Source organism: Sturnira hondurensis, unplaced genomic scaffold, assembly GCF_014824575.4.
Source record: "Sturnira hondurensis isolate 20B ecotype Veracruz unplaced genomic scaffold, ASM1482457v3 Scaffold0016663, whole genome shotgun sequence".
Classification (NCBI taxonomy): domain Eukaryota; kingdom Metazoa; phylum Chordata; class Mammalia; order Chiroptera; family Phyllostomidae; genus Sturnira; species Sturnira hondurensis.
In genome coordinates, this window is record NW_028089294.1 from 15,716,094 (window position 1) to 15,971,953 (window position 255,860).

Genomic DNA, 255,860 nt, shown 5'->3' on the forward strand with positions numbered 1-255,860 from the left:
TCATAAATTCTAGCTGGATGCTGTCAGCTTCTGGGCCTGAACGACTCTCCCAGCTTAGCCTGGCTCACTGCCCCTCATCCCTCAGGTCTCCACCCAAGCGGCACCTCCTTGGGGAGCCTCTCCAGCCCCACCCCCTCCGAATCTTTGCTTTACTGTGTTTCTGGCACTTGCCACTATCCAAGGGAGGCTGTCTTTCCTGCGTGGGTTTCCTTCACGCTCTCTCCTCTGCCTACCTCAGTCCAGAGTTGTCTAATGAAGAGCTAAAAGCCCTGGGCTGCAGGGATGTTCTCTACCTTGTTTCCTTTCAGCCGGTGTCCACTGGATATCATAAGCACCTGCTGCCTGTGCTGCACGGCCCCTTGAACCTCCTGTAACAGGAGGACTGAGTGAGACTTGAGGAGGGAGCCACCTCTGGGGGTGTCACCCACAGCTCCCCTGGCTCCCACCCCACGCTGTGGGAATCCCTGGGCCTGCACCTGCGTTCCAGGCTTGGATCCCCCCTTGCCCACCCGCGTGGGGCATCCCGCAGCATCATGGCGCCCCAACAGCTTCTGCCCTCCCCACAGTAAAGGAGTGGTACCCTGCCGGCCTCCCGGGGCTTGGTGTGCAGGGCTAGGGACAGCAGATACGGGTGCACCCGGCGGAGAGAAGCCACTTGATAAAGGATGGCAGGATCTTAGAATGGGCTCAGCAGAAGAGGGGCTTTAATTACTGACTTTTTCTTCCAGCCTTAATGGTAGAAAGTAACAATATCACTTACTTGTACTGAGAACTCATTATGTGCCAGGTACCTTGCTACATAAATCCTTGCATTTTATCTTATAAATCCTTATTTTATCCTTGCATTAATCTTGTAAAGTAGGGATTTACTATTCCCGTTTTATAGATGAGGGGATTGAGGCTTAGAATCGTTTTGCGACTTGCCGGAGGTGAGGAGGCCAGCCCCTATTCTTGACCACATCGTTATAGTAACCACTTCAGTGTCACCACCTGCAGTCAGACTGCCCTTCCAGGGGTCTCACCGCCTCTAAAGAGTCCTAACCGTCCTGCTACGCCATTGATGACATCTGCTCAGTCTCCCTCAGTGTCTGTCTGTGTGGCTCTCGTTTCTAGAGAGCTGGGACCACTTCCACTCATCTCTCCCCAGGGTCAGGCCGGGTTCCTTGGCACTGTAGGTGCCCCACCTGTGTCTGCCAGGTAAGTGAGGGACTGGGGCTCCCGGGTTTCTTCTGCCAGGCTCCAGCTCCGAGAGGACAGATGAAGACAAAGGAACAGCTGATTTCCAGAGATAGGAATCAGCTCAACAGAAAGCCCTCGGGATGCTCACCTAGGAGAGCCTGTGGCAGGGAGAGCCAGGAGGGTCGAAGTGGCACAGTGAGGGTGTCTGCCGCCCTCCCCCGGGGTGGCAGTGGGAGATGGCATCGGGCAGCTCCTCCTGGCCTATGACACTGACGCCGTAGTGACTTCTCTGGCTCTTCGTCTCCACAGGAGAGGAGAGGGAGTGATTCTAGGGTATTGATTCCACGTGTGTTGCGTATTTGGTAGCAACTCTGAGGTGACTAGCCCTAGGGTCCTGCACTGTCCTGGGTGGCTTCTCTACACCCCGACCTTGACCTTGTTACTGTGCTTTATCCATAAAATTCCTTTTTTTAGACCCTCTTCAAATTATCCTAATTCAAATATGCCCTCTGCTCCCGCAGGGACCCTGATGCGTGGGTGGGGGATGCTTTGAGGTCAGGCCTATGCACACTCATTTCTGTGTCTTCAAACTGGGCACAGTGCTTGGGACATGGTTCTAAGAGCAAACATTTAGTGAGCACCTAGTATATGCCAGGCATTGTTAACTGTATTAACCCAAATAATCCGCACAACCATCCCATAATTATCATCCCCATTTTATAATTGAGGAAATTAAGGCACAGAGAGGCTAAGTAACTTGCCCAAGGTCACATGGCTTGGCGTGGGCAGATCTGGGATTCGAACCCAAGCAGTGTGACTCCTGAGCCCACTGGGTGGTGCTCAGCCCTGCTGGTGGGCTGCCTTTCTGTTTGCTGGTTAGGAGGTGGTGTCTACTAGCCCAGGGAACCAAAAGAACCCATGTCTTTGCCCACTCAGGGGCTCAGGTAGAATGGGCAGAAGGTGGAATGTAGGTCACCATGGCAACCACATCACTTGGGCACGCAAACTGGTGAGCCCTTGGGGCAAAGGTTCTGCTGCCAGAAGAGAGAAAGGTGTGGCTGGCATGGGGCAGTGTCTGAGGTACCAGATACACTGGGAGGACCTGGAGGAATACCAGGTGGGTAGTAGGGCTGGAGATTTGGGCACAGGTGGGAGCTTCCTGAGGCAGGTGGGGTGAGCGGGAAAGCGCTTACCTGAAGCTCTAGAGTCAGGGTAGTGGTGGCCCTTGCCTTTGCCATGGCCCAACCCAGTCCTCCCCGCCTGTCTCCTGTCCAGAGCCCAGTTTTCAGTCTCGTCTCTGGTCCCCTCTCCAGGCCTGGGCCCATGCCCCCTTTCCCAAGGCCATCAGAGACAGGGAGGGGGGAAGGGCACTGTTTCCTCAGCGGCCACCCCCTCAGGGAGCTACCAAGGGCTGCGGTGCCTCCATTTCCTGGGCTATGGGATGAGAGCAGGCAGGCATCTTTCCACCCCGGCCCTGAGGTTCCCCACTCCAAGGGAGACCAGGGCGGGGCTGGACGGAGTGGGCAGGTCCCCTCTCTGTGGTTTGTTGCAGGCCCTGACCTTCCTGACCAGGAATGAAATCCTGTGGTGAGTAGAGAGCCCCCCTTCCCCCTCCCCATGAGGTGGGATTTTGCCCCAGCCCTGGTGGGGTCCCTGCTCACAGCCACAGAGCTCCCTAGAGGAGGCTGCACAGGGCAGGCGGAGGCGGACCCCAGCCCCAAGGGTTTGAGGTCATGAGCCCCAGGCCTGGCTGAGTTGAGTGAAACGTCAGCCTGCTGCAGGATCCAAGGCAGGGTTGCTTTATAGACTCATAGAGGTGGACAGGGCCTTCTCGGGATAATGAAGAAAAGGAAGAAGGACTCAGGAGACAGGTCTGAAGCCCGTTTGGACTGTCCACCCGCTGGGTGTCTCTGATGCACTGACTGGATCTCTATCACCCCCTCCCAAGCCCCTCCTCAGTGCGGGCAGGGGCAGACACTGTGAGGGGCGCAGTGGGGGAGCAGCACAGTCCTTGTTGTTGTGCAGGCTTGTGTGTGTGGGGAGGCTCCAGGCCAAGCACACCCATCACAACAGCCCCTCGTGGGATCGCACAGGGAACTGGAGGCACGAGAGATGGGTGAGCACTCAGCCCATGCCAGGTGCTCTAAAAACTGGTTAGGAGGGACTAGGAGCCCACCAAGATGTGAGGCGGGGGGTGCGGGGGGGTGGGATGGGGGAGGCTGGAGAAAGGAGACCGCTCTTGGACGCTCAGGAGTGGAACCCCCTCCCCAGCTGTGATGTCCAGTCTGGAAGCCACACTTCCCGCTCAGAGGACCCGGTAGGCAATGACTTTGCCACAAAAAAGAGACTCCCCAGGCATCAGTGTGGACTAGGGACAGCCAGGACACAGGGAGCTGCGGAGACCGGGGGCAGTCATGGGGCTGCATGGTTTTCCTTTAAAAATGAAAATTCATTTTTTTAAACAGAAAAAATAGGACAAAATTCCAAATGACTCATATCCTATCACCCTACTGAGATTTTCTAAAAAGTAACTCGAGTAAAAATGAAGTAGAATTTTGAAGTGCAATGTGTGCGCATGGCTAGAAAATTCGAATAGCATAGAAATTTCTACACAAAAAAGTGAATGCTTCCCTCCCAGTTTTCCAGGCCTTCTTCCCAGAGTAGCTACCACTTAGCCGGCTTCTCTGTTCACCTTCCAGAAGAATCTTTCACAGAGAGATAGATTCACCTACATATATAACCTTCATATATAAATCTTTCCCCTACATATATAACCTTCAAACATCGCATCTCATTCTTACTGCAGTATCTATTATTATTATTTTTTAAGTTTTCGTCTTGGCTAGTTTTACTTAAAGCACATGAGATCTGCCTCTTTTTTTCTTTTTCTTTTTTTGTGTGTCTCATTCTTCTTTAGTGGCTGTGGAGCATTCCTTCCTATGGAAGAACCATAATGCATTGTACCAGCCCCTATAGTGCACACGTCGGGTGTTTATCGTGTTCGGTTTTACAAATACTGTGCCAGGAAACATTTAGTACAAAGAGCTGATCCAACAGGTCCTCTGTGAGGATACACCATAGAGGTTTCTAGCCATTGAAATGGGGGCTTTTGCAGTCTCCACGCTCTGTCCTGGCATCAGCTCCTGGTCTTCCTGGAACGTCAGATGGTCAGCGGGTGCAGAGGGGACAGGCTTGCTTCCTGGAAACTGAAGGCCAGGGTTCGAGCCTCAGCTCTGCCAGTTCCTGGCTGTGTGACTGGGAGTGAGTTTCTCACCTTTGCTGGGCCTCCGTTTCCACACTTACAAAAACAGCGTGATGTGAGCGTAATGGAACTTGCCCTGGCGTGGTCGACATCAGGACAACTAGAGGATGACATTTGTGTCGGGAGCTAGGGCCGGCCCGGCGCAAGGGTCAGTGCGGAGAGCGCGTCAGTGTTATTTTCCTGGTGCTATCGTCTCCTTTGCGCAAATGCGGAAACTGGCTCCCAGCAACGATTTGCCCAAGTCGCCCAGCTGGGAAGTAGCTGATCAGGGGACTAGAAGCCACGCTTTCAGGCTAAAGACGGCGCTATTTATAGAACACTACAGGCTGACCATGGGGCAAAGGACTACTGATCCCATGCCCAGGTCACTGAGCCCAGGATGGGCCTGGGGGAATGGAAATCGAGGCCTGCGCTGGAGCTGAGCTCTCAGTCCTGCCTGTAGGGTAGAGACACCGATGCTTACAGAATCTGCAGGTGTCTGCGCCCCTCCCCGGCCTTGAGTGGAAATGTCTGGGGGTGGACACGGATCCTTTCACGAGCTCCCTGCATGATTCTAATGAGGGACCCAGTTGAAAGCCACTAAATGACACGGCCTCGGAGGCAAGGGGTGACAGGATGCCAGAGAAAGGGGCAGACACAGCCACAGAATGCCTGAACTGGAGGCGGCCCGCGGGGCGGGGGTCACGGAGACCCATCTCACACAGGGGAAACTGAGGCCTGAGAGGGGATGTGGCAGGTTCAAGGTCGCACCAAGGGTGAGCAGTGGAGCTGGGCCCCTCCTCTCTTGGCCGCAGACAGCCCCTCCCTGTGTCTGGACTAGGTGTGGAAGGAGCCGAAGCCTGGGCTGCATGATTTCTGGCAGGCCGGCCGTGTGAGTTTTTTAAATGACTTTGACTTTGAGTCCATTAGTGATTAATTCGGAGCTCCACTTGGAGCCAGCTGATCCATATTTGGAGGAGGGGAATATTCTGTGGCGGCTGAGTCGCAGCCACGATTCATGTGCGGGCAGCCTACCCATTCCGCGGCCTGGGAAGTCATGAAGTCCCGGCAGGGCCCTCCCGCACAGCACCCCGTCCCCAAAAGGCTCTCCAAGGGGGTGGGGCTACCAGCCTCTCTCCTGGGTGGGCACTAACACTCGAAGAAGAACCTGGTTTAGGGATCAGACCTCACTCCCTCTCTCCCAAGCCGCCTGACCTTGGGCGTGCCCCTTCCTCTGCCCCTCGGTTCCCCATGTATAGAAACGATCACCCCTACGCCTCTCCCGGGGGTTGTTGGGTAGGTTCAGTGAGATAAGATGCTGCAGTGCCCCCAGCAAACAGAGCTGGATAAACAGGAAGAGGGCTTCGGGGGCAGGAGGGGGTCCTCCCATTTCCGCCAGCCATCCTGACGTCTCCCTGCTGCGGGCTTGGGTGCGGGGGGAAGCCAGGGCGTCTGTAGCTCTGCCTTTCTCTCTCACCACCATGTGGCCTCGGGGAAGTTATTTACATGCTTGAGCCTCCATTTCTTCATCTGTAAACTGGAGATAATGGTCCTGTCCTTGCTAGACCAGCATGCAGTTTCCATGAAAAATGTCCCTGAGAGTTGGCAGCGTGTGGCAGGGACTCCCAGCGGGACACTGGGGCAGCGGGAGCAGTCCGCCCTGGGCACCGGCCAAATGGGTACATGGCCTCAGAGAACCCTTAACAAATAATAGAATCTACTGAAAGTCGGCTTGCTCTTGATTATGTCCTCCCACCCGCAATTCTAACAGTAACAGAGATGAAATACTCCTCTGGGCTGGGGCTGGTGATGCCCTCTGCCCCTCCCCTGCAGGATGGCTTGCCTCTGGTCCTTGCTGTCCTTGAGTCCCCCCCACCCCCACCCAGGACTTTGCTGGAGGATGTCTCCCCCCACCCATCTCACACCCTGCTTTTCAGCTCCCTCCCAAACTTGTCACAGTCTTTGGTGGCCCTTACAAGACTGACGTGGAAGGTTCTCCCTGAACTTGGGTGGGAGACCAGAAGAGGTGGCTGCATCCTCTCCTGGCCTGGGACAGAGTTACCACTGGCCCTTTCTTCTCAGTGGTCACACAGTGTTTTACCCTGTGCCTGTCACTCATGAGCAAAACCCCCTGGACCAGGGTGGGGCCTCCAGATAGAGACACTGAATTTAGGATCGGTTAGGACAGCTTCTCCATCCCTGGTCTGCGGAGCCAGCAGGCTGGACCCAGGGCAGCCGCATCATTTGCTGACTGTAGGCAGCTGGGTTCTCACCCTGACTCAGCCACACCCACAGAGGGGCCTCTTTTCTCTGGGCTGAAGGTGAGCCTGGCTTCCCTAAGCAAGGCCCTGCCGGTTTCGCCAGCTAGGGACTAGACTGAGTGACTACAGAAGTCCCTTCCAGCTCTGGCTTCCAATGACTGACACTTGCAGCGTGTGTTCCAGGCTCTAGAGCATGTTTGCTCACTTTCCGTCCTGCCTGGCTCATCTCTGCATCCTCCATGGTGTGCTTGGTACACTGGAGTCCCAAGGATGCTTCTGGAAGAGTGGAAGGACATCTAACTGCCTTTTCATTGTCATTCTGTCCTGAGTCCCTTTCCTTTAAGAGAGTCTGGCCATGGGGGAGGGGGCTTTCTGGTTTCTGCTCCCCATCCCATCCCATCTTTCTTCTCAGCATCCATGATACCTTCCTGAAGCTCTGCCCGCCTGGGAAGCACTACAAGGAGGCGACCCTGACCATGGACCAGGTCAGCTCCCTGCCGGCGCTGAGGGTGAGTCTAGGATGGTGGGGTGGCTGGGGGTGGTGGTGTGGACACCTGCAGATGGGCTGCAAATGCTGGTCTCCGAGTCCTCACATGTGGGGTGGGTGGGGTGGTGGATGTGGCTGGAGTATCCGCGAGCTCGCTAGGGTTCCTCGGGCCCCAGCAGGCTGAGCTCGCCTGAGCTGTCAGTGCCCCCACTGCTAACCTTTTAGGGACCATCCCCGAGCCTTTGTCCCTGTTGTGAAAAGGCCTTGCTCTCACCTCCGGGAGAGCCCAGAGGTGCCCAGTGAAAGGGCTCTCTAATCACTCCTGAGATTTTAATTAAAATTTGTTCAATGCATAGAGAGGCAGTGTCAGGTTAACAAATCATGGTGGCGTCAGGCTTCCCGGTTTTTCATTTGGATCTCGGCAGAAAAATGCTTTGAATTTGTCAGTGTGCAGCAGAACCCGTCTTCGTTTCTGTCTGGGACAAGACACACTGAGAGCTGTGGGCACTCCTGGAATTGGGCCAGGGGCCTGGAGCGGAAGGCGCTCTGAGGGGGAGGCCGCATGGGTGGAGGGCCGCCCGATCAACGAGGGCTGCAGAGTGACAGGTCTTGCTCTAGGTCAGAGACAGAGAAAGAAACAGGGCTGAGGCTTGACACGGAGGGAGGAAGAGAGAAGACAAAGGAATGGGAAGGAAGGTGGAGGGTGGCGAGGTGGCTGGGGTTTTGGAGTGAAGCCCTCAAAAGGTGGAATAGTTGATAATGTACCTGTGCCAGGTACAGAAGGGGGGCTCTGTCCCTCTGATCCCTCCTACTCACATGCACACCCCTTCCGTCCCCCCACGCCCCCACATGCCCTCACACACACACACACATACATGGGCGCAAACACGCATACACACAGTGGCTAGGACTTCTCTCACACCTGGACGCTCCACTTAGGGACCCGAGAGGCAGCCCAGAGAGGCAAGGGCAAATGGGTGGGGACGATGTCACTGGCCAGTCCCCGGATGTCTGAATGTGAAGCCTAGAAAGAAACTGGAGACCAGCCACTCTGATGTCTGTCAAAGGCTCTCCACCTCGGGCTTGCCTGTTGAATCTCTGGGGCCTGGAGAGGGGACCCACCTGCCCACCTGATGGCAGAGCTTGGGCCCGGCGCTCAAGACCGACCGCCAGGCTGGGCTCTCCACTTCTGATCGGAGCAGGTGGGCAGGATGACCTCGGGTGGTCTGGGTCTGCTTGGCTGCGGACAGACTCGCCCTTTGGCAGCCGGGCAGGGGGGTGGTGCAGCAGCAAGGTCAGGCTGCTGTGAAGCCCACGCCCACAGGGTGGGCTCAGGTCTGGGCCACCTCTGGAGCGCCAGGCTCCTGGGAGCTTACTCATTGGGAAGTGGCTGGAAACTGAGAGGGGGGGTCTTGGGATAAGGTTATGTATTTCATCTTTCTGAATGGTGATTATTTTATTTTGTCATACAAATAAAAACCAGGTAATTATTTTAAAAACCCCAAAACCCGGAAAACAGAAACAAGCCAAAATTCAATAAAAATCCTCAGGGGATCCACCGCAAAGGATCACTGTCATGGCCATCTTGCCTTATTTCCTTCTGTATTTTTTTCTGTGCAGATGTGTTCATTGGGACCACATTGACTATTTTTGTGGGGTTGTGGGTTTTTTTTTTTAATGTTGGTTACTTTGTTGCTTTTTCAACTGGTTCTGAACAACCAGAACCATCTCATGAATTGAGGACACTGAGCCATTGTCACATCTAGAGAGAACGAGGGGACAGGGCATGGGGTCGGGTGCAGGAGAGCTAGGTTTGAACTCACTTGCTAGCTGTGTGGTCTTAGGCAAGTTGCTTCACAAGAGGAACGACTGGGGGTCGGGGAAAGAGAATAGACCCCAACCAAAGAAAACTAGGGGGCGGGGTGTGACACGCTTGTTTTCCTGCAGGCGAAAGGCTGTCCTTGAAAAGGGACAGGCCTTGCTCCAGGTCCTTCCAGGCAAACAGCTGGGTTCAAGGACAGTTTCTTGACAACACAGGGAGATACTTTCTAATCACCCAAACTACGTGCTAAACGAATGAACTTCCTGTCACTGAAGGGCACCAAGTGAGGCCAACCAAGCAGTTAGGTGGCATGTTCTGGCACACACTTAGGTATCAAAAGGAGAACAGGCCATGTGTGAGGGTGCCCTCCTCACCCCCCCTTGTCCGTGGTCTGGACCTGGGGCTTGGTCCTCCTTTCTTTTGTGTCGTCTGTCACACTGTGTCCCAGACTTCCGACTTTCTTAGTCAGTGAAGTTCACCCCCACCCCAGACCGATCCTTTTTTTGAGGAAGAACTAGCTAGAGATGTCAACTTTCCATTTTTCCAAGTAAGGACATTAACGAATACTTCAACCACGATCACCACTATTTTATTGTTAAAAAATGTTTATTTTAGGACAAAAAAGGTAAGAAGGATCTAATCCCAGAAGCAAGAACAGTTCTTTCCATACATATCCCTTCTTGTCCTTATTTCTCTCCCTTTGTTTTTGGTGTCAGGCATTTTTCCACTAACCATCACTAGTCCTCACGTGAACTTTTGCGGGTTTAGATCTAGGACTAAAATGCGCGTGTCTTTCCAATCCTGGATGAAGCAGAAAACTCGCTTCCCAAAATGAGCAAGGAGAGGCTTGCTGGGCAGTGGGGGCTTGAGCATCCCGCGTCCCCTGAGGCCCCAAGGACGAGAGCTGTGTGACTCACAGGGCCCAGAACACGTCTCAGGAAAGGTCTTTGAGATGGCTGCCCCGGCGGGTTCAGGGGCTGCTGTCGCCAGGCTCAGGGTCTTGAGTGGCCTGGGAAGAAAGTTCTGTTTTCTTAACTTGGTTTCGCTCATGGAAAAAGCAGGTTGGTTAATATTGGGAAGGGTCTGCCCTCCAGCAGAGAGCTGGGGAGACGGGGAGACGGTGGCCTGGGTAGCGGAGGGTAGTGGGAAGAGCCTGCTGACCGTGCCCTCCCTTTCCCACTCAGGAGGGCTCTGTTTTCTTTTTGTCTGCTGCTCTGTTTGGTGTATTTAAAAGGGAATTAGCTCAGTGTTTCTGTTCTCGTAAATAACAATCTTGCTTTCTGTAAACACGGATGAGTAGTGGTGTGGTGTGACCTGGGTTTCTAATTTCCGGGCTTGGGACTGTGGGTGGCAGGACCTGTGGGAAGATTTCAGGGTCTCAGATGGGCTCTGCTGGAAGTGTGTGCACTGAATGGGCCATGGAGCTCCTCTGGCCTCTTCCCTGCCTTCCCCTCTGGGGTACCTGCAGGTGGGTGGTCTATGCCCAGCTCCTCCTCCCCTCCCCCTCACCTACTATATTCTATCCAGGCATCAACTCTAAAAACATGGAGTGATTTGGAAACCTGCCTGAGGTGTCAGGAGGCCTTCCAGGTATGGCTCCTGAGGTTTCAGCTCCATGTTGGGTTCCGTGTACCCCCAGTTTTCTGAGCCTTTCTAGAGCCTGCTTACAGGCCGGGCCTCTCTGCTTAGAACAGCTTGCAAAGAACTCACTGCTGAGGATTTCAGCCACGAGAAGTCCTTATATTTATTTAGTCTCTTGAGAAATCACCAAAGTAGGAGGGGCAGGGATGGGAGTACATTTTAAAATTATTATTATCATTATTATTTTCGATTGTAAATAAAAATTATTTATGCACACCAAGAGTCAAGTGGCCACGTATGGGTTAGCCTCACCTTTCTTCTCTGCAGGCAACCATTTTCAGCTCTTAGCTCATTCTTGCTATTTGCCTATGTATCGCTAAAGAGCACACTTGTATTGCCCCTTCTCGATGTCTCAGCCTTGGACTTCCCCTTAGAGAAGAAGTCTAGCTCACCCCCGACCCCATGCTCATTCTACACACCATTCCCTCCCGCTGCCCTCCCAACATAGTTATGTAATAATTTTGGTCAGATTAATATGCGTTGCTACATTATTATGACTGTATGCCCTACTCAGAGCTGAGCCGGGAGATAGACTATGGTTAGTTTTCCCTTTCTGCACAATTTCTGTTGTTGTTGCCTTTCCTGGTGTAACCATCATTTTTGCTCAATTCCCTACGTTATCATTAAGCCGACACCAACCCCCTGCCAACTGTCTGAATCTCCTTTATGGGCACCCAGGAGTAACACATTGTTCATACATTCCATGTTCTTGGCAAGTTTTCTCTCGGGGCCTTCAGGCCCACTTGAATTGGGGCCCGGCAGCCCGCCGAGCCTGGTACAGGTTGTCATTCTGGAATCTCCTTCCACCGCCGTCCAGATTATTCTCACTGCTGCTTCCATCTGCCATCTCTCGTCTTCCCCTCCTCCCGTTTACTCTCCTGCTGTGGTGGAGCACAGCCTTTAGCAGCTTCCCCATAAAGGGTGCATGCGTGGAGGTAGATGCTTCGACGCCTTATAGATCCGAAAATGCCTTATTCTCCCCTTGTTCTTAATGGAGAGTTTACAGGGAGTTGAATTATAACTGGGACGTCAATTTTCTTCAGAATTTGGAAAGCATTACTCTTTTGCTTGTTAGCTTTCACTGTTGTTATTGAGAAGTTCCCTGATCTTTTTCATGACCCCCTTTTTTTCCTGGAAACTTGTAGGGTCTTTGCTTTGGCTCCCACTATTCTGAAATCACCAACAACACGAGTTAGTGTGGCTCCTACTCTCCGTGCACTGGCACGCAGAGGGCCCGTTTGGTGGAGCTATCCTTCAGTTCAAGGACGTCCAGTTTCCATGCATTCTTTCTTTCATAACTTCTCCCCTCTGTTTCCTTGTTCTCCCTGTCTGGAACTCTGATACCCCGGTGTTGCACAACCTGTGATGGTCTTCTACTTTGCATCTTCTTCTCTGTTAATTTTTATCTTCGTCTCTTGGCTCTTCTTCTCGGGAACTTTCTTCAACTTCATCTCCAACTCTAATTTAGTTAGTCACTTCTGCCATCATGCTTTTGATTTCTAAAATATCAATTTTATCCTCTGTTTATTCCTGTTTTTAAATAGTGTCCCTTCCTTTGCCTGGGAGGTGGTATTTTCTCTGATCTTGTCTCCCAGGTGCTTTTCCCCACTAGCTGGTTGGGTCTCCTTCGTCCTTCGATCAGAAGCCTTCCTTGGCTCTCTGGTTATTGTCTGCTCATCCTGAGAGTGGGGTGTGGTCACTAAAAAGTTGTTTTCCCAGCTCAAGTCCCTGGGTGGAGTTTATTGGAAGGAGCTGTCCTCAAGGGTGAACCAAGGGGCCATTTCATGAGGATGCTGCAGAGAAGACGGAGCAAAGTCCTGGCTGCCAGTATTCTGGAGCCGAGTCGGGAAAGAGGGCCCAGGTGTCTCCGACATCAGCGTGCAGGTGAATGCCCCCAGAGCAGACCGCCTCTGTTACCTTCATTCCAGAGAGCAACTTTCCAATCTGCTGCAGGGGCAGAGGAGGGACAATCGCCCCACAGATGCGGAGTGTCGGCGAGGTCCAGGACTCCAGCTGCTTTTCCAGACTTTCAGCCTCTGACCTCCTTTCCCATGACCTCTGACCTCTATTCCAGGTGCAACCTGGTGCTTCCAGTTCCAGAGCCTGTGGAGGGTTCGAGGTGTAGAATGGGTTAGTTCTCCCCACTGTGGGTGCAGGGACCTGCTCTCTCGTGTCTGCTGGGTCAGTCCCTGCTCAGCCATCTGCTTCCCTTGTGTGTTACTGTGTGACTGTCGCTGTCCTCTCATGTTCTCTCTCTCTTTGTAGGTCAAGTCCCTAAAGACTCCCTTTACCTGAGTTTTACTGAGTGTCAGAAAAAAACAGAAATAGAGGCGAGGGTTTAACCTGTCATCTTTACGGAGGAACCACACCCGCATTTCCGATGCTCAGGAAAACCTCCCCAAACGCCTGCTCCTGCTCGCCGCCGTCTCAGAGCCCCCCACACAGAGAGGGGCTGCCCCGGACTTCCCTGTGGTGCCTTCCACGCTCAGCTTCCCGAACGCTTTGCTTGGCTGCGTCCTCAGAGCCTTGCTCCCTGCTGACCAGTCCCCACACTGCGCTCCAGCCTAGCCAGGCTCGAAGCTCCTGAGAGCTCCTCCTTCCCTGGGGGCCCTTGGGAAATGTTGCCTCTTGTCCTGTTCATTATCAGAAGGAAATTTCCAGGGATAAGAGACATTTTTGGGGGGTCTCATGAATAGGGGTTCTCACACCTGGTTCTCATTCATTCACCCCGTAAGTAGTTACTATTCACTTCCAATGCATTGTGCCCTGGTGGAGGTTTTGGGGGCTTAAAAGGCCTTTTCTTAGGAGATTCAGGGTTGAAAACAAACAGGGTAATCACAAGCCTTGGGGCTTTACAGAGTTTATTCTTGGCCCCAGTGCTTGGCACTGGGGCCCCGAGAGGCTTACCCAGGCCACCTGGTGGGCACGGCTCCTCCTAGAAAGACACCTTTGTCATGCTCTGCCAGCGTCTTCTCCCCACTTTTTAAGATGCTGGGTGGCAAGTCTGGGAACAGCACCCCTCCTCGAAGGGCCCAGAAGGACCTCGCTAGTGCTGTACTGCAGCTGAGCCAGGCCAGCACTTGGCGGTCGGACACCTACGTGGACTCTCCCAGCAGCCCTTGGCCGAGTTATTATCTGAGTTGACAGCTGGGAAAGCAGAGGGTCAAAGCAGGTAAAGCAGTCCGGGCAGTGAAAACTCTGCTGTTGTAAGTGACGGTCCTGCTTCATCTTGGAGAGCCCTGGGCTGGAAGGGGTCCCAGAGGCCTTTGGGCCCCTTCTCTGTGGGTGAGGCCACACCCGGAGAGGCTCTGGGTCCTCCTGTCCATCTGAGAGGAGGTTGTGGTGGGAAGGGGGCGGCACCTGGACTCCGGGCGTCTTCCTGTGCATCTTCTGATTGGTTTTGTCAGAACCTGTTCATGCCACCTCCTCACTGCACCTCCCAAGAGTGGGCAGGTTCTTACAGATGAAGAAACTGAGGCCCAATGACAGGATGTGACCACACAAAGTCACAGGGCCCATCAGAGGCTGACCGAGGATGGAGCCCAAGCTTCCCTCTGCAGCCTGGGGTCTTTCCACTTCCAGCACGTCCCGAGGGAGCTCTGAAGTTTGATCCCTGGTGAAGAGCCAGCCTGCCCACTCCTAACAGCCACCTCTGGGCTCCCATGAGCTCAAGGCGGTCCTCTGAGTGCGTCGTATTCAGCCAGCGGGCATAGACCCAAGCACGCGGGGAAGGCAGCATGCGGGGAGGGCATCTTTGATCACCTAGAACCAAGCCAGGATAGCTGGGCCCAGAGATAATCCTCATGCTGTATGTAGGCCACAGCTGGGGCCCCTCCCTCACCCTCAGACACGCTCCCTGGCTTGCTAAAAATAGAAGCAGATTGCATGGTTGTAGCAATTCTACTTTCCAGTCCCAAATGTCCACTGCCATTAGTCATGTGCTTCTTGGTTACCAGCCCTGTTTGTGCTCCGCCTCATTTGGGTCTCACCACAGGCCTTGACAACACAGTGGTGTTTCCCCACCGACAGATGAGGAAACTGAGTCTGTGAGAAGTCAGCAGCTCTACACAAAGCCACAGAATTGCAAAAAATATGTTTGCACCCAAGACCTGCTTGTTCTTCTCCATACTTCCCCATCTTCTGGGGAGAATGACAGGTCACCAATCAGATGACATTTGTGTGTATACATGTCTACATGTGTGTACCTGTATGTAGCCAGGGGAGAAAGGAAGAGAGGAGGAGGGTGTGGCCTGGACTGTTGGTGATTGATGGGCAACAGGTTTTTCCATCTTTAGCTGGGACACCCACCTGAGACCACCCTTGGGTGGGCAGATCTCATATGTGTGTGTCTGGTGTTTGGGGGAGGCCCGTGGTCAGGCACCCAGTTCATTTTGGGAGGGTCCCTCTTAGAGCCCAGCCTCTCAGGCTTCTGTGGCAGGCCTGGGAGTTGTCTGATTCCCAAGTCCTCGAGCCAGGCGGCGTCCCTAGTGCCCTGACTCCTGAGTGGAACACGTTGGTGAGAGAGTAGAGAACAAAAGGTGAGGCCTGCCTGGCCTCCCAGGCCCCACCCCACAGGCCCTGGGGTTATACGGAGCCTTTCATCCCATTGGAGGGAAGCCTGCTGGCTCCTTGAGCTCCTGCCCCCCAAGATACTGGAGCTGACCCAGTGCTTCCCCAGATGGGGCTGGTGACTTCTGCTCTCACTCACCCAGGGCTGAGCCATGGCCACCTCCATCCGTTCAGCAGATTTAAGTCAGCTGGCCTCGTCCCACCCTCCCAGCTGGCCCTGTTTCTGGGCTGTGCCTGGCACTGTGCTGGAATGTCTCACACACATCATCTCATTTAATCCTCAAAGTAACCCAGGGAAGTGGGAGTTATTATCCTCACTCACAGCTGGGGAGCAGGGGATCAAAGGGGTTAAGCAACTCATCCATATCACACAGCTAATGAAAGGCGGCAGAGTCTCAACCTCCAGCACCGCCCCCCCCCAGTGGGAGGGTCCCCAATTCCCTGATGCAGAGTGAGAGCTGGGAGGGCAATTTGGCAGCTGGCTCACTCCCTGCATTTTCAAACATCATTAGATCTTTTTCTGACAACTTCATCAGTTAGCAGGGCTCAGAATTGGCAAAAATCCTTATTTAGACATTCAGCCAAAGAATTAAGAAGTGGTTGGTTTCAGAAAAAGCTCAGTGATGTAGGGTGCAGTCTGGGCTCTGGCCTGAGCAGTCAGTGACAGAGCGGTGGGGTCTGGCCTCCGGCCTCCCTCCACTGCTCCCTCCCTCAGCAGTGGCCTCAGGCACGCTGCTGTCTTGGGGGCCTCGGTTTCCTCATCTGCCAGGTGTGCTGTGCCTCTGGGACAGGTCGTTAGGAAAGCCTGGGAGGTGGGGAAGAGCTCTGGCTTCTGGTTTTAGCTTTTCCCTCCTCTGGCTGAGTGGTCTTGGGCCAATTCTTTGCTTTTTCTTAGCCCCCACCTTCTACCTGGACGCCAGGGAAAGGCCCAGTTGGCCTGTGGCTCTGAGCTGGGAGCAGGGAGGGGCGGGGTGGAGGGAGTCTGCAGGAATGGCCTGGGGCAGCCTCTCCTGCAGTGCATCTTAGGTGGAAGATTCTGCACCTCGCAGGGGCTGCCTCTGGGTGGCGCCTCTAGAAGGAGACAATGCATAAGGACTCTCCACTGCTTGCCTGGTGCAATTTGCTCAACCCATAGTCCACATTACTGTCCAGGGCCAGGAGCTAGAGGGCCATTTGTCTTCATTTGTGCAGAGCTGGAGCATCCTCCTGCCGCCTGATCTGCCATTCCTTAATCAGACCCTCTCGTTGACCTTGGGATGTAGCTCCATTACTGACTTTGGTTCACAGTGGGGAATATTCAGGCCTGGAGTAACCCAATGAGCGGCCCACAGCTGGTGTCCAGCAAGGGCCAGAAATCAAACCGGGACCGTTCAGCCCCATTTCAGCTCTCCTTGCTTCTTACCACGCTTCTTACTTCTGGGAGGCATTTCTCCTCCACCCAAGTCCACTTGGACTTCTAATGGACTCTGTCAATGAGTGAAAGTTTCTCTGAAAGCTCCCAAGAGCACGACACATCGCCCTTGCTGGGAGCACCTGAGAGGTAGCTTGGTGCTGTGGAACGGCAGTGCACCCTTGGACCCAGGTGGGCCCAAGTCTGGATGCTTCGGGCAGGCGCCTCCACTCCTCCAGGCCTTGGCGTCCTCACCCTTAAGATGAGAATGACAAGTCCCCTCTTCAGGGCCTCTCCAGGACTCAGTGAGTGGGTGTCCCAGCCTTCCCTAGGTGCACCCATCATCCATGGCTCCTCCCAGTGAGAGGCAAGAATGGCCGGCCTGGTGCTGGGTGAGGAAATGGAGGCTTCTGGCAGCAGGCTGGGCGGCAGAGCCAGCAGAGATGGGGCTGGGCTCCGTTGGGGCAGTGGCTCCACTGGGAAATGTTCACATGGCTGAGGTGAGAAGTGAACCGGGCTTCCTTCCAGAAGTGGAACCTCCTCCCCCGGCTGCAGATGACACTGACGGAATCATTCAAAAGTACCGCTCGTACTCGAATTCCCCAGCGGCACCGAGGGAACAGGCTGCAGAGGGCTCGGGGACACGCTTGTCCAGCACACTGGTCCCAGTCCTGTGCTCTCAGAGCACAAGACAAACAAACTCCCTCTCAGCTTTGCGAGGTCCTGGTCCCAAGGGCTCTTCCCAGCCTGCTGGCTGAGGTTTTATTCCACTTGCGTCTTTTCTGATAACTTCATCTGTGCCCCCAGAGACCTCAGACTTGTTTAAAAATAGAAAAGTAAACAACATTGTTCCTGAAGTGTCCCCTCCCGCCTTGGGGCCTCCTAACGAGGTGCTGGCTGGGCTGGCCGGGGCTCTGTTCCCAGGATTTTCGACCCTCGGCAGGCCTCGGGCACACTGCCGCCACCGGAGGGACAAGGCACCCTGCAGCTCCGAGGGTTTTCCCGTGGCATGAGTGGCTGGCGTGGGGGCTGTGTGAGCTGCCTGCCTGGAGCTATGGGCCACTGGGGCTCCACACAGCTGGGGTGCAGGGACGGAGTCACCCAGGCCTAGAAGGGCAGGCCAGGGGCAACACAGGCCTAACCCCAGAGGGGCCTTCCTGAGACCCTCCCCTCCTCTTGGCTCTGGCCTCGGCCCCCAACAGAGCCATAGGCCCCTTCTGTGTGCTGGGCATGCGGCGAGGACACCAGGACTCAGCCCCTCAGCTCTCGCAGGCTCATCAAGCTTATTGATGAAAGTCCAAGAGTGGAGTTTGTGGTGTGTATACGACCTCAGTTTTCCCCTTTGAAAAATGGACCTATTGAGAGCAGCCCTGCCTACCTCAGCAGGTTCTTTCAGAGACTGGATGAGAGCAGATGTGAATGATGGAATACTACTTGACCATAAAAAAGTAGGAAGTTCTACCCTTTGCGACAGTATGGATGGACCTGGAGAACATTACGCCAAATGAAAGAAGCCAGTCAGAGAAAGACAAATACATTTCACTCATACGTGGAATCTAATGAACAAACTGAACCAACAAGCAAAATAGAGACAGACTCGTAGATGGAGAGCACATGACAGCTAAGTAGGGGGAGGGGAGGGAGGGATTGAGCAAAAAGGAAAAAGGACTCATGGACATGGACAGCAGTGTGGTGATTGTGGGGTCAGGGTGGTATAAGGGGACTAAATGATAATGGAAAAACTATAATGAAAAAATTAAAAAAGAATGGGTATGAAAAAGCTAAAATGCTTCAGGAAGGTGATTTCAGGCAACATTCACAGAGGAAGAGCAGGGGGCTATGCACTCAGGAAAGTGTTTGGAAAAGTACACAGACCAAGACCAAGTACATAGACCAAGACCAAGTACACAGACACAGACCAAGAGGGGAACCACAACACTTTTCCCACTGAACTTCCAGCATTTTCTGCCAGGCTGAGCTGGACAAGCTCATCCTCCAGCTGTTCACGGGTCTGGGAGCAGAGTCCAGCTCTACCTGGGGCCCAGTCTTTGGTGAGCAGATTACAAAGCAGAAAAGAGAAGCAAAAAACGTCTACTTTCCACCCCCTGGGGAGGAAAGCTTGTCTGCTTGCTTAGCAAATTGTCTCTGGAGCTACTTTTTTAACTTGCTTTTTATTTATTGTTAAAATACCATGCCAGCATTAAAATACATTTTCTAAAAGTAATTCCTCAGCACCCAACCACCTTAACAGAAGTTGTTGTTTTCTGTTTTCTTTTGTCACATAGCCCCCAAGGCACGCTTTCCTTTATATCACTATAGCTAGAAATACCATTTTGTTTAGTGCTTTTTCCCCTGTTAGGCATAGATGTTTTTTAAGTGTTGCTACATGGTCTGTGTAATTACCACTTTAATGGTTGCATAATTGCATTGTGTTCTGATTTACTAAACCATCCTGTCCTGGCTGGACATTAACATTGTCTCCAGTTTGAGATTATTATTATTATTTTTGCTTCTATAAATAATTCTGCAATAAACATTCTTATATATTATTATTTTCTCCTCCTCCTTCTTTTTAATTTAGATTTCCAGATTCTCCTTGGAGGCATTAGAAAGACAGGGTTGTCCACTCTGGGAATTTGAACTATGTAACCATTAAAAGATAATAATACTGACTATGTAGCAACATGGAAAAACATTTATGTCCCAAGGGGGATAAAACAGCAGAATATTTTAAAACCTGGCCTCTTAAATATCCTTAATCCACAAGAATGATGAAAGATGGAGCGTGTGTGACACGTTGCTCTGAGACCTCTCTCCACATCGACTTGGATGCATAAGGCACTTTGCATGTGGTTTTGCAGTCAGCACTTGTGCCCGGGTTGTGGTCCAATCCACTTTCTCCATCCTCCTGAGGGTGTTGCTGGAGCACATCCCCAGCTGTGCCGAGCGGCAGGGGCTGCTCTCTCAGCATCTCCTGCTGACTCCGTGGCCTGCCCAGCCCCAGGCCTCCTCCTGCTGCACCGCAGTCCAGCCGCGGTGGTACGGTCCTGGAGGGAGCTGCTGTAGGCCCAGGGGCAGAGCTCCACATCACTTCTGTGGCCCAGCCCCGGCTCCTCCTGCCACCCCCACCCAACACCAGGATTCACAGGACGTTTTTCACTCCTGCCCTCCGTCCTCTCTGAGCTGGCACGGACACCAGTCGCAGCACGCGCCTTGGCGCGCTGCCTGGACCTGCCTGCTGACCCAGAAGCTCGACACCTCTGTGTGCATTTATTTTTCCCACGTTGATGTGGCATCTTCCTGGAACACAGTCCACGCCAAGAGCTCAGGTTTGAGGGTCAGACAGATCTGGGGTCAAGTTCCTGCTCTTTCCCAGACTTAGTTATTGAACCTCTCTGCTCACTGCTTTTCTTCATTGATACAGTGAACTTGCTGGTGCCTACTGTTTGGGTTGACAGGAAGGATAAATGGGATAACACGGGAGCTGTGGCTGGCACAGCACCGGTTATACAGTGTTTAACAAGCACCCATCCCTCTCCTTCCTGCCGGCCCCCCTTGGGCCCAAGGGGAAGTGTAAATCAAGCATGAGGCAGAGGTCTGAGCTGCTGGTGGGTGCTTACTGAATGCCCAGGTAGCAATGCGTCCTGCATCTCCTGGCTGGTGGGGCCCTCAGCAGCCGAGTGCATCCTGCTGGGGGTGGGCCGTTGTTCCCAGGACACAGGGGCAAGGGATGAACAGGAAGTTGGAAGTTTGGAATCGTCATAGTCTAAATAATGTTGGGGACTGACACAAAAGAGGAACTTTGAATTGTTTCATTCATTTTATAGTGTTTAAAAGGTCACTGGCAGAGAGAGAGAGCGCGCGACTGGTCGGCGATCAAGGAGCTGTGGTGTGAGCCCAGTTCAGTCCACATCGGCCAATCCAAGAGCAGGGCGAGATCAATCAACTGTTGTCGCTGAGACGTGTCGATGGAAGAGAATTTGTCTTGAGGCAAAGTTATACATCTTCCAGAGTTCACAGGGGACACGTTCCCAGGGTGCTCTAGGGTGGGTGTCCCCAAACAGCTGCAAAGCAGCCCCGACACCATCCAAGAGCCCCTCCTGCTCGCAGACAGGAAGGCGGCTTATAAACAGCAGGCACAGGCTGCCGCCTGGGCTGCCCTGGGTGACCTCCTCACCCTAGTTACAGTTTCCTGCTTTGTACGAACTGCCTTTAAAGTGCACCTACAGATAGTGTTTTAACGGGTTTTTAAATGGGCGGCTTGGAACACTGTTTGCATTTTCCACAGAAAAACCTGTAAACTGTTGTTAGGTTCTCAGCCGGAGCCACAAGTTGATGGTGCCATACGTCAAAATAGAGAAAATAATGCTCACGAGCCCAAGGCACCTGGTGGCCTTCCTGCCCCGGAAAATTGAAAAATTGGGTTGGAAGAGCTGCAAACTGCCTTTCCTCTGAGTCTAGGCCCTTTGGGTGCAAAGAGCCCTCCCCTATTCTTCTGTTCTTTCTGGGGAGGGGAAGGGTGCCTACAAGGGACAAGGACTGTACAAATTCTGGTCAGCACTGCTGAAGGCTGGGGTGGGGGATGTGGGTATCGGGAGGGTCCCATCTTGGAGCATTTGCACCCACCACCTCCTCTCCTCTCCCTCTTCCACGTGTCCTCCTCACCTGCACCCTCTAGGAGTCCCCACTGAGCCCTTCCCAGCCGGGCAGAGAGCACCTCTTGTCCTGGCCTCCTGGAGCACAAAGGTCTTCCTGCTCACAGGCCACACCCCCCCACGTGCAATTGTTTCCTCCTTCTCCTGATCGATTACTAAAGCCACAAAGTCACAGCACAGAGCTAGAGAGTTCTTCAGCCAACAACAGCGCTTTGTCTGGTGCTCTGGGGAGGTGGTGGTGGTCTTCATCAGAATTGCCAAGATGGTGAACAGAAGAATTTCCTAAATAAATCTGGCTGAAATCAGAAGAGGGAAGCAAGGAGGGAAAGAGCTCAAGGGCTTGTTTGTGGGCGGGAAGCTTTGTGAGGTGTCTGCAAAACCAAGGTTTTCAGGCTGGGGTCAGCCCAGAGGCGACGTTAGATGTTGGTCCGTGGGTACACCACTTCCTGCACTGCCCCCACCTCATTCCCACCCATATCCTTGCTGAGTGGGAGACTATCCTGGAGGGGACAGTGTGGCCAGGGGTGGGGGTGTGTGTGTGCAGCATTGTCTCTGCCATTTGTTAGCACTTTGACTTAGTGTCATCTAAGGATCGGCTACATAAGAACCACCTGGGCAGCTTGCTAAGATGCAGATTCCTGGGCCCTACCCCCGAACGTGCTGCTCAGGAAGTCCAGGGTGGGGTTGAGGGCTGTGAAATATGATTACAGCTCCCATGGGGCCCTGGCTGGTGTAGCTCAGTGGATTGAGGGCGGGCCTGCAAACCAAACGACCAAGGTTCGACTCCCGATCAGGGCACATGTCTGGGTTGCAGGCCAGTTCCCAGCTGGGGGTGAAGGAGAGGCAACCATACACTGATATTTCTCCCCCTCTCTCCTTCCCTTCCCATCTGAAGATAAATAAAAATCCTTTTTAAAATGTTCCTGTGGGGTGTAGACACTCAGCAGGTGTGTCCGCTTCTCTGTGATTGGCTCTCCTCAGCTGCAGAGTAAGGCTGCACTCTGCCCCCTTCTCACCCTCTTCTCCTGGGAGCTGCTCTTCGGAGTCCCCTGGGGGCTTCCCAGGGGGGTGATGCCTTGGGCCACTGTCTGCAGCCGACCCTGCGGAAATGCTGGGCTGTGGGTGCTCACTGGAGCCAGCACTACCATCTCTGCTGCCCATCAGCAGGCAGGGTGAGCTCCTGGCAAAATGTAGTAGGCCCAGGTACCCTGTTTACTGGGGAGCTCCGAATTTGTCGCTCAGCACAGCACCCCGGGGCGCTGGTGGGTGAGTTGAGAGTGTGGGGTTGCTAACTGTGGCTGTGTTGACTGGGGGCCCGCCAGTGCTAAGTACGATCTCATTGGATCCCCAGAAACTTGACGAGCAAAGTTACGATTCTGCCCATTTTACAGATGGGAAAAAGGAAGGGCTCAACTGTCTGCCCAAGATCACACAGCTTGTTAGATTGCTACTCTTGTTACTCAGGAACCTGAATATTTTTTAATGTGCTTCTAGACACTATAGAGTTGCCAGTGGTAATGTACAAATGCGGACAGACACTTAACTATCGGGTAGGTTTTGTTTCTTCTATAAGAGATTCAATTAACGAGTGGGGGGACTATTGGTCTTTTTGGTTCCTTTTGTTTCCTTTTTCTTTTTGGCTTTGGTATGTTGCACTACTGAAAAATTGAGATTGTCTAAAATCCAAAGGCTGCAAGATATCCAAATCTTGTAACTGTCAAATAAAAACGTATCGTACTAACTTTTTAGAGTCAGTCTGACTCCAGAGCCTCTTCGCTTCTTCCTCTCCCCACCTCCACTCCCCACCTCCAGGCCCCACCTTCAGGCCCCTGGGCCGCCCCCCAAATCTCAGGCATGCAGGACCCTGAGCTCGTCTGGGCTATCTGTAGCTCATCTGGAAGGTCCTTCAGGGCAGGGGTGGGAACAGGAACCTGTGGGCCTAGAATTCCGGGAGAGACTGCTCTGGTGGGTCCCAGCCAGGTTCAGGACACGTGCTTCTGTGGATGTTTAATAATATTTAACATTTTTACTGCCTTTCTCCCCTCCTTGTTCCATTAGCATCTGCTTCCAGCTGCCAGCAGGACACATCCTCAGCCCTTCCCTTCCCACCCGTCTGTCACTAGGAGACAGCTCGCAGAAGGGCCTCTCTGGTTTTAGACTTCCAGAAGGTTGTACATCTAGAACACCGAGACTGTCCCTTTCTTATAAACAACTGGCAGGAAGGATGCCCCTGAGGCCTGGCCAATGACAGCAGTTCGTCCCCCCCGCAATGAGTGAATTTCTCATTCTCCACGCTCCCTGTTCTCAGTTCCCCTGAAATGAGAATGCCACAGACCGATCTGGACCTTGGGGGAGTTTCGGGTTCAGGTTAAGCCTCACCGCCACCCACTCCTACTCAACAATTGTATTCATCCAGGTAAAACCTGGGCAGCCTGGAAGGGGAGAGGAGAGGGCTGGCAGGCATGTGAAAGGAGGGGAGCCCTGCTGCCTAACCCCGTTTCCTAGCCCTGGCCCAGTGTGTCCCCCCGAGTCCCTCACCATGGTATCCCCTGCCTGCATCTGCCGTTGGCTCTGACTTTGCCTCTGTCCTCGAGTTGGTTTCTCCTTCCGGGCTCTTAGTCATCCTGCCTTCCAGCAACTCTACCCTGTCCCAGCTCTTGTCATTTCACTTTGCCCGTACTTAATCCAGACACTTGTACCCAACAGTCAGTGCCAGGGCCTGAGTCCCACAGAGGACAGAGGGGGTGTCTCCATCACTTGGGGGCCCCAGGACCCCCAAATGCCTGGCACACAGTAACTCATCTTATGCATTTGCTACAAGAATGTGAAGTTCAGGTCAGGAGCTTTTTGTCTTTCGTCCCTAACGGAGGAGGCCACATCCTTCAGCTCTACTGGTTTGTTCTCTGAGCAGCTGCCTCAGGGTAATGCCTTGAACCTGACTGCTCTGGGTGTGCGAGAACGTGATTTTGAGACATTTTTGGGGGAGGGGGGATCAATTAAATACCCAGCCGAGTTCAGCGCAATGCTGAACTGACAAAGCACTGCCTCGGGACTTTGAGTCCTCCTTCTCCTGGGCTCCAGTTTCCTCTTTTTGTAAAGTAAAGTGGTAATGTGTCCTGCCATCTGTCCACGACATAGTCACAGGCTAACCCAACGCCTTGCACACAGTAGGTTCTCATGCACGTGGAGTTGGCGAGCTGACTGAATGACTCCAACTCAACACTGCCACCTTCTGGTAGAGTTTCTCTAGTGCTGGAGGGTGACTGGGTCTACACCACAACTAGGAATTTCTCCTCTGCAGTCGGGTGGAAGAGGCGCCCTGCTCATCTGTTCTCAGTTCAGCCCAGAAGCTCCATCCACCTTTGCTTTCCAAGCCACTGCCCCCAGTGACAAGCTCATCGATGTCCCCAGGGGCAGCCACGTCCTAGGTGCCAGCAGCCCAGGAGCCCTCAGTTAGAATCGATTCCACTCGTTAGACCTGGAGTTCTGCTCCTTTCCTCCAGTGATGAACTCCCACCAAAGGGCAGGGGACTTTTTACAAAAATTAAATAAGCATTTAATTCCTTCTTCTCGAATAAAAGCACTTAATGCTGTTCATTTCCCTGTAGTGTGTGTTTATGTATACACTGCTTTCCCTGAATACCACAGATTTCGATACGCTCTTTTCATTTTCATTTAGTTCACATTTTTCTAATTTCCTTGTGATTTCTTTGACTCTGAGGGTTTTCAAGATATCTTCCTATTACTGATGTCTGATTGGGCTTTGGTGAGGTCAGTGAACATACTTTGTATGATTTAGATCCTCTTCAAGTTACCGAGACCCAGCAGATGGGCTATCCTGGTAAATGTTGCAAGTGCGCTTGAAAAAACCCGTGTGTACCCCACGCTGGGTGTTCGGTCAAGTGTCAAGTAGCTGAAGACTCTTCAGTGGGTTAACATCCCTCACGGTTTTGTGTCCTCCCCTCCTACCAGTTATTGACAGAGGGGTAGTAAATCTCCAGCTATACATGTGGATTTGTCTCTTTAATTTTAAAACGAGAAGAAAAGGTCTGCGTTTACTCACATATTTATCGTTGTGGCTGTTCTTCATTCCTTGTGTAGATTTTACGTGTTCTTCTGGTATTTTCCTTCTCCCCGAAGAACTGTTTTTAAAATATATAATTTTTTAAAGCTCTAGTTTGCTGCTGATGAATTCCCTTAGCTTTTGTGTTTCATAACTAAAAAAAAAAAAAGCTCTTTTTGCCCTTAGTTTTGAAAGATATTTTTGCTGGGTATGGAACAATAGGATGAAAGCGTTTTCTCTTTTGCTCCGTTCCAGAGAGCTAAGGATATTGCTTCACTGTCTTTCGGCTTGCTCAGTGTCTGACAAGAAGTCTAGTGTCGTTTTGTCCCCTCCCCCCTCCTGAAAACTAGTTTCTCTTCACTACTGGTTTTTTAGCAACTTAGTTAAGTTGTGCTGTGGTGTGCTCTGCTTCGAGTTGCTTCCACTTGGTTTTTGTGGAGCCTCTTGCATCTATGGGTTTATGGTTTTCTTCCTTATGCTTTTTTTGACGTCCTTAAACATATGTCGTGTATTTTTAATTGTTTCAGCATGTGTGCCTGATTCTTCTATCATTTGGGTCCTTTTTGAGTCTGTCTCTCTTAATTGATTTTTCTACTGGCTGTGGGCCTTGTTTGCCAATTTTTTTTCCATGACTGGCTATTTATGTATTTATTTATTTATTTTTAGACAGAGGGGAAGGGAGGGAGAAAATGAGGGACAGAAACATCAATGTGCAAGAGATATAGCAATCAGTTGCCTCTCACATGCTCCCAACTGGGGACCTGGCCCGCAACCCAGGCATGTGCCCTGACTGGGAATGGAACCAGAGACCTTTCAGTTTGCTGCTGCTCAATCCACTGAGCTACACCAGCCAGGGCTGCATGACTGGCAATTTTATATTGGTTGTTGAACACTGTAAATTTTATATTGTTCTGTACTTAGTTTTGTTGTATGTATTTAAATGTTAGTGAGTGTTGTTCTTAGATGCAGTTTTGTTACTCAAAATGAGTTTAAATCCTTTGAAGACTGGCTTTTAAGATTTATTAGAACACACACTGTACATCTTTCTTAAGATACTTTGGTACCTTAATTAAGACTAATAATAAATTAAAACTGGTGGAACACTACTAACTAATTACAGACTTTGTTTGGATTGGATCACCTTTCTCACGGATGCCCTTCATCTGTTCCAGGACCCACTCTGGGATCCCATGCTGCATCCGGTCCTCAGGTCTCCGCAGTCCCCTCTAATCTGCAGCAGTTTCTTTGTCTTTCTCAATATTTTGGAGAGTGCTGGCTGGGTATTTTCATAGAACACACTCAGTTTGAGTCTGTCAAATGTTCTCTTGATTAGACTAGGGTTGTGGATTTATGTGATAAATACCATAGAGGGGAAGCGCCCTGCTCATCACATCCTGTCAGGGGACACAAGATGTCAACGTGACTTATTACTGGTGATATTAACCTGGAGCACTTAGTTAGGGTGGCAGTTCCAGGTTTCTCTACCACACTCACTTAGCAGAGAGAGCTAAGGACTTATTTATGTGCACTCACCCCCACACAGCACACACTTACGCCAACATTGTCTACGCACGGCTCTGTGTATTGATGCCCATGAGAACGTCCTGATGTCTCTGACCAACCCAGCACCAGGTTGAGCCTTCCCCCCTTACTTATTTGTAACATCTTTTTGTGACAACAAGAAACCTGGCTCCTGTTATCTGTTATTTATTTGCCTATTTGTTCAGCCCCGACGTCCATGGGGTTGCAGCATTGCTAGTACAGATCCCTGTGGAAACAAAACGGCCAGCTAGAGTGCGTGGTTGGTTTGTGGTCCTTTTTGGCTTTGGACTTAAGAGTACCCAGTTGCAACTTCGTTTTCCAAAATTACGAGGTCAGTTCCCCTTTGCCAGCTCTTCCCGGGGGGGGGGGGGGGGGGTTGCCAGGCATTTGTAGTGCGGTTGCTAGTGTTTCTCACGGTCTGCATCTCATCCTGGGATTTTTCATTTCTATTTATTTACTCGTTTTTGTATCCAGTAAAGTCCGCCCATCGTGGTGTAGGGTTCTGTGGACTCCAACAAGAGCGCCGAGGTGTGGACTGACACCGAAGCACCGTTCTCGGCCCTTGGTATTTCCGTATGAAGTTCAGAATCAGCTTGTCAATTTTCACAAAGTCACCTGCTGGAGGACTCCAACTGGAATCACAGTAGCTCTGCAGGTTGATCTGGGAAGGATCAACATCATAATGTCGAGTCTTCTAATCCCTAAATACGGTGTATTCGGGGCAGGTGTTCCAAAGCACGAAAACACAAGAGACCTCGTGACATCCGTCTCCCAGGACACGGGGTCTGGCCACCTGACCTTGCACAAAGCCGTGCAGGGTCTTTCAGGCCCCTCCCCCAGGAACCTGAGGTCTACCCTGAGGACCTGGCGGGGACCGGCCTCTTCTGTACCGCCCTCCCCACCCCCCCTCCATCCACCCCTTCTCTGGACAGATGCTCCACATCCGTTTAAAAAATTTAAAAATATAAACACTAATCATATCATTTTAAAAAGTTGGTCACAGCTAAAATGAACAAAAGTAAAGCATTATTCAAAAATAACAAGCATTAAAAATGAAGGAAGCTTCATTAGCAACAAGAAATTTGAAACAGAATGATGCTGTTCCATTTTTTTTAATGAGACCTTAAAAACGGAAGTGCGTCAGTGACGTCATTATTGAGTCACTAGCGTATTTTTGTGTGAATTTTTTCCAGCAACTGTCAAAGCTCTTTTTTGACTGTGTGCTAGTTGGAGAAATAGAGAGGAGATATTTTTAAGCTAGGTCCAAATATTTTCCCTCTGACTTTCATCTTCAAATCAAATCTCTTGTTCAATAACTTTGAGAAGATCTTTAAAAAAACATTCAGGATTTTTTTTTTTTTTTTTTTTTAAGACCGTGATAATTNCTCAGGATTTTTTTTTTTTTTTTTTGCTAAGACCGTGATCATTTTATTGTCAACAAACTATAGTTTCTGTTTCAAAAAAAAATTGCCAGCCTTTGGGGTTTGTTTTCACTGTCTTTAGTTTTATCCTGCGTAGATGGAGGTTTGCACTACTGAGTTACCTGTATAAATTTCCGCACTGACATGTTTATGTTCCCTGGTGCAGAACGCCTTCGCACTGGGGTGCGTGTTATTCTTCAGAGGAAAGCGTTGCTTCATCGGTTGTCATCTTCTTCCTTCTCGGGAGGATGACAGACTTCTCAATGAGTGCGAAATTGAATGCAGACGATCGCTCTCTGGCTAGATCCCAAAATGCATTGGTTCAGATTTCAGGCTGTTAAAGTAATAGCCACAAAAGCCTGGAAAAACCTGTGATTACTAACGAGCTCACGCCCTGCCCGGACTCCTCCCAGCTGTTCTTGGGTCTGCTGGTGGCTGGGCTGGAGCCCAGGACACTGGCGGAGCTGGCATTGGCTCCGGACAGAGAACAGGGTGAGGCATGAAGGTGGCATCTCTTAGACCCTTAGAAACCCCCTGCAGCAACGCTGGTGTCCCTTTGTGAAGCTGCATCTGCACTAAGGCTGCCTCATCACCGCAGAAGTCTGGGTCCTGGGGTCTCCCTCCTGGAAATGGGGAAGAAGGGAGCCTGGAGAAGAGAGATGGCTGCTGCCGGTGTTGGAACAGAGACAACCTCTGGATCCTGTCTTAGAAGGTGCCTGCTTGGTGCCAGGGTCTGTACCAGCCATCCCCTCGTCTCCAGGGCCCAGGCATAGCCCTGGGGACCCAGCCTTAACCCTCCCAGGAACAGGGTCCCCTGCTCCTCGCTCTGGCTCCTCCATCACTTCCCAGCCTGATGGCTCCTTGTGGCCTTCACCTCGGCCTCTGGGCTTCTCCCTCCAATAGCACTGGCTCCTCCAGGGCGCTCACGTTTGTGCAGACAGCCACCGCCCACCAGGCAGAGCTCTCACAGGCACCAGCCACTCCTTCCACTTCCGCTGAGGCTCTGTCTCTGTGGTTTGTGTCAAAATTTTGTAATGAAAGTAAAGATCTGAAGATGGTTCCACTGCCCAGGCTTTCCACATTTTGATGGTCACATGCTCTGCCTCCATCACCCCCTTTTTCTTCCATGTTTATTTGCCACAAGGCACCAAGGTGGAAACAGTGCCAGGCAGACTCAGGCGACCTGGGTCTGATGCTGGGTGACCTGGGGCAAGTCACTCTCCGCCTCCAGGTTGCATTCACACACCTGTGATGGGAGCGGGTGAGCCCAGACCAGAGGTCTCCAGATGTTTTTGATCGTGCGCCCCCAGCAATGGAACAGTGTGGGGCTAGGTATACATGCACCCATAATACACCTATGTTCATTCATAAATGATGTGCCTTTACTGCAACACCAATGCGTCCACATATCCAAGCTAAAGTGAAGATTACATACAGTATTTTAAGAATACATTCTCTTTTATTTTATATAGCAAAATTTCCTCTGCCCACGATGTGAGTGTTTGCTTATAATGAATAACACTCGTGTAAGGGAAAGCCGTGTGGTTGGGTGTGCCTCAGTGTTCTCTGCCATCTTGCTTTAACACTTCGACGTGGAGCTGTTCTGAGGTCTGGTTGCAGCTGAGTTTATTTTTAATGGCTGTCATAACTAATCCAGAGAGAAGAAGTGTATCACTGGCTGTATTAAATTATGGTTCTCATTATCAGTCTCATCCACCAATTAATGGCTCTTTATTGAAACTGAGCAAGAAGATGCCCATCTTCTCTTACGTCATTCAGTGGCTCTTTACAAGCTAAATGGAAAACATTGCCTTTTCATATTTTTAACACATGGACTCAAAATCCATTGACATTCGTCAGTCGGAGGATTTTCAAATCGAACTTAACAAAGCTGTTTCTAGTAGTTTCAGGGGCGCAGCTGCAAGCATCTTTTGTAGGTGGCGCCTCCTGTGCTCGACAACCGAAATCTCATTTTCAAAGTGTCCTCTTACTCCTGGTTGCCACCAGTCGCTTTTACCCTGAAGAGTCAGAATGGGAGCTCACTTTCTGGTGGGTATCTACCAGGTATCAGACTGCCAAACGCCGCGTGTCACCGTGCAAAGCGCAGCACACTTGGGACACTCGTCTTGCTGGGCAAGGAGCATGCAGAACTCACTCCTCCTTAGGTCCGATGGCTATTTTACGTGCTCTGCCAAGGTAACCAGGCAAACCTCAGGTGGTTCAAAAGGTTTTCATAGTTACCTCCCTTTGGTTACAAATCGCTGTGTGAGTTTTACTATCTTTTAAACTAAAAACAGCTAACCATATTAATGCCTCCTGCTGCGCTTTGCGTACCCCTGGGTGTGAGCCTTGGCCGCAGTCATCTGCAGGCAGCTAGTTCTACGGTTTTGCATCCTGAGCCCTTACCCAGAACCCTTTTCACCGTGGAGCAGCCCTCCATCAGTGACGGCACTCAGGCAATCCCCCCGCCGCCCCCCGCCCCACGGCGTTTTTATCAAAGCACTACCGTGCTGTTCAGTCCTCATCACCCCTTTCCTTCTGTGGCTCCCAGAAATGTGGTTCTCCATGCATTTCATTATTGAAACAGAGTCGGGGAACCCCACGCGAGAAACATTTGTATTTTTCTTCCACTGTTTAGCAAACCTTCCACAGTGGGACATTCGTTCCGATGCTTATTTCTCTACACCGTCAGTGAGATTTTCTCCACATCTTTCAACAGTATCTCTGTGGTCACCACGTTGTGTTCTCTTCACTGTTCTTGCTACCAAAGTGGCCACACCAGCTGTCCCCTCCCCCATCTCTGTAAGATGACAAGGTGCCTGCGTGCAGATAAGTCATGTGATTCGGGCCTAAGAGGGAATGCGTTGGCTCTCTGGCAATTCTCCCTATTCCCCTTGCACTACCAGGGAAGCCAGTCTTGGAGGTGGCCCCCAGGGAAGGGAAGATTACTGTCTCACTCCCCACTGAGCAGTGAACTTGTTCCTCTGCCTTGCACCTGTCTGTGAGCAGGACGAGAGTACCGAAGCCTGCACTTCTGGTTATGTCTGATGGGATTCGCCATCTGTTTTGCCTCACAGAAAAAAAACAAACTTGTGTTTTAAGTGCGAGAGGTGTCTGCCCTGGTGTTTTCTCATTGTTCACTTGCATTTGCGTTTTAAGCATCGTCTTCAAATGCGGGTTCCTTAGGGAATGTTGTTAGCCACCTATCCATCTGTGGGAGTTAACTTAGTTAAAATTTGACGAAGAAATCCGTGAAGCCACTTAGTTGGGTACTTGTGACCTGGGACACACCACAGCAGGTAAGTCTTATTAGCATTCATTTGAGGCAGTCAAACCAGAGTTTCGGGGGGGTGCAGAGGTGAAAGGGTGGAGGGACCCGGCTGGGTGGGAGCTGGTTTGGAGGTCCCAGGAGGCTTCTTCTGGACCCCAGCCACTCCTGCAACATGCGTGCGTGTGTATATGAGATGAAGCCTGTCACCTGAGGGTCTTATTTACAGTCCAAATTCCTGGGTGTACTCGTTTGCTAAGGCTTCATAACAAAGCACCACAACTATGTGACATAAACAACAGAAATTTATTACTTCACTGTTCTGGAGTCTGGAAGTCCAAGATCAAGGTGTCAGCAGGCTTGGTTCCTCCCGAGAGCCGTGAGGGAGGGTCCGTCCCATTGCCTCTCCACTAGTTTCTGATGCTTTGCTGGCAACCTTCGGCCTTGCTGGTCATGCAGAAGCTCCTACATGGAGATCTGTGCCTGTCTCTCCACAAGCTCTGCTCCCTGTGTCTCAGTTTTACCCCAGACCTTCTCAAGCAGGATCTCTGAGGATGGGAGCTTGCAATTCATGTTCTTAACGGGAACCCCAGGTAACTCATATGCTCACTGAGGTTTGGGACTCTGTGGCCACCCGAGGTGACACAGAATGTCCTTTCTCTTACCTCAAATACATAGGAAAACCAAATAAAATTAAACCATAGATTTTAATATGTAGCTGAGTTCAAGAGAAATGCAGAAATTTTCATGTGCCCTAAATGGAGAAATCAAAACTCAATTTCGGAGGCTGGCACAACTGTGAGGAGCATCGGTTGGGAGGATATAGACCCCCAGAGGCTGGGGCTGGGGTTCGAATATCCGTGAGCGGGGTGACCGGGTCGCTGCGTGCTTCTAGCAGAGGAATCTAACCCTTTTGCACAAAGCCAGAAGCCTCGGGGAAATACTTTGTCAGTGAAAAGGGGACCAGAGATTTGTTTCAACTAATTGAAAATTTGGGAGATCGAAGAACTATTGGCCATTCAGCTCGACTGTGTGAATTCACCGGATGAAATAGCTTTCTTAGCGGAGGTGCATTCAAAGGTAGGGAAGCTTGGTTGTGGGTAAGGGAGGGATCAAGTCATTTGGAAGCCTGGGGCAGAGGTGGGGTGTGACAGGGCCCCCGGCAGGCAGGGTGAGTGTAGAACAAGCAGGGGCTGGGTCCCCGAGCAACTGAGGGGGTGAAACGTCCTGGTAGGTAGGGCTGGGTTAGGGACAGGGAAAGTGGAAGGAGGTGGGTGGGGCCAAAAATAAACTTGCTACTTTTAAAAATGTTCAAGCTCGTTTGGTGCAGTTCCCCCTTTCACTCCCATCAGATGTGCTGGTCTCACCCCCCGCGCTCCGCCCACCCGATCTGCCGGTTCCCAGAGGGGAGGAGCGCAGCACTAATAAGCTGTCTTGGAGCAAAGTGGATGTGCATGTGCTCGGACCCTGCAGGGGTGTCGGCAGGGCCCTGTCCTGTGTGACCCTGGCCAGGCCCAGGTTAGGGAAACCAGGGTCTCCTACAGTCCCGTGCCCTTGCTCCTGTGGGGCTCTAATCTGAGAAATAGTTTGGTTTCAAAGGGAAAACTGTCGTTACCTGGGATAGTTAGGTGACAACTAACAGTTACCCTTTGTTGAGTGGTACTTATAACCTCAGTAAGTCTGCAACTTTAAACCCATCCTGTTTAACCCTCACAACCCTCCGGCCAGGTAGGTAATTATCCCACCCTACCTAGTAGATGAGAAAGCTCAGGCTCTGGGAGGTGATGAAACTCGTGGAAAGTAAGGTCCCTCGGCAGCAAATGGTGCAGCCAGGACTTAAACCCAGGTCTGTGGGACTTTATGCCAACATGTTCACCATAGCTGACACTGGGGTGTGGGTTGAAAACAAGTTGTATCCTATTCTTTTTTTTTCTTTTTTCTTTTTTTGGTATTCTCCAAGTTTTATACATAAAATGGAGAAAAATCAGTAACCTTATAAAAGAACAACAGAAAAACCTTGGGAAGGTGCGTGCAGGAGGAGACAACAGCGGGGAGAGTGACGATAAGCGTGTGCCCTCATCCCAGGCGTCCTCTCCGGGGTCCTAGCTCACTGACCCAGCATCTGCCCCAGTATTGAGCTTGTTGCTATTACTTTCTTCTCCAACACAGGACACTGTGCTTCGGGAAGACAAGCAAGCAAGGCCCAGGGAGACACGAACCCGACGCTGACAGAACCCCTCCCCCTCCCCACCCACAGGTCAACCCGTTCAGAGACCGGATCTGCAGAGTGTTCTCCCACAACGACGTGTTCTCCTTCGAGGACGTGCTGGGCATGGCGTCTGTGTTCAGCGAGCAGGCCTGCCCCAGCCTGAAGATCGAGTACGCCTTTCGCATCTACGGTCAGTGCCGTGGGGGGCTGAGTGATGAGGCAGGAAGTGCCGTGGAGTCCCTGCCACATCTGGAGTCCACCAACATCACTGCTTGGGTGGGATGGTGTTAGCTGGGGGTTACCTGAGTGTGTATGGACATGATCCTGTTTCTCAAGGACTGCACATTTTTCGAAAAAATTGTGCTCCTATTCCAGTGGACTGATGCATTCTCCCCTATGTCATCAGAGGCCATTGGAGTCATCGAAGTTGATATTTCGTGGTCGTGGTGTGGGCAGATGACAGATAGAGATGGGGAGAGTCGGGGGCGGGGGGAGAGAGAGACAGGCTACATTATGGGTGTAAAGGAGTTATGCTTGCTTTGCAGAAGAGATTTAAACAATAAAATCCAGCCATCCAATGGGTGAGCAATCTTGGGCAAATCATTTCACTTGTCTCAGTGAAGGGATCACCTCTGAGGCTGTGTGACGTTTCTCAGTCCCTGGTCTTGTCCTGGGTGGGTAGCCACAGGCTCTGCAGAACCTGTACTCTTCTGCAGGCCCCGTGCCCTCTGCACAGCCGGGATGCCTGCATCAAAGGGAGTTGGAAGGAAAGAAGCAAAGAAACCTGGGGAAGCCTTCGGACAGACCGTGTGCAAAGCTTTAAGCGCCTTGTGACCGCTTCTCGGCCCCAAAGGACCTGTTCCTTTAGGCTTACACATTTTGGCTTCTCCCCTGCCCTCTATTCCTGCCAGCTGCTCCTGTCTTCACGCAGTCGACACCATCTCAGCCCTGCCTCACCCAGGTGCCCTTGGACAGGGTGGAGTGCACCTGCGAGGACTGTTTTCTCAGCTCCAAGGAGGACTTCGTGTTATTTTTGCATCCTGTGTGTCCTCAGGCTCAGTGTCCGGTCAAGGTCAATTGCAATTACAGATTGCTCTACTGAGAATGGCTGAGCCAGCTCCTGTCACACTGTCATTTCCACAGATCGCAATCATAAACTCTAAATAAATATACAGAAAGTAACTACTTGATGGCACTGGAAAGCTATCAAAAGCAAATAGATTCTAGAGGCAGCTGACACTTGAAAGAAGGAAATGGTACTAGATGGTCCTCCTCCCCACCCCCAAGTTTGAAAAAAAAACCCACAACTGTTTTTAGCTTAAAGGTGGGTTTCAGTGAGTAGCATCAGGCAGAACTGGTAGAAACTGCACTCCTTCTGACTTGAAGAATCAGAGAGGTTGGGGTGCTTTTCTCTTGGAAAACAGAAGGGGAGAGTCCATGAAAGGCAGAGAAAGGATGCCCAAATTTGTGTAGGAACTGTGCCTAGCTCTCTTTCTTTCCTCTAAACCACATGTACAAGGACAGACTCACAGCAGCTTGGGTGAAAAGAAAAGAACTGAATTGGGGTTTGAGCTGCTGCTGCATTTTAACAAGGACCCATGTGACAGCGTTAGCAGCTTGAGTCCAACCAATTGCCTGTTAAAACCAAACATTTAGCACTCTTTGGAGGAATATAACAGAATCTAGAATTTCTGCCAGAAAGTATTTATGATGTTCAAGATACACTCTGAAATTAGTCAACATATAAAAATTTTAGCCCTGACCAGTGTGGCTCAGTGGGTTGGGTGTTGTCCTGCAAAGTGAAAGGTCACCAGTTTGGTTCATGGTCAGGGTACATGCCTGAGTTGTGGGTTCGGTTCTTGGCTGGGGTGTGTATGAGAGATAACTGATGGAAATTTCTCTTGCACATCAGTGTTTCTCTCCCTCTCTTTCTCCTTCCCCTCTCTCCTCTCTAAAAATAAATAAATACAATCTTTAAAACATTTTTTAAAAATCGATGCATTCTCAAGAATGGAGACTGACTCTGACATGACCCAGGCATTGGGATTGGCTGATAAGCATCTTAAAACAGCTATTAAAACCATGCCCACTGATGTAAAAAAAAAAGTATGCTCACAGAGAATAAAATTACAGAAAGACTCAGCAGAGAAATAAAAGCTATAAGGAAGAATCAAATGGAAGATATATAACTACAAAAATACAATATCTGAAATAAAAATCACTGGATGGGCTTAACAGGAGACTCACAAGGACAGAGAAGAACCAGCATCCCTGAAGACAGATCAGTAGAAATATGATCTAATCGGAACAGAGAGAAAAAACACGAAGGGAAAAAAGAAACAGAGCCTCAGGGACACATAGGGCAATAGAAAGGTCTAACATATAACCAGAGCCTCAGAAGGAGAGGAGAGAAGGAACAGAGCAGAAAAGAGGTTTGGGGAAACAGTGGCCCCAGGTGTCCCAAATCTGATATGAGACACACATTTACAGTGACTTTCAAGCTGGGTCAGTACAAATGAAGTCACCGAAATCTGGTTGGCTTAATAGCCCCCACCTCCCATCCGCTTCATCCTTCCTTATCCCAAGTATCGGGTTGGCCAGCAAGTTCATTTGGTTTTTCCCGTAAGATGGCTCTAGTAGTGCTTAGTTGTCTTTAACTTCATTGGAAACAACTTTGTTAGACTGTATTGTGACAGCTGTCATATCAGCATGCATTTTTTAAAAAAACTTAGCAAAGTTAGTGAATTTTTGTGTAGTCATTTTAATATTGAAGATGGAGGAAAATATACATTTTCATCATAATTTGCTCTATTATTTCAAGAAAGGTAAAAATGCAACAGAAACACAGGAAAAAAGATTTGTGCAGCGTATGGAGAAGGTGCTGTGACTGATTAAACGTCTCCGAGGTGGTTTGCGAAGTTTTGTGCTGGAGATTTCTCGCTGGACGATGCTCCACAGTCAGATAGACCAGCTGAAGTTGATAGTGATGAAATCAAGACATTTAATTGAGAACAATCAATGTGATATCACTCAGGAGGAGAACAATCTACAGTGTACCACGTGGGAGATAGCCAACATACTCAAAACATCCAAATCAATAAGATTATTGGTGAAAATGAAAAACGTGTCTCTTATTTTATGGAAAAAACCATGTAGACTGTTGGCCAACCCGGGTATTTCTAGGCGTCCCCAGGAAGTTTTCAATGGACCCATGGGGGACAAGTCCACCAGTCACTGCTACTTCCCATCAGGCCTCTGCCACCGAGGACTTGCTGTGCTGCCTCTGGCCAGTCCCGTCTCCTGTCAGTATTCTTCTAGACGGGGCAGCTCTTCTGAATGGGGAATGCTGGCCCTGGCTGGGCGCTCTTGTCTTATCTGAGAATCTTCAGGTTGCAAGTAATGGGGACTTACCTGTGTAAAAGACAACTGGTGAAGACCAGCAGTGTATTAGTTTTCTATTGCTGCCTGATAAATTAGCACAAATGTAGTGGCTTTTGGTGACACACATTGTATCCTCACAGCTTCTGTGGCAGAGGAGTCCAGGCGAGGGTTGGTCAGGTCCTCCTCTTGGGGCTCCACAAGGCTGCCATCAAGGTTCTGGCTCGGCTGCTTCTCAACTGGAGAACACTTGATTCAGGGAAGAATCCACTTACAAGCTCACTCTGGTTGTTGGCAGAATTTATTTCATTGTGGGCATAGAAGTTACAGCCCAAGCTTCTTGCTGGCCCTGGGCTGGGTGCTGCCAGTTTCCAGAGGCTGATCTGTGCTCCTTGCCACCTGGGCCTCCCAACATGGCCACCTGCTTCTTCAAAGACAGCCAGGGAGAGTCTCTTCAGCCAGTGTGCTGGCAAGATGGGGTCTTAAATAATTTGTTATGCTCACAGAAGCCACACCCCATCACTCTTGCCAATCCATTGGTTGGAAGTAAGTCACAGTTCCTGCCCACATTAAAGGAGGAGTATGGATTATACAAAAGCATGAACAGTAAGAGGGGCAGATCACAGGGGCAGGGGGCCCTCGAGTGTGTCCACCACAGGAGTCTGGTACCCATGGTAGACCTGGAGCAGGCCTCCAGGGGGCCTGGGATGCAGCCGGCCGGTGGTCAGGAAGTGAGACAGCTGCTCTCTCCACTTCTCTCTCCGGTGGCCTCACCTCTTTCATCTCTGCTTCTCTCTGTGTCCTTTCTCCTTCTGCAGATCTGATTTTCATGCATCTGTGCCCATGGGCCAAAGCTGACTGCCCCGACCTCTCAACGGCCCGCCGCACTCCGACCAGCCTCGAGCATGTCCGTTTCTCACTTCTGTTTTCTCAGGAGACTCGGACTGGCTCAGCCGAGCCAGTGCTCTTCTAGCTACCCCCAGGTTGGGTGACTGGCCTTGTCCAACTGACCACAGCCAAGAAGCAGCAGCATCACAGAAACAAACGTGGCGGCAGAGGCCTATGGCTGGGGGTGGGGACACTTCCCAAGATGGTAAAGTGTAGGCTGGGCAGATGTCTCAAAATATGTCTGCTTCAGCAGTCTTTCCATGGTTTTCAGAGCGAAACAAACAAAACCACCCAAGCCTTCAGGGAGCTAGGAGGGCAGCAGGTTCTCTTCAGGCTTCAAGGTGCAGGAGCTAAACTGTTCAGCTCAGAAGTGGGGAGAATGCCCTCACTCCTGGGAGGTCGGGCAGAGTGCCACAGGTCAGCTCAAGGACCAGACACCACCGGTCCCCCACGCTGTCCTTAGGCCCCTCCTCTGCCCCTCCTCTCCAGGTCGCCTCCTCCGGTTTCCTTCCTCCTCAAGCTCAAGCACAAAGACAAAAAGTGCAAAGCCTTCAGGTAAATCAGCTCTGCAAATGGATGCCTAGGGACTCATAAACTCCAAGGCTTCCTCAGATACACCCAGACAATCCCAGTTCTCTTTGGGCTCTGAAGATTCCTTACCTTACACAGCTGTCTGCAGGATTAGAGATGGGGCCTCTGAATCTCTGAGCCTGGCACGTGGTAGCTGCTCCATAAATTGAGGTGGTTGTGATAGCAGTGAAGGAGGAAGAGGAGAAAAAACTAGAAGGAAAAGAGAAGGAGACAGGAAGGAGATGGTGATGGTAATGGCCGTCGTGATCACTCTCAGCCAGAGTCCGTGCACCAACCATATCAGCGTTGCCAGGAAGCTTGTTGGAAATAAAGAATCTCAGTTCACCCACTCCCCACCTATTGAATCAGGTGGTTCCTCTGTACCTTAAAGTTTAAGAAGCTCCAGCCCACTGGTTTGCAGACCGGGCTGCACACTGAACTCACCCAGGGAGCTCTGAAGACCCACAGCTGCTTGGGCCCCAGCTGCAGAGACTTGACGTAACGCGTTGGGTGTGCCCTGGTCGGTGGGCTTTTGAAAAGCTCCCCGAGCGTTTCTAAAGTGAAACAGAATTTGAGAAGTACTGCCCTGACCTACTCTATCAGTGAGGATGGCACACAGTTATGAGTAAGAGTGTCCATATCAACCCCCCCCCCCAAAAAAAATGGCCCAAATGCCCCAAACAAAACAAGAAACCATTCTGGATCAGGTAGCCCAGAGCCGGGACATGGCTGCAGGGACCCAGCTCCTGTGAGCCTCCTGACCTGCCACCTTGAGTCCAAGACTGTTGTCCTCCCAGTCACAAAATGGTTGCTATACCTACAGGCATCTTACCTTCATTCCAGCAGAAAGATAAAGGGATATAGGAACTGATTCGGGCACACTGAACATTCAAAGTCCCAATTAAGTCCGCTCTCCCTTAGCAAACTTTCTCGGAAGCCCCACCCCAGCCAAACTTCATATTTCATTGGCTAGAACTTCATCACCTGATTACGCGTAACTGCAAGGGAGCCTGGGAAGCCTAGTATTTTAAGCTGATAGTGATGTCGTTGTGAACAGGAATTATAATTTTATTGTAAGAAGGAGGGAGTGAATCACTATTGGTCAAGAACCCAGCAGGGCCAGCCACGCCAGCCTGGGACATGCCTGGGCTCCAGTTTCTGCTCAAATGAACACTCCTGGCCTCCGGATGATCGATCTCCCCCTGCCCTCCCCAGGACCTCTGGGCAGGTTTTCTGCCTACTAGACACCAACCTCCCAGCACTGCCTTCCTGCTCCCGTCGGCATGGCCTCCATTAGGAATGAATTACCTTTAGGCAGGTGCTGGAGCACCAGTGGCAGGTCTCCCCACATCTCCCCAAGATCTGACATGGTCATGAGGGATGCTAGGGGCTGTGGGGAAGCCAGGGAGGCCACCTCAGTTCTCCGGGGCGTAAAATAGTGAAAGTGTGCCCTACATCAAATGGGCTAATTTCTGCAAAAGTATTTTGTACATTGCAAGGAGTAATATAACAGAGACATTGGGATGATGATGGTAAGAATGTTTTGGTGGGAGCTGAAGGCTGAGTCCTCCCTGCACCAGCTCTTTAACCTCTCCTGTGGTTGGGAAACAGCAAAAAGAAGTCCCCCCACCCAGAGTAGCCCAAGGCTGCAGGCCCTGAGGCTGTTGAGGCCCTGCGGGCTGGCCAGCAGCCCAGAGCTCCTAGCCCCCCGCCCTTTCCCAGGCTGCTCTGCCCTTGCCCTCCCCCCCCAAAAGGAGGGGAACCATCCAGGACTACACTTTGTTCTAGCAAATGATTTTGTTTCCAGATGGCTTAGGACCAAAGCCATGTCACTTTGCTGCAGGCTCTGCATATGGGAGCTGGGCCAGCAGGACGCCTGGGGACACTGCGGGGCCTGTGGGAGAAAGCTGCAGAGCTTCTCACCAGCAGGGCAATGTCACTGCGGTGGCTTACTGCCTCCAGTCCTGGTGACAGGCTCTCAGCCATCACCCAGGGTGATAGGGGAACGACTCCCCGTGCGGAGGCCCCGAGGCCAGGCACTCCGGGGGGGTGGGGTGGGGGGTAGGCGTCGTCGGGTAATGGCAGGCCGGCAGAGCGGAGGCGGGCAGCACTTGGGGTCTACCGGGAGATCTGAAGAGGGATCCACAGCATCACTGGCTGCTGAGATGAGAATAGACTGAAGGGGGCAGCCGAGAGTAGGGAAACTGCGAATCTACAGCGAGGTTCCGGTGGCTGGACCAGCGGGGAGGCAGTGGGGCGGAGGGGCGGAGGGGCGGAGGGACGGAGGGACGGAGGGACCGTGGGACGGAGGGGCGGTGGGGCGGAGGGGCGGGGAGGAGTGAAGAGGTCGGGTTTACTGTCCTTTGGAAGGAGAGCTGGGAAGATTTCCTGACAGGTGAGCTGTGGGGAAAAGGGACGGAAAACTCCAAGGTTATTGGCGAGCGACTGGAAGAGTAGAGTTGCCCATTTGCCGAGACGGGCACAGCTGTCAGTTTGCGGGCAGGGTTAAGGCGGGCCTGTGTAGAGTTCGGGTTTGAACTAGTTGCGTTTGAGGGACCCGTTAGACCACGTGGAGAGGGCAGGAAGGCGGGTGGGAATATGCGCACCTGGAGTTCAGGGCGAAGCCCAGACTGGAGGTATGAGTGTGGGGACATTTAAAGGCAAGAGACTGAAGTGAGATTAAGAACATAAGTGTGATAATCTTTAATCTTTGCATGCCTCAGTTTCTCTACCTGTCTTAGGAGGACTAAATGCAGTGAAAATAAAGCGCTTAAACCACTGCCTGGTGCACCCGTGCGCATCGCGGTGGCAATTATGCAGGCCTAAGCTCCCTGAGTCTACTGCGTGGCTGACGAGCAGTTTAGGGACTGTGTCGGGTGTCCCTAGGCCAGGGAGGCCTCATTCTGGCATTCAAGGACCTTCAAAGCTCAGTCCACCTTCCAGACCTAACCTCTGACCTTCTCCCAAGCCTTGCTCCCCTCGCACTGGACTGGTCACCCCAGCACTGTTCCTTCTCTGTCACTGACCCTGACACCTTCTCCAATCACCATCTCTGCAGGCCCAAGTCTTTACTACTTCTCTGATGCCTCCTCCTCCAAGAAGTCTCCCTCATTCGCACTCCTAACCCCAACCAGGCAGGAAGTTGCCCACCTGGAAACCTTTGATGTCCTTGGGGTACCTGTTCCCCTCTCCCTGCAGCCAAGCTGCTTGGGTGCCAGGTGGTGTCCCCTTCACCCCCAGCCTGGGAGATCCTTGTGGGCAAGACTGGCCTGGCACATCTGTGCACCCGGTGCAGGGTGACAGGAGCAGGCGCTTGTGCCTCTGTCCTCGGCTCCACACCAGTCTGGCTCCTGCTCTCCCCTGCCGCCCACGCCCGGCCACCCGGAGACCCACTGGCTCGTGAGATCTGACCAACGTTTCCACAGCACGGTGGTTGACGCGGGGCTCGGGGACCAGCCCAGCCGGGTCTGAGTCCCTGCCTTTCCACCTGCTGGCAGTGTGGATGACACTGCTATGCCCCAGTTTCCCTTTGGCTCAGTGAAACAAATAAAAGGTTGATGGTAAAGATTCAGTGACTTAAATCAGGTGAAACTCTCAGGACAAATTTGAACAGGTGCATCCTAAATCAATGCTGCTGCTTCTTCTCCTGCTGCTGCTGCTGCTGCTGTTTATCATGTTACTAGTCACCACCTTCATCTGCAGCCTGCCCTGTGCAGCAGCGTCCTGCTCCTCAGGCCTGCCTGGTCTCACTGAGTGCCAGGTTCTAGGCGCACAGGCGACAGCTGGCTTCTGTGGGGCATCCCACAGGCTGGTGGGAGCCTATAGGTCCTTCTTCTCAGGCCCTGCCTCCTCCCAGCAGATTTTAATGAAAACGGCTTCATCGATGAGGAGGACCTGCAGAGGATTGTCCTCCGGCTGCTCAACAGTGATGACGTGTCAGAGGACCTGCTGACCGACCTCATGAGCCACGTGTGTGCTGGGCTGCCACGTGTGTGCTGGGGCTGCACAGGCGGGGCTGGGACAGGCTGACACTCAAAGCCCCAGACCCGGGCAGGGAGGTACCCTGAGGGATGGGCACATGGCTGGAGGCCACCACCCCCCAGGTTTCTGTCCTTCCTCCAGGATCAGGACTTCCTCCCATGACTCCCTTCCAGGGTCCCCAGAGCAGTGTGCCAAGCCACCCACTCCAAGGGTCGCTCTCACACCAACACTGCAGGCAGGTGGCTCAACAGCAGCTTGGCAGCAAATGAGTACATCACATCGCCCCTTTCCCATGTTTTCCCAGCATAACATAATGGCCAGGGGTCCTGGCGTGACAGTGCAGAATGTGACAGGACATGAATACCGCCCTGTGAACCCAACAGGGCATGGGTCCCCTTGTCCTAAGACCAAGAGAACCTGCCAGGGCTTTTGGTCTGAATGGGAACTAGAAGCAAGTCTGACCCCTTGAAGGGTCATTGCTGCCCCTGCAACCTGATTGGGCCCCTTGCAGTGCAGGGCCCCTGCTTGTGGCCGGGTGACAGGAGTGGGTGGTGGTGGGCAGTCACCCTGTTGACCCTGCACCCGTTCTCACTGCCAAGTTTGTGCTGGAGACACCTAGAGGGCCCTTCCATGATGAGACCTGCCCACAAGGCCCTGGACCTCCGTGCACCTGACCTCATTTCTCTGCACTTCGGGGTCCTTGTCTGGGGGGTGGTGGTGGTGCAGGGAGGAGAACCCTGCCTCACGGGGGGGGGGGGTCAGGGGACTCTGGGATGTGTGTGAAGGCTCCCTCCAGCTGGGAGCCTCTGCAGGCTGTGTCCCACCCCCCCCCGCCATCCCCTGAGCCCCATCTCCCATCTCACACCTGACCCCTCTGCTCTCTGCTCCGTCTGTACCACGGCCAGGTCCTGAATGAGTCGGATCTAGACAATGACAACATGCTGTCTTTCTCTGAGTTCGAACATGCGATGGCCAAGGCTCCAGACTTCATGAAGTAAGTGGGGCTGGAGATGGGGGTATGCCCAGCAAAGTGGGGGGCAGGAAGGGCCCTCCAGTCTCCTGTCAGCCAGTGAGCACCTCTGTCTTCCCAAGGGGGTCATGAGTTTCTGGGGCACTTCCCAGGTTCTTTCAGAATCAACAAAACTGGAGCGCCAGAGAAATTAGATAACACCACCAGGGAGCAGGGTTTTAGCAGGCAAGGGGAGGACTGCATCCTGGCTTTGCAAATGACGTGCGTGGTCCAGACTTCAGGGGCTGCCCCTACAGCCAGCAGCGCACCTGCATGCAGCTCCCAAAGCCCACGGGGCTCCGGGACCCACCTGGGGAGCTGCCTTTGCCACTGTTAGTCCTCTGTCTTCCCTCACAACCAACCTCCAGGGGTCACTAGGAGTTGGGGGGGGCGGTGCAGAGGGGTGTGAAGATGCTGGTGGTAGAACTCAGAGAAGAATTCAAGCATTTTTAAGCCTTATTTCAGGCAGAAAGGGGCCTTAATGGTCTCACTCAGCCCAAACACCCCCGAGATAACTGACCATTTCCATACCTGTTTGGAGCCTTCTGGGTGTGGGAAAAGCACCACCCTGGAGGCAGCCTGCTGGCGCCCGCTGCAGTGTTGAGCTGGCCTCTCTGGGCCTGTGTCTGCTACTCCCGGGCCCTATTCTGCCCTCGGCCTCGTAGTCTGGGGGATTTGGGGGGGCAAAAAAGGATGCCAACGCAAAACAATTTAACAAACCAATCAGAATAGAACAAAGACACCTAGACCTCAGAGAGCCCTTGTCAGCAACCCGGGATAGCTCAGTGCCCAGTCTCTGCCTCTCACCTCAGCAACTCCATCCTTAGCTCTGCACGCAAACCAGCAGTCTCCACCTCGTCAGATGTGGGCCAAATGTGGCCCCCACACAGTGGTCATCTCCTTGAAATCTTCTTGACTTCAAATGACCCTCAGGGACTCCTAAGTAATGTCCTTCAGCTATGACTCCACATTTACACTTGATCTTAACCAAAAGGCTGACAAGTCATGTGTGACCCCAAATTTGCAGAGAGGGGATCTGATTGGCCCAGCTCAAGTCAGGGGCCCACGCCTCTTCTCACCACCTGGAGGGAGGGGAGGGCTCCATTCCAACGTGGCTGCAGGGGGCTTGGCTTGGGCACACTCTCCGTAAGAGGGTCCACACTTAGGACCACTCGAACCAAGGGTAATGCCTCTTCTTTCATGACAGCCCGCCACGTAATTGAGGCCAGAATCCTGTCCTTCAGTTTTACTCTGAATCTCTTCCATTTCTTTCCACGGGTTCCAGCATCACAAAGCTCGGGTGCCCTTTGCACTCCAGCGACGCTGAACGTTGCTTAAAGAAGGTTCTGGGTTGGCTCGAGAGGGCTGCGAGTTGGCCGACGCTCAGAAAAAGGGGCACGAGAGGTCAGGGGGTGTCAGACCTGCAGGCTCGATGTGGCTCATGGGTTCTTCCAGCTCCTTCCGGATTCACTTCTGGGGATGCTGAGGTGGCCCTGGACCCCCGCTCCGGCGACTTCCACGGGACCACGGAACTTGGAACCCTGTCCCTTCCAGGCTCCAGGGGACTTGGGTTAGAAGTGTGACTTTGTTCCTGTCCCTCCCTCACTTATAAAATGTTGTTTATTTAATAAAGCAAAAGAAAAGTCTTCTCTTTGCCCCATTAGTTCATCTTTTTTTCTTTAATGTGGGGTCACATAAAAGTTTTTTTTTTTAATTAAGATCTGCTTGTTCTAGGGTTTAAGTTTGCCAATGATGCCAAGCAAGCTGAAATGCCCTGTCTTTCTGAAGGCGGGCCTCAAATCCCAGCCATCATCACAGCAGAGACCGGGCCAAATGGGGTGAAATCCACTGGGGAAAGACACGTCCTTCCTAGCCCTCACTGGGGCTCCCCGCCCCCCAACCCACACCTTTCCTCGAGTCTGTGACACATGCACAGAGGCACTCAGAGTGGGTCATTCTGTCTTGGCCCCCTTGGCACCCCCAGGCCCTTGGGATGTGACAGTGTGACCAGGAGTCAGGGTTTATTTGCTTTGCTATTTGGCCAAGGCCTGAAAGGAATTTGGACCCTGCAGGAACTCTGTGGGGTCCAGCTGGACAGGGACACCGGGACACAGGAGAAGCCCCTTCTGGGGCTCTCTGGGGCCTGCCAGATGCCTCTCTGATGGGAACATGGTCTTGCTTATGCACACTGTCCTGGGGGGAGGGGCCTGAGTGCTGGCCCGCAGGGCAGTGCTGTCTCCCACTCTGTGTTGAGCCCACAGTGGCCCTCTTGCCTGCAGGTCCTGACTCGCCATTTAGGGGTAAGAAGCGCCCTGTTGCTGCATGGAGTTGCTGGATCAAATCCAGGAGAATTTTAATGTTGGAAGGCTCCTGCTGGCCTGCGGTCCCCATCCCAGGTCCTACTCATTGAGGGGCTGTCACCTGCACCCTGTCCCCTGTCCCAGGCAAAAGGGCTCCCAGCCCTTTTTCCCAGGAGTTGGAAGCAGCAGCCTGGTGAGAGTGGACACTCTAGAACCTGGCCTCCCAGGCCACCTCAGGCATGTGACCTCAGTATCCGCATCTGGCCTAGAGCTTCCTGAAACAGAGTCCTCAAAGAGTGGCTTAGTCCTGGGCCACTCCCTCCAGTTCCCTTCTACAAATGGTCCTGGGGTGGACGGCCAGTCAGTGTCCATGCCAGTCTGGGCAGGACGCAGGAAGGTGCGTTTCTCCTCGGGGCACCACAGGGTCCTTTGGGATGCAAAGGGCTGCCTCATCCCTGCACCAGTCTCCATCTGGACCACAGCCAGGGTCTGGGGGTCAGAATGACCTGGGTTCAAGTCCTGGCTGTGCCATTTCCAAGCTGTGTGAACTTGAGCAGCTTCTCTGGGCCTCAGGGTCTACCAGGAGCACCTCTGCTGTTACAGAGCGTCGTGTGGACTAAACAACGCTGAGCCAGGGCTCACAGGGGAATCCCTTTGCATATGACACCCAGGTCAACCATCTGGGACCACTGCACCCTCATTCGCAGACATGTGACAATGGGGCTTCCTCGGTTACGCCAGTGGGAGGTATGTCTGCACCTGCCTGACCTGCCACCAAGACTCAGGAGCCCCACAGTCCTCGGTTCTACCCCCTTCGCGTCTGGGGAAGAGGCGGGTGAGCAGCTCACTGGACACTACTTTTTCTTGGCTTGAAGCCCTTGGGCTGAGCTTTCCACAGCCCTTCAGACACTGTGCTGTGCGACCCTCCGGTGCTGTCCTCCTGCGGCCAAGAGCTTCCGGAGCTCAGAGGAGAGGAGTGTGGGGGAGTCACGGCTAAATATTTTATTCCAAAGAGCCACCCTGGCCAAGGCCATGGCTCTCAGGCATCACGCTCTGAACTCAAAGTAGGAGTCTCTCTTCTGCCGCTCCTGTGAGGAGACCCTCTTCCCCGATGGGAACGTCTGGTAGGTCTTCAGGTTGTCAGGGGACAATCTTAAAAGGTGCCACTTATCCTTCGGGCTCAGCGGAGGCCTGGGGGTGAGTGTGGAGGCAGTGTTAGGCGGGGTGCCAGGGAGGGAGGGTGAAAAATGAGCCCCCACGGCCACATTTGCCCATTCCCTGGCCCATGTGGCCCCTCACCCTCCTGGCCACGCATCAGCTTAGTATCTGGTAAGTCACCCTGCCCCTGACACAGGCTACATTTGCACAAGAGTAGAGCGTTTAAGAACAGAGGCACGGATGGCAGGCAGACCTGCAATGGATTCAGGCCCAGCTGCTGCTGAACGTGTGTGCACAGCAGATGAATAGATGTTAGTACTTCCCTCTTAGCTCTGAGTTGAGGTGTCAATAAGGTGATGCATATAAAGCACTTAGCATAACGCTGCACAAGGAGCAGACGCTCAACCAGTGTTACAAGGAATGTTGTTGTTGGTGGTGGTGGTGGTGATGGAGATGATGGTCATTGTGATGGTGACACTGATGGTGATGATGGTAATGGATGGTAGTGATGCTGGTGGTGATGCTGGTAATGATGGTGGTGGTGATGGTGGTGGTGATGGTGGTAATGGGTGGTGGTGATGGTGGTGGTAATGGTGTTGATGGTGATGGTGTTGATGGCAATGAAACTCAGGGAAGGGCAGGAACTTGCCCCAGGCCACAGAGGCAATCAAGGAAAGGGCTTACTGCAGGCAGTGACCCTCTTACTCCCGACCGCCTGGCGGTTCCTCCGGGCTGGACATGGAGCCATCTACGCAGCACAGGATGCCAGGCAGTTAGGAGAAGGAACAGAGCTGGGTGTCCCGGGCTCCCTGTGCCTGCGGGAGGTACAGATTCTGCCCATAGTGGTTTCAAGAGGAGGTATGACCCCCAGGAGAGGCCCTACACTGTTCCAGCTTTGGGCTGACTCAGAGCCATCCCAAGAGGGGAGAGGGCTAACCCAGGGCCCTAGAGGGGGCATCAGTAGGCCTAGGTTCCTCCACGTTTGACCTCCAGCCAGACTTGCCCCCTGGCACAAATTTCTAAGGCTATTGCTAAGCCGCAGTTTTCCTATTTATAAAATGGGCTCGTCTCTCTTGCAGAGGGGAGCCTATAGAGGTGGTTGTCTGTTTCTTTGAAAGAATCATTAAGTTCTATGGAAAGCATTGCTGCTTCATCAGCGATGACGAGGATGAGGCTCGGACTCTTGAGGCAAGCCAGGGGTCAGCATGGAGTTGGAAACCCAAGACCTGCCCACTGATATCCCAACGCCCCCGACACCCCAGTGCCCCAACCCCACATGACACCTTCGTGGCACAGACTTCTGATCTCCCTGCCTGGGCAGCAGAAGAGAAAGTGAGGCAACCGGTGCCTGGGACACCTTGCAGGGCCCAGCTGCCCTTCCCTGGGGGAAAGAAAGCCCTCCCAGATAAAAGAAGTCAGGTGCAAGGATGGAGGAACTTTCATATTTTGTCAGATGGACAGTCGGACTTTGGAAGCTATTTTCAAGTCCCTAGGATTACATTTTTCATGTCTGCTTGGAGCTGGGGGCAATTTCCCTGTTCTGTGTAGTGCCCTCCCTATCCACGAGAGGGCAGCAGCTCCTCGCTGCTCAGAGCAGCCGCACCCGCATTTGGGGGAGTGCCAGGGCAAGGGAAGAAACCTACAGGTTCAGCCTCACAAAAATTATGGGGGTTGCATCTGGCTAGGAAAACGCTCTTCCTGGTTCGGCCCTTCAGGTCCCTGGCATCCTGAAGCTCCCAGAACCCTGTCCCCCTTGCTCTGTAACAGTCACCCTTCAGAGCAAAGTCTCTTTAGGGCAAGGCCTGACTCAGTTCTCCGTCTGGGGTGCCTGCATGGCTGGCTGAGCCCAGGTGCCCTGTGTACATGTGTTTGCTAACTGGGTGGATGGAGGGAAGGCAGGCACTCACAGGTCAGTGGGGATGGGGTACCGTTCCCTCTCCTTCACAGGCAACACGAAGTAGGGGACCCGGGGTACCGTGTCCGTCTTGTCTCGATAGTGCTGTCGATGCTCCTGCGCCATCTACAGTTCGACCAGGCAAGAGATGAGACCGTTTGTTAGCGGGCAGGAGTGACCTTGGGCACCTGCAGTCCCCGCCTGGCTGCACGTGAGCAGGGGTGTTGTCTGTCTCCCCTCGTGCCCCAGGAGCCGTCCCCAGCTTGGCGACCTCCCTGAGCCTGGCTCCTCACCGGTCTAGTAAGGGATAAGACCAGGCACCACACCAGCTTGGCTACGGAGAGCAAATGACGCAAGTGACCAGCAGAGGTGAGGTATGTGGGCCCAGCTCAGCAGGTGGCCCAGGGAAGCCCCGTGCATTCCTTCCTCCCTTCCCCTCCCTCCTGGACAGAACATGCTCTGTGTGCCCAGATGGAGAGCAAAGGCCAGCGCAGGCCCACTTTGCAAGGGAGACTGTGAGGGAGACAGTGAGGTTTCTGGGAACAGGCAGAGAATGGGCCCGGCCCCCACTAGGGTAGCCGAGCGCCTGTGGCAGTCGAGGCGTGTCTGAACCAGGGCCAGAGGAGCGGGACAATAACACTGGGCTGTGGTCAGGTCCCTTCCAGTTGCCTCTAGGGCATTTAGGGCTTCGTCTGGGGCTGAGGTCGACGTGGGACATATCCTCAGAGGCCTGCGGAGCAGGAGGTACCGGTGGGCACCTGGCTCCAGGTGGGCAAGAACAGCCGGGAGCAGACTGGGGACTGGGGCCGGGCGGGGACTTGGTGGGCCCTTCGTTCACGTGATGTTCACCCTGGGGAGTTTTCAGCCTTCACTCAGGCAGGGGGTAAGCAAGGGTCCCCAGGGCAGATAGGCTACAGGGCAGCGGTGATTTGTGGGCACCCCCCAAAGACCAGTTCTCCCGGCAGTGGGGGAGCCGGGACTGAGTCACCGGAGCCCCTGGGGGAGGGGAGATCCAAGAAGCAGAGTCCTGAGCCCTCTCCTCAGGGCCCTGCCCCTAGCCTAGCTCACTGGTGCCCTGCTGACTCAGGGGCTCTGTGATAGCAAGCAATGGCGTTCTGGGGGTGAGAGGCCGCTCGCGGCCCCAGCCCACCTGGTAGAAGCGGTAGAGTTCGGTGGAGCGGTCACTGTCCAGGTTGAAGCGGGTGTAGCTGGGCCTGTGCAGCCAGCGAGCCCGGGCCTGGGAGCGGTTACACAGCACCAGGTCAGGGTTTGGGGAGTAGATGGTTGGGAAGTGGCCGCCTTTGCTCAAGGGAGTGTGGCTGTTCTCCAGGGCTGCATTGCGGTGGTCTTGGAAGTACTTGAGAGTGGCGTTGCCATAGGTGGAGCCGAAGGAGTAGTCCAGGCCAGGAACGTGGCCTTTGTACCTGCGACAGCAGCGGGCGGTGGGGGGGAGGCAGAGGCCATGGAAGGGCTCCAGGGCCACCTCAACAGGGGGCCCTTAAAACCTGGGGGTGAGGCCACTGGGCCTGGGGGTCACCTCTGAGCCTCAAGGGGCTGCCTAAGGCTCACTGCCCAGCTCGGGTCCCTGGGGGAAGGACAAATGAGAGACTGTGGACCTCTTCCTCCCCTAGGCTTCCAGGCTGGTCACATCTCCAGACCAGAGGCTTACACAGGGGCCAGAGCTCTGGGGTCCCCATCTGAGCCCCTCAGCAAGGCTGTCAGCACATCACTGTTCCTCGACAGACTGTTCGGGGGCTGGTCCAGAGATGCAGAGGTCTCCAGCAGCATCCCCAGGGCGCCCTGCAGGGCAGGGGCGCTGCCCTGCCACTGCAGCGTCCTGGGTTTCTCCATTCCAGGGACTGGTCCTGCGCTGGAGGCTACAGGACAGTGGGGTCTTTGAAGCCAGCGCTCCAGCGTTCCCTCTGAGGGCAGTCGTGGGCTCCAGTCTGCTCCCCAGTAGGATGGGTGCTGGCTGGCAACTAGGCAGTGACGCACAACTTCCTTCTCTTCATCTTCAGGTGGAAGGCAAGGAAGCTAAGCACAGGGACCGGCCTTCCCAGTGCTCTCTGCTGCAGGCACAGAGTACAGAAGGTCCCTCCCTGCTGGTTGGTCCTCCCCGCCCTCAGCTGTGCCTTCCAGAATCTTGCAGCGCTTGAGTTTGCCTGGCCGGAGCAGGGAGAGATCCGTCCGCAGAGCAGGCAGCAAGGGGAGAGCATCCCTTCAGCCTCACCTGTCTTGTCCCTGGGCAACTCTGCTCCCGATACCCTAACCCGGGCGGTCCTAACCCTCTCCCACCTGCCTCTGCCCTTGCGCTGGTCTCTCCTGAGTTCCTTGCTGGTGGCCATGTCTCCTGCCCTGGGAAAGATGGTGAGCTGGAGAGTACCTGTGAGCCTGTAGGCTCACCTTGGCCACTACCAGGACAGAGGTCTCCTCGTTGCCAAGGCTCACCCCCTCCTGGGTGGGGGTCCCCCATTCCTGCCCCACTCAAGGCTTGGTGCCCCCCATCGGCCCCTCCCTGTTTCACTCCACCTCTGCCCTTCCTTCTGGCCACCTGCAGTCTCTCCTTCCCTCTTAGCTTCTCCCCTTCTACCTACAAGCTACACATTTTTCTGCACTTTCCCTAGACTGCAAGGGTCTGCAGTAAGCCGTGCTGTTTCACGTACCATCCATTCTATTCCTCTGTTTTTGAATTCCTCTAAGGAATCCTCTGGAACTTCTTTTCTTCCACTCCTACTCTTTCCATGACCTCACGCAGTCTGACTTCTGACCCACCACTAAACAAGAACCTGCACTTTTTCATTAAAGCCACGTAAGGTCCTCCAATCGCCAAGTCCAATGTCCTGCCCTCACTGTAACATTTGCACTGGGGGCAACTCATTTGGAAGAAACATACCCTGAGAAGCAGAGGCAGGGTTCCTGAGTGTTCTCTGTGCTGGGTTTGAGACCTAGTAATAGTATGAGTTCAATAAAGCCAGCGGCAGGGAGATGCCTCTTCCTTCAACCCAATGAGTCCTTCCATGAAGAGGGAGGCCCCCAGGAGGAGGGAGCCCCCCCAGAAGTCTCTGTCCCCCACTTGCTCTTCTATGTAGGAGGTGGAGGAACACTGGTGAGTGGAAGGGGAAAAGACAGGGCTCGTTGAAGCCCACCCCTCCTTCCCCCCTTCCTTGGAAGCAAGGAGGCCCACACGGCTCCCCCACACCCTGTTCTGGGTGGACACACTCTGCCCTTGGGAGGAAAGCCTGCCCCGGCCCAGCCCTGCCGACTCTGGCTGGGCTCAGCGTCAGCCTCGCCCCCCACTGTCCGCTGTAGCTCTTTCATTTCTCAGGGGGTTTGGAACACAGAGAACGAGTGAGGTGCTGGTCACCAGGTCCTGCCAACCCCCAACAATGTGGTAATAAAGCGACAGAAGGAATATGAGACCTTAGAATATCAGACTGGCCAAGTGGCCACTCAGGTACAAAGGCAGCTGCCAGCTGGAGAGGACTGAGGAAATAAAGCCCCCTGGAGACCAGTGACAAAATCCTGCCAACTAAGAGATGATGCAAAAGGGAAAAAAAACAGTGATGTAGAAACGGTTAGAATGACTGGGTAACGCTAGGAGGAGCAACCGGGTGAAGGCTGGTTGCAGAACAGAATGTGAGTGTTACAAACCTGGCAGAGAAACAGTTTAAACGACCACTGGTGGGGAGGGGGTGGGGGAAGGTGGGAATGCTCTTACTGCGGATTTCTGAAGCAGAGTCAGCACGTGGCATCTAAAACAGAACCATGTCCTTACACACACACACACATGCACATGCATGCACACATGTGTGCACACACAGCATCATGACTCTAAGCACGAGATGGTTTCTACTCTCTCTCTCTTTCTCTCTCTCTCTGTCAGACAGATTTTTTTATGAACTAGTGTCTCCTGCGAGGAATTAGCACTTATCTAAAGTCCAGCCCTTTTCCCATTTCCCTTCAGTGGCCTTCACTTCGATTAATCCTCGTCAGATTACATTTCCTGCTCTTCACAGGCGACTCTCCCACGGTGGTCCTCTATCCCATGCCTATAAGCCTTCCTCTTCGCTCAGCCGGACAGTCTCCAGTCTCCCAGCCAGGGTCCTCGAGCAAGTTCCATCCCACCCGGCCTGGCGCCCACACCAGGCCACTAAGGCTGATGGCCCTTACCACGTCCCCACAGGTGCCCTCAGCCCAGGAATGTTACTGTTGTCTCCGGGGCCCCACATGCTCTCGAAGCCCCCAAACCTTCACATGGACTTCTGCTCCTGGGGCCTCTCCCCTCCCGCCCCTTGGGCATTTCCCAGCCACTCCCAGAACCTGGGCTCTCTGCCACCTTCCCTGACCTCAGCCTCTACCAATGTCTCCACGTCCCAGCAGGACTATCCTTCAACCACACCGACCCCGTCAGCTCATTTTCTCTGCTAATCTGCGTTCACCTTTATCCCCAGCACCTGCACAGCGCCTGACATGTGACAAGTGTTCAATGCACGTTCACGGAGGAGGCAGAAGTCCAGAAACTGGGGGGAACCATGTCTTGGAATGCTGTTTCCAAAGGGGCTTGTCTCTGTCACAAAGCATCCCACCCACGGGGGTGGTTGCGCTCCTTCGAAGAAAGTAGCTATAGAAATGTGACGTGTTCTTGTGATTCTTCTCTCCGCCACCCCCAGGCTCTCGGTGTGCTCCTCCTCTGCTCCCTGCCTCTCCACCTTCTCCGAATGCCAAGGTATTTGCATTCCAATAGACCAGGAGCCATCTCCTCCGCACCCTCCGAAGTTCTGCCTGGATTCCAGACCCCGTTCAGAACTTGCTGCTCAGGGAGGGGCACGTGCAGGCACGTGCAAATGTCCACACTTATTTAGCACTCTGTGGGCACACCTTGGCCACCTCGGCTGTGTCCCTTGTGCGCATCTGCGTCTGCCAGCCTGGAGCACGCCCCCGGGGCAGTGCCACTGGAAAGCCTTCCGAAGGCCTGCTTCATTGGTCACGGGGCAGGGGGAGGTGGAGAGGAACAGAGGGGAATGGCGGGTCTCCTGGCAGGGCCTCCGACAGTCCCTGCGGTGCCACCACCCCTCCTCCTCCTTGACGCCTCCGCCCCTCCCGAGCCCCTCACCCACCTGCACACCACACGAGCTAGGAGCCAGTGCTCGGCCGGCCCCTGGGCAAGGATCACACGAGCATCCCAAAGTCCACTGTGGTTGGCTACTGTGCGGATTGGGAGCAGCCCCTCCCCGCCACTCAATGGCTCTGGGTGGCTCACCTGATAATTAATTACCAGGGGCCACGGGGGATCCCATGAGCAGCCTGATTAACTCATTAACTTGTTACCATTTAGCGTGCCCTCATTCCACAGCCGCCCTCCTCTCCACAACACCGCTGGCCGAGCACAGGTCCGATCAGATTCTTCTCCTGGGCAAAGCCCCCCAGGGCTCCCCACTGCCTATGAAATCAAGAAGAAACTGAGCCGGGTGCTCAAGGGCCTGCCTGAGTCGGGCCTCCGCGAGAGATCTTTGCCATCTCATCACCCGCGTTCACGCCGTGGCTTTCCCACTCCAGCCAGACAGGCCACTTGCTCCCGTGGACACATATCCTTCGGGGGCCCCCACCCCACGCTTTCCTCTGACCACCCGTCTGTCGGGGAGATGCTGTCCTCCTCTGCCCGCACTGTGATCTCACCCATCCTTCAGGGAGTGCGTCAAACACTCCATTTGCGTGGAGCCCTTTCTGACCCACCCAGGGGCCATGGCCATCCCCTCCGCCGAACTGTCTTTGCTCTTTGTGCCTCTGTTCCGTCTCAGTTCACACCCTGCCACGTTGTGACTACCTGGGCCCTCCGTATGGTCTTTCCTTCGGAACTGTAAACTCTGTGGGGAGAGAGGGCTGTGTGCTACTCCATCTCCATCCTTAGCACGCCTGGCACTCTGTAAATATTGGTGGTTTGAACTGACAAATGGAGGCACACTTTTAAGGGCTGGTGATTCCTCTGGAGAGAGGGGAGGTCCCTGTTCCAAAGCCCAGGTCCCCAGGGCCTGTGACACCTTCTTTTAGGGAGGCTCCCTGGTTCCTCAGGGCCGGGTGAGAAGGCCGGTGACCTCTCTGGACACACAGGGGCTCCTGTATCCTCCTGAGCAGAGAGGCTTCCCTTCACAGCCCCGGAAGCACTGGCCTGTCTTCAGTGCTGCACCTCCCGAGCCAGAGCCTGGGCGGAAACACAGCTGCCAAATCCGCCCTCCCCTCCCCCGGCCCACCCCACTCTCACCCCGGGAGGTGAGACCTCAGGCCTGAAGAAGTTGTCAGGATCAGGCAGAGGGGGCTGGGGGGGCCTTGGAGCAGCTCCTACAGGCTCAAGGGGGCCGATTGCTAAACTTTCAGGGTATTTGCACACCTGTTGTTAAACAAGCTAGTACTAAAAGTTAAATTACATAAAGTTACTATTAGAGAAATTATATGAAAAACAAAGGTAATAAATACTGAAAACTTATCACTCCCCAAGTATTTTATGCATTTCCCTATTGTCTGTGTTCTTGAGGAGGCTTCTGTCCATCACAGCTGTGCGGTGGGGTTTGTGTGATGCCCACCACTGCGTATCTCTTCCCAGCTCCGGGTTCAGTGCATCGTGTTGACAGCTTGGCTTCAGCTGTGGCGGGAGTATTTATAGCACAGAAATGAGTGAGCGCTACAGATCCAGGCTTCTTCTCTCCAAGACTGGGTTGCTAATCACTCACCAGCACAAACTGGGTTTGCCCATCTGTTATATGGGGGTTCTGGGGGAGGGGGCACAGCCACCTTGTGGGGCCACCCTCTTGGCAATGGCCAGTTGTCAAGGTCCTGAGGTCCCAGCCCAGCTCAGTGGCAGACATGAGCAGAGCCATTCCCCCAGACAAACGGAGGGAGGGGCCGGGGGGCAAGTCCTCCTGCCCTCCCTCTCTCCCGGGCAGGAGCTGTGGGCATTGGCGGGGGGCAGGTGGAAGCAGTCTGGGTGTGGATGAATGCCCAGTGGCAGGTCACATGTCTGCACAGAACTCCTGGTGAGGTGTGGTGGGAGACAGAGCAAGGGAAAGGAGGTCACCCAGATGTGACCTGCAAGCAGGAGGCACAGAGTGTCACTAGACCAGTCTCATCCCTTCATATGCTTTTACCGTCCCAGGGATGCTGACCCAAGAGTTCCCGCAGGGTCAGGGATGGTACACAGGCCAGACAGAGGCAAGATGCTCGAGGACCATGCCGCCCAGAGCATCCAGGAGCGCCCTGGCCAACCAGTCTGAAGACCAGCATCCTGTTTCCCACTGTACCTGCAACCAGGCCGTGAACACCACAGGGGTCTGACCAAGGGTGACAGCTAGACATGGGAGGAACTGGGGCAATGGGAGGGGGTGTTGAAGTGACAAAGACCTGGCTGGGCTTCCTGCTGAATGACTTGGGCCAAGTTTCTCACTTCTCTTCTAGGTTGTTGGGAAGGGTTTTTAATAAAAAGTTCATAAAGAACCCAGCACAGAGCCTGCCATATAGTAGGTGCTCATAAACGGGGGCTCACCGTGCTGCTCTAGGGCCTCAGTGACCTGGTTCCAGCCCAGCTCTCCCATCGCCAGCCCAGGGCTCAGGCCAGTCCCCCTGGACCTCGGTGATGGCATCGGAAACAGGAGAGGGCTAGGTTACCCGATCTCTGAGGTCCTCAGCACTGTGGATGGTCTCTGTCTCTATGAAAAAAACGGGCAAGGGGGACGATCTGAGCATCAGAAGACACTGGCTGCACTGAAAATCCTGTGATTAATGTTAGAAAAAGACGCACAAAAATAATAATGCCCCAAGTGTGATGGGGACTCTTGGATTCTTTCGTTAAGTTAGCAAAATTGCCAACGAGGCAACATTCAAAAAGATAAGATGACTCCATTCATCCGCTCACTGACGGGGATCTTTAAGGAAAGCGTGCCCCTCCCGGGAAGATGCAGCTGAGAAAGCAGCAGGTTCAGGTTCAGCTGCTCAGCAGAGCCCAGTCCAGGCTTAGAGCCTTGTTTACAGCTCCCTGGTTATTACAGTTTCTAGACCGGTCACAGGACAGAGTGCTCCAGGGAAATGCAGGGAATGCTGTACACGGAACAACATCCGGGGATCGCTTCCGAAACAATCACCTCCCCCGCTCAGACCTAAACAGAGTGGGGCGACCATGGGGGAGGGCTAAGTTCCAAGTGGAGACTGTGGGGGCTTAAGGAAAAAATATATCGATGTATAAAATCAAACATGATGATAAACACCTACAATGTGGTATAAACAGCACTCTCCAAGATTGCAAAGATGTACTTGAACTAATGTGTATTTACCCCAGACTGGGAACCCCTCAAGGGCAGCCCCCACCCTGTTTTTGTCTTAATAAAATACCTGAAATACCCCAAGCATTCAACATGTCTTCATCAAATGAAAGCCTAAAGGAATGAAAGACCAGGAAAACATGACCTGGCAAATCAGCTTTGTCCAATGGGAACCCAAGGAGCTTGTGAGCTCTCCAAGGTCCTGCCCACAAGCAGGCTGGTTAAAACTGCAGGACCAGCCCCTAGTTACTGCACTGCCTCTGTATGCAGAAGTGCTTTCAATACCACAGCCCCTCAAATGTCCTGCTTCAAAACAACCCAAACTTTTTGGGTTTCAACCCAAAGTGGGTATAAACTTTACTATACTTAATAAACTTTAATATATTATGAAATCTTGGGCTCATTTTTCAATCTGTTCAGTTCACAAGGGAGAGCCTATCTTTTTTTCACCCACATGAAGACCTGCCTGTAGAACTCTCAAGACATTAATTTCATTCATTCATTCATTCATTCTATACAGATGTGCTGAAACTGTGAAGGTTGCTTCCAGAATGCAGCTTCTGCCCTCAATGTTTGTGATAACTGGTAGGAGAGATAAGACAATCTTATACCTATAGAGGAGGTTGGGAGTGGAAATCTCAGGCCCTTTGGGAGAAAGGGCAAGAAAGAAACAATCAGACTTGGATGTTTGGAGTTTGAAAATATCCAGAGAAATAAAAAGTAGGTTTGACCCTGCATCTGGCAATGCTAAAGGCCAGGCAGCCCTGGGGGCAGGGAAGCTGTCAAAGCCAGCACACTGTGAGGAGAGCGAGGTCACTGGGAGAGCCAACCACACACCTGAGGGTAGTGCACACTGCGGTCCTGCCAGCGTTTCAAGCCCCACCTCCAGGCATCCCTTGGTCTCCTTCTTTTTTTAAACATGGTTTACTGATTATGCTATTACAGTTGCCCCATTTTTTCTCCCCTATATTCCCCTCCACCTTGTACCACCCCTCCCAGCATCATTCCTCCAACTTAGTTTATGTCCATGGGTCATACATATAATTCTTCAGCTTCTCCATTTCCTACACTATTCTTAACCTCCCCTTCTCTACTTTGTACCAACCATTTATGCTTCTTGTTCCCTGTCCCTTTTCCCCATTCTCCCCACTTCCCCTCTCCACTCATAACCCTCCATGTGATTTCCATTTCTGTGAATCTGTTCCTGTTCTAGTTGTTTGCTTAGTTCATTTTTGGTGTTTTCTTTTAGGTTTGGTTGTTGAAAGTTGTGGGTTTGTTGTCATTTTACTGTTCATATTTTTGATCATCTTCTGTTTCTTAGATAAGTCCCTTTAACATTTCATATAATAGTGGCTCGGTGATGATGAACTCCTTTAATGTGACCTTATCTAAGAAGCACTTTATCTGTCCTTCCATTCTAAATGAAAGCTTTGCTGGATAGAGCAATCTTGGATGTAGGCCCTTGCCTTTTGTGACTTTGAATACTTCTTTCTAGCCTCTTCTTGGCTGCAAGTTTTCTTTTGAGAAATCAGCTGACAGTCTGATGGGAACTCCTTTGTAGGTAATTGTCTCCTTTTCTCTTGCTGCTTTTAAGATTCTCTCCTTCATTTTAATCTTGGGTAACTTAATGATTATGTGTCTTGGTGTGTTCCTCCTTGGGTCCAACTTGTTTGGGACTCTCTGAGCTTCCTGAACTTCCTGGAAGTCTATTTCCTTTGCCAGATTGGGGAAGTTCTCCTTCATTGTGTTTTCAAATAAGTTTTTGATTTCTTGTTCTTCCTCTTCTCCTCCTGGAACCCTTATGATTTGGATGTTGGAATGTTTAAAGTTGTCCCAGACGTTCCTAAGCCTCTCCTCATTTTTTTTTGAATTCTTGTTTCTTCATTCTGTTCTGGTTGAATATTTATTTCTTCCTTCTGCTCCAAACCATTGATTTGAGTCCCAGTTTCCTTTCCATCACTGTTGGTTCCCTGTACATTTTCCTTTTCATAGCCTTTACTTTTTCCTCTATTTTGTGACCACACTCAACTGTTTCTGTGAGCATTCTGATTACCAGCGTTTTTACTGTGCATCTGATAGGTCAGCTATCTCTTTATCACTTAGTTGTATTTTTTCTGGAGCTTTGATCTGCCTTTCATTTGGGCCATTTTTTTTGTCTCCCTGGGACTGTCACATAGTAAGGGGCGGAGCCTCAGGTGTTTGTCAGGGTGGGGCAACCTTGTGTTATGGTGCAGTATGTGGGGGAGGGGACAGAGAGGGAACACTGCCACTTGCTCAGCTCTCTGTGGGCTTTCAGTCACTTCCTCCGCTACCCACAAGTAAATTGGGCCCTTGAGGTGCTGATTCCTGGGTGGTAGGGTTTGTGTACGATCTAGCACCCTGTGGGGTCTCTCCAATGAACTCTCTTGTGAAGCTAGGAATTTCTCCCACCATCTCAACCCTCATAAGTTGTTACAGTCAGAAGTTCTGAGGCTGTATTTCTCCACCCTGGAACCCTGGGTTGTGCAGTCTGTCTCACTCCCCAGTTGTTCCTCTGGGTTTTTCCATATGCAAATGTGGGACCGCCCACTCCACCCCAGCCACCTTGCCCACCCTGGCCCTCCTGCCCCTTCCTTGTCCTACCTCCTCTTCACCCCAGCTTTCCAACTCCACCCGTCCTACCAGTCTGGATGAGTTTCTTTTTTAACTCCTTGGTTGTCGGACTTCCATACAGTTGGATTTTCTGGCAGTTCTGGATATTTTTTGTTTTTAAATTTGTTGTTGCCCTTGTTTTGGTTGTGCAAGGAGGCAAAGTGTATCTACCTATGCCTCCATCTTGGCTGGAAGTGTCCTTAGCTTCTTAAAGGACAAATACTAATGCTGCAAAAGTCCTGGGTGCCAGGACTGTGTTGGAGGCTGACAAGCCTGCTAACTTGTGGGTGATTTCTCACCTTCTTGCTCCTGCCTGGATGTCCCCAACCCCATAGGATGTCTCCCTCTCCTCCCCTAACTGGCCCATATCCACTGGAGGTCCCCTATCACGGCCTGGGTATATTCTGTCTGCTAGGGACTGACTTCCTACTAAGGGGGATCTGGAGGGCCTCACCTCTGCACCTGCCACCGCCTGCTCTGAGCACTCATCCCCTGGCAGGGGGTGGGGGGACCACCCAGCTGGGCGGAAAATCGGCACCTCGGGTTCTTTCAGACCCCAGAGATGCAGGGGCGGAGTCTGGACGACAGAGGAGGGTTTCAGGGGCGGGGGAAGGGAGAGGTGCCCCGGGGGATCCAACCTGCAGGTCAGCCTGGGTGCGCTGTGCTGTGGCCTTACCCTGGCATGAGGGCAGGGGGCCTGTAGGCAGCACTGAACTCCGTCACTAGGGTGCCTGCACCGCGGGAGGCCATGGTGGGTGCGAGGAGCGCTCAGCTAGCCCTGCTTCTGGCGCTTTCCGCTGGAGGGTCAACAGCCCGGGTCAACCGGCAACCGCGTGCCTGGCAACGCCAATGCGGCTGGGAAGCCTCCGTGTTCCTGGGCCTCCGCCCACCCCCACTCAAAACCCACTTCCTGGGGCAGACCCTCATGGCGCGCGCTGAAAATGCTCCATTCTGCACGTGCAATACTGGTGACCCTGCAAATCGCCGATCCCTCCCAAGCTCTGCTCTCACGTCCAGGAATGGGCTTTGCTGCGTGGTGTGGTGATGCTCAGATATGGGGCGGAACTGGAAAGTCTCTGAGGAGGCCCAGCTGGATTCGCCCTTCTCCTCTGGACCGCAGACTCGCAGTGGCCCTGCTTGGGACGCCCTTGCTTTGGAGGCGCCGGAGCCTCCATGCGGGAGCTGCTGCTCCAACTCAGCCCCCCACCCCCACCCCTCACCCCGCTGGAGTCATCTTTCCCCAAAGCTGCCCGCCGCGCTCCAGTTCACCAGGAGGATTTTTTCATTAATCTCTCCTCTCTCCCTGGGACTTCTCATCTCATCTAGCCCCTCAAACTAGTAGTTTGTAGGGGCAAAAAGCAGATGATGAAAACATCAGGGTTAGTGACTGACATTTGTTCCCAGCTCCGCAGTTCAGTGTGGCTCAAATCTACAGGCAGGGCGTGTTGGCCCGGAGAGCAACCCTTGGAAAGGTCCCTGAGGGTTCTTGTGTAATAATGCCGCCCTCCTGTAACTGTTCGGTGCCCCCCATTCGCATTTCTCTGGTGACCCTCACACCAGCCCTGGGTTCTTTGGCGGGGTGGGGGGGGAGAAGCCTTAGGTCTTCAACGCAGACGGGGTGATGGTAGGGTGGCAGTTTCCAGAGCGTGATGCTGTTTGGGACCCAGACCTGCCTTCCCAGCAACCCCAGCAGAGTCCTGGTATCAATCAGAGCGCCCTGCAGTTTACCCTTGTCCCTCACAGTCTCATTTCATCTGTCAGATGGAAGCGTTCTCTTCACAGCCCGACGCTGTAAACGGCAGCTGATGGAGACCACAGGTACTAATGAGCGCACGGGCCCCTGAAGCAGCCGGGATCCTCAAAAGGCTTCCTCTGGCAGATGACAATGGAACTGGGGGGAGCCACAGGCTTCCATGAGGTGCGAGAAGCAGGAAAACAGGTCTGGGAAGGAGAGGAAACTGACAGGGAACGAAGGATTGCAAATGAGGCGGAAGGAGTCTTCACCCAGACTTCACAATTCAGTCATAACTGGGTGTTTCTAAATTCTCCTTGCAGAGCCTGGGCCACAGTCAGAAAATATTTACAAAAGTTGTAAAAGGACAACCCTCAGTTCAGGGGTGCCGTACTCCAGGAAGGTGTTTCTAATGACCCCCTCCCCGACTCCAGCCCAGAACAAGGTCAAGTGTCTACTCCTCTCTCCCATCCATGGCTCCTGAGCTGACTCTGCCCATGGACCCATCACGCCAGTATCTGCTTGTCTGTGTTCTAGGCCATCTGTCTCTTGCACCTGAGGTCCAGTGCTGTATCATATTCATCCCTGAATCCCCAGGGCCTGGTACTAGAAGGGGTTCGGTACATGTTTGTTCAGTAAATTGTATATTGAGTTACCAAAATGGGTAATGGGAGAATGGAAATTAAAAGTGGGATCTGGCTCAGATTTCAGAAGGGTTAGCTGGCTCAGCTGAAGGATGCTCTGTGTTGGCAAGGTAGAGCTGGCAGGTGGAACAATGTTACACATACGGAGACTGAGGTTCAGCAAAGCTTATTACCTTGCCTAGGGCAAGTTCATGGGCTTTTTCCCAAAGATACACAGGTGCATTGGAGACCTCATGACACTTACCCCTTCAAGAAAGAACCCCCAGAGAGCCTAGGGAGGAGATGGACTTTTTTCCTATTAAGTGCCACCAAGTCAATTTAGTTTTTTTAAAAAAGAGATATTGGCTTCGGGTCCAGATGGCGATGTAGGCAGACAGGGCCCACCTCTTTACACAACCGCATCAAAATTACAACTAAAATATAGAACAACCATCACGTATAACCATCAGAAATCGAGTTGAATGGAAGTCTGACTATGGAATTAAAGAAACCACATTCACCCAGACTGGTAGGAGGGGCACAGCCGTAGAATGGGCTGGTCCCTCACCCACAGGTGGTGGATAAAAATTTGGGAGGGATATCTCTGGAGTGGGGAGTCCCAGCCCCACACCAGGCCCTCCAGCCCAAGGTTCCAGTGCCAGGAAGATAAGTCCCACAATTTCTGGCTGCAAAAACCAGTGGGGATTGAGTCAGTGGAAGAAACTGCTAGAGCCCCAAGCAGTTCCTCTTAAAGAACCCACACACGGACTCACCTACTCAGACTCACTCCCTCTGAGCTCCAGCACCAGGGTGGCAGCTTGAAAGGCACCAGTGGTTCACAGGGAGAGACTGAAGTGTCTGGCATCAAAGTAAGTGGAGGTCATTGTCCCTTTTCTAAATCCTGCCCCCGCAGAGCCGGCAAGCTTGTACCAAATCTGAGACTCCATTAACCTGGCTAACACTGTTTGATCTGCCTTGGAGATCCCCAGAGAATCTGCCCCACCCAACTTATGGGCCCACCCAAGCTTCTTTTGCATACGAATGGCTGGATTTGGCTCATAGCTCCCAACTTCCTAAATCCTATCAACCTAGAAACAGCTGGACTCTGTGAGTCCCAGACCTATCACTAGCAACAGCCAGCCTAGATTCACAGATTGGCTTTGCCTGGGAATCTCCAAACCCAGCACAAGTAGCAGCCATTATCAGATTGCTTTATAGCTCAGGCAGGGTGGCCCCGGGCAAAATACAGGTTGGGGCTGATCTTGGTCTGCCACCCCCTTGGAAACCCAAGGGCCAGTGCACCCAGCGGACAGCTACAGACCATGTCAGAGCACCACCACGCTGCCCCTGCACAGCTGATCCTCCACACAGGGCAGAGGTTGGAAGTATATGATCACAACCAGTCCTTGCACCTGACTGGCCTGGGTAAATCCCTCCCATTGATCTGCCAACAGCAACCCAGGGTCAACTACAAAAGAAGGATGTACTCAGCCCACATGAAGGGCACACCTAGAGTACCCAACTTAGGTGACAGGGGAGGCTGTGCCACTGGACCCTACCAGGACACCTACTACACTAGGCCATGCTACCAAGATAGGGAGTCAAAGCAGCTCTATCTAATACATAGAAACAAACACAGGGAGGCGGCCAAAATGAGGAGACAAAGATACATGGCCCAAATGAAGGAACAGATCAAAACTGCAGAAAAAGAACTAAATGAAATGGGGATAAGCTATCAGATGCAGAGTTCGGAACACTGGTTATAAAGATTCTCAAGGAACTTAGTGAGGACCTCAACAATATAAAAATATTCAGTCAGAAATGAAGGATACACTAATTAAAATAAAGAACAATTGATAGGGAAATAACAGCAGAGTGGACAAAGCCTAGAATCAAATCAATGACATGGAAGCAAAAAACAAACAAGAAGAGAAAAGAATCCCCCCCAAATGAGGATAGCATAAGCAGCCTCTGGGACAGCTTCACGAAGTCTAACATTTGCATCATAGGGGTGCCAGAAAGATAAGAGAAAGAGCAAGAAATTGGAAATGTTTTTGAAAAAATAATGAGAGAAAACATCCCTAATTTGGTGAAGGAAATAGACATGCAAGTCCAGGAAGAAAAGATTCCCAATCATGGTAGATGCAAAGAGGCCCACTCCAAGACACATCATAATTAAAATGCCAAAGGTTAAAGAGAAACAGAGACTCTTAAAAGCAGCAAGAGGAAAGAAGTTAGTTACCTGCAGAGGAGTTCCCATAAGACTGTCAGCTGCTTTCTCAAAAGAATCTTTGCAGGCTAGAAGGGATTGGCAAGAAATATGCAAAGTCATGAAAAGCGGAGACTTACAGCCAAGATTCCCCCACCCAGCAAAGCTATCATTTAGAGTCAAAGAGTAGATAAAGAACTTCCCAGACAAGAAAAAAATAAAGGAGCTCATCATCACCAAACCAAATGAAATGTTAAAGGGACTTATTTAAGAAAAAAGAAAATCCAAACCATGAACAATAAAATGGCAATAAATACATATCTACCAACAATTGAATCTAAAAAAACCAACTAAGCAGACAAGAAGAACAGAGACAGAATCATGGATACCAAGAGTGGTTTGGTGATTGCCAGGTAGGAGAGGGTGTGGGAGAATGAGTGAAGAGGTGAGGGGATTAAGAAGTACAAATAGGTAGTTATAGAATAGTCATGGGGATGTAAAGCGCAGCGTGGGAAGTGAAGTAACCAAAGAACGTATACACATGACCCAGAGACAGGAATGATGGTGCGGGGGTTGTCTGAGGGAGTGCTGTGTAGAGGGGGAGAAAAGGGGGGGAAATCAGGACAACCGTAATAGCATAATCAATGAAATATGATTAAAAAAGGAAAAAATGTTTTCCTTAAAAAATGTTTTTCCATAAAAAGGAAATTTATGTTTTTAAAAAATTAAGACATTCATTTGTATTTGATAAATGCAATATACTAAAATATTCTTTGATTCAACACAGGGAAAAGTGAAAAAAGAGAGCAGGAAATGAGGAAGAAGTGAGAGAGAAGAAAATAGAATATAAATAGAAAAAGAATAACAAGGCAAAGTAGTAAGGAAGTATCTAGAAGGAGAGAAGGAGGTTCTCGTGGCATCCTACAGGATTGGACTACAGAATTCAAAGGGAGTAATCAGCTTGTTAGCATGCTGTGAAAATTTAATATTTCTCTTTTTTAATCTTGAACTTGTTCCACATAAATCACCATGTTGATAGCTCTCTTATCTTGCCAACATTCACTGGGCATCCTGCTGTACACCGGATACCATGCCAGGCCCTAGGGGTAAACGATGCAGGGCCCAGGGTCTCCCAGTCAGTGGAGAGAGGATGGTGGAGCAGCCCGATTAAGGGGTGGGGTGAGGGGGGCAGAGGCTGCACAGGGCCCCTGGTGAAGCCTGGATGCGGATGCAGACGCAGAGGCATTTCCAGGAGTGGGCGCCAGTTGAGTGAGTCCTGGTGAGAAGGCAGGGTAGGCTAGCAGCATTTTGTGCAGAGAAAACACTAAAGAACAAGGGTGCAGCTGGCCTTGCAAAGGCTCCAGGTTCCAGGACCCCAGTCCCCAGGGTCCCTTTCTCCTTGAGCCCTTCCTTGGGTACATTGCTGGAAGAAAGGAGGGGCAGTTCTTCTTTGGTCCTTGGAAATTCTCCCCTCACCCCCAGCATCTGCTCCAGCCCATCTCACCAGCCCCAGTATCTGCATGCCCAGGGCCCCAGGACGGGCTCAGTCAGCGGGTCAGTGCCCCAGACCTTAGTATTGCCTTTCATAGAGCACGAGCTTCTGAAGTCTTCATAGTTGGACATCTGCAACCAGCTTAGCCTGGCTCCAGCAGTACCTCCACCTGCTAGATCCAGTGATTCGGGGGCCAAGGGCTCAGGACTGGATGTGGTCTGGTAGGTACTGATTTTCCACTGGGGAGCCCCGGATTAAGATTTCTACGTGGTACAATTTGACCCACTCATAGAAGCCAGGCCTGACCCCTCAGGCTCCATGAGCCTCATGGACACCAGTGGCCCTGGTGGTCAACTTGATGGTGGGGGAGGTGGCAAGGGTCACACCGAAACACAGGTGCAGCCTCCCAGCTCCCTGTGCACACAGATCATGAAGTTCCTTCTTCCCCCAGCCACATGCCCACCCCTTGCACATCCATGCCCACTCCTGGTGGCAGAAGAGCTTGCCTAAGAGGGAAGGCAGAGCACTGCTCAGAGGTTGGCAGGAAGCTGTGCTCCAGGAACTAAGAGACGACACCCGAAGCTGGACAAGGCTTTATCTGGGAGCAGGCAGCTGCTGAATAATGAATTCCGACCCCGTCTGCATTCCCAGGCTGCACGCTGGGTGCACACACACACAGAGATACACGCTGGGCTGACAACTTGGAGGGGCGGGGGCTGGCAGGGCTGTGAGTCTCCGCGAGTGGAGTCGCTGGAAGGAGCAGCTCTGCTCTGTTGCCTTGGTCTCTGTGGGCAGCATCGGAGGGGGCTGGGAGGGAGGAGGCAGCGGCAGAGCGGAGGGAGGCGTGTGAGCCACGCTCCCGGGCTCCGGGCTCGCTCTTCTCCGGCTGCTCCCACCTGGCAGTGCCCGGACTCTCCACACCAGCATGGCCCTGCTCGTCCACCTCAAGACGGTCTCGGAGCTGCGGGGCAGGGGCGACAGGATCGCCAAAGTGACTTTCCGAGGTAGGGGAGCCCCTGTCTTAGGAGGACCTCAGCTCTGTTGGGGAGGATGGATGGGGAAAGTTCTGGTGAGGCTGGGGCACGGAGGCTTCTCCTGCCTCCTGCCCCTAGCCCGAATGGCCATTGTGATTTCTGGAAAATCAGTGCCCCCCATGCTTCCACGCCTGCATCTGTGTCTGCCTCCTCCCCTACTTGCCAACCCAGGCGCCCTGCCCAGCCCTCTGACTGCAAGGGGTCCTGGGGAAGCAGAAGTGAGCTCCCCATTCCTTGGCTCAGGAGGACCCAGGGCAGGGGGGGCCAGCCCTGCAGAGCTTTCCCAGGCCTCCCCTTCCTCTTTCCCTATCTCCAGAAGGTTGGTTTCCTTGGGCACAGGGTGGGGGTGGGGTTTGCAGGCTGGAAGACCCAGCGTGGCTCCTAGGAAACAGGTAGCCAGGGGCTCCTTGGGCCCCAGTAGGACGGGGGTTCTGTTGGCTTCCTGCAGGTCTGTCCACGAGAGGAAGCCCTGTGAGTCCCCCTTGTCTCCCCTCTGTCAGTTCTCTTTCTGTCTTCCTTCTCACTCATGCATCCAGCTACCAAATATTGTCATCTACATGCCAAGGCTGAGAGCCGAGTATGACCTGCTCTCAGGGAGCCCACGTCCAGTGGGGTAGGGACCAGGGGGCAGACAGACAGGACAAGCGTGTGACACAGCAAGCATGGGACGAGTGCAACATGCAAGCTACAGAAGCAGCACCCTGACCCAGGCTAGTGGTCAGGGAAGGCTTCCAGGAGGAGGTGACACCTCGGCTGAAACCTGAGGGACCAACAGAAGAGAGCAAAGTGAGGAGCTGAAGACAGAGCAGGCAGAGGGGACAGGATGCCTAAGCCTGGTGGGGGGGTGGTGCCGATATGTGGGAACAGACAGGCTCCATGAGGCTGGAGCCCAGAGTGGGTGTGGGAACTGAGGTTGCAAGACAGGCAGAGCCACAGAGGTGAGGCTGCCTTCATCCTGAGGACAGTGGGCAGCCCCTGAAGGCCAGGCCGGGCTCACCTCTGCCTTTTATTCACCTCTGCCTCTGCTTGGCCACAGCCCAGCCCTCTTGGCCAGAGGCATGTCAGGTAGCCTTTGACAAAAGGCCAGGGTACTCCTCACTGTGCATGGCTTTCCCCGCAGATACTGGTCTGAGGGTGGGATGGGAAGATGGGGGAGTGGGGGAAGAGCAGAGAGAGCACCGCAGGGTTAAAGAAGGAAGCGAGGATCGGGCAGGCCCCACACACACCAGCACCTGTGCCAGGGGGAAAGGTGAGACCATGTGGGAGCCTTCCCAGACCCCTCCTACCCCTCGCACAGCAGCCCCTGCCCACATCACCCCCTCAGTCAGGCCGGCACTGGGCAGGGGGCCCTGGGCAGCCCACACTGCAGCCTTTTGTGCACAAGAACAGCCAGGGGTGGGGAGGGGAGGAGGGCGCTGGGCTGCCTGCCGCTTCCCACAGCAGCCCCATGACTGCTTTCTCTGCGGCACCTTGGGTGCTCTGCATGCCACCTGCCGGCCCGGCTGGCTTTAGAAAAAGCAAATGTGTCCTTTCATCTGTGAAATGTGGACATGTGTTGGGCAGACAGCGCAGTAGCTGGCCGTTTAGCTATAGGTTGCTATGTTACACCTACGGCAGGGCAGCCCCAGGCCGCACAAGCCAGTCCCGTTCCGGGCTGGTGGTGATGAGACCTGCATGGGGTTTATTAGCAGAGGGACTGGGGCATGGTGGCTCCAGCTCACAAGGCCTCACCCCAGCCCTGCAAGCCCCTCTGTCTCCCCCTGGTGCACCAGGCTGAGCGCCCTGTCTACCTGATGCCCACCTTTCTCTTTGAGCGGTGGGGCTGGCCCTCCAGCCTCAACAGGCCACACAGGAATTGGCCTCCCCGACACCTGGGCACTGAGTGGAGAGACACACCTCCAAGCCCCGTGTGTGCAGCAGGTGGCCACAGGCAGAGCTCTGTGGAAGGGCCTGGGCAGCCAGAATAAGCCGATGGCGAGCAGGTTTCCAGAAATACTCCTTTATAAACACCAGCGATGCCTCAGCCATTCACCTGCTGTAGCCAGCACTATTGACAGCAATAGACACTCAAAGACGAACACGTAGAATAATGCAGAGGGAACCGATCCAGTGGAGAATGGTCCAAGGCACCTGGATCTGCAGCTGCTGGTGTCCGAGCAAAGTGAGAAGGTGGTGGACAGTGAGAGGTTCTCCCGGTGCCGCGAGTGAGGGAGCCCTCGGTGGGTTCTGCCTGTTGGGAGTGGCCCGGCGGACCACATTTCAAGCACTGGATGAAATGCGGCCTGACTTTCTGTGCTCGGACACCCAGGCTGCTTGGGGAGCAGCCCTGTGAGGTCATGCTGGAGAAAGGTCTGGACACGGGGCCAGAAGCCTGGTCCTCATTGGGTTATGCCACTTTCTTTGCTTCTCTGACTCTCAGTTTCCTCATCTGTAGTGTGGGCATAATGATGCCCACCTCACCAGGCTGCTTCAAGGAAACGGAGGAAATGGAGGGGTCTGAGGAGAGAACACTGAAATGGCCAATGTGTTCGTAAGGTGAACATTCCAGTTCTTGGGGCAGACTGTCCTGTGGGGACTGGGCGTGTACTGGCATTGTTCCTGGCCGCCCCTCTTTTCCCACCGCTCAGGTCAGCCGGCCAGGCCACACTGGGTGCTCACCACCCAGCTCGGTGCCTGGCTCTTAGCTCTGTCTGCACTGACAGCCGCTCTCAACCTGGTCCTGCCCTTGTTCATTCGTTCATTCATTCATTCACTGAACACGCTGATATCTGGGGGCAGGCCTAAAACCCCGAAGGGAAGAAAACACAGCCCCTGTCCTTCAGGGTCAGATAGGAGACACCAGCAGGCCCGGACCTGGGTCCTGGCCATACACACATGCCCACGGGGCCTCAGGGCCTCAGCTTTCTGTGGACAAGATGAGACAAAGATCCACTTTAAGCACAGGGAGGGGCCTGTAGCCAGAGTCAGATGCAGGCTGCCTAAGAAGGAGCCCTCCTGACCTCAAAAGGGAAGCAGTTTTAGCTTAGGGTTAGCCTTTCGTCAGCTCCTAAAACAATCCTCAGCGCCCGTTGGAGCCATGGAACACAATGTGGAAAGAGTCCTCCAGCCCTGCCTTCTGGCCGGTGTCCCGCCCCATCCGCACCTGAGCGGCACCTGGGCTGTCAGGAAACCAGTGACAGGCTGAGTGGGCCAGACCCGTGGTCTCCCTTTCTGTCCCATCCCTGGGCTTTCTGGCCAACAACCCGAGTTTGGGGATTTGGTGTGTGAGATGGGTCCTTCGGGTCTGATCTGCACGTAGTTCACGCTTGTTTTTATCCCCGTGTCCCCTCCTCTCCCCACCCCACCCCACTGTGTTCCCACCACACTGAGCTTCCTGCCTTGAGATGCCTATTCCCTCTGCCTGGTATAGCCCCTCCCACCCCCCAACCCCCCAACCCTCCACCTTGAAAACTTCCATTAATTTTGTTCATCCTTCAAGGCTCCAATGTCACCTCCCCTGTGAAGCCTCCCCCTCCCCTGCAGTACTGTGTGCACACTCCTCCCACAGACCAGCCGGGGCACTTTGTGCTTTAGAGAGGCCCCAGCCCTGCCTGCTGCCCTCGAACCCGAGCCCCTTCAAATCAGGCATCCGCTCTTAGCTATTCTGCCAAGACCCTGCAGAGCATGGGGCCTGCTCTCCAAAGTGAACACCAAATGGCTTCTGTTTTAGGGGTATTCATGCACTAGTGGGTTTAAATTCTTCTACTCTGGCACTGGCACCCTCTGGCTCATTTCCCCACCTGTGATCCCTCGTCTTTTCTACCCAAGGGGCATTAGGGATAGGAAGAGGCCCTAGGACACAAGAATCAGAACTCTGGCCCATGCTCCCCCCACTGGCCTCCCAGCCCAGAGGACCTTCCAGCGCCCCAGAGAGATGCTAAGCTTACCTTGTAGCCAGAGTCCAGCTCTGGCCCACAGGTCTGAAGCAAGAGGGGCCATGTGTGGCCTCACCCTGTCACTGAAGGTGCACTTTCTGAGCAGTCCTGTGTACAGGAGTTAAGGGCAGGACTTAAAGGCAAGCCAGGGACTCACACCTGATAGAGGAGAAGAAACATTTCCAGACCTGGAGGGCCAAGGTGCGCTTAGGGGGAGGGTGTACGTACACTGCAACCTGCTCAGAGGGCAGCGGCTCACTCCCAGCTGCTGACACCAGGGAAGGCTTCATTAGGGGACAGAGGCGGGGGGTGCACTTAAGGCGGGGGGTCTTGAATAACTGCTCGCACAGGTGGCAGTGCAGAAGGAGGGCTGAGGAGGGGCTGTGGTGGGGAAGTGAGGCCACCTGGGTGAGGGACTGACGGGACCAGAGGCCAGAGGAGGATAATCTCAGATAAGTACAATGACTGGAAACCACCAGGATTGTCTGGAGCAGCAGCTGCAGGATGTGGTGGAGGGAGATGAGCTGGGAGAGGAGCATGGGGCCAGGGGTGACTTCGTGCTGGGAAGGAGCTGGGCCCCCGCTAGGCACTGGGGGCAGGAGTCCCCTTACTCCTGGCTGCAAGGACCATTTCAGACCCCAGATTAGATGTACTTCCCCCATTAAAATGGGGGAGCTCTCCCTCTTGATGCTTATGTGACTTCTAGATGGAGATGTGTACCCCGTCCCCAGAGAAGGAGACAGAGGTAGCTCAGTACCCGGGGGCCTGAGATGCCCCTGGGGTGCCTGGGCCTGTGTGCGCTCCAGCCCGGCCCAGTTCCTCCTCTCTCGGAGGACGTGGGAGGGTGTCGCCCCACCGAAGGCTGCAGAGAGGGGGCCTTTGGGACAGGCTCTGCTGGCTGTGGACACAGCTCCATGCTTTTGCTGTTTATCTGAGTGTTGAACCGTGCCTGTTCTACCTTTCCCAGCACACGCAGGCCCCCCACCACCCAGGGGACTCTCTCTGCCTGAACCCCATGGGTGAATGTCCCCCGTCCTACCCAGAGCCATCCAATGCCGACCCGGGAAGAAGGCAGAACTGATGAAAATTCTCCAGGCTTCTCCTGCTTTGGGAGACAGGGCGCTTTTTTGATATGGAAATGACCATGTACTGTCTCCTGCTACAAAGGCCTTTGGCAAATAGGCTGCTGGAAACTCGCTCAAAAACAGACTTGCAAATTACTTCCCTGAGTTGCAAAGCCTTGTTTATCTCATCCCCCATTCCTGGGGACATAAAGTCCGCATTCCTCCCACCTTCTCCCATCCCTGGTCTCATTCACTTTTAAAAATTATTCACTTTTCACACTGGAAAACCTCAGGTATGTACAAGAGCAGAGAGAACAGTGTGAGGGCCCACGTCCTCCCCACACGACCTTAACCACCAATCATGGCCAATCTTGTTTCCTTGGTCCCCACCCTGCTCCCACCCCCCAAATTACTCAGAAGGAAATACCAAACACCATAGCATTTCATCTGTAAATATTCAGTACATAGTTATAAAAGACCAAGACCCAAAACACAAAAATCCACATATTATGTTACTCCTAAAAAAATTAAGTTTTGCTTAATACTATCAAATAAAATCAGTGATCAAATTTCTAATTGTCTCATCACTGTCATAAGTTTTTTTCCAATTCACTGAAAACTACATTTTAATGTGTTTTGTAAATCCAATGTGGAATCATCCATTCGCTTGCTCTGTCACTCATCCAGGCAATAATATTCACTGAGGGCCAGCTCAGTGCCAGGTGCGGTTCTAGACACTGGGGTGACAACAGAGAATGAGACCGACAAGTCCTTTCCTTTAAGGGGAAGCTAGTCATTGCATAAGTCTCTAATCATGATGAATATTCTGGAAAGGGAGGTACAGGTGCAAGGTGGCATGAGGCTGGGAAGCCATAGATGGGGGGGTCCAGAAGCTGCCTGAGAACGTGAGTCAGAAGTGGTTAGGAAAGATGGCAGGAAAGCACCTATGACCCGAGGTAGGAAGGGGCCACAGCCTTGGTGCTCAAAGTCGACCACCTGGGGCCAAGCAGATGAAGCTGGAGAAGTTGGAAGGGCCCAGGGAGGAGGTTTTACTGAGGTGGGAGGGGCTGATGTTAAAGCTGGCCCTTGAGAGAACAGCATTTCAGCAGGGACAAGATCGCCAAGAGGTCCCATTCCAGGCAGGGGGTCAGTGTCAGCACAGATGCAGAGATGCGGAGCTGTGTTTGGGGGTTGGGGAGTGCTTGCTGCAGTTCCAGGGGGCTGGGGTCCGAACGCAGGGGGTCTCAATGTCACACTGCAGTTTAACGTTGCTTTGTAAGTGGATGGGAGTTCCAGAGCTCTTAGCCAGAGAACAGGATGGCAAGCTTTGGAAAGAACACCCTGGAATTCAGGAGTGCCACAGACCAGAGCCCAGGGAGAAAGCAGGACAGCAGTGGGGGCAGAGGGCTGTGCCTCAATGGGCAAGAGTTTGAGTTTGAAGAGAAGGCGTGACATGGACTCAGAAAAGGGGTAGCAGCTCTGGGATTGGAAGTGAGCGGGAGGACAAGACGTGGGCACCCCTGGATTTTGCACTCGGTCACTTGGGTAAATGGCGAGGCCACCAGTGGAACCAGGAGCAGGCAGGAAAGAGCAGGCTGGGGTGGGGAATGTAAAGTGGACGAGTTTGCTGGTGGCTTGTCCTAGTGAAAATGTCCCCCGGCAAGCCCCAAATGAGGCTCTTAGCGTGAGGAAAGTGACCGGAGCCCAGTGGTTTGGGAGTTCAGGCGTCAAGCAAAGGTCTAGGAGAGCCGAGATTGAAGCTCTTATAGGGCTGCTTGGGGGTCAAATGAGAAAGGTGAAATAGTGAACTGCTTTACAGACTGTAAATCGCTGTGGGAATGTGAGGATTATGCTAATTATCCCAGGACTCCTCATGCTGCCAGCCTTCTAGAGAGACAGGGATAGAGTAGATTATGACCCCATAGACCCTGAGATTTGTGGGGTAGCAGAAGAGAGCCTTAGTCAGTCCTCCTCTGGACTCCCACCCATTGTTGACACCCCAAAGTCTGCCAGACAGATGGGGTGAAAATGCCAGGAGTCACTACCATTTGGGTGGGCTTCTCCAGGGCAGGCACCTGGCCGGCTCCCCAAGGCCAGCAGAGTGACCGGCCCAGACAGAGTTGAAATGGAAGTGACAGGAAGGAGCCGGCCTGCAGGTGTGGCAGGTGCAGCTGTACAGTTAGCATCTGGGCCACCATGGAGGCCCAGGCCCAGGCAGCTGCAGGCAGCGGTCCCTTTCCCTCGCTGACAGTCCCAGAAAGGTCTCCTGAGGCAGAGGAGAACACCTGATCGCTTTTACCTTTGGCCCTTGTCTGCTTCCTGCCTGAGCTGCCCCACTCGCTGGACGCTGGCTCAATAATCTCTGTTTCTACTCTCCTGTTTTTCAAAGCCGAAGGGCTCATTGGCTTAGTTGGAGGTCGGTTTTCACTGATTGTTTTTTTTTTAAGCCAAAGTTCAAAATAAACTCAGGACTGCAATTTGAACACTAGTTTTATCTTACCCATTTGGGGATATGGAAAGAGTCACCTCCCATCGTGCCTCATTATACCCCCAGTGCCTGGCACAGGTCCTCTCCACAGCCTGTGGGCTACTGGGACCTCACGCTCCTCCATCTGTGGGTGCACAGCTATGGGTGTACCTAAGGCCAGCAGTTGCTGAGTGTGTGGCTAGCACTGTCCTAGGCCCAAGGAGAAATATTGCATACTCTCTGTCTGCCTCAGTGCCTAGGTGTGAACAAATGGGGTCCAGCACTCTCGGTGGGTTATGGAATTTGAGTGAGCACCTGGAAGGACGAGCAGGTCTGAGCTGAGCTGGAGAGACGGGGTTTCTAATCCCTGCCCTGCTTCTCCCCACCTTGCACACGAACCCCTGACCCAAGCCTGAGTTTCTACTGTGTACTTGCACCCTGACAGGGTGGAGGTGTGGAGACAAATGAGAGGGGGTAGAACAATACTTGAATAAGATTCATGAAAAGTAAAGGGTTAGAGGTGGACAGAGCCTCCATCTAGCTGAGGAATGGCAGAAAGGGCTGAAAATGCTGGTGATTTTCCAAGAGCACACTATTTAAGGAACTTAAAGAATAGCTGCTTTCCTGGAAAACTCTTTCCGAGTTAAATTTCTCCACTTTCCTGTCACTATAAAATTGAGTGTGTGTTCTTCATAGGAGCGGAGGTGTTGTTAGAAGAGACCATCACAAACTATCAGGCAAGAAAATCATTAGGGACACAGAAGAGTTGACAGCACCATCAACCGCTTTGACCTCAGCGGCATTTCTAGAACATTAAGCCTCCAAGTGGAAAAGTGCTTATTCTTCTCGAATGCACACGGAACACTGGTGAAGGCAGACCACGTGCTAGGTAATTAAACAAACCTCAATACATTTCCAAAGACGGACCTGTTACAGAGGATGTCCTCTGGCCACACTAGACTCCAGTGAGAAGTTAATAACAACAAGAGATTTTTACGAAGCTCCAGCTATTTGGAAATTAAAAAATACCCTCTAAATAACCTATAGTCGAAGACAAAAACAAAGAGAAATTACAAAATATTTCAAACTAAATGATAAAATGCAACATATCAATATTTCTAGTTTTCAATACTTACAGCAGGAAAGAAAAATGCCTAAAACCAATGACCTAGGTTTCTGCTTTACAAAACTACTAAAAGAAGAGCGAACGAAACCCAAGTGTTGAAAACATTATGCTGAGGAAGTGAGACACAAAAGACAATGTATCGTATGATGCCGTCATGTGAAGTGTCCAGAACAGACAAATCCATAGGGGATGGAAAGTAGTTAGTGGTTGCTAGGGACTGGGAGGAGGAGAGAATGAGCTTGGGGTCTCTTCTGGGGTGATGAAAATATTCTGCAGTTAGAGAATGGTGAATTAAGATTCAGTTTTCTGGTTTTTGAATTATATCGCAATAACTATAAACTGAAAAATTAAATGCAGGAAGAATAAAAGGAAAGAAATAGAAAACAAACAATGGCGAAAACTGACAAAGTCAAAAGTTGGTTCTTTAAAAAAATTAATGAAATAGGTAGCAAGTCTGATCAAGGAAAAAAAAACACGAATTGTCAATATCAGAAATGAGAGAAGGGATATTATGAATTAAAAGGAAAATAAGGCGATATTATAAATAATGTTTTCTCAATAAAGTTCTACAACTCAGATGAAACAGACAAATCCCTTGAAAAACAACTTACCAAAACTAATTCAAAAAGAAGTAGAAATCCTGAAGAGCCCAATATCTATAAAGAAATCGAATCTGTAATAACAATGACAGTGATGATGATGGATGGTGATCACACGCTGCTTTCCAATAGGGAAAACTACAGGCCTGGGTACCCTGACTGCTGAATTCTAGAAAACATGTAAGGAAGAAATAATACGAACCTTACACAAACTTTCAGAAACTAGAAAAGGAAGAACACTTCATCACTCATTTTATGGTACCAAAACCTGATAAAGACCTTATACAAAAAGAAAGTGAAGGCCTGACATCCCTCATGAACAGAGATGTAAAAATCCTTGACAGGGTATTTGTTCATCGAGCCCTGGCTGGTGTGGCTCAGTGGACTGAGTGCCGGCCCGCGGGCTGAATGGTCGCTGCTTTCGGGTGAGGTCCTCAGCTGGGGCCTCAGAAAGGCAACTGATTGATTTATCTCTCCAGCATCAATGTTTCTCTCCCTCTCCTATGCCTTCTCTAAAAAGAAAGAAAGAAAACTTTCTTCTTTTATTAAAAAGAAAGATATCAGCTCATTGAATAGCAACATATGAAAGGGAGAGCCTGTCGTGACAAGTGAGTTTTATCCTAGAAATGCAAGGTTAGTTTAAAAATGGAAAATCAGTTCAAGTATTTCACCACATTAACACAACATGAGAGATAAACCACCAGTAGACGCCGATAAAGTATTTGACAAAACCCAACACCCATTCACAATAAGAGGCCTCAGCAAACAAGAATGGAAAAGAACTTCCTCAGTCTGATAAAGGACAACTACAAAAGCATCCAACTAATACAAACTTAACCCTGAAATGTGAACTTCAGGGACACGAGCAAGGCAAGGTTGTCTGCTCTCACCACTTCTATTTGACATTGTACCAGAGGTCCCACCACAGCAGCAAGGCAAGTGGGGGGAGACTCACACAGACTGGAAAGAAAGAACTCAAATGGCCTCTTTTCACACACACACACACACATACACACACGCAACCTAGTGGGTTATGTAGAAAATTCTAAGGAGTCTCCATAAAACCTACCACAACTAATGAGTGGATTTAGCAAAGTTTTAGGATATAAGCTTAATATACAAAAAACATATTTCTATAGAAACCAACCAGTTGGGAAACAGAAGTTAAAAGGTAATTACCCTTATACTAGCATAAAACAGTTAGCAATAAATTTCACTGAAGACATGAAAGACCTTTACATGAAAAGAAGAAATGCCGAGAGACAAAAGAAATGCAAATATATAGAAAATATATGATGTTGATGGATTAGAGGATTCAGAATTGTTAAATGTCAGCTCTGCAAAAATTGATCTATAGGCTGAACACAATCCTAATAGAAGTCACATCAGACTATTTGGTATAAATTGAAAATTATTTAAAAATTTACATGGACATTCAAAGGATCTATAAGCACCAAAGCAATAGGAAAGTGGAGAAGAAAGTTGGAGGAATCACAATATTTGATACGATTTGATTGACTAAAAATAGTACCTGGATTGTCTGGTAATTACACAGGTATAATGCATTTATCAAAATTCATCGAGTTTTGCACTTAGGATCAGTGAACAAATTTTACCTACTGATAGTTAAAAAAAAAAGAGCTAACCACACCTAAAAAACCTGAAACTTAAAAAATATTATGTAAGATAGGGAAGAAAATTATTCCTGATTATATACTACTAAAAATACACTTCCAAATGTGATTCATAATAGAGGAGACCATTTTCATATTTAAAACATAGCTTAACCATCTAAAGGACTCATTAGGAGGATAATAGCCTTTTCTTATTGGGTGATGAACTGTGCACCAGGTGTCAGCACCAGCACTTCCTCCGTTTTCTAGGTGAGATAACTGAGGCAAAGAGAGGTTCACTTCTTCCAGAGCTCACTGCCAGCAAGTGGCAGAGCTGGGGTCTGAACTCAGCAGTGCAGCCATCGAGCTTCACCCCATCCGAAGGCCCCTTGTGCTCGTGAGGGATGCTTTACTCAGACTTGCACAGAAACTGCCTCTAGCTGATCTCACTGTGGTTCCGGCATGTGGGCTGGTCCAGGGTGATTGTCCCAGTTTGCAGCCATTGACTCTAAGACCCAGTGTGTTCCCCACTTCCCACCCTGAGCTGCAGCACCAAGTCCCACACCTGCCTGGGCCTGGCTCTTTCTCTGCACAGGGATGCCTGGCTTCTGCTGCCTGGGCTGGTGGGAGTAGCTGGCCTTTCGGAAGGAACAGGCTGATCTGAATGGGGGAGACAGAAAACAGCTGGGCTGCCTCTCCTGGGCTGCTGTGGAGGAGTAGAAAGCAGGCACATTTGGGGGTGTCACAACACTGCCTCTAGGAATGGGGTGCTTGCTGAGACACCCCACACACAGTCGGTCCCAGCCAAGACTGACAGTGAGGTTCTGCTGATTTTGAATAGCAACAAGGAACCATAGTGACAGGTCTGAGTGACAAGCAGGGTGTTTCTCTCTATACCTAGCTCACACTGGAGAGAGAGGAAGGTTCTGATACAGGCCACAGCACTAGGTCCTGGGCAGGACCACAGCGTCCCCGAAGCTTGTCCTCGGGACCTTCCCTTCTCCATTAAATGCACCACCACCTGTGCCCTCTCAGGACCCCGGGACCCCGGGACCCCGGCCCCAAGGGCTTCCTTCTGTGGGCTGCTCCATTTTCACTGTCCCTTCCCCATCCGAACTCACCTGTCCTGCATCCCACTCCACTGTCCTGAGTCCATTGGCTGCTCCACACTTGCAAATCTTGCTCACACTGTTCTCCCCTCCCAGATGCCCCATCACCCCCCCAATCTCTCTGCAGGGCCAGGCCCAATGGTCTCCCCGTGAAAACGCCCGTGCCTCTGCAGCACCTTCATGATCTGCAAGGTCACTCCTTCTCTTCCCGTGTTCTCACTTCATTTACACCTTCCGCATGCCAAGGACCAAATTTTGCCTCATTCGGTAGCTTTTTATATGGCTGATGTAGTCCCTTTCTGGATTGTAATATGCTTCTTCAGTCGGCATCCCTATGTGAGATCTCTGTACAGCCCACACCGGCTCCCCAGGAGCTGACACAGTGGGAGTGGACGGCCCTCTTGCACGTGGGCATGAATGAATGCACACAGGCCAGTAGCCCGACCCTCACGTGCCTGCCTTTGCTCAAGGTCCGGCTCTAGCAAGGAAACCTGTCTGGGAAAGGGAGCTGCTTGTCGCAGACGGGACGTTTTGTCCCCTAAGTCACAGTCCATGAAAGCCTAGCACTCCACTCTGCATTTGAGGCAAGAGCTAAGCTCACCTTCATTTCGGAGGGTGGGTGTTGTCGAATATTTGAAAATGGCAGATGACACACGAGTTACTTCTATTAAGCTTTGGACTCTGAGCCCTTCCTTTTGGGTGTCCCCAGTCATGGCACTTACTAAAGCTGTGAGCACAGCATCTGTTCTCCAGATGCTTTCATTTATCGGCTGGAGTTTATTCCAAACCGAATGGCTCAGCAATCCCACGAGCAGCCAGCCGCCTCTGCGCAGGGGCAGGGCCAGGGAGGCTGTTCAGTTTTTCCATCGAATGGCCTCCCTCCATTCATGAAACCCTCTCCACCGCCGAGAACAGGCTGCTTTCTTTCTCTGAGAGCCTTCTCCTTGATCTTCTTTGTGGCAAGAAAGGCGATTGGCTATGGGAGTTTGAGTGGTTTGTTCCAGAAAGCCATTTACAATAGAGCTGAAATTTCAACAGGACTGGTGTTGAGTGGGATAGATGTTAAAGTGGAAATGAACTTGAAAGAAAGATGGGGTTAGCAGGCCCCAGTGATGACCCAGGAGGGATGGCCGAGGTCCCCTGGCTCTGTCCTAATGCGTACGGCAGGTTCCCTGGGGTGGCCCCTGCCACTGTTGGTAGAAATCCTCCTAAAAGGCGGCTTTTCACACATGCTTCCTGCCTTTACACTGTTTCTGTATGATTGGTTTGATATGTTTCTGCAAATCCTTTTTTTCCAAAAAATATCTAGGAGTAAAATCAAACTCATCCTGCTTGACAATATCCACCACACTTAAGTCTCCAGGGCCTCAGGCAATGAGCTTTTACTGCATCTCGAAACAGCCCTAATGCGAGAATTCTGCAGTGACTAATTTTACTGCCTTCCGCATCCTCTCTAACAAGGCTGTAGGAAAGAAAACGCAGGCGGGGAGCCTTGCAGCCTTGGTGACTTCATGCCTGTTGAAACCCTGACACCACCCCTGCCTGCCCCACCCCCCCGCCCTGAGCCACTTAATTCTCACTCAGGAAGGTCCTAGCACGCAGCCTGGCCCTCCAGTCCTTTAATCATTCCTAGTGCAGGTCCTTGGGGGATCCCCAGCGCAGACACACTCACCTGATTCTCAGTTCATATTGCGCGCTACCTGTGGGAAAAATCTGAACAAGCTCGAGCATTATCTCTCCTGTTTCCCTCCCCTCCCCTGGCTGCCTTGCGGTTTGATGTTGAGGGTTTTCTTTCGCGGTATTTTGTTTTGCTTTGTCCCTGGCTAGTGCTAAAGAACCTTTCTTTCCCATCTGTCTACTTCATGTCTATTTTCTGGCTATGTAGTTCTGCTTTATAGCTCCTTCCTCGTTATCTCGGACGGGATGCAAGCCCTCCTCACAGGCCCCTACTCCACACACTCACACTTTTTCTGACCATCCACTTGCTTCTGATGTCAAACAGGAACGAGCCTGCTTGGCTGGGCCTTGTCCCTCATGCCCTGGCCCCACCACCGGGGCAGGTCGGAGAGCTCACCCCCACCCCTCCTGGGCCTGGGGCTAGTGACACTGGGTCTCCCACGTTTCCTGTGGGGAGGAGAGCCTACGTGCCCTGCCAAGTCCTCTCCTGGGTCCCAGCCTGCCCCTCAGTGACAACCCAAACTAACCCTCAGAACGGGATCGAGTTCCCCTTTGAGATAGCTCTTTAACAAAATGGTCTCCTGGTTTAGACTGGTAAAGGTTTAAGCGTTTTTTCTTTTTGTTACAAAAGTAAAGCATGGTCGCTGAAAAGATTTCAAATTCAGGTGTATACAGTCAGAAGTCAGAGCGTGCTGCTTTCAGTACCTTCTTGCTGCCCCCGCGCCCCCACCCAGAGGTAACCCCTTTTAGTGGTTCGAGCTCTTGTCTATTCCCACCTAAAACAATTGGGTTTGAAGGGTTTTTTGTTCTTTATAAACAGGATTCTATTATCCATGTTACTTTTTTTGGTGTTCACTGGACAGATAATAATAAATTTATCCTAACTAGTAATTTATTTTTATTATTTTTCACCCCATCTCTGGGTTTCTCCTCATAGAAGTTAGAGCCCCTCTCCTCCTTCCCCATACTCGGTATTTATCTTTGGTCTCTGTACCACTTCTCTGAGTCACGCAGAAACGTATCTTGGGGCACTTAATGTATGGTGCTGAACTGCTCAGGTTCCCTGCTGTCCCCTGCTAGACCATCTGCTCCCTGAGTAAGGGGATCTTTATCAGTCCCTCTATCCCAAGTCCCCAGGATGCATGCGGCCTGGTACAGCATAGACTCCACTGAATGTTTTCAAAGTGACCTGAACTGGCCGGTGTCTCCCACACATTACCCACCCCCTCCCCCACCCCCTCCCCCAACCTGCCCCCATTCTTTCCTGATTATGGGTCTTCCAGTAACCTGGGCCATTTCCAACTGCATGGGCTAGAACTTCTGCCCTGGTGGGTGGTGTGTGGATGGGGGTGCTGGGGGTCCGGGAAAATGTGTGTCCACATCACCCTCCCTGTCCCCTGTGCTGGTAGGTAAAGGAGGGGACGGTGTATGGGAGGAATCACCCAAGCTTTCCCCTCTGCTAAGGCTGAAGAAGAAAGGGATGAGAGGGTGGAGGAAGGTGAAGGCCCTTGGCTTCCAGGGAAGAAGGTCTGGATGCATCTGGCTGTCCCAGGGCCTGCCTTGGGCAGGAGCTCCAGATATGGCTACAGACCGGGGCCTAGAAGGGAGCTGCCGCTGGGTGGGGTGCCCACTGTCCACAGGGTCAGGCCTCCGCTCTGGCTGCTGCAGGCCAGGGAAAGTGAGCAGAGCTAAGGAGACCACGAAAGAGGCCAAGAAAGGGAGGGCAGCATGGTGGAGAAAAGAGGCCGAGGTTCCATTCCCACAGCTGTCTCTGGCCAGCCTTGGGCCTTCTTAAGCTTAGGAGCCCTGTGTGTAAAACGCAGCTGATGACCTTTGACCCGCCCGCCTCATGGGGATGCTGAGAGGGTGGGAGGAGGATGAGACTCGGTGAGGACCTGCCCATCCTGGATGGAGAGGGCCTCGCAGGACACAGGGCAGGATGGGAGGTCTCATGGTGCATGACAAGGGCCCTGCGAGCCCAGCGCTGCAATGACGACCACCAGGTCAAGGGGTCCAACTCCAGCTTCTTGTCTAGGGAGGTCTGACTCTACAGTTCTTCTTTCCCCCACCCAGGGCAATCCTTCCACTCCCGGGTCCTGGAGAACTGTGAGGATGTGGCTGACTTCGATGAGGTAGGACCCCCCCTGACCCTGCCCTCAACCATCCCCAGCTCAAGCCCCAAGCCCAGAGGGGAACCAACACCTCCCTGCTTCCCGGGGGCACTCTGCCCCAAATCCTGGAAGGTGGGCTTACTCAGAGCCGCTTATCTCTGGTTTGCTTCCTGAGAGAGCTCCCCCCTCCCACTCCACCCAGACCCCTATCAGACATTTCTGCACCCAAAATGTTCTTATTCTGTAATAAATGTATTTAAAGCTATAAATTCTGCTCTACCTACAGTTTCAACTGTATCCTACAAATTTTATATGTAGTATTTTCATTATTATTGTTTTAAATATTTCTTACATTCCTTTATGACTTTCTTTTACTCCCAAGAGTTATATAATGCTATTTGGTTTCCAAAGATATATGATGTTTTAGCTCTTTATTTTATTCATTTCTAGTTTTATTGCATTACTAGCAAAGAACATAGTCATATGTGGTGAAACCTATGAAATTTATTGAGACTTCAGTTATGAACAATTCATGGTCATAAACGCTTCCTTTGCTCAAAAGGAACGTGTTCAGGCCCTGGCTGGTGTAGCTCAGTGGATTGAGCACGGGCCTGCGAACCAAACAACCGAGGTTTGATTCCCAGTCAGGGCACATGTCTGGGTTGCAGGCCATTTCCCAGCAGGGCACACATGAAAGGCAACCATACACTGACATTTCTCTCCTTCCCTTCTCTAAAGATAAATAAATAAAATCTAAAAAAAAAAAGGAATGTGTTCCGCGTAGGGTTTCCTATACATGCAATATAAACTCACGTTTACCCATTATATTATTCAATTTTGGGCTTATTTTTCTCTGCTTGATTTATCGGTTTCAAAAATGACTGCAGGAGACCCCCCCTATTGTAACTGTTGATTTATATACTTTTCCCTGCCGTTCTGTCGGTTGTTGTTTGGGGTGTTTTGACACGGTGTTCTAGTTGCCTGTGTGCTCCTGATGGCTGTGCTTTCTTGCCTATTTTCCATTTTACTGGTATTTAGTATCTTTCTTTGTCTCTCATGGTGCTTTTTGCACTAATTTCTATTTTGTCAGATATTAGGATTGCTCTCTCAGCTTGTTTTGGTTCATTTCCCTGGTATACCTCTTTCAACCCTTTTTCTTCTTGGCATATTTCTTCACTATTTAATTTTTAATAGTTCTGTGTTTTAATAGTTTTTGTGTCTTTGTGGGACATGTACAATTAGATCTTATTTTCATATCCAATATGAGACTCTTTGGGTTTTACTTGATTTGTTTCACCCATTTACATCTATTGTAATTGTGATTGTTATAAGGCTTATTTTTACCACCATTTTATTTTATATTTTTATTTGCTGTGCTTTTATTTGCTTGCTCTTTTCTACTTTGCCACTTTCCATTGAATAGATTGTGTTTTTTCCCATTAGTTGAAAAGTTATACGTTCCATTTTTTAAAAAATATTTTATTTATTTATTTATCTTTAGAGGGGAAGGAGAGAGGGAGAGAAACATCAATGTATGTTTGCCTTTCGTGCATCCCCTGCTGGGAGTTGGCCTGCAGGGAACTGGCCTGCAACCCAGGCATGTGCCCTGACTGGGAATCGAACCCTGATCCTCTGGTTCGCAGGCCTGTGCTCAATCCACTGAGCTACACCAGCCAGGGCTATACATTCCATTTTTGTTTTCAAGGTACTTACCCTTACTCGTGATTGTGTATCTCTGTTGCTAGTTTAAACAAATCAGCAGTATTAATTTCCCCTGACATGACAAGGATTTTAATATTCTCTCATGCCTCTTTGATTTCCCACCTCAGCCCACACCCTCAAGCTGATATTGTCTAGAATAGAATTTTGATTCTAGGTACTCATAAATGTGTGGTTTCTCTTTCTCTTATTTGTCCTAGCCTTTCTTTTCTCTTTTTTAAGACAGCACTAATCTTTACCAAGATATTTGATTGCCCTTATTTCTCATATCTCTTGAAGCATCTCTTGAAATTGTTTTATTTCTTATTTGAGTACTTTCTCCAAAAGCATTTTTAACTTGGGCCTTTTTGTAGCAGACTTAAAGCTTTGTAAATCTGAGAATATTTTTTCTTATTTCTTCCAATTTGAATGAATTTAAATGTGAGTTTTACCAGATAGAAAACTCTGGGTTCAAAGATCTTCCACAACTTCGAAAATATCATTCCGTGTTGCTGTTGAGAAGGCGGATGGCCGTCCAATTCTTATAACTTAGTAAGTGACATCTCCTGGCTGGTGTAGCTCAGTGGATTGAGTGCGGGCCTGTGAAGCAAAGGATCATGGTTCGATTCCCAGTCAGGGCACATGCCTGGGTTGCAGGCCAGTTCCCAGTGGGGGACACATGAGAGGCAACCACACATTGATATTTCTCTCCCTCTCTCCTTCCCTTCCCCTCTCTCTGAAAATAAATAAAATATTTTAAAAAATAAGTGACATCTTCTTTCTCTCTGGGGAAAAAAAGTGTAATTCCTTTATCTTTGATATTTTTAAATTGTATTATAATGCTTCTAATTGAGTGTTTCCTTATCTTTCCAGTTTTGCACTATTTTGTGAGCCCTTTCAAACTGCAGGCTTTTCATCATTCATTTATTATAGCAAATGCCAGCTCCATTTTTTTCCGACTATTTCTTCCATTCAGTTTTTACCTCATTCTCTCCTCCGCCAGCTCCTATTACGAGATGTCAATACTTCTATTTCTAGCTGTCATTTCTTAGCCTTTATATTTTTGGCGTATCTATCTTTTCCTGCTATCTTCTGAGGGAGTTCTTCAGAGTGATCTTCCAAATTTACTAATTTGTTCTTCCTTCATGATTCCTTGTGCTGTTTCATTGCTAGTATATTTTTCTACAGTCCGCTTGTTCTTATGATGCCACTCCAGTTGGTACACCCTGTTCAGTGTGTTGGCTTCCTTCTATAAGAGAGGTCTTCTCCCAGTGCCTCTGGTATCAGCTACTCTGGTAGCAAGTCTTGGGGAAGCTTCAAAGGCTGGCTGTGCCCATGTCTAGGGGTTGATAGATGGGCCTGAGCCCCAGTCACCAGAGAAAGAGTCGACGGAGGTGGGAGCGGGGGTCTCATCTCTGAGCCTTTGAGGAGAAACTGGGCTGACAGAGGCAGGCTGTTGCAGATTCTAAACACACTAGCTGTGGGGTTCACTGAGAGAAGGTGTGAGTGACTGGTCTATCGGCACCTATTCGCCAGGTCTTCTCCCAGCAAGGCTGCTGGCACAATTTTATCAGTTAAGGAACAAGCAGGGATTGCCCCAAGGGGACATCTTGGGGAGCTAAGAGCAGGAGGTACAGAGATCTCCCCTGACCCATCCTCACATGGCCGCCTTCACTTACCCGGCCCAAGGGGGCAGCTCCATCCACCCCACGGTCAAACAGCCTGCGGTCTCCCTGGGTTTCTTAGGTTTATTTATCTATTTGTTTGTTTGTTACTTCCTGGAATCCATAGTTCCCTTTTGCTTCTGCAATTTCTCCAGGGTTGACTTTGGGCTGAGAACCAACAGTCTCAAGTCACTATCTGGGTACAAAGCAGGCACTCTGCAGTGGCCCCCCATAGCCCGCCCCTTCTTTCCTAGGCTTGATCTCTGATGTGTGGCTGTGTGTGGACTGGGAGGGCCCATGGCAGACGGTTCCCTTTGAGGCTGGTATTTGGCTGAGCAGACACCATCCTGAGGGGACACCTAGAATCTGTCTCCTCCTCACCCTGGGCCCATCCCACACTCGTGCCCAGAGGCCCAGAGCTACAAGAACAGGGGAGCAAGGCCTTGACTTTCTCTCCTGGGCTCTGGAGCAACCACTGGCCTTTACAGCCCAGCTGTGCCTCCCCCAGGGAGAGTTCGTTCTGGACTCCTCCCCTTCCTGGCTGTGTGAATTTCTACCTCCATTTCTCAGCCTCAGTGCCCACATCTGCCAAAGGGGGCCGATGATGGGTATGAAGTCTCTTTGTAAGGTGATGACCAAAAGGAGGGATTCTAGAACCATTGCTGGGTACCAACCCATCCACCTTGGCCTCAGGCGTGCCCCACTAAACAACCTGTCCATTTTCATTTTCTCCTAATTTCCTCAATCAGGGCCCTGAGAGAGAGGGGCCGGGCGGGTGAAAATGCAGGCTGTCCGACCCAGTCTCTCACAGCCCTGCCTCCCAGGGCCCTGCCTACCATGGGTCAGGGAATGCACCCAACTCCGTCCCTCTCACCAAGTCTCCCAGGGGACATGTCCACCCAGGCCCCCAGCTAGTGAGCAACCTGATGCCCCTTCCAGAGCACCGCCACTCCTTTCCATTAATTGCACCCTGGGACACCTGAGCCATAGGTGTACATGACATTCAACATTAATCACCGTGTCCTTCCCAGTGCTATCTGGCCTGGGCCAGGTGGAGAGTCGGTCCGTGCCGCCCCCACTCGTGGGACCTCAGTCCCAGCACCTGATGTGTGCCAGGCCCCGAGCTAGACATACCCCAGAGGGAGACGCTGGCTCAGCAGCACAGGAAGATTTGTGCAAACACTTGGGCATGGGGGAGCCTCCGGGTCACTGTGGGAGCCCAGGGAGGGGGCAGAAGCCAGGGGGTCACAAGCAAAAGCACGTGGCAGCATCAGAGAGGAGCCCTAAGTTGGGGAAAAGCAGCTCTCACAGGGGGAAGTTCTACTCAGCCAAGCAGCCAGGGAAGTTTCTGGTTGTCACAGGGGTGAACCCACTGGCACTTAGTGGAATGGTGGCAAGGACATTAAATGACTTGGAGCGCTCAGGCCCTCTGGTCACTGGCCCCCACCACCTGTGACAGCCCCATGGGAGGGTTGTGACAGCAGTTTCCAGAAACAGCTGCACTGTGCTGCTTCCTGAGCACATTCTCTTCCGTCCAATGTCCACCTGCAGGGGACAAAGCTCAGGCTCAGAGAACACGGATCTTGCCCCAGATGACAGAGCTGTGAATGGCGAAGCCAGGCTTCTAAGTTCACTCTCAGATTGACTCTCAGCCCCCTCTGGGTGTAGTGATGGGAAACAACTCCCTGTCCGCCCCTGCAAGGCTTTACTGGGCGGGGTCTCTCCAGACCCCCGCTTCCAGTTCTCCCTCTGAGAAGTGGCCCACAGCCTGGCCACCAGTGGACAGCAGAGCACACCCCAGAAAGCAGGGGAGGCAGCCTCCCACCAGCTCCTTGCTCAGGGAGGGCCCAGGACTCTCAAAAATAGCCCAGAACTGAGCCCAGTCTGCACCTGCCTCCCAGCCCAGAGTGGACAAACCCTAAACCTCCCTCACTGGCCCTAAGGGAACCCACTGTCAGAAGTTCAAGAACAAGCTCGGAAAAGGAACCTCACCTGGTCCTCGAAAAACCTCTGGAGGCCTGTTGGCTTCCCAGAAAATCCCTTTTCTCATCCTTACTGTGCCCAGGGCCTTAGGGAACCAGCTCAGGGAGGTACAAGGCACCCTGGCCTAGGACTCAGGAGACCCGGGCGGCAGTCCTCGCTGAGGTGTGAATAAACTCCGTGACCTTGGGCTGGCCACTCAACTGCTCTGGGCCTCAGTGTCCCCGCCTGTAAAGCGGTGATATACCCCTCGCTCTGCCTGTCTTACAGAACTGTTGCATGGCTGAAAAATGCAACATTTTCTCTCCCTCCTCTACTCAGACGAGGATGAGAGGGGCTGCGAGGATGAGAGGGGCTGCAGCAGGCTGGGCTGAGCAAGGAACCTGAGTGGGAGGGCGCGGCCACTGGAGGAGAACAATGCTCTGGACAACAATGGGTGGAAACAGAGTCTGGATGTGGTGTCTCCTTTCCCAGAGGCTGGAACCTGAGATCCTGCATTTAACCTACAACTCTGGAGGGGGCATGGGCTCCACGCCAGGCCAGCAGCCAGCAGAGGCCCCTGGGAAAATGGGAATGGCCACCCTGGGCCCACCTCAAGCCAGTTTGGTTTGGCTCCAAGCCAGGCCCTATGTGGCCCAGACTCCACAGGAGAGGCCAGAATGGCAAGAGTACTTATAGGAATAGCAAGCAAAGCAGCTGCTATTTGCTGAGCGCTCAGCATGTGGCAGGGTGGGCTGAGAGCTTTACATGGGACAATAACTCAGTGCAACCCACCTGGGCCAGTGATACGTAGCCACATCAGGACTGGACCCCGAATGCATCTGATTCCAGAGCCAATGGCCACTTGCAAAGTGGACAAGGTTCATTCCTGCCCTCCAGGGGCTCAGTCTAGTAGGGAGAGGGACTGAGAACAAAGATGGACAATCGGCCTTCTGAGCCCAGAGGAGAGACAGTCCAGCGGCTGGAGGGAGGGTCAAGGGGACCTGGTGTCACTGTCCACTTTGCTTTCACCTGGAAGTCATGGGCTGTGAGCTCCATGGGGCCAGGAATGTACCTGTGTGGTTCATAATTGGCCTGGTACCCAACACAGGGCTCAGAGAATATTACTGAGTTAATGAATGAACTCAAGTTGAGTTGTAGGTCTTTAAATTCCCAAAGACAGTCTTTTTCCATGGTACCCTAAACTTTTGCAACACACCCTAAGATTTCTCCCCCCCAAAATCTAGAACACTGTCTCTTTAAGGATATTGTGGACACTGCCAGTTTAGGTCAGTTCCAGGCCAGCTGATGAGCCCCGGAATAATGCAGGTCATTCTCCAACCCGCATCAGGGAAACCTTTCCATGGAGTCCTAGATGGCTGGGGCTGATAGGATGCAAACTTGGCCGCCCTGGCCAGCACCAGCCAGGTCAAGGCCATGCCTAGGGCTGGCGAACTGGGTCACAGCTCCATACTCCCAGGGTTCCTGAGATGCCCTCAGACAAAGGAGGGGGGAAATAGAGGAAACAGCCATGGAAAATTCAAACCAAACCAAAGCCCACACTTCTACTTCTAAGGAGGGCAAATAGAAGTCACAAAGAGCACCCTGGGCCCCGAGTCCTGTCCTTGTCACTTCCCTTGAGCTAGGAGGCTGGTTACAGGTGGCGAAGGCCTTTCTGTTCTGAACCCCAGTGGGAGAGGGCCAGGTGGGGCAGAGTGGGGGAGGAGGGGAGCTGGTGCTTGCTTTCATCAGAAAGGTCTTTCCCTTGAGCAGAGGTCCTCAAACTTGGCCTCACATGGAACTACCTGGGAGCTCTTACTGTACCAACACCTGGACCCCCCACAGAGCCTCCGGGTGCTCGGTCCCAAATGCAGGCTGGGCCATGGGATTTTTTTAAGCGTCCTGAAGTGATTCCAACAGGCAACCAGGCTCAACAACCTCTGGTAGCTGCTGGCCTGGCACAAAGCTAGTGATACACCTCTCTCTCTCTCTCTCTCTCTCTCTCTTTCTCTCTCTCTCTGTCTTTTTTTCTCTGAGACAGAAACAGACAGACAGAAAAACAGAGGGAGAGACAGAGAGGTGGACACAGAGAGACAGAGAGAAACTAACACACAATTAAAATGGATGGGGTGGGATGGAAACGGAGAAACCAGAGGAGGCTGCAGCGTGGATGGAAAGTGGGGAGAAAGCAGAGTGAGGAAGGAAGAAACCAAAAGGGGGAGGAAGTGAGCGGTGAAAAAAGCGGATGGGGCTTGCCTTCCTCTCCTCAGGAAAGCCTCTGAGAAGGGCCTTAATCCCTGGCGTCCCCAGTAAAAACCCGGATCCAGGCCCTGCTCTAGCGTTTACTTGCTCATGTTCTCGCCTCCTGAGGCCCCTTCCCAGAAAACTCCCTGAAAGGGCCCTCTCAGCCCCATGTCCAGGTCTGTGGCTTCTGCAGCCTCATGTCCAGCCTGGGCTCCCAGAGGCGCCCCCTCCCCAGCCCTCTCAGACTCCCCTTCTCCCTGACCAGCACACCGACTCACAATGAGCAGCTTTCCATTCCTGTGGGACCTCGTGACCCCTAAACTGCACCCTCGGGCATGTCGGCGCTGATGGGCAAACAGAAATCACAAGCCGGTTTCTTCTCTCGGTCCCTTTTCCTCAAAATGACTTCTGCTGTTCCTGTGTTCACCGAATTAATGTCACTTTTCAACACACCCTCTAATGTCATCTTCTTTTGCTCCTAATTTTTCTCTCTTTTCAAAGCCCAACTCCCCAGCGGGGAGTGATCCACCCCACAGACCCTGGGGTCAATCAAACACCCTTGCCCCTTCCTCCCAGGGAAACTGAAATATCTTGGTGGCTCTCCCCTCAGCAGGGCGCTAAAGAGCTGGCCCTTCCTGAGCCTGGTTATTTCCCTGAAGCCCAATAAAAGCAACTTCATTAAGAAACCACAGACTCCGCTGAGCTGGAGGCATCCAGACAGCGGGAGCAGGAGCGGCTTAATGAGGCCTGTGGACTGAACTCCCCTCACCCCTCAGAGTCCGAGGCCTGATCAGAGCTCGCTCCACCCGGCCCCACCTGCTCCCACTGAACTAGGGGGCAAGGGAGAGGGGGTGGCTGTCAGGGTCCTCCCTGGGACTTGGTCTGTCCTGAAGAGAGGGGACATAAGGCCATTTTTCTGCCCATGTTGGAAGTGACCTTCCAGGCTGGCCCCATGCCACCCAAGCCCCCAGCCCCCAGTCTGGGAGAAGGAACCTTGGCTTTGAACTGGCAGACTGCAGGCTGGGCTCCCAGAAGCCTCCCCAAGGCCTGCTCAACCCCTAGGTTCTCCAGGGCCTGTTACTTCTCTGAGCCCGAGTTCCTCTGTCTGTTCAGCAGAGAACACATTAGCAGCCCCTTGGGTTGCAGTAAAGACCAAATGAACTGATGCATCTAAAGCATTCAGACCCCTGCATGGTAAAAGGTTCTCTATAAATGGCAGCTATCGTCACTCCTACTGCTACTATTATTTATCTCTAGCCCATTGAACAGTGTGAATTTGGTGGGGTATAAAAATGAAACAAAATTTAAAATCCACTGCCTTCCACTGCTCTGTCGACCCCGCCCTGAAATCATCTCTCAATGGCAGTTGGAGGAGACCTCGGGGCTTTCCCATCATTTGTAGTTATTCAAAGTCCAGTTCAAAAGGGTTGACTACTCCAAACTGTCATCCTCCTTACGCCTGGTCTTTGCACAGAGTGGGACAGGGGTGCCGGCTCAGGCCCCCCACCTCTCCTCTCCAGCTGGGGGAGGGGAGACAGGGTCCGATTCTTGTTCTCTGCCACGGATGTGGCCCCTCCTTGTGGTGTGGCAGCTTGTCTGATGACCTCCAACTGGCCCTAGGAGACATCACTTTGGTAGGTCGGTCACCGCTGGCTGGCTCACAGGATGCTATCTGGGCGGGCTCCGTGGGAGCCTTTAGTGGCCTCGTGCCATGTGGATGGCCAGCCAGGGAGGTCTGGCTCCACCCCACCCTGACTCCTGCACCACCACCTCACCGAAGCTCAGGACCCTTCCCCTGGACACGGCCTTGGGTGGGCTGTTAGGGGGCCAGCTTGAGCCTGACTGCCCTTCTCAGTCCCCACTTGGCCCACTGAGCATAAACCACATACTTCATGCACCCACAGTGGCACACTGGTCCCCTCGGTGGCCATTGTCCTGGCCCCTAGGTGCTCTGTGGGTCTCCCGAGAGGCTCAGGGGACAAACCAGTGAGTTCACTGTGCAGGCGGATGCCACGGAATTTGGATGCCAGTCTGCCTTCCTGTGGCTCCTCAGCCTCCCTGAACTGTCGCCCCAGGACGGATCCACCTAGGGCAGATTCTCTCTGCATTCCCTTCCCTGGTCTTCTTCTGCATCCCAGGAAGCGCTGCGTGAAGGTTGTGGGGAGCAGGCCTTTGAGGCAGTCCTGAGGGAGCTACTCAGCACCTTTGGCTTGTTTGGGGTCCTTGCTGATGATGCTGGAGCATCAGGAAAGACCCCCACTCACATTCCTGTTCATCATTGTGATTGATTTAATAATGAAGCCAAGATGGAAGTGGTGAGGGGAAGTCTAGAAACAGTGAGTAGGAGACACGCTGACCCTCTTCTGTGGGCCTGACCCTAATAACACTACATGGCTAAAATCTGTTCCCCAAAGTTAACATTGCCAGTGTGAGGGGTGGTTAGACCAGAAGCGGGGAGCCTGCATGTCCCACTCTGAGCAGAGCTTGGTCAGTTAGAATGAATTTGATGGGGACATAGAGAAAACCAAGGTCATGAACCACATTCATTGCCGTTGCCCTGGAGTGCCCCCCTGGTGCACCACCCCCCTTGTGAGCGCCCCCCAGGAGCTGACAGGCCGCTGTGAGGCAGTGGAAGGAGCAGTGGGCTGAGAGTCGGAAGTCCTGGTCAGCATTAGCTTCTTCCACATAGCATACGACCTCCTGCAGGTCACCAGAGGCCTCCCGGTGCCCCCTTTGAAGGAGGAGTGGGCAACGACCCCATGCTCTCAGGCAATGGCTGGCATTAAATGAGATTCCAGGTGTGAACTTTGCCCCTAGGGAGCACTGGGCCGATGTGAGGGGCCAGCTCACCAGGGATCCCTCCCAGTCCCCACATCCGTCCCTGTCATTTCTACCCAAGACCACAGCTGTCCCTCTCTCCTCAGACCTTCCAGTGGCCAGTGGCCAGCAGCATCGACAACAATGAGATCCTCGAGATTCAGATCTTCAACTACAGCAAAGTCTTCAGCAACAAGTAAGTGTCAGCTGGGGGAGCAGCGGTGGGGCGGAAGGGGCAGAGGGGCTGCCCTCTCCTTTGGTCCTTTGGGTTTTAAAGGGGACTCGCACCTCTAGCCTGCCCTGGGTTGATCTCAAAAGATCCCCTACCTGCTCCCTCACGTTGTCCTCAGTGTCCCCCAGGCCTCCTGACCACTGCTGGTCAAAAACACCCCACCCTCCTATTCACCCCGTCTGTCCCCTGAGCCACCATAGCTTCCTGTCCGCTTCTTTAAGTCTTCCCCTTGCACCATGCTGGACAGCAGTTGCCCAGCAGAGGAGCTAATGTAATGGCTGCTGGTCTCCCCCAGGAGACCATCTGTAGCCTCGAGGGCAAACCCGTCTCACCTGTGCAATGCTAGCGCTCTGAGGCCATGGTTAAGCACGATGGTTTAGGAGTCAGGCAAACCTGACCTCAGGCCCCAGCTCAGCCACCTCCTGGGTGACCCTGAGCAGGTGACACAATCTCCCTGAGTTCAATGCACTCCCGTGGAGAAAGGACAAGTACTTACCGCTGAGGGAAGCTGCGGGAATTAAATGAGGCAGAGATCCAGTCATCTGTCCATCCCCCAAACGTTCACTAAGCGCCTGCTGTGCATCAGGCCGCACACCGGAGCTGAGGACAGCGGGGCGCCGGCCCACGTGGAGCCTGCGTCCTGCGACGAAGCGCACCTGCCACGTGAGCACCCTCACCACCAGAGGTGCAGCGGAGGGTCCCATCCATCTCTCAGGGGGACAAGCAGAATTCAGAATAATGTGAATAGTCTGGAGTGGTGGCTAAGAAGAAAAAATGTCAGTTCCTGTCGGGTTCAAAACCAATTGCTCTCTGGGCTTAGTAGCCAGTGAAGCTATACCCACAGCCTGGGCGGTGCCGGAAGCCCTGACGACTTCCTGCAAGTGAACAAATAAACGTGTCCGTGGGGATCAGGAGGCAGGGCGTGCACGGGCTGGGAGAGTCTGGGGGCTGCTCTTTTCTCAAGGGTTCAGGGCACTCCAGGGAGAGAGCCCGGTCACATGACTGGTGCATTTGGGGAAACGGAGGTAAAGGAGGCTGGTGTGAGAAATGGAACTGATTTGTGCTAGAAGTGGAGGGCAGCTTGGAAAACTGGCCCCTCACCCGGAGGTCCCAGGGGCTGCTGGGAGAAGGCAGAGACGGGGCGTGAAGGAAGAAAGGGTCCTGGTCAGGGCCAGGAGGCCCACTGGTGGGCTCAGCTCAGCCCTGTTTTGAATAAAGTCCTCCTTCAGGACCCTTGGACTTCCCTGTGAGGATGAGGTGTTGGGTCCAGAAGGTCTTGTGCTTCCCCCTGCCTGTCTAGGACCCTGGGGGAATGTTCTGACCCAGCTACTGGTCTCCAGGTTCCTGAATAATTCAGGAGCCAGGGCAGCGGTGGAGGCCTGGCCATCGTGGGCACCTGACACCAGCTCCCGGGGGGAAGGCGATGAATTATTGACAGGTCCTGGTGCCTGGTTGCAGCTCCATTGTGGTCAGTCTATGGCTGGCGTGTGCCTGAGGCCCCCTCCCTGATGGCTAATCCCCAGGGAATCCTTTCTGGGGGCCAGTCTGGCCCTCCAGGCAGCTGTGAGCTCTTTAGGGGATGACCTCTTTGTGGTGGGGAACCTGGGTGGGCCCCATGAGGGAGGTTGTCAGAGGACTGAAGGTTGGGTCCCAGCTCCTTTGTCTAGCAGCAGGGGGAAATTGAGGCCTAGAGAGGGCCCTTGCCCAGGGTCACACAGTGGGCTCTTCCACCCAGACCTCCTGGGCCCCGCCCTCCCAGGCAGCTGCTCGAAGCTGCCCCACCCCGAGGAGAAGAGGCAATAGGCCCCACTGGGTTTGCAGCCAGGCTGGACAAAGGGCACCCGGGTGGGAGGGGTTGCCTGGGGAGTCACCATGCATCCCCAAAGTCAGGGCTCCTTTCCTGTCTGTAGCGGGGGCTGAAGGGCCCATTCTTTTTAAAGCAGTCCTGGGGACTAAGGCAGGCATTTAGAAGCTGTGTTTTCACAGCGAGCACCATTTTTGCTTAGATGGCACGTTTGCTGACCCGCAGGAAGAGCAAAGGTTTATAAAACGCTTTCTTCATACTTTACATAACACTGAGATAGTATCTATTGTCCATTTCAAAGAATACTATATTTTTGTTTGAGGGAGGTTGGGGGGACCCATTAAGAGTTAAAACTTATTCCATCACGGGTCCCCACCCTCCGGCCCAGCTCTGCGAGGCTGTGCCTCTGCCCCCAAAGACCATCCCGCAAAGGAGACCAGCCGTGCTCGAGCCGCCAGCAGCACGCCCCCTGCCCATGGCGGCGGAAGGGACCGACAGGCAGTGTGCCGTGTTAGAGGAGTTTCACTGGGGTGTCCTCCCCGCCATGCGGCGCAGCGCAGCGAGTGCCATCACCTCCTTTGGGGAGATGGATACAAAGCAAGGCTCAGAGAGCTTAGGGGACTGGCCCAAGCCACACAGCTGTCAGGTGGTAGACCCCGCTTTAGACCCCACTTTGCCCGACTCCAGAGCGCATGCGCTTTGCGCTGTCTACGCTGCCTCCCTTTAGGGGCAGCCCCTAGTTTGTGTGGACAGAGAGGGCTTGGGCCTGGGGGTGAGGGGCAGGGAGGGTGAAGGTTGCCAGAAGGTGGACCCGGGCTTCCTGTTTGACAAAAGCAGTGGCAGAATGGACTAGCCATCAGAGTAGCTGCTGGACAGTGGGAACCCATGGTGGGTGGGCGCCAGGCAGCGCCTGAGAGCGTGTGTCAGGAGGGTGTTTAAGGGACTCCTTCCTAACAGAACGCTGGACAAGCCCTCCTCTTGGGCCCCTCTAGAGTCTGAATGTGTGAGACACTGACCTTAGTTAAGGCTGGGAGGCACCAGAGGCTATTCTGAGCACTTGTGGGGGAATAGCTCCACCCTGCCCCCTGGGGGTGTCTTGTCACATTGCAGCATCTCTGCTTGTCCTCTGGGGCACCTGCTGGGGAAGGATGTCACTGAGTTCATCAGGTGCCTTATGGCTCCTGGCGAAACTAAAACAGCCTGGGTTCCAGTCAGCAAAGAGCAGCAGTAGAACAGGGATTCTCAGAGTGCCCCCCCTTCCCCTCCATCATCAGCAGCAGCTTCAGAAACACACATTCTCCCACCCCGCCCACCTCTGAATCAGATGCCCTGAGGTGGGGCCAGGGGTGAGCTGGGTTCAAGTCCCTCCCAACTCTCGGTTCAGTGACCTCACCTGGGAAACCTGAAATTGGCTGGGCTGGGGCCGGGGGCGGGGTGGGGTGGGGGTGAGCGTGGGACCATGCACACCACACAGTTGCAAAAGCTAAGGGTCAGGCTTGCCCTTCCCCTCCCCCAGCCAGTCATGAAACACTTGCCAGCGTCACCAGATGAGGGCGGGCCCTGGTCACCTGTGCTTTACCAGGCCCTCCAGATGATCCTGTCCACGCTGATGTCCGCACCACTGATTTAGGACCAGAAGAGGTGAGGCTGCAGAAAGGCCAGGGCGTCCCTTCATGCCTGCAGTCTGCTTGAGAGTGTCCACACAGAGCAGACACTATGAGCTCTCCTCCCTCACTTCAGAAGGACAAAAAGAGACTCAGGGGCAATGGCTCCGGGTCCCCGGATTCTCAAGTGGGCGGGTGCTCCTCTCTGTGCACGGCCTGAGCTGGGGAGAAGCCGTAAGGTGGGGCTAGGTCTGAGAAGCTCCTAGAAGCCTAGCCAGGCTGCAGAGGAGAAGAATGGTATGAACAGTTCTGCCCTCAGGGAGGGCGAGCTGGCAGGTGGGACTCAGCTCCAGGGGGAAGACTTCCTGGTCACCTGCGCAGCTGCTACCACGTGTACGCCATGCCTGTTAAGTGGGAATTGGCCCATACCTCCCCTCACCTGGACCTGCCATTGATGAGCTGCGTCTCGTCCTGTTTTCTGTCGGCCTCACCTGTCTCCTCTGTAAATCAAGGGCAGCACCAGAGGACCCTAAGTCCTGTCCAGTGCTCACTCTCTGTGGGTGTCCTCAGCTTTCGTCCCTTCACCCTGAAATGGCGTGTTCATCTACCCCACATGGAGTCACCCTGCAAGAACCTCTCTCTGAGTCCCCATTTTCCCCCAGAGCACAAACCTTCACACCGGCAGGGCGCAATGGAGTTCAAGTCGACTCCACCAGCATTGATGGGGGTCCCACTGTTGTTCATTAACTCAGCCAGCAGATACTGAGGTCACCAGTGTGCCCGAAGTATCACATGGAGGCCAGAAACAGAAAACAAAGTGCTGTCCCGGAGACATGCACAGTGTAGGGCACTGCGTGCCCCCCCAACACCTAGACTGCATTTGGAGTGCTGTGTGCTAGGCACTCGAATGTGACACATTTAGCATGGAGGGTCTCAGTCAGCCCTGTAAATGACAGCTCTGTGAAGTAGGGGTTGTTAGCTCATCTTCGGAGAGAACCAGGGCTGGGTAACTTGCTGGTAAGTGGCAGAGCTGGGTTTCAAACCCCAGTCCTCCTGACTCCAAGTCTGTGCTCCTCACAGCCCTGTGCTGCCTCTCCCCTGGGAGCATGAGGGGTCCTGCAAGCAGAGGGGTCCTCACCCTGGAAGATCTTGCAGAATGGCGGTGCAGGCATCACTACTGATGAAATAGGGGACGAATGAGCTAGTGGTGTCGTGCGGGGAGAGACACTTGTCATGGTCAGGGAAGTTGAAGTGGAAGACTGGCTTGTGTGTACAGGAGCCTCCATTCCTCCCAGCAGGCTCTGTGCTGGACATCTGGAAGCCGCTCTGCAGGGGCTCAGCTGAACCTTGATTCTACACACCCAAGGGGCAAAAGGCTGTACCATTCCACCCTGTCTCCTGGTCTGTGACCATCCCCCTGGGGGCTCACTGCCCTCGGGCTCCCCCAGGAACACAGGTCCACACATATACCACATGCAGTTGTCCGGGGTTGCACGCCCTCCTGGACATCCTGCCCTGGCTCCGAGGCCACCTCCCACAGCCCTGGCCTGGAGCTTGAGCAGGCCCCCCTCTCTCCAGGCCTCTTTTCTCCTTCCCAGACACTCACAGCCCCTTGGGATATCAGCTCCTCACTCTGGCCTCCTCATCTGAAACCGCCATGTCTCCCTGCCATTCACAGACTCATTGGGACCTTCCGCATGGTGCTGCAGAAGGTAGTAGAGGAGAACCACGTGGAGGTGACCGACACACTGATTGATGACAACAATGCTCTCCTGAAGGTGGGTGTGCTCCAGAGTCCCTGGGTTTGCCCCTTGTAGGGGCTCCTCCCCACACACATAGAGTGTGTGGGGGACACTCCTATTGGATTGAGAGGTGAGCCCGGAGGAAGTGACTCAGGTCAGACTCTGCCAGAGTCCCTCTGCCTGGTGGCTGAGGCCACAGCCCTTGGGGTATGGCCCAGTCTGCTGTCCCAAGGTGGACATCACAGCAGCCCTCCCTAGAGTGCAAGAGAAGGGTGACTGGGGACACCCTTCCTTCTCCACCCAGGGCTCCTTCCACGTGGACCCAGCTCGGGAATCATTAGTGGGGTCTCCCTGGTCGTCCAAAGGCCAGGCTGAGCTCTGCTGGCCATTCCTGGGTGTAGTCCTCACTACACTCTTGGCTCCTCTCTAAGACTGGCCATTCTGCGAGGACAGGCACCTCACTTCTACCCCATTTGTCACATCCCATCCTAACACTGCCAAATGAGCACATGTGCGCCAACGAGGCGCAGCCCGTCAGCACCTAACACATGTGCTAACCCAGAACGGAAGGAAAGCAATCTGCCTGCCCAGACCCCGGGCTCTGCTCTGAGGCATCCACCCCTTTGAGTTTGTTTACATCCACGCATGGGCTTGGTGGTGAGAACACGGCTGCTGAGTATGAACCTTAGTTAGGCCACTCACTAACTGTGCGACTTGGGCAGGGGACATGTCCTCTGCAAAGTGAGCAAAACTGTAATATATGCTCCACAGGATTGTTCGGAGGATTAAAAGAATACACAGGAAGTGCTTAGAACAGCTAAGCACATAGTAAGTGCTCAATTAATATACAAATTGCTGTTGGCCATGCTCTCCTGCCCCCGCCTACCCATGTGTAAAATGGATCTGTACCAGGGTCCCTCCCCCAGGTCCCAGCCCTAGGTCATAGCCAGCAGAACAGCCTCGGAAGGCAGCACTGCAGCCCCAGGGAGCTAGACTGGATGGAGCCCCTCTGGGCAGTGTCAGCGCGGGGGCAGAACTTCCCATGGTACCTTCATGTGTCGAGACACTTCCCTGCTGAGAACAAGGAGAGCATCTGGGCCCCTCTGCTTGGTGCCAGCCAGGTCATTCTCTCCACTGGTAGGTGAGGACGGGGGCTGCTTCTTGAAGCCAGGAGGCGGGGGTGTCAGTCACCCCAGTGAGGAGAGAAGGGGTGCAGAGCAAGCTATATATCCATGGAATGGAGGACTTGGAAAAGAACCAAGGTGCCTGGAGGGAGAGAATAGAATGCGAGAAGTGAGACAAGAGAGAGAACGGGGAAGTGGGCAGGGAGAGATGGCCGGCCAGCCCACGCTCTGTGTTTCTAGAATCACACTCAGGGATTCAGCCACCTGCTGCCCATTGTATGAGGGTGACTCTGACGTCCTGGATGGAAAATGGCTTTGGTCAAGGTCAGACCACTGAGCAACAGCAGGGCTAGCTGGAATTGGAATGCAGGACTTCCGATTCCGGGCCACCCCTTTCCCACCATACTGTCTGCGTGGCCGCAGCAGCAGGCCCGCACTGGCTCAGTGGGAAGGACGTGGGGTTGGAGTCAGCCAGGCTGGCCCCCAGCCCAGCTCCAACGCTTCCCAGCTGTGTGACTTTGAGCAAGTAACTTCACCTCTCTGAGGGCAGGTAGGGTGGGTTGAAGTGTTGAAAAGATCAGGTGAGTTTACATCACAGCATGTCAGTATGACATCCGGCACAGTGAGGGTTCAGAAAATGTGAATCCCCTTTGCTTCCTTGGGGAGTCGGAGCCTGGGCATTCGGAGGCCCACCCACTGTGTGAAGGGTGCCCATGTGGGTCTCAGGAACAAGGAAGTGCGAGCATGCCTGGAGCCCCCCAGCACCCAGGCGGGTTGAGGGAGTGACTAGGAGTTCTCCCTGCTCACCAGGGAGAAACGAGAGCTGAGAGGAGGTACGTGGCCCAACGACACAGAGTAAGAAGCCCAGTCAGGGTTCTTCTGTGCACAGCCTAGGCCCAGGTTTGAGGCCCACTTTCCCCCGGATGAAATCCCAGGGCACCCCATGGCCCTTCCTTTCCAGGGTAGGAGGGTGGGTGTCAGGTGAGCGTGGAAGAGTGCTGACCCCACCCTTTTGGAGGGTGTCCAGGGCTGGGGCTCATCTCCAGGACAGCACACTCAGCTCCTATCCCCGAATCTCCAAGGAGCCTCAGGGGTTGGGGGAGGTCAGCCGACTTCAGGCAGGCCACCCCTCTTCCCTGCAGGCAGACCTGGTGCTTAGGTCTCCTGGGGACACCGAATGATGCTCTTGATTGTGTACACCGTGGACTCAAGGGTCCACCCCCAGTCTGAGCTCAAGTCTCCAGAGTGGGCCCTGACCTTGGGCAATAGGGAGGAACAGAGCCAAGAACGGGAGCCTGCCACATGTTGACCTGACTCTGTGTGAAGTTCATCTTTCTGAGCCCCTGTTTTCTCATCTGCAAAGTAGGAGACGGGGGAAGGATAACACACAGCTTCTTCCACTGAGATAAGGGTGGGCAAGCCCTTTGCCAACCCCCGTATAGCAGCAGAGGGTGGGATTTCCATCGTTCGTGCCGTTGAGCTGCTCACCACATCCCTCTCTCCCGCAGACCAGCCTGTGCGTGGAGGTCCGGTACCAGGCCTCGGACGGCACAGTGGGCTCCTGGGATGACGGGGACTTCCTGGGAGATGAGTCCCTTCAAGAGGAAGAGAAGGACAGCCAGGAGACAGATGGGTTGCTCCCCGGCTCCCGCCCCAGCTCTCGGACGCCAGGCGAGAAGAGCTTCCGGAGGTAATAGGCTGGGGTCTCTGGCTGCCCACTGTCCCCAAAGACACAGGGTAGATAGATGCCTGGTCCCCTAGAAAGACCCCTTCAGGCCTGACTAAGCCTGAAAGAGAACAGGGCTGAGTTACTGGAAAGACATAAAAGCGGGGAAAAGTGTTTCTGCAGCAACCCCCCTACTCTGGAAGTCACCCCGGAGGTGCAGGGTGGCCCCCGCCCCCTCGCAGAGTGGGAGAAGCTGACCGGGAGGCCTGATCTCTCTGTTCAAGACCCAGCAGAGCCAGGCCAGCCCCAGCAGCCAGGCCTCCGCCCAGGGCGAGTGAAAGCCCAGGCAAGGTGGCCACCTCCTGCCAGAGTGTAGGCAGAAGTCCTGGTTGGGACACAGCCTCTCCTCTGTTGAGAGCACCTGCTGATACCCTCACCGTCCTGAATTCACACCTGCAGATGTCCTGCAGTGCAGGTGACAGGAAGCTGTATCCAGGCCTGTGCTTTCCAAATGTATTTTTTTTTAAAAAGGAAACATAATTGTATTCCTCTCAGAGCCCAGAGAGATGGAATCTGGGCTACTGAATCTGTCTGTAGGCGTCCAGGTCACTGGGGAGAATGTGTGAGATGCAGGGGAGGGGAGACGCTTCTGAGGAGGGGGTGGGCTCAGGGAGAGGGGATGCCCCTCCCACTGCGATCGTCTCCCTCCCACCTCTTCTACCCTTTCTTTTCCAAGGAAAATTGATTCAGTTTCTATTCTGAAAAAACACACATTCTAAATTAGTGGAATTTGATACTTTTATTGGACAAATATGTTTCCCTTCTTTGCACTTGAACTAATCCCCCCACCCAACGCACACACACAACTACAGACACACACACAGAGACAGGAGCCTAAGAAACCCCAGGGGCTGCCGGGGAGTAATATTAATGAAGTCAAAGGAACCACACCTGTGGCAAATGCCCTGACCTTTGACTTCAGGCAGCTGTGGGGTGAGGCGCTAGCTGGGAGCCTGTCCTCCTTAGACTCCAGGATGGGGGGCGGGGGTGGCGGCAGAGAATAGTATGTAGATTGGCCTCAGGAGATCCAGGTCTGAGTCCCAGCTCTGCCTCTCACTAGCCTGTGACCCTTGGTCAGCCGCACCCTGTCTCCCATCTCCTCCCACCTATGAAACGGGGCCCAGAACGACGTTGTCGGAGGAGCCAAAGGGATGAAGGAGGGACAGGTTGTCACTCAGGTGCAAAGTGCTGCCCCATGGAAGGGCTGGTGACAGGTTCTTGGCAACTGGACAATCAGAGGGTCAGGAATCTGGTGGGGAGCCAGGGATGCTGACACAAAAGGTACCATCTGGTCCTTATCCCTGTCCCTGGTAGGAAAGAGCTTGGCAGGGGGCTGTCTGAGACCGCAGGTGGGCTCTAAGAAAGGGCTTTCTGGGGACAGGACTAGAAGCCACATAAGGGCCACCAACTGTAGGAAAAGGGGCACTGGCTCTGAATCAGGAGAGCTGAGTTCCCTTAAGTCCTGTCCCTGACTGCCACTGACTAGCTGCCACTGACTAGCTGGGCAAGTCACTAACCCTTCTGGGCCAGTAACAGAAATGAGTTGAGCATCCTGGCTCACCTCTAACTCTGACATCCTGGAGGATACTCTGGATCCTGGGGGAAGCCACTCTCTGGGAGCGCAGGAGAGTCAAGAGAGCCACCCACCTGGGCAGCTGTGGCTCAGCCAGTGCTGAGCCAGGTCCTCCCTGAGTCCTAGAAGAATGGGCCAGGGTGTGAACGGAGCTTCTTCTTGGCTCTGGCCACCCCACGCTACACCGAGGGCTCTTTGAACAAACTCAGCCCACAGCCGAAGCATCACAGTGGCCCCAGGCCTGACTGGGGTGTCCCTCATTGCAGGGTCCCCCACTCCTCTCCGGCTCTCAGAATGGCGGAAAAGGGATGAGTTGCGAAGCCTTCGGGCGCTTTACTCTCAGAAGCGCAAAATCGGGGCTCTGGGCCTTTGTATGTCTGTACATATCTACCTTGATCTCTGACGAGGGACTCGGCACACTTGTACACACACACAAGTACACATGTGTTAGCACACACTCACACACACACATTCTCCCACTGTGTGAGGCCAGGGAGCTGCACACACAACTGCTCTCTGGGCTCTGCTGCCGCTGTGGCCCTGGGAGCCACATCTTAGAAAGGACAAAGGAAGGAGTCCCAGAGTTTATCTTGCAACTGCCCTCTAGCAACTTGGGGCTTTCCCGTGGCTTCCCTGTATTCTACACTCTCTCTCCTCTCATTTTCCCCACCTCCCGGTCCCTCCTGCCCTCCATGGTCCCACCTCCTTCTGCCCAACTCTCCTTCCTTGGTGTCCCCGTGAATGTAGAAGGTCCTGCTAGGTTCCTCTCTGCTGGGTCCCACCTTGGGGGATCAGTGGGAGATACTTTTCCTGTTCCATTTATGGGTCATCCTTTCACTCTGGTGGGGACCTATGGGAGCCAGGTACCTTCCTCCTATGCCTGGGGCCAGAGGGCAGCAGGGCACGTGTGCAGGGCTGGGTCTCCATCAGAGAATCGCATCAGGTCGGTGCCCTGGGGTGTGCATAGGCATGTGTGTGCATGGTGACACACCCAGCTTCACCCCTGGAGTGCTGCTTTACCAGCTCCTCTGCCCCCCTTTGCCCTCCCGTCCCTTCACCAGGCTGCATTCCAGGGGTGGAATAGCCCCCAAACAGCTGGGAAGAGCCAGAGTCAGGGCCAGGTTGGAAATGTGGGGTGAAACATTGCTCAGCAGACTCCTCCAAACCCAGCCGCTTAACCTGGGGTTGGGGTCCCCTCCACCCCCCCTCCAGGGCCGAGTGCCCACCCGAGGCCCACCTGGCACCATGAAGCACTTGGGTACCAGCAAACTCTAGGTTTCCCCAGCAGGTGTCTTGCTAAATCTCTCAGCCCTGTGGCTGCTTTTAACTGTGCACACGGAGCACTGGGATGGGAGATTAAGGAAGGCCAAGCAGCCACAGAGAGAGAGCACTGGCTGAGGAATGGAACTTCCCCAGCCGGGCCACAGCAGTAAAACGCGATGTGGACTCTGGGAGAAAAGTCAGGGCTGTCCAGGGCTGCACAAAGAGGCCCCCTAGCAACAAGGACCACCTTGAGGTCAAATGCTACCCCCACTGCGGGGGCTGAGTGACTGAGGGCGAGCTGAGCCTTGGCTCCCTCCTTTGGAAAGTAGGGCAATAATGACATCTGCCTTGTGAGATGGATGGATTCAATATGACCAGGAGCGTTAGAGTTCTCACACAGGGCTTTGGTACTGATGTCAGTCATCATAGAATCAGTGGTTATGGTAAAATCACGAGGGCATTCTTTTCTCACAGTCCATTATCTTCTTTCTGCCTTTCCGCACTTAGAATGTGGGCCCGAGGGCAGCCCCTCTGGTGGCCCAGCGGCCTGGAGTGTGTGAGGAGGGGGTGGGGGGGTGACTAAGTGCCAGGTGGCGTGGGCTGTGCGCCGGGTTGCAGGTGCCCACAGTGTCCTGGCCAGCTGTGCTGAGAAGCCCCACACTGGCCAGCCTGACACCTGTCTGTGATTTCAAAGCAATCCCCCCCAAAGCATCCCATTTTACCCCTCAGCTACCCAAATTCCACCCTCCCGCCCGCCCTTGCCCTCTGCCAGGTAACACAGCTCCCATTCTGGCTCCTCTACTGCAAAGATTTTCGAACTTTTCAGGGGTAGGGCATTGTTTAAAAAACATTAACAAGCAAACAAAATTCCCCCAAAACCTGGATCAGTAAGTCAGAGGAGGGCAGCCCTGCTAGGACTAAGGTTGTGGGGGGCAGCAAATCTCCCACTCAGGCCCGATTCTCAAAAGCTCCTTGGAGCCCATGCCCCACACAGCTCTCAGGGGGTCCCAGTGGTGGCCGATGCCTGACCTGCCTGGGCCCCCCCAGCCCAGGGCCCCAGTGGGGCTGCTGAGACAGTCCGCACCCCTTCTCTGTCCTCCGCTCAGTGGTCTCAGCTGGTGGTGGCACCTTGAGACCTTCGGAAAGGGCTACAGACTCACTGGCTGGCCTACTGGAGTGGGTGACTGACGAAAGCTGGATTTCAGCTGCCATCTGTCCAGGCCTTTGGGTCCTGAGCTGTTAGAATGTGAAGTCCAGTTCGCCTGGGCAACGCTGAGCCAGGACAGAGTGTGAGGAGAGAAAGGACTTGCTTACTGTTCCTCGCTTTCCTTTCTTTATCCTCATTGCCACAGCATCAGGGAAGCATTGAGGGAACATTCCAGAAGGGTTTCTGGAAACCTCCATAAAATGGGAGAGGAGTGCCATTCTGAGCTCTGGAGCAATAGCTCACTCACTTTTGTACATCCAGAACCTGCCGGGCCCGGCTGTCTTCTCAGGGCCCCTCAGGGCACCCTTCATGCAAGAACCTGCCCCTCGGAGGGGACCCGGGAGGAGTAGGGTGGCTCAGACCTGGAGGGTGGCCAGGCTCCTCTAACTGAGTTCCCTGAGGCAGCTGTGACCACGTTCAGGGGTCTCTAGGCCCTGGGGGTGGAGGAAATCAGCTGTCACTGGAGGCCCCTGCCCTCACCAGGGATCCAGGTCCCCATCTCCCTGACCTGTCAGAACCCTGCCTTGCAGACCTAGGTGCACTAAAGTAAAAGGCTGGGGGTGAGGGGACTCTGGGACAAGGAGGCCCCCGGGGAGCTGGGGGTCAGCAGGCCAGGGGCTAAGTCTGCCAGTGTCTCTGGTCCACACCCTCTCATACAAGTCCCCTTGTCTCCTCATTTCTTCTCCCGACTCAGCAAAGGCAAAGAGAAGACCAAGGGAGGCAGAGATGGCGAGCACAAGTAGGTGTCCCAAGCCAGGGCGGAGCCCACGGGGCTCAAAGCATCCCCACCACAGAGTGTGGATGTTGGGGCGGCCTGTGTCAGAGGGCTGAGTCATGGGCTGTCCTGGTGGAGTCAGCACCAGGGGATGGCAGGGCCAGGGGGTGAGGGACAGGGAGGAATCGGGGTGGGGGCGGGCAGGTGGCCGGGCCTTCTGGTTTCCACTCCCTCCTCCCTTCTTTCAGCACCTCTCTTCCTCTCCCACTTCCCTGTCGGCTCCCGCCACTGAGAGTCAGGTGTCCCTGTGTGGGAGAGTGTAACTGAAGTCAAGGGATCCGTGGAGGCCCAGGAATCGAGGCAGGGCTGGGCAGATGGACACGCAGCCCGGGAGGCCCAAGGAGGACAAACTCTGGGCATCGCATGGCTGCAGGGGGGTAGCTGAAGCAGGAAGCCCCAGAAAGCTCAGGAGAAACGACACCCCCTAGTAGTCCTCACCATCTCTATTCCCCCAAAAGCTTCTGGGGGGGGGAGTGATCAGGTGCTGTCTGAGAGGGGAAAGGAAGAAGGGACCCCAGATGAGAGGGGCAGCCACAGCGAGTAGGAAGGGCTCAGGGCCTGGGGGTTGATGTAGGTCTCACAGGAGTCCCCAGAAACCCACGTCATCTCAAAACCTCTCTAGCCTCGCAGGGAATCCACAAGGTCGTGGCAGTTCGGGCTAAGCATACTGGAGGGGCCTCCGGCCCAACACCCTTTCTTACAGCTGACAAATCGGAGTCCCGGGGAGGGGAAGCGACCTGCCCCAGAACAAGGGCAGAGCTGGCCCTGAAACCCAGGGGTTTCACCTGTGTCCGGAGTCTACCATAGACCCAAGGAATTTCAAATTTAATTTAGTTCTCCAGACGTACCAGTGAGAGCTGAAAAGCCAGGAATATGGTCTTAATTTTCCAGAGAGGGAAACTGAACCCATGAGGCGTCGAGAGATTTGCTCAAAACAGTGATCCTGCTAAGTCAAAAATGAGTTGGCATAGGATGTCCTGGGGACAGGATTGTGTGTGTAGGGGTCTGAAAGGATCTACACTGGCATGGGCTTGGGGCATCTGCTTGTGTCAAGATCCTGGGCAACTCAGCCTTATTTGCTGTTTCCACAAAAGGGTATCAAGTCCCCACCCGAGTGTTATGCACAAGCAAACACCTGATGCCAAGGCAATGGCACCTCGAGGGGAGAGCTCAGGCCCAGAGACCTGAAGGGTCAGGGAGTTTGCCAGGGTTCAAGCACGGGAGGAAGACTCAGGCCCAGCATGTGCCAGGCCTGGAGAGGGCGCTAGGGAGCCGAATCCTGGGGGTATGGGGAGATGATGGCAGGCACTGAGTTCCCCTTCTTAGGGAAGGAGTTCAAAGAGTTGGGCACGTAAGTTCCTCATGGACACTTAGCCATGAAAGGCCTCTACGAGACAGGAACGACCTCTCTGTCCCCCAGACTCCCAGGCTGAGGGCAGCCACGCCCTCTAAGGCCCTTCTTGATTCCCAGTTCCCAGGCTGTCCTGGGCCAGCTTGTCCTCCAGGATTCAGACTGGCCTGATCCCTGGTCCAACCGCAGATGGACTAAGAGTTGTCCCAGGGCAGGCACACAGTAGGCCCACCGTGAGTGCTGGTTCATTCTAATCTCTTGTCATGAGATTAAGTAAACTGGCATTTACTACTCTAATTTGAATGTGTAGAGTTTTAGGATGATTAAAAGGGTAGGAAAATGGGATTTCTAAGAGGAGATTAAACAAGTCAAAACTTGTTTCTAACCTAACACATGGCTTTGACCTGCCACCCGAGCGCACTTTCGGGGGACCGCAGGGCAGGGTTGCAAGGGGAGCTGTCCGACTGGTACAGGCCACTTGCAGTGGCATCGTGCAGGCCACACACAGAGTGGGGCTGGGGGCTCTGGGGATGGCCAAGAAGTGCGTGTACCAAGTCAAGCCAGGACCTAGCCTGAAAAGTGTGGGGGCTGGTCTAACTCCCTGGAAGGTCGTCATGTGGTAAAGCTCTTCGTTCCTGTCTCCCCTGTGGAGGAACCAGCGGAAATGGGTGCAAGTCATGGTAGACAGAACTTGACAATGGAGCCATGAATCTCTTTCTCCCTGTGAGGACACGAGATCCTAGGGTAGGCTGGTTTGGGGAGATGGGAAACCTGTTCCCATGATGCTGTCTGCTTGGGCCCTGCAAGGGGTTGGGTCACCGGGGAGAGCTGAGGAGCCGAGTCCCCTGGCAAATGGGATAAGTACGGCAAAGGCTCACGCACCGAGAGGCCAGCCTGGAGACAGGGTCTTGTGTGGAAGGTCAGCTGTCCCGTCCAGATGTGGGAAGGCACTCAAAACTAACTGAAATTCAACACACTTTGAAAGATGACTGTAAAAGCTGCAATTGTGAAATTACCTATACTGGAGCATGGAAAACAAGAGAAATAAACCCACAAAGGAGCACTCGGAGAACATTTCCCCAAGGTTTAAAAATTTGGCCGTTGAGATGATCCAGAGAAGATCCCTAGACTCTGCTTCTGTTCAGCAGGATTTGGCTTCGCCTGTGGCCCGAGCTAGTGACACTGAGCTGGTTCCAACTGAAGGCAGGCGAAAGGCAGAAGCCCTGGGCGGCCATGGCAGCTGTTCCGTCTCAGTCCTGCCCCTCTAAGTCACAACCTCCAGAATAATAGACCATACCTGGGGCACCTAGCTCAGGACATTTAGTCTGGCCAATTCCCAGTTGTTACAAATACCAAGCTTTCCCCCAGGCCCCCCGGTGCATCACCCACCACGACACCCTTCTAGACCGGAGCCACGGAATCGTTGGATCTATAAACGCAAAAAAAAAAAAAAAAATTACGACAAGTGAACTAACTTTAAAATCTCTTCTCTAGAGAAAAATTGTGGTCTAAGCTGTAAGTGCGTAGCATCCTGACTTGGAAGACTCCAGGAATGGGGAAGCCCATATACGATCATGAATCCTTGGAGAGTCCTAGAGGCCAGCGCCCCTGGCCCTGCTGTTGTGCGGCCATGAATGAAGCGGCCACCTGGTTGCAAAGCAGTTTTTCACTGAGTTGGTTGTTGGCTTTCTCACCACATTATATCTTAGTAACTGGAGAACCCATCTAGACCAAATGCAGGATTTTATTTAAAACAAAAAAACCCCCTCAGCCACCAGTAAACCTAATCAGCAAATCAGATCTAAAAAGAAAAAAGCTGCCTTTAACACAAATGCATAATCTTTAATTTTCCCTGATTAAGTTAACATTTACTTTGAAAATAACCCCTGCCCTTTGCCAAGAGAAGCAAGCACACTGCTTTCCAGGAACTGGCACTGTGATGGGCATAAAAAGATTTTTTTGTAGTGAACTTCAGACGTGTCATCAATCTGAAAATGACAAAGGGCTGTGGCAGCCGTGACACCGTGGTCTAGTGCCCACAGTCCAGAAAAACTGAAGAGTGGATCTAGGTGAGACACCGCGAGGCACAGAGCATCCGGTGAGAACCCCAGAAACGAATTTACCCGAAAAGCCCTGCATATGCCACGAAGGGGTGAATCCTCGTTTTGGATGTGCTCAGGCGTGCACCTGAGATGGTTCAACCTTGCAGGATCCGGGGAGAGGGGCTTCTCCTTTGGATCGATCCGGGCCTGGTAGAGACTGGTTGGGTAGGTATAGTGGGCTTGAAGGTCTCTGTCTTTGCTTCCAAATACGTTTGTATTAAGGAATAAGGTAACTTTTGGCTTCAAGGGCCATAGCTCCCCAAGGGAAGCCCAGACCCTTTTCCTATTGGGTGGGTCCTTGGGACCATTATCAAGAAGCTACAGTTCTCTGCTACCCACACCTGTTCTGGGCTTCAGCCTTACATCCTGTCCCAGGATGCCCAGAAGCCAACTGCTCCAGGCAGGGCCTGCTTCCTACCTAACCCATGGCTTTGACCTACCATCTGAGAGCACTTTCTGGGGTGGGGGGTGGGGCATGCATTACAGTGAGGGGATGGGATGGGGAGCGGTCCGACTGGAGCAGGCTGCATGCAATGGCGTCGGGTTGGTCACACATGGAGTAGGGACTGGGGACTCTAAGGATGGCACAGCTCGGGGATGGACAAGGAGCAAGTGTACCAAGTCAAACCCAGGGTACTCCAGGAGATTCCTGGGTAATCAAGGAAAGAGCAAGGCTGTTTGGGAGGAAAGGAATCCCAGACACAGAGACAGGAAGCAGAGTGAGGGCCCACACTGGGTCCTGTCGCGGGGGTCAGAGTGCAGCCCTGCTGTATGGCCACCAGGCAAGGAGGAATCACACCGGACGGTTCAGGGTAAGCCAGGCAGGACAGTCCCCTCTTCGCCATCACACAGTTGTTCCTCACAGGTTAACTGACCTGCTCAGTGTTATGTCTCCAGTAATTTAACATTGAGAGCGGGTTCCTCCAAAATGTGTTCATGCCCAGATTATTTTTGAATGAGCTCCTTCTCTGTAAACACAGGCATGGTCTATGGCACTCTTTGCAGATGACGTCCGCATCTGAACATTGTGCTGGCACATGGCCCACACCTCCACCTACCAGTGCAGGCCCTGGGGGCTTGCCGCCGGAGTTCAGAGTGGTTGGGATGAAGGGGCGGGTACTCACAGAGCGTGCAATGCCACGGCATCAAGGATGCGGTGGAAATGTGGCTGAGCCTCCGAGACAGGGGCTCCATGCTTCAACCCCAACTCTCTGAGCCTCAGGTTTTCCATGGGTTGAGTGAGAAGCGTTTGTCCCTCCCAGGACTGCTGTGAAGAGGAAACGAGCAAACACCTGGAAAGCCACTGGCCCACAGTAGTTGCTTAAGAAAGTTTATGTAATTTCTGTTGGCTATTTTATATATCTGACATAGCCCCTTTTTAGACGGGAGAAACTTTTATAAATAATTCCAAGGCACCCATTTTCCTGTTTGAGAGCACCTTTCCTCCCGCTCCTCCCTTATCACGTCCCAGAAATCGAGATGCTAGAGAATGCAGACAGAGCGGTGTCGCCCCAGCCTTCTCTCACCTGCCTGATGCCTTTTTAGGGAATCATGAGCATGCCAGTGCTCCCTAAACTGTGAGCTGGTGCCACATGGGAAGGGTGGTTCTTGGTTGCTCTCTCCTTGGGAGACAGACACGCCTCTTCATGTCTGGCCTGGAAGATAGAGTAAAGAAAAGGCCTGGGGCTAGGATAGGGCCAAGTTGTGGGGGATGAGGGTGGCTCTCTGGCCCTAAGCAGAGAGGCCTGATGTTTCTAGGCCATCTCTCCAAGGACAGAATGGCTTCCTTTGACCTCACATGGACTAGCATAAAGAGCAGGGGTCTTGGGAACCGTGGTCATGCCTCCACAGGGGGATGCATGGCCCAAAGATGGGTGGGCCCTGCTCTAGGTGAGCTCAGAGTTGGAGCCTGCGCGCACCTCACCCAACTTGGGCCCACAGGATGACAGGGCCACACCCAGGAGGAGGGACAATGGGAAGTGGAGGGTCAGGTATCCAGCTATTGCAACATTAATGGGGTAATGGAATACTGCACTTTACCCCCTGCCGATCCTACTCCTGGTCCCTCCTGGCACCAAGGATTACAGGCTCGGCTGCAGGAACATCACTGAAGGGACAGTGAGGACCCCTGACCCCTTCCCTCAGCCCCCCTGACTGCAGGGCCCTTCTCCTGAGGGCACAAGGCCACACCAAGCCAGAGGAAGAGGTAGGAACTATGAGTCTGCCATAGTTTCCTGGGGGCTTGTGGAAGGGGGACTCTGCAGTGAGAGAGGACAGGCGGAAGGGGCCTTTTTAAACCTGGGGCCAAAGATAGATGGGAAACAGCCTATCTCTTCCTTTTCACTGGGGACCAAGGAGAATCTCAGGGCACAGGGAGGTTGGGAGAGGCAGGGCAGGCTTTGAGTGCCAGGACCATCTGAGAAGCCGGCAGCTAGTTTCAACCACATCTCCCAGCTCCTTGGCCTCTGCCCCTCTGAATCCTGTTCCTGACCTCTGTTCTGAAGCTTTGTCTGGGGTCGCCTGGCTTTCTTTCCACCTGGTTGCGGTGGGGTGCAGGGACAGGGAGGAGGAGGTTGGGGGCACTGGTGGAGCTTGGAGCTCCAAGGCTGGACTGAAGGGGCTCAGATCAGCCCAGGATCCTGAGGGGCTCCAACTGAACGGTGCTTTCCAGCTGAAGGCCACCTTCTCTGGTCGCTGGGGCCTCGACCTGTCCCTTTGGTGTGAAGGAGGAAGTGGGGGTGGGGTTCCTCTGCCCCTCATGGCTCCCTCCTGGCTCCCAGTTTGGGAAGCTTGGCCCCCAGTCTATTTCGGTATCAGTAGGTGAGAGGCTGGGGCTTGGATCTCCTTTCCCTTACATGTTCTCTCGGGTTTTGCTCTTCTGTATTTGTGTGTCTTCCTCCTTGCCTCATCTCCCTCCACCTCCTTATTCTGGCGGCTCCTCTCACAGAGCCGGGAGGAGCGTGTTCTCTGCCATGAAGCTCGGGAAGAACCGGCTCCACAAGGAGGAAACCCAAAGACAAGGTACGGACTCGTGCCCCTGCCCTCGGCCCGCCATCTCTGCGCGCCTGACAGTGACCAAACCCCTCCCCTCTTCAGGCAGCGCCCCAACAGGCTCTCCTGCGATTGGCCCATGGAACCACCTGGGCGGGGCCTGGCCTCCTTTTGGGAGGAGGAGCCAGGCCTTAACAGTGGTCCTCAGGCAGGGTGGCTCAGAGGGTGGAGGGTGTGATGGGCATCACTGCTGGTCTAAAGGGGAACGGAGACCCCTACCCAGCGGGCCTGTTTTGGAAAGGCTCCTCCTGCCTTCTGCTCCCACTCTGTGCTCTCCATAGAGAAGCCTGGAGATTTTTCATCAGAGGGGGGAATAACAAAACACGAATTTTGGGGGGGTCCATTCCTTATTTCTGGGGGGAAACCTAAGTCCCCGAGAATGCTTGCCCAGTGGCAGGACTTGCTGTCCTGCATTTTCCCCTCTCACGGGGCTGCAGGGAAGGCCCTGGGGAGAGAGGCAGGGTGGGCCCTGGATGCCGGAGGGGCCTGTGGCGCTGGTCCCTCTGTAGCTACGGGCTCGGGAGGGGGCGGACAGAAAACGGGAAATAAAGAGTGGATAAGGAGATGGCTGTAGCTTTCTGGCCCAGGTCCTGCAGACCACATGCCTCCCTCGGGGCTCCTGGCGGCCCTCTCCGGTATCCACTGTGTGGCCCACTGGCCCCAGCATCCCTCTCTCCCCCTTGTGCCCCCATGGCAGTTCCAGCTGTGCCCTTCTCCTTCTCAGACTGGAGAGGACAGAGCTGCCGGCTGAGGCCTGAACTAATCATCCTCAGGTGGTTTCCTAGCACCGTCCTTTCTTCATCTCAGTGGGTTAATGCCCATCAGTGCAGGGTTAGGTTCTGAACTCCTCCCGCCATTTTACATGAATAAGTTTCTTCCTAAGCTCAGTTTCCCCATCTATGACATGAGAATAGTGCCTATCGTGGAAGGGCATGACTATGAGGACTAGAGATATATGTACCAAGTGCCCAGCATTGTGCCAGCACATAGTAGCCACTCAATCAATGGCAGCTATTGTTTCAAGAGGTACATAGGTGTGCATTCTTTATTTCCTACCTTCTTCCATGGGGATATTCTGTGCTTCAGTAAGTAATGTACAGTCAGAGTTACATCCGATTAAAATTTAAAAAGACCAGATAGATTTAAAATCAAAGATCAAGATTAGGTAGGAAACACTGTAGATATACAGGCCATGACATTCTTAGCAAATGCCACCAGGTAAATCTCAAATTTGACTGTTAGCTTCCCAGATGCCAAAGCAAAGGGGGAAAAGACAGTCACTGTCCCACGGCCTGGCCCACCTACTCCGCCTTTCCTCCTCCCCAGATGAACCAGCAGTGCTGGAGATGGGGGACTTTGACCGCCTGGCCACGCGGCTGGCGGAGGGGATGGACCCAGACTGTATGTCTCTAGCCTCTGTCACAGCTCTCACCACCAACGTCTCCAACAAGCGGTGAGTGGGCAGTCCCCACACCCCAAGTTACCTCCACCCCATCAGGCAGGGATGTCCAGGATTTGGGTTCATCCTAACCCTGCCCTTTCTTCTTTTCCTGATGTCTCTGTTACCTCGCTGCCCCCAAAGGCAGAGGGGAGCAGGCGAGAGCCTGTTTCCAAGTCACTGAGCACCTCCAGGCTCAGGGACGTCACAGAGCCGCCCAGCCCATATCTGAATCTGTTGCTCTCATGCCTGTCTCCCTGTTAATTCTGTCGCTGGCTCGTCGGCTCTGTTGGGGCCTCCAGGACAGCTGGTCCCCATTCTGTTTGGCAGCCCGGGAGTGTTTGAGGACCACAGTTCTGTCTCTGTTCCCTCCCCCCAAAGTCTAACCACTGCCAGGGCCCCCCTCCTCTCCTGCCAGCAACCCCCTTGCACCAGGCCTGACAGCACATTCTCCTCCCCAGATCCAAGCCAGACATCAAGATGGAGCCAAGTGCCGGGCGGCCCATGGATTACCAGGTAGGTGGGACAACTCGAGGCCTCAGGCCCTGCGTGTGCTAGGGGTCTGGGGAAGGGGATCTGGCTGGATGTGCATTATGAACTCTGCAGAGGCTGGGATCCGGGGGTCTTGGACAGCCTCAACCGGATCTAAATCCCCAGAGTAAGCCTGTTCCTGGAGGCACACAGAGAAGTGTGGAGAGGTGCAAACCCAAAGAGGAGCTTGACTGCTCTGCTTGTGTTGGTCAAAGCCAACCCGCCCCGGCCCCAGGGGTTTGTGTCTGGCACTGGACTTCCTAAAGTAAGAGGGCCCTGGAAAAACCACAAAGGGACCAAGGAGCAACCCCCTCTGAAACAAATTCCAACCGTCAAAATTAGAGCCTCTGAAGAAAGTTGGGGTTTTTTGGTGTATTTTTTAATTGTTGCTTTGTATTATTTTAATGTCATCAGGAATGTCAATCCTGGCTATCTATAGATAGAGTGTGGGTGTTTTTTCTTCTTTTTGCTTCTCTGTATTTTCTGAATTTTTTGTTTGAATGTTTCTAAAACTGGACACAAAATGGCTGAGGTAGGGAGAGATTTGCAGCTATAAGATTGTTAATGGGCTGCAGGACAGGCAGGGCAAGTTGTGAGCATGACTGGTCAGTGCTGGGACAGGGCCACACAGGGTAACCAGACACCAGGACAGCCCTACTAGCTGGAGACCTGATGCTCAGCTTTGTAAGACCACTCCCTCAACTTTATCTCTTCTCCCAGAGCCGACCAGAGCCTGAAGGGCTGAATCGCATTAACACAACTCACAAGAGGCTCATTGTACAAGCCAGAAGCACCCAGTACCTATTTAAAAACTGAAAGCAGGAAGGGCCAAGGGACCACCCATGGCTTTAGACCTTCCCTTGGGGGCTAATGAGACCCGGTTATGGGCCAGAAGACTGCTGGGCATTCCTGGCACTGAGTGAGTGTGCTGGCTGGTCAGAGGGGACAGGGCCTTCAGGAAACCCCACCTACCACTACACTTCCAGCCCTAGGTCCCAGCACCAGACCCCAGAACCCGTGTGACTCCCCTCTCCCAGGGGAGAGCTCGTCTTTCATGCCCAGTTGCCAGGCCCCTTGTGCACCACCCCCTTCTTTGAAGATAGCCCCACCTCACCTCACTCAGGTGATGACTAGGTGGCACCTTTCTCTGTAGCGTGCACATCTGCTCATGTTTTCTCCAGACACAGCTTGTCTCCCTTAATCCTCATCCCAGGTTGTTTTCATCCAGTCCCTGACCATCTTCCCAGGTGCCTGCAGCATAGCCCCAGGCAGGATCGAGTTGCCCTGCCTCTGTGGTTTTCAACAGCCTCAAGCCACTGAGTTTTTTACAGGTTTGGGGATGTCACCCCTTCACCTCTCTGCCTTCATTAGAGGAGGGAATAGCAAGACTTCTGAGGGCTTTCCCAAGGGACCAGGTTCAGGGCTTTACTCCTCTGCATGCTGAGAACAGGAAAATTCCACAGAACCAAGGCCCCGTATCAGACACTATTACCTCCACAGTGTCACCCACCTGCCAGGTGAGGGCACGTAGAAAACAAAGCCGCCCTTGTTGCTGTTAATGAGATGGTATTTTCTGAAGGTTAGCTCTATGGCAGACACTATGTCAGGAGCTGTATATGTGCCTTCCATGTAAGTTAATGTCATTCTTATAACCCTCCAAATACAGGTATTACTATATTTCACAGGTGAGACAGGGAGGCCAAAGGGGGATAAGAAGCTCGACCAGGTCAGTTACACAAAGCTAGAGCCAGGGTTCAAAACCAAGGGTGTCCAACTGCACCAGCCAGAACAACTGATTGCTCGTTCAGCCTTTTGAACTGTCGTTCCCTCTGGCCCCTGGTCATCTTCAGCTTACTACCTGCTGCTTATTTTCCAAAGCTCTTTCAAACCACTTCCTGCCAGAGACTTTTATTGAGTAGACCAGACATTCTCCCTCCAAAGACTTTGTAATTGATGTGAATTGAACAAAACAGTTGTATTTAACCTGGTAACATGAGCTCTCCTTGACAGGTTCCTTCACACCTCAACTGCAAGTCTTAGCACACTTTGAGAGAGAGCGTTGAGGAGGCAAATGTTGAATTATTCTTGCTTCCAGCAAGAAAACTGACCAGAAGGAACTTAACTCTCCTGGAGAGCTTGGCTTTGCTGAGCTAGAAAGAGCTCAGAAAGCACAGCCAGGTGGCAACAGGAAAGGGACTTAGCTGAACTCAGATCCAGGCAGGACCCCAAGGGCTCCAAACAGTGAAAGGACCATGGCACCCTCATACCCCTTGTTGCTTCTGTGTAGATGGTCTGTAATGTGCAAACCCTTCTCTGACTATTGACATCGCAGAAGCGAGAAGCCACAGTCTCCTCCCCATGAATATGCAGTTTCCCATCAGAGTGAGCAAAGCTCGGAGCTTGGCAGAGATGTTCTTGGTGGGTCACGAGGTCTTGAGTCTTCTCCCCGCTCTCCCTTCCCAGCACCCAGACCTACTACGTCTTTGCCTCCAGACATCTGTCCACTTTTTACCTCCCTGTCATCTTCCCTAGACCCCCAGCCTCGTGCAAACACTGCAAAACTACAGTGTTGTGCCCAGTTCTTCTCCAGTCTCCCGCCCTCAGATCGCCTCCTCCACTTGGTCCTCTGGGATCTTCTCAAAACGCACATCTGGTCATGGCCTATCTCTGCTGCCAGGAGTTGTGGGAAGGGAGAGATTATTTTAGAAGAGCTGACCTAATGGGCCCGCACCCCTCGGGGCCAGCTCCCAGCGAATGTTCTGACAGCTCCATCAGATCCCCGAGAAGCAGGTCACAAAGCACCATGCCCCTGGGTTCTCCTAGGACACAGGTGTAGATTTACATTCAGCAGTGTTCCCTGAGATGGCTTTCATGAAGCCACTTAGAGATTATGTCCCTTATCTTGGAAGGAGAGGGTGGAGTAGCCGATTACTAAAAGCATCCCCTTGGTCAGCTGCTCAGCTGGTCTCTTTGTGGCTCTAGTTGCCGCTTCGTCTTCCATCCAGGAGAAATCAAGCGCTGCGCTGATGATCAGAGAACTGGAGGGGAGGGTGGCCAATTTCCTCCCTCAGCTTTGTTTTGTTTTCAGTTTAAAGTCCAAGCGATGCCTGCCCCTCCATGGAGCCCCAGCTGGGGAAGGAGCAGCAGGATGGCCATTGCTAGAGCATGAACATACACTGCGTAAACATACGTACTTAAACATACGCTGCCTCAGGAATAGCACCGCGAGAGTCTGCCACCAACACCAGGCAGAGACCTCAGTCGAGCGCTCTCAGGTCTCCCCGTGGGGCCACCACTCAGCCAGCAAAGCGCGCCTTCTGGAGCCTCTCTCCCCATTTTAGCCCATTCAGCCCTCTGCCCTCCTCCTCACTTCACCGCTGACCCCTTGCTTCCAGAGCTTCCGGTCAGAGCTGCCTGCCATGATTGGCTCCACTCAGTGGAGGAAGGTGGACACTTTGGGTCCTGAAAAGGGGCTGTCATCATGGCCGGGCCTCTGTTTGAAAAACATAAAGACCAACCAACTGCTCGCATTGGAGAGACTGATCTCCCCCTGGCCTGTCTTTAGTGCTTTGTCGTGCCCAAACTGGGTCTAGTTCTGGTCTTGACTTGCAGAAAGCCTTTTTTTTTGATATATTATTTACTTATTTTTAGACAGAGGGGAAGGGAGGGAGAAAGAGAGGAAGAGAAACATCCATGAGAGAGAGAGAAACATCGATCAGCTCCCCCTCGTACCCACTCTAGGCATGTGCCCCAACCAGGAATTGAACCAGCAATCTTTAACTTTGCAGGACAATGCCCAGCCAACTGGGCCAGAAAGCCTTTATTAATTTTTTAATGGAAGGGAGAGGATGGGTTAGCTATAGAAAAAAAAATGATGAAATCTTTAAAATATGTATTTGCTATACGAAATTACTTCGAGGTCAAAACTCTATAAACCACTATGCGAAGAATATTCTGGAAGGACTTCTAGTGACTATTTACTCTCTTCACAGTAAACTCTCAGAGTTAAGTTAATTAGCTCTATTTGCTTGATAGGTCCCTGAAGAAATAGTGATTACTGAACTTCCTCAAACCTCCATCCCCATGGCTCCCTTCAAATTCCAAATAGAAAGGCTCACATTCACGGTTCAAGCGCTACTTCAGTTGCAAAATCTTCAGGTTCCAGTTCCACACACTTTCCCAGCAACATTCTCATTGGCATTGACGTTGCTAGTTTTTGAAACATCTTTGGTTTTGATGATGTGAAATTTTCTTGGACTTTGGAATGTTTATAAGACTCTGATAGACACAGTAGATGACGGTTTTGTAGTTATTCTTTTTTTATGAAAAGGGAGACAATTCCCCTGGGTGAAATCAAAGCCCAGCAATTAATTAAAAGGCTCAGTCTCCAAGATGAGAGGCATGGGGAGCAGCCCATGCAGTTTCATTAGAAGAATGTGCTGAAGTCAGTGCTAATTCTAACTCCACAAAGGTTATTTTGTTAAAGTGCAAGTTCAGGAGAGTTGACTGAAGCAATCGGGAGCACCATGCAGAGGCTGTCTCCTGGGGAGACCAACCCCTGAGCCGCAGGCAGATTTGTTCTGGCAGAACCGGCTCCAGGGCTCACACATCTTTCCCTCTGGCCCCCGCTCCCCTGCCTGTAGGTCAGCATCACCGTCATCGAGGCTCGGCAGCTGGTGGGCCTGAACATGGACCCCGTGGTGTGCGTGGAGGTGGGCGACGACAAGAAGTACACCTCCATGAAGGAGTCCACTAACTGCCCCTACTACAATGAGGTCAGTGCCCATGAGTGCAGGCAGGGAAAGGGCCTGCCAAAATGTAGCAGGAGGCTGGGCCCTACCCCCACCTGGGCACATCAGGGAGGCAAGGGGCACGAAGGGCCACCAGCAGAGGTGACCTTGACCCACCCCGTTCCAACCCCTAGAATGCTGATGTGCAGTGTCACATCCCCTGAACCCCCAGTGTAGACTCCAGCCTGACACCGGTCTGGCCAGGGGCCACCGTCGCAAAGGAACAGCACCCAGTGCTCCTGCACAGCCCTCAGAACGATCGCAGTGACCCGCATGCCCCGTGAGGCCTGGGCCCAGCCGCTTCCCAGGCCCCTCATTCCAGCCCCTGCCTGTGCTGGCCTGGGGACATTAGTGAGCACTCTTCTACATGTGTCAGCTGTACTGTCTGTTCTGACTCTCCGACTGTCAGAGGTTGTCACCATTGACCCTACTCACACCAGGGGACCTTGAGGGTCCTAGAGAAGGACCCTGCCCAGCGCCAGAGCCGGGTCCTGCGAGCTCACCCTCCCACTGCCTTCAGGGCCGCCTGGCCTCTGCAGGGCTCCTTCCAGAGCACAGGCCTTCAGTCTTGGGTGTGAGAGGGGGAAAGCCCGGTACCCACTCCTGTTCTTTGCAGCCATCTGAGGCCACATCAAAATCAAAACACCTCAGAGGCTTCCTAGTTCAATCCCCCATCTTAGAGAAGAGGAGACTGCAGCCTCGATAGGGCAAGGGCCAACGTTGCAGAGAGTGCTGTTGCTGGAGAAGGGCCCAGCCTGCCCAGTCTCAGCCCAGCACTCGGTCTGCCACCTTGGACGGCCGCCCCAGCCGCATCTTCTTCACTCTGGGCTCCCGGGAGGGAACCCATCTTAAGTGGCTTTGGTGACGGGTGCCCAAGTCTCCCTCAGATGCCTGAACACATATCAGGCTAACCCGGAAGCCACTGCCCAGCCCCCTCTCTCCTGGAGGGGGTATCCAGTCTGCTTTCCTGTGGCTCCAGGCAGTGGGAGACTGGTCCAAGTAAGGCATCTGTGTCCAGTGTCTCGGCGTCTGTCCTGAGGAGTGGTGAGGCTGAGGGTGCCATCTGTCACTAAGGGGAGGCCATCTCCTGGGAAGCTGTGGGAGCCCCTAGGCTGTGCATCCTCAGCTAGAAAACTGAGCACACTTCTGCCCTTCCTAAGGACCCAGGCCTCCTGTGTGACGAAGATGGGCCTGTTCTCCCAGCTGGTCTCCCACCTCAGTGCTCAGGACCCCTCCCCCAGCCCACCGTGTCCACCAGCCCAGGAGCCAGAAAATTCAGGCTCCACATCTCTGACACATCTTACGCCAGGGCACATCCCTGACTGGAAGAGCCTCCAGCCTAGATAAGGGTTTGCATTCCCCTAGCAGATGTGGAGACGGGTGCCCGTGGCCTTCCATGGTTATTTGATAGGGGCAAAGCTACGCTTGGCCAGCTCTCGAGGGCTCACCTTGCACCTGGCCCATGCACCTCGGGTTTCATTCAAATTCCTTCCTCTTTCCCAAGGAAAGAGCTGCTCTCTCCCTTCTGTGGTTCCCAGCAAACTCCTACGCACCCTGCAGGGCCCAGCTCAAATGTCCTTGCCACTGAGCAGCCTTCCCCACACTCTGGGCCAGAGACCAGCACACTTCTTTCTTTGTGACAGTAATGTTTCTGAGTTGTGGTTGGTCCTTCATGTCTGTCTCCCTAGAGGCTCTGGTCTCCTGCATCGCTGTGGCCCAGCCCAGAGGCTGGCACGCCCCTGGAGGCTTTGCTGACACCTTGCCCAATGGTTACTCAGCCCAAGGAAGGGCAAACATCAGCAGATCATCTGCTGTGGCCCAGGCCGTGCCCGCTAACATGGGGACTGCAAAATCAGCAGCTCCCATCTCCCAGGTCCAGCTTAGGAGCCATTTTCTAAACTTCATAGTTATATCCACTGAACTATTCATTTCATTCAAACAAAACTTAAATTTGTTCTTGGTCACGGTTCTTTCCTTTTCCACAAACCTAAGTAGCTCAGGTTTGTTCAATTTCAATTTCCCCTAAAGCAGTGTTTCTCAAACTCAGCACTGTGGTTATTTTGGACCAGACAATGCGTGGTATAAGGGACTCTCTTGCGCATTATAAGATGTTCAGCAGCATCCCTGGCTTCTACCCACTAGATGCCAATAGCAATCCCCTATCTGGTTGTAGCAGCCAAAAATGTTCCCAGATACTGCCGACGGCCCCCTGGGCGTCTCTGCCTCTGCCCCCCTCGTTAAGAACCACCACTCTGAACTCTCTTCCCATGGTTCTTTCCAGCCCCAAAGCAAGACTTGTTTTCCCTTTTCTCATCTTTCTACGCCACATTCTTCTTCCCTGAAAAATCCTCTCCTGGTCCTATGGGCGTAGCTAATTCTGAGAGCAGGGGAACCTTCCTTTGGCTCAGTAATCACAACAGGGGGCAGGGAGAGCGATCAGTGTGACTTAGCAGATTTCTCAGTGATTGTGAAAGGGAAACACGCACAGGAAACGCAAGGACTATGACCACAGACGGCTCAGAGAGTGCAAAATGCTGGTTGCAGCTTAATTGGCCTCTCTCCTAGGGGGCTCTGAGGCACCTGGCCCAGCCTGGGCCCTCCTGTGTGGCTCTGGAACAGTCTTCGTTTGGGGGAAGGCCCACAACCACTGCCCCTGAGAACCACCTAACTGGGCCAAGCCCCCTTCCCCGTGGCTGCATCTGGTCCTGGCCACTGGCACCTTCCTTCTGCCTAAACCACCTCCCCGCTTTGCCCTGGACCTTTCTCCTTCTGCATCCCAGTGTACCCGACATTGTAACATCCACTCAACGCCGCCGCCGACTCTGCCTTTACTTCTCTTTCGGCTCCTCCATTGCCTATAAGGTGTTTTACTCTCACAACTATGGAAAATCATGTATGCTCAGGGACAGGAACTGTCTGTCTGTCTGTCTGTCTGTCTAACTATTCAACTATCCATCCATCCATCTAGCTATGCCTTTCCTCAACCCCATACACCTACCTCCTAGCAGACCACCTCTTCCCTCCCATTCACAGCCCAACTACATGAGTGGTCCCCGCTTCCTCACCTCCAGTCACGCCTCGGTCTCCATAGTCATCTCTGTCCCAGGACTCCCCTAAAGCTGCCTGTCCTTAAGTGCACCATGGACCTTGCTGTCCCTGATCACGACATCCTCCGTCTCCCCCTCTCCCCCTGACTGCCCAGCTCGTTTCATCCACCTGCCGGTCCTTCCCCTGAGGTCCTCAGGGGTCCTCTCCTGCTTTCCCTGTCTCACCAGCTCCTCTCTCCCCGCCTTTCTTGGCCTCTCACTCTGCCCACTGCTGAAATGCTGTGCTTCTTGGAGCCCTGCCCTGGGCTTGCTTCCCCCAACATGCTCCTTGGGCATCTCCCCCGGCTACAAGGTATCGGATGCCCTCTGCATGTCTGGAGCTCCCGTCCCCCACGGCCAGCACCACCTGTCCGAGTTGCTGCCGTGCGCAGCAGTGGGTGTTTGTTGTGCCCCGACCACATGCACACCTGTTTGACAGAGGTCACCCTCTGTCAAACTGCGACTTCACAACCACACCCTCAGCTCCCCGCCCCCGTGAATGATGCCCCTGGAGCGGTTCAACACAGCAGCCCTGGATCCTTCTCCCCACTTCACGGAGGGGTAAACTGAGGCTCAGAACAGAAAGTGGTTCAACAGTGAAAGCTCGGCCTGTCTGTCTCTAAAGCTGGAACATTTACCCGGCAGCCGGGAGCAGATTTCCCTGACATTTCCCCTAAATACATTGGCAGCATTTCTTCTCCTTCTCCCTGCCCACAAGTTCACCAAAGTAGGGGTGCCTCTGCTCCCTGCCCCCCTTCACTCCCAGTGCCTGCACCCGAGGCCACGAGAAACAGGTGGGCGCTGCCCCTGGGACCCAGCTCAGGACAGTTCACACCCACAGCCCTTGACACCCAGGGCCTTCATACGCCGGAGTCCGTCAGCTCTAAAGCTCACCCTACTCCATCTTCTAACATCTCTGAAATGAGGCCACATCCTCCCAGAGTGGAGCGCTGTGGTTTAATGGCGAATGTCTGTGTAGCTCACATAACCACCCTGGGCCTTCCCGTTGCAACAAGACACTGAGGCAGCGTCATCACCCTCATTCCACAGCTCAGCACGCTGAGGTTCAGAAAACGTGCTGCTCAAGGCCACACAACTAGAGAGAGGCATAGCCGGGACCAGAACCCCGGTCTCCTGGCCACCCGGCCCAGGGCTGTTCCACCGACTGCTTCCCTGGCCACACCTCCCCCCTTCCCTGGGGCCAGGGAGGACCCACGGTTGCCACTGCTGCTCGTCTGAACTCTGGGGTTCAGGGGAAATGCCGGGGTGCAGACAAGCACTGGCAGGAGGGAGGGGCCCAGCATTGCCCCAGCTGTCAGCTGCTGCCCACCAGGTGACAGCAGGCCGGGTCCTTCTCCCCTCCAGTACTTCGTCTTCGACTTCCACGTCTCTCCTGACGTCATGTTCGACAAGATCATCAAGATCTCGGTGAGTGGGGAGCAGCTCCTGGCAGGCGGGGCCGTTAGCTCACAAGGCACCTTTGTGCAGACTTGGAAGGGGCGCCCCCTCTGGGCGAACCAACCATAAAAAAGGCCGCCCGGCGCCCAGACACAGCTAGGCAAGTGGGGCACAGGCTGGCTTTGCGCCTTCTCGCCCCTGTAGTGGGGCGACTTAGTGCAGTATACAACCCACTCACCTGTACCCGGCAGCCAGCAGAAGCAGGCAAGTGCAGGGGAGGCTGACACCGAGCCTCAGCGAGCCAGCCTTGCCTTGCCAAACATTTCCTGCTTCTCTGAGAGGCTTGGGTTCCCAGACAAGCTGAGGTGGTGCTGCCATCTGTCGGCCCCACCCGCCCCATGGGAGCCTCAGCCCCGCTGGGCCTGACTGCTGGCCGGTGCTTCTGCCCGGAAGGTGATCCACTCCAAGAACCTGCTGCGCAGCGGCACCCTGGTGGGCTCCTTCAAAATGGACGTGGGAACCGTGTACTCCCAGCCTGGTGAGTAGTGTGCCACCCAGTCTGCACCAGTGCACACGGCTCGCGGAGTGTGGTGTGTGTGCGGTGCTTCCCGCCCAGCTGCCCCTGGGCCCCGCCTGCGGGGCCGTGAGTACGGCAGCCTTCAGGTGTGGGGAGTGATGGGCTTCTCCATCCCACACAAAGGCAGCGGCCACCTGCACCCGTCTGCTGGCGTCCAGGGAAGACCCAGAGCCGCAGGCTGACCCTCTGTGGGGGTCTGTGGCTTCACCCCTTTTATAGTTGAAGGGCCGGGGGCTCTGAGAAGTGCCCAGGCTTCCCCTGCCACCCAGGTGGTCTGAGGTGAAATCAGGCTGAGTGACTCCAGAGCTGCCCCTGAGCCCCACTGTCCCCAAAACCCACTCCTGGCCATCTCAGGAACCATAGGCACACACCCTGGCCGCGGGGTCCACCCCCATCTCTGAAGTGAGCCCACCACTCAAGGTGCAGTAATGTCCCCACTCGGCCTTCTGACAGTGGCAATGCAATGTCACCCAAACCGTCATGTTTGACCCTCACCAAACAGCGAGGCAGACATCAGCAGTCTTCCCATTGTACAGCTGAGATCAATAAAGCTGAGAGAAGGTAAGTGGCTTAAAGGTGCCACTAAACTATTAGGTTGAACAAACTGGTGATTGTTTATGGTTCGACCTAATAGACACTCGGCTGGTGCGCGAGGCCCAGACTGGGGAATCTGAGTCCAAAACCCAGGACCATCCACGTAAAAATCACAAAATCTTAGGACACTCAAGCTGCAAGAGAACTTGAAAACATCTAGTCCAGCCTCTCTGTGGCAAGGGAGAAACTGAGGCCCAAGGCGGTGCAGGGGCTTGCTCAGAGCCTGGGAACAGAAGCTGGGATTTGCGCCTGCCAGGCCGGTGCCATCCCCCTACCCCGAGCATGCTGTCATCCTCAGGAGAGGGTGGCCCTCAGGGCCATCAGTGCTGCAGGGAGAGGGAAGAGGGCCAGTCGGAAGCTCTGGGGCTTCCCGGGGAGCATGTGCGGCTGTGGGGAGGACACTGCAGAAAGAGAGTGAGGAGCGTCCGGGCTTCCAGGTGGAAGGGTCCTGTGAGGAAGCCGGGGACACTCAGGGGACACCCACTGAGTGGCAGGCCCAGGCTGAGCATGCAGCCCTGGCAGGTCTGACCCCCAGAACCCGAGCGGGCGTCCTCACTCCCCCTTCACAGTAAGGAGACTGAGCCTCAGAAGTTCACATTGATGGCCCAGGGTCACACTGCGAGTCAGTAGTAGAAACTCCGTGTGAACCCAGGTCTGTTTGGGCCAAAACCTGGTTTCTCCATGGGGGAACCCACCCACCCCCAAATTAGCTGTTCCTGCTGAGTCTGTCCCTGAGCCTGGTAGTGTCTGTGGGAGCCAGAAGTCTGAGTGTGATTGGGGCACTGACGTCTTCATGCCAACGATCTCCAGTTTGGCCTGAACTGCTTGATGAGTCCTGGTTCCTGACCTTCTCAGGACATTGGTAGACAGATTACTGTCAGGGACAAAGGACTCCTGGGTGATGCTGGGAGCCATGGTGAGGTCAGTATCTTGTGGGGCCAGAAGGGATTGCTGGGGAACCAGTCTGTTCTCACCCTGACAGGACCACATTTGCAGTATCAGGTACAACAGCAGAAAGCCGCTCACTCATTGCAGCTCTCTGCTGGTGACAAGGAGGGACCATATGGGACTCCACCCAGCCCAACCCCACCAGCCTGCTAGCAACCTCTCCAGCCCAGGCAGCCTTCCCTGGCAGGTGGCAGAGCCAGACCCAAGGCAGAGAAGTGATGTTTCAGGTCGGGACATGTAGCCCAGGGCCTCATGCCATCCTGCACCTCTGGCCCGTTGACCGGGGCCATGCAATGTCACAGATCACAGTGGTAAGACCAGAATGGCCTTGGAGGTCATCAGTCCAGTGTTCAGCAGCCTAGGACCCTCTGAGAGCGTCCCCGATTGGTCACTTAAGCCTCCACTTAGACCTCCTCCAAAGGGGGCACCCACCACCTCCTGTTCCAGATCTTCCCATCCTTTACACCAACCGGAGTCTGTCACCCTGCAATCTCCACCCATGCTCACAAGTTTGCCTTGGAGGGACAGAAAGAATAAATCCAGTCCCTCTTCAAATGGCCTTTAAGTTTGAAGGCAAATTTCATGTCCCTCCTGAGTCTTATTCTTTTCTTGCCAAATCTCCCCGGTTCATCTGACCATGCACACATCTGCCCATCTACCCCTATATCCTCACACCCACTGGCCCATCCACAGACTCACGCATACATCCATATGTCCACCCACCCATCTGTCTACACAGGAACCCACTCGTCTATCCATCCATCTATTCACCTACCTTCCTCTGTGCATCTCCCCGCCCAGCCACCTAGCTGTCTATTCACGCATCCCTCCCACAAACATCTGCTCTGACAAGGTCCTGAAGCTCTGGGCCGCCTAGGACATGGTCCCTCCTCCTGAGCTCTGCCAGGTCAGCTGACAACCTCCAGCCACTCCTCACCACACAGCTGCCCTGTCTCGCCATGCTGGACTCCCTCTTCACACTCTGCTACGGCATCCTCCCTCCTGGGGCACGGCTGGGCTGGCCGATCCCCAGACAGGCTGATTTCTGTGTACAGCCCCAACACACTTCACACAGCCTCATCAGGGTCTGAGCTAAGATAGAAGGTGAAGGAAGGGGAGGGAAAGAGGAGAGTTCCGAGCCTCTGGAGATTTCAGTGCCACACAAAACCAAGGCCAGGGCTTCCCACTGCTCACAAACAGCTTCAAAGCAAACCTTACGTGCAGACCCATCTTAGCATGGCCTCTCCCCCATCATTGTCCTTTCCTCCACACTGGAGTGACACTGCCCTGTCTTTAGGAGGATTTCAGTTTGAAATGGGAAAGAGAAAATAAATAATCACAGTGACAGTGTGATAGGGTGTGTGTGTATGGAACACCAAGAACACCAAAAGGGCCAGGCTCAGTAATTCTGAGCAAGTCAGGGAAGGCTGCATGGAAGAGGAGACATTCAAGCAAAAGGAGTAGAAGTTTGAACTTGGAGGAGGAGAGTAGGGGCAGAGGGATAGTAGGGATGAGAGCATTCTAAGCTCAAAGACCAGCAGCCACAGAGCCATGAAGGTGTAGAATAGCAAGTGAACCATTCAGGGGTTGAGCAGCTTTGCCCAGCAGGACCACAGGGATGGGGCGGGATGAGCCGAGTGAGCTGGGAGAGCTGTATCACATCTGTGGTTTTTACCCCAAACATGGGGGAGGCCCACAGGGAGATAGGGGGCCCTCCATGAAGGCTGTCTGGCCGCTGTGAACAGGTGAGTGCTGGGGTTGGGGTAGGTGGGCTGTCAGCAGAGAAATTAATTAGGCAGCAAAGTCACACTGCAAACCTGGGTATAAGACCTTGCCCGCTCAGGGACTTCTGACTCCTTGGCCCTGGTCCAAAGGCAGGCAGAGCGGTGGCCCAAGGTCCAGGGGACATGATGGCCTGACCTCTAGGGGCCAAGAAAGCCCCCTGCTCTGCAGCTCTGCGACCTGCCCTGCGGGTGCAGTACCCCAGGGCCAGGGCGGTGGGTGCAGTCCCCACTCCTCCCCACTGCAGAGCACCAGTTCCACCACAAGTGGGCCATCCTGTCTGACCCTGACGACATTTCTGCTGGGCTGAAAGGCTACGTGAAGTGTGACGTCGCAGTGGTGGGCAAGGGAGACAACATCAAGACGCCCCACAAGGCCAACGAGACGGAAGAGGAAGACATTGAAGGGTGAGGCTCCCATCTTCCCCCACCGGAGGCCTGACCCAACCCTTCCTTCCCCAGAGGGAGCCCTGGGGGTGGAACGAGCCCAGAGATGGTACCCCCCTTACCTGTTCTCACCAGCCCCCAGACAGCCCAGCTCCTCCGGGAAGGACTTCAACCAGGGCTAAGGGCAGTCTAGGCTGGCCTCAGCATCCAGACTCCTTCTCACAGGACAGAAAGGACTGAGGCAGAGCAGGGTTTTGCGGTGATGGTCCCAGGCCCAGGAATATGGAGATGTTAGGGCAGGAGCTGGGGTGCCCGGGCCTGGCTCCCTAGCTGTATGTGATGGCAGGAACTTGCTGCTCCCTGAGGGCGTGCCCGCCGAACGCCAGTGGGCCCGGTTCTACGTGAAGATCTACCGAGCGGAGGGGCTGCCCCGGATGAACACAAGCCTCATGGCCAACGTGAAGAAGGCCTTCATCGGGGAGAACAAGGACCTGGTTGACCCCTATGTGCAAGTCTTCTTTGCTGGCCAGAAGGTACTGGGGTAGTGGGTGCAGGGGCTGGGACTTGGGGTAACAGGCATCCGATCAGTGGGGGTGCCTGAGGGCACACAAGAGGCAAAATCAGAAGCAGGAGACTGGCCTGTCATTGCCTTGGCACATTCACCTGCAAAGGGAAGAGAGAGAGATGAGGAAACTCCGGCTGAGAGGGGCTGGCTGGTGAAGCTGGGCTGGGAAGTGCCTCAGTGCACATAGCCTTGGGAATCCTCCAGCCTCTGGGTCCTAGAGACCCAGAGCTGAGGGGAGCATGGAGTGGATGGAGAGGCAGAGAGGCTGGGGTGGGGAAAAGAGTTCAGGAGATAAATGCACACACAGCACACACACATGTGTGTGCGCACTATGCATGTGCACACACAAACATGCATACACACCAACACATGAGTAAACACACACATGCTAACACACAAACCCTAACACTCCCTCCCTCCCACCAGGGCAAGACTTCAGTGCAGAAAAGCAGCTACGAGCCACTGTGGAACGAGCAGGTCGTCTTCACAGACCTATTCCCCCCGCTCTGCAAACGCATGAAGGTGCAGATCCGGGACTCAGACAAGGTCAATGATGTGGCCATCGGCACTCACTTCATTGACCTGCGCAAGATTTCCAATGATGGAGACAAAGGTCAGCAGTAGGAGGCCGAGTGGTGGGAGTATGGGGGGGGAGCATCCTAAAAAGGAGGAAATGAGTGAGACCCGCCCTCGCACGACCACCACCACCTCACACCTCAGCATGAGAGGCGCTGGGCGTGGTGAGGCCTCTGCCGGCAGCTCCCACTGCAAAGGAGAAGTGGCAGATCACGGCTCGGGCCTGGGCAGAGCTGGACTGGAACCTCAGCTCTGACCATGGGTAGCAGTGGGACCTTTGTACCTACATTCCCATCGTGAAGATGAAAACAATAATTACATGTGTGTACAGACACACATATTACATCTATGTGTGCACTGCTGCCATAGTGCCTACCTATAGACTGGTGGGAAGGGGTCCCTCCTAGGGCCCAGGCAGCGTGCTGGGTACCAGGGACACGGAGGGGAGAGCGCGTTCCCGTCCTCGCAGCACTCGGGGCGGTTAGCGAGGTGCACGTGCTACCAGAGGCTCAGACCTAAGGCAGAAGGCACACAAGACCCCACATCTGTGATTCTGTTTGTGTCAGACGTGCAGAGTAGGTGACTCCATAGAGACAGACAGTGCGTTAGGGGTCGCCGGGAAGAAGGGGCAGGGGCAATCGGGACAGACTGCTAACAGGTGTGACTTTTTTTTTCAGGGGGTGGAAATGGTCTGGAATTGGGGGATGGTTGCATGACATAGTGAATATGCTAAAACCACTAAAACGCACACTTCAAATGGTGAATTTTATGTTATCTGAAGTATGTCTTGGTTTTTTTAATGCTATAACTTTTTTAAAAAATCAGGTAGAATAAAAACCAAACAGACAAACAAAAAACCACTTCAGGCAGAATTGGATCCGTGCTACACACAAGACGCAGCAAATCCCAATGATGGGGGAAGTTAGTTAGGACTAGGAATTAGGGGGCTTCCTGGAGGAAGAGCGCTGAGCAGGGAGGACATTCAGGGAAGAGGAGAGGGGTCTGTGTAAGCAGGGTCGGCCACACGTGTATCTGCACATCGTGGCGAAGGGCCCCGAAGCCACGCTGAGGCATGTGGGAGAAGCCGGCATCTGTTTTTCAAACAGCTTGTAGGCAGCTCCAGACATAAGGAAGTGGGGAGCGTGACCCACGCATGTGCCCCCACCGGCCCACACACAGCAGACACGAGGTCAGCCTCTTGTAAGCCACAGGCTGCTGCACCACAGGCCTTCGTCTGCCTCAAAGATTTCACAGAGCAAGGCATGGGGCCTTCAGCTCAGCAATCAAGAGGTGTAGGCTGAGAGCTCCCAGAAGGGGTCCCTCTAACCCAAGGGGGTCCTGGGGTGTGACACGGGCCACTCTTCTCTCCCCACCACCTCACAGGCTTCCTGCCCACGCTGGGCCCGGCCTGGGTGAACATGTACGGCTCCACACGCAACTACACGCTGCTGGACGAGCACCAGGACCTGAATGAGGGCCTGGGTGAGGGCGTGTCCTTCCGTGCCCGACTCATGCTGGGCCTGGCTGTGGAGATCCTGGACACCTCCAACCCCGAGCTCACCAGCTCCACGGAGGTGCAGGTGGAGCAGGCCACACCCGTCTCAGAGGTGAGCTGTCCCCTGGGGCCCCTGGCTCAGCTGCCTTCCCAACAGGGTGGCCTGGGCCTGGGCTCTGCCTGCACAAAAGGACTTGGGCTTGAGGCCTTCAGAGTCTGGGCTGCCCAGGGCCATAGCTGGGTGACCTGTCCCCACCATCAGCCCAAAGGGCCAGTAGGGAGGAGGCCTGGCCCTGGTCCCAGCATCCCCATGAAGGTTTAGGAGTGCCTTCAACCACCTTCCCCACAGAGTTGCACCGGGAAAATAGAAGAATTCTTTCTATTTGGAGCCTTCCTGGAAGCCTCAATGATTGACAGGAAAAATGGAGACAAGCCAATTACCTTTGAGGTCACCATAGGTGCGTGCTGGGCTTACGGAGGGGCCTTCAGGCCCTCGGGGCTTCTGGGCGGTCACTGCTGAGCCCTGCCCAGAAGGAGGGAAACTTTGATCACTTCCCTCCACATGTCTTTAAGCATGCACACTGCACACAGTGCATGCCCATGGTATACACATGCCCATGGGGGGACCTGAGCTTCACCCACTGTGTGCTAGACTATGTTTGGGACACAGGGGAGGAAGAAACCATCCCTGCTGAAGGGAAAAAGGCCCTCGTGGGGCTAGAGAGGAGAGAGTGGGAAGATGGGCCGCGTCCTGGGCTGGGTCTTGGGCTCAGGGGTCATCAGAGCTCTCTGCGAGATCTTTGCAGGCACGGAGGACATGGGGACCATTCTCTGGTGGGTGTTCTGTCACATCTGAGCTGACCTGACTCCCAGCACTTCCCCTTCCCTGACTTTCCCTCTCCCCTCCCACAAACCCAAGGTGACACCCAGACTGGAGGGCTGGCTGAGGCCCGCTGGGAAAGGATTCTAGGCCTCAGGTGTCCCCTCATGCTTCCAGGAAACTATGGGAACGAGATTGATGGCCTGTCCCGACCCCAGCGGCCTCGACCTCGGAAGGAGCCCGGGGACGAGGAGGAAGTAGATCTGATCCAGAACTCCAGCGACGAGGAGACGGAGGAGGGGGGGGACCTGGCCTCAATCTCCTCCACCCCACCCATGCGGCCTCAGGTCACTGACAGGTGAGCCGGGGGCAGAGAGGGCCCTGGGAGGCCCTGCCTGCTGCCTCCCACCTCCCTGGACCCCAGTCCCCAACCGCCCACCTCCTCCCCGCCCCAGGAACTACTTCCACCTGCCCTACCTGGAACAAAAGCCCTGCATCTACATCAAGAGCTGGTGGCCTGACCAGCGCCGCCGCCTCTACAATGCCAACATCATGGACCACATTGCAGACAAGCTGGTCAGCCCCAGGCCTCGGTGGAGAGTGTGGGGTGGGCACGGTGGGGAGGGGCGAGTCCTCTGCACCTCACAGGCGTCTCTGCCCAGGAGCTTGCTGTGAGGGCCAGGGGATGGGGTCGTGGGACTGCTGGAGTGGCCCCAGCAGGACCTCTGTTTCTGTCCCTGCTCCCCCACCCCTCCGAAGTGGGCCAAGAGACAGAGGGCTACCTGGAGTGGAGTCTGGCACTCCGGGCCCAGCCAGTCCTGGGGTTCCCTGAAGGCAGCTGGGGTACCCTTCTGGCTCTGACCTGCACCCCGCCCCCAGTCCTGATTCTGCCCACCCCTGCAAGTCCACCAGGACCCCAGGTTCAGAGCCCCAAAGTGGCTTTTTCTTCAGGAACTGAAGGCCCCTGGGCTTCGAAAGCAGAACCTGGGGAATTGGAGGATTCCTGATGATGGTGGGATGCTGGAGGGTGGCACCAGAGGGAGATCCCAGGTCACCTTATTTCCCCTGATGGATGGGGTGGCATCTGGGGAGGCTGGGGGAGGGGCTGTGACTCGGCATGCACCCTGCTCCTGGTCCTCAGGAAGAAGGCCTGAACGACGTGCAGGAGATGATCAAAACCGAGAAGTCCTACCCAGAGCGTCGGCTGCGGGGCGTCCTGGAGGAGCTTAGCAGTGGCTGCCAGTGAGGGGGAGGGGCAGTGGGGGAAGGCTGGGGGCTGGGGTAGGGAAGACAAGGAGGTGTCTGCAGGCCTCCTGCTGGAGGGTGGGCTCTGCTAAGACCTGCTCCCCTCACCCCCAGCCGGTTCCTCTCCCTCGCTGACAAGGACCAGGGTCACTTGTCCCGTACCAGGCTCGACCGGGAGCGCCTCAAGTCATGCATGCGGGAGCTGGTGAGGACACGGTCCTCAGTGCTGGACCACAGGGGAGGGAGGGAAGGTCTGGAGGTGAAAGGGGAAACTGGGGTGGGAGGATGTATGTCTGAGGCCACAGTCCCCCCGGACCAGCCCCCTCCATCAGGCGTGGTGGCCCCGCTCATCCCGCTCACCCTCACAGGAGAGCATGGGGCAGCAGGCGAAGGCCTTGCGGGCTCAGGTGAAACGACACACGGTGCGGGACAAGCTGAGGCTGTGCCAGAACTTCCTGCAGAAGCTGCGCTTCCTGGCAGATGAGGTGCGCCCCTGCTGGTGTGCGTTGAGGGGTGCCCAGGCCAAACTCCAGTGACCAGAAGAGGGAGGGGGCCGCACAGGAAGGGGTGGAGCCGGACCTCCTAGGAGGCCTCTGCTGCTGACAGCTGTCAGGGGGACAGGGATGAACAAGCCTTTCGTCCTACTGTACATTCTTCTCGCCCCATCGGTGGGGGGTGAAGGAAGACCGCACCCAGGGTCTTTCCTCTGGTCCCTGAGGGAAAGGCCCTGGTGGCCAGCGAGGCCCACGGGGCCCCCTCTGAGAAGCGGCCCCCTCACCCCCTGGCTCCCCTCCCACAGCCCCAGCACAGCATCCCTGACGTCTTCATCTGGATGATGAGCAACAACAAACGCATTGCCTACGCCCGGGTGCCCTCCAAAGACCTGCTCTTCTCCATCGTGGAGGAGGAGCTGGGCAAGGACTGCGCCAAGGTCAAGACACTCTTCCTCAAGGTGCCAGAAGGGGGCCCGACTGAGGGGGTGCTGCAGGATGGGGGGCTGGGGCCCTGGGTTTGCACCTGGCTTCTTCTAAGGGTCAGTCCCCCCAGGGAGAAAGCCGTCCCCAGCCCGGGTCTGGCAAGTGTGAGCTGGTGGAGTGGTGCCCTCGGGGAGCAGGTGCTGAGAGAGGAGGGAGCTGGCAGAGAATGGGAGGCAGGGAGGACAGCATGGTCCCACCCTGCCCACACCCTCCATGCTGACCCCACACTCACCCCCAGCTGCCTGGGAAGCGGGGTCTCGGCTCAATGGGCTGGACGGTGCAGGCCAAGCTGGAGCTCTACCTGTGGCTGGGCCTCAGCAAGCAGCGCAAGGACTTCCTGTGCGGCCTGCCCTGCGGCTTCGAGGAGGTCAAGGCGGCCCAGGGTCTGGGCCTGCACTCCTTCCCACCCATCAGCCTGGTCTACACCAGTGAGTGGGGACCCCTGGCTCCCAGCCCTCACCCTGGGAGGACGCTGGGGCGGGGGAGGGGCAGCGTCCCCAAGCCTCAGCCTGCCCTTCCCCACAGAGAAGCAGGTGTTCCAGCTCCGGGCCCACATGTACCAGGCACGCAGCCTCTTCGCTGCGGACAGCAGCGGCCTCTCAGACCCATTTGCTCGTGTCTTCTTCATCAACCAGAGTCAATGCACAGAGGTGAGGGTCTGCGGGGAGGGAGTGTCTCTGGTTTTGAGAGTATTTGCAGACCTGTGAGCCTGTGGAACCTGAGAGACAGAGGGAAGCCCTGCAGACAAGGTGCACGCCCAGGCCACCCTGCTGAAGGCTTTGGTGTGGTTCTGGTGAACGCGGGGAAGACGCAGGCAAAGGGGACGGGAGCAGACTGCACAATGGCCTTCATTTTTAGATTCCCAGAAGAGATAGGGAACATGACACTCCTGTTCCCCGAGTCCCCTGGAAGCCACAGTGGCTGCAGGTGGCTTCTGATCAGAGATCTTTCCACCCACCACACTTATTACATTTCCCCTGCCCTGCCCCATACTGCAGGTGCTGAATGAGACCCTATGCCCCACCTGGGACCAAATGCTGGTGTTCGACAACCTGGAGCTATACGGAGAAGCTCACGAGTTGCGGGACGATCCCCCCATCATTGTCATTGAAGTCTACGACCAGGACACCATGGTAGGGGTGGACTCTGAGACCTGGGACCTACCGCTTCGTCACTGCCCTCCGTGTGCATTGGTGGCCGCCTGCCCAGACCTCCTCAGCCAAGGCGCTGTAGGAAACGTGGAAGCCTGGGCGGCTAACCAGCTCCTTCTGCCCTGTCTCTGCAGCCTGACCACCCCCCCCACACACACAATATGGGCCTCTGGGGTCTCGGGGGAAGATGCGTCAGGGTGTTCCCACTTCCCTGCATAGACAGAGTAAGCTCAGGCCCCAGGTCTCCAGGACATGTGTCAGCAAGTCCTGCTGTCCCCAGCCTTCCCCCATCCCAAGGGGCCCTCCTGCCTGCACCTTCCAGTCAGTAACAGCCCCCCAGTTCTCCATGAGCGCTCTGGGGTGGGGGGTGAAAGATTGGGGGGGGTTCCTCCAGAGCTGGGGAGCCACTTATGACAAGCGTCCTCAGCTCCTGAGGTCCTGGAGCAACCCTAGACTAGAGGTGGGAGGTCCCGCTAGTCCTGAGCCCCAAATCTGCCCCCACTGCCAGCATGGCCTTGAGCGAATCTGTGGTGAGACTTGGTTTGCCCACTGGTGGGATGGGGTAACCCCACCTGCCCCCTCGCCCACTGGCATTGTGGAAAGGACAGCGTAAGACCTCAGTCATGACTATACTCGGTCAACTCAAGCACCAAGCGGCCACCTTGGCTGTTTGTCCCATCAGGGCAAGTTCGACTTCATGGGCCGGACCTTTGCCAAGCCCGTGGTGAAGATGGCTGACGAGGCGTACTGCCCACCCCGCTTCCCACCTCAGCTTGAGTACTACCAGATCTACCGAGGCAACTCCACGGCCGGGGACCTTCTGGCCGCCTTTGAGCTCCTGCAGGTGCAGCCCCTCACCCCATCCTGCGAGGGGCCTGTCTGCCTGGAGCTGGGAGTGTGGTTCTTGGGGGCCTAGGGTGTTGGGTCCTCCCTGTCTCTCTAGATCACATGGCAACTAACTCCTGGGAAGGGAGAGCCCACTCTCCAGGCTCTGCAGGGTGTGACCTTGTGACCCTTCTTCCCCAGATCGGGCCGGCAGGGAAGGCCGACCTGCCACCCATTGACGGCCCGGTGGATGTGGATCGAGGCCCCATCATGCCTGTGCCCATGGGCATCCGGCCTGTGCTCAGCAAATACCGAATCGAGGTGTGTGAGGGCTCCACCCACCCCTCCTGCCCCTCCCACCCCTGCTCTGCATGGGCCCTGCTGTGCTCGCTTTTCTATGCCCCTCACTCTGTGACTCCAACGAGGGCCATTAGCACAAATTGCACTGTTGACATAAGATTCCAGGGGCCTTCAGCAACCTCAGGCCACCTCATTTTTCAGACAAGGAGACTGAGGGACAAGGAGGGGAAGTGACTCATCCGAGATCACACCCAGAGGTGGCAGCAGACGTGACCCCACCAGTCCAGTCTGCCCAGTCTGCACTGAGTCTCCCTGCCATGTGCTGGGACTGGTCCCAGCCCTGCCACCCGTCCCCAACACCCACCCCTGTCAGCTGCCCTGGCCCTGGCCCTCCCAACCCACTGCCCACCCCACTGCCCAGTTCCTTCTCCGGAGGCCCAGTCCACCACTGGCTTCCTTGACTGAGGGGACTGTCCCGTCCCCCTGCCCCCTCCCAGGTGCTGTTCTGGGGCCTGCGGGACCTTAAACGTGTGAACCTGGCCCAGGTGGACCGGCCGAGGGTGGACATCGAGTGTGCGGGGAAGGGGGTACAGTCATCTATGATCCACAACTACAAGAAGAACCCCAACTTCAGCACCCTCGTGAAGTGGTTTGAAGTGGTGGGTGCCAGCCCGGGCACAGCCTGGCATAGTGGGGGGCAGCTGGCACGGTGGGGCAGGCCAGGTGCCTCTGCCCCCTTCTCTGAGCTCAGGCTCCATTGGCAACACCCAGGACCTCCCGGAGAACGAGCTGCTGCACCCACCCTTGAACATCCGCGTGGTGGACTGCCGCGCCTTTGGCCGCTACACCCTGGTGGGCTCCCACGCCGTTAACTCCCTGCGGCGCTTCATCTACAGGCCCCCAGACCACTCGAGCGCTAACTGGAACACCACTGGTAGGCCACACCCTGGGGCCCAGGCCTGTGTCCACCAGCCCTTGGGAGGGGCTCCAGCTCACAGCCCAGTCACACAGCCACCTGGCTGCCATCCCAGGGCATCCACAAGTGGGTACAGGGGAGGCCAGCAGGAAGGTCCTGTCCCAAGAGCCAAGCCTGCACAGGGCTGCCCCTCACTCCAGAGCAGAAAGAGCCAGAGCTGGAGATGCCCTTAGAGGGCCTGAGGGCAGACAGCTTCCTCAGCTGGTACTTGGAGGAGACCTGGCCTCCACCCACCCCGTCCTGCCCCTGGCCTCCCTCCCGGCCCAGCCTCCACTATTTCTCTAGGCTGCAGCTCCTCCTTCCTCCGGCTCACCTTCTCCCTCTCCTGATGCCCACAGTTTTCCCTTCAACTGCTCCATCTTTCTCCCTCCCCTCCGAAAGCTGGAGAATCAGCTTTGGGCCTCTCTCTGGTCCATCTGGTCACCCTTGACTTTCACTGTCACCCCTGCTCTCCCCTGTCTGTCTGCCTGTCTGTCCACCTCTCTGTCCAGTAAGACTTCTCCGGGGCTGCCGTGTGCTGTGCAATGGGGGCCCCTCCTCTCACCCCACAGGGGAGGTGGTGGTGAGCATGGAGCCAGAGGTGCCCGTCAAGAAGCTGGAGACCATGGTGAAGCTGGACTCGGTAAGGCAGGTGGGGCATGGCCAGCACCACACTGGCTCGGAGCGTGCAGCTGGGTGTGATGCTCCCTCTGAGCCAGGCCACCTCCTTCGGCATGTCCAGGGCTGGCCCTGACTGTGTGTGCAAACAGCTCCACCCTAGACTATGTCAGTGTGTGCACACACAAGCATGCTGTGTGCATGGACAAGAGACAGAAAGAGCCAGAACCATCTGACAGCATAGTCAGCTCCTCCTGGGAAGCTCCTTTGTTTCACGCCCTCAGCAAACAAGACAGAGGACTGGACTCAGCTTCCCCATCATCCCGCAGGCCCTGGGCTCTGGTGGGGTGTTTTCACCAGGGTCCTCTTTGGCTATGCAATTGTGTGTGTGTGTGTGTGTGTGTGTGTGTGTATCCACTTAATTTTTAAGGTGCTTGACCTGGTCAGAGAGGAAAAGTAGAGTTGAAGTTGACTCCATCTAGCCAACCTCACTGAACCCCTGCATGCGGCCAGCCCCCCTCCCAATCCTGACCCTCCCACTGAAATCATCTGGGGTGTCCACAGCTGCCTCAGGGTTGAGAACCACCGCCCTGTAAGGTTTGAGGAAACGTCTGCAAGGCAGACCTTTTGCAGGCTCTCCAGCAGCGTGCTCCTGTTAGTGCAAAGTTGACCCTGGGTACGCAGGGATTCACAGCGCATAGCAAGTGTCTCCCCACGCTCCCTGGCTGGGCTGCTGCCTCCACTCCAGGCCCCAGGGGCGCTAATTCTGTCTCTGTCTCTTTGGTTCCCCTTTGCAGACTTCTGATGCTGTCATCAAGGTGGATGTGGTGAGTATGGGGGCTGTCTGGGGGTTCTGGGGAAAGAGGACCTTACACTGGCATGGGTGTCAGGCCAAAGGGTGCAGCAACAGGCAGAGGGCCACCCCAGCCCCTGGATGCTCATGCCTGCATACCTCCCAGAGCGCAGACCAAGACAGTTGCTTAGGCAGTGGGGCCCCTTTGTGCCAACCCCACTTTGGCGGGGGGCTCATGTGGGCAGGTCATGACCTCTCCGGCCATGGCATCCTCCTCCATAAGACATCCCCCTCTGGCAGTGATGGCCCCATAGAGCCTCATGGGACCCAGGGCTTCCCGGGAGCAGATGCTCAGAATGGATGGGGGACCCCCTAGTTGTCCAGGGCCCTGGAAATGGCCAGGGCACAGTGATGTCTGCAGGACTCTTGACCTGGCCAACCTTCCAGGCTGACGAGGAGAAGGAGAAGAAGAAAAAGAAGAAGAAGGGCAACTCGGAAGAGCCAGAGGAAGATGAGCCAGATGAGAGCATGCTGGATTGGTGGTCCAAGTACTTTGCCTCCATTGACACCATGAAGGAGGTGAGGCCTCGGGGCTGGGCTAGGGGGCTGATGAGGAACTGCACTGGGGAGGCGGCCCCAGCTCTGCATCAGGCCCTCCTGTCCAACTTCCTTCCTGCTCCCCACCTGAGCTGGCTGCTCCACCCCATTGACACGAGCTTGGGACAGCCGTGTCTCATAGCTTTGACATTCTAGTCCAGGATGCCCTTCCCAGCATGGCGGTCCTATCTCTATCCTTGGCTTGCTTTCCTCTGGTCCTCATTCACTCCATTCACAAACATCTCTTGAATATACACAAGTCAGACACCATCCTAGGTGCTGTGGGAGCCGAGAGATAAGATGCCGTACCTGCCCTGAGGAGCCCTCTGTTTGCTGGGCAAAATGGGCATGTAAGCAGATACAGTTCAGTGTGATAGCAAAAGCCAACCAGCCCCTGCCCGGGCCAGAGGGGGCTTTGCAGAGGAGGCGACATTTGAGGAAGAGGAGAAACGTGCTCGGAGGCCAAAAGGAAACAGTAACTTCGTAGTAGGACTTGTCTGTCTTCATACTGTTTTATTTGACCTGTCTTGGTCACAGCAGCTATGACATGTTCTTCCCCTGTTGTGGGCACATGAGTTCCATTGGCTGAGCCAGACCGCAAGTTCCAGAAGCACACTTTTCCTCTTCTTCATCGATCTCTTCTCCACACTGCTCTCCTAGCTCAAGGCACTCCCTGCCTGATTGGCTGACCAGGAGGGCCATGTGCCTCAATTCCCTCAACTGAGCTGACCCAGCCACATGCTCTCCGCAGGCCCTTTCCGTGGCCCAAGCCGTGTCTGATGTTTACTATGCACGTTAAAGCACAGGCTAAGCTTCCACAGCAAGTTAGATCAGTGTGAACAAGGGAAAAGCTGTTATGGTGACTTGATGGTGTCAAGGACCAAGATACTGCCGCCTTGCTACCGTCCTCTGGGTAGTGAGTGATGGTACAGGAAGGGGTAGGGAGAAGAGGGTCACACTCCTTTCCTTGATCGGCCCACCCCAGAAGTTGTACGTTTTAGCCAGAATCTAGTCTTATGGCCACACGTAGCTGCAAGGGAGGCGGGGAAGTGTAATCTTTACCTGGGTTGGATGCATGCCAAGAAAAACTCCTCAAGAACAAGAGAACACACCCAAACACAATGGGTTTGTAACCTAGTAGGAAAGCCTTTCTGTTTCTAGCACATTTAAGCCTGATCTGAGACCAGAGTGGGGGGTCCACTTACCCCTCCCCAGGAAGCCCACCTTCCTTCCTCCTCTCACCTCATCTTTCGGCAGCAACTTCGACAGCACGATACCTCAGGAATGGACTTGGAAGAGAAGGAAGAGATGGACAACCCTGAGGGTGAGCCCTAGAACCCTGGATCTCTGCCCCTCTCTCCCCTGCCCCCAGGTGGCCAGATCCCTACCTGCTGCACCAGCTGCTTCTCTTTCTCCCTCCCGTGCACCCACACAGCTGCAGCGGCCAAGGTCAGATGTCCCCAGGCGTCCCTGGGCACTAGTGAGCAGGCTTAGGCTGGTGGACAGGCATTTAGAGCCACAGAAGAGCTGGAAGCACCCTCGGAGCTCATCCTACCCAGCACTTCCCAGTCCTTTTCTGTGGCACGATGTTAGTGGGTGTCCTGGAGGGAAAAGAGGGTTCTATGGTTCGAGGCAAAAAATAAGTCTTTTGGTTCAGGGATTCTCAGTGTCTTTAATGTACAAATGTTAGTTCGAACCTCTAAGAGGAAGCTATAATATAAAACATTTCCCCGACATAGTCAACCATGTCACCTGTTTTTCTAAAGCTTTACAAGAACACCTCCACCTCAGACAAGCGGGCTGAGGCCAGGGAAGACAGAGAGCAGCTTCCCCACCCTGCTCTGTCACAGGGCAGGACAGCAGTCTTTGCGCACATTCCTGGCGTGACCGTGCTGGGCACCTGCACCGTGTGAGGCAGGCATGCCTGGGAGCACTGTCTGCATTTTACAGATGAGTGCACGGAGACCAGCCCAGTGACATTAGCCAAGTGCTCCTCCGTGTCTGCCCCAAACAGACAAGGCCTGCTTTTCTGTTCCTGGCCAGGTGGGAGGGGGCTGATGAAGGGCAAAGAGAAGGCGAAGGCTGCAAGGGATGAGAAGAAGAAGAGAGCCCAGAGCCCCGGCCCTGGCCAGGGGTCCGAAGCCCCTGAGAAGAAGAAATCTAAGATCGATGAGCTCAAGGTAAGGGGCTGGGACACACCCTGCCGGGGGGTGGGGTCACACCTGGGGACAGGAGGTGGCAAATGGGACAAGAGGGAGGCCAGTGGACAGGCCGTGTCCCCCTAATGGCTTGGCCTGGCTCAGGTGTACCCCAGGGAGCTCGAGTCAGATTTCGACAACTTTGAGGACTGGCTGCACACCTTCAACCTGCTCCGGGGCAAGACGGGGGATGATGAAGACGGCTCCAGCGAAGAGGAGCGCATTGTGGGCCGGTTCAAGGTCAGGCAAGGAGCAGGGCTAGCCCCTAAGTCCCAGGCCCTGACCTGAGCCCCCAGGGCACCCCTCTGCCCCCCACCCCATGCCAGCAAGAGCCCAGGGCTGACAGTCACATGAAACTGTCAGCTGTACTGGTTGGTGAAATACAAAAACACCTTCATGCTCATCGATAAAGAGCATCCGCCCTGGAGGCCTCCCCAAGTTGCCTGCATCCCCCTCCACCACTGCCCCAGCCACTCCTTCCAGGACCCCTAGGCCTCCCCGTGATCCAGCCACCAGAGGGTTCAGGCCCTGCCACGGGAGGGTGTGACTGTTGGTTGTTCTGATGCCACCCCCACCTGTGCTCACTGAAGCCTGTGCCCTGACGCACCTTGCCTTGCCCAGGGCTCCCTCTGCATGTACAAAGTGCCACTCCCAGAGGACGTGTCCCGGGAAGCTGGCTACGACCCCAGCTGCGGCATGTTCCAGGGCATCCCCAGCAATGAGCCCATCAATGTGCTGGTCCGCGTCTACGTGGTCAGGGTGAGACCCCCCTCACAGTCCCTCCCCTGTGGCCCAGTCCTCCCCCCCAGGGGGGCTGCAGCAGCTGCGAACTGGCAGCACCTGATGGGGAAGCACCTGAGGGTTCTGCAGTCTAGTCCCCACCCTCTAGAGAGGAGGAAGCCAAGGCCCAGACGGGCACACAGCAAGCCTCTGCTCTTTGCCCTCAGGGGACTGTCAGGGAGCAGAGCAGGGCCACTGGGAGGTGAGGAGGGTGTGGGGAGCCTGCTCAGGGGCACCCCTCCCCCATCTCAGGCCACAGACCTGCACCCCGCAGACATCAATGGCAAAGCGGACCCCTACATTGCCATCCGGCTGGGCAAGACTGACATCCGGGACAAGGAGAACTACATCTCCAAGCAGCTCAACCCTGTCTTTGGGAAGTAAGGCCTCCAGGTGGCCTCCCGGCTGCCCCTGCAACTTCTCCAGCCCAGACCCCCTCTCCTCTCAACCCACCTCACCTTCAATCCTTTTCTCAACCTCCCCTGGCCAGGTCCTTCGACATCGAGGCATCCTTCCCCATGGAATCCATGCTGACAGTCTCCGTGTATGACTGGGACCTGGTGGGCACCGATGACCTCATTGGGGAAACCAAGATTGACCTGGAGAATCGCTTCTACAGCAAGCACCGCGCCACCTGTGGCATCGCCCAGACCTACTCCATGTGCGTGAGCGGGGTGGGGAGGTGCAGGGCAGGGCCGGGCCCACTCGTCTGGCCTTGACTCTAAAAATAAGATTCAGAGCACATGGTTTGGGAAGGTAGACATTTTACAGGGTCTGCTCCAGGCCGGGCCTGCGCCCCTGCCTGCTCTGGGCACAGTCTTCAGAGGCCAGGACAAGGAGGGAGCCACCAGGAGGTTCCAGGACAGAGGAGGCAGGGCAAAAAGAGAAAAGTGGGCTGAGAGCAGAGGCGGCACTGTGCCCTAGGAAGAGTCCACTGGGGATCCGGCCAGTCTCTGCCATCGACAGGCTATGTGACCCTGGTTACATCCCTTAACTTCTCAGGTCATCGGCTTCCTCATGGGAGTCTTGGAGGTTTGAGAGGAGCGGGCACCCTAGGGGCAACTGGTACTCATCCTGGGGACACTGGTCATCTGGCGCCAGAGATCAGGGCAGGGGCGATCAGCCTCCCACAGCCCTAGTGCCTCCGAGGAACCTGGAGCCTGGGACAGGGCCCACGGGCTGACATTGGGCAGCAGACAACTTAAGGAAACTGGCTGTAACCAGCTGCCACCTGGGAATGGCCCAGCCCCTCCCCAAGCCCCGCCATGCCTCTGTATCCCCTCCCACAGACATGGCTACAATATCTGGAGGGACCCCATGAAGCCCAGCCAGATCCTGACCCGCCTCTGCAAGGAGGGCAAAGTGGACGGCCCCCACTTCGGGCCCCCTGGGAGAGTGAAGGTGTTCAACCGAGTCTTCACGGGGCCCTCTGAGATGGAGGACGAGAATGGTAATGGGGTGCTGGATGCAGCCACAGGGGGGCCAGAGGTCAAGGAGGGGCCCCCACTTCCCTCTATGGGACCTTAGGGCCTAGTCTGGGGTGTCCTTGGTCTGGGCCTAGTGACCCCCTACACATCAGCCCAGAGTCCCCCCACTCTGTCTGCCCAGCCTCTGCCCAGCCTCCCTGTGCTACAAAGCACTCACCTGCTTGCTGCCTTCTCTCTCCTCTCAGCACCCCTCTGGGCTAGGGAGGGTCTCCCCACTGTGCAGCTGAGGAAACTGAGGCCCAAAGAGTCTAGCAACTTGTCCAGGGTCACGTGGCTCCAAGCCCTGCGCTCTCTTCACTGCTCTGCCCGCAGGGCCCTTCCCAGAGGATCAGGGGGACCTGTGCAGGGACTGCGTGCTGCCCACCTTCACGGTGCTGGGACGGGAGGTGGATCCTTGCCCCCCACCCCCAACCTCAGACCTCCTGAGGATTCTCTGGTCAAGTTCCCCAGGAAGAGGAAACCCAAGGACGTGAGGCTCTCTGGGCCCTGTGGGGCAGCTGAGAACCCGGGCGAGCCTTCTCCCTCTGTGCCTCAGTCTTCCCAGCAGTAAAGTGGAGATGGGTGGACCAGTGGTGGTCTGGTGCTGCTGAGCACGGGCCAGCAGCTGACACGCTGGCACCCACAGGTCAGAGGCGGCCCACGGACGAGCACGTGGCGCTGTGCGCCCTTCGGCACTGGGAGGACATCCCCCGAGTGGGCTGCCGCCTGGTGCCGGAGCACGTGGAGACCCGGCCGCTGCTCAACCCTGACAAGCCGGGCATCGAGCAGGTGACTTCCTGGAGGTTCTCGGTTTTTAGGATCAGGGAGTAAAACGGGGCCTCATGCTATTGGCTGCCTTCCCAAAGCCTGGTGCACCTCCCCAGCGTGGCCCTTCACAATTACCCCAGTGGCACCTGTCTTTGCCTTGAGGGAGAACCACACCAGCTGGGGTGGAGACCTGGGGTTTTTCCCTCAGAAGCTGTGATTGGCTGTCGATGATGTCATAGGAATTCCTGGCATCCAAGGCTGAAAATTGATGAAATGGGTCTTGTCAGAACAAAGGCTGGGAGGGTGAGGAGAGCAGTGGAGGAGCTATGAGGGGACCTGCCATGCCCCCCCTTCCTCAGGGCCGCCTGGAGCTGTGGGTGGACATGTTCCCCATGGACATGCCGGCCCCTGGGACGCCTCTGGACATCTCCCCTCGGAAGCCCAAGAAGTGAGCTGCTGGGGCCCAGCACCACCCCTCCCTGCCCCGACCCCTCACCACTCCTCACATAGCCCCAGTCACTTTGGTGACCAGCTTTCCCCGGTGTGGCCTTGTGATAGGAGCAAACCTACCTACGGAGAGAGTTGTGGGGCCTGCCCTTGGCGGGTCACCTTTGCCGAAGCAGGGGCCACAACCCCCACTGGGAGGTCAGTGAGGGCTTGAGCCCGTACACCAGCCCCCTCCGGCAGACTTCCACCAAAACGTGGGCTCCCTCACTGGGTATGCACCCCCATGCAGGGCACAGACGCCTGGGAGCTGGCTACGCCCTCCGGCAGCCCCACCCCAGGCTGTCGAGCTGCCTCTCCTAGATGACCCTGGCCAACTCACTTTGCCTCCCTGGTCCTCAGGCTTCCCTTCTGTAAAGTGGCAAGATCAAGTCATTGCCAACAGTGACGGGCCAGTGGCTGGAATCAGGGCCCCCTTCATGGTGGATGGATTGGCACAGGGGCCCACGCTCAGGGCCACCCCACCCTTACTCCAACCTGATAATCTTGAAATTCTTAATGGTTTTTGAACGAGGAGCCCTGTAGTTCCATTTTGCCCTGGGTGGACAAGTTCTGCAGCCAATTCTGTCTGAAAGAGCCTCCCCCTCCGAGGCCACGAGTGTGCCGTTCCAGGGTCTACCACTAGGGGACACCCCAACCCAAGGGTCACGGGGACTTGCAGTCCAGAGCCTAACTCCTAAAGGTTGAAACGTAACTACCTCATTTCACTCTAAAGGGAAAATCCTCTTCAGGGACAAGACCATGAATTAGGAAACTAGATTCTGTGGGTGTCCCCTGCTGGCTGCTGGGCTTTAGCGTAATTTCTGCCAGAACTGGATTGGAGCTCTGGCCTCTGGGGACGGGGCCTAGGTCCTGACGCTCTGGGCTCCGCCCGTCCCGGAGCCAGCCTCCCTGGCCACTAGCAGTGTGCTCTGGGCCCTGGCATTCCAGCCCGCCAGACTGCCCCTGGGGCCACAGCCATTCTCCTCCCAACAGCCATTCCGACTGGCCGACCCAGGGACCCAACAGCTCGGCTTCCCCTCTGCTCTCTCAGCTCCCACCTGCCCAGGCCCCGTGCTCACCCCAAGTCCCCAGGACTTCTCTGGGCCATCTCATCTCCAGCGCCCTGCCCATCCCGGCCCACAACCCCCGCCCCGACCGCTAATCAGCCTCTCCCCCTGCCCAGGTATGAGCTACGGGTCATCGTGTGGAACACGGACGAGGTGGTCCTGGAGGACGACGACTTCTTCACTGGGGAGAAGTCCAGTGACATCTTTGTGCGGGGGTGGGTGAGAGGTCCCTGGCGAGGCGGGGGTGGGGTGGGGTGAGCCCGCCCTCCTGGTGGGCAGGAAAGGAGGGCAAGGACAGAAGGAGCTGCAAGGCGGGGAGAGGCCCCAGGGGCGTGGCCACAGGTCTGCCGTGGGCGGCTCTCTGCAGGTGGCTGAAGGGCCAGCAGGAGGACAAGCAGGACACGGACGTCCACTACCACTCCCTGACCGGGGAGGGCAACTTCAACTGGCGCTACATCTTCCCCTTCGATTACCTGGCTGCCGAGGAGAAGATCGTCATCTCCAAAAAGGAGTCCATGTTCTCCTGGGACGAGACCGAGTACAAGATCCCAGCGCGGCTCACGCTGCAGATCTGGGACGCGGACCACTTCTCCGCCGACGACTTCCTGGGTGCAGGGCTGGGGCCCAGAACGCAGGGGACAGGGCAGGGGGAGGTGGGGACAGGGAGAGCCCACACTGGGTGTGGGGCGGGGTCATTCCAACCTGGCCTGTCAGTGCTGACTCTGAGGCCCCCACAGGGGCCATCGAGCTGGATCTGAACCGGTTCCCGCGGGGCGCAAAGACGGCCAAGCAGTGCACCATGGAGATGGCCACAGGGGAGATGGACGTGCCCCTGGTTTCCATCTTCAAGCAGAAGCGTGTCAAAGGCTGGTGGCCTCTCCTGGCCCGCGACGAGAATGACGAGTTTGAGCTCACGGTGGGCAGCCCACTGCTCGGGCGATGGCCAGGGCCGAGCCAGTGCTGGGGGCCTGGCACCTGGCACAGACATTGGGACAGTCCTCTTCCTCTCTGCAGGGCAAGGTGGAGGCAGAGCTGCATCTGCTGACGGCGGAGGAGGCGGAGAAGAATCCAGTGGGCCTTGCCCGCAATGAACCTGACCCCCTAGAGAAACCCAAGTGAGTGCCCTGCCAGGCCAGAGCCCCTGCCACACTGGTCCCTGGGGACACTGGACCAGGAAAGAGGGGCCAGAACTGTCTTCTTGCCCCCACTCCACAGGCACCCCTGCCCTCTTATCCCTTCCCGAGAACTACTCACTCCGCCCAGGTGGCCCCCTCCTGGCAGAGCCCCCTTGCCACTCCCCGAGCCTTTACCCCCTGCATCCTTTCTCCTGCTCCCCCTGCTCCTCTTGCTGCTCCAGCCGGCCAGACACGAGCTTCATCTGGTTCTTGAACCCTCTCAAGTCCGCCCGCTACTTCCTGTGGCACACGTATCGCTGGCTGCTCCTCAAACTGCTGCTGCTCCTGCTGCTGCTCCTCCTCCTCGCTCTTTTCCTCTACTCTGTGCCTGGCTACCTAGTCAAGAAGATCCTTGGGGCCTGAGCCCGGCATCCTCCTGGGTCTGGTACTCCTCCCTTCTTCCTCTGGACTTAGAGCTTGGCGGCATGCATGACACACACATGCACACATACACATGTGTAATTGCACGTGTGCACACACAGGAAGTTTCACAAAGCTTTGACAACACTTCCAATGGTTTCATAGGCTCTCAGAATGGGAAATGACTATTTTCATGATTACATATCGGGCCCGAGAGGTGAAGTAAGGCCCTCTAGCAAATTAGGGGGGAGCTAGGACTCAGCCCAGGTTTCCAAGTTGCCCATCCAGCATTCTTCAAACTACACCGCTTCCTCTCCCAGCAACACGCCTGCCAGACTAACCTTCAGCAGAAAGAAGCTGAGATGTGGGCAGGGAAGGGGACAGGGCTTGGCTGGGCTTAGCCAGCAAGTCCCGAGTAGTTCCTGCAGCATCCACCTGCCGACCCGCAGCCCCTCCATCCAGCAGGACAGTTAGGTGGCTCCATCCAGTTGCAGCATCTCAGCGGCCAGCATCTGCTGAGCGCCCGCCCGGTGCCAGACACTGCGCTGGGAGCCTCGCCCTCCGGTCTCACCCCACCCTTTCACCCACCGGCTCTACTGCTCACCCGTGGCATAAGCGAGGAAACTGAGGCTCAGTGAGGTGCTAACTTCATGTCCTCGCTGAGGTCAGACACCGGGGGCCCTGCACCCATGCCCCACACTGTAGCCCCGCCGATGTCAAGCCCAGCTCTAGTGGGTGCACCCACATCCTCCTGGAGTCAGCAGGGCAGACATGTCTGAAAAAGCATCTTCAGTTTCACATCCTGACATTTTGTAGAATCTGTTGTCTTGTAACACAACACAAAGCTGGACAAGCACTGCTTGGCTGGGGGACCATGCGGTCACACCCTGACAGCAGGCCTGTCAGTGCACATGGCCTGTGCCCTACAGGGAGCCCTCAGATCCCTGGCCAAAGTTTATGCTCACCAGAAAGCAGTGGGGGAGGCTGGGAAGCGTGGTCTCACAGAGAGAGAACAGGGGCAGCCTGGACCCTGTCCAATGAGCTGCTAAGTAGAGGCACTTCCTGCTAATCGGCACCGCCGGGGGCTGCGGCTGCGGGTGTTCAGGTGGAGGCTCAGGGCTGCCCAGCGGCAAGAAACGCCACTTAGGCCCCGGAAGGAGATTGGGACACCAGAGGGTCCTGCAAATGGAAATGCAAGCGGCAAACCCTGTGCTTAGAAATGGGCTCAGACCCTGTCGCCAGCATTCACTACTTGGGGACTGAGGCCATGACGGACAGGGTCTCTTGGGGTCAGAAGGGCGGAGGGGATGGGGTGCCCTGGGAGGTGCCCACTGCCTGACCGCACCTCCCCCTCCCCCAGCCGGCCCGACACCGCCTTCGTCTGGTTCCTCAACCCCCTCAAGTCCATCAAGTACCTCATCTGCACGCGCTACAAGTGGCTCATCATCAAGATCGTGCTGGCGCTGCTGGCGCTGCTCATGCTGGGCCTCTTCCTCTACAGCCTCCCCGGCTACATGGTCAAGAAGCTCCTAGGGGCGTGAAATCCCTGCCGCCTCCCCGAAGCTCCTCTCCTGGGCCTGCGTGTGCACCCCTCCCCTGGTGTGGACTTCCCAGACTCCCTGGGGGGAGCCTGAGAAACCCCATGTCCACCCTCAAGCCTCAGGTCCCAGAAGCCTATCTCCTGCTTCTTGGGCTAGTGATGGGCCAGCCCTCTCCTCCCCAGGCCTGCAGCTGGCCTGGTCCTACCCCTCTGGCCGCTGCCTGTGGGGTGGGGGTGGGGATGTGGGCAGGAGTTGGGGGCTACACCTCACTGCTGAGGCTCCACCCTTCTTCAGACCTTGGCTTCCAAGGAAGCCACCCCAAACCCTACCCCAGGCCTTCCAGTCACGAACTAAAGCTCGAATGAAATTAACCCAGAATCATGGGCCAGTGCCCAGGGCTTTAAAAAAATGAATGAGCAAGGAGCATCACTCTCCCCTTCCAGACACAACCCTGTGGAGACAGTGATACTGCTGGTCCTTGTTCTGCAGAATCGGGCCAGACTCTTCCTAATGACCCTGCAGGTAGCTGCTGCTGCCCCAGCACACTCCACGTGGCTCCTCCTCTTGCCCAGGCAGCCCCCAGACGGGGACTCGTGGGTGACTTGTGGGTTTTTATCAATCCTCAGAGCTTCCTCCATCCTGGCTACTGTCCGTAAGTCTGAGAGGCGGTGACGATGAGCCCCTCTGCCCTCCCCACCGCCCCAGGCAGCCCCTGTGCTCCCTGCCCTGCACAGCTGGCCCTTCCAGTCCCTCCAGGTACAGCCAGGAGTTTGTACTTGAAGTGCTGCCCCCTGCCTGCGTGAGCTGGGATTCTCTTGGCTGTTTTTCCTTTCTTGAGTGCTGATTTTTCTCTTAATAAAAGGAATCAAACACTGAGCTGACAAATCTGCTCCAGTGGGGGGAATGGCGTGGGGCACAGGGCCGGTGGGCATCCGTGGTTGGCAAACTCAGTGTCACCTGGCCCCTCTGATGTTTCCTCTGGGTGGCCTCATGGCCCAGCATTCACACAGGGCCACCTGCCTGGGGTACCCACCGGAGGGACCTCACACCACGGCCCAGAGCACACAGCAGGGTGCGCCCAAGGGCCTCAGAAGCTCTTCGACAGGGTCCTGCTGCAGGCCCAAGGGCAATCTGAAAGCTGAAGACCCTGCCAGCTGCCCCAAAGTTCCAGCTTCCAAGCACAGGCACTGGCTGCCCCCCAAAGCAACAAGGGAGCTGCACACCACTGGCCTGGCCTCAGCGCACAGCATCGCGCCCGTTCGCCTGCCACAGTCTGAGGCGGGGACACAGTCCTCTCCTGACCCAGGGGTGGGGGTAGGGGCCCGTGTGTCACTGGACCCTCTTTAAAAAGACTCAGCCACAACTTTTTAAAGACTTTAATCATGACTACAGGATACAGGCCACTGCCCTTGTCACTTTACAATGGCAGCTCTGGGCAATGCAGAGCACGCCCTGCAGCTCCCCGGGTGACATGCGCCAGCCCCTGCACCAGCACCAACGCCAGTGCCCGCTCCGACACAGCACCTCGTCAGGGCTGCTTGGGTTGGGTGGGCATCTGGAACACCTGAATCGGAGGAATCTGCAGTTCCGCATTTATCTGGAAAAGAGGGAGTGAAGGTCATTACCTGTTCCCCAGGGTCGTCCTCCTTCATGCCTTCCGGGGGTCAGGTGCACTTGTTGACTGTCCCACAAGCCTGCACATCTCTGCGTGCACTTCTGCCCCCTGCGTCCAGGTGTCTGGGAAAGCCCACGTCTGCCCTCCTACAGAAGACAGGGTCCAGGGCTGCTCGTTCGGCTTCCGCTCCAGCTAACTAGCCTCTGGGGATGTTCTTAACCTTCCACTCAGATCCATTCTCTTCAATTCTCTTCCCCTCTTCACTTGCCATCCCAGCCCCCAGTCTGGCCCTGCACTTCCCTTCATCCTCCCTATCCTCTCGTGCACAGCAGCATTGATGGAAGGGTGGACCATGGTCCCCTGATGTCTGAATCCTGTCACAGGCCAAGAGGTCATCATGACCCCCAAGCTTACTATGGCCCCTGTTCAGATGCAGCTTGGGGCCTGAAACCACACCAGGCCACACAACCCCAGGGCCTGGGCTTGTGGCTGGCCTCAGTCACCTCTCACACGCACAGCTGATAGCAGAGGAGGAACTATGCTCAGCCCAGTGGCATGGCCCTCCTGGCCCACAGGCTCAGCACCTCGTGAAGGACACCCCACCAGCAAATCAGAGCTTGCAGCTGTGTTACCAACCAAAGGGAGCAGAGACATGAGATTCCTCCCCTTGCTGGGCCACGAGGAAGCTGCCCAACTATCGCTGGAGTGGGCATGAGTCAGGGCCAGGGAATAGCTGCCCCAGCTGGAGCCCCCTCTGCCCACGTCACATTGCAGGCCAGACAGCCCAGGCTGGTAGAGCGGGGAGAGCTCGTGGTCTGGGCCAGTCACGGAATCTCCAGGTTTTGACCTTGACCATCAGGCTCATTTCTGCCCTCGATTCCTCACAGACTGACTATTAAGACCAAAACAGAAAACAACTCCAGATGGGCTCGGCCAGCGGTCACATGGCCCTGCTCTGGCCCTGTCCCTAAGAGTGGCCCAATGAGCAGCTGGTGCCCAGAACTGTGGCATCACGGACAACACGGCAACCCATGTCTCAAAGAGCCTTGGGTCAAGGAGGGGGCTGCTCATTTCCTAATATCAGCTCCTGTGTCCCCCACCTCTGCCCCACCTACCCCTGCCCACCCTCCGCGGAGGGTCCCTGTCACCCACCTTGGAGTGTAGGTACCGCTGCAGCAGCACCTGGAGCTCCGTGTTCTGCTGCTCCAGGGCGCTGTTTTCTGCCAGCAGCTTGGCCCTCTGCGTCAGGACGAGGCTTTGGGCAGAAAAATCGGTGAGACGCCGCCCAAGGCTTCCTCCACCCTCTAGCAAGGATCCCTATGCTTCTGTTCTGGCTAGAGGTGGGAGAAGGTCCCAGAAGCCACGGCCTCCAGAGCAGCCCTCCTGCCTCCAGAATGAGCTAGGTTCACGGGAACAGAACCAAAAAGGAGGGTCCAGAGGCCCAATCACCAGCACTGCACAGCCCCACCAGAAGTTGCCAAAGGCAGCTTCTGTCTAAGAGTTCATGGACAGGGAGGTAGCAAGTGTGGCCACTCGGAGCGGGAGGCCTCCCCACTACCCGCCCAGCTCACCCCTCCTGGGCCATGACACGCACACACTCACTGGTATTTCTCCAAGGCCAGGTATAGACCATCCCAGAGGTTCTGCGTGGCCTGAGAGACAACCGTGGCCAGGGCCTTCCAGTACTCGGAGTCCTTGGAGTTATTCCGCACTTCCTTCAGCAGCTTCACTGGTGCCCGAGAGTCCCTGAGGGTCAAGGGCACTGGTGCCATCAAGTCCACCTGGCACCACCTGGACCCGCCAGTCACAGTGCCTGTCCCTCACAGACTTCCTGCTTTCCCACAGGTCGCCTTCCCGGTCAGTTATGCAAGCTTACCAGATCTCAGGAGGGTCTCGGAGAGGACACGTCACCGTTCCCAATTCTCGGTGCCACTGTCACTTTCGTGAGCACCACCGGAGTTAATCCACCCTTTCCCCTCACTGGCTTTAAAGCTCATTACTCTGCCCACCTCTCTCATTAAGAATCCAGAACCGCTCTCAAAATCTGTCACCGCCTCTCTGCCCCCTCTAGGATAGCCGTGACCCAGGCTATCACCTCCCCCCGACAAATCTTTCCATCGCTCTCCTTGTAGCCAACCTGTGGCCAAGGTGATCTTTCTAAAATCCAAATCTGAGCACACTCCCCCACGCTCCCCTTTCTGGCTCCAGGCCACTAACAGACGGGGACTAAGATCTCGGGGACCTTCGGAAAGGCTCTCCCAGGTCCGACCAGGCTCTCCCACCCGCTGGCCCCACTTCCCAGACCCTGACATTCCAGCCACACCTCGCCATTCTTGAACGCACCAGGCCTTCTCCTGTGCTGTGACACCCTGAAACACCCTTTCCTCCACTTTATCTGCCTAGGGAAACCCAGTTCTGAGCCACACCCCCCTCAAGTCCTCTGTGACATGCCTCCCCGGAGCAACGTGACACCTTGTATATGCTTCGACCACTGTTCTGCTCACGAGGTGTCGTTCCCACAGGCCTGCACACAGCAGACCCCAGTAAATGTTCCTTGAATGAATGAATGAACGATGAATGAGATCACTTCTACACCCCATTTCTTTCATTTTAATGTCCACTGGTTCCTCTAGCCCTCCCTTTGGGTATCCCTTTACCCACTGCCCCACGTTCTTGCTCAGCAGCCTCCCTGGCCTCTGCGTGGCTCCTCGCCCCATCCAGCTCCCCCTGTTCTTAGGCAAGCCCTCTGCGCCACAGCCCACCTGGGCTTCCTCAGGCTCATGACAAAGGCCTCCAGGATCTTAAGGACATCGTTGGGGTGGATGAGCCTGGGAGAAGAGGGGGCCTCCTCTTCCTCAAGACTTTGCTTCTCCTTTCCCTGGACGTCTAGATGCTCAGCTGGCTCCAATGAGGACGTCAGGCTTGCTTGCTCCTGCAGGGGGGACAGGTGCCAGGGGCTGATCTGGAGAAGGTGCCAGGGCTGACTATGGGTCAGAGATACACAGGTGTGAGCATATAAAAACAGACAGGAAGAAGGAAAGAGAGAAAAATCTACAAGAAGTTACAGAAAAGATCAGAGGGAGACATTCACCCAGGAAAAGGAGTAGTGAGGACAAAGGGTGGAAAAGAAGGCGGATGGGACCAGGGCGGGGCACTTGGGGACTCCAGAACGATGCTAATGGTCCCTTTCCAAAGTGGGTTCACAGGAGCTCACGGCGCTGGCAGTTACAAAGCCTGTGTGACACAAACCTCCTTTTGAATCATAATACAAAATACATTTTATTTTAATTTCAAAATTTAAAAAGTCTTCCTCCTACTCTTACCCCTCAGTCCATGCAGTTTGCTTCCCCAAACGTCAGTTTCTTACGCAGCCGTCCAAAGACACACGGTGTCCGTACGAGCGCACACTCTTCCAGCCCGCTCCCACATAAACGACACCCCCCAACACACATCATTCTGCACTCGGCTTTTGCACACAAGGATATATCTTAGTGGTCTTTTCCAATAAATACACCAAGAACTTTTGTTCTTTTTTACAGCTGCATACTATTCCATCATGCAGGTGCCCCCTATATTGTTCAATCAAGTCCTTAATGATGGAAATTGAGGTTGTCTCTGATCTTCCGCCGCTTCATACAACGCCGCAATGAATAAGCTACAACAAACACAGTTCAAATGTGTACATCCATGTCCCAGGGGAGAAATCGCAGCGTAAGACATACACAGTTTTGTAACCGCTGCTGCCCAACGGCCCTGCATGGAGGCCGCAGCCATGTCCACTCCCTCCAGCAACTCGGGAGCCTGCCTGCCTCCCGCACCTCAGCCGCCACTGCGCGGTCTCACACATGCAGATGTTTGCCAACCGGACAGCGAAAATGAGTCTGAGCAGTTTTAGCCTGCATTTCTCTTATTCCAAGAAAGCCTCATTATCTTTTTACATGTTTAAAAGTTCTTCGTATCGCCCCTTCTGGGGGGTATTTGTTTGGATCCCTTGTCTGCTCTATTGAGTATCATTTTTTTGTTGGTTTATGGCAGATCTTTATATATTAAGGAAATTAGTCCCCAACTGTCCTGAGTTTAAAATACTTTTCCCCAGCTGTCCTATCTTAACTTTATTTATAGTGCTTTTTGCCCTACAGAATTTTTTTTAATCTACTCAAAAATATCCCTTTTTCCTTCTTTATGGCTTCTGGCTTTTGACCACACGACCAACGCTTTTGGGGAACATACCAGGGCACTCATGTTGGGGTTAGCAATACTGTTCCAAACATCTTTTAAATTCAAGTTTTTACCATAATGACTTCCTCAGAATAATCCATTACAATCCAGATAAGAGGTACAAATGGGCTCCACTTTGCGGGATATTGTTACAGACCAAATATTGACAACGGGCCGGGTCTCACCTGGGGGGACTGGCTTTTGGGGCAGGCCCCGGGAAAGACCCCTAGGGCCTCAGCATCAGAGCAGCCCCTCAGCCCCGGCCATTCTCCCCTTTGCAAATAAAAAACGAAATAACATAAAGGAGAGGCTAACTTAGCTATCTCTGCTGTAAGACCCTCACTGCTTCTCTAGAAATACTATTCCATGGTAGCAATGCCTTCTCGGGGCTTCTGGGAGGATTTCAAATGCTCTTTTCAATTGTACTTCAGCTCACCTGGCGCGAAGGCAGGTGATGAGCTCGGTATTTGAGGAAGAAGTTCACCAGTGTATACAGGTCATCCTCATTCTCAATTCCAAGGGCCTGGGGGAAAAAACAGAATGGCCACTCTAACACCACACTGGGAGTCCCCACGCTGGAAGGGATGGTCGCACTCTCAGTTTGCTCCCCTCAACGTCTCCGAGGGGCTGCCGTGGCCCCGAGGAGAGGCCGTTCAACACGGGCACGTGCAGCGAATGGGGGTCGCACGCGTCAGAACAGACAACCGACAATCAGGGATCAGAGTCACACAGGCCTGGGGGGTACAAGAAGGCTAAAGGGGGCCAAGCACGCCTCCGAGTTTAGGGGTGTGGGGAGAATCTGTGGTCCAAGAGCTGGCCACGAGAGAGAGAGAAGCTAGCAGAGGACAGGCCAGGCAGGGATGACATCTGAACACTCTGAGGCCCACTTGTTGCTCGGAGAGCATGTAAAGGGGGCGATGGGCTGCTGAGACCCAGCCACTCCCAGGGCTGGGGCCACGCAGGGTAGACACAGGGGGCTGCCTTAGAACGAGGCCCCAGCCCCATGTCCACTCAGCCCCGTGGGACTCACTGAAAAAATGGCGTCCAGCTTCAGCAGGTAGCATTCGTTCTTCCCCAGGGGAAGGAGGAGGCTCAGCAGCTTGCTCTCTATGAGGAAACCCTGAGGAGAGGAGACGACATCTCCAGTCAAGGCAGCTTTCAGGAGCGTGTCCCAGGCTCTGCAGCCTCCTCCGTGCAGTCCACCAGGGATGGCTCCTCAGAGCAGAACCCGAGGGACAAGACTCCGGGCCACAGGCTCCCCGAGGAAGGCCTTCGGGTGCCTTCGAGCCCCTGGCAGGAGCAAAGCCACCCCTCTTCGTGGGTTTAGTCCCCCAACCTCAGGAGGGCGCAGACTCACCTCACCCACAAGCCCCCAGGTAAACACCTGAGTTGCCCACAGCAGTCCACACCTGACCCGGTCACAGCTTCCCACCCTCCCAGCGTCACGTCACTCATAGGCCAGTCCCCACATATCCTCAGAACCCAGCTGCAAGCACGGAAAGGCTGGAAGCAGGCAGGGAGGGGACAGGCGGCCACTGGCAGCGAGCCTGCAAACAGAGAGGGTGCACCTGCCCGCTGCTTCCTTCAGCAGCAGCCGCCCGCAGCGGCCTGAGCCCTGCTTTGCGCCAAGGAAACTGTCCAACGGTCCCAAGGGGACTGGAGGCTGCTGGTCCTTGCTCCACCTCTTTCACCATCTCAGAACTGTGAAATCTAAATAAACACTCATCATGTTTGGTGACAACCCAACTTCCGGCCGAACCAGCTCCAATGCAGCCCTAAGCCTAGTGAGTTTGCTAAAATGCAGTGCACACAGCAGAAGCCTAATGCACCCAGAAGAATCTCAAACAGGGTCCCAGAGAAAGGCCATGTCGGTTGTGGCCACGCTGTTTGGCAGGTGGGTTCACAGAAGCAACATGAGTGCCCCTTCTCTTGCAGAATGAGCTTTTTTTGTTTTTAATTAGCAGGAGCCATTGGCCAGCCTGGACTATGCCTGGCTGACCTGCAAAGGGAGATCCTATTTGTCAGCGACACATGGCCTGTCTGTGGACACCCCAGCAATACTCCTGAGGACCGGTCCCCTCCTGCCCCCAGGCCACATCTGGCCCAGCCAGAGCCATCAGAAGCAGCATAACAAGGAGCCGCAGCAGAAAGTCGGCAAGGCCACCCGCTGGGAGCCCCTCTGCCGCAGGCCCTCACCGACTCGTCACACAGGAGCATCAGGATCTTTCTGGTAGTTTTCGCTGAAACCTGCTTTGGCAGGTCCAGGTAAGACTCTGGTGCTGCGCCGCCCTCCTCCGCCTCCTCCTCTTCTGCAGACGGGGCGTAGAGAGAAGGGAGAGACGGAAAGATAGAGATCATTCCTCGGCCTGGTGGACTTTGGGAAACAGTCAAATGTCTTCCCTTGAGAAAAGTAAACCTCTTCAAGAAGGCTCTTTACGGTCCTCTCAAGTCTCTTCAGCTGAAGAAAGACTATTACGGGAGGAAAACAGGTCGTAATAAGAGAGTACCTGGAGAATTCCCCCATTCTTGGACAGCCTATAATGCCTCACTTTTCTGAATTTCACCTGCCTGGAAACATCTTACTGAAAATGCAGCCAGGACCAGGAAGCAGGAGCTGCAGAGCGTGGGCCCTTCACTCTCACCTGAGCCCCCCGCCGGCACGTCTGCTGCGTGGCTTCTGACCGCTGTGGCCAGCTCACAGGTGGAGGCAGTGGCCGCCCCACAGGAGAGCGATCAGCGAGAACTGGTAGCTGACAGCAGGAGCCAGAAATTGTCTTAATTGACATTGAACATTTTTATGTATTTTAGGTTGTATGTTCATGGTATGACCCAGGGGGTACTAGCTGTTCAAAAGGTAAAATGAGATAATATTTTGAAAAGTAGGAGACCTCAAATGGCTACTGGGAATATGAAATGGTACCACCCCACGGAGCCACAGCCAACAGAATTACGGAGGCGCTCGCCCTTTGATGCTGCCCGCCCCCCCAGGGATCTGTCCCTGCAACTCACTAGCAAGACCAGGAGAACGCACGTGCACGAAGCTATTTACTGCAGCGATGTTTGCAATAGCAGGAGTGAACCAACAAAACACTGGAAATACCCCAAACAAGCCACAGAGGACTATCTGAATAAACGAAGGCACAGCCATATGATAGGGCCCCAAATAAAAAAAGCAATAAAGGGCATTTCTTCTCACTACTGTAGACTGATGTCCAGAATATACTGTAAGTGAAAAAAGGTGACGTGGAGAAAAGCATATGCTCCCATTTATCTTCAAAAACAGTCTGCATAAATATAGTCAAATATTTGTTTATAATTTTTAAAAGCAACGAAAGGAGGAAGCGCACATTTTTAAGTAGCTCCTTAGAGGACAGGTGGGATGTGGAGGGGGCGGTAAAAGCTACATTTCTTTGAGTATAACTTGTTTTGTACCTTTGACTGTGTGAAATGTGACTATTTTACACAATTATAAAACAAAGTTCAATTGTAGAAGGCAATCCCAAATATCAAAAGTAAAATAAAACAGAAAGACCTAAATGCACGTTCAGCCGATGACATGACCACACAGAAACTAGTCCAAGTGACTCTGAAGGACAGCACCCTGTCTCTGCATCCCTGACGCAACACGCCGTCGGAGCAGAACGAACCGTGGAGACGTTTGAACTCTTTTCATTTGCAGCGGCGGGGTTGGTGTTTTACTCTGGGACTGGTCCAAGGTATTGTCATAGAAGCAATGAGTAAACTATTCTGGAGTCATTGAGCACCAAGATTTTCAACTTAGAAGAAAGGAGACAGACTTTGAGAAGAGGAAGGGAAAAGCCAGTCGTCCTGATGAGGAGGAAGTATCAGGATGGACACATGATTTGTCTGTCAAACATAATCCTGCCCTGGCTGGTGTAGCTCAGTGGACTGAGTGCCAGCCTGTGGACCAAAGCCTTGCCAGTTTGATTCCCAGTCAGGGCACATGCCTGGGTTGCGGGCCAGGTACCCGGTGGAGGTGGTGTGAGAGGCAACCACACATTGATGTTTCTCTCCCTCNAGAAGAGGAAGGGAAAAGCCAGTCGTCCTGATGAGGAGGAAGTATCAGGATGGACACATGATTTGTCTGTCAAACATAATCCTGCCCTGGCTGGTGTAGCTCAGTGGACTGAGTGCCCGCCTGCGGACCAAAGCCTCGCCGGTTTGATTCCCAGTCAGGGCACATGCCTGGGTTGCGGGCCAGGTACCCGGTGGAGGTGGTGTGAGAGGCAACCACACATTGATGTTTCTCTCCCTCTTTCTCTCTTCCTTCCCCTCTCTCTAAAAATAAGTAAATAGAATATTTTTTAAAGAACATAATCCTACATCCTAGGCTTGCCCACTGGGAAGGTCTAGAGACAGGAAACCAAAACAGCAAGCACTCCAGTACCCAGACTGCAGTTCAAAAACCATTCCCTACTGCGAAGACCAGGTCTCCCGGGAGAAATGGCTGCTTCCAAAGCTGAAGCAGAAGTATAATGTGAGCCTGGAACCTCTGGGCATTCTGGAGAGCCTGGAAATTGTCAAAGATGACTAGGGTTGTGTTTATGGGACCCAGGAGGCAACACGAAGAGACTCCCACTAGCCAAAGACAGGACCATTGAGCATCAGTAAATTGCAGTAAAGCAAACATATGAAATTTGCTTAAATCCATGTGTTCATTGTACATATGTGTGTGTGTGTGTGTGTGTGTGTGTGTGTGTGTGTAAAAAATTTGGAAAATACTAGAGACCAACCCATTTATTCTGCAAACTGGTAAGTAGAGAAAGAATAGGCAGCTATTCCTGCTTTTCCTATACAAACCACGTCTCAGAGTAACAAACAGCTGATGAGGTGAATATTCTCCTTTCAGAAGTGTTCCAGCTAATAAATGACGGCACTGTGATGAAAGTTAGAACATCCCCATTGTGCCATCCCTAATGCAGTTCGTGGATCCTACACAATGGTTACCAACGGCTGCCAACACCACGAAAAGAGAGGCGATCTGACCTTAGTTTATCCCAAGGGAGGTCCACAACAGTGTACCTCGCAAAAATCAATTGGACCTGAATCTGATATCGAGCTTCTAGATCTAACTTCCAGTTTATAATACAGAGGAAAGGGTAAAATGAGAGACTCAAACGCCACATCAGCCACTCATCGTCTACAGCCCTCCTGGCCCTGAGACCTCTTCCCCTTCTCCAGACTCCGGACTGATTTGCAAAATGAGTGGGTCACCCTCATGTGCCTGAGGCTCCCCGCAGTCCGAAGACCCTTTGGCTCCGCTCCAGTCACCTGTCTGCATCAGCACTTCTTCTAGTATCTGGGTGGCGGACTTCTGCTGCTTCTGCGATACAGGCCCCACGTTCCTCAGGAACCAGGAATCAGGGGCCGCCCAGGGGAGCCCCAGGTGATGAGTGTGGATGATCCTGTCTATATTCAAGGCTCTGCTTATCAGATCCTTCGCCTCCTCTTCATTCATCAGCCAAACTTCCCGAAACTTCTCGTTGTCAATAAGAGTAAAATGCCTGTGAAGGAGAGTTACTGAGCGTGGGCAGCTGACCCCAGGGCCTGGCTAGGGTCCCTTCAATGAGTAGAAGAGCAACAACTGAGACAGAACGGGGGTACATCCGGGGCCCCGCCCCTCACCTACGACAGACTGAAGGCCATCCCAGTAAGCCTCAAGGAAAAGTAGGTGACATGCAAGTAAAGGGACAAGGAAGACAGCACAGAGGACTCTTTTGTGCCCTGATCCAGCTCCGGAAAAGCTGCCCATATCGAAGTCTAATGAAGTCATGGCCACCAACTTTGGGGGCCCCTGCAACCGCGACTCGGGGACCCCATCCCTGAAATACCTCAAGGATTTCTGCAGCTCCTTGTACTGTATCACAAGGCGTTTGTACTCGGAGGTTAGCGACTGGTTGTCCTCCTGAAACTGCTTTATCTGCTTGGCGTATTTTAGTCTCAGATTGTTGAGTGCATCGTGCAGGCTGGGTGGAAGGGGAAATGGAAGTTGATCTGCCGCCGAACGGAAGGAGTAATGCTCCTTTCACCTACTCTGCTCAGTGCTGCCGAGCCCAGAGTCAGACTCGTGGGAGGGCGGAAGACGCCGCCACGAGGGTTCGTGTACTCCCAAACACAGCTCCCATGGTGATCAAGGAAAAGAAGGTGACGGGAGGTCGTGGGATCGCCCAGAACTACATGCATCTAAAACAGCGCGGAAGCCCCAGCGCACCAAGAGGCCATCTCCTATTCGAGAGTGTGACTGATTCTTCCTCCACACACCACGTGTCCGTGTCCCTCTCCCTCTCCAGGACCAACCCCACGTATGTAAACCACCCGTCTCAGCCTCCGGCCTTCTGAGTAGGGCGGAGAGAGAAGGAACAGTTAACACTGCATACCACAAGCCCGAGATGTACGAGCCCCTCATTCTCAAAGAGCCGATACTGATCACGGGTCTGATAACTCCTTCATTCATTCACTCTCTCATTCAGTCATTCATTCACTTATCAAACATGAAAGGTCTCTTTCATGCCAAAGACATGTTCCAACACAAAGATGAGTGAGAAGGTGTCAGTCCAGTGAGAGACAAAGGCCAACATTACAGCCCCGAGTGGAAAATGCCGCAGCAGAGTCCTACGTGGCGTGCCAGAGGAGCCCAGAGGCGAGGCCCCTGACTTAAGCCCATTTGCAGGGAGGAGAGTGGTCCAAGACTCCAGCACACGGCCAAGTAAGGCCTGGCCGACGGCACGGTGAACGCCGGCAGGCCACAGCTCCCCCGGCTCGACTGACGGGAGCTCTGTGCGTGGAAACTTGCCGCATGAAATATGCATGCAGGCACAGCTTTGAGACCCGGGACCGGACCTCAGACTTCAAACCGCTGAAGAGGTGGGTGTCTCGTGTCAGTGCCCCAGCCACACAGTAACAGGCAGGTGGAAGGCGGGTGTTTGAGGTTTAAAAAAGTCTAAAAATACAATTTTCCCTCTGAAGCATTACTCTGAAATAATCGGAAGGTCCCTAAAACACAAACATTGATAATTCATATTTCCATCTTCAGGAATATGTCACAGTGAGTATACATAGTCTCTGATAAAAAATCTAATTTATTTTCTTAATCATAGCATTCAGGAGACTTTCTGTATATAGGTTTCAAAAAGAATTTTAAGTAGTTATCCCAAAGTGTCTTTCCATGTCCTTTAGGAAAGGGGTTTCTTTGTGCTGCCTAATTATAGAAGCTCATAAAACAAAGATAAACTCCAGCTGCGTGCTGGAGGTCTGAGCAAGGTAGCAAGGAAGGAGTGGGCAGGAAAGGACGGCCGCAAGGGGGCGCTCAACGAAAAGTCAAGGGCTAAGCCGCCCGCTGGAAGCCAGAAATGAAGGGGAATGAGGTGGGCGCAGGAGACCTGGGAGGGTCAGCAAGGCTGGTTGCAGAAACTGTACACGGAAAATGACGGTGACTCTCCGAGTGGAAATGTCTCTTGGCAGCTCCAGACACAGTGAGGCAGTGAGGCCGGGATTAGGACTATGCACCTGGCCGTCCTCCACACAGGTGGGATTCAAAGCCACGGGACTGAAGTTCAAGGCAATGAAACTCTTTAAAAGTCAAAGGGATAAAATGCTTTCTAGAATAGCTTATCAGGCAGGAAAAGGCAGAACTACTCCCCCCAAGGAAACCAATTAAGAATAAATTGACGAAAAATTTTAGAGATTCAGTATCCAATAACAACGGGAAAGCCACGGTGCTTGGCAAGAATGGCACCGTTGGTATCCTACAGGGGGCAGTTTTTGTCCAATTAAGGGGTCATAGGTCAAATTATGTTGGGGGAGGGGTAAGGGGGCAAGTGATAAGCAACAGAAACGGCCAGAGAGGCCAGAGGTAGTGTGCGAGCAGAGGAGCGGCAGGGTTCCTTGGAGGGTTTTTCAAGATGAGGGAGACTGGAAGTTTGAAGCCAGAGGGAAGAGCCAGTGAAGACAGGAAGAAGGGACAGTACCACTCACAGTCCCACCTCCCACCCCGCCTCCCGCCTTACCAAGCTCCCTTCTCCCACTGAGCCTCCTCTTCAGGGAGCACCTAACTTTCTGACTCCTCCCTCTTTACCCTCCGACCTGCCAATCGCCAGTTCCCAGCCCATTTTTTTTTGCTGTACGCTCTTTTCTAGGAGGAGGTGAGGGAGAGCAGAGCCAGTTGAGTGTATTATCTTTTCTTAAAAACTTTTAATAATGACTTTGACAGTGGACCCTCCTACAGAAGGGAAGCACACACGCCCACCCCTACCTCCATCGCGGCAGGGCCCAGGAGAAAGGGGCTGAGAACGTTCATTACCGATTGATCTTCCTCTTCTGCTGGGATTTAATCACCGTGCTTTCTTCGTCTCTTTTCTTCAGCACCTGGAAGTTGTACTGTAACTTTTCTTGGTTTAGCTGGTAAGTTGCTTTCATTTGTTGAAGTTGTTGCTCAAGAATCTAAAGTTAAAGTTTGAAAAGATAATACTGATGGGCCCCGGTAGAATTTTGTTATACCTGACCTGAGGGTCCCTGATGGTACATTTTGGAGCCCCATCAAAGGAATGATAACGACAAGTGTCCCGCCTGAATACTAAGGAAATCTGCCATGAGACACAAAGTCAAGGCCAACCAGAAAGAACATAAATCATTCAGCGGAGAGCTGCAGCGAAAACACGCAACACCTCAGGGCAGTCAGTTAGAGCTTTCAGGCCCCTCTGGTACTCTGCTGCGGACCCTGCAGAGATCAAAGCGGCCCCCCTAGAAACACCATGAAAGTTCATATCGCCACAAAAACCTGCGATGTTCCCACTCCGACCTTCTGGTTGGCAGTGTGAGTGCTTAACAAACTGTGTCCATTGTGAAGGAGGTCAGACACAACAACCCTTACTTTTGGGGTTTCCACTCTCTGTATTCATGCATTCAGCAAATATTTACTGAGTGCTGAATATAAAGCACGGGGGAACGCAGGTTTACAGCTGTTCGTATGGGAATGAATACAATAATGAATAAATAATATTACAAGAATAAACTCTAGCCCTGGCTGATGTAGCTCAGTGGATTGAGCACGGGCCTGCAAACCAAAAGGTTACTGGTTTGATTCCCAGTCAGGGCATATGCCTGGGTTGCAGGCCAGGTCCCCGGTATGGGGTACACAAGAGGCAACAACACATTGATATTTCATTCCCTCTCTTTCTCCCTCCCTTCCCTCCGTCTATAAAAATAAATAAAATCTTAAAAATAAAAGAATAAACTCTGTCTTATGAACTCACAACTGTAAGTCTGCTCTTGCCATACCCTGTAGGTCAGACACACGGGACTAGGTGCTGATGAGAAAACACTGGTGAACAGGGCACCGTCCTGTCCTGTCTGGGAGAGGGACAGGTGACAAGCGCTGGTGACAGGAAGTAATGGAGGGGCGAGCACAAGGTGGTAGGGGACCAATGAGAGGAGCACTTCCAAGGCCAGGCCAGGCCTCCCTGAAAAGATGGCATCAGCAAGGCTAACCGAGATCCAGAGAATGGGTAGGAGTTACTCGGGTGGTCACCTGAGAGGAGAAAGTTCTAGCGAGAGTGCTTTGGGGAAACCCCAAGCAGGAGATGTCAGAAATGAGGCTGGCAGAGCAGCAGGGCCCGACCCAGCTAGGAACTGGACGCTTTGTCCTACAGGCGAAGGAGGGCCACTGGAGATGTCAGGCAGGAGAGTGGAGTGGTCAGTGCAGGCGGTGCAGAGAGACGGTTGGGACGGCTGGGGAAAGGAGAGAGGGCCAGCTGGAGGCAGAGCAGACACGGACAGGACTGCCCGGCCTCCCCTGGTATAAACCCAGGAAGGATGGTGCAAGTAAGTGTAATCAGATCTTGATAAAGCAGCCACAGGTGACAAGCTCTTTTAAGCCTGCATCCCACCTCCCTACACGAGGCCACAGACCTTTGCCAAGGAATCAACAGAGGAAGGGATTGCAGGCAGCTATCACTACCCCACTGTGCGTCATCCTCCAGGTGAGTAACTGGCCAGGAGGTGAAGCAGAGGAGAATAAAGGCACTGACACCTTATCAGAGGGTGATTCACTTCCGTGGCCCCTGTGGAATCTGGTGAGTCCCCACACTGTAACGGAAGGAATTCGCCAACAGTGTCCCATTTAACCCTCCCAGGGACTTGCAAAGCTCCCTTGTGGGACAAGGATTTGAACATCTCCTTCAGAACAGAAACCTGCAACATCGGTTCTTTAACAGGTGGGCAGGGAAGAACCGTATTGATCACTGGGATGATCAACACCTGTGCCTCTCAAGTTCTCTACTTGTTTAGTCAAAATTGCATTTACTTTTACCAGGTATATGATTTTCTTTGTAAAAATTTTTCCTGGCCCTGGCTGGTGTGGCTCAGTGGTTGGGCAACGGCCTGTGAACCAAAGGGCCACTGGTTCAATTCCCAGTCAGGGCACATGCCTGGGGTGTGGGCCAGGTCCCCAAAGCGGGGCATGCAAAAAGCAACCAAATCGATGTTTCTCTCCCTCTTCCTCCTTCCCTTCCCTTCTCTAAAAAATAAATACATAAAATCTTGTTTAAAAAAAAAACTTTTCCTGCCCTGGCTGGTATAGCTCACTGGGTTGAGTGTGCGCCTGCAAATGAAAGGGCCACTGGTTCGATTCCCAGTCAGGGCACAGGCCTGGGTTGCAGGCCAAGTCCCCAGTTGGGGGTGCATGAAGGGCAACCATACATTGATGTTTCTCTTCCTCTCTTCCTCCTTCCCTTCCCCTCTCTCTAAAAAATAAATTTAAAAAACTTCTCCTGATTGTTTCTACTACTTGTAGAAAATGCAGAAAGTTCAGTAAGGAAAAGAAGACACAGGAGGAGGAAAAGCTACCCATAATTCCCCTCCCCAGAGTCAGCTCCGGTAACTACTGACACGATTCCTTCCAGTGTCCTCTACATAGTAAAGGTCAAACTATACCTACATTTTTTTATTTGTATCATCTTTTACTATACGAAATAAAACTTCATCTATGTGCAGCCCTGGCTGGTGTAGCTCAGTGGATAGAGCACGGGCCTGCGAACCAGACGATCGCAGTTCGATTCCCAGTCAGGGCACATGCCTGGGTTGCAGGCCAGTTTCCGGCAGGGGCCAGTTCCCTGCAGGGGATGCGCGAGAAGCAACCATACATTGATGTTTCCTCCTCTCTCCTTCCCTTCCCCTCTAAAGATAAATAAATAAAATATTTAAAAAAAAAACAAAAAACTTCATCTATGTGCACTTGCATACTTTCTATAAATCTGGCCTTTAAAAAAATCCCCAAAAGTACAGTGCCATCCGTTCTTTGATTTTCTGTCCAATGATTTCACATCCCGATGGCAATCTGTGGCCTCTCACAGGAAAAAGGCAGGTGCAGATGCCTCAGAGCCGCCGCCCACGGCACACGCGCGCACACACACACACACACATTTTCCTGCTCTGAGTGTCCATCCCCCTGCCTTCCACAAGCCCACCCTCCACCGTTAGTGCCTCCCGACAGAGGGGCCAGGACAGCCAGGTGTCCCGGACTCGCTGCCTCTCTGCCCCTCACCTCCTTAGTCATACCTCACCAAACCCCCATAATCTCCCATGTCTCTGAACTTTCTGGTTTTGTTCAAGCATTTGAAAGTTAGACTAAGAACTTGCGGTTCCACACCTACAACTCAATAGCAAAACAATAGGTTTCCTGAATAGAAAATGGGCAAAGCACCTGAATAGACAGTTCTCAATGAACACATACAAATAGCCAACACTATGTGAAACTGTGCTCAACACCATGAATCATCAGGGAAATAAAAACGAAGATGACCCTGAGATACGACCTCATAGTGTTAGGATGGCTGCTGTCAAAAACCAAAGGACAACAGGTGTTGCCAAGGACACGGGGGAGAGAGAACCCCTGTATGCTGTTCATAAGAATGTAAATGGGTGCAGCCACTATGGGAACAATATGGAGGCTCCTCAAAAAAATTAAAAATAGAGTCATCATTTGACCCAGCAGTCCCGACTCTGGGGATGCGTCCAGAGGAATTGAAACCGGGATCTTCGTCACAGGCTTATTCACAACAGCCAGCTAAGTGCCCAGCAATGTACTACTGGATAAAGAAAGGTGGTATTATACCCAATGGGATATTATTCAGCCTTCAAAAAGAAGGAAATTCTGCTATTGGCAGCCACACGGGTGGACCTGGAGGATGTCATGCTAAGAGAAATAAACCAGACGCAGAAAGGGCTGCATGATCTCACTCACATGTGGGATCTAAAATGGTCAGACTCATGAAAGCAGGAGAAGACTCTGCTACCGGGGCTGCCAGGGTTGCGGGGTGTGGAAGAAATGGGGAAGCGTCGGTCAAAGGGCACAGAGTTTCGGTTATGCAGGGTAAGTCCGGAGGTTTGCGGCCCGCCAGAGGGCCTCTGGTTAACCATGCCATGGTGCAGACTTCAAATTTTGCTAAGAGGGTAGATTTTCTAGTAAATGCTCTTACCACAAAAGGAAAACAAAACAACAGCAAAAAAAAAAAAAGAACACAAAGTTCCATTATTTCCCTGAGGCCAACTGTGTAGTTTTGTTGCATAAATTATCATAGAACCAAGATAACTTCAGAACGCTTAACAACAGGCGTTTTCATTGGAAGTGTGGTGTGTGCAGCCCACACAAGTGAGTGGGGCTGTCACAGACCCTGCTGTTCTTTGTCGGTGACTCTCATTTCCATGACGTTGATGTGAGAAAGGCCAAGGAAAATCCTCAGAACTGGTAAAAATATACGTAGTCTAGTGGGGTTTTTAACTTAACCTCTTTATATAAAATGACAAGAGGAGGAAGAACTAAATTCTACCAAAGGCTATGTGGAAAAGCTTTAATTTAACACGCTTTTCTAGATAGATACTGAGATGAACAGACCAAGCTTGAATATTAAGAGGCCACTGTATCACAGCTAAATGTACTTACAGATGTACTTTTTTAAACTGATGTCAAGACACAGAGTCCCAGCCCTGGGGAGAGCTGTCGAAACTAGCAAAGTCCAGCCTCCTTCCCACTGCAGGAATTCTGCAGAATAAAGACAGGCAGGGTCTTTCAGCCTTCAAATACTTGATGAGATGAAGGACTCTGTGTTTTGAGAGATAGACTTTTCTATATTGGATCGTTCTAACTTATTAGAACGTTCTTTCCAATGGTGATTCAGAATGTGCACCACAGCGATGTCCGACCGTCAGTCCAGGGGCTGCTTGGAATAATGGCAAAGATACAGGCTACAGAACCGGACAGAACTGGGTTCTAATCCAGGGTTTGCCATTTACTGGACGAGTAGCCTTCTCTCTGAGCCTCCATTTGCTGGCCAAGTAAATGCTACCAGTGATCTCCCCCTTTCATGTTAGGGTGAGGGTTAGAGAAACAGACGCCCACTGGAGGGCAGCTGTCCTGGTTCTGGCCCTGGGCCACAGCCGATGTGCCCTAAGGACATTTTCCACCTGCTTGGCTAATATGCACAACTCTCTCAACAATTCCTCAGGTGCCTTGGGGCATCTTGGTGGTTTTCCCCCAGTTGACTGAAGAAAGCGCTCCTCCAGCGCACCTTGTACATGAGCCCCTGCAGATACGGCCGTTTAAAGAAGGCAGACCATCAGTAAACGTAGGCTGAACGGACCAGCTGTAGAACGTCAGCAGTAGACGCCGAGGCTGAAACGTGCACAGGCGCTCTCCGTCCGCTCCCGCTGAGGACCAAGCCCTACCTGCACGTCCTGCTCCAGCTTGATCTTAATCGTGTTGTACTCTTCGAAATCCCAGACCCTCTGCTTGCTCAGCTGCCTCTCATAGTCCTCCGCCTTCTTGAGCCGGTTTGTAAGATACTCCAGCTGAGGGCACAGGAGGACAGGGGAAGTCAGGCCCTCTCCCTGCCCCATCTCTCCTTCAGATGGCTGACAAGTGTGGCACAGGGAATGGTCTGAGACAGTCATGACTCAAGAGAGAGTCTGTCAGCCCTGGGAAGCCCTGGTGCCCCAAGGCTATGTATCGTTTAACAGGGTCCTTCCTCCGGAATGTCCGAGAGGAGCATGCCATCAGGACATCAAGTACAGGGGGACGTAAGGTGCAGCGCAGGGAAGAGAGCCAGCAATCTTGAGTAACGATGTATGTGATAGCCAGATTTATGGGGGTGATCACTCTGTAAGCCACGGAAAGCTTTAATCCCTATGTTGCACACCTGAAACTAACAAAATATTGTATGTCAACTGCAATTGAAAAAAAAATTAAGATAGGCCCTGCAGTCAGATATTTGTATTTCTAAAAAAAAGTCCATTACATCTTGGTTGTTATTTCTTTATTCTATACATCCCTGAAATAGAGTGACAACCTCACACCCTGTAAAATGTGTCTTACAGCACTTTCTTGGGCCACAAGCATCCGTGGCTGCGGCCACGGAATCAAGAGAGACGGTGACGGGACCGTGGAAACCACAGCGAGCTGCACAGAGGGCCCTCGCCATGAGCGGGGCGACTGCCATCTGCAAGGCCACCTGATGAACAGCGAAGAGCAGCCCTGAATGTCTGCCAGGGCGATCCTCCACAAGCCACAAGACGGCCCGCATGGCCAGTCGAAGCAGACGTCATCCCCGCCTCCACGGATCACCCCGACACCCGCACCCTACCTACCTCTTTGGCGTTGTGAGCCTGCAGTGCCCGCTCCCATTTCTTCTTATTACTGATCAGGAGCTCCTGCCGCTCCACCTCAAATGCCTTCTACGAGCAAGAAGGAAAAGGGCTCTTGTGTCTGTTCTGATTAAGCAGGTCCCACAGCATCGAAGAACCCATAGCTAACAGCCAAGTGCCATGTCACCACACAAAGTCAAATCCAAAGGCAGACTTGCCACGTGTCACACAACCAAATGGCTGGGGAGGGAGCTGCCTGGAAGTCAGTGTTACGGAATGCGGGCTGCTCACAGGTTGAGAGAAGAAACCTGCCAACTGTCCAGTGGCTCAGTCAATACCTGCGCCCGGGAGCTGGAGGAAAAGCCAGTGCCCTCGCTGGCAGTTGTAGGGCGAACCTGGCGTGTCATTCAGTCGGGACGGGGGGGGGGGGGGTGCTGATTGCTGTGGGTGGGGTTCCCATGAAGCAAAGACAGCGTGGAGCTCACGAGGGGCAGGCCTGGGACGAGGGAATGAGTCCCTCATAATCCAGACAGAGAGGTGTCCTTCCCCTTGGCTCTCTCTTTTTAGAGAGATCTAAGCCTCCATTTCAACTCGATATTTCATTCAAATTCAAAGTACTGCTTCCTGAATCCTCCTTAGCATGCCTTCCCCATCCCCCATCCCTGACCAGCGTAAGTAAATCGAGTAAATGATGGTTACGCAGCACCAATCCCCCTCCTCTGCTCCTCTTACCCCCACCCAGCTTTATTTCCTTCGAAGCACCTGTCAAGTTACATACTCAGCAGTTTCTCTCTGTTGTCCAGCGGTCTCCTACTAGGATACAGGCTGCACTGAGAGCCTTGTTTTGTTCACGGCCGTACCCCCAGCCCCCTGTACAGTGCCCGGCAATAGTAGGCCCTTGATGAATACTCTCTGAATGAGTCAATAAGCTAACGAAACCCCAGAGTGGAGACAGAAAGCAGAGGACCAACACAGGTGGGCGCCTTCTTGGACGTGTAGGGCCAACCCAGCCCGCCTCCCAGGGCAGAAGGCAGGTCTTGCACACCCTGTTACCTCGATGTGGTTGAGCTCCTGACGAAAGGTTTTCATCACACTCTTCACTTGTTCCTCCATCCTCTCCAGCAACAGGCTGATGTCATCTGATTGTTTCTTCAAGTCCTTCACATACTGGTCATCCTTGATTTTTAACTCCTAGAAGAGAGCATGGCAAAGGTTGGTCACACACGGAGACAGAAGCACCCACCACCTGGACCCCTGTCATCCGCACCTGTGACCACTAGGAATTACATGGTACAGGGAGAACGCGGCTTTGGGAGCACCAGAGAAGGCCCGGGGAGAAAGTGCGGGCGATGGCGAGGGGTTGTGCAGCACTCTGAGGCCTAAAGTGAGGCCTCCGCATTTCTCCGTTCAGGAAAGGCAGACCCATGGCCCAGTGCAAGCCCCCCACCCCCAGTCGGACCCCACCTGGCCGGGATGAACGACCTGGGCCTCTTGCCTGCTGTAACTCATTGATGAGCTTGTTCTTATCTTCTATCAGCCCAGCACAGTGCTCCTGCTGGGTGTTGAGCAATTCCCACAGTTCCTGGGGAATTCTCTTCTCTTTGCCCTCCCTCCACTTGGCAGTAATTTCATCGAATTTGTCATGACTGGTCTTGACTTCATTCTCCAGTTTTTCCAGCCTGCAAATACAAATGTGCAGTCCGTGCCGGCTCCACTCCCCGTGCTGCCTTCCAACAGAGTGGGCAGGTCCCCCAGAGTCCGTAACACAGGACCCGGGTACCAAGCACTGCCCCCACACACGCCCACCCAAAACCAAACCGGGCTCCGAGAAATCTGTTTCTTTCAGTGTAATGCTTGAGTATAAAGCAACCGAACCCAAATAAACAAAGTAGCACACAACAAACAGATCAACAGTAAAGCCACACACACACACGCACATATGCACACAGATCAATAGTCCATTGGTCACATGCTTCTGAGTAAGAGGGTGACAGTAGTTAACACTTGGTCACTGGAGTTACTTAGCTTGTGTTCAAGTCCTGACTTTGCTATTAACTGATTCTCAACTTTTGACAAGTTACTGGGTTGGCCAAAAAGTTCATTTACTTTTTTTCTGTACAATGGCTCTAGTAGTGCTTAGTTGTCTTTAACTTCATTCAAAACAATTTCATTGGATTGTATTGTGACAGCTATTATGTCAGCGTGTATTTTTTTAAAACTTACCCAAATTGGTGAATTTTTGTGCAGCAATTTTAATATCGAAGATGGAAGAAGATATGAAGCATTTTGGTACACTACGCTTTATTATTTCAAGAAAGGTAAAAATGCAACTGGAACACAAAAAAAGACTTGTGCTGTGCATGGAGAAGGTGCTGTGACTGACCGAACATGTCAAAAGTGGTTTGAGAAGTTTCTGGGTTACTATTGACATTTTGGCCAAATAGTTCTTTGCTGTGGGGCTGCCCTGTGCATTGGAAGATGTTTAGCAGCACCCCTGGCCTCTACCCACTGGAAGCCAATAACCGGAGATAAGCCAACATGCTCAACATATCCAATTTAATAAAGTTCTTGGTGAAAATTAAAACTGTGTCTTTTATTTTACAGAAAAAACTAACCAGAATTTTGGGCCAAGCCAACACTTAACCTTGCAAGCCCCACTGTTCTCACCCGTGACACGGAGAAGGCGAGAGCCTCTGCTGCTACGTGGCTGTCGTCAGGACCAAATGAGATGATGCTCAGTGCAACCATCACTTAGCAAATGCTACTCACATGATGAACTGTCATTATCAACATGACCTTGAGAGTCTGGCCGTTCCTCTCCCAAATGACCAATGAATGTCCACTGGCATCCACAAACAGGGAGACTCCATCATTAGCGATGGAAAACAGGGGTGGTCTTTTTAGAAATCCCAAAGAAACTATGTGAAGGAGACTACAGAGGTTGGGCCTGGGTTAAAGGAAGGCCTTAGGTCTGAGGACGGGGCATAGGGCATGTGCCTGAGACTCTGTCCCTTCTCCAGCAGAGGGCGCTCCCACGACACTGTCTCCAAACAAGCCTGCACACCCCCTTAAGGAAGGACGGGAATTGCAACCTAATCATCTTCTTTTTTTTTAATATAATTTTTTAATTTAATTCTTGTTCAAGTACAGGTTTCGGTCTTATATTCCCAACCCTGCCCGCCCCCGACCCCATGCTCCCCGCCTCCCTCCCCTTTCTGCCCCCCACCCTTAGTTATTGTCCATGTGTCCTTTATACTTGTTCATGTGAGTCCTTTCCCTTTTCCCCTATGATTCTCTCCCCTCTCCCCTCTGGACCCTGTCAGCCTGTTCCATATTTGAGTGTCATTGGTCATATTTTGCTTGCTTGTTTGTTTTGTTGTTTAGATTCCTGTTAACGGTGATATCATATGGTATTTGTCTTTCACCGCCTGGCTTATTTCTTCTGATCCCCTTTCCCCTTGCCACCCTCCAAGCTCGGCTACGTAGTACCTGTTACATTTCAATGATTTTCTTCCTCCAAAAAATGAATAAATAAAAACAGCCATCGGGTCACCTCTCCAAAATCCACATTCGTCTTGTAACTAACTCTGCACTTAAACCCTTCCATTTGCCCTGAGCGTCTGGGGACGAGTCCTCACTCCTTGGCCTGGCACTCAGGGCCTTTCGCAAGGTGCCCTGCTGGGGACCAGCCAGTGTAGTTCCTGGCATAGCCCATGCCAGTCAGTAGGAAGTTTCAAGAACAAAGTCACCAACTATATACTAATAAAGGTGGTACAGCTGCCAATAAGGGAGATCCTTACGTTTAACAACTAAAAATACCATTGTTAAACTTGCACTGTGTGTGTACATGCGAAGCTGGATTAATGGTCAAGAGGGTCTCTCCTCTGACTGAACTGTAGACCGAGGGGCAACCTGGGAGCTGGGCAGAGGGGTGCGCGGCAGCCCTCCCACTGAGGACCGGAGCTGGAGGTCTGCCAGGGGCTCCAGTGGTCCCTCCGACGCTCTACACTCTGCGCTTCAACCATGGAGTCTCTCCTATTCTTCAACACCTGCTACATTGTACATAACACTGAGATGTCTATGGGTCTGGTCACTCTCACTAAACTGAGCTCAGGACAACCCAACCGACCTTCTAATTCTCATCTCTTCTCATCCCCCAACCCGCTGCCCATACGCCCTTCCCTACCGTGCCATTTTCAAGCATATCACGTGATCTGTGGGTTTGCATGAGCTGGTCCCTCTGCCTAAAACACCTGCTCCTCAAATCCTACCCATCCTTCACGGCCCAAGCAAACGTCACTCTGCCTGGAGAGTCTCCTCTGTAAACTCTCCAGAGAGAATTAAAGGCTTCCCTGTACATGTTTCCACAACTCTTTACACCTAACCTTCATTTTCACATGCATCGCAGTGACGTGTTTCTATGTCTATCTTGACTAGACTGTCAATGTCAAGACCAGAGGCTCTGCTCACTCCAGGTTGTACCCACACAGCCTGGCACCCAGAATGGAATACTTAAGAAAGGGAGGGGGAGGGGAGGGAAGGAAAGAAGGAGGAACAATTCATAAGGGGGCAGGACTGTGCCAAGTTTGACAAAGTCACTTTCCAAGGACTGGGGAGAACTCAGGGGCGCACAGAGGAGGCACCTACGCAACCACCAGGCTTCAGAACAGGGGGGCCTCACCTCTGACGCCTTAGCTCCTCTTCCTCCACCCTCCTGTGCGTCTCTCTGACGTCCGTGGCCACCTGGATGTTCGTCACCAACTCGGTGCCACAGAGCAGCAGCTTAGCCAATTTCTGAAAGCAAGGAACTTACAACGTCAGAGCACTTCATAGAGAATTTATATATTTAGGAAGTGTATAAAACCGTTTATAAGGAATTATAACTTTATAACTTCAAAGGAATTTATAAAGTTAGAAACACTTGTCACAACCGTTGGTAACTCTTCTATCCACCCAAGCACGAATCAAAAGCTACCTTAAGACTTTTCTTTTTTTCTTCTTTTCTTTTTCTTCCGTTAAGGATTTTATTTATTTATTTTTAGAGAGGCTGGAAGGGAGGGAGAAAGAAACATCAGGGTGCGAGAGAAATATCGATGGGTTGCCTCTCACAGGCCCCCAGCCAGGGACCTGGCTCACAGCCCAGGCTTGTGCCCCGACTAGGAACTGAACCGGCAACTTTTTGGTTCGCAGACCAGCACTCAATCCACTGAGCCACACCGGCCAGGGCTCCTTTTCTTTTTTAAATTCTTGCTCTCGTTTTTGTTTTGTTTTTTAACCTTAAGACTTTTAAGAATGGCATCTATGTAGCATCCCATTTCCATTGGGACGCTGTGCTGTGTTGCTATCGCACAGTTTAACAGCACTCTGCAGTTCTGGGTGGGCTTCAGTTTCTTCTCCGGGCAGGGACCAGCCAGCCAGTGTGCTGGCGCGCGCTCTAGGGACACACTTCCCCCAGTCGACCTCCAGGAGGCTGACACTGCCAGGGTCCTTTCTAAGACTCTCAGCGGGGGCAGGGCGGGGGGGGGGGGGGGGGCAGGGCGGGGGGGGGGGGGTGGTGAGGCAGACAGTAACCACTGTCCTTTCATATCCATCTCCTCTCTTCTCCTAGTAACTGAATACCCGCGTTTTGGCTGGGCATTTGATCTCCCAAAACAGATACACGCCCCAGAGTCCCCTGCAGCCAGCGTGGGCTGATCAGCAGCACAGGAGCAGAGCCGGTATGTGTCACTTCTGAACTGTGCCTTGAAGCGGAAGAGTGCACCTTCTGTGGCCCCTACCTCCCCCTCCTCCCAGGCTGGAACGCGGTGCTAGAGCACAGTAGGAGGGGCCGCAACCGTGGCCGAAGGAAACGTAACGTCCTCATCGGGCGGTAATTATAGAATAGGCTGTGCTAACCGACTCATAGAAGATTCATGTGCTAAGAGTTTCCTTGTAAGTATTTTATAGACATCAGCACTTGCACCGCCTACTTAATTAACCAAGGAATGGTCCTGACCACGAGAAAATGGGCAAGTGTCAGAGACTCATGCAGAACCAGCGACGCGGCCGCACGTCCTCCTCCCAGGCATGGGCAGGGAACTGCGGACAGAGGGACGAAACCGCAAGACAATGCACACCGGAGACAGCACTGACACCACCCAAGAGCCGAGCTGAGAAAATTCATATTGCTGGAAATTCCTGCGTCCCCCTCTTCCCAGGGTTCCCCTACATAAATTAGCCAGGATGCCTGAGATGCTCAGTTGGGCTTTGAGACAAGAGTCCCTCGTCTTCCAGGTCTCTCGCACCAGAATAAAACCACTTTCCTTTACATCAGCACCTGCCTCTCAAGTATTGGCTTTCGGAGCAGTGAAGCAGTGGGCAGCCAGACCTGCATTCAGTTACAAGCAGATGAAGGGCAGAAGGAGGTGAGGGCCCAGCACGGAAGAGACCCCATGTCAGCCCTGGGTTAGTAAGTGGGGCAGAAAAATAAGCTTCTATCTTATTGAAGGTAATGTTACGTGGGATCTTCTGTTACAGGGAAGAGAACCGTAGCTGGCTGCTCTGCCCTCTCCCTTCACCGGCTCAGGGATTCTGCCCTTCTAATCCCTCCTTGTAAACACCACACTCGGTATCCACAAATGATGACATCGTTTGTGATGTCATCATTTCACCAAAAAGTTACGTACACTTCAGTTATGCCTAAGGTTTTCCAAGTCTGTTTTGGAGCCTGTACATTCTCCAACTCTCCAATCATTTTGGAACCGAGAACCTATAAACATCTCTATCCCAAGGACTGACTGACTCAGTCAGAGACTCTGTCTATTTCATTTTGAAATACAGTTTTCATGAATATGAAACAGACCCTAAACCCAGGTAACCTGGGCAACGTAGACTCTTTAAAATGCCCTTGGCCTTATCACTTGTACTGAATAGTCAGGAAGTAATGGCTTTCCTACAGCTTTGATCAATTTTCTATTTTTCACTCAGACAATACAAACATCAGAAATTTCTGAATCAAGACTTTAAGACACAAAGTGAAACTGAAAATGTTACAGACACCAACAGACCAACAAACACACCCTGATGTTTTTGAGACCCAAAGGAAGAATTTAAATGGAGGTCCACGTACCATACATCTAAGTATCTAAAAATTATAATTCTGTGTTATCAACTGCCAATAAAATATGTTCTTGACAGCTTTGTCACAGTTTAGACTCCTATTTGAATTTAGACCACATCACGCAGTTCCACCCAGAAGGTGGTGGCTAAGGGGGAGCCCCGTAACACTCTGTCCCACACCATTCAGGGCTTCACGTGCAGGCATATGGATTTCCCAGACCGCACTCCCAAGCTCCATCCATGGCCCTTGCTCATCCATCAGCCTTGAGGTGGCACAACAGCGGCCTTGCTCATCTGCCCTGAGCAGGACAGATCTTGGGAAAAGCCCCATGTAGGCCTTGAAAGCGCACTCAGAACCCTTTGGGCAGGGAATTTGTGGTTCTGCGATACACAGAGAGTGACCTAAAGGGGGAACTTGGGCTCTAAATGAACTTGAGGCAAGTCCACTTGCTGGAGTGCATTCAGAAGGAAGCCAGAGCAATACGCCAGAGCCTCATCATTATCCCTTCTGTTTAATGCGCTGAAGGCCCTGTCTAATGCAATAAGGCAAGTAAAAGAAATAAAAGGTACAAATATTAAACAGGAAGACATAGAACTTAATTTAAGATGATATGAATATATACGTAAAAAACACTAAAGTAATAAAGAAACTTCAGGTAAACTACTAGAATTGAATTAAAAAGTGAATTTGACTAGGTTGCTGGATACCAAATCAATATAAAAAAATCAACTGTACTCTTTACATCAACAATGAATAAGTGTCACCTCAATAAAATATAAAACATTGCTAAACAAAATGAAAGAACACCTAAATAAATGGAGGAATATTTTGTACTCCTGGGTTATAAATCTGTATATTAGTAACATATTATTTCTTTCCCAAATTGCTCTCTAGATTCAACCCAGTATTAATTAAAATCCCAGCAGGTTTTTTGGTGGAAATCGACAAGCTGATTCTAACATGTATGTGTAAATGCAAATGGTCAAAAACAGCCCAGACAATCTTGAAGAACAAGCATCAGTTCCAGAGACGGTAACACAGAGGCCTACTCCTACGGAGCTCCCACGATGGGCAGATTCAGTTCTGCCTGGAGACAGGAGAGAGAGTCTGCACCACACTTTTGTCTCCTCTGGGTTTCTGCTAGTCTAAGTACGAGCCCCACCTCCCGCCCTCTAGTCTCGCAGGACCGCCGAGACCCATTCGCTGCTGAGTTCATACCAGTCTGCTCTCTTCCTTCTGCTTATAGCTCTTGCTTTGATCTTCCTCACTCTCCTTCTTCCCATCTAAATATTCTCCAAGCGCTTCCCTGTGATGGGAAAGAGCAGAGAAACTGATATTATTTCTAGCCCTTAAATTCTTCCTTTAAAATTCTACCTTCACACGATATACAAAAATACATTCTACAAGGTTAAAAATCTAGAGATTAGAAAAACACAACCATAAAACCCTTAGATGTAAATAGAGGAGCGAGAGTAAGACCAAAGTGGGGGGGGGGAGATTGAAAGATTTTACTTCCTAAAATTTTAAAATTTTATCCTTAAAATCAAGAGGTAAAAACTGGTAAAAGATCTCTGACAAAATTTTGCTCTTTATTAAATAGAAAAGCCTCCTTCAAATCAATACCCCAAAAAGACAAAATACCAGATAGAAGAATTGGCGAAGCATGTGAACAGGCAATTCACGGGAGAAATGAAAATGGCAAACAGATGCTTGAAAACATGTTCCACTTCGCATATAACCAGAGAAATGAAACTGCAAACCTGTGAGGCCTCATGCCTCTCCTATAGACCAGAAAAGATCGAAAAGGTTGGCAATACCCACCCACACTCACAGGGCAATGCTCATTGTCCTGATCGCTGTCAGAATATAGTCTGAGCAGAGCAGGACCATCGGGCTACCCCACGGAACATCCCACGGAACATCCCACTGAGCCTCCACATCAGGGCTGGCAAACTGGGCCGGCCGGAGAAACAGGGCCCGCCTATGTTGTATGGCTCACAAGTGAAGAACACTTTCGCTTAAAAAAGAAAGATCAGGGTGAACAGACAGAGGATAGGGATTTTTAGGGCACAGAAACCATTCTGTTCAACACTCTAATGGTGGATACCCATCATTATACAGTTGTCAAAATCCACGAACACCAAGGCTGAATCACAATGTAAACTCTGGGCTTTGACTGACAGTGATGTGCCAATGAGGCTCATCAGTTGTCACAAACAGACCACTCTGGTGGGGATGCTGACAGCGGGAGAGGCTGTGTGTGTGTGTGGAGGCAGGAGGTTCAAAATATATGGGAAAACGCTCTACTTACCACTTGATTTTTCTGTAAACCTAACATGGCTCCAAAAGAAGTCTATTAATTTAGGAGAAAGATCAAAATATGAAGAAAGTTTGTAACACAAACATGATATGACATTCACATCTCAGTGGCCAAAACTGAAGTTTTGTTGGGACACAGCTGCGCCACTTTAGGCCCTTGTGTCCAGGGACCAGCAGACAAGAAGGGAAACGACCGTCTTGGTGGGGCTGCTGATCCTGGCCAGCAGGACACGGAACAGCGCTGGGACACAGCGAGGGTGTTCGGGAATTCCAGGAGTCACGCAGGTGCCTCCCGGTGCCACCTTTTGACAGTCCATTGTGTCTGCGAATGCACAGGAGCAGCAACACTGAAAGCGATACGGTTATCAGCCTCAGACACTTTGAGACGGAGGGTGCATGTCACAGCAGCAGATGAGCCCCTGAGGGGCAGCTGAGGCCCACTGGATAAATACTTGTGGAGGGCAGGCAGTCGGGCAGGCGGGGCGGGAGAGAGAGACGGGTCTCCAAGCGCAGGTCATGGATCGCCTGCATTTCAGTGTCCTGCCCACAGTGCCTGGCGCACCTGGCTTTCGGTGAAAATGTCCAAGGGATTAGGATTTCTGTCTCTCACTTTACTAGCGTGTTCAATGTTTTAACATCCCATTGAAGCTTCTGGAAGAAATGTTTTCTATCTTATTAGGGAATAAGAAAGAAGTGTGAGAGCACGTGGGGCACTCGGCCCTACACTGCAGGGGCGACTGCAGGCGCCCTCTCGGCCACCGCACTGCCTCCCGAACACCCTCCGGTGTTCGGTGTCCCCGCCGCACAGCCCCCACTCACCGTCTCCGAGCCTCCAGGCGCGCGGCGATGCGGAGGCGCCGGGCTTGGATCCGCTCCTGAGGGTTCTCGGAATGGATGGAGGGCCCGTGAATCTCAGCGGTTAAGTGTTCCTCCTCATTCTCCTCCAGGACCCCCAGAGGTCCCGACTGGGGATTCATGGCGGGCGACTCCCCGGGTCAGCTCCACCCAGACCACCGCCAGATGGAGGCTGGGTTGCCAACAACAAGCCGTTGCCAGGGAAAAGCAATCACCTGACCCACCGTGGGAGCTTGCGCGGAGCTCAGGCCCCGCCCACCGTCATTCGGACTTGGCATCCGCGTTTCGGGCATGAGGCTTCTCTCTTGGAGTTGAGATGTACCATCTCCAGCCCCCAGGAAGGCCCAGTCACGTCAGACTGGAAAACCGAAGACCTGGACCAGGTTGTGGTTCGTCGCTTACTGACCCTGAGGACTAACTCGTCATCAAATGGGAATTCCTCAAAATCATATCCATCAAAGATCGTTGAGCGCCACGTTGCCCAGCACCATGCTAAGGGTACAGGCATTGTCCTTCTCCCATTGAGGGTACAGAAGAATAGGTCCGCTGAGCTTATCATTTCTTTGGGAAGTTGGACTAAAGCATATTGCATCCATATGTTATTCAACATCCATTCATTTTTTAGCTCCTACGTTGTGCACGTGGCAACCCCCCTCCTCTAGAATGTGAAACCCCATACTCTCAATACATTTTTACCCAGCAAGGGATTACTGTCTTCTGTAGCCATTTTTGTAGGCTACAACCTAGGGCAATCCCACCATCACCACCTTACAGAGGAGGAAAGGGGGAGCGGAGGGAAGGAATTCCAGGGGCATGGGGGGAGAGGAATAAGTGGGGGTTCAGAAGCACAATTAAACTCTCAAGGAAGCACTGCCCCTTGAAAACGCATTATTTCCTGGGTGTTTTCTGTGTCTCTATGTCAACAAAATAGAGTTCTTACTGAGAATTAAAATGCTTTTAAAAATAAACTGCGCAACATTTGGCAGGGCCTTGCTCCATTGGCCTGTGTGGGAAACTTGGGAAGGGGCCATGGGGTAGTGAGAAAATGCAGGTCTAGTCCCAGACCTGACCTGAGACCTTGGATAAGTCACAGCTACTTGAGGACCACTTTCTCAGTTAGTGTGTGGTACTGTCTGCCTCAAATTGTGAGGCCAGAGGCAAGTCTTTTGTGAGGCAAATGGAGTTTGGGAGGTTTTTTAAGAAATCAATTCCAAGTGTGCAAGTTGTAGAAATATTTAGGAGTGCCAAAATCTGGGAGCAGCCAAGAGTGCTGATAGCTCTACCTGGTCCTTGTCCCATATCTGGAGGTGAGGGGTGAGATGGGGTTGGGGATAGTGTTTGCTTTTGGGCTTCCAGGCCCTCTGCCAAATTTCTCTCTCCTTTGGCTGTAACCTCGGGCATTCAACTTCCCTTAGAAGCCTGGGAATCAGAGATAGTGTTCGGCCCATGAATTCTGCCAGACCCCGGCCCATGCTCCCACTGTCTGTGAGAAGCGGAACAAGTGTGCACATGCCTACAGCTGGGAGCAGGCTGCCATGAGAAAAGCAGTGGGAATGAGCTCTTGCACCAGAGATCGGTGCCATAAGCACCCGTGAAGATTGATCGATGAGATGCTTGGCCCTAAAGCTGTCCTCAGGTACCATCATTCCAGACAGATAAGGAATCCAACTCCTTTTTTTTCTGTCTGGCAGCTTTTAAGCCTCATTCTTCCCCTTTGCTCCACATCTGGGCAGCTGCATAAAAAAAAAAAGCTTGTGTGTTCTCTCTTTTGGCGTTGGCAGCAGCTTCCAGGGTGAGCTGGGTACCCTCATCCCAGCCCCCATCTCTAACCACACTGAAGCCCCAAGCTAGTCTCCTTTCCCGGCTCTCTCCAGCCATCTTCCAACCACCTGGAAGGCGGTCGTCCTTGCTTGGTCACAGATGGACTCAATCACGTGAGTAAGAAACCTTTTCACATAGCTGTGGGGAAAAAAGACAACTCATTCACTGCTGGAAAGGCACATTTTAGGATAGCTAATACCTGTTAATAGCTTGAATAGTTTAAATAATGTATTGACTGGGCGATTCTACTGAGAAGAAATATCCTAGAAAGACTGTGTCTAGGCCACAGCGCTGTGGGGTGGGAATCATATCGGTTTTATTTAGCGGCGTCCACACAGTGCCTACCACGACCCCTGCCATGCAGTGAGTGCTCCACAGGTATTTTTCAAATGCAAGGAATAGACACACATGTATCTGTATGCTCACTGTGGTTATTATAATATTAAAACTGCATATGACCCAAAATCCATCAATAGAGGAACTGATCAAGCCTTCACGCATGAAGAACAGTGCAGCCACTGGGGATGAATCTAACTGAAATGGACGCCCAGATACACCAAAGAGGCAGGGAACACAGTGCAGTGTGTGGCGGGTGGTGCCTGTTTTATTTGTAATGTAGGCAGAATGTACACAGGAGAAGCGAGGAAAGAACACAGAGCAGTTAGGCTCTCTGCGGATGGGGGATTTTCACTCAGTACTCTCTCAAAAAATTTTTTAACAGAACACAAATCACTATTGATGTACTAAAAATAAAGTTTATTCATGTATGATTTTTTCCAAGAGTGGTGACAGGAGCTCCTGAGAGACGGCAGCAGACAAGAGTAGGGGGTGAGAGGTCTGCAGGGACGCTGTAGGTGGCATCCACCTTGATGGGTCACTGGCCTCCAGAGTCCGGTCCTCAACTGGCAGCCAGGATTCCAAAAGCAGCCTTGCCTTTGAGAAGCGACTCAGGCTAACAAGCCCATGAAAGGAAAACACATGGAGAACACTCTAAACTAGTTTGAGCATGAAACTACGACTGATATGCAGGGCACGTGTGTGTTTGACTTTGACCAGCCTGTCCCTGTGGCTGACCTACAAAGGGGAACATGCTATAATTGGGAAGTTTCTTGGTGACGTACAATTGGCTGTAGGAAACTCGGGGCTGCATGGGTGTGACTATCACTAAGACTAAACAGGCCAAGTCCTTGGACATGACACACATCTCTGCGTAAGTTTTGGGCGATAAAGGCAGACCTTCTGGCTCCATGGGCTTTCTCTGCTGTGCTACAGGCTGGCCATCCACCTTAAGCGTTTTAGTCTTTTCTCAAAAAAAAAGAGAATAATCTGTTGATTCAATTTTAGCATGCTAAGTTGAGTCCCACACTAAATTCCACATCCATAAGGTTACACGTTACCTTAATTGGGGGTTGGGAACTCATCACTTAGATATTTTAATTTTATTGATAATGCTGTCACAGTTGTCTCAATTTTCCCCTTTGCTGCCCTTTACCCAGCACCCCCACTCCCTCAGGCAACCCCCCCACCATTGTTCATGTCCCTGGGTCATACTTGTAAATTATGGGCTATCCCACTTCCTGTACTGTACTTTACATCCTCCTGGCCATTCTGTGACTACTTATTAGTACTTCTTACCCCCCTCACCTCTTCACCCATCACCCACACACCCCCCAATCTGGCAACTATCAAAATGCCCTCCGTATCCATGATTCTGTTTCTATTCTTCTTGTTTGCTAGGTTTATTTTTTAGGTTCAATTGTGACAGGTACATATTTATTGCCATTATATTGTTCATAGTATCCATCTTCTTTTTCTTAAATAAATCCTTTACCATTTCATATAATAATAATGGTTTGTTGATGATGAACTCCTTTCTGGGAAGCTCTTTAATCCACCCTTTGATTTTAAATGATACCTTTGCTTGGTACAGCAATCTTGCCCAGAAAAAGTAGGGTCCCTGTTTCTCATGACTTTGAATACTTCTTGCCAATCCCTTCTAGCCTGCAGAGTTTCTTTTGAGAAATCAGCTGACAGTCTTATGGGAACTCCCCTGTAGGTAACTGCTTTTCTCTTGCTCCTTTCAAGATTCTCTTTAATCTTTAACCTTTGGAATTTTTAAAAAAGATTTTATATTTCTATATAAATAAGTATATTTCTAAATAAGTATATTTATAGAGAGAGGAAAAGGGAAGGAGAAAGAGAAGGAAAGAAACATCAACATGTGAAAGATATATAGATTGGTTGCCTCTCACACACCCCCATCTGGGGACCTGGCCTGCAACTCAGGCATGTGCCCTGACTGGGAATTGAACTGGTGACCTTTTGGTTTGCAGGCCAGCACTCAACCCACTGAGCCACGCCAGCCAGGGCAAACTTTGGCATTTTAATTAAGATGTCTTGGAATGGACCACTTTGCATTCATCTTCTCTGGGACTCCCTGTGCTTCCTGGACTTGCATATCTATTTCCTTTACCAATTTAGTTTTCTTCTTTCATTATTTTTTCCCATAGATTTCTAATTTCTTGCTCTTTCTCTTCTCATTCTGGCATCCCTACAATGCATATGTTGGAATGCTTGAAGTTGTCCTAGAAGCTGCTTACAATACCCTCACTTTTTAAGATTCTTTTTCCTTTTTGTTGTTCTTGTTGGTTGTTTTTTCCTTTCCTTATGTTCCAAATCATTGATTTGATTCTTGGCTTCATCCACTCGACTATTGTTTCTCTGTAAATTGTTCATTTCAATTAGTGTATTCTTCGTTTCTGACTGGATCTTTTTTATACTGTTGAGGTCCTCACTAAGTTCCTTGAGCATCTTTATAACCAGTGATTTGAACTCCGAATCTGATTGCTTATCTCCATTTTGTTTAGTCCTTTTTCTGGAGTTTTGATCTGCTTTCATTGGGGCCATGTTTCTTTGTCTCCTAGTTTAGGCAGCCTCCCTGTGTTTGTTTCTATGTATTAGGTAGAGCTGCTCTGACTCCCCATCTTGGTTGTGTGGCCTAATGTAGTAGGTGTCCTGTAGAGTCCAGCAGCACGCCTCTCATATCACCCAAGCTGGGTAGTCAAGGTGCGCCCTACATGTGGGCTGAGTACACCCTCCTCTAGTAGTTGAGCCTTGGTTGCTGTTGGCAGGTCAATGAGAAAAATTTACCCAGGCCAATCAGCTGCAAGGACTGGCTGTGACCACTGACCACCGTATCTGTCCCCTGTGGAGGATCTGCTGTGTGGGGGCAGGGTGGGGGTGCTCTGACCTAGTCTATAGCTGTCCACTGGGTGTGCAGGTTCTGTGGTTTCCTTAGTGGTGCAGGCCAAGGTCAGTCTCTGTGTTCTGCCTGGGGCCACCCTGAATGAGCTATAAAGCAGTCTGCACATGGCCGCTACTTGTGCTGGGCTTGGAGCTTCCCAGGCAAAGCCAAACTATGATCCAAAGCTGGCTGCTGCTAGTGCCAGGGTCTGGGGCCACTTAGCAAGAGTTTTTTGGGGGGGGGCTGGGGGCTCACTAAGGCAGGCTGCTGCTTGTTTGATAAGATTCAGGAAGTTATGAAGCATGAGCCAAGACCAGCCATTCATATGGAAATGCCATTGTTAACATTTTGGGTGGGCTTGTAAACTGTGTGGGATCGAGCCTCAGGGGATCTCCAGGGTGGGGCAAATAGCGTTAGCCAGGTTGATGGAGTCTCAGATAGTCTCAAAGCCTGTAGTCTGTACCCACCTGCAGGCTTTGTGGATCTCTGGGGGAAGGGTTCAGAAGACTTTCTGTCTGGAAGACCGCTGTCCCCCAGCTCTCGCCTGGATGCCAGACACTTCAGTTCTGCCGCTGGTGTTTTTCAAGCTGCTGCCCAAGCTGAGCTCCAGCTCAGAGGGAGCGAGTCTGAGTAAGTCCGTGTGTGGGTTCTTTAAGAGGAACTGCTTGGGACTCTCAGAGTTTCCTCCACTGACTCAGTACCACCAGGTTTTTGCAGCCCAAAGGTATGGGGACTTATTTTCCTGGCACTGGAACGCTGCTTTTGGGGGCCTGGTGTGGTGCTGGGACTCCTTGCTCCCAAGATACACCTCCCAAATTTTTATCCATACACATGGATGTGGGACAGCTGTTCTATGTCTCTGCCTTCCTACTGGTCTGGATGAATGTGATTACTTTCCTTCCACAGTTGTCAAACTTTCACTCAACTTGATTTCTGATGGTTCTGAGGATGGTTATTCCATAGTTTAGTTGTAATTTTGATGTGGTTGTGCAAGGAGAGCTGTGTCTGCCCACGCTGCATTCTGACCACAAGTTCAATTTTTTGGTTTATTCCTATCTCCCAAATGGTGGGAAATTTTACTAAGATTCTCACCCAATTGGTGTGAAATTTTACTAAGATTCACAGAAGGCAATCTTAATAACTTATCTGTTATTTTTGGAATTGCCTTACCAGCATATGTATGCATTGCCTAGGACTTGGAGGAAATAGAGAACTAAAGAAATCATGAGTAGGTCATAAAGCTTAGGGAAAAGTTCAAGAGTAAAAATTGAAAACAAGATATTAGTAGATTCCAAGGATTCCAAGCACCCACGTTGGACAACTCACTGTGCTAAACATTTCACATGCATTATTCATGACATAGAACACAACTGTGGTGACTGTGACAATCCCATTTTACACCTAAGGAAACTGAGGGGTAGAAAAAATAAGTCACATGCCCTGGGTCAAAGCTTATGAAGCTGAACACGACTAAGAAACAGTCATCACATGGAAAGCTTGGGAGATCTTGAGAAACTTTCAGAGTGAAAGAAGAAAAATAGAAGGAGCAGTTATAAAGTTTTCTCTCAAGAAATCTGTGAGCAGAAGAAAGATGAGAGAGCGCAGGAAAAGGAGCAAGTCACTTGGGGGCACTGGGTCTCTTTAAATTTAGATAGACCCAGCAGTGGTCACCTAGTGCATGCCTACTGTGTGCCAGCCACTTGCCAGGCATTGGCGATGTGCCAACAGACGGGAGGGGGGACTGGGGCAACCAAGAAGCCGGGAGCGTGGGGGGTTAAAAGCACACAGCGGGACAATCAGCCTCGGTCACAGTATGGGACATTTCTTCTTTCGCCTTCTTCAGCTTTTTTAAACACCCACTGTCTGAACTGGGAGATCAATTCTGATGTAAAATATAGAAAATAATTCTCCTCAGAAGTAATGCCAGAAAATCAAGAGTTTTCATAAGAACTTAGGGTTTATATACTGAATACTATAGTTCGGGGAGACAAAATCTGGGTTATTAGGTTCTGGCGGAATTAGCCTGGAAAATTAACACCATATAGGAACACTCTTCCCATGGGAAAACATTTTGGAGTCCGAAACAGCCACCTCACAAACTCCCTTCAGTGTGACCCAGTTGTCGTTCTGTGTTGCTCAGTGCCCAGCTCTGGGGGAGGCGAGAACAGCACGCTGTGAGCAGGGGTTGCTGCCACCTGACCTTCTGACACAAGTCACAGGAGCAAGAACACCCAGGAGCAGGCTGATCTCTCTTTAAAAAAAAAAATCCTTTCAAGTTTTGCTCTAAAACAATCAATGAGTCTCTGAGACAAGTGACCAGACATTAGTCACCCCCGCCAGCTCCTTCCCATTTTGTGTCTACGAAGGAAAAACAAAGAAGACAATCTGAAAACAACGGAAAGGATTTAAAAATTATTTATTCTTTACTTTTATTACAATAAATATTTATCAATAGAATTAAACGATTTTAAATTAAAACCTACTGCATTACTTTGGGGTTTCACAGCAGCAGAAATAAACATAAATCCCTTGAAAGGACAAGGCTTCCAGAATCCAGTGGCAAGAAACAGTCGGCTCTTGATTACCTGGGCTAGCGATGGGGAGCAGCAATAGCGGTGGGGCAGGAGTATTGGTGAAATACACGGTTGCACTCTACTGGTGCATCGAAGACTTAGCTAAGGGTTCACGACATCCCAGCCACGGCATGGAAGCAAGGTTGTGATGCCCCACTGCTGCAAGAGCTAGACTTCCCCTCGTCAAACCCAGGAGCAGAGCTGCCTTCTGGCCGGGAACGGGCCCCCGGCATCTTCAGACCCAGAAGCCCCAACCCCGGTGGAAGCAGCCATCTTTCTCAAAAGCTGTCTTTCTGGCTCACAGAATCCCTGGTGAAAGGGAAACAGAAAGTGACTTATTTCAAGGGCCTTTCCCAGGGACTGAGATGAGCTCAAAGTAAGCAAAGTAAGAAAGGCTGTGGCTCCAGATGAGGAAGAGGCTTCGCAGGGTTATGGGCTACACGCAGGTCACGTCCACATGGGGAGCGTGCAGCAAGGGTGCGCCACTTCGCTGATAATCAAGAGGAGACTGCATGTACATACGATGCATCATACATATATATGCACAGAGAGCAGATGTGTACATATTCAATATGTATACACACACACACCACACATGACCAGACAAAATTAATGCTACATTATTCACTCTGAACACAGCAAGTCCTAGACAGACCGATTACTAATAGGTTCAATTCAACTACTTGAAAGGGGAAAATACGATTTTGTGCTCCTCTTCATCTTCTTCTCTGATATAGTCTACTTATAGCAAATATATTCCAGTTGCTGGAGTGGTATTGTTTCTAGGTACCTGAGAAGGGATGGAACTGTCCTTTTATTTCAGAATACGACAGAGAGCAAACTGCAACAGGACCACGCTAAACAGCTCAATAATTGATTCAGCCACGATTCCTGCCACCCAGTCACAGGGCATGTAACCTTACTCAGAAAAGTGTCCAATTCTTTCTCTACAACTGGCTACAAATCTATCATAGTGGATGGGAGGAGAAGGGGAGAAGGGGGCAGTGGGGAACTGACACCTCCATTCCTCAGCAATTATTTACTGCCTTCCCCTTGACCCAGAGGAAATGCTTCCGTTGAAATTTGGAGTTTAATACTAAATTCTGCTTTCTTGGCACATTTCAGAATGAGTAATTAATAACACCTGCAACTCGGTCTTTGTCTCCTGAATGGCTGTTCTAATGGAGTAAGCTGTCTAAACAAAATATCCTACAAAAAATGTTAACAGTGTGGTCAGTTGTGTGTGCCTGTGTGTGTGTGTGTGTGAGAAGTCTTAATAGTAGTTATTAAACTCCAAGTCTGACACTGAATGATACCAGTATTTTAAACAGATTTATAACGCAGCATTCATACAGCCTGTAAAATTGAAACAGGCTCCTGATTAATAACATCAACTTCTAACTAAACATGTTCCTGGTCAAGAGCTTATTTTTTTCAGATAACAAAAAGTGCTTGTCAAGAATTCCAGAATATAACCCTGGCTTGTGTGGCTCAGTGGATTGAGCACCAGCTTGCGAACCAAAAGGTTGCCGGTTCAATTCCTGGTCAGGGCATGTGCCTGGGTGGCAGGCCAGGTCCCCAGTTGGGGGCCTATGAAAGGCAACCAGTTGATGCATTTCTCGCACGTTTCTCTCCCTTTCCCTCTAAAAATAAATAAACATATATTTTTTAACGACCAGAATCTAGAATTCATGGAGAACTGTGTATGTTTTAACGGAAAAATTTCATTCTAATTGTTACCCATACAAACTGTCCTAGAGAAGACTACAGCCAAAGAGCCATAAGGCCCCCAGAGCACTGAGCCGCTCCTTACGTCTCAGACCTGTGTCTAACTGCAGCGTAGCGTTAGGTACGCTAGGGCCATGGTCCGACTCACGCGCTCTAAAATGGCACCGTGCTGCTTCAGCCTGGCTTTCTAAGAATGACTCTGTGATAAGCAAGGCAAGATGAGCAGTGTGTGGACAAGCAGACGTCCTGCTGTGTCCGAATGGACTTTCCTAAGGAGACGAGCCCACACTGGGGCCTTCTAACATCAGTCCACGTGCCACTTTCCAGTTCTAGGAACCCGGCCACCCGTGAGAGGGCTACAAACGGCACCCCTGCTCTTTTTGTCCTAAATATTAGCTTTTTAAAGGTCTGTCTGCAAAAAGAGCAGGTGCCTTCTTAAAAACAAACAAAAAAATAAAATGAATCAGCCAGATTACTATTTCTTGCATATTTGTTTACTAAAAAGCAAAGCATATCACTAGCATGCAAGTTAAAAAGTAAGGTTACATTTATTTTGCATTGTAGAAACACTGGAAATGAATTAGCCAGTAAATCTAATTCCCATGGTTCCTTGCAAGGAAGAAGTAAACACATCGCCACGTTCTCTGGAAAAGTTAAACAACCATGATTTACAATATGCCCTAAAACTAGCTGCCTGCCAATAATATGCCAATCATTTATACCACTTCAAAGATGGAAAGTAAAATACATAAATCACGTGGGTTTCATAATTAATAAAGGAAAATCAGAATTTACTTAAGCTTCCTAAAATGCAGAGCATCACACTTTCAAGTTGCACAGTGATTAACTTAACATCATTTTATTGTTAAAACTGTCATTTAAGTGTACATGTGAAAGTGCTTCGAATGCAGCATACTAGTTAAAATTCCTGGAAGGTTCTAGCATTGGCAGCCACAAGGTGTTCAGGAAAGGACATGCAGTCTTACTAAGCAACCTTGTAGGACAAAGAGAATTCTAGTGTGACTTCATAAATTTCTCACAGGGAGCTCGGTCAAGTCCAGAACTGAAACCAGGATAAAGGCCACCCTGAACGCAGGAATCGACACAACCAAAAATACCTGTGTCTGTGTTTTGGCTTATCTGGGCCCCCGCAGTCACAAGTTCTAGCCCCGTCAGGTTTACTGTGTCCCCTCTGGCACAGCCCCAGTCCTTGACTAGACACGACACCTGAGGCAATCAGTCAAGGAGACCTGCCTGTGGCAAAACCGAGGAGCAACACAGCAAGCGGGCATCTCTGTCCCAGGCGGCGGCTAGTGGAAACGAAACCCAGGTGAAGACGGACCAGGAAGAGTTACAAACAGACCTGGACTGAAAACATGAGGGGGAACCGCGGGCTTCGACTCAAACACCTCAGGTCACCTTTTTATTCCCCACAGGTCACGGCATCGGTGTCCCCTTTGGAAAGCAAGGTGCATTCCAAAGGCTTTATGACCGACTACAAAATAAACGAAGTCTTTGAAAATGAAGCACTTAAGAAACTGAATTTGAAATTAGTAGAGGAATGATGAGCTCAGTTGTGACCACGTGAAACTGTGCATCACATTTAAATCAGGGGCCCCGAGGGCATCAGTCCCTTCCACCCAAAGTAGATGCCACCGGGCTTCTTTCTCTGCGGGTCTGCCCAGTGCCCGGGCCCCAGGCCATGATCAATACTCTTTTGGCGTTTAATTTAGAATTTGGGCAACTCTTCCCAACAGCTCTCCATGAAAATAAATGTCATGTTGCTAGTAATACTATAACATTCTACACCATAATCAGCATTTTAACTTTTGTTTTAATTGGAATTAGAAGTATGTCAACCATGATATGATTAACTATCAAGGAACACTATTTAGTTTATTTGGAGGTTACTCACTCTACTATTACCCTTTAGACCCAAACCCATAAACTGTGTTTATTCCTTATTAGTGGAGGAATGGCTATTCAAACAGTAACGATTTTACAATGTGCACTACACTAAGATCACACCATTAAAGGACCATAAAAAGCAGCATTAATCCATTCTATCTGGGCAGATTCAGCTTTTTCTATCCCATGCCCCCTCAAATATAGAGGAATTATTTTCTGACAAGCAAGAAAGGACATTTTTCATACCCTAACCTGAAAAGAAGCTTCTCTTACAGGTCCAGGAAACTTTGGTCAGCAAAGACACAACGCGAACCTCCGGCCTGGCTAAGGCACTATTCTGAAAGGTACAGAAAACGTGTACAGGTGACCAGCCATCCCCCAAAAGGCAGCTCAGTGTATGCTGAGGGAAAGGCTGAGGTGTGAGCTCACCCCAAAATACCATGCATAAGCCTGAAGTAGCTTCTGTACTTTGGAAATGTTGTGATAATTGGCATGACATGAACGAACAGTGATCTGTAATCAGGTCCTGCCTCAGGCGTCCGTCACTACAGAACAGAGGGGTGCCTCCAAGGCGCACTTCGAGATGGCAGACTAGACCAAGAACGAGTCAGCGGGGCACTACCCACGCACAAGGCCACGGTGTTCCGAAACAGGCGGTCACCCAGGTCCACGCCCACCTGGTTGACCGCCACCTTCCTTTCCTCTGAGGGTGTCAACAGAACTGACTATGGTGTAATTCTTCACCACCATGGGGAAGGAAGTCGTAAAGTATAGCCACAAAACAACTTTCAAATAAACCTGAGGCAACAGAAAGAGAGCAGAAACACACTTCGAGGTAAAAGCCCCCAAACTGCAGGACATGACCTTTTGCCAGAGTATTTTCTTAGTATACTACTAAAGGGAAGGAAGCCCGTGGTCCAAATGAGTCATTTCATCAATATTTAGCAGTTCCTTTCTTCTATCACGCAGATTAATTTCATTCTTTTGTACAAGGTCAACAGAACAGTAAAATGATTAGCTTAGAAACCCTAAAAACAGCTCTGCTCCCAGACCAAAGAGCACTCCGTGCAGTGCAGTTTCATGGACGACACAGAACGAGGCGACAAAGCACAGCGCCGTCTTCCCTGACCGAGTCGCTCTCTGGCCTCTGCGATGGCACCTCCCCGGCACGCGCGGAATCGCCACTCACAGTTCCCGGCATCAGTTTTGCACCTGTTTTCAGTGGTCGTTTGTGTCTCAGAGAAAGTCACTGAATAGACCTCAACCTTTATGAACATTTTTTAAAATGAGTACAGAACCATGAGTTAGCTCCTTGACTCATTCCTACCAACCTAGATGACAATTATTAGCTTTACATACTTAAAAATGGAAATATCAACTATGGAGTTACGTTTACAAAGCAGCAGACAGAAATTCAACAAAGGAATACACTAGAATTAAATTTTAAAATGGTCATTCACAGATAAATAATGGTTATGAATTTAATTACAGAGCAGCACAGCGGTGCCTATTTCATCCAAGTGCGATCCAGCCTAAAGAAGGGTTTAAAACACACTCTTCATTCAAGCACAAACTCCATTCAGTGAAAATTTTTTAAAAACTAAGTTTCACCACCACCAAAGTAAATGGAGACAAAGTCAAAAAGAAACAGAATATCTACATTCATGAAAAGGTGTGACCTTTAAAACAACCACATTAAAATCAAAGGGAGTTTGATGTTTGTCAGTAAACCTCAAAAATTACTCCAAGTTATACTAAAGAGACTGAGTACTCAGTAAGGCATTCATATAAAAATTTTCTTCAAGTGGGGAGGTGGGCAAGTTGGAGAAGAGAGAATTTCTCTCTAGTTCTTTATCCTGAATGAAATTTTAAAAAACCACAGCACTCTCTCCTCCACAAAAGAGAGAGAGAGACAGAGAGAGAGAGAGAGAGAGTGAAAGGAAGGAAGGACGAATTGAATCAGAAAACTAATTTTGCAGTGAGGTTCACAGTAGTAATTTCATAGTGAGGGTTGTGAGATCCGTACTCCAAAGTAAAGTTCTGTAGGAAGAAAGCGTATCTGTGTTCCTCACAAGTAACTACCGTAAGACTTACGTAGTCACGGGCCTTCATTTAATCATAGTTTACAGGCACCAAATCTCAGCAACGTGAAGCTGAGAAAGCGAGGGGGTGGAATGCCACTTTTAACAGTGGACCATGCCAATGGGTGAGCTGTAATTACACTCCATTCTCTATTGAGTCCCAATAGGATGTTTCTTTAAAAGAAAACCAAGCCATTTACCAAGCTCAGTTCCATAACTAAGACAGCCAGAATACTAGAGACTCTGAATATACATACATACATATATATATTCTCTTAGCACATAAGGACAAAGGCATTTCCACGGGAAAGAGGAACCAGTATTTGGCAAACCTGTATATTGTTCTGGAATCATTTGGCATCTCTTGCTGAAGGTGACTTGCTCCTACCTTCTCCCTACGTTAGATGTGGACTACGATGGCTTCCACAGCGAGCAACCGACTACAACTACTAAGTACCCAACATGAAAACACACTGCGGTTTTCTGAATGTTATCTGTCGGTGCTCTGAACCAATTTGGGGGCTTTGAAAACAATCAAAATAAAGCATCTTTAACTCTGTGTGAACCAAAACATTACGGACTCATGAAGCTAAAATCACTAGAAACATTTTGCTGGTCTAATGTAGATTATGCTTAACGGAAACATCATATGGTTTTATAAAAAAATAAAACAACCTGGGAGTTAGCAGGCCCAAAACTCCACGTTTCAGATGACGCATATCGTTCCTGCTGTACAAGTACCACACACAGAGGCCCCACATCCGTCAGGCAGATCAGTTTAGTTCCAAGGTGATGGGTGAAATGTTTACAAGCATCTTATTTACAGTACTTCTTTCTGTAGATTACAGGCCAATATTCTTTTCTTCCATTCCTAGTCAATCTGAGTTTGGTTTCCTCAATGAGAAGGGGTAAATCTGAAAATGGTCGCTCAGTTGCTTTACCTACAGAAAACCAGAACAGGAGGCAGTCATAAATACATATCTAATTAATTTTCAAAAGCACAGAGAATAAACCCTCCAGAGACAACAATTTATGACACAGCAAAACTCATCATAAATAATGGTTTTTCTGGGCTGGGAAAGCTAAAGAGCTGGACAGCTCAGTGAGCGTGCCAGCACCGCCCTGGGAGTCGGGGCACAGACCCGGGCCTGCCTAGCCCCGTCGTCCTGGTCCTTCCAGACCCCTCCAGACCACACAGGTTCACGTCAAATCTACTGATGAATGACAGAGTTAGCTGATTTAGACTATCTAGTAGATCAAATATTTACACATATAGACTCAATATTTGGCTTTTTATAACATTTCTAGGTAATCAGTCCTGAACCCAGTGAAACAGTTTAAAACTAGATGTGTAAATTTTCAGAGGTTTAAGCCATGCTAGTCGGGGTATCACTAATGGGTGTGCAAGAGCAATCGAATGTTCTGCATGACTTAGCAAGTTTTACCTTCTGGTCAGAAGCTGTAGAAGTGGTAAGGGAGCACAAAGACAGACTAAAAGAAATGCTCCTAGAATTTCTTTCGGTTAGCTTGTATTTATTTTCCAGATTTTTAACAAAGAAAATGTAGTACCTTGGTAATTTAAAGAAAAATGTGTTTTGGTTTGGTTTGGTATATGGATGGTTTCCAAGGCACTGGCGAGTGTGTCCCACTTCCCGGACACAACGGATGAAATGCCAGGATGCAGGCCTATGGCTGTGACTACAAAGTGTATAACGTCACATTTGCACAAATGAAAACATGAACAATTATGTCTTCATGTCATAATTCATGGACTTATATCATAATTTTTTTCCATAACAATTTCATCCATTTTGTCCCCAAAATGTGGGCTACTTTGGGGAGAAACAGAAGGAAGCCTAAGCTTAGCGACATATGCAAAGTGTGAAGTTGTTATCTAGCATGACAGGTGCCCCTGGTTTGTAAATGTGAATGACAATATGAAGCTGTTTCTCAAGCTGGTTCACAGCAAGGTTCCTTTTAAAACAAGCACACCAAACAGAAGTATTTTAAGAGACATAAAAATGTATATAGCCTTCTCCATAAGCCCACTGCTATGGAATTATTATCTGAAAATAAAACAAAAGAAAGAAAAAATATTCTTTCAGATTTGTCACTCCAACACTATTTATAACAGTGAAAATTTGGAAACAAACCTAAATGATTACAATACCTGGATCATGATTAAGTAAACTGGGTTATTATTAAGTAATCACCGTGATAGAATATGCTATACCATTCAAAAACCACGAGACCACGCTAAAATATGTGAGATATTTAGAAAAGGATGTCCAAATGTGATAAAAAAGAAAATAAACTGCATGGTTCTGATTTTCGTTTTATTATATCTATCTTAGTTCATTTGTACAAAAACCAGTCTCTTATTTCAGAAGACAATCTTAAGGTCTGCCTGATACTTCTTAAATTCTTTCTCTTCTACATGTCCCCTTATGTACTGTCCTGATGAGAACTCAGGAATGAAATGGATGAAGCAAAACCTCAAATAATGCAAAAGCCTCCCTTTAGTCTGAAGTCCTAACCTCCCTTACCACGCCGCTTACCGCTTACAGAATTGGGCAGAGGGAGGGGGGGAGGCAGCACTACCAAATCAATTTCAGTTTCTTTCCAAATCATGTTAGCATGCAACAAAAATGCCCGTAAAGCTAAAGAAGCACACATAGAAATCATCAAAAAATGGGATCATCCAGTCCTATATTATTAAAAGCACAAGAGTTTACCATTCTCTTCACCAAGAAAACGATTTACATTTCTACCTACTTAAAAACAAGAACTAATTCCTTATAATTACTCAGCTTTTAAATTAGTTGTAGTTACTATAACATATTCATTAGAGAAACAATATTAAAAATGACACGCCTGAATGTTACCCAGTATTTAGGGAATATACCAAAATCCTTCCAGCTACCATAAGCAAGCTTCCTTTTGAAACTTTCCCTCACCTTCTTTCCACTATTTGTAAGAACCAAACGAAACCAAACTTTTCCCCAAATGGAACCCGTTTTGGTCTACTCACCACTCGTACTCCATAATGGATGTGGGCCAGAGTGCACACAGCCGTCAGTGCATACAGAAGAACGCTCTCCGTGTACGCAGACACGCCTAGGTTCACCGCCATGACAACCAAGAGGAGGGGAGCCAGCAACCAACTCAAAGTGGGACACCTCGTACTGCTCATCTGACAAACAATCAGCTGACACTTGAAATTAGAAAAAAATAAGGGGGGGGGATTTAATCAGCAAACCACTTCCAAAACTTGTCACGTCAACACTTAAAAAGCGTTCAAGTGCTTGAGCCAACACATTTGTTATGTTATGTTCAGTCGCCTCAACTGCTCAGGAGCCAACGGGACCTCTTCCCCCACCTCCAAACCTGTGGCCCCTCGGACCGTGTGTGCTGGAACAGCCTGGGAGATAATTCAGCAACGATGCTGCAGAAGGCATTCGTCCACTGGGCAACAGTGTGGGTAACAGAAGTTTTAAGATTCTATGTTACCTAAAAAAAAGTTTTTTTAAACCCCAACACAACTAAATTTCTTCATGGAGATGAGATGTTCCGTCCAACTCAGCTGAATTACCAATGAACACCTCAGCGCCTCTTTGGCTCCCTTTACTCCCAACACCTGACTCAAACGTGTGTCATGCTTTTGTAAATACTTTTTATACACAGAAACATAAGCTCAGTGGCTAGGTAAAAAAATAAAAAACTTATTAAGAATCTGGTCTCAGCACAGACTTCCTGGCTGTCAAAACTACCATGGTATTTTCTCAACTCCTACTTTTTAAAAACATGTTGTATTTATTACATAGTTTATAATTCCATGTTCTTAATTTTAAAATCAGTTGCTTAAAAAAATGTGTGGGATGAGTGTGTATGATGTGTCTTCTCTTGCAAAAACCCCTCTCACGCTCCCTAAACTAATCATGTCTGCAGCCATTTCACCTACACTGGTAATATTTACAGTCTTAAAGGAATCAATCCATAAATTATTCCACAGATTCTTCAGCAGGCAACTGAAACAAAAAATCTCAAGTATGCCATGGTTCCAAAATACTACTGCTGTCTCTAAATCCTACTGGTTTCTAAGGGAAAAATAAAATAATTTCAGCATGCTCTGTCTTAGAGGTTATTATCTTTTTTCAAATTCTGAATTAAAATATCTTTAATTTAAAACTTGGTTTTTCTACTACTGTATAAGGTTGCTCACACTACTGAACTCTGTCATATGTTCCCTGTATATCTGTAAGGATCAAAACCAGTCTTACTGTGCTGTTGGCAAAGGCTGTCCCGACCATGAAGTAGAACAGCCTGGGGTGTGTTTCTAAAATGTCCGAAGGCGACTGCAGGATCCACGCCGTAGACAAAATGAACAGCAAACACGGAGAGAAGATGGGAACCATCGCTTCGTACACCGAACTGTGTTTCAAGGTGTTATTTCTATAGCTTCTGAAAAACAAAACCGAGTAATACAAAGAACGTGATTACATATAAAACTTATATCTGCATTTCATAGTTCTCAAAGTACTTTTTCAAAAATTGTTATTCTATTACAGTTGTCCCAGTTTTCCCCTCAAAGTACTTTCATACATATTCTCTTACGTTATACTCACCACAGTCCTACGGGCATAGGCAAGAATCTGTTTAAGTGAGGACGTGAGAATTTAAATTTACGTAACTTGCGACCAAGTGGCAGGGCCAGGACTACAATTGAAGTCCTCTGGCCCAGACCCATTTTTACCCCTGGGATGTAATAAAACGTGGTCTTCATTCTATGGTGCAGTTTTCAACTAGCATGCCACAAGAATTTAAAAAACAGACAATACCTGACTACTTAGGTCAGGTATCGTCGAGAGCGCTGTCCTCTTTCCCTTAGATTGTCTAAAGAAAAAATGATAACCGAACACCTATATGATTGTTTTAACCAATGTCACATTGGTTAAATTCATATTGGTTAATTTGAAGTTTTAAATTCAATTAAGAAGTTAAAAAAAGCCAACACAACAGTAGCCATCCAATGTGAATGAATCAAAATTATACCTATTTTTCTGTCAGACCAGCAAAATAATATATATATATTTTTTGGTGTGCTGCTGAATCTTAGTAATTAGTTAACATGTGCCCTGAGATGAAAAAGGTTGAAAACTGCTGTTCTGTAAGACTATACTCTAACAGGGAAAAGAAAATGAACACAGAGCAATACCAGAAGAGGACCTCCCGATGCAGCTACATACAAGTGACACAGAACTTAAAGTGGGAACTAATTCCCACGGAAGACTCTGAAATGAGACTGCGGAGAGCGCCCCAGTGTCTCCAAGCACATCTGCCCCTCTGAACAGAGCCCCAGGCTCCAGCTCTGGTTCCGCCACGGACTGCACGCCCTTGGCCAAGGCATTGCCCAGTCAGGACCTCATCTTAAGATAAGCACGAAACGACTGAAATAATCTCTGGGGCTTTAAATAATCTCTTCAGAGCTTTCAATTTCATGACTTCTCTGAATGTTTGCTAGTTGTGATAAACAGAGTGTAGCTTGACATGGAGTGGATTCTGCAAGACAGATTTGAGAGTTGAAGGATGAAGCAGGAAGTACAAGAAAGTTTTTCAAGTAGAAGAAACAGTGGAAGCAAAAACTGAGGAAAGAACCCTGGCTGGTGTGGCTCAGTAGATTGAGTGCCAGTATTTGAACCAAAGGGTCGCTGGCTCAATTCCCAGTCAGGGCACATGCCTGGGTTGCAGGCCAGGTTCCCAGTAGGGGGCACTCAAGAGGCAACCATACACTGATGTTTCTCTCCCTCTCCTTCCCTTCCCCTCTCTCTAAAAATAAATAAATAAAATCCTTAAATAAAAAAAAAAATTTTAAATACTAAGGAAAGGAAAAGCAGAATATATTTAGGTCACAAAAAGGAATTTAGCATGGCTGCACAAAGGTGGGGAAATGCACAGATCAGAAAAATGAAATTCCACCTGGGCAACTCCCCTCCCCAAACCCCACCCCTCATAGACAGGAATTACAATACAGTGCTATTTGAGAAGAATTAGCATAGGTCTAGGAATTGGTCCTAAACTACACAAACTCAGTTTTGTTTTGTTTTTTAATGATCATGCTAAGTACACTTAGAGATAATCAATTTATAAAACAATGTAAATGTACCGATACTCAACAGGAACATACTTTCTGTGGACAGATTCACTCACAAAAAATGACAAACTAGAAGACTGCTGGGTGAGCCCAAAACAGCAACACGAGCACAAGAACAAGCATAAGCAGCTGCTGTGCCGAAGCGCCTGCATGAGCCACCAGACGCCCCGATGACCCTAACCGCGCTCTACACTCAAAATTTGGGTTCACGGCCTTTTCAACTTGTCCACCGAGATTTCAAAGAAAAAGAGACCCTAAAATGCATCTAAGTTACAATTTCTAAAGATTTCCTTATTTCCAACCCAATTAAAAAATAAAATACACAACAGTGTGGTGACTGCTGGGGTGGGGGTGGGTATAAGGGGACTAAATGATAAACAATGAAAATTAAATTGAAAAAACAAAATAAAATACTTACTTATAGAAGTTGAATAAACTCATTGGAAGAGTCACAAATAATGCACAACCTAAAAGGAAAAATGTTTAAATCATCATGATTATTATTCAAGTGACTTTTATAATAATCAAATACATACAAAATATGTACTATTTTTAGACATAATGATTTTCAGGTTCCAGTTTAACTTCTGTAATGAAATCAAACACCTTTCTGAACAACAGTCACAACTGGAAGAGGGGCGGCACAGCTGGCGGGTTCAGGGCAGACTTCCAGGAGCCGCACTGGACCTCAGGCTCGGTTCTGCCACCAACTGCGTCATAGGAGTTAACCTGCCTCAGTTCCCTCCTTTATAAAATAAAGATAAAAGTAGCACTGACCCCACAGAGTTTTGAGAAGTAAATGAATTATTCCACATAAAGGCACCTTGAACAGTACCTATTATATATATATATATATATATATTGTTCAATAAAGGTGAGCCCCCGGAAGAGGGGATGGCTAGGGGATCCTGCTCCTTCCCATCTATTTTTACCTTCCCAGCATCCTCAACTTCTTCTCCACCCCTCCCCACCCCCCACACACCAANTATAAAATAAAGATAAAAGTAGCACTGACCCCACAGAGTTTTGAGAAGTAAATGAATTATTCCACATAAAGGCACCTTGAACAGTACCTATTATATATATATATATATATATATTGTTCAATAAAGGTGAGCCCCCGGAAGAGGGGAGGGCTAGGGGATCCTGCTCCTTCCCATCTATTTTTACCTTCCCGGCATCCTCAACTTCTTCTCCACCCCTCCCCACCCCCCACACACCAATTCTTTCCTCTCAAACCTAAAAACAAGAGTGGCCTTTCCCAAGAAACCCTACCTTCATTGCTTGTGCCCTATCTGCTATCTCCTATCACTCACCAAAATTTAATTTTCTGTCACCTTAATTCCTCGGCACTCAAAAGCTCATTCTGCCTCCCAATCTGCAGAAATTGCATTCTTAAAATTTACCAAGCTCTCCTAATGATGAAATTCAATATTCTTTCTTCTTTCTTGACTTCTGGATAAGATGGCTCCATCAACTACCCACTTTGCAATTTTTTCCTCCTTTTGCCTTTGTGATTCCATATTGCTATTCCTGTGATTCCATCCATTGGCCATTCCATGCAATGTCCCTGCTAACCACCCAACCACCACATTCGGTCTCTTGGTGGGAAGTCTACCCCCTGCATATTCGTAACTGGCTGTTCTGCTGCCCCTACAACCTCGTCAGGTACTCCTGGGCGAATCAGACAATGTTTAATTGTCTGAGCTTCAGACTCCTCAGCTGTATGACTATAGGTTAAATGACTGTCTAGTATTCCTTGCATCTTTAAAATTCCCTGATTCTATAATCTATTAAGGTATGAATTCATGCTCTTTATTTTAAACTCCAAATCAATGCACGTGGCACTTCCTGGACACCGGCTGGATATCTCGTTGTCACTCAACAACCCAGGCTGTCCACTCTGGACGCCCAGTCAACTATGCACGGCTCGGGTGGGGAGGGGTGTCCATGCAGCTGTGGTTGTAAAGCTCAAAGATAGAAAAGCATCTCTTCAAGTCAATTCCTAAGACATGTTCCAAAAACAGATGAAATGATTGGAATCCACAACAGAAAAATCTCATTCCTATCTCCAAGTCCAACTGGAACAAAGTTCTCCAAGTTAGAAGATTTTAGAAGGAAACAAAGGAGAAGATACGCTGGCCCTCAAAGTCCTCAGAAATTTCTAGCAGTTTACTCCATGAAAGGGAGTCAAGGCTAAGTGAATTAACATAGAATTACTTGTGGCTCTGAGATGCTGGAAATAGACAGAGAAACTTGCAAAATATTTGCTACCAAGAACATTCAGTAGCATAAAACATCTTCAGATAGCTTTATCTTAAGTGCAGTAAGGATGTAGAAAAGTCTGGGCTCTACACAGGCTGCCGAAGAAAAAGAATGCTTCTAATAGTTCTTTTCTAACAAGCACTTAATGTGTATTCTACGAATCCTTAATTATTAGATATTTCTCTATTAAATGCTACCTGACAGTGACAGAACCCGCACATGTGCAGACCTGCTTTCCGTAATGCATGGGGAAGCCCAGACTTCATAATATAGGAAACTTAGTAGCTACAGAAAAATTAGAGTAGAATTCATAAGAATAAAATGGGATCTAATACAAGGAAATCATGGTCATATAACATATTTTGGTCCCTCATATTTCTAGGCTTATTATTAAACAGGAACTTCAATTAGCACCAAGACAAAAGTACCTTAAGAAAAGTGAAAAAGACAAAACAAACAAGGGGAAGTATAACATACATCAAGAGAAAAGATCAAAATACCTAATATATGAAGAGCTTCTAAAAACAAAGAAAATGTTTAATAATCTTATAGCAAATATTGACTAGATATATAAAAAGTATACAGAAAAAAGGATACAAATGGCTCTTACACCTGCAAAGTCTATTCACAAAATAAGAGAAATGCAAATTAAAACTATAGATATATCAGTTCTTACCTATCAGATTAGCAAGAATCCAAAAGTTTGACAATATACTATGCTGATAAAACTGTAAATAAATAAGCACTTTCATACACAGTTAGTGAGAATTTATAAGAAATTTGTCCTTTACTAGCAATTCTACTTCTAGGGATCTCTCCCAAAATACGCTGGTAAAAATATAAAAAGACATATACATGTACAAGACTATTCACTGCAGTAATTTGGGTAACAGCCAAAGACTGGAAATAACTCAAATGCCCGCCAGCAGAAGGCTGGTTGAATGAGCTACGTTACAGCCCCACAATGAGGCACAGGGCAGCTGTGAGCGCAGTAAAAAATGGACAGTGTGCTACCATTTACCTATAAAAAGGGGTCATAAAACCACACGCGCACACACACATTTATTTACATTAAGAAACAACGTGCCCTGGCTGGTATAGCTCGGTGGATTGAGCACGGGCCTGTGAGGCAAAGGATCGCTGTTCGAATCCCAGTCGGGGCGCATGCCTGGGTTGAAGGCTGGGTCCCCAGTAGGGGACGCATGAAAAGCAACCACACATTGATGTTTCTCTCCCACTCTTTCTCCTTCCCATCTCCTCTCTCTAAAAAATAAATAAATAAAATATATTTTTTTAAAAAAAGAAACAATGTAAAGATAAACCCAAAACTCAAAACTAAAAGTGGTTAATGAGCCCTGGCTGGTGGCTCAGCTGGCTGGCGCGCCCCCCGTACACCAAGAGCGGTTCACTAGGAGGGAGGAGAGGGTCACAGCACTGACTGCAGCTAAACTGTCATATATAGATTTGACTTCGTAATCATGTGAATATTTTATATAAATACAAAAAAAATTTTTAAAGCAAACTAATCCCTAAAAATCAAAAGTAAAATGAAACGAACCAAAATGTACGTATCCAGTTGGTGGCATAGCCACAGCGTGGTAACTAAAGTATAGTAACCTCACTGGGTGTCTCTAGTAGAATAAACCATAAGGATAAATGGAATCTCAAAAAACCACAATCTTAGCCCTGGTTGGTGTGGCTCAGTGGATTGAGTGCCAGCCTGTGAACCAAAGGGTCGCTGGTTCGATTCCCAGTCCTGGTACAAGCCTGGGTTGCAGGCCAGATCCCCAGGAGAGGGCGTATGAGAGGCAACCACACATTGATATTTCTCTCCTTTCTCCCTCCTTTCCCCTCTCTATAAATAAACAAATAAAATCTTAAAAAAAAAAAAACACAACCAAAATCTTGAACAATTTTCAGTAATCATATTGTTACTGATTTTGGTACTATATTGAGACAGTTGTGGGTATTTTGTAAAGTAAATATTTTGTGTCAATGAAAACAAAGACTTTAGTCACTGTTTAAAGGATACAAAGATAAAATCAATGAAGTTAAAAATCTGTACCGTCAAATCTTTTTTGGGATTATCAGTATGAATTTATAAGATATTTTATTAAAAACAAACTTTATTCCCCTACCTATGCACTGAATTAATGGATTCCTAAGCAACAATCATCAATGTCTGTTAATACTACTAGGTAAGGAGCTGACGCAGAACTTTGTAATAGATGGGAATAGACATAAATACCTCAACCCTCTCTCTGATCACTATTCACATCAAAATAAAGAGAAACAACTAGATATCTATTACAGTATCATTACCTAAAAGTATCATTACCTAATAAGGATTATTGCCAAAACAGCAACAACAAAATTAAACGTATATCTAACCAAGTCTGTGGATATATTAGTTTATAGGGAAAAACGAGGGAGAGAAATATGTTAAATGACACAATGAAAATGTAATTAGCAAAAGGCAAAGAAATTTTTTTAAGTAGTCAATAAAAACTTATTCTGAAGTGGACCCAGACGCTGAATTTGGCAAACAGACTTTAAAGTAGCTATTTTAAATATGTTCACAGAACTAAATGAAAATATAGTGATAATGAAAGAACAGATAGGAAATTTCAACAGAGACATGGAGTGTAAAAAGAGCCAAATGGATCCCTGGTCAGTGTGGCTCAGTTGGTTGGAGCGTCATCCTGTAAACAAGTTTCAGGTTCAATTCCAGGTCAGGGCATATGCCTAGGTTGTGAGTTTGATCCCTGGTCTGGGAGTGGGTGCGGGTAACCCCAGTCTATACACACGCGATCCCTGGTCCGGGTGCCAATACCCAGACACCAACCAATACTTCTCTCTAGCACTGATGTTTCTCTTGCTCCCTTCCTGTCTCTAAAAGCAATGAAAAAAATGTCCTTGGGTAAGGATTAAAAAAAATAAAAATAAATAAAAAATTAAAAAGAACCAAATGGAAAATCTAGAGCTGAAAAGTATGATAAATTAAATGATAAGTTCCATGCAAGATTCACCAGATACCCTTCAGAGGCAATGGGAGATAGCAAAAGCAAAACAGGAGTGAACTAAAAGATAGATGAATAGAAATCACGTACTAAAAATAAGAGAGAGACAGAGAGAAAAGACTAAAAAACATTAATAAAGCCTCATAAAATTACCTGTAGGATATCATCAAGAGACACAGTCTAATATACATGTAAATGGAGTCCCAGAGGAGAAAAGAAAGACAGAATAAAAATCTGAAGAAATAAACTGTGGCTAAAAACTTCCCACACTTAGTCAAAAACATTAACTTACAGATCCAACAAGCTCAACAAACACCAAGAAGAACAAACACAAAGAAAACCACACCTGTGTCCATCATAGCCAAACTTTTAAAGCCAAATACAGAAAATCTTGAAAGCAATGAGAAAAACAGTGCATCACATACAGGGTGACAATGATGTACGAGCTCAGAAAGTGGGGATGCCACAGGACGTTAGAACAACATATTCAAAGTGGTGAAAGAAAAACTAAGACCAAATCAAAACATTTTCACATAAACAGAAACTGAGAGAACACAATGCTATCAGACCTGCTCTGTAAGAAACGCTACAGAAAGTACTTCAGACCTCTGAGAAAGAACTCCGTATTTTAAGTCAGATACACAAAAAGGAATGAAGTGTGGCAGAAATGGCAATTATGTGGGTAAGCAGAAAAAACTGCACATCATAAAATAACCTGAGGGTTATCAGGTAACAGTGCATTTGAAATAAGATTGGCACTAGTATTGAAAGCTGCTAGAGGTGGGTGATGGCACATAGAGATTTATTACATAAAAGTTGCAACGAAATATAGGTATTTAAATGTTCTCATAATAGAAAAAGGGAGAAAAATAAGAGTGGGAATCTTTTCTTCATCTTGGTGGCCTGCCTGTTGCACCCAAAGAAGCTACTGCCCCTAATGGCAAACAGGGGTGACCCCACCCCTACCAACCTGTTAGCACCCCTTGCCTCCCTGGACAGGCTAGCCCAGCCCAGCCACTCCGGCACCAGAAATTTTATCAGCAGAAACCAAGTAGCTTAGGCCCTAAGGTCCTTCTGTCTATTTGTGTCTACTCAAATCTAGTACTAGAAAAGCTAGTTTATTCGTAGAGAAATATGTGGGCTTTTGTTTTATTTCAGAGGGAAGAATTCAGATAAACTTATAAATGACAAAGAAAACTCATGTGCCCAATAAAGTACCCACTTAACATTCACAAATACATCACCTGTATCGCAGAATTCCACCTTATCTTTAAAATTTAACATTTAAATGTAGAATGCAGGAAACCTGCTATAGGACAGGCTGCCTAAAATCAAAAGATTCACTACATGGTGGGAAATGGAGAACAGCTAGCCTTTTCAAGGTAAAGAAACCACAGTTTACATAGGTACCAGAAAGTGAACATTTGGCAGATTGCGGCAGGGTTCCTAAAATATCTGTGACCCAGAGCCACACCACAGCCAATGCCTAAGGCACCATCTTCTCAGCTGTTTCTAAGCTTTACCTAATTCCCATTTCAACAGGGACAGACAGGCTTATTTCTTAGATAAGGGAGTGGAGCAACAGCAACAGCTTTTTCACTTCTACAGAGCTCTTTGGTGCCACTCCGATGCTGCCAGATAATCCAGAGTCCTGTCCTCTTTGCCTCTTCCCACGGAAAACCCTCTCCCCAACTCAGTCATCCTATGGACATCCCCTTCGGCTCAATTAAAAGGGAAACGTCACCGTGATTAAAACCTTTCCCTAGTGTTCAGTGGCACAAGGAGACACCTAAGAGGCTCAATTTTTCAGTGGGCGTATTACGTTCTTCATTCTGTTCCCTACGGACACTCTCTGACTTTGAGGTAAGTAGGAAATCTGTACCAACGTGATCTACAGGTGGATCCTTCAACACAATCGAGGTTACTCTGAATAATTTACAAGGTTTGTATGACCTATTTTGATATTTTCTTCCCACTGAAAATCGCTTAATGCTGACCAACAGCAGAACACAAAGAAACCTTAGTTTCCCTCATGATTGGGTTGAGACCCTACAGGACTGCAGGGCTGTCCTGCTTGCTGCAGGGTGTCGGCAGGGGAGAAGGGTACTGCTGCTTGTTATAATCAAACACTGGCTTTGATAACAAAGTGACGTTAAAATAGGCTTCAACATGGAGCTTCTTACCAATAATCATTGTAGTGAATAGGTCTCTATATAAGAAATTAAACAGGAAAGGTTCATACCAGGCCTCAACTCCCACAATCGCAGTCACTATGTAGACAAAAGAAACAGTCTGGAAGGAAAATGCAGACAAAAGCAGACAAAGGCGTTAACAGCTGGAGAGACCAGGGAGTCGATAACGCTTTATGCAGCATTAAGTCTAGTCAAACAGTTTTAGTAAAAGCAAGAAGTATGCTTAAATTTGATATTGTGGCAAGTCTTCTTGCCTTTAAAAAATTTTTTTCAACCAACAATGCCAAAAAATAACTAATTTCTAGACAATGAAAGCAACTGGCCATCATTTGGAACACTTTAAGGCACCTCCTAAGTGGGGTGAGTCAGACACAAGACAACCCAATTTGCCCACCCAATCGCTTTCCCCATCAAAAACATTTCAACTTCCAATTGGTTCCTGGAGCCTTAGGTGCAAATGGGCAAAATGGCAACACAAAAAGCGGTGTCCATCGGCAGGGAGAGTTAACAGCAAGCCTATTAAGGAGGAGAAACCAATCTCACCACTCACTGAAAAGTTGGGACAAGGACAAAAAGCTAACAATTATATGCATATCTTTCTTTTACAAAATCAACAGTTAAAATGAGAGTCTATTCACATTAAGAAACTGTTCATTTTGGGGTATAATAATGGCATTGTGTTTACGCCTCTTAAAAAGAGCTCTTATCATTAACAGATATAGAGTAAAATATTTATCTCATAATTTTAGGAATTTCCTTTAACATAACTGGGCAGGGAGGGAGAGGGGAGAAAGGGTATGCATGAAACTAGACTGGCCACATGCTGGTAACTGCAGAATCGAACTGTCAGGTACACAAGGGTTCACTATACTATCCTCTCTACTTTTGTGCATGTTTAAAATTTTCCATAAATAAGTAAAAATAATATTTCAATATAAGATTATTTTGCTTAAAGCACACATCAGTTCTAATAAAAAAACATAACGGCAACAGAGAAAAAAAAGACAAAAAACCTTCCCCCCAATTCATGCAATGTTGACAATTTAAGTTACAACACATACTTACCACCTGGCTAATGTCATATCCCCATGGCAGGAAGAGAACCCCTGTGTTATACTTTTCCCAGTGGGACAGGATAAAAGAGAACAAAACAACCCACAGCAGCAGGTAAAGAACAAAAACACTGACACCAGATGATCCTCGTCCAAAGATGGAATAGACAGTCACAACAAAGTAAACACATGACCAACTATCCAGGCCATGGTCAAAAAGTTCCCCTAAGGGCGTGCTGGAATTGGTTCTGCGGGCTTGCTTTCCATCCACACCATCTGCAATAAAAACACAGTACCGTAGGAAAAGGTCAAATCTGCGCCAGATTGCAGAAGGTTTCTTTAATAAACTGGAGAAAACAAACCAAAACAAATCAGCATATCACAGGAATGTTAACTAAAGTATAGCTATTAGCCAGTACAATAAAAATCTGACCTTTAATTCCTACAACTCCAATATTTCAGAAACAAAATCGGTAATTTCTCTAAATTTAATCTAAAAAAATTAAAATGTTATGTTACAGTGAATGGTGTCAGTTTTAGATCTAAGGAAGCGGCATTCAAGTTGGACTCTGAATTTCTCCAAACTGGCTAACAACTGACTCATTCTAAAGCCACACACCATGGAGCCCCAGAGAACACGCAGTCGTTACTCACTACCTTTTACCCAACCACTCCCTGCTCTGAGACACCAAACTACTCTGTGCTTCAGCTGCAACACCTGTTCCACCTTGTTTGCTACTGCAGCTCTATCACCTCCACAATTTTAAGTGCTTCCAGAAAAGGCTTTATACATAGTAAATAAGTTTCAGTAAATGTAAGAATTTGTTGAATCCATGCTATGCGCTTTTCTCAATTTTGTAAAGATGGCAAGAATGTTAGAATAAACTAATTGTGTGCCCTCAGGGTGTTTACAACTGATAAAGGAGAAAAAACGTGGTAATTAAAGACAGCGCATCACAAGCCAAGCCGTAGAAGAGTACGGAAAAGGGACAGGTTCTCTTCAGCCTAGAATAATCTAGAGTGGCTTTGAAGACAGGATGAAATCGGAGTGGGGACATAGGCATGAGTTGGATTTCAGTGGAGGAGAGATAAAGCAGTGTGTCGTTTCAAGGGGAGGGAGTGCTAAGGGCAAAAACACTGAGATGGAAAAGCACGTGCCTGTTCAGACAAAGCCAAGCAGTTTAGTTTGAGGAGAAACTAGCATGTGCAGAGGGCAGTGTGAAAGAGGCTAGAAGGAAGGTCTGAGTCAATATAAAACTTTCAGGGAGCACGAAGAGCCACTAAAAGTACGTGAGGAGGGCAGCGACAAGACGGAAATCAATGAAGTGGTTCGGGAAGATTCCCCTGAGGTCAGTGTGAATGACAAGCTGGAAGAGGAACACTAATTAGCAAGCCAACACTGAGCTGGAACTCGGGATGAATGAAAAGCTGGACCGGGTGGGATAGTAAGTAAAAACACAAGATGAGAGGTGAGGCCCAAGGACAAGAAGACCATCTCCTAAGTTTCCAGTCTGAGTAGCACCACAGTGGCAGTGTTGATAGAAATAAGGAAGTCAGCAGGAGGAGCAAGAATGACAGAAAAGATGCTGAGCACTATTTCGGAGGCTGAAACTGAAGTGTTAGCAGGATATCCAAATGGTAATGTCAAGCAATTCAACCCAAGCGTACCTACTGGTAACTAAGAAGACAAATAATAGCTAGCTCTAAACAAAGGAGTCATCTCAATAGTATTAAGAATCAGGATTACCAAAGGAATTAGGAGAAAGAAAAAGTTAAGGATAAACTATAGCAGAACACCTTCATTTAGAGGCAGAAACAGAGGAACCTGGGGAAGGAAATGAAGGCGGAAGTAGAAGGGGTAGGTAGGAGGGGCAGAGGAAGATGAAGCAGGAGAGATGGGGAGGAAAAGAGACAGAGAGAGAATGGTAAAAGGAAAAGGTAATTGAAAAGGAAAGTCTAAATTATAAAAATTTCTCCCCAAAAGAAAGTTTTGTTAAGTAACTGCATTAGAACTAGGCAGATTTAAAGAAATTAGAAATTCCTTGCAATTACTGCTTCTCACCACAGTATTATCTTCCCTACCATAGTATTACCCTCATGCCTAGCTCAGTTTGTGACAGAGAGGGCTTTTAAAAATATTGGTCAAGGGCCCTGGCTGGTGTGGCTCAGTGGATTGAGCACCAGGCTGAGAACCAAGGGGTCACCAGTTTGATTCCCAGTCAGAGCACATGTCTGGGTTGCAGGCCAGGCCCCCAGCAGGGGGCATGCGAGAGGCAACCACACACTGATGATGTTTCTCTCCCTTTCTTTCTCCCTCCTTTCCCCTCTCTCTAAAGATAAATAAATAAAATCTTTAAAAAATGTATTGGTCAAGGAATATATAAAGGATGAAGGCCAAACTCCTGTCCAAAGGCTACTGATCCCTCTTATGTAAGGTCTTTCTGCCCTTAAGTAGCTAAAATATTTCCTAAGTCTATTCTCGTTATTTGCTGGCTTAATTTCCTATTTTCAGTGCAACTTCCGTGCAGTTATGATAAATACTGAATTCATGAATTACACATTAATTAGGTCTTGTGCATCTTCTCACCGAACCCACTCCAGCTCCACAAGTCTGAGGTCTAGATATGGGTCGGAGTGGTGGTGTGTCATTTTTTTAAAGAAACGTCATTCAGGGAATATGCCATATATTATTAAAAACCGCAGTGAGACCTAGAGCACCACCCTATGATTGAACACAAGAATAATTTCTGCAGCAAAATGTAAGCATAGTCACACTATAGTATAAAAGGTTGTAAACTGCCTCATGTTAATTCAAGATGGGTTCTGCAACAAACAGTTCATGTTAGGTCTGGATTTTTCCCAGAACTGTGGACCTGAAACAGGTAGATGACACAGTATATCACAAGGCTCTTATGAAATGCTAAATGTTAAAAGGCAGAGCCCACAGGCTACCCTAACCTTTCCCCTACTTCTCCTACCCCTTGGCAACCAAATAGGTTTAAAACCTTCTCATCTTTAATAACAAATGCACAAAAGCCTCCAACTAAAAATGTAAACTAAGCTTTTTCTCTAATTCTTATAGACTTCATTGCAGTTCTGGTCATCCACCATGTCAGCATTTAATCATGTACCAGATCATACTGGTTTTTATGAGTGTAAGTCATTTTTATCTGAAGAGATGTAAGCAACTTGAACTCAGAGCCTGCTAGTTCACATGCATTTAAAAACTACATCCCAAGTGCCTATGTTCTAAACGTGGGGCACAGAGCAGTGACTAAACCAAAGTACCACCCTCAAGAAACTTACATTTGAAGGCAGACAGACAACAAACAGGTGGGCAAGTAAATAAATACTAGGTCATACGATTTTAAATACTACAAGAAAAATGAAGGAAAGGATGCAAAGAGAATGCAAGACAGGTAATCCAGATAATTCAATCGAAAACACTCCTGGCAGAACAGACAGCACGGCCTAGCCCAGCGACCTCCCTGACCGCTCCCTCCGCCACATAAGAACTGATCCCTTCCTTACTTGTCTCCCACATGCTCAGTACAGTACCTCGGTGTTCTGCAATGATTTGCTATGTCAGCACTGCTTCCCAAACTTAAGGCAAACATAATGTCTTATTCCATAAGCTGGCAAGTATTTTTTGTAAAATATTTACAAAAGAGGCAGAAAGTAAATAGCTTAGACATTCTGGGCCATATGATCTCTGTTGGCAACTACTCAGGCCCATCTTCGTTTCACGAAAGCAGCCACAGGCAACATGTAAAGGAAGGAGTGCAGCTGTGTTCCAACCAAAGTTTACTTACAAAAACAGACAATGTGCCAGTTTGGCCCACGAGTGCTAGTTTGCCAACTCCAATCTTACCCTCTCAGTCCCTACCAATGAGTGACAATGTTTTTCGTAGAGAAGTTCAAAGACGTATTTATCAAATTGAACAGAATTTAATAATCCCCAGTTAAAATGAATGAAGCATAGGAGAAAATGCTTAATTCAGTGGATGGCTATCCTTGCTGACAGATTCACCAGCCATTGACTAGAGTATTTGCCCGTTTCTTACCTAAAGTGTAGGCTACGAAGTTGAGGATGCCCACCACAATCCACACCCAATCGGGTACATGCTTGTGACCTGGTGCTGCAAAGGAAAGCAACTCCGAGTTTAATGCAGTCTAAGCACAGGCAGTCTTACCAGGGTACACACTGCCAGTGGGAAAAAGTTTCTATTTACTAAACAGAAGTTACAGTACTTTACAACACATTTGATTATTATTATTTTCTTATCCTCACCCAAGGACACTTTTTCATTGCTTTTTAGAACAAGGGAGAGAGAGAAACATGGATGAGAGAGAGAAGCACCTATTAGCTGCCTCCCGTACATACCCAGACAGGGGATTGAACCCACACAACCTAGGAATGTGTCCCAACCAGAAATCAAACCCACAACCTTTCAGTTACGAGACGATGCTCCAACCAACTGAGCCACACCAGGCAGGGCACTTTGCAATATATTTTAAATGCAGAACCAGATAAATATTAAAATATATCAGTAAACTCTGAAAAAAAATAACAAGGTAACTGTCCAACCCCTCACAAACAATAGACATTTACTTTGAGCTTTAATCATAATTCTGGACTGATTAACTCATCTTTTCTTAAAAATTACTTATGTAGAATGAAAAATAATGCTTTTGGAGTTTAAGAAAAATGCTTGTGTTTAATCTGATTCTCACTATTTATAATTACACTACAAACATGTACTAAGGCTTCAACCTACACTCTCTTACTACATTAATTAGCTAAATAAAAGACCTTCAGATCTGGGTACAGACAAATTACCTCAACTGTGTGATTCTGGCATCAGAATCATAATGAAATGTCTGGACCTCACTTTTTCCCAAGAGAGAATCAGGGAAAACTGAGAATCTTCAACTTCTTCAACTAAGAACCAGGAGGCCTATCTCTGGATGGGTAGGTCATTTGGCTGGAGCACCGTCCCACATGCCAAGGTTGCAGGTTCCATCCCTGGTCAGTGCACATACAAGAATCAACCAATAAATGCATAAATAAGGAACAACAAACACCAATGTTTCTCTCTCTCCCCCGCCCCACCCCTCAACAGCCCTTTCTCTCTCTTTAAAAAAGCAATTGAAAAAAAAAAGGATCAGAAGTCCTAGTCTGGGTTCCAGTCCTGGCTCTGAAATCAATGAGCACTGTGACCTGAATGTCACTTAACGTCTCCTGTCTTCCATTTCCCAAATACACTGAGGCTTGATGGTTGAGTTGGTCCTTCAAGTTCTATGATTTGAGAAAATATATATAATATTTACATATTTTTAGTCTCTTATTAACTAAGTGAATATTCTTAATTAGAGAAAATAATATTTCTAGTTAGAAAGTAAACTTTTGAGGCTGTCCTGAGGATTAAAATACAAAATTTTAAAAACGCATGATCAAAACCATGCTTGATGAAATTTATTCTTCCTTATTATTTACATGGTATTTTATGATCATCAATGTACAGAAGCTGTGACTAAAAAGTTTTAGTTGATAAAATTAGGTGTGTATAGTTAGAATTCTATAATAACAAAACTCCTAAGTGTTTAAAACTCCAATTTTTCCTACAAAAATAATGTTTTCAGTGATTGTTAATTTTTTCAAGTTAGTCCACAAAAGTCTGAACCTAGAACACAGATGAATTATAATACTAAAACTCCTGACTACATCACTTATAAGTATTCTTATTAGAAAATACATTCTCTAACTAGAATGTTAAAAATACTCACCTACCTTCATCTTTCTAGTCCTCCATCAACTGGATGAAAAGGTAAAAATAAACCCTGCCTCCCACTATATAGCCACCCCCATTCTAAACACACTCCATACTTCCTCCTGTCGTCTAGGGCAGAGGTGGGGTATGGCAGGTACTAAAGACAGAAATCAATGTGAAAGAAGACACTGGAGTCCCAGGCGGGGATAGGCTGAAAGTAGCCTTCCCCAAAGTGATTTTTTCCAGTTTTCCTCCTCACTTCCTCCTTCCAGCCCTCTCTGAGGATCCAGACTTCTGTCAATGAATACTTCAATGTCTAAGAATTTAGGAAACTGGGAATTACTAGAAGAAAGAATGCTGAGCAGAGGGAAAGAGACATTACATTCCCTTTAGAAAATGGGATTTTGCACCCATAACTAGAAAAAAGGAGTATTTCAGGATTTGGCAGGTAGGGTGGGCTCTATATGTACCCATTTTCGGGCAGTTTTACAGTCCTGATCCTCCATCTTATAAATCCAGTTATTCTTTATCTACCAAAACCTTATGCTTTTGGATACCATATCTAAATTAAATACCCAGTTACTTTCTAGAATTTAACGGAAACGTACATACAGGTTGTGAAAACATGTCTTAGTTTTTATACTGTCATTATACCCAAAACTTTTTAGAAATAAGCATCTCAATAAAATCAGAAAATAACCATATCATTTTTCTCTATTTAGATGATTTAAATTTTACATTAAATGTAATAATCTGGGGAGGGGTGAGGGGAAAAGGCAGAAAACTTTAAATGAACAACAGTATAAAATGTTAAACATTTATGCCCTGGCTGGTGTAGCTCAGTGGATTGAGCGCAGGCCTGTGAACCACACGATCATGGTTCGATTCCCAGTCAGGGCACATGCCCGGGTTGCAGGCCAGTTCCCGGCAGGGGACACACAAGAGGCAACCATACATTGATGTTTCTCTCCCTCTCCCCTTCCCTTCCCTTCTAAAGATAAAGAAATAAAATCTTTTTAAAAATTGTAAACATTTTAAAAATTTTTTTAAAAAGAAAAAAAAGTAATAATCTTACCTGAAGCATAAAAGTCAGGGTCAAAGTATGCCATAAGCAGGAAATTGAATACAACCAGCAGAAAGCCAGAAAAGGTTATCAGATTTGGAGCCAGCCAAGTAGGAAATACCTGGTTTTTTTCAAAACAATTACAACATAGTTAAAGTAGAGAAATATCTCTGTCCACACATACAACAACATGCAAATTCACGTTATAATAAAAGCTATAACTTAAAATGTCATATACAGGAGTTATTTATATTAAAATGTAAACCATAATCTCCAGCTGATAGGAAAAAACACTTCTTTCTATTCTGTTTTAGATAATTCTATAATCAACAAACTTTTACAATCATAATATTATATTTATTTTACAAAAATTTTACAAAATTATAAATTCCAGAGTATAAACTAAGATCTCAAACAATGACATAAATCAAAACATAGGTGGGGCCAAAAAACACAGAGTTAATTTACAAAAAACTGTGTATTTACACCTACATGTTTGCACTTCAGTCGCCTTCAAAGTCCTCTCCATCTGGTGCAATACACCTACCGAGACTTTTTCCACGGCTCAAAACGGTTTTTGAACTCATTGATTTTGAAGCCTTTTTAGTGCTTCTGCAGTTTTTGTTTCACAGTGACAAAGCGTTTCCCTTTGAGGACTTTTTTCATTTAGGGAAACAAAAAAAAAGTCACTGGGGCGAGATTGGGTGCATAGGGAGGGTGGGGCACAGGGTTCATGCCATTTTTGGTCAAAAACTGCTAAACACTCAGCGCAGTGTGGGCAAGTGCACTTGTAAATCACCCATCATGAAATGGGCAAATGCGTTGAGAGTCTTCAAATCAAAGCCCCTCACAACAACGTCAGCTGGTACACCGACACAGACGGGCTCCTATGTGAAAGCTAGGGTTCCTAGAACACTCAGCTAGTGGGGGGTCTACTACAAGGGGCCTGCCCTCCAGATGATCATTCCGGGTTTTGGGGGAGGTCCCCCTTTGCATGGGACTAAGGGAAATGAGATGGGAGAAGTAGTCTCTCTAGATACCTCATTAGGCTGAACATTACTGCTCTAACACTCCACAAAACAGTTTAAAATATTTAAAACTTTCTAAAACATAAGCGCATGCCTATTAATCACCTTACCTTTACTACAGTGTTCCAAAATGGATGCATGACATACAGAGAGAGTGGATTGGAATCCACAGCACTGTACTGTTAAGAAATGAAAGAAAATATTCAGGGTTAATCCTTATATACTAGCAAACAGAACAATTCCTTAGCTGAAAATAATAGTACAAAGTAACTTGGGGAATATGCCTATTTACAGGTTGTCATCATCTGAATAACGAAACTGGAGGAGCAATATAAATGAGGCAAAAACTGTCAAGCATACCCAGATATTTTTTTACTCAATTAACCTTCACATTATCATGTTTCTATCATGCCATAGAAACATCTGTGGCATCAGTAAAGTGTACACTATGTACACTCAAACATAACCACACAACTTCTCAACCTTCTCCGCCCCGCTCGACTTACAGGAATCTAGTTGTTTTACCGCTTAATACCGTTACTACTGCACTTACTAGCTGTGTGACCTTGAATAAGTTATTTAACCTCTCCACTTAATTTTTTCATCTGTAAGATGATGATAGCCTTTACCTCAAAGGGTTGCCATAAGAATTAGGCAAGCAAATATAATAATACACATGAGGCACCTAGAATAGTGCCTGGCCCCCAGTAAGTGTTATATAAGTATTAGATATTATTATTATTATTATTATTACTATTATTGTTAAATGTGTTTGAGCAGCAAAAGAATAATGACAGACTACATAAATAAGCAAAAGAAGATAATAACAGGTTTCTGGTTATTTTCCAGAATTCTCTTGTAGCCAAGTTTATTCCCCAATTATTGAGCTACTTAGTAAAAAATTCAAAGGAAATTTTAACAATGTCTGTATATAAATACACAAAACTTCAAGAGTGATATATGACTTATTCATCAGACACACACACACACTACAGTACTCCACTAGGTGTGGGAAGGGACAATTCCCATCCTTAAGAGGTGAGAATATTACCTAACTCATCCAGCCAACATTTAAGCAACATCATACTAGCCAAATGTTTGAAAAAAGTCTGATTGTGTTTTGTACTTATGCTTGGTATGCATATAAAGAAAATAGTAAGCATTTGAGTATCTACTTTTTTCTCTTTTATTTTTTTATTTTATTTTAATTGTTGTTCAAGTACACTTTTCTGCCTTTTCCTCCCATTAATTTTTTTAACCATAAAGATCAAAATTACTTCCTGAATGTTTTATGAATATGCAAGGAATATTTTCTCATGGGTGCCTCAAGACTTAAAAGTATGATGGAACAGCCCGGGCTGGTGTGTCTCAGTGGATTGAGTGCTGGCCTGAGAACCAAAAAGTCACCAGTTCCATTCCCAGTCAGGGCACATGCCTGGGTTGCGGGCCAGGTACCCAGTAGAGGGCATGTGAGAGGCAACCACACATTGATGTTTCTTTCCTCCCTCCCTTCCTTGGTCTCTAAATAATAAGCAAATAAAACCTTAAAAAAAAAAAAGAAAGAAAATTGGTATGGAGAACACAGTTTGCCTCTGCTGGCCAGCACTAGAAGCTATGGCGTTGCATCCAGACTCTCAGCAAGAGCCTACTTAAATGAGTATTATACTGTTCCTATCAAAATCAACTTTTACTTCATGGTTCTCTACTATCTACAAAGCTTTCCACACAATAAACACCACTACATCTGAACTCCTGCAGAATGAAGGAGTTCTCAACTGACACAATGTTTGAACAGAACCAATATGAACCCTTAAGGACTGCCGATGACAGAGTGGGAAGGCCCTGGCCTCCTCCACTTCACAGAAGTCTGCACCCAGACCCACGCGATGGAGCCAGCAGGTCAGATAAACTGGAAAACCACACATTTCACGTCCACCACCTACTGCAAAGCACAAGAGTTGTAATGAGCCCAAATCAGAACAATAGCTAATCACAAAATAGCTAATACGATACACAAACTACAATGCTCTTAATTCAAATGTTTGCTGAATGAGTCTCATTCAACAGCTTTCCATAATTTGAATTAGATCTAAAAGAAGGTCCTTAACTGATGGTATTTTGATTTGAAAAGCTCTTTTTAAATTCTGAAATTTTAACTCTAAATCTGTATTTTGGGAGACCAGTAGAATTATGAAAAGAATGTTAAGAACTAAATACAAGGTCAGTTTGTCAAAATGACTCTTTTACATTTAGTAATAAGCTGATGAACTCAAGTACAGCAAGAAAGATTAAGATTAGATTACAAAAGACAGCAAGCAAGAAACCTAAAGAACACTGTGTTTTAGCCTTACACACCTGAGTGCTTTTTAAGGTCACCTGTCACTTTGTATGAACAAAGAAACTTGAAACCATCTTGGGAATCAATAGTAGGAGAGAAGAATGAGTCAAATCTCCCACGTGTGAAAAAAACAAGTAAAATGTAAGCTTTAAAGGTGCTAAGCTAGATTTGGGTTATTTGGTAAGGCTGGCTAAAATATTTTCAGTCTCCACTGGAACAATGCTTTGACATACACCAGAACACCTAACCGGGAGGATGTTCCGCTGAGAAGGTCCGCTGTGCCGCGCTCGACCCTACCATCTGCTGGGTCAGACCAAGCTACAGCCTTGGAGAGATGCTTGAGGACCACAGCCTGAGTCTGAGAGAATCATTCCAGTGCAAAATCTCAGAACCTCATGAAGTTAAGCAGACAAGGGAAATTTTTCATCCAAACAACATTCCTTCCAATATGTGAAGACAGTTTTCCCTGTCACACCTCACACATGTCTTCACCTGAGAACATCCTATGGTCCTTTTGCTGCTCTCCTTTGCCGTGGTCTCCACCTCCTTCATCATGTAGGTCTAGCTCCGTAGACCAGAGGTTGAAAAGCATTCTCTGTCAAGGGCTGGATCATAAATATTTTAGGTCTCTGTAACAAACACCCAACACTGCCAATGAAGCAGGAAAACACTCACAGAAAATATGTAAACAAATGAGCATGGCTGTGTTCAAATAAAACTGTATTCACAAAACAGGTGGCCTGTGCGCCAGGCAATCCAATTTGTTGTTAAACCAGCACACACAAAGGTGTGATCCAGGGCAAAAGGAGCATTGCCAGTGGTGCACTGAGCAGATCAAGAACACGACTATAAGCCCTTCTTTCTCGGTAACTTATTTCGCTAACTGACGCTGAACACATTAATGCCCTAAGCCACACGATCAGCCTGCAGACTTACACACAAAGGCCTGAATGCCTCAGGCCTTCCTTACGCGAACTACTAAGCCACCTTTCTCTGTGCCAATTTGAGGTTGACTATTGGAACCTAAGTGCAAGACTCTACACTTACCACTTCAAACTTCATCTTGACAGACTCAACTCGTCTCTCCATCCACCCCCTCCAAATCTCTCCAGAGCCATACTCAGTTACCCATGGCAATCGCCACACCTCCCAAAACTCTCAGCATGGAAATCTGTCATGGTGATGATGCCTTCACTTAAGTCTCTGTAAAAACGCTGACCAAGGGAGAACTTCTAAACATCTGCCTCAAGACTGCTACTCCTACATTTGATCATTTTCATTTGGGTACACAATTCTGTACTGTCATCTCCATCTATCTGCTCACGGGAGAAGATATTCATAAAGCCTTAGCAAACTCCAGAATTACCTTCAATAGCATTTTGTCCAACATTAGTAAGTTTCAAAACTTTTTTTTACTTCAATACAAGGAAATGAAGCAGAGTCCATCCATGCAGTCAGTCCACCAAGAAATACTTATGGGACTTTCGCCAAGATGGAGGCATAGGTAGAAACACTGTGCCTTCTCCCACAACCAAGTTTGAATACAACAAAGGTTTGGAGAAGAAAGACGCAGCCAAAGAACAAAAGACGCAGCCAAAGAACAGAAAACTGAATTATACAGAAGTCCGATGGCAACGACCGGTTCAACTGGGACCGGTAAGAGGGGCGGAGCCAGCAGCGGAGCAGGGTCGGGCAGGAAGGATCCCCCGACCCAGGCGACCCAGGCACGCAGGCAGCTGGGGTAGAATCACCGACCCAGTAGGTGCGGGGCAGGCTGAGCTCGGTCACACATTCACGCAGATAAACCAGGAGAGGTGGGAGCAGTGAGACGGACCCCCGCAGGCCCCAGAGGTGAACCCAGTAAGGGTGTGGGGCAGGCTGACCAAGGTTGCTCATTCAGGCGTGCAGATAAACCAGCAAAGGAGTGAGCAGTGAGACAGACTTCATGGCCCCGGCGCCGCAGAGGAGACTGCCATTGATTTCCTTTGACCCCGCCCCCACACACAGCGTCACAACCCAGCAACTGAGTGGACCTGCCCTGAGTGAACACCTAGGGCTCCACTCCTCATACGTAACAGGCACTAACAGTCCGAAATATGGCTCAAAAAGAACTCAAAGCCCCAGAGCCGATAACTCTAAGCGACCGAGAAATTGCCAGCCTCTCAGATGCACAGTTCAAAACACTGGTGATCAGGATGCTCACAGAACTGATTATAGTCACAAATTAGAGGAACATATGAAGGCTAAACTAACTGAAATGAAGGGAAATGCACAGGAAAGCAAAGTGATGGAAAGGAAACTGGGACTCAAATCAATGGAGTGGACCAGAAGGAAGAAAGAAACATCCAACCAGAAAAGAATAAAGAAACAAGAATTCAAAAAAATGAGGAGAGGCTTAGGAACCTCCAGGACATCTTTAAACATTCCAACATCCAGATTATAGGGGTACCAGAAGGGGGAAAGAAACAGCCACGAGTGGAAAACTTATTTGAACAAATAATCAAGGAGAACTTCCCCAGTCTGGCAAAGGAAATAGACTTCCAGGAAATCCAGGAAGCTCAGAGAGTCCCAAAGAAGTTGGACCCAAGAAGGAACACACCAAGGCACATCATAATTACATTGCCCAATATTAAAATGAAGGAGAGAATCCTAGAAGCAGCAAGGGATAAGGGGACAGTCATCTACAAAGGAGTTCCCATCAGACTGTCAGCAGATTTCTCAAAAGAGACCTTACAGGCAAGAAGGGGCTGGAAAGAAGTATTCCAAGTCATCAAATCTAAAGACCTACATCCAAGATTGCTTTATCCAGCAAAGTTTTCATTTAGAATAGAAGGAAAGATAAAGTGCTTCTCAGATAAGGTCAAATTCAAGGAGTTCATCATCACCAAGCCCTTATTATATGAAATGTTAAAGGGACTTATCTAAGAAAAAGAAGATAAAAAATATGAACAGTGAAAGGACAGCAAACTCAGTTATCAACAACCACACCTAAAACAAAAGCAAACCTAGAGGACAGCTAGATCAGGAGTGGAACCATAGAAATGAAGAACACATGGAGGGTTAGTAACAGGGGAGAGGGAGGAGGAGAAGGGGGGAGAAGGTACAGAAAATTGCATAGACGGTAGGTAGAAAAGATAGGGGGGAGGGCAAGAATAGTAGGGGAAAATAGAATCTAAAGAACTTGAGACACGTGGTCATAAACTAAAGGGGGGGAACGGGGGGGGAGGGGGTGTGCAGGGGGGAGGGGAATGAAGGGGGGAATAGAACAACTATAATGGTATAATCAATAAAATATATTTTTTTTAAAAAGAAATACTTATGACTGCCTGTGATTCTGCCGGGCATTGCACTGGGCCACTGGGAAGAGAAGGGTGGACAAGACCAAACTGTGTCCTGAGTCCACCGAGTCTACAGACTAGTGTGAAATAGATGGTAAGCAAGAAACAACTAATAAGCCCTGGCTGGTGTAGCTCAGTGGATTGAGCACAGGCCTGCGAACCAGAGGATCGCGGTTCGATTCCCAGTCAGGGCACATGCTTGGGTTGCAGGCCAGTTCCCTGCAGGCCAACTCCCAGCAGGGGGTGCACAAAAGGCAACCATACATTGATGTCTCTCTCCCTCTCTCCTTCCCCTCTAAAGATAAATAAATAAATAAATAAAATTAAAAAAAAAAAAAAGAAACAACTAATAATCATAAGTTGTGATAAAACTATGAAGGAAACAAAGAGGGTCCTGTGCATGAAGATAACGGACCAGGAAGTGTGCCTAACCAGAGTGGTCAGGGAAGCTTCTTCAAGGAGAGGAGACCGAAGCTGACTCTGAGAAGAGGACAGTCAGGTAAGGAATGTATGAGACAAAACACTGGGTTAAAGGAACGAGACACTCATCAGGACATTCTGGTATAGATTCCCTTTATATGAAGTTCAAAAACAGACAAAATTAATTTACAGCAAAAGAAATCATAAAAGTAGTTTGTGACAGGGGCTGAGCAGGGGCCTTCTGAAATGCTAGCAGTAATTCTGTATCATGACCTGGCTGGTGGTTACACAGATAAACACATGTGTAAAAGGTCATTAAATTATACATTCAAGATCTGTGCATTTATATATAATGTATAACTAAAAAGAGAAAGAAAATTAAAATATACAAAAAATATTTGCATCCAAGTATACAAAAGTAGGTTTACAATTGTTTACATGGAAAATAACACATAAGCCCTGGCTGGTGTGGCTCAGTGGATTCAGTGCCAGCCTGTGAACCAAAGGGCCGCTGGTTCAATTCCCGGTCTAGGGCATAGGCCTGGGTTGCGGGCCAGGTCCCTGGTGTGGGGTACATGACAGGCAACCACACATTGATGTTTCTCTCCCTTTCTCCCTCCCTTCCCATCTCTAAAAAATAAATAAAAATCTTTATGAAAAAAGAAAATAACATAGCAACTATTAAATAATAATATAATAATAAACTGTTTCACATACAAGTGTAAACCTACTTTTGCCTGCCCCTCTGGGGCTGTGGGGGGAGGGCTGGGGAGTTTCAACATACCTTCCAGGCAGAGAGAACAAAATGTGCAAAGACCATGAAGCTAGAAATACTGGAGGAAGACCAATGAATGTAGCTACAGCTTAGCACAGAAGGAAGAGTCGTTTGAGATGAGACTGGAGACCAAGGCGGACACCGCCCAGCAGGACCACGGTAGACTGAGGTTTATCTAAGCCCATGCATGTCCTTATTCATATTTTTAAAGGATCACGCTGATCACAGTGTACAAAATGGACTGGAAGGGGCAAAAGGGAAAATGAAACCAGTTCAGACACTGTTAAGGTACACCAAGCACAGGACAATTATGGTAACATTAGGAGCAGCATAGTAACTTCTAAATTACTTCCAAAATATCTTGTGAAGTGCCCATTTTTGAAAAGGGCATTAGAAATGTGAGTCTCCTCTTAATTTAGGAAGGAAATTGGCTCTAATGAAAGAAAAACTGTGGAACCACCTCCGTGAACCTCAAAGTGTCTTCTTCCTGCAGGTGCTATGTTTTAAATCCCTTCTGTGTATGAACCGACTCACCCTTGCACTGAATACAGAGGAACTTATTAATTAGATTGAAGCCACAGTCCCAAGTAATGTTCAACTGTGTGCAGTCAGCAGACTTCTCTTGCTTTGTCTGTCTTCTAATCAATGAGACTAGGACTCTTATTCTCAAATTATGTTTAATACAAGGCCTGTCTTTAGGCATCTGAAATATAAACTTTATGCTTATAAAATATATTTTAATTAACAGTGGAAATCTATAAAAAGTGGCTTGAATATAAGCTAATATTTCATAAACTGCACATATTGAGATGTAAGCAAAGCCAAAATGACATTTCTGATTTTTAAAAATTATTTCCAAAACTCTTAAGTGCAAAAGCAGCCATGTTTTTAGGAGTAAAAAGCAAGACAGCCACAAAGAATTGTCTTAAGTTCACAATGAGGTTCACACAACTTTCCAGACATCTCTAAAATGAAATAAACACATTATCAACCTCTCTTAAGAACTCAGGAGAGAGAAAAGAAATGCCAACTCTGGCTCTCTCTTTGTTGCCCCTGCACAATAAAGCTCAGTGTCTGGTAAAGTATGGAGGTCAGTTCCTTTCTGAAAGGTCTCGTGACTCAAACATGTTTAGGTTTTAAGTCTCTTTTAGGTTTTACAGGGGCAGAAACTCCGGCAGCCAACACGTGCCCTACCTACCACTCCTGGAGCAGAGTTCTTTAGCAACAGCACTCCAGCCCTCTGGGCCAGTCGCTGAAGCCCCAAACATAAAACCAGGGATCCCACTTGTTGCTCACTCAATAAACACTTACTAAGAGCTGCCTCCCTCCCACGTACAAACTTGGGGCTCACTGAGCACTGAGATACAAAGACAGATAAGAGAACGAGAAAGCTTCCCCACCTGATCCCTTCTGCTTCTACCACACAGTAGTAGACTGAGCTCAATAAACACATCTGAACACTTGCACACAGGAATGAACAGATGTGTGAGCTACTTTGCAAGCTGATTTAAGGAGCAGTAGTGCAGAATTAATCTATCAGCTCTGAGAAGCGTCACTCCCTTCACCAAATCTATTTTCCCCCGGAAATGGACCAACTTTTAACTTCATAGAGGGAAGCTCCTCTTCCTCTTCCCTGTTAATACCACTCCATTTGTGTCATGTTGTACATTTAGTTTCCAAAGGAAAATCATTTGTATATCCCTTATTCGATATTTTAATATAGTTAACGTAGATTATTCCTATTTTGCAGATGAAGAGATACGAGGTTCAGAGAGTAACACAGCTCATCAACAGGAAGATCTAACCTGTAAGTCCTTACTGAATCATCGCAGAACATTTCTGGGAGACTGATCGCTTTGTTTTAAACCGGACTCCCCTGTGCTGATTCGAATATCAGTACAATCATGGGCCACCAGGTCCCATGTACTGAAGCCATTATTCCCACAGTATCCCTAATACACACTTTTCTGTTTTCCGATTTGTGACAGATCCATGCTAAGGTCAATTCCCAATAAGCCAAGTTGTTGTACCAATTTCCTCTCCTTAATGGTTCATTCCACTGCTTGAAGTTGGAACCTGTGACTTGCTTCTAATAGACAGAATATAGCAATGATGGCAGATGTCATGGCATGGATTAGGATACATTATATGGCAAAGGTGAAGAGATACCACTTTCACGGTACATTTCGTATGTAAGACTCCATCTTAGCAGTTTAGAGAAGAGTCTACAGCTGACCTTGAAGAAGCCAAGAGCAATGATGTGAATGGCCTGTGGTAAGGGTCTCGTGGCAAGGAAAAAAGGGCAACCCCTAGGAGCCAACAACCTTAACCCTACAGTTGGAAGAACTGAATCCTGCCAACCACCACCCAGACCTGGCTGAGGAACCCCGAGTTCTGGATGAGAACACAGCCCTGCAGACACTTCACTGCGGTGAAGGTGAGACCGCAATCAGAGGAGCCGCCTACCAAAGCCCAAATCTCCGGCCCACAGACTGTGAAACAATCGATATGTGTTGTTTTATGCCCCCAGTCTGTGGTAAGTTGTTGCCCAGCAACAGAAAACTAATACACAATTCTGAAAGCACCCCATCATTCTCTCTTCTAATGAAAGAGACCCTGAGGTTCAAAGCCACAAAAATCAAGACTACCTGATGCTTGAAAGCTAACTTATGAGCATCAGAATAATACTTTCTTATTCCTTTACATTCATCTCTTGGTTTTACTAACTGCTCTTCTGGTTGCAATGCAAACGAGGACTTCTTTCATGAGGCGGTTCTCAAAATGTAATTGCCAAACTGAATATAAAATCTCGGGCCCTACTCCTGATGAACAGAAGCAGACACTGTGGGCGTGGGGCCCAGCAATCTGTCTTTTATCAAACCCTCCAGGTGACTCTGATGCACCCTCAAGTTTCAGGACCACGGCTCAGTGAAAACCAACATTAAAGACACTCCTGCCGCTCAGCAGGATGAGCCACAGTGGCAGCTCAGTGGTCATCACTGTACCTCCTCACGATGACTTCAAATACTGCATTTCAAGAGAGAAGAGGTAGAATGAAATTCAGCAAGTACTCTCTAGTGCTTACTAAATGCAAGGCACTATGCTAAGAACAATCTACTATGATACAAAAGCACCAAACCTACACTTAAAATGAAAAAAAAAAAGTTATATTAACCCTGGGACAGAAGAAGTTTCTTTTTTAAAATTCTTGTTTATTCTATTAAAGTTGTCCCAATTTTCCCCCCTTTGCCCTCCTGCGTCCAACCCACTCCCCGTTCCCGCAGTCCATCCCCATGTCCATGGGTCATTCACGCATGTTCTTTGGCTACTCCCTTTCCCTTATTTCTCCCATCTTCTCCCCGCTTTCCTCTGGCAGCCATCAATCTGTTCCCTGGTCCACATCTCTGGTTCCATTTTGCTCATTAGTTTATTTTGTTCATTAGATTCCTCCTATAAGTGAGACCATTTGTCTTTCACAGACTGGCTTATTTCACTTAGCATAATAGTCTCCAGTTCCATCCATGCTGTCACAAAGGGCAGGAATTCCTTCCTCTTTCCTTCTGCTGCGTAGTACTCCACCGTGTAGATCAAACTTGACTTTTAAGAACTACACCCACAGAGAACATGTCTCAGTAGCAATGAGACCTCATGTCACCAAATATCATCACTTATATCTGCTGAGAAGTCAGAGAAGATGGTGGTGAGAAAGACTGGAAAGGAGCTAGAACAATGAGACGAGAGCACATAAATCATGAGGACAAACAGGTCTGCTTGCTAGACTTCATTTATAATAAGCTCTAACAAGAGAGGAGAAGATAAAACAAAAGCAGTAACAGTTTGGTGAAGAAACTTGAAATCCTTGCTGAGGAATCTGGATACTAAACTTATGATAAACATGTGGAAGGTTAAACAGGAGAGTGGAATTTTAAAAAATTTACTCTCCTATTATACAATTATACATGATTAAACGCATACTTTCTCTTGGTGTTACTTCCTGAGATGTTGCCTATATTATATGCCAAGTCCACAGGTAGGGGAGCCCGATTGCCAAGTGGTATTCTTTATCTAATTAACACTACCCTGAGCACTCGGTGCCAGGCACTTTATGAACATTCACTCTTTCAATTCTGATAATGATCCTATGAGATGGGTACTACCCGAATTTACAGATGAGGAAGCCTGGTTTGGAGAGACTGTTGTTACCTGCTCAAGACCACAGAGCAGGTTATTTAATTATTTAAATAATTATTTAATCAAAAGTCTCTTATCTCAAACACAGCTAAGAGCAAATGGGATGTTTGCAGCACCTGACTCAGTATCAGGCTAGTACGTAAAAGCCCACTTGCCCCACTGATTTATAACTGGGGAAAGGGAAATTAAACCAACTCTCTTTTTGTCAGTGTACATCTCTCCATCTGCAAACATCAGACACAAAGTCAATTAAGCATGACATCGAAGGTCTTTATTCTAATGTTTATATATCTTACACAAACACCCGGTAACTGCAAGGCAGAATTTATATTTATTTCTTAGATTTGAGAGGCAGCACAGCATGAAGTCCGCAGACCCAGGACCCAGGTTGCCTGGGTTCAAATTTCAGCTGTGGGAACCTTGAGCACTTACTTAAACTCGGTATCTCAGTGAAATGGGGAAAATAACAGCACCTTTACTTCACGAGGCTCTTACGGATATTAAATGAGGTAACAGATGTAAAGTCTGTATAGGAAATGCCATATAGATGCTTGCTATCATCATTATCATCCAGTACTTACCACGATACTGCTCTCGCCATTGCAGCTTTGCTTCCCTGAGTGCACCAGGCTGGCCCTGGTCCCTCTCAGACCCACCACTTCCTGGCACCCCCACCTTACCATGGTCTTCCTGGGCTCCGTGCCTTCATTCACAGCCTCTCTGATTGAAACATCTTTCCCCAAACCCCCTTACGTACCGGACAAATTCTTATTCAGCAAAGAAGTTCTTAATATTTAAGCATTACAGCGGTCAGAAAAACAAGCCATCATCAGTGAACTGGTTGGTATTTTGGCAAGTAGTAAAAGAACCAATTCAAGATGCTTCCTCCAAATCGCACCTAATAATGCAGTAATCTTCTCCCGACCATTTAATCTCTCTCCCTCTCTCTCTGCAGAGGTTTCCCATCCATTCTTTTTTCACTCCTTCTGAAAGACTCCTCTCTCTATCTGCCAACTACAAAAATAATTCTATGAGACATTTGTAAATCTCTATTTAAGACTACAAAAAGCCTTTTCAAGTCTTACTAATGTACTTACAGGTGGGAGAGGCCACTTCCTCAAATCTACTCAAGGAGACCAAGGCACAACTGAAGAGAAGTTACACATGAACTACCTGTAACGTATCTAGGTAAGGCATGATGAACACGTGGTGTTATGGTCAGCTTGCAACCATAAGTGAAAATCAAAAGGTAAGAATCTCTCATGTTTCCACTGCGGCTCAGGAACAGGAGGAAAGCATGCTGATCTCTCAAATCATTACAGATCTATTCCTCCCTGGAGAACGATTTATCCACAAGTGATAATTCCTTAGAACATGATTTTCTTTTTTTTACTTTTAATTCCAAGTCTGCAAACCACAGCTTCAAGCGGCCCTGTCCAAGAGAAGTCTTAAGAGCAATCTTCATGCCGAAGATTATTATTATCCTACAGGTTGAGTGGCATTTATCATTTAAGTTATAATTATTGCTCCTATAAGGATAAAACTCTCCTGAGTCTGGTTACTCATGAGATATTAACAACACCTCCTCATTGCACTATCAATAGAACTGACTTTTTGACTCAACAATGTTAGGTGTTATTGTTACCAAGAGCACCTTCCCAGGGTGAATGCCGCCTCTAGCCAAGTCGGCCCACCAGACAGAACCTGGGTCATCCCAGACTCCCCCCCATTTTTTTATCCTGGGACCCCCCACAGCACCGCCACTAGTCAGGCTCCATGTTCTGTCCGTTTACAATCTTAAATCATAGACCACAAACTCAAGCGACCATAGGGCCGGGCATGTAAACTGAACAAAGGACCTGCATGAGCCTATGGACTGGTAGAGAAATGAGAAACTATCTGGTCAGCTTCAGGAAATTCTTATCAGGGAGTCTAGGTCCACCCTGGCTCAGTGGACTGAGCGCCCCGCCTGCGAACCGCAAGGTTGCTGGTTTGATTCCAAGCAGGGGAATGTGCCTGGTTGCAGGCCAGGTCCCCAGTTGGGGGTGTGCAAAGGATAACCGATCGATGTATCTCTTGCACATTGCTATTTCTCTCTTCCTCTTTTTCCCTCCTTTTCCCCCTCTCTAAAAGTAAATGAATAAAATCTTTAACAAGAAGTAGTTCAGGGCCAATGTTGTCCAATATCCTGGCTTATCAAGAGAAATGCAGACGTGGGTCAAAGCGAACGTATCTACTGGGTCAAATACAGTGGGCAGGTTAACCAGCTGCGACCGTGACCTCCATCTTTAGAATCCCCAACTCCCTTTGGACGCCCACTGCTTCGATTCAGGCCCTTCCTCATTCCTTAACCTAGTTTTATGAAGGGGGATCCTACACAAGAGGTCTGTCTCCAGATCACCCTTACCTCATAAACTTATGAATTAATAAATTCATTTTTATAAGCTGCCAGGGTAAGCTTCCTAATATTAAAATCTGATCCTCTTCAAAGTTCTTAAGTGGCTCCCCAAAATCTACAGCGTTGCAATATACCCAAGAACCATCTGAGGTATTGCGTTGGCCAAAAAGTTCGTTTGGTTTTTTTCCTGTAAGATGGCTCTAGTAGTGCTTAGTTGTCTTTCACTTGATTCAAAACAATTTGGTTCAACTGTATTGTGACAGCTGCCATTCTCAGCATGCATTTAAAAAAATTTGTGTAGCCATTTTAATATTGAAGATGGAAGAAAATAAGTGACATTTTCGGTATATTATGAATTCATTATTTTGGTAAAAATGCAACTGAAACATGAAAAAAGATGTGTGCAGTGTAAGGAGAAGGTGCCGTGACTGATCAGACGTGTCAAAGGTGCTTTGCGGTTCCACGCTGAAGATTGCTCTCTGGATGATGCCCCATAGCTGGGTAGACCAGTTGAAGTTGACAGTGATCAAATCGAGACATTGATTGAGAAGAATCAACTTTACACCACACAGGAGACTGCTGACACACTCAAACTGTCCAAATCAATAAAGTTATTGGTGAAAATGAAAAATATGTATTTTGCAGGAAAAAAAAACACCCAAAATCTTTGGCCAACCTAATATTTGTTTAACATCCAAATAATGGCAACCTATCTTCTCTGAATCTCCCACAGTGTGCCTGGGAATCTGCTATTAAAAACCCTTTTCCAGCCCTGGCTGGTGTAGCTCAGTGGATTGAGCACAGGCCTGGGAACCAGAGGATCTCGGTTCGATTCCCAGTCAGGGCATATGCCTGGGTTGCGGGCCAGTTCCCGGCAGGGGACACACGATACATTGTGTGTCCTCGGCAGAGGCAACCATACATTGATATTTCTCTCCCTCTCTCCTTCCCTTCCCCTCTAAAGATAAATAAATAAAATATTTAAAAAAAAAAACAAACCTTTCCCTACGGAATTCTGACACTGATAGTCCTCAGGCCACAGAAACACTCATCTATGGAGTAAAATCCAAAAGTCCTTTTCATCAAATGCCCCTCCTCTGACAGGACCTGCCTCGCTCCCCAGGCTCATCTCCTACCGCTGCACCATCAGGCTTAAACCATCACCGTGGTTCCCAGGAAGTAATCTCTCGGGCCCCCACCCCTTTGCCCTCCATCGCTGTCCTGTTCTGTGATGCCTCTTCTCCCCTCTTTCCCTTGTTTATCGGGTCCACTCAGCCTTCATCCTTCTAGGCTGAGCTCTGTGAACTTAGCTAACTTCATTTACTAACTATGTATAATTATTTACTTGTCTGTATGCTGCCAAACTTGGTCTCTTGAAGGTAGGAATTTTATAGCCCCAATTTTGTAGCCCCAATGCTATGCCTGACACAGAATGAGCCCTCAATAAATGCTTATTACAGATGAGGAAGCCTGGTTTGGAGAGACTGTTGTTACTGAAGAAGCAAGATTAAACTGTGTGAACCAGTAAGGGTAAAGGCCAGATTCTAGTTCTTTAGCATTACCAACAAGACACAGTCTCTCTTTACAACCATAATTAAACAATAATTCATAATGACCACAATTCCCATAATCTGGTCATTATTAACAGTCAAATTAACTACTGTAACAGCAGAATCAACTCATCACAATATATTCCTGAAACCAAACAAGATACTTCACAGAACACCACCTCTCTGATGCAGAATGATACAATTTGAAACTAGCTGCTACACTATCAATTCAAATTATACCTTTCCTAGGTCAGGTTAGGTAAATCACAGTAAAAGTTTCACCCTTAGAGAAGTAAAAACATCCTTCAACTACAAGACCTGTCCAAAGAAAGGATAAGTAGAGGAGAGGAATATAAGCAGATATACAGCTCCCTTTCGCCATACTTTCAAAATGGTTTATACGCCTTCACACTTTCACTCCTCAATACATATGTTGAGAGACTGCTCTGTTCACATGCTAGACCTTGGTCGTGTTGAACAAGACAGCTACAGGCCTTGCCCTCCCAGCGCATGTATCCTAAAGGAGAAGGCAGACACTAATGACTTAACTGCTTAATAAAACTGCGGTAACACAACCGAGAACACAAGTGTTAGGAGAGTACATAGCACAGAATCCATCCCTGCTTCCTTCTGTACTGCAAACCAATTGTCTTACTGTTTCTTATTCCAGAAACCTAATGCCCACTCTACGTGTGCATCCCTTTCAGCAGTTATTCTGAACAACTGCCAGGTTTCCAACTGCAGCTCTCAGATGTACCTCCGGGGAAGATAAATTAAACTACTTTAAAAGTAATTTTTCCACCAGTTGCTTTTATAGCATCAATTTTTCTCCACATCTCTTTGCTCTAATATACAGGGTCACATCAGGGAGTAAAATAAAAATCTCCTTTGAGTATTCTGAGTTTTTAGTCATTTATGGGTAGAGCCGTTTTCATTCAGTAAGCACTCATAAAGGACTTACTGTCAAAGACCACACAATGGGAACATGTGATCTTCGGGAAGAAAAGGTCTCGAGATGCAATTCACATTCCAGAGAAACTAACCACACAGATTTTTCATTTGGACTCCACCTTCGGATTCATACTTTTTCACAGGAACACAGTTTTGAGTAAAGAACCCTCCATTAGAAGAAATAACCTGTGCTCTTTCCTGTTTTAATGAAGAAGCTTCATTATAACATAAAATTCACAAACTATATTTTACTAAACACTGGATGCTTACTTAACTGACCTTTGTTTTCCAGGATGACAGGAAATCTGCTGTCAGACACAGGAAGTGAGTCAGGTAACAGAAGGGCAGGGGAACAGGAACAGAAAAGCACGCTAAGATTGTCTGGAAATTAGGGCCCCAACCTAGAGAAGACTGCGTACAAGAAAAAGTCAAGTCCCTATTCCACACACTGCTGCAAATGAAATAGCTATACTATGGGCAATTACCCAGAAAGACAGATCCTAGTAATGAAGAAAAGATTTTATATCTCAATATTTATAGTGCAAAACAGATAACAGAAGGGGAGGAGAGCTTAAGGCAAAATAGGAGGTTATCTGGCTTAGCAACCTTTAATGAAGGTTGTAAAGCCTTGGCCTGGGTGACCAAGGCTCTGGAGCTTCTTTCCACTTAAAATTTTAAGACAAGTCAGTAGCACCTCAGTTAAAACGCTGTGGCACAATATAGCTTGAAAGCAGAGGAATATACTATATGACCTTTTAAGGTCCCTTACAGTTTTTCCAATTCCAGTTAAACACAGCCCACTATGACTTTTTGAGTTACTCATTCATTCCACAAAGTATACCAGGTGCCCAGTATGCACAGTAGCCCAGGGCTCGGGCAGGGTGGTACTCGGACAAGCCTCACCACTGGGGCATTACATTCTAATGGGGTAACACATTGAAGAACGAATTCCACAAAGGAGAGGGGGCTGTACAAGCACAGGAAAGGGGAAAGCAGTCGTTAGGGAACACTTCTCTGAGGAATCAACACTTAAGATATGAAGATGAAGATAATGGGGAAGGAAGATACAATACTGAAGGCCTGGAAAACACAAGGGATGGAGGAGACGGCTTCTAAGGCTGACAGAGGCAGACATCGAGTGGCGGGATGGGAAGCTGGACAGAGCCTAGAACCAGACCATTCAGAAGCCTGTCGTGAAGTTTCGGACTTAATTCCAAGAGCAGTGGGAAGACACTGGAGGGTTTCAAGTGAAGAATGGCTGTGACCAGATGTTTATTTTTTTAAAGGTCACTATGAATCACAGAAAAAGGATTGAAAGGGCAAAGGTGAATGTGGTTGAGCAATTGGTTAAGCAGTACTAGATTATAGCCCAAAGTATAAAATAAATATTCATGATTTTATATGAATGGAAATGACTGAATAAATAAATACGCATCGGGAAGGAACAACACATCTTCCATGCAGAATTCCAAATATAAATTATGTCTATACTCTGAAGTGTGGGCTGCACACAGTGACTGCCTTCCAGAGATGGCACCTCTGCAGGGAGGAACCTGACAAACAGGACCTCAGCCAGGTGGTCAAAGTCAACATCCAACATCGAGGGCGGTAAGTTGAATTGACAGCATGTCCTCTTCAAATGACACAATGAGAAGGGCACTTCACCTCTGCAGCCTTTCAGGCCTCTGCAAAACTATGGAGATTACCAAAGACAAAAATCTGAAAAACTGTCACAGCCAAGAGGGGCCTAAGGAGACATGATGCCTAAATGTCATATGGTCTCCTGCATGAGATCCTGGGGCAAAAAAAGAATATTAGGTTAAAAACTAAGGAAATCTGAATAAAGAATAGACTTCAGCCCTGGCTGATGCATGCGGCTCAGTACATTGAGTGCTGGCCTGCGAAATTAAAGGTCATGGGTTCAATTCCCAGTCAGGGCACATGCCTGGGTTGCAGGAGGGTCCACAATGTGGGGGTGTGAGAGGCAACCAATTGATGTGTCTCACACATTAATGTTTCTCTCCCTCTCTTTCTCCCTTCCTTCCCCTCTCTCTAAAAATAAACAAATCTTTCAACAGTACTGGCTTATAAAAAAATAATGGACTTCAGTTAATAATGTGTACGTTAATTGTGACAAATGTACCATACTAATGTAAAATGTTAACAGGGAAAACTTGGTGTGGAATATATGGGAACTCTGTACTAGCTGCACAATTTTCCTCAAAAGCTATAATAAAATATTCTACAAGTATTCTCAAATAAAGAGATTACTGGGAAGTGTGGGTAATGGAACAAGCCTTCTCTAGCTCAGGATAAAAATGATAGAACACCCAGCATCTGGTGATTCACGGGGCTGATGATCGAAGAAGAGGGATCAGAATGAAAGGTTACTGCCCAGCTTCTCGCTCGGACCACAGGACCGGGAGAGGAGTCATTCACTGAGTAGGGAGCAGCGACGACGAACCAGGTTCGGAGGGAAATTTAACCATTTACCGAAGGCCCATTATATGCCAGGCGCTCCTCAAATTCTTATAATCATGTTGCGCGGTAGACACTATGATTTGGCCCCGAGCCAAATAAAGAAATTCGATTTCGGTTTCGGGTTTATATGTAATCCAAAGCCCGCGCTCTTTCCACTGCAGAGTTCCTTCCCAGGTGCGCTCACTACCTCTGGCAGCCCCGGCGCCACACGCTCCGGCCGAGGGAGCCCCTTTCCCGGGAGAAACGGAGTGCATCAGCAGTATGGCCTCGGCAGTCGCTCCCTCTCCCCGGGCCTCGTCTGCCAAACGATCATCTCCATCTCTTAAGTTGTATACAAGCGAGGCAGGTAGAAAGTTCATTAAAATGCAGACAATTAAGACACCACAGACGGGAACTGTATCACCTCTCCGGGGGCAACAAAATAATAAGGATGATGAAGTAAAGCGAAGGGAATTCTCTCTCTACTCTCGTCGAGCAGTCTCAGAAGGAAAAGGAGATCCCTGGGTGAGGGCCGAGGAGGGGCGACGAGCCTAGGGTGCTCCCACGCACCTCGACCCCGAAGCCCCAGGACCCCCGGAGAAACGCCCGCCAGCCCGCCCTGAGCCACGCGGCACAAGGTGACACGGACCATGCCGGCTTCTCAGCCGCCTAGGAGAGGCCGGGACGAGGGGGAACAGGAGCGTCCGCGGGGCCCGCTCTACCTTGTACTTATCAAAGCCAGCCAGTTGCTCCGGGCTCACGTATTCGTAACCAGCCATGACGACCCGAACACCGAGCGGCCACTCAGCAGCCACTCTCCACGACGAGGTGCGGAAACACCAGCCCTAGCTAGGCAAGGATAGGAAGAACTGGGCTGGTAATATTGGTAAAAGAGCCGAGCTCCGCCTACCACGCATGCGTATCCGCCTGGGCCACTCTACCACCTCCCGGCGCGCAAGCACCGCCCTCACTTCTCCCCGCCCACAGAGGGTGGGTCCCTAGCCGGCCCACGCAGACCGCCCCTCTTGCCGTCGCAGTCCAATCAGCGTGGACAGAGCAACGCTAAGTCCCGCCCACCAGCTTTCCTCATCGCTTCATTCGCTAGCGTCAAAATTGGTGAGCTGAGGTGAGAAGAGAGGAGAGGTGAAAGTTCAGTTTCCCAAGGGGCTTTGCCCCTTGCCCCTAGAAAAGGGTGGGGGTTACGTGTTCAGCGTTCATAGAGGTTTAAGCTACCCGTTTAGACAATCGCTCTTGACGGTAGAGTGATTGCATGCGAACCAGTTCAACAGTATCTCAGGCAAGAGGGCTTAGTTCCCTCGAGCCGTAAAAAAGCAAGAGGAGTAAAAGAGCAGGAAAAGGGTCTGTGCCAGTGCGCTTCCAGCTCCTGGCATGGAGGTGCGCTGCGCTCCGGAGGAACTTGCTAAACCAGAACTGGAAAAGCTGGCTCGAGCCTTTTCGCAAGAGGGAAAGGGGCGGGAAAGAGCACCGGAGACAAACCTCTCGTGTCAGCGTTCCGAATCTTGGATCGCTTCACCACACTCTGCTCTATCAAAGTGCTCCAAATTAAGATAGCTCATATCCCCGGACCGGATAAAAGCTGATCTCCAAGTCTCTAGGGGTCCTTAAATACGTTTGAAAGAAGTATGTTTGCATAACTGGGGCCAGTTAATTGTGGAAAGAAAACGAGATCGATGACTAATAATAAAATTTAATAACTAATAAAATCAAAATTCAGATGACCTAATCCAGGATTATTATACGGGTATCTCCCGCTTTTTAAAAGTTCAAATTAGTTCACTCTTAGGAAAGGCCTACGTTAGTACAGCAGGTCCTCAAATAATACCATTTTCGTTCAGCATGCTTAGTTATAACTCGTCAAAAAAAGAGAAAAAGGCCACTACTAAACTTGACAAGCTCAAGGGGAGACCTGCATGGCGGTCCTTAGAAACTCAGACTGAAAGGAGCCACAAAGATGATCTGAACATGAAAATTCCTAACTACAAGTGGGTCATACCAAGTAGTCATATCCTAGGCTGGTAGTTTCCTCGACAAAGGTCAATCTTTACCTTAAGTGAGCCTGTCTACTTTTTGTGTCTGAGATAAGATACCTTTGCAATGCCAGTCACCTCGTTTCCCCGGCATCTTGCAGCACACCCTCTGTGGCAGAGCAAGAGCACACCCACCCCTCACTGTTATCTGCTTCCTGGAATAGCATATGGATGTGCTGTAAATGGCAATTATTAACTACCTTGTACCCACCAGTGTAAAAGAAACAGGTGCCTCTCTCCCTTTTACCTTTTATCTAGTCCCCAAGATTTCCTCACTTTGCCTTCTCCCATCCTTTTAACCTAACACCAGTTGATTTTCCTGCAACCCTCCTTTGATTCTGATGTACACAATAAGCTGAAAACCGCTGCTCTCCAGAGCATTTTCTCCACCCGTTGCAGTTTTGCTCCCAGCAGTTGTCATCAGTTTGGCTCCAATAAACTGATAAAAAGTTCTTTACACATTTGGACATTTCTCATGTCGCCATACTGTTGTTGATGAGATGTCATAGGAACTTAACTCTTATTTATATCAAATAGTCTATAGTAAAATTATTTTCAGTTTTATATGTTATTTTGTATGATTTGGTTATTTGGGGAGTCTTGGAATGCTTAAATTTTTTCCCATATAAATTAATGGTGATTGGTTTTTGCTTTACACCATTTTATCTCACAAAAGTCTTCGCAGGAATGGGCTACTTTTGGATAATGGGGAAAACCTGTAATTCTAAAGCTCAGCCGTGGTCAACCAACATGAAATGAGGTCTTTGGTATTGAAAGCCACTACCTGACAAAGCCTCTTAATCTCTCTGGGTTTCTCAAGGAAGGATAGTTATTTTGAGATCTCTTATGTTCCTTACATTCATTCATTCAACAGATACCTATTGGGGGCTCAATATATGCCAACTATATTATTATTTCTGCATGTCTTGTCTTCCCTTGTAAAGTGTAAGATTCTTACAAGGTGATAGATATAATACGAGGTACATGGTAGATGATCGATAACCTTGAGTGTCATTTAGGAATCTATGGTCAGATCACTCTGTGGGGTTTCAGTAGGACCCTTTTTTATCCACAGCATCTATGACATCTTAAGTTCTCCCATGTCCCATAGCCCAGAGGCTTGTAAATCAGCTCTAATGAAAGGAAAACTACGCAAACACCTTCTTGGACATAAAAGTATTTCCTTTTTGCAGGTTCTGTATTTACATCCCTTCTTTGCACTGATAAGAAAACTGGATTTATTACTGGAGGTGTTGGTGGTGAAATCAGAACTCAGTTCTCGAGTTCAGCAAAGAAATAATTCAGAGCCAAGAACGCAAAGTATAAGAGAACGTTTGTTTAGAAAGTTACAGAGGTAGTAGAAGTGAACCAGCTGGGCTGTGCAGGCCAAGGAAGCAAGTTGCAAAAGCAAACGAAGGGGCCTTGGAGCCTGGGAGAGAGAGAGGCAAAGGTACCGCACCTGGTGGGGGAGGAAAAAAGAGGGGGAAGAAGAGAGGTACAGGTGCGCTCCCAGAAGAGAGGGCTCTGAATGTTCTTATGTCAACATGATCAAATGATTTTTAATATCAGACCTGTGCTTACCATCAGAAAGAGAAACTTCATACTTGTAAAACATAGTTAATCGTGAAAAGCATAAAATGTGGCTTGAGTACAAACTAATAATAGTTCGCATACTGCACTTATTGCTAATCACTTCAGATGTAAGCAAATTCAAAATAACATTTCTGATTTTGTAAAATAAAAATCTACTGATATTTTCTTCAAAAAGTTTTTTTTTTTTTAAAGAGCAGCTTTTAATCTTGTGAGAGCAGTTACAATGCGCTGCCTCTCTTCTGCATTAACTTCAATTGACTATAGGCCAGTCTGAGAGTTTCTACTGTGTGATATGAGGAAGGAGTAAATCACGGCTCTGGTCACTTACTTGTTTAGGCCCTCTACTTTCTTGCCATCCAAGATGTTGAAGATGAATGATTATTTCTCTTTTATAGCCTCTTTTTTTTTATGAGCATGACTGTTAAAGAAAAGGAGAATAATTTTTTTAAAATGACTTCAGGCCAAGTTTTAGATTGGGCAAAATCTTATTTTCAGCAATCTTGAAGTTCTGGTAGTGACTCAGCATCTGTACTTCCTGAGCAAAGAGGGAGGTGATGCCTCTCCTATACACACATCCTCCCCCCGTTAGTACTGCCCTAGGATGGAAGCGGAACTCTAGATAAACCGAGTCCAATCGTTCAGGTAAGTAGCCGGAGGGGCATCGTCCCTGTTGTGTCTCTCACCTAGTGTCGGGTCTACCCAAATGTAACTGCTATTCTTTTCTGTAATTACTTCAATTTGAACATCCAGCTACTCAAGGAACCCCATTTTTGAAGAAGGATGATTTCGTCTGTATGAAAACAGTGAGGTCTTTTAGTTGAAATGCATGGTTTTGGTGAAAGAGAAAGGTACTGGCAGAAAAAAAAAAAAAAACCTAAGAGAAGCAAGAGAGTAGGAAACAGTACTGTGACCCATTTTCCTGTACCAACCCTCAAAAACCTGGGGCAGGGGTGGAGACAAAGTTGCCAATATAGGTATCTACCACTTAAGGCTTTGAGATCTTCCTTGATATACTCAAGACTCTACACCCTGCTTAACCAGAGCTCCAGCAGAAGCTGGCTCTACTTTTACGAAACAAGACACACAAATATGAAACAACGTATAAAAGCAGCTACTTCCTTCTCTCAACCTGTATCATTGCTGCACTTAGCTGGGTGCCAAATCCAGCTAAGGTCCATGATGGACCTTGGAGATACAAAGTAGAACACAGTGTGAACCCCAAGCAAGAAGTCGTTGTTCCCACACTCTGTGAATGACCAGTGCTACCTAACAGCCCTGGTTCTTCATAGATTCTCTTTCTTCATTCCTCCCCTCGCCCCTTCTCTCTTTTAAAAAAATTTACTGTTAAAGCGTGAGATATTTTGTTGTGGACAGACAATTGACTTAGCGCCAGAAAACAAATGTTTGAAACCAAAAGAAAACTCCCCGAGTAGACTTTGAGATCTCGCTGGGATTGATTTAATATTCTGATGAATAATCTAGAAGGTGGGGAACAGAAACAACTCTTCGAGTATGCCGATACGGATACGGAAACACCAGGAGGCATGCACTACAGGGAAACACTCTCAAAAACTAAGCAGATGTCAGAGTGATTTATTGCCACATAACAAATCACTCACACTGAGTATCCTCGAATAATAACCACCGTTTAATGGTTATTATTTAATAATAACTTTGCTCATAATTCCGCGGATCCGCAATTTGGGCCGGACTCGCCGGGGCAGCTCTCCTGGTCCCACTGGTCAGTATGCCCAGGGGTCTAAGTAGAAGCTGACAGGTCTTTCAGGGCCTAGGCTCCAAAGTCACTTGAACTCTGTCAGACCAAGCCAATCACACAATTCCTGGGAAGAAACCTAGAGTCCACCCCCTAATGGAGGGAATGGCAAAGTCACCTGGCAGTGGGGCCTGCACCAGTGGGCTGGAGGCATGGCCGCCACCGTCCTTGCAAGCCACCTGCCACCTGAGGCCGGGTGATCCAACTAAAAGGCAGGACGGTAAGTTTCATCAGGCAGAGCTTTAGAAACCACTAAATTACATTCGAATTGGTTTTTTAAATTTAATTTTTATTGAGGTTTTTTTGTTGTGGTTTTTTTTTTTTTTTTTTTTTAGTTTTTAGAGAGAAGGGGAAGGGAGGGAGAAAGAAGGAGAGAAACATCAATGTGAGAGAGGAACATTGATTGGCTGCCTTCTGTATGCACCATGATTGAGGACTGAAATACCACCCGGTCGTGTGCCCTGACCAGGAATCCAGCCCGCAATCTTTGGCTTTATGGGACAATGCCCAACCAACTGAGCCACACTGGCCAGAGCACATTTGAGTTGTTTTAAAGTACTAAGAAAAAGATGGCAAAAACAAACTAAAACAGTAAAAAAAAAAAACCGCCTGCCACAAGGCCTCGTTCAGTCCACAGAAGCTGTCCCTAGCTTCCACAGTCCTCAGCCACCCTTCATCCTCTCCCGCCTGGTTTCCAGCCGCACCAGCTCCACTGAAATGGTGGCCTCAGGCTCCTCCGCTTTGTTGCTCAATCAAATGGGCATGTTCAGACGTGATATTTCACTTTGCATCAGCTTACACTGCCTCTCATTGTTTCCTTGAAACTTCCTCCTGCCTTGAATATTTTGATGTATTCTTGTCCTTCTTCTCTCTCTGATCCCCCCCCTCCCAACACACACACAGACACACACAGTCTCCCTGGAATGCAGGATTATTCACGGATCCTGAGTCTTGTCGGGCTGAACTTACAAACTTTCTGTTTCTTTGTTCATGCCTGGTTCACTCCCTCTCAGCCTTCAAAATTCACCGGAAGTTTCATTGCTTCCAAGGAGCTTTTTCTGGTCCCAGTTCCTAACCTCCTCCAACCTCCCCTGACTGGAGTCAGTTCCGCTCCTCTGCACTCCTGCAGCACCGTGGGCACACCTCTTTCTTTGCACTTGCATGTTGTGAAATGGTCTGTTTTCTGGACTGTGAGTGCGTTGAGGGTAAGGACCTCATCTGTATACCCCTGAACCTAGCATGATGCCTGTTACTCTATAAGCCCCTAGGAAGCTTTTGTTGGTTCAAATGGAACTTCGAGGAAATAAAGAAATATATGTTGCTGTCAGCAACAAGTGCTAAAAAAAACTATTCACTGACCTAGTAATCCCGCTTTGGAAGAATATACTTCCAGGAAATAACTTGAAATAAAACAATCTTTGTTCTGAAGATTTGGAAGGAGCCATATTTACCCTTGTATAATTGCAGGGGAAAAATGCAGGCCGTCAAAATGCCCAATGAAGTAAGCATCCAAACTGTAAACTAGGGTAAGTGAATGTGATAAAATATACAGTTGTTAAAAAGATAAGTGAGTGGGTTCATAAAACATGGGGGAAACTCCAGAAAATAACAAGTGTTGACAAGGAGGAGGGGAAATTGAAATCCTGAGCATTGCTGGGGAGATTGTCAAGTCCAGCCTTTGTAGAAAATGTTTTGACAGTTCCCCAAACAGTGAAACACAGAGTTGACACATGACCCAGCAACTCTACTCCTAAGCACATAATCCAGACCTTGTACGTGAATGTTTACAGCAGCATTAATCATAATAGCCACAAAATGGTAACAACCCAGAGGCTCATCAACTGACGAATGGAAAAAGAAAATGCGTACATCTATAAGTGGAATATTCTTAACCTTTAAAAGAAATACAGGATTGATACTAGCTGCAATGTCTATGAACCTTGGAATCAATACTCTTCAGTGAAAGAAACCAGACACGGAAGACCATACGTGGTATGATTCCATTTATACGAAATGTCCGGAAGAGACAAAGGTATAGAGACAGAAAGGAGACTAGTGGTTATCGGCAGGTGGGGGTGAGGAGGACTGGGAATAACTGATAGGTGTGGGGTTTCTTTTGGAGGTGATGAAACTTTCTGGAAATAGTGGTGATGGTTGCACAACAGTGTAAATATACTGCTGTATATTTACAGTATATTTATATACTGTAAAAGCCACTGAAATATACCCTTTATAAAGGTGAATTCTACGTTCGGTGAATTTTATCTCAACAAAACCAAAATGCATTGGCAGTGTTATATTAAAAATAAAAGCATAAGCCCTGGCTGGTGTAGCTCAGTGGATTGAGCACAGGCCTGTGAACCAAGGAACTGCTGTTTGATTCCCAGTCAGGGCACATGCCTGGGTTGCAGGCCAGTTCCCAGCGGGGGACGCATGAGAGGCAACCATACATTGAGATTTCTCTCCCTCTCTCCTTCCCTTCCCCTATAAAGATAAATAAATAAAATCTTTTTTAAAAGTTTTTTTAAAAATAGCACACGTATACAAGTATACTTCTTACAATCAGAAATGTGTTGGGACACACTCTCCTCATCAGGAGCACCCCGCGCCTTCCCCTCCCCTCTGTCTTGCGCCCCAGGCACATTACCTTTGCCTTTTTCTCTCCTAAGATCCACGGGCCCTACTCCTGCTTCTGCAACTTGTTTCCCGAGCCTACACAGCCCAGCTGGCTCACTGCTACTACCTCTACAATGTCCTAAAGTAAAGTTTCTCTCTCTTTTTAAAGATTTTATTCACTTATTTTTAAGAGGAGAAGGGAGGGAGAAAGAGAGAAAGAAATATCAGTGTGTGGCTGCCCCTTGCATGCCCCCCACTGGAGACCTGGCCTGCAACCCAAGCATGCGCCCTGAGTGGGAATCAAACCAGCAACCCTTTGGTTCTCAGCCCGAACCCAATTCACTGAGCTACACCAGCCAGGGCTAAATAAACTTTCTTTTATAATTTGACCCCAAAAATGCTGATCACCAAGGGGAAGACAGAGGAATGTCATGAAATGGGTGTTTTTAATTTATGAGCTTTTTATTATTTTAAGTAAAGTTATTCCAAGTTAGTGCTTTAAAGGCATATCTACTAGAATATTAGCGCAAACTGCGCAAAGCTAAAACTGTAGAATGATGAAGTTCCACCAGATAGTGTAAAACTGTAAAGTTCTATCATTTTATAAAGTAGGAGAGGATACATCATTGTGTTAACAGGGTGGTTGTTTAGGGTACCCTGTGTTTTACTTACGGAGAGACAGTCATAAGGATTTGATGTAAATGCCAGCAAACTACGCACACTGGATTTCTCTCTCTGGTTTGACTCGGGATGGGAATAGGAGAGGCTAAAGCATCCCTGATTTGAAAAGTAAGCCCTTGAGGTAGCCTCCTGCCAGTTCCCTCTTGAAAACAGTACATAGGTAATCAGCGGAGAGTGAAATAACAGCTTCCGTAGAGAAATCTGAAATAAAGAATGAAGGCATTAAGACGGACTCAAGAGCCCAAATTGCTACTAAGGAATAAGGCTTGCAAGTAAGAATGTCAGTAAAAGCCAAGGAGAATAAATTAGGATAAAGCACTTTTTATAGAAAATTTTAAGAATCTCATCTTCTGTGTAAGTGCTTTAAATTTTATATGTGCTAGAAGTGAAGACTTTTCTTTTAGAAATGAAAGCCTAAGTGTGTATGAGAAGAAATCATTCTCTTGTAAGAGAAGGCATCTGTGGCTGGGGCGCCTGACAGCCGGGGCCAGCACCGTCACGGCCCTGGCTCTGGGAAGGAGTCACTCTCACAAGTGACCAAGAAGACTGAGGAGGAGCTGGAAGAGGATGACAGGAGCTGGAGGAGCCCCTGTAGGAGTCTGACTCCCAGAGAGAGCCAGGTCCAAGGCCAGGGCCACTTTTGACCTCTCCTTCTTTGTGGCTCCAAAAATGTGCAGGTCGTCCAGGGCAGCCCTGGGGGCTGAGGCCACTTCCTTTATGCCCCTGACTCTTCCTGTTCTTTCCAACAGAACAGCTACAAATGTAGCAATGGAGGCATCTCAGGATCCTTCCCAACCCAGAGTTGTCAGGAAGAATGCCGGGGCTCTACCTCCACTTCCTGGAATGACCTAGACTGTTACTGCTATATTTGAGCTGTCTCGGTGGGAAAACGAGAAATTTGGTAGTGTTGGAGTTGCTGATTATTTGAATGCCTTTTGTTTTTATCTTAAATTTTAATCATTGATCTCTTTAAACCTGGTGAGAATTCTCCATACTTCATCTCACAGAGATGGCCCCAACCTCACCTGTGCCTTCTACGCTCTCCTGACCCAGGTCTTCTGCAGACCATTCCTCCAGCTCTGGTCACCCCGCCCCTTTCACTTACTGGCTCCAAACCCGATGACTCCCTCACTCTCCCATCACAGGGTAGGAGCTGATGCTGTGGGACAGGTGTACCCTGACCATTAACAACTGTTTGTGTTTTGTTTTGGAATGGAGATGTTGGGGAGGGACATGCACATGATGTGAAACTGCGCTCACACACGAGCTGTAGGGTAAAGCAGCCGCCGTGAATCCTTATGTGTGTGGAGAGGACGGGGCAGGGCCCACAGCATCATCGACCAAGGGCGCCGTGGCTGCTTTCTCCCTGTTTGCTCTGGGCATGGCGGCAGGTAGAACTACGTGTGTTAAAAGTAAATAAATAAATATAATGGAAAACAAATAATAGGGGGAAAAGTCAGCCCTCGGTTTTTGTTCTTAAATATTAGAATGATTTTAACTAGATAAAAAGAAGGTATCTTTGAAATATATATTATATATATCATAATATACAATACCCATTATATATTGCATCCAGAAACTTATCTTTTAGTAGAAAAAAGGAGAAGGGTCAATCATTGTTGTCTTTCTGGCCAAGACCAGGAACGGTTCTCACCCCTCCGTCCATCACCATCACTCTCCATTAGCACCACAATAATGGAAAGCGATATGCCGTGGCCTGGGGCAGGCTGCAAAAAACTTTCTCAAGTTCCAGGGACACATTTGGAACAACTGATTTCCTTTCTGGGTCATGAGTTCAAGGGACAGAAATGCTTGAACTATAGCCTAGACAGATAGGGAGACTTTCACCTGTTCTGTGTCACCTGGAAAAGGAATCTAGTTACACACCTGAATTAGACATTCGGTTTTTAACATTTCAGTGACATTCACAAGTGACTACCCTTGTTTCTTAATGATAGCATGCAAAATGGGAGCAATGTAAATTTAATCTTAAAAAGAGAGTCCTTATGCCACAAGAACTTCAGAAAATTCATTAAATAAAGAGGCTCTTGGGAAGTTTTTTAAAAGACCATTTATACATCATTTTAATTAGGTTAGCTTTTCAAGCAACTTGGAGAGGTTCTTGGCTTTCTGTTTGTTTGTTGTTGTTGTTGTTTTTTTTAAAGAAGAACTTCCAGTCAAGATGGAGGCATAAGTAAACACAGCTTGTCTCCTCATATCAAAATTACATCTAAAAATTACATCAAAATTACAACTAAAATATAGAATAACCATCACTCAAAACCATCAGAAATTGAGTTGAATGGAAGTCTGACGACTACGGAATTAAAGAAACCACATTTATCCAGACTGGTAGGAGGGGCCAGGATGCAGGGTGGTCCCACATCCATGTGTGGTAGATAAAAACTCGGGAGGGATATCTCAGGTATAAGGAGTCTCAGTCCCATACCTGGCCCCCAGCCCAGGGTTCCAGGGCCAGGAAGATAGGTCCCCATAACTTCTGGCTGCAAAAACCCAGCAGGGATTGAGTTGGTGAAAGAAACTGCTAGAGCAGTTCCCCTTAAAGAACCCACATGTGGACCTACTCAGACTCACTCCCTCTGAGCTCTAGCACCAGGGGAGCAGATTAAGAGGCACCAGTGGCACAAAGGGAGGAACTGAACTGTCTGCCACCAAGACAGGAGCTAGGGGACAACTATCATTCAGATAGAAAGGTGGACAGAGGCCATTGTCCCTTTTCTGTATCCTCCTCCCAACAGAGCTACAGAGCTGGCAGGTGGGTGCCATATCTGAAATTCCATCAACCTGGCTAACACTGTTTGCCCCACCCTGGAGGTCCCCTGAGACTCTGTCCACCAAACGTGTGGGCCCACCCTAACCGTTAACAGTGACTTTTCCATATGAATGGCTGATCTTGCCTCAAGCTTCACAACTTCCTAAATCCTATCAAACAAGCAACAGCCAGCCTCAGTGAGCCCCTAGTCCCCGCTACCTCCTGCTAAGTGGCCCCAGGCCCAGAAAGAGCAGCAACCAGCCTAGGTTCACAGCTTGGCTTTGCCTGAGACTCTTCAAGCCCAGCACAAGTAGCAGCCATCTCAGACTGTTTTATAGCTCAGGCAGGGAGGCTCCAGGCAAAATACAGGTTGGGGCTGACCTTGGCCTGTACCACCCAGGAAACCCCAGGGCCTGCCCACCCAGGGGACAGCTACAGACCACATGGAGCACCACCAACGTATCTCTGCACAGCTGATCCTCCATGGAGGGTGAAGGTTGGTGGTAGTGGTCACAGCCAGTCCCTGCAGCTGACTGGCCTGGGTAAATTTCTCACATTGACCTGATAACAGCAACCAAGGCTCAACTACAAGAGGTGGGTGTACTCAGCCCACACAAAGGGTGCACCTCCAGTACCCAGCTTGGGTGAAGGGGAGGCTGTGCCACTAGACCCTACAGGACACCTACAACATTAGACCACTACCATAGTGGTCTAACAGCTACTAAGACAGGGAGTCATAGCAGCTGTACCTAATACATGAAAACAAACACAGGGAGGCTGCCAAAAGTAAAAGACAAATAATCATGTCCCAAATGAAAGAACATACCAAAACTCCAGGGAAAAAAAACTAAGCAAAATGGAAATAAGCAATCTATCAGATGCAAAGTTCAAAACACTGGTTATAAGGATGTTCAAGGAACTTAGTGAGAACCTCAACAGCATGAAAAAAGATCCAGTCAGAAATAAAGGACACACTAATTGAAATAAAGAACAATTTACAGGGAATTAACAGTAGAGTAGATGAAGCCAAGAATCAAATAAATGATTTGGGATTAAGGAAGCAAAACACGACCACTCAGAACAACAAGAAGAAAAGAGAATCATCCCCCCCCCCGCAAAAAAAAAATGAGGATAGTATAAGCAGCCTCTGGGACAACTTCAAGCTTTCCAACATTTGCATCATAGGGTTTCCAGGAGGAGAAGAGAAAGAGCAAGAAATTGGAAATCTATTTGAAAAATAATGAAAGAAAACTTCTCTAATTTGGTGAAGGAAATAGACATGAAAGTCCAGGAAGCATGGAGAGTCTTAATTAGGATGGATGCAAAGAGGCCCACTCCAAGATACATCATAATTAAAATGCCAAAGTTTAAAGATAAAGAAAGAATCTTAAAAGCAGGAAGAGAAAAGCAGTTCCTTACCTATAGGGGAGTTCCCATAAGACTGTCAACTGCTTTCTCAAAAGAAACTTCAGGACAGAAATTTAAATTGACTTCCGCCAAGATGGAGGCATAGGTGGAAACACTGTGCCTTCTCCCACAACCAAGTTTGAATACAACAAAGGTTTGGAGAACAAAAACACAGCCACAAAACAGAAAATTGAATTATACGGAAGTCCGACAACCACTAACTGTTCAACGGGACGGTAAGAGGGGCGGAGCCAGCAGCAGAGCAGGGTCAGGCAGGAAAGATCCTCAGACCTAGGCGCACAAGTGGCCCGGACCCAATCAGGGTGTGGGGCAGATTGACCACAGTCGCACATTCGCGCACAGTGAGACGGACCGTGCAGACCCCAGGGGGCGAGGGCTGATGGCAGTGGCACACTCGCGTGCAGTGGGACGAAACACCTGGGTCCGGTGACAGTGGCAGCTGCCGCACCTGTGGGGGACGCCATTGCTCCTCTCTGACCCCTCCCCCACATACAGCATCACAACCCAGCGACTGAGTTGCCCTGCTGTGGTGAACACCTAGGGCTCCGATCCTGCTGCATAACAGGCATGAACAGCCCAAAAGATGGTGCAAGAAGAACTCAAAGTCCCAGAGCTGATAACTCTAAGCAACCGAGAAATTGCCAGCCTCTCAGAAGCATAATTCAAGACACTGTTTATCAGGATGCTCACAGAACTGGTTGATTATAGTCACAAATTAGAGGAACATATAAAGGCTAAACTAATTGAAATGAAGGGAGATGTCCAGGAAACCAATAGCGATGGAAAGGAAACTGGGACTCAAATCAATGGAATGGACCAGAAGGAAGAACAAAACATCCAACCAGAAAGTAATGAAGAAATGAGAATTCAAACAAATGAGGAGAGGCTTAGGAACCTCCAGGACATCTTTAAACGTTCCAACATCTGGATTATAGGGGTACCAGAAGGGGGAAAGAAACAGCCACGAGTGGAAAACTTATTTGAACAAATAATCAAGGAGAACTTCCCCAGTCTGGCAAAGGAAATAGACTTCCAGGAAATCCAGGAAGCTCAGAGAGTCCCAAAGAAATTGGACCCAAGGAGGAACACACCAAGGCACATCATAATTACATTAGCCAAGATGAAAATGAAGGAGAGAATCCTAGAAGCAGCAAGAGATAAGGGGACAGTCATCTACAAAGGAGTTCCCATCAGACTGTCAGCAGATTTCTTAAAAGAGACCTTACAGGCAAGAAGGGGCTGGAAAGAAGTATTCCAAGTCATGAAATCCAAAGACCTACAGCCAAGATTGCTTTATCCAGCAAAGCTTTCATTTAGAATGGAAGGACAGATAAAGTGCTTCTCAGATAAGATCAAGTTTAAGGAGTTCATCATCACCAAGCCCTTATTATATGAAATGTTAAAGGGACTTATATAAGAAAAAGAAGATGAAAAATATGAACAGTGAAAGGACAGCAAACTCACAGTTATTAACAACCACACCTAAAACAAAAGCAAACCTAGAGGACAGCTAGATAAGGAGTGGAACCATAGAAATGAAGAACACATGGAGGGTTAGCAACAGGGGAGTGGGAGGTGGAGAAGGCGGGAGAAGGTACAGAAAATAGCATAGGTATTTCTACAGTAGGTAGAAAATAGATAGGGGGAGGGCAAGAATAGTGGGGGAAATATAGAATCTAAAGAACTTGAGACACGTGGTTATAAACTAAGGGGGGAGAATGGTGGGGGAGGGAGTGTGCGGGTGGAGGGGAATGAAGGGGGCGGAATAGAACAACTATAATGGTATAATCAATAAAATATATTTTTTAAAAAAGAAAAGAAACTTCAGGCTCAAAGGATTTGGCAAGAAATATTGAAAGTCATGAAAAGCAGGGATCTACTTTTTCTGGGCAAGATTGCTCTATCCAGCAAAGCTATCGTTTAGAATCAAAGGGCAGATAAAGATTGTCCCAGACAAGAAAAAACTAAAGGAATTCATCATCACCAAACCATTATTATATGAAATGGCAAAAAGACTTATTTAAGGAAAAGAAGATCAAAACTATAAACAGGAAAATGGCAATAAATATTTATCAGCTGAATCTGAGAAACAAACTAAGCAAACAAGAAGAACAGAGACAGAATTGTGAATGCAGAGAGTGTTTTGATGTTTGCCAGGTGAGACAGAGGTTTGTGGGGGAACAGGTGAAGAGGCGAGGGGAGTAACAAGTACAAACAAGCAGTCACAGAATAGCCATGGGGATGTGAAGTGCAGTACAGGAAATGGAGCAGCCAAAGAACTTACACACATGACCCATGGACATGAACAGTGGTGCGGGGATTGCCTGAGGGAGTTGGGGGTGCTGGGTGGAGGGAGGGCAATGGTAAAAGTCAGGACAACTGTAACAGCATGATCAATAGATATAAAAAAAGTAATATACTTATTCTATACGCCACCAGCAGGGTAACAGATGTCACTCTTTTGCCACATGTGCCTCAGAGCTTTTTGTTTTTACTGCTTTGGTGAGAGCTCCTGCTCTTCACCATCCTTTCCCTTTCGGACCCTGAGTTAATGCTGTCTGGAAATTGTTGTTTCTTGTTATCACATCGTTTTTACTTTTGTGACATATGTTCAGATTCAGATTCAATATAGTGTCATATTGTGTGTGTGTGTGTACTTAAGTAATATCCCACTGTTCCTAACCTATCACATTTTTTGAAATATTTTGTTTATTTATTTTTAGAGAGAGGGGAAGGGAAGAAGAGTGGGAGAGAAACATCAATGTGTCATTGCCTCTCATGTGTCTCCTACCAGGGACCTGGCCTGCAACCCAGGCATGGGCTCTGACTGGGAATCGAACCAGTGACCCTTTGTTTCATAGGCCCACGCTCAATCCACTGAGCCACACCAGCCAGGGCTGCTAACCTGTCACATTTTTTACAGTTAACATCATTTTGAGATTGAGCCATACCAATACATGTAGACCTACATTCATTTTAATTTCTGCACAGTTTTAAAGTATGGCAATATATTATAAAACTATACAGTGTGTTTATTCATTCTACTACTTGAGGACAGTGAGGTCATTTCCATTTCTTGGGTCATTCTTTTTTTTTAATATATATATTTTATTGATTATACCATTACAGTTGTTCTATTCCCCCCCTTCATTCCTCTCCACCCTTCAAACCCCCTCTCCCACCATTCCACCCCTTTAGTTTATGACCATGTGTCTCAAGTTCTCTAGATTCTATATTTCCCCTACCTGCCGGTCCCGGTTGAAGGGTTCATTGTTGTCGGACTTCCGTATAGTTCAGTTTTCTGTTCTTTGGCTGCGTCTTTGTTCACTAAACCTTTGTTGTATTCAAACTTGGTTGTGGGAGAAGGCACAGTGTTTCCACCTACGCCTCCGTCTTGGCAGAAGTCCCCTTTTTTAATTTCTTTTAAAAGTTCACAGACTCTTAAGAAAAAAACATTCTGAGAGCCACATTCATGAAAAAAAGAACAACTTCCTCGTATATTTCTTTTGTGTGTGTGAGAATAATATGAAAAGTTGAGGTTGCTTCATTTTGAAAAATAAGAACAGGGAGCATACACCTTCTAAGTAAACACTCAAAAGCAAAGTATATAATCTGGTTTGTTTTATGACCAGAAAGGGAGCCGTAAGCACTTTCAGTTTCTCATCTGTCACATTTCTCACTTGTCTTCATTTTCTTCAACAAGCAGCCATTGCTGTGATAATCTAAAATCAAAGTCGTTTCTGTTTTTTAGAAGTTGTCATTTGCCTGCCTTTCTGTGTTTCATGTAGGTATTCTGCTGTTGCTCAAACGTGGTGGGGTCTCAACTGAACGCGAACTCTTCAGTGGGACTTACTCTTTAGTTCTGAGGTAAAGGTGCAAACTAACTCTGCCCCAGGTTTAAGGAGACAGGGTGTGATCGCCTGAGGGGGTGCAGAACCCACCTTCGTTTTTATTTGACCTTGGTGTCCTGTGATTAATTCACTTTCCGCTGGCAATCGTGACATGATCGTCAAACGGCCCCTAGGTCTCCCGTTACACCAGTTCGATCTGAGGAGGCTGCATTTTACCCCGGAAAGGACATTTTAAAAGGATTGATGTGAGGTTCTAAGAATACTTGAGAATATTCTTAGCTTTTCTGTTTTCTCCTTTTTTTATCCTTAGCTTTTTGGTAATGCATTCAGAGAAGTGTTTGCAAAAGCATGTAATAATAATGGTTATAAGAATACTCCTCATTTGCTGTAAAGAGAACAGCATTCAAGGGACATGTGTGGCTTTCTGTAATGCCCTCAAGGATGGGTTTAAACATGAAACAAAACAGCTAAAAGTGTGTCATGGGATGCCACTTTTTTGACATTTAATTCAGTGAACAGTATGTGCTTGGTCAGGAGCCCTGGGAAATATAGAGTGAGACATCCTCCCCCAAATCCACAACCCAACAGCAAAGGAGGCACAAAAAATGAAGTAAAATGTATAAGGCACAAGGGTTATACTGTTGCAAGAAAAAATATAAACAATGGAATTCCTTGGAGAATTATCTCTAAAATCAATCTTATTTTAACATGTTCTCCAAGTGTTGGAGAAAATGGAAATTCCAAAGTTTATATACATCAATACATTCTTCCAGGAAGGAAAACCACAGATAAGTTCATACTTCATGATTGATTAACAATGAAAAGAATGACATAATTTCCAAGGGAGCATTTAAAAAGCTAATGGACTAATAATACAGTCGATATGAATACATGCTAAAGAATGGATTTTCTTAATAAAGAAAGTATTCTCCATCAAATATGATCCCAGAGAAGTGACTAATTATGTTTTCCCCACACAAAAATTATTAAATTGAGAGCCCTGGCTGGTGTAGCTCAGTGGATTGAGCACAGGCCTGCGAACCCGAGGATCATGGTTCAATTCCCAGTCAGGGCACATGCCTGGGTTGCAGGCCAATTCCCTGCAGGCCAACTCCCAGCAGGGGATGCACGAAAGGCAACCATACATTGATGTTTCTCTCCCTCTCTCCTTCCCCTCTAAAGATAAATAAATAAATAAAATCTTTAAAAAAATTATTAAATTGAGCACACACGATTTAACAAAAGACAATGGTATAAGATAATTATAGAATGACTGTTTGGGAATAAGCCAGAAAATATCTCCTAATTTAGTCATAATCTTGGAACAGTCACACCTAGTCCTGAAGTTAGGTGTTTAAAATTATGGAATTATAGAACTTAGAGAAATCTGCAGGCTCTCAAGATCCATTTCACTGACACATCAGCTTCATAAGACCATAAAAATCTCACTACTAAAAGCATCAGAAAAGACTTTTAAATGAAAAGCAGCCCTGGATTCACTTCTTCTTCTTCTTCTTCTTTTTTTTTTTTTTTTGGCAAGGCATGAAGAATACTGTGGTGTGAACTATGAAAATATTTTGGTTAAAGTAATATTTTGGTTAAAATATTTTGGTTTTCAAATTTTCATGTGAACAATCCAAAATCCACATTAATAAATAATCAGAAACTGTTTAGATTTTAGAAGAGGTCATCTTCACCCTCCACAACTTACAACCAGGTGGGAAAGTATGAGATACTGAATCAGGAACAGTTTGCAAAGTCCCGTCTCTGGGGAATGCCCATAAAGTCACACACCTGTGTCTTCCAGAGACACATCCCCTGGAGCCCATATCTCGGACACGGGCGACGGGCCCGATCCACTCCTCTGATCTTACGCTCTCTCATCTAAGGCAGTTCCAGAGGTGAGATATGTTCTTCTCTCAAAAGTAAAGTTGAATCCGAGTTTAAGGAACACAGTCCGTAAAAAAAGGCTAATTTATGATGATCGTCTTTGGCAAAAAAAGTATCAGTTCATATATAATTTGGATGAGGATTCACCTGCTTTCATGAAAGCTCATTCCAATACCTGCATATTTTCAAAAGGTCAAGAGCTTTGCCTTGGGTTTCTATGGCTGAAGGGTTTCGTCATTGTTTCTGCAGACTTTGAAATGAAATATCCACTGTAGCAAAGAATTTCTCAAGCATTGCAGTATCTCACAGGTAAGTTTGTAGCTGGGAAGGTTATGAACTGCTGGCCAGCTGGTTAGGGACATTTCCCCACCGTCTATAGAAGGGTCAGGATAAACCTGAGGAGCTTTCTTTCTATCACAACAGAGACCAAATAAATCGTCACCGTGTTCCCAAGTTTACAGGACACGGACATTCTGTCATAGTTTCACCGATGTAGACATTTGATGTGTGCACCTCAATCTGCTCATCAGTGGCAGAAAGTATATGTGCATGTTGCTTTGACTAGAGGTATTATTTCAGGGAAACTTGAGTACCCGGAGAGAGGATTTCAGGAAGATGACCCCACAGAGCTTTATGAACTCCTGAGATCCTGGTTGTGTGTGCAGGGGCCTGACCCTAAGTAACACAGCATGGACTCAGCCCTGCGTGGAGAGATCAGTCATCATCGGGTCCCCAACTGGCCACCGGGTGGCACACGTAAGCCGTAGAGCTGAATGTCATTGCAAAGACTTTTTGAAAGGGGAAGCAGTGTTGAAAACAGTCCACAAGAGTTTGGTCAGAACTTGTGACCTGAACCAAACCAGGACAAAAATAGCAACATTTTCCATAGGGGTTAAGTGAGATTCATGGTCTCATAACATAATATTCAAATGTCCAGGATACAACCCAAAACTACTTGGCATTTGAAGAACCAGGAAAAGTCAACTCATGTGCCCTGACTGGGGATCGAACCCACAACCTTGGCATAGCAGGATGATGCTCTAACCAACTGAGCTACCCAGCCAAGGCCAGAACTATGCTTTTAATGCCACATGACACTTTTATACATGTGTCATGGGATACGTTTGTAAAGCTGTCTTGAGTACGTGCCTACAAAATGAAACTGGAAAAGCCAGCGTTCCTGCTGCCTGTCGCCACCAGACCCAATAGGCAGAGACGGGGACCTCCAGATGAGGTCCCCAGTAGGGGGCACATGAGAGGCAACCGCACACTGATATTTCTCTCTCTCCCTTCCCCTCTGTGTAAAAGAAACAAATAAAATCTTTAAAAAAAAAAGAAAGAAAGAAAGAATTGTCACTCTCAATGCCAGAATTTGGGAGAGAGGAAAGGAACTATTCATTCAAAAGTTATACAGGTTTAGAGAAATGGTGGAAGGTCACCATTAAATCCCAAAGTCCCTTAAAACACCCACAAACACACACACAGTCCTGCCTGCCCTCGCCAAACCAGGCCAGTTAGGGGTACTGTATCTCAGAAAAAGAAAATAGGAGTCCATAGCTCGGCTAGGCTCCTGTTCTTAATCCAAAACCGCATAGCGCTTCCCAGGCAGGCGGGTGGGAGTCCTTCTGCATTCTTTCAAACCAGGTGGCTGGGAGAGAGAGAGCTCCGCATGGCTGCTAAGTCTCGTTTTCTTGCTTTCTAAGCCACATGGTCGAAAGAGCCCCCTATCTGCTCCCAAACCACATAGCAAAGCCCCAGCAGGGCTGCGGCACAGATCTTCCTCCGTCACCCCATTTCCAACTCCTCTCACACTGGGTTACACACGCCAGTAGTCTTGTTTCTCCTTCCTTCTCTCTCCCACCATTGTTAGGCCAGGGAAGTGGGGCCTGTGATGCAGAAGCCCCTTCCAAGCTGCTCTTCAGGTGCAGGAAGCCCCTCTGGCTACATTGCATCTCTCCCCAGCTAGGCTCTGAGCAGGCATAGCTGTTAATATTGCTCAAACACCCGCCAAGTTTTTCAGATATGCAAAGTAGCTCTCAATGGCCCTGCTCAGCTTCCCTCATGCCCTAAGCAATAACTGTGGGGGTTTTCTGCATTTGGCGGGAAACTCTGGCTCAGCACCCCATTACATAACTGGGTAAAAAGCCGTACATTTTCTCCTCCTCTCTGCATGCTGTCCAAATACTGTATGACACAGTAGGTGTCGTGCTCTCTCTCTGCTCAAATCAGCAGTGGGCATTGACACATATGTGTGAGTTCTCTCTTCTCGCCTTTTTTCTCCATTTTAAATGAGGTTTCATTTATTCACTTCCACAAAAACAATGTGATCTTTTGCATCTTGCTCTCATGCCTTTGATGAACTTTAATTAGCGATGACAGTTTTTTTAATGGATTCCTTAGCATGTCCTAACTATAAGGTCACACCATCTGTGAGTAAAGATATTTTCACTTTTATTTTCCAGTCTGGATGCCTTTTAGTTCTTTTTCTTGGCTACATCCTTCAGTAGAATATTTCTATGACCTGTTTTGCTGCTCACAGGCCTGTTTTGGCTCCTTGTCGATGTCAGCTGAGTTCCAAACGGTCACATTTACTGAATTAAGGACCTCTAGATAAGTAAGGAGTTCATGAGGTGACTTTCCAAGGACACCTTGATTCTCATCCACACACTGTCCATGAACTCCTGTTCGTGGATTATATTCATTTCCTTTCCTCCTTAGGAAGACTTTTTGAAGAACTGCCTTCCTTGTAGACTCAAATTCTGTCTTATGCTATTTGTCATTCATTTTTGCAGCCAAATGTTTCTGTCATTCTGCATCTCAATGGCGCCACCTTAATCCCTCTGTCTGGATTCCCTAGATGGAGAGTCAGAAGACCTGGCCTTCAGGCTCCTGGTTCTGCCACTCACAAGCAGTGTGGTCTTCGCTGAGTCCATTTCCCCTCTTGGCTCCTTTCCCTTTTCTGTAGAGTGAGAGTTGGATTAGAGGACATCTCAGCCGAGGTCCCTTCCCACTCCAACAACCTATCCTTTCGTATTTCTGATAACTCAGTGCCACGCCGGGTGGAAAGAGAATAAGTTAGGGTTCACATGGAATAGAGGTATGAGCCACCTTTATTCATTAGTAACCTATTAATAGTTTATGTAGTAAAGGGTGGTTTAAAGTAACTTGAATGGATTCAGGGATACAGATAAGAGAGGCCTGGGTTGCAAACCTCTGTCACCAAAGGCCCCAGCTGACATGGCCAGAAGGGGTCACAGCACAAAGGAATAG

General features: G+C 50.2%; 5 protein-coding genes across 8 annotated transcripts; 2 read left to right on the plus strand and 3 right to left on the minus strand.

The window, feature by feature from the left end:
* The first annotated feature begins 2,717 nt into the window (after window positions 1–2,717).
* On the plus strand, window positions 2,718–44,964 carry CIB4 (calcium and integrin binding family member 4). Its single transcript, XM_037066760.1, has 6 exons — window positions 2,718–2,766; window positions 7,094–7,190; window positions 33,797–33,938; window positions 42,444–42,553; window positions 43,471–43,559; window positions 44,782–44,964. Exons 2-6 carry the CDS (start codon window positions 7,158–7,160, stop codon window positions 44,795–44,797), a joined length of 390 nt encoding a protein of 129 aa, XP_036922655.1. The 5' UTR covers window positions 2,718–2,766; window positions 7,094–7,157; the 3' UTR covers window positions 44,798–44,964.
* A 1,956-nt stretch (window positions 44,965–46,920) lies between these two features.
* CIMIP2C (ciliary microtubule inner protein 2C) lies at window positions 46,921–60,613 on the minus strand. The gene is made up of 4 exons (XM_037066517.1): window positions 60,540–60,613; window positions 50,077–50,350; window positions 48,940–49,052; window positions 46,921–47,065 (listed from the first exon to the last, which is right to left on the minus strand). The coding sequence occupies exons 1-4, from the start codon at window positions 60,611–60,613 to the stop codon at window positions 46,921–46,923; spliced, it is 606 nt and encodes a 201-aa protein (XP_036922412.1).
* A 6,231-nt stretch (window positions 60,614–66,844) lies between these two features.
* Window positions 66,845–148,858, plus strand: OTOF (otoferlin). Of its 4 annotated transcripts, XM_037066520.1 has the most exons (47): window positions 66,845–66,923; window positions 82,596–82,654; window positions 93,123–93,211; window positions 98,334–98,433; window positions 101,030–101,211; window positions 105,985–106,029; window positions 112,466–112,539; window positions 113,896–114,022; window positions 114,469–114,523; window positions 119,182–119,313; window positions 123,780–123,842; window positions 124,266–124,350; window positions 127,961–128,120; window positions 128,446–128,632; window positions 129,091–129,277; window positions 130,624–130,847; window positions 131,085–131,193; window positions 131,733–131,913; window positions 132,011–132,131; window positions 132,697–132,797; window positions 132,915–133,005; window positions 133,169–133,285; window positions 133,600–133,752; window positions 134,016–134,205; window positions 134,303–134,427; window positions 134,776–134,910; window positions 135,611–135,772; window positions 135,955–136,074; window positions 136,551–136,712; window positions 136,825–136,987; window positions 137,581–137,651; window positions 138,424–138,453; window positions 138,867–138,998; window positions 140,274–140,340; window positions 141,060–141,196; window positions 141,320–141,454; window positions 141,836–141,973; window positions 142,247–142,374; window positions 142,485–142,655; window positions 143,284–143,444; window positions 144,107–144,249; window positions 144,588–144,676; window positions 145,898–145,996; window positions 146,149–146,390; window positions 146,519–146,697; window positions 146,796–146,896; window positions 148,677–148,858. In XM_037066520.1, exons 1-47 carry the CDS (start codon window positions 66,845–66,847, stop codon window positions 148,855–148,857), a joined length of 5,982 nt encoding a protein of 1,993 aa, XP_036922415.1. In that variant the 3' UTR covers window position 148,858. The 4 variants fall into 4 exon arrangements, with proteins under 4 accessions (XP_036922415.1, XP_036922414.1, XP_036922413.1 ...); XM_037066519.1 differs by lacking the exon at window positions 105,985–106,029 and having other exon boundaries at window positions 137,521–137,651; XM_037066518.1 differs by lacking the exons at window positions 105,985–106,029; window positions 148,677–148,858 and adding an exon at window positions 147,139–147,319 and having other exon boundaries at window positions 137,521–137,651.
* A 1,371-nt stretch (window positions 148,859–150,229) lies between these two features.
* DRC1 (dynein regulatory complex subunit 1) lies at window positions 150,230–179,795 on the minus strand. The gene is made up of 17 exons (XM_037066849.1): window positions 179,583–179,795; window positions 177,663–177,750; window positions 174,027–174,139; window positions 170,841–171,024; window positions 170,399–170,536; window positions 169,349–169,435; window positions 168,431–168,553; window positions 163,011–163,150; window positions 160,543–160,677; window positions 159,983–160,215; window positions 156,887–156,999; window positions 155,721–155,810; window positions 155,127–155,213; window positions 153,235–153,404; window positions 152,075–152,218; window positions 151,625–151,727; window positions 150,230–150,454 (listed from the first exon to the last, which is right to left on the minus strand). Exons 1-17 carry the CDS (start codon window positions 179,738–179,740, stop codon window positions 150,386–150,388), a joined length of 2,175 nt encoding a protein of 724 aa, XP_036922744.1. The 5' UTR covers window positions 179,741–179,795; the 3' UTR covers window positions 150,230–150,385.
* A 13,453-nt stretch (window positions 179,796–193,248) lies between these two features.
* On the minus strand, window positions 193,249–234,833 carry SELENOI (selenoprotein I). The gene is made up of 10 exons (XM_037066761.1): window positions 234,659–234,833; window positions 215,626–215,694; window positions 214,500–214,608; window positions 211,718–211,792; window positions 207,667–207,929; window positions 206,593–206,701; window positions 199,543–199,591; window positions 197,254–197,434; window positions 196,005–196,187; window positions 193,249–193,914 (listed from the first exon to the last, which is right to left on the minus strand). Exons 1-10 carry the CDS (start codon window positions 234,713–234,715, stop codon window positions 193,816–193,818), a joined length of 1,194 nt encoding a protein of 397 aa, XP_036922656.1. The 5' UTR covers window positions 234,716–234,833; the 3' UTR covers window positions 193,249–193,815.
* Window positions 234,834–255,860: the final 21,027 nt, after the last annotated feature.

Excerpts from the sequence above, each read along its gene's own strand:
- CIB4 (XM_037066760.1), top strand. The coding sequence starts at position 7,158 with ATGGACCAGGTCAGCTCCCTGCCGGCGCTGAGG. Across the intron at positions 7,191-33,796 it reads GCTCCCTGCCGGCGCTGAGG|GTCAACCCGTTCAGAGACCG; the intron begins GTGAGTCTAGGA and ends CCCCACCCACAG. Across the intron at positions 33,939-42,443 it reads GTACGCCTTTCGCATCTACG|ATTTTAATGAAAACGGCTTC; the intron begins GTCAGTGCCGTG and ends TCCTCCCAGCAG.
- CIMIP2C (XM_037066517.1), bottom strand. The coding sequence starts at position 60,613 with ATGGCCTCCCGCGGTGCAGGCACCCTAGTGACGGAGTTCAGTGCTGCC. Across the intron at positions 50,351-60,539 it reads CCCCCTGCCCTCATGCCAGG|GTACAAAGGCCACGTTCCTG; the intron begins GTAAGGCCACAG and ends CTGCTGTCGCAG. Across the intron at positions 49,053-50,076 it reads AACTCTACCGCTTCTACCAG|ATGGCGCAGGAGCATCGACA; the intron begins GTGGGCTGGGGC and ends GTCGAACTGTAG.
- OTOF (XM_037066519.1), top strand. The coding sequence starts at position 66,845 with ATGGCCCTGCTCGTCCACCTCAAGACGGTCTCGGAGCTGCGGGGCAGG. Across the intron at positions 124,351-127,960 it reads AACCGTGTACTCCCAGCCTG|AGCACCAGTTCCACCACAAG; the intron begins GTGAGTAGTGTG and ends TCCCCACTGCAG. Across the intron at positions 133,753-134,015 it reads TCAAGACACTCTTCCTCAAG|CTGCCTGGGAAGCGGGGTCT; the intron begins GTGCCAGAAGGG and ends ACTCACCCCCAG.
- DRC1 (XM_037066849.1), bottom strand. The coding sequence starts at position 179,740 with ATGAATCCCCAGTCGGGACCTCTGGGGGTCCTGGAGGAGAATGAGGAG. Across the intron at positions 169,436-170,398 it reads AGGAGCTCAACCACATCGAG|AAGGCATTTGAGGTGGAGCG; the intron begins GTAACAGGGTGT and ends TCTTGCTCGTAG. Across the intron at positions 151,728-152,074 it reads CTGGCCTTGGAGAAATACCA|CCTCGTCCTGACGCAGAGGG; the intron begins GTGAGTGTGTGC and ends TTCTGCCCAAAG.